Consider the following 288,358-nt stretch of genomic DNA (forward strand, 5'->3'; position numbering starts at 1 on the left):
TCTATCGTTTTAACACCAACCACAAGGTCACTTTCGTCATCGTGCCAGTGATTATCACAAGCTTGATCAGGATAATTTATTTTATTACGACGTTTCCATCGTTTTGGTCTCAAGCCGCCATCACATTCTTCGCTCTTGCATGCTTTTGGTGCTTCAGCACAGTACTCAATCATGTCAGCCTTAGATGTGTCAGCACAGTCTTCGTTCATGCCAGCTTCTGATGTGTCACCACAGTTTTCAATCATGTCAGCATCACAAACTTGATCAGGATAATTATTTTATTAAGTCGTTTCCATCGTTTTGGTCTCAGACCGCCATCACAGTCTTCGATCTTGCCTGCTTTAGGTGCTTCAGTACAGTACTCAATCATGTCAGCCTCATATGTGTCACCACAATCTTCAATCATGCCAGCTTCAGATGCTTCATCAAAGTCTTCGACCTTGTAAGCTTCAGGTGGTTCTCCATCTTTCACATTTTCATGGAGACGACTAGATATTGGAGTAAATATCTTTTCATTTCTAATGTGGTTACAACTTCCTTCGTTTGTTTTAAATTTTAAATTATTATCTTGATCTAGATCAGTAATTTTAGCATTAGCTTTTTCGCCTTCGTTCCTCTTCCGCGATGTTGTAGCCCAGTCTTCGTTATCTTTATTCATCTTAATTTTACAGGTCTTGCAATGTCTATCCAAGTAATATCTTCTACCAAAGGATTTCTGACACTGACTGCAATGAAATGGTTTTTGACAAGGACCCAAATTACAGTCGCTTCTCTCATGTCGTTTAGCATTCTTTCTCAAGGTAAACACCTTGCTACAGTATCTACAGTGATGACGTTTTGATACAGCATCATATCCCGAATCAGGATTCATATTAGTTACTGAGACTAATGCCAGATGCAAACTAAGAGTTTTAAATTAGATATATTACTTAAATAGAATTTTTTAATTATTTCATCAGCGAGAATTAATTTATCTCATTCAAAGGTACTTGTTGCAAGTAGTTCTGCTTTTCAACATCAGATGTCGCCACATGTTACTTGCAGGTAAATAATATTTAGTTCTTTTATGCGGGATGCGGGATGCTCACTAACGATCGCAAAAGAAGGATGGCTTCGCTAGACTCCAAGGAGAAGGAAGTTCGTCCTTCCTGTTGTGCTTCTTAGATTTCTAAGGGATTATTATTATTTGACTTAGTAATGATATATTTTTTTAATTTCCACCTGATAAAAATATTACAAGTGTTGATTAAGTAGCAGAAATTCACTAATTACATGTAACCTTGAATAAAATGACATGCCTCATTAAGTTAAGATCAATTTCTCATCTGTAACCAGAAGCACTCGGAGAAAACCATCAAAATATTGTCAAGAATAATTACCGCATCTGACAAAGGTTACAACAAATATTTCACATGACGACCTAACCTAACCGAACCCTGTCATAGATTCACGAAACATCGTTAGTGCAAACTGCAATACAATAAACAAATATATTGCTAACATTACATATTTACGACACCGCGGCGTCGGTCAATGCACCACAATTACAATTATTAAAGCATTTAACTCGCAAAATTGTATATAACTCCTTTTTCATAGAGTGTGCCAAGCACCGACCACTCGTGAAAATTTAAAGTTTACCCATAAATTGGTAATACTGGGCAAAGGCAACACAGCCAATCAAAACGACTGAGCGACATTATGAAACAAAATGATTCCTACACGTAAGTAATGATAATCAAAACAAAATTTCCAAAGGCAATCCGAAAACCAATTTAGAAAAAACCTAATCCAATGTTAATCAATCACATACCCCCTTCGTGCTGCCCACACACGTCGGAGAAGACGTACTACCTGCTACCCTATTATTTACATGTTACCTCTTTCAAACCTGAAATAAGAAGAACGTCAAACAGTCGTTTCAACTACCAGGGAGACCAAACGCTCGAGCGCATGCGCAGAGAGAAGACTGGAGTAGGGGAAAAGGAGGGGAGGCAGCACAGACCACCAGGGAGGGGACAATAAGGAGAGGAGGAAGGAGGGAAGATTCTTGTTTGTCGATGACGTCACTCAAATGTCTTCTTGCTGCCGGCACAACCACCCACCCTTAAAACCCTGACTAGGGTTTGACACCCTAAAATCCTGCCTTTTGATGCTTCACCACTCCTAGCCACATAGTTATACACTCAGCTCTCCCAAGTCTAAGTCCTCGTCCATTGAAGATTAAGCGTAGCATGCTCATGAAGAGAAGAATTGAGCAGACGAAGTCCAGAAGAATAGAGAAGAGGTTGCTTCGCCACAGACAGAAACAAAGTAGGATGCTGAGTTCAGGAACATGCTCCTAGAGCAGGCAGACCCCCGATGTACTTCAGGAGATGAGCACCACAGCAAGCAGGGTTTAATCGTATCCGTCTTCCAGAGCGTCCTCCGGTCTAGACGAGGGTGGTGTCGGCAGCAAGGGAATCCAAAATCCTCTTCTTCGATGATGCTGCATCCATTGTGGTTCCATGTAACAACCAAACTTCTTACAGCACGGCGATCCATATCAAGAATGGGAATCAGGTTATAGGCATTGGAAACAACGGGAAACCACTGGGAGTAGCGAATGCTTACCGATCATCCAAAAAAAAAAAACTAAATTGCATCTCTACAAGATTATGACCATTAACAACCTTTCTCACGTAGCCAGTTAAAACTAAACCATGACACTGACAGAAATACACAACTATCATGACTACATATGTGACAAGCATACACAATATCATTACCCGTGAGAATTGATAAAGAGAAAGTAGCCCTTTCCCACATAATAAATGCAATAATTTAGATACATAGAATCATAGTAACAAATTACTTAACAAATGTTTTTATCTGACTAGTGTGAGCTTTTCTAAACACCTTGTTATCTCTGTTTATAAGCAACACAGTATTTTTACCTAAAAACTTCTTTATAACAAAAGGCCCAACAAAACGAGGTATCAGCTTACTGCTGACCTTAGCCGCAGCATCAGGCAACACATAATTCCTGCAACAAACCACGTCTCCTGGGTGAAAACTGTGCTGTTCATGTGAAGCATCGTAACGCTTTGCTACAGTGGCTTGAGCCCGTTTTAAATTAGAAACCACAGTTTCAAAAAGCTCTTCGCGGGAAGCATCATCTAGCAGGAGTGAAGGAGAAGGGATGCCCCACTCATTGAGCAGAGGATGTGCAAGATGCCTACCAAGGAAGGGCAGGGAAGGAGGGAACCCTGTTGACCCATGCTCAGCAGCATTGAAACCCAGATAAATCAAGTCCAGATCCTCATCCCAAAGGGCGTGGTCCTTATTATAAAAATTGTTAGACAAGACTTAAGGTTACGATTAAATCGTTCTACCATGTTACCCTTGGGAAAATATGGAGTACTGAAAATTGGTCGAATTGCCCATTCGAAACACATATTCTTATATGACACTGACTGAAAACACTTGGCATTATCTGAAGTCAGAAAACACGGAGCCCCAAAGAGCTTCCAAACCTGTGATGTCAAAACTTTTACCACCGTAGAGGCTTTCAAATTTCTCATAGGAAGTAAAAACACAAATTTTGAAAAAATATCCAATAAAATTAAAATGCACTCATTACCCTTTTCAGACCTCACTAGAGGACCGAACACATCAAAGTGCGCAGTATGCCAAGGAGCTTCAGGCAAACTAGCAACGTGCAAGCCCAAGTTAACTTGACAAGGAGGCTTACAAAGCTGACAATCTGAACATTTCTGCACATAATTCTTAACAACCTCAATTAGAGATGGCCATGCAAAATGTAAAGCAATCTTCTTCAATGTTTTTGCCCTCCCCAAATGTCCTCCAAACACCGAAGAATGGAAATACTTCAACACAACTGATCGTAACGATAAGGGAACTAGCACCTTTTTTGCTCGTCCTGTCTTCCCCGTATAACAGATTAGCCCATTATGCATACAATAAGGAATAGTATCACCATTAGCAATTTTTTGGGACAATTCTACACAAAAGGGGTCCTGCGCTTGAGCCTCTTTTAAGTTGACGAAAGTTTCCGGAATAACCCGCAAGGCCGACACCTCCGCTACCTTGACATCATTGGTAGAGTCAACCTGGTAATCTTCTGGCTGAAACATGCGCGAAAGTGCATCTGCGACCACATTATCAGCTCCACGAATATGATGGATTTTGTACCGAAAACGAGAGAGACGCAACACCCATCTTCCAATTCTGCCCAATTGATCAGGGTGGTTCAAGAGCCATGTCAGAGCCTGGTTGTCAGAATATAAATCAAATTCAGAACAATCCAAATAGGTTTGAAACTTCTCCATACCATAAATGCATGCAAGACCTTCCTTTTCATAAGCACTAAGCTTGCGCTCAGAAACTGTGAGCGCCCGACTGGCATACGCAATGGGCCTTAACCTACCCTCTTCCATTTGTCCCAAAACCGCTCCCAGAGCCAAGGAAGACGCATCCACTTGCAAAGCAAAACGCTTAGAAAAGTCAGGCAATATGAGAACTGGAGGAGAGGCAAGCTTATTCTTGGGAATTTTAAACGCCGATTCTTGATCTTCACCCCACTCAAATTTTTGACCTTTTCGCTTCAGAAGATTCAAAGGAGCCGCATGAACAGAAAAATCTTTAACAAAACGGGCATAGTAACCCAAAACACCAAGGAATCGCTGTACACCCTTCACATTCTTTGGACGCGGAAAATTAAGTATAGGAGCAACCTTATCAGGATCCATAAACAGTTCTCCAGAAGAAATCAAATAACCCAAAACTTTAACAAGTCTTTTACCCAGGGTAATCTTATTCGGGTTGACTGTAAGACCCGCCAACCGAAGTCTGTCAAAAACCTGTCGAACATGATCCATGTGCTCTTCCCAAGAATTACTATATATAATAATGTCATCTATATAGTTGAACACAAACTGAAATTTGATGTCACCCAATATATGTTCCAGCACTCTAGATAATGCCTGTGACCCAAATGAGGAACCCATAGGTACCCTATTATACTCAAAATGACCCCATGGGGTGGAAAAGGCCACATATTTCCTACAATCAGGATGTATTAGCACCTGATGGAAACTAGAGTTCAGGTCCACAATAGTGAAATACTTGGCACAACCCAGATGCTGCAATGCACTCTTAACCGTCGGCATGGGAAATGGGTCAAATACTATGAGGTCATTAACCTGCTTAAAGGAATGAACTAGCCTGAATTCACCTGGTTCTTTCTTGGCAATCAAAAAAGTCGGGGTACAATATTCAGATACCGAAGGTGATATGACACCTGCCTTTAGCAATTTATCAATGAGAGTTCGCATAATCTGCATTTTAGGAGGAGATAAGCGGTATGGACACTCTCTAACCGGCAAGTCTTCCTTGACACGAAAACGATAGGGAAACACATCACATCTTCCCAATTTCTTTGTGACAACATCAGAATATTCCTCCAATATACTACTCAACTGTTTAATCTGCTCCTCTCCTTCCTTCACAACCACTTCCATCACAGAACAACTGCCCTCATTAGCCCAAGGAATCTCAACATCCGATGCAAAAGCAAAACGCAAGCACCGCTTGCCTGCATCTACAACACACTGAGCATGCCCTAAAAAGTCCAAGCCTATAATAATGTCTGCAGTGATCTGCGGAATTATCCAGAAAAGAAAGCTCCAGGAAAAACAACCAATTTTAAAATGTAATCGTACACAGGACCTAGAAGACACCATTTCTCCATTAGCTACACAAGCTCGCAACTGCTGGTCTTCTGAACACACCCTGTATAAATGAGGATATTCCCTCAACAAACTTTCAAAAAATTTAGCACTAACCACGCAATGCGTGGCCTCTGTATCTACAAGTGCCAAAACCTGTTTACCATATAAAATTATTGGGACTTGACACGCTCGAGGCGAATTACCTTTTATTCTTTGAACCCCACTCACACACCTCACGTGAGCGGAGCGGCCTCGTTTCCCGGACATTTCTCCCTAACATGACCTGGTTGTTTGCAACGAAAACACAGTCGTTCAGAATAAGCAATCTGTGGACTAGTGCAACGCGAGGACGCATGTCCATACTGACAGCAATTAGCACATCTAACATTCACAGCACCAGACAGAGTCGCACCAAATGCCTCCACCTTCGGCGAATTACTATTCGTAACGTGTTGCTTGGAGCGACCACCCACAACTGCCCTACTAGAAAGCTGGAAGCCTTGTCCAGAACATTGGCTACGAGTCTCACTAACAGAAAATTTCCTAGCATATTCCTTCGTAGCCAGCAGTCTGTTCTCAACTTCACTAGCCAGAGCCCTCAACTGCGCAAAGGAGCATGGCACAGATTCAAAACTACAGTGCTGCAGGGTAAGAGGAGATAGATTTCCCACAATAATCTCTAATAGAGTTGCCTCGGGAAGACCTGTGCACAACACGTTCGAAAAGTCTATAACTAAATTGACAAAATGTATCATCGGCTCATTCGGTTCCTGAAAACGATAAACTAGATCAGCCTTGCACTTTTCTCTCACCCGCGGAGGACAAGCATAGTCCAACACGGACTTCGCAAAGTCATCAAATTTACCGTGCACCCTAATGACATCACACAATAACTGTAGAAAATGATCAGCACACTTCGTAAGAAGTGAGTGGACAAAATCTGATTCACCCACTAACATGAGCTCACACAATTTTCTAGCAGCAATCAGAAAATCCAAGACCGCACGAGGATGCCCAGATGACAACATTGGCAACCCCTGCAGGGATTTTAGAAATAACTTTTGACTGAAGGAAGGAGGAATGCTTGGACTCACAGATGTTGCTTCCTGCGAAGGCGGTGCGGACAGTTACGCGCGGAGAAACTGAACTGCCTTTCGCCTTAGATCTTGCATCGTCTCACGCTCCTCGCTAGCCACGCCCACGTCAGATAGAAAGGCCAGCAACTCAACCTTGCTGACAGTGTAGACCCAAGAAACGGACATGGTCACTGTTGGCTCGTGTTCACATAAAACAAAGACAAACAAAGAATTAGACACACAAGCCAGCAGAGTTGCGCAGAATTTGTACCAACCTCGGGGAATAGTACAAGTAGTTATCAATTAATTTAAATAAAACAGCAATAGAACATTAAATAAGCAAGATGCCTAATGATGGACATGTGAACTCTTACCAAAATAATACGTTCGAAGGGATTTACACATGTTCGTTCAACAAATTTATTCGTTCAAAACAAGTAACATGCAACTAAGGAAATGACAGCGAAAATAAAGAGTGAGTACAGTACCAATAGCAATGACACATCTTGAAATCGTGCAGATGCAATATACTGAACAATTCATGCGATACAATAACGTTTCCTGCATATCATGATCAAACAAAGATTAACAGCACTAAATAAGACTCGTGATTAAATTAGCAATAGCAATGAATAACCTTTAAAATCATGCAGATGCAAAATACTGAACAATTCAGGCATTACACTAATTTTTCCTGCATGTCATGATCAAACAAAGTTTAACAGCACTACATAAGATTCGTGATTACGTACAGTAACAATAGCAATGATTAACCTTTAAAATCATGCAGATGCAAAATACTGAACAATTCATGCAATACAATAATTCGCTAGATTCATGCAAGAGCGATATCAAGAGCAATTAATACACTGGTCAAAATTTATATCGAAAGAGAGAAGCCTGATACAATTACCGCATCTGACAAAGGTTACAACAAATATTTCACATGACGACCTAACCTAACCGAACCCTGTCATAGATTCACGAAACATCGTTAGTGCAAACTGCAATACAATAAACAAATATATTGCTAACATTACATATTTACGACACCGCGGCGTCGGTCAATGCACCACAATTACAATTATTAAAGCATTTAACTCGCAAAGTTGTATATAACTCCTTTTTCATAGAGTGTGCCAAGCACCGACCACTCGTGAACATTTAAAGTTAACCCATAAAATTGGCAATACTGGGCAAAGGCAACACAGCCAATCAAAACGACTGAGCGACATTATGAAACAAAATGATTCCTACACGTAAGTAATGATAATCAAAACAAAATTTCCAAAGGCAATCCGAAAACCAATTTAGAAAAAACCTAATCCAAAGTTAATCAATCACATACCCCCTTCGTGCTGCCCACACACGTCGGAGAAGACGTACTACCTGCTACCCTATTATTTACATGTTACCTCTTTCAAACCTGAAATAAGAAGAACGTCAAACAGTCGTTGCAACTACCAGGGAGACCAAACGCTCGAGCGCATGCGCAGAGAGAAGACTGGAGTAGGGGAAAAGGAGGGGAGGCAGCACAGACCACCAGGGAGGGGACAATAAGAAGGAGAGGAGGAAGGAGGGAAGATTCTTGTTTGTCGATGACGTCACTCAAATGTCTTCTTGCTGCCGGCACAAATGTCCACATCTGACAACAGGTTAACGACACGGTAGAGCTAAAGGCCAGGGCTCTCCCAGTAGTGTCTTCCTATGACGATAGCACAGGTTAAGAGATGAATACTCACATAATAGCACTTGTCCGCACAATCTTGCAGTTTCACCACTCCAGTGCCGAACTCCATCCACTTGGCACCAAGGTCAGCTGCCTAATGCCTCGCCGCTACTCCTCTGCTCCCTCCACAGTGCAGCAGCCGATGGTGCACGAATCTTCCCGAAGCCTACCTCAGGCAGTGCACTCTCTCTATAAAATACTACAGTGCTTAACAATACAAATACATGTGGCGATGCTCCATGGAGATCTCAAATGTCAGGAGGGCAATGGCATCTAATGTCAAAATCTTAAACAAACCCTGAAAATGTAAAGATCGAAAAAGGGGGAGAAATATTCTTATTAGACATTTTAAAAACAAGATATCATGCCTCGCAAAAACGTAAATGATGTCCGTTTCCATCACAACGATACTTTAAAATGGCGAATAGCATATAGGAAATGAAAGAGGTTATAAAAGTTAAATAAACATTTTTTAGAACAAAAATCAACTTTAACAGTGTGGAATATTTGAAAACATTTTTGATATTATCTGTCTAAATATTATATTTTATGGAAAAAAATTGGAAGCCATTTTCCATCCAGTACTTACTACCCCTCCAATTCTATTGTTAAATATATTGGAGACAAATATTCGACAGTGTATAAGCACCTTTACATTGGTTGTTTTAATTGCGAAAAAATTAGCGCTAGTATCTGTGTCAAACACATGGGGTAAAAATTAGTTATTTATAGAATACGAATAATAATATATTTTAATTTTTAGTAATTATAATTAGGTATTATAAAAATGTTAATTATTAATTTAATATTTATTTATCAACTTGACGACACCGTCGGCGCTCTCTCTGCTCGCACAGGCCATTTTGCCATCTCGCTGCCTCACAGGCGAATGCGCTGCCAAAAGAGCCCCGCAAGTGGGTGTAGTGCAGTATGGTGCAGCGTCGCGAACTCGTGCTGCCACCGGAGTATCGATTGTTGTCAGCGTAACAGTCGACAGGGGCACAACTTTACATACTCGCTAATTATTAAGTTCATGCAATCAGAACATATTAAAAAAATGTATTTATCACGTGATTATGTTCTCATCAATAAAAAAAAATATTGGGTTAGCGCGACCATGCCCACAGCATGGTCTAACGTATTCTCTTTGCACACGGCACGCTGCGCGGGAATTCGACTCTGAGACTGAGTGGCACGTCGCGAGTCTCGAAGCCAAGCTTCCATTCCGAGTTGACGTCACGCAGTGGATGGGCGGTGGGCTAAGCGCCGAACAAAGAAGTCTCACGCCAGGTATTTCAGAGATTTTTGAAAATAAAATAGGTAGCCTAGAATTCTTTAGTGTATTCTGCACATTTATATAATAATGTTGAACGTAAAGAATTGGCCATTGCTCTACTTGGGTTCAATAAAATGAACTGGCCACGCTCGTGTGACGCATGTATTACTGGACGAGCAGCTCCAGGGTCAGACGTGTTACGTGTCGCTGCTAAGTAGATGGCGACTTGTCACGGGCAAGTCGCCATCTACTGACGGCGTCGCTACTTTTAAGCAACCCACGACACGCCTGGCGGAGAGTGCGATGTGACAATTTCGCTCGCGGCTAGCCCCAGGGCCGGCGTGTCCATATAGGCGAACTAGGCAACTGCCTAGGGCGCCAAGTAGCTGGGGGCGGCGCAGCACGACACATAACAGCTGATATAATATGTTTAACGATTATTGAAACTAGATGACTAGACAGTTTGGAATGTTTATATTGATATAAGTAATTATTTAAAGTCAACGGTGACCTGTTTATGATTTGTAATAAGTAAAAAAGAAAAAAACACAAGCCTGCTTACATTTGATTGTTGACAAAATATTAGGCTTACGTGATGTATTTTGAGGCAAGGACCATATTTTATGGGGTGTCAGGCTGGGTTGGGGGGGGGGGGGTCATAAGGTTTTTCGCCTAGGGTGCCAATTTACCTTGCACCGGCCCTGGCTAGCCCCCGCACACCAGTTTACGTTTCACCAATGACACTGACATTAGAGAACGCATACTGCATAAGCAACAACCCACGCTCTATGTGTTGTGTTATTCAAGTGTTTCGTGCATCCACATGGTGTGCTACTATGGACGTAAACATCAGGCATTTAGGGTTTTGTTAATTCGTGCAACATATAAATGACTACGCTAGACCTCAAAGTTTCCCATTCAAGGCAGCGCACGGTAGGTGCCAGCACCACATCAGGCCATAAGGTCCTAAAATTCTTGGTCACATCATTAGTTCGCCTCTATTACAGCCCCATACAGTTTCAAGCTACGGCCATGTCTCTACCACGTCATAGATAGCATGTGTACAGTGAAAATATGCCAATAACACCATGGAAGAGAATGACAGGATGACAAATTAAATATTTAGAACAGCTACTTTTATATCATAAGTATTGAGAATATCGCCACAGGAGGTGTGTTTCTTATAATCTACTAATATATAGCCTTAATTGTTTTGGATTGTATTGAAGAGTATTTATTTCATGTTTTTTGTTTGGGGCCTTTCCATGCGAAAGTGAGCCTTACCATGAAAATTTCAAAAATATTTGTATGCCTTCTTAGACTTGTTTTCAATGAAAATAATAATTAAATTGTATGAATATGACAAACTACAGTTTATTTAATATAATTGGCAATAATTATTGTGTTACAAAGTTTACATATGTATTGGCATGAAAAGGTAGTAAATATAACTTGTTTTGTTGGCAGGATTTACTATCCATCCATGTTGTTTTGCCCTTTTCTACAGGCATCAGTGTTGCCAGGTTGAGGGATAAATCCCTCAGAGTAGGGATTTTTTGCATTGAAAGGGATGGAGGGATTTTAAGCCGACCAGGTCATAAATGTAGGGATTTTCGTAGAGGTGAATGTCGTCTTCTTTTCTTGTTTGCGCTTCAGACACCTTTTAATGAGAATATTCAGTCTTTCGATATATTCTCTATGGTTTCAGACATTAAAACAAAAAAGAGAAATAAATTATTTGCATCCACAGTGGCATCCCTTGTTCGTGTCAAGTTAGGCATGTTGATATCGGAAAAATTATCGATATATATTATATCGATATTTTTAGTAATATCGAAGTAAAATTTGATATATCGCAAACATATATCGATATTTCGATATATCGAGTATTTCATAAATAATTTAATATTTATTTTTAAGCTTACAAACGCAAAAAGAAATTAGATGACATAGATTTATTGCATTTTGCTGTATAAGGTTGAAGAATATAACTTTGTATACATTTTTGAATGTAATAGTGATGGAAATCTTTTGTTTTGTGCAATCACAGACATATAGTGAAAAAATAGTTTCTAATTGTTTCACAGATGTGATGATAATACTACAAGACGAAAGTATCAATATCTTTAAACTAACCAAAATAAATTCAATCTCGTATTAGAGATAAAAAAATTAACAAACCCAATATTTTTTGGTACAAATTATCGATAGAAAAGTGGATTTAGATGGAATGTTGAAATTAAAAATTTATTCATATGAAAATCAGTTAATCGAGAATTTTTGTGTGTCTAAATTTTTGACGTGACGTCTAATACATCGATGAACGCCGGCTGCACGAACGAAAAAGTGTCCCATTACGCACATTGTCCCGTTTCGCTGTGTCCCATTATGCTTATTTTATATTGCTCTTTTCTAACCTGAACCTCCTAGCATTGCGACCGAGTCCGTGGCGTAATTCTGTTTTCATGCATTACAATGTAACATTTTCATTGCTCTTTGCTAACCCGTTCCTCCTAGCATTGCTGCAGAGTCTGTGGTGCAAATATATTATTTTTGACTGCATCTTGGTGTTGAGTAAGCCATTTTCCTTCACATCATCCTTGAAACACTCCCGTTCGTTTCCTACTTTTCCTATCATCGTCCTATCCTTAACAGAATAACACAGATTAGAAGAAGTTAAATAGCAAACATGTATAAAAGTTATAGTTAAAATAATCTGTTCATTAAAGTAATAAACTGACGACAGTCGTCGTACCCACCCAGATACAGAGGCCGTACCTGTCCACCGACGTGGGCCTGAGGGAGTTTTGTCCCCCCAGTGCACCATCTGTGATGTGCTACGGTCAGGGACGCACCCGCGTGCGCCCTAGCATGCCAGTGGGCTTCTTTTTGTGTTATAAATAATTTTGTTTTTATGTATTTTTAAACGGTCACGAGCCTCGACAATTGTGTATTTTTTGTAATCGTAACTAATTAATTCATGTGTAAATTCGCTTTTTGATTAATGTCTCGCTAAGTTGCGTACATAATTATGTGATTTTCTCAAGTGTTTCGCCGTGCTAGTAATGTTATCGCAGCCTGGCGCGTCGCGGGCTGGGCCTTTCCCACGCCGGCCAATTTCCCCTCCCCTCCTCCGCGGCCCGTGGGCCTCGGTCCGCTGGCGGGCGGGGAAGGGCAGTGGTGTTCTGGGCGCGATCGAGAGCAGACGTGCACGCCGCTCCGCGCTGCTCGTGAGGCGCGTCTTCTCAGCTCGTGGTCCGACGACAGTGTAACATCACGGGTTGTCGCTGCAGCCGAGCTGCATCCGTTGTATCGCTCACCATATTGAGTTTTACGAGTTTTCCGGGACGTCACCAGACGACCGTCATAGGCCGCGTACGCGCAGTTACGGACTGCCGAACCTCGCAGTCAGTACGAGACTTTTACGTGACGGACCGCGCACGCGTTGCGCATCATTACGGAGCAACCTTAATTGGGGCCATTGTTACGGGAGAAACTTCCCAGTTTATGTCGGGACGTGTTAACGGACAAGACTTTCTTCCGGGAGTCCGAGTCGTAGCGGGGAGGGCGCTCGTTCCGCGACGGGTCTGCCAGGCTGCGGCAGGCTCTCTAAGCGACAATAAAAGGGGCTCGTGGAACAGTCAACACCGAGTCATCCTTGGAACCGCCTACCATTCTTCCTCCTCACCTAAAATTCCCTCCAGGTCCCGTATTTCCCGGTCCCGGCCACGTTGGCCTGGACCCACACCTCACTGCACGGGCAAGACAGGGCAATTACGCAAACGGGGAATCAGGGACCTAAAGCCGAGGGACGTCAAAACATATTTGAATTAATGAGTGCAAATAAAAATAAATTTATCAATTAAATTTTAGATTTCATTTCACTCCTTCTTTGTACCCCTACAAAATAGTGATAATTCAATAAAAATGATTCAATTTTATTCATAAAAGTATGTAATCATTTCATCAATGTTATGTTATGATATTGTCACGTTAAAATATCGCCCATAAACCGACTTTACAGACAACCAATTTTTTTTTTGTTTTGGCATCATTACTTTTCTTGTGCAGTTGAACGAATGTGTGCTGGTGCTTATTTTTTAAATGTGTTGCTAGGTTTGTTGTGTTTCCACTCGTTTTGTTGGTTTTCCCACCCAAATTACATGATACACTTTTAGAGTCTATCTTCTTGAAAAACTTCCAAATGGTAGATGCAGTTAACGACATTTTATTGGCTGTATTCATTATTTATGAAAATATCGAATAGAAATATCGCTGAAAAATATTGATATTTATATATATCTTTGATAAAATATCTACGATTTTTTTAATATATCGTATTAAAAATATCGGTATTTCGATATATCGATATTTTTCCAACATCCCTATGTCAAGTTAGCCATGCAAAACGAAAACATGAAGTAAGTAACTGAAAAAATGCTGGAGTTGTTCAACGAAAACATGTACAAGAAAGATCACAAGGAATCTGAAATTGCTGGACTCTTGGCTGCTGAAGACGAAGAAGATGAAACTGTTATCAAATGTCAAAGTCTTTAGGACAAAAAAATGTGATACATTTAAGGTAGAATTGAATAGAAAATTTTGTGTGTGGACTAGGTGTAGCCTACTTCATTAAAAACAATTTTTACATATTATTAATACCATATTGTATTATTATTATTACTTGTCCTATAACAAAAAGAAAAAAAAAATGTAGGGGTATTTTAAGGCTTGGAGGGATTTTCTAAGTAGTCTGCAGGGATTTTTGCATTGGGAAACCTGGCAACACTGACAAGCATTTAAAAATGATCTAGAGTTTTGGCTTTTATATGCAGCAACAATATCCAGTACAAGGTAATCCAATTTCATTTTATAAGTATTTGTATTATTATGTGTGTCAGTGTCACACCCGTAACATAAAACAAACAAATTTTTAGTCACAGATCAAAGTAAATAAAAAATTGTTAAATATCCATTCTAAAATTAAGGTTAAGTATTGTCAAATCAAGTCTTTCAAGTTGGTGTACTAGAAAGTTATGTAATTTTAAATTTACCAATGGCCAAAAATTTGTCACACCTGTAACAGTTATTGCATAGCCTGCCCTAGAGTCAATATAGGGTGTCATAACCTTACAAAATTATGTTGATGTGATTTGATAGCACTCATTACATAATTAGTTTACATATATAACAAGGAAATAAGAAAATCGCATTAAATATTAATTTTTTAAATGCACATTTATACAAACATGTACATAATTTTTCTAATACAGAGGAAAGGAAGTAATGTTAAATATTTTCATGAATTATCACACACAATGATCAGAATATTATAATGCTAATACAGGGGTGCCCACAAGGGGGGGTAACAATGCAGACTGCATCATTAAAATTTCAGGGTAGGGGGGGGGGGTTGTTAAAAGACGAGAAAAATGTATATATTATTTACATAATTATAGCTTCTAATGTGAAAATACGTTTCTGGTGCTTTGATAATTGAAAGGGATCTTGTAAATCAAATTGACAACCCCGCACTTTCCTCAACAAAAGCAGTTTGGCATCTGTCGGTTCAGGATGGAAATATTACCTGATATGACCAAAATTATTATTAGAAAATCAGTTTTAATTAATGCAAAATGTGATAAAATATAATACTAAAAAAGTATAATATTATAAAATAATTGAGTAAATCATTGAGAAAATGGCATAAAAAATTCTGGGGGGGGGGGGGGGGGGGGCACCTCTGGCTAATAATATGTTTGCAGGTTTGATATTTTAAAATAATCCTATGTATTAAATTCAGAGATGAAATCACAATTGTCTTACCCGTACATAGATGCATTGTTATTGTAAATGTTTTGTTTGCATCAGAACTATGATTTTCCCAATGTTATCCAACATATGTAAATGATGTGAATTAATTAAAACTCTGGAGATCTAGCCGTTAATAAAATTAGTTAATATACTGTTTATAGAATTTAGCATATATGATGTGAGTAGGCCTACCAAATATTGAGAGGACATTGAAATGGAATACATTTTTTTTCAGATAACATGGAACAAATCAAAAGTGCAACGAGGGTTCGCACGTGGAGACAGAAACTACGAGAAGATCCAGAAAAATTACATGCACGTTTGTTAAGAGTAAAAGGAAGTTAAAATTGAAAAGACTCAAAGATGCAGAAAGGCAACGAAGGTGTAGACAAACGAGAAAAGAGAAACAAAAACATGATGATAGTGCAAGAAAGTACAGATGATGGAGTTAAATGTGCAGAAGGCAGAATTTCAACACCTGTAAACACAGAAAATTTGAAACCGGGAACATATGTTTTAGTGCAGTTTTCAACACAGGGGAAAAACATTCCTATTAATCATCAGTATGTGGGTATCTGTCAAATTAATGTTGATGAACAAAGTGAGGTAAAAGTAATTTTTTTTTAAAGAAATGTGCTGGGGAAAACACTTTCAGAATGAATGAAGAAGACACCTCATATGTGTCTGTGCAGCAAATTATAGGCATTCTTCCAGATCCTTGCTTAAAAGCAGTGGGGAACAGAATTTTTTACATTTTCCCACCAGCAACGACCATTAGTGTGCAAGCATAGTTTATATATATCTGTCAAAAATGTATGTGAAATGTGTGTTTGTACCTATATGTTTATCCTACACAAATGATAGGCTAACTCATAATATTAGAAAGTTTAATGCTTGCAGTGTCATTTAGAATGTAGAATTGCCAGAGCAGATGTTTATAAATATGTATTTTATACTTAAAATTGTAAAAAATTAATGTCTTCATTATGAAGAAAATCACCAGTTGTTAAACTCAGATACATACATGACTATCTTATTAAATTAAAGCATAGTTGCCCTGTATATTTTTACAATAAAGATATGTATTTTTGTGAATTTTTTGTGGACTATGTCACACCCGTAACAAACAGCGTCACACCTGTAACTAAGTTAGAAAATTTGTTTTTCAGTAACTGTGCTTCCTACCATTATATTTTTTGGCTCTCTGTAAAGGATTTCAAGTAAAGTACTTGCAATCAGAATTGTTTTTTGTTTACCTGGCACTAGTTCACAGAGATTTTATAGACAATTGCTTGCCACGTATAACATGTCCGAAATTTGTCACACCCGTAACGCTTATTGACTGCACTATAACAGCATAACCAAAAGAAATATTTTAATTTTGTTAATGGAACAAAATAGAAGAGTTTTGGAAGAACTATATCCTTGCATTTTAAAAAAAAAGGTACATTAAATTTTGTAAATAAAACTAATATAAAGTTCTTAGATAATCATGCAAATGTCACACCCGTGCATATGGAAATGCCCTTTGTAAAACAATCTGATAACATTTTAATCATATGCTATTCAGAGGACGGGAGTTGCAAGGGTGTTACTTACCCCAGTGATGATATTAATTAATTAATATTTTTTGATCATATGATTGATGATATTTGATCATTTGAATGATTTTAGAATGTGATCTGATGTGATTTTATCTTTTGTTTGTCATTTTTCCCACAAGAATGCATTAACAATCAGTTTTCCATGGGTGCAGTAGCGGGTAAATGTCCGAATTCACTGGAGAGTGAGTCAGACTGAAATAGAGAGTTTTGAGCAAGAGAGTACACCCTTGAATTTGTATATATAGCTTACATAAACTAAGGATCGAACTCGCCCACCATGCCAATTTAATTTTTTTTGTATACATACTTATAAATATTGAACTATTTTCTAGATGCAGCTATAGACATTAAGTTGTATGTTTTGCCAAGCCATGGAAACACAGGAAATCTCAACTTCCATTGATTGAATATGTTGCATTTATACATATTATTATTATATTTTATTTATTTTATATATCCCATTTCTGGGGTATGCTACAAGTCAAACATTTACACTTCACTTAAAATATATATTACTTTTTTTTCAAATGGTAGTAAAAAACTGTGCAGAGTATGGATTTTTTTTTGGCAACACAGTTTGTAACAAAACTTTAAGTGAAAAATCTCTAAGAATTAACCTAAAACAGAAATAACAATAATTGGCAATGACCCAAAAATTGCGGGGTTAAAAGAGCCTAAATATTTTAATCCAGGAGGGTTAGGAGGGTTAAATCTTGGTAAATCACAGGGACCTACTGCAGGGGAGAATATTCCACGGTCTGGGGATTAAACAAGTGTTCTACTTCCCTTGCGCCTGCGACGAATGCCTGTGTACTACGAATTAAACTGTCTTTAAAGACCAGCGTGTTGTAAAAAATTGACTTTATGATAACTTTTTACAGCAAATATCTTAAAGATCCTCAATAGGTGAAATGAATAGTTGAAAAATAGATGAAAAATTCTAACTCGTCCCTCAGCTGTCTAGGCCACCAGGGTTTTTTTTTTAAGGGAACTGAGAGCTGGCCTTACCTCTTTCAGACATCCAAGCATTTGAGGGGAAGTCGTGGAGGAAACGTGGGGTGGGGGAACAAGGGGAGTGATGCATGCGGACAAGAGAGAGAGAGATTGCCATGGCCATTCGGCCAGCCAATGCGACAGATTTCTTATTGTTGCGTTGTGCAATGCTGATGTATGCATTTGTGTGTGCGTGTGTGTTGATACATGCAAGCATGTACATATACTTATATATTCTCATGCACAGATACACACACAACCACGTGATTGCAGCAATTACATTTTTGCAAATTCATATTCATAGAAGTTTTAAATTATTAAGGAGGATAATACTTACAAACAATAAAATCATAGATCTTAAAACTCAAAGAGAATTTACCAGCATGTAAATTCTTGATACATAAAATGTTGGTTCCCCTGGTTATTAAGTGGGGAGGAAAATGGATCAGATATCTGTGTGTGGCATTTGTTCATAAAATTGAACATTATTTTTAGCTACTTGCTAAAGCTTTTTTTTTTAATGTAGGCCTAGCTAACTTCGACTTAACCTAATAAATACTAGCTGATATGCCCATGCTTTGTTACAGCAGTCTACAGGCAGAAAACACTCACACTGCTCATCATTACACATGCCCCCTTGGCGAGCATGCCACTGCCCTGCCTTAAACGAATATAAAAGAAAATTAATATAATTTTTATAAACAACTTATTAAAAAAAATCATTAGAACTAAGATGAATGAGAATTAAAGCAAAGGTGTCATCTTTTTTAAGGGCCTTCAAATTTAAATTTATTTTTATTTGATGGCAAAAATAATAATTACAGAAATAATGGATTAAGATCCGAGAGAGGATGTCAACAATTCAGTAGCCTTGAAGATCATTGGGAAAGCATAATAAAAAATCGCTATAATAATTATTTTAAAGAGAACTAAGATAAATTAAAAAAAAAAAAATTTCTCGCGTTCAAATGTGCATTGTATAACATGGGCAGCGGAGGTGCACCCTTCCCTTGCCGTGAACCGCACTTGATGCTGGGCTGCCCATGTCAGGGAGGGGGGGCATACCCTCCATGACCGCCGTATGCCTCCACTCTCCTTGAGTTTGCTGCAATGCTAGATGATCTGTAGTGTTTGTTTTGTTCAGTGTTTTTAATAAATCATTTTCAAAGTAATTTGCTATTATGTGCAAAGACAATTAATCCCTAGTTTTGTGTGTTTTACTACAAAACAATTATTTTTTCAGTTTTATTTACTATTTCATGTGTAAGAAATGGACCTAGTTATCCCCAACTCTTGGAAAAATCATTTTAATGCATATTTTTAATATAAAAATAAGTTAACACAACAGTTAACAAAAACAAGAAGTCAGATGCAAATATTACACCATAGATAATACTTTATATTAGACAGTAGCGTAGCCAGGATTTGTGTATGGGGAGGGGGGTTAAGAAGCATGGTCCCCCCCCCCCTCCTTATTAAAGTGGGGGGTCCGGGGGTCCTACCCCAGAAAAATTTGGATTTTAAGGTGTAAAATAGTGCTATTTGAGCAGTTTTCGGTACTTAACTTTAAATATTGTATTGGTAAAAATATTATTAATTTTTTAATAAAAAAATTGTTTGAGTGATGAAGTAAGAAATTAATTAAAGATATTTTAATCAATCCAAGTGCCTTGTCCACGTCCACTCAAAATCATAAATCATGCTCGAAGCTCGACAAACCAAAAAAAAAAAGGAATAAAAATGGTTGGGTTTCGGCAGAACTGGCCTATTCCTGGAAACAATTTGCTTTAGCTTGAAGAATTACCCAGTCACCACCTGCTTATAACCGCGCTGGTTAAATACAGTAGGTGTAAGATATTTGAAAACTTGAGACCAGTCACGGCGTCACAACCTTATAGCTTCTGCTCGCGACAGGGGTAGGAGATGGGAAGGTTAATCGGTAGGGCTCGCTTACTCTTCCCCTCCAGTGCAGTGGCCGGTGATAGCAGTAAGACACCCAGGCTTTTAGCTAACATGCTTTCAGATAAGAAAAAAAAAGGGGGGGGGGGGAGGGGGGGGGGTTAGAACCCCTAAAACCCCCCCTCAGCTACGCCCCTGATTATAGAAAATAGAAGTGTGGGTTTTATGCTTGTTTCACAATAAACATAGGTAACAATAGAAATACATCTATACAAATCCTAACTTTTGGCCACACTGTCTATATGTAGGCTATGTATTATGGGAAGACTTCATTTCACAGATGAGAGAGCCACACCCGAGGTTCCCCGAAGTTCATGCTCACTTTTATTTTCCCGTACCACAACAGGTGTATTTTGGGATGTAGCTTACTCATACGTCATATGCCGTTCTATCTCATTGTATAAACCAGTGTGGCATTAAATATTGCGGTCAATTAGGATAGGTTAGCTACATTATAAATAATTAAAAATATTGTGGATGGTTGGTTATATTAGGTAAGTATATCTACATTAAAAATACTGTAAAATCATTTTATGGTTGCTTAGCAAATAACTTTTTAATATGTATGTAGTTATCCAGCGCTAGGAAACCGTTTACATGATTTCACAGTATCTTTAATGTAGCTATCCTAACCTAATCAACCGTCCACAATGTTTTAAAGTATTTATAATGTAGCTAACCTAACCTAATTGACCATTAGTTATCACGAGTTGTCCAAAATAAACATTCACGGACACACGGCAAACAAAAAATATGGCGGCGTACAAATAAATACCATTGCCTTGTTTATGGTCTTTCCTTTTATCAACACTGCCATATTTATTTACAATGAACAAAAAAAAAACCCCGAAGATGCACAATCGGGTGTTTGGCTCTCTTGTCTGTGAAAAGAAGGCTTCCCATGTATTAATGCATGTGTGTTTTTGTTTATGCATTGTGTGATATTTGTTTAGTGTTAATGAGTGAAGATGAAGACATTTGGAATGAATTGTATAATGCAACAGTGTGCCTTTTGTTACCTCGCTATAACAAAGTTTATTCTGATGCTCTGCCATTCTTTTTTATCGTCATCACACTAAAATTGTTTATGCCTATCACTTGTGATATGGAAACTGTACATGTGCAAAATAATTTTAAATGTAAGTTATACTTTTTGTGTCAATATGACGAAACTTTACACTTGCTTAGTCAATACTGCCGTTCACGTGTTTCAGAAACTTTGAACTCACAGTGCAGCCTTGAACCAACTATCATTACAAGCAAACAATTATTGTAGTCTTTATCTTATTATTTTATGTTAAGTCAAACTAACTTTTTTCAAACAATATGTTTACTTCCAGTTATAAATAGTGTTAATTTTAAATGCAGTAATATTCTTCTGAGCGAATCTCAGTCATCCATATATTATAATTATTAATTAATGAAGAAAACATATTTGCCATTAAATGTTTAAGATTTAATGACAAAAGGCTTGCTCTAGCAACTTTTTAAGTTATACAATCATTTTATAGACTGGTTATATTTAAAGAATTTCGCTGAAATACTATGTTATGTGCTTTAGTTGGATCTCTCTCCTATCAAGCTTCAGTAGAATTGAGATAAACAGTGCAGAGAAATAGTCATGTGGCCTTGTTTCTAGTTACTGCCAATAGAGCCAGTAAATAAGGAAACAATAAAAAGTAAAAAAAAAAATTACTCCGCAGTAAATTCTGGTATATGCTCTACCTATCAAGGAGATCTAGTAGAAGCAGTGCTAGTTAAATGTTTTGAAGATAGATGGTTGAAAATTAAAACATCATTAATTACATAAAATAATGTAAAATTGCTAGTTGCAACAACAAAAAATAAAGAAAAATTAGTACAGTAAACATACAACATATGGCAGTGGTTTTATTTAAAATATTGTATTTACATTACCAAAAAACAAGAGAACAGGACATTAAAATACTGTAAAGAGTTGCATAATCAACATTTGCATCAGAAAACAAAAATTTACATTTATGTTTGCATAATTTTTTAAAATTAATTATAAATAGAGAAATAATTACAGAATAACAAAATAATTAAATGACTTATTGTTAAAAAAAAGAAATATTGGCTACTATGAACATTTTTTCCCCTCCAAAGTAGCATTTGCGTCACCATAATTGTAACATTTAAATGAATGTAAAATAGAAACATGTTTTTTTTATTACATTAATGAAAATGTTTGTTAATGAAATTGTATTTAATAAAATAATGAGTCAGTTTGTATAAAGCATTACTAAAACAGCTCACCATTGCATTTTTTGTTGATTATAAAATTATATAATTTTAAAAAAAGTTTAATGTCTCTATTTGATTTAGTTTTTAGCTATCACATAGTTATCTATGTTTTTGTATATGTAAAAAAAGTTTCTTCAGGCTAACACTAATATATATATAAAAAAAGGTTTCTTCAGGCTAACACTAATAAAGGCTGAGAAATTATGGACATTGTCATTACTAACACCATTATTTAAAAGGTTATAGATGAAACAAAAGTTTGCATATTGTTGTGTATTTAATATTTATCAAATCATTCATTGCTCTCAACCTTCTGTGGTACCTGCTTTGGTTATCTCTTGACCACAATTGTGGTGTTACTGAGTAGACTTCAAACATGAGAAAATATTTTAGCAAAACTAAGGAAATGTAAATTTGTGGACCAATGATGGCATGCAACTGTTACATATGTTAATCTCCCTTGTGGGCAAAAGTTAATCTCTGCTGAAACATGCCCTTAAATGAACAGTGGTTTGAATAAAATTCTATTACTAGTTTTTATGTAGTTCATCACATTGTGATAATGTTTTTGATGTTTAACACTTAGTATTTTCAAGCTCAAAATTATCTACTTCTTTTAGAATTATATCAATTGGAATCAGGAGGTGGGGAAATTACACTATTTTCAAACAGTAATGAAGTATAAACTATAATTAAAATAAGTTTTTCTCTTTTCATTTTTTTAAACGTTAGATAAGAAACCTTCCAATGAAGTGTATATTTTATAATTCAAAAAGGTTGTTATTTTTAAGGTGAAAGTTTTAATAACAGAAAGAAAATGTTTGTACTCTCTCCATTTCTTTACTTACTTTCACGTATGATTAAATGTTTGTCTTCAACACCATAAATATATTTGAATTATTGTTTTTATATTTATTTACCTTTAAAGAAACACCACTGTAATTAGTTTTATGTAAAAAAAAAACATTTGCACAACATGGTGACACCAAACTACTTGGGAAATCTCCACAATGTTTAACACAAAAAAATGAGAATTCAATATAAATACCTTGAAACTACAAAGTTGAAAGCCATATCAATAAAATATGGTGTTTGGTATTTGTTCTCATGATAACTGTATAATTACAAAGGAAGCACTTTTTTTAGCCCATATATTCAAAGTGAGCCGCCCAGTCTTGTAAGCACCAGTTCTTAAAAAGTGAAAGTCTATTCTATTATCATTGCCACATATGATGTAACAAACTATCCCACCAGCTCACATTACTGTAGTAATGCAATGTTCAATTACTTCTTTAAAAATAATTTTAGCTAAATGTCATAATTTTATTTTTTTAATAATTTTATTACGAAATCATTTAAATTTTCATACCTATATAATAGATTTTTTTGTAAATCATTATAGTCAGAAAATGTGATTTATTTTTTCTATACAGTACTACATATGAACTGGTATTATGCAGCAGAAATTGCATGAAAATTATCTTTACAACTTATGCACAACCATAACTATCTTACACAAAATGTTTTATATTTTTTACCTGCTTCATTATGAAATGACTAATTTGTATAAACTAGTATTTATTTTAAAGTGTTCTTTAAAAAAATTATGTGATGTTAATAAAAGTTATGGATGAGACACTTAAAAAAATTAATAAATCTAACTTAACTACTTTATGACAGTACAAATAAATATAAATATGTTTTAACTATATAATATGTAAATCACAGAAGAAAAAAAAATTGTTTGCAGTTTTTAATAGATACATTTTGACAAATTAAAAAGAGTTTTATGAATCTCGTTATAAATTTTTTGGGTGAATATTTTCACATTTCTTAGCTCATTTTATTGTGAAAACTGCTACAAATAACATCCAGTTTTTACACTTTCCATCTGAACCCAGAAGACAAACAAAACACTGAATAACACTTGAACAAACAGGAACTCGTTACACATTTACTGCAATGAAAACAGTCGATGGATAATGTATTACATGTTAATAATTTCAGTATTTTTTACAGTAACTTTTTTTTGCTGATATGAATTAGTCTTTTACTTCAATTTAAAATGTACAGTAAATTTTTTATGCAAAATGTACACACAGTTAAATATTAAATTTCACATTTTTTTACACCCATCCTTTAAACCTTCATTTAGAATCGAGCAGAACGGACATATTTTTTTTTACTATATATGAAAACAGCATTACAGTAGTACAGACATACGTAATTGTGCTAACATATGTCATTGCATGTACACATCAACACAACCTCTTTCATTTGTACACAATTTGTAATAAAGACAGTTTTATGAGTATCATTTTGTCACAACTACAAAATATCCACTTTGTTATGTAGGCAGACACATATGTCATCTTCACTTGGCACACGTCACATTTAAAAAAAAAAGTATTTGAAAGTAGTGATCAGGTTGCATGAAATGCATTAAAATGTACATGTAAAAACTGCACACTGGGTATATTCAAGTGGCTGGCATAAGTACATTATGTACATCACTTTTTTCCAAAATGCAGACCAAAATGTCAGTTTCTCTTTCCTTGTAGCCAATTATCTTGGATGAAGGACTGCAACAAGAACACAATGATAGTTAAAATTTAGTACATATTTGTAACACGAGCAAAGATAAACCTTAAAAAAAAATCTAAATATATTGTGGCCTTAGTTTTTTGTAAGAATTGTCAAAAAACCTTAACATTTTTATATTTACAATATACCTGCTATACACATTATTTGAAAGTTCACTGTAGGTTTTTAAAAATAAACTTTCTTGATTCCAAAATTATTTTTGTTTGCCATAAAATATTTTAAAACTCATACTAAATTAATTTCTTCTATTATAATTTGCTGAGCCAACGAAAGCAAAGCTTTGTAAATTGAATTAAATAGCATTCCAGCGTGTGTTAAAAATGATCAACAGCACATTAAATCTATGGTGGCTAAGACAAAAAGCAATAATACACAAAAATCATATTTTGTAAACTGAGACTAATTAAAAAAATCCAAATTACAATTAAATTTCTTTAGTGATTCAGTTTTATAAAAAAAGGGGGGTTGTCTGTAAACTCTGTTTACGGAAGATAATTTTAAGTGATAACGTCATAAGAAAAAATTGATGAAAAATTGCATACTTTTTAATTTTCAAATATTATTTACAGTTTTTGCAAATTTAATTTAAATAATTTTTTAAAATATAATCACGAACAATTCGTTAAAAAGCCCACCTTAACCTGTTTAATATCATAAAAAGATTTTCTCGCACTGTGGTTGGCCGGTTCTTGTACGCTCGGCTCAGGCGGAACGTGTCAATTTTTTGTGCGTGCAGCTGGCGTTCATCGATTAAAAGACATTATCACGTAAAAAAAATCAAGAAAAAGCCAGTGCCACATAAAAATGTTACTGTACTTTCATGGGGACCAACCAAAAATGTTACTATACTTCAATGGGGACCAGACAAAAATGTTACTTTACTTCCAGGGGGACTGGACAAATATGTTACTATACTTCTATGGTGACCAGACAGAAATGTTACTATACTTCCATGGGAACCGGACAAAAATATTGCTTTACTTCCATGGGAACCGGACAAAAATTTTATTTTTTTCCATAATAATATAATGGTGACAATATACTTGAAGGTTAGTTTTAATCAAAGAATTATTCAGACACGTAAATTTAGGCAAAGGCTCAATCTACCAGAAGCCACAAAATGTTTACGGATTCAATACTATGCATTATAATGCTTTTGATGGCATAATTTTTTTTTTTGTGGTATGAGAGGCAGTTTGTTTCTATTGGTAACCATGACAGTAGCCAGGGAAGCCAGGGTGGCTCTTACTACTCACCCTTGTACGATCCGGGCATGCTAGCTGATGACTTCCCCTGACTGAGGTGTATGTCACATTTGTTTTAGTCTGAACACTTTCACTATTTATTTTAGTTTATTTTTGCAGGACCACTGTGATTGACTGGTCAGATCACCCGCCTTCAAGATCATCTAAGGGGCCCGGGGGAAATAATTTTGTTGAGCCCCATTCCTATTTAATGTACAAATTTTCAAACCCAAAATTTAAAAAAAATGTAGACTGTAAACCTTACTGTGGCCATAACTGTAAATGTGATCTGTGTGTATCGCATTGCATGTAAAGTTTCCTATCAGTTCTATTAACAACGATGTTGTAGTTTTAGTCCGTCAGGGTAACCACAGATGTTTAAAAATATCTTTAATCCCAGCCGGCTCCCTGGTGCCCATGACTGCCCTGCTCACCTCCCAAAATAGTGATCTGGGTTTGATGGTTACAGATTTGTTACAACTGGGAAACATGGAAGATGTTGCAGGAATCTGTGTGTTTTCTCAGGGTACTCTCGTTTCCCCCCCCAATCAATTCCATCAATGCTCCATTAGCATCTCATCATCTTTCATTATGTTTAATGAGCTCAGTGTCTACCCGATGTTAAGCTCAATTAATTTAATTTTACTTACTGTGTCTAATTATAATAATTAAAGTCTGACAGACATACAATCAGTAAGGTTTGTAGCTCTGTACGAAAAGAATTTGCACACAAAGTCTTGAGGTGCGAGATTACTTATGATCATAAATGATGGAAAAATTTTGGTTTTGTGTAAATCAGTAATAATTTCATGTAACAGGTTATGATGTCTGTGGCAAATATTTATCAATTTTAAGTGGAAAGGTACCCAATGGGCTGAAACTATATGGCTTGATCCTGTAGTACATGATGCTTGCTGTTTTAATTCAGTACATCAAAAGATCCTGATGGCCTTGATTTTGTTGGTTTGATCCTGTGGTACATAATTCTTGCTGTTTTAATTCAATATGTCAGATGATACTGTACATAAAAAAATATATATTTTCATATAATAATGAATTATGATCGTAAGTCGAATAAAACTTTTGTTTTTTCAACCTACAATCATAATTCTTTCTTATTTCACAAATTATTTTATGTGTAGCATCTTCCAATGTACTGAACTCAAACAGTTGCAAGTTAAACATATCTAATCTAATCTAATCTAAAACAGCAAGCATCATGTACCACAAGATCGTCAATATGATCATGCCATCAGGATCTTTCAACATACTGAATTAAAATAGTAAGCATCATGTACCACATGATCATGCCATCAGGATCAAGCCTTCAGTATCCGGGGATAAATTTGGATACATGAAACACCAGCCATATCAAACACAGAATGTACTATGGCTGTAATCAAAGAATTCCCTGGAAATACTGCAAAATTCAACATGTCAGCTATTTCAGCGCACAGCATGTATTCCTCACAGAAAATGAACGACATTTTAACAATTCAATTCAAATTTTTGGCTCCCATTAGACTTGTTAGTTACAATATAACTCAAAATAGTATGTATGTACTTTAAATGCATTGTAACAAAACAAAATTTCGTAATACAATTTCTTATTCTAATAAAATAAACATAAAATATAAAAATTAAAAATTTTTACAATTGCAATGCAGTCGTTATTTAAACAAATTTCATTATTACAACACCAGCTACATTAACTAAATTTCTCCAAAAAAGATTTAAAAAAAACCACACGGTAAACATAAACAATGTCAGCAATTGTGTGAATACATAGGTATTGTAATGTAAACTATTATTTTTTCACAAACCATTAGGAATTAATAAACATCCCTTTCAGGGTCAATTCAGGAACGTCTCTAGTATCTAGAAAACATATATTCCTATTTAGGGGTGAAAGATGCAAAGGATCTGTGAAGAATGCTAAGGGGGAAGGGGGTGTGGAGAAAGTGAGTGAAAAGGGAGGACTTCTTGCCACTGGGTGAATGCCCAATTGTAGGCTTAATAGTGAATTCAATTCAAACAATGAATGGCAGTGGCAGCGTAAAAGCACGGGTATTGTTATGTAAGATATAAAATTTTCGCAAACTAGTATTAATTATGAAACCATCCCTTTGTAGTAAATTTAGGAACAAGTGTAGTGTGTGAAAACCATGTTTTCCGATTGTTTTCTTTCTTTTCTAAAAAGCTGTGACGTCCTATAATTAACCTATAAAACTACAAAATTACCCAAACTAACTCATGCTAAGAAAAACATGCAATGCAAATGCACTTGTATTTTAGTTTATAAACAGAACATAACCTTTCTTTTTTTGAACTCGTATTTTTAGCTTGTTTTCATTTGTTTGTTAACCACTTAGTTGCTTGTTGAAACATGAATTCATTAATGGAGGCTGGAAAATTTAATTATTTAATACGTAATTGTATAAAAAAATGAAATATTATGTGCAACATTACGAGACTTTGTACATGTTTACAATTCAAGCTGTTCTTGAATTGTAATTCCAATACCATTTTATTGTGTGCAGCGGCGAAAATTCATGGTACCAAACATTTATACGAAAATGCATTTCATGTGGTCGTGTTGCATTGGAAACCAGTAAAAGTAATTTACGTTATGAGAAGTCCTATGTTATTTAGTTTTTTTATTCAATTTTAAAACTTAATTTAAAAATGTCTTCGTCACGATATTCCGAACATTTCTTTGCAGTTCAGGCAGTTGGTTTATTCTGTTGTTTGTAGTGGTAGCCATGCTGTAAATAAAGAAAGTTTTTGTTCTTATCTAACTTAACCGTGCTTGTGATAAATTTATTTACGATGTATTAAATTCAAGAATGTTATTAAAACATTGGATGTTAAGTTTGATATATACGGCTGGCAGCACACGTAGCTAAGAAATGAAGTTCAAAGTATGTGGTAGTACGAAAACTGAAAAGGGTACTGGTGAATTTTTAGGTTATGACAGACAATTTCATTTTTCAATAATATTGGGTGAAAATTAACAAGTGTATCATGAATTGTCAGAAACGCCAATTCAACTGAATATCGGCAAAACGTGCTTCTGCCGATTCATATCGGCACAGCTCTAGGGCTTATGTATAACATCATTCAATAAAAATGATAAAATAACCATGCATAATATTAATATAGGGCATTCATAAAAGCAAATGGGGTGCCACCTTTTGATATATATTTTTTTAAGTAAACAACTTTATTCAAGCAAAACATATACAACACAAAAAAATGTGTGCTTGGAGTCCACACACGAGCGAAGTAAAACTTCTTGCATATTAGGTATATACAGATAGAGGTAAATTATTAGTATCTTTTGAACAAAAGATAATTGAGAATATTAAGGATACGGGTATGATATCAAATAATAATAAAACATGGTTGCTACAGAAATATAATCTTAGAATTCCCTGACTTTTCCCTGTTTTCCAGAAATTTAAGAGAAAAATTCCCTGACTTTCTTATGAAGTACATACCATAAATATTAACGTGCATATGATTAAATGTAATATAAAAATTTAAACATGAGGCAAAATAAGGTTTTTTTGTGTTATTTTGATGGCAGAATTGCGAATGTGATTTTTTTTTCCTTCAACATGGCTGGTGAGAGCTCTTCGGCCCATATTGCTGAGTTGAATACTTTTGTAGCACAAAGTGCAGTACATACGCAGAATTTATGTTTATAGCGGAGGGTTTGACATGCTGAAACTGTGACTCCTTGAGCCAATTCTCCTTAAAAGTAGTTTTATTCGACATCTCTAAGCTAAAAAAGAAGTAGGTACATATTAATATTTTCAGGTTAGGTTAAAAAATTATTGTTTATGAATTCTTAAAAAATTATTACTACACAAAACAAAAACTATTACAAATTCACACCTAGCAATATAACGGGCCTACTTAGAGAATTACAATAGCAGCATTACAACATGCAATACTCTTACATTCTTACAATGTTAACTAACGATCCTGGGGAAAAACATGTTCAGTTATGCATATTTTTTTATACACAGTGTAAGTGTCACGCAACAGAACTCACGGATTATAACGGATGAAAAAAAAAAGTAAGTAAAAAAATTGTTAGAAAAAATGCAAAAACAAACGGCACACAAAATCCACGTGTTTTTGTATCAGCTTGGTAGTTTTCAAAATGAGAATTGGTATTGCTTCTTTATCAAAATGCACTTTATTTTCTTATGATCGCATCAAAAACTAACTTCACCTGAAACAACGCCTTTAAATTCACGTAATAAGCTTTGTACTCATCTTATTCCACGTGAACATAGCCTTCAAAAGATAAACGACACCATGCCCGTTCTGTAGTTCACTGCATTAGAGACGGGCAAATGGTTCACGAACCGCTCAATTGAACCAGTTCGCCTCGAGGAATGCTCGGGAACTGGTTCTTGAAAAAAGAACCGCGGTTCACTAGCTCAGTCGAACGATGTACACGTACGATCCATGGTACGATCTCTACAAGGAGAGATGGTTTGTTCTTTGTTTCTTCCCTTCCTCACAAGCTGCCCGATTCCATGCGTCGTGCAATTCACATAGCTCTCGGTTCTTCTCGCGTTCTCGGCTCTTTCTCTGTTCTCTCCGCTCTTCGGTTATTTTCCGCACTTTAGAGTGGGAGAGGGGAGAACCAATCCCCACTCCAAACAACTCACCACCCCTTCCCGGCCAAGTGAACGGTCTCGTCTCTTCTTCCCCTCCCTTCTTTCACCGATCACGGCTCTTCTTCCTCTTCCTTCTTTCTCAGTGCACGTGACTCATACATAATTGTGACTAAAAGCCTCCGTCCCTTCCCCCACTCCTTCAACACGTCGCTCTTTTTTAATGAACAAGGTTCTCATCCCCTGTTTAGTTTGCCCTTGCGAGTCTTTTTTATATGTGCTCGTGGCAACAATTAACAACTGAAATCCTGACTTCGACAGTTGATGTATGCTCTGAGTAGAATTTTCTCAATTATTAAATTATATATACCTATATTTTTACTTCGTTTACTGATGTGGGAGCAAGAAATTTATTTATACAGAGTTTGCACTTGGTAGGTTTACAACAAGGTAAGTTTTTCAAAGTAAATTAATTTTGATTTTTCTATAAAAAATGTTAAACCAATTCTAACAATTAAGGTACAGAGTGTATATTATTCTCTTAAAATGTCAAAAAAATGCTGTATTTTTGGAAGATAACATTCAACAAAATTATTGATCTTCGAGATAAGTAGTATTTCAATTTACTCAGACAATAACTTGTTCACTATTATTATTAAAATGTATTAAATTATAATTATTTCCAATACAGCGCAACACTTATTTATATTAAACTTAAAAAATTAGTAATAATTTTAAATATTTCTTTGTGTTTTATAACATTGTTTTTTAATTGTGATAAACTGCACAACTTAAAGTATTAATGGATATTTTATTTTTATGGTTTTAGGCTAATATGTCAAAATAAAAAGCTTTTTATTACTTGTTTTATCCAGTTTTAATAAAAGCATTTATTTGTTTATAAGTAGATTACTGAACAAATCTCCTCACTTTATTTCAATTACACGTGCATCAAAAAATTTTAACTAACAATAAATTGATATATTTTTATGTGAGCTGCTCGGCTCTTACGGAATTATCGGCTCTCGTGGTTCAAATCTCTCGGTTCTTTCTTTACTCGTCCACTCACCTCCACAAAGGACCTGCCCGGCTCTCGTGCTCGTGGTTTTCAAAGCTATCGGTTCCTTCTTATCACGGTTCTTTCTCTTTAGTTTCACATGGCATTGCTCGTCGCTGCCATTCGTGCTGACCTCTTGCGGATACATTTTCAACTAATAGTGACAATAACTGCTCTAGTACCCACGAGAGGCCTCTAAATTGGATTTTTCTACATACAATTTATAATTCTCACATCATGAGCAAATATGCATTCAATTTTATTTTCATTTTACGATTAAAAATACTTAGTAAATATATATTGAGTTACTAGTACATCTTTATTATTACTACTTCGTACTTATATACTTTTTATTATTGGGCTTAATCAACAGATATGTTTAATTGCAGTTCAATAATGGCAATATTTTTAATTGGTTATCTATGCAATTAAATTTTTTCTTCTATAAAAATTAAGTTAATAGTACAAATACATCGTAATTGCGATAAGTACGCAGTTAATTCAAATTCTAGTAAAAAAAAATTAAATGAACCGAAGAACCATATCAACGAACCGATTCACTTCGAAGAACGAACCGGTTCTGAACCGCTCATTAAAGTGAACCGTTCTGCCCATCACTACACTGCATGGAACGAAACAAAACACAAAGTCTCAAGGGCAAATTAAAAAGGATCAAAACACGAACAAATGAAGGCCGGGTTCGCTAGTGAACAAACGAGTGCATGGATTGGCCAGAAGTTATGGTAGGTGGTTGTAACAGCCTATTGCAACGGACAATCGTAGACCAAGTAAAAAAAAAAAAAACGTTGCAGTTGCCGTGTGCCTTAAGCAGCAGCCTTTTAGCGGAGTCGTTCGGTAGCAGTACGAGTGCATCAAAACAAAGCTTTGTTTGAATTATAAGTAACTTTAAAATTTCCAGAATTCGTAGAATTTTCCCTGAAATTTCCCGGAATTCCCTGACCATTTTAATTTCCCTGACATTTCCCGGTTTTCCCGGTTTTCTAGTCCTGTAGCAACCATGTAAAAATACGTAACGCTGTTAAACAATATTGATTTACACAAGTAATTAAATTATTAATACATACGTGAAAGAACAATATTTTCTTATGAATATTGCCCATGGCTCTGTGCACAACAATAAGCTCAACCCCTGTTGTGTTGCCCTCTGCCCAAATACTCCCTTCAGTCGGGGTGACGTCAGGAACAGGCGGGTCCCTACTGCCGCGTACAGCCTATGCTTACATCATTGTATGGTTGAACCTGAGCCACACGCCACTACGTGGAGCCCACTCAAGGCTGCTCCAGCAATCACCGACCATGCCCATGGCCCCGGAGTGGGGATAGCTCGACGTGTCACTCCCAAGAAACAATTGCGCATATGCAAGAGTGCGAAGGCACAAATGCTCTAATGCGGGAATGGGCAAGTGCACAAGTGTACGAGTGCACAAGATGGCAAGAGTGCAAGTGTGCATAAAAATGTGTGCAAATGTGTGTGCAAGTGTGTGCAAAAATTTGTGCCATTAGTCTTTCCTGCCGGTTCCTCCACAATGTACCCAGCTATTCCCCTCCTCTCCCAGTTGCCCCACCACATATCTAGCAATTTCCCCTCATGCAATAGGAATTTTCGTAATGCTCGAAAATTGTAGCCTTCTTCAGCAAAGAAGTTTCACAAAAAAAAATCATGTGCGAATCTTGCTTCCGATGTTTTAAAGCTTTGCCACAAACGTGATGCTTCACATCAGTTGCAATGTTGCAAAGTTTTGCATCACAACTGAAGCTTCAAATAAATAATAGCAACTTTCGTGGTGAAGTCAAATTGAATATTAAAGGAGCCTATTAGCCATGCAGCATGCCGGTGACAGTGCCAAGAAGAGGGAAGCAACTTACCCGCGGCAGGGCTACCGGCTTGTTAGTGGGGTTGAGGTTATGTTAGCGACTACTTCCTGCCAGCGGCACTGGTGGCCTGGTAGTTGGTCTGGTCGGGATACTCCTCGTACTCCTCCTCGCCCTCGTCGTAGTCGCCCTCCACCGAGGGCTCGGGGGTCGCAGGGAGGTATTGGGAGGGAGTTGTCATTGTGGTCAGGGCAGGGGTGTACTCCTGGCCAGCAGGGAACACAGGTCAGCTGCCAAGCACTACTGATCCACTGCTTCCAAACAATTAAGGGAATGTTACACTATACACAAACATTATACATACCAATAATTAGAGACAAATTTTGTGGTTTAATTTTTAGCCTGATTTCGCTTTTATAATGGAAGATCATGTTTTCATTGTCATTTTGCTGTGCAATATAAAACGTATGTATAGCGAAATTAATTACTTCCTAATGTGGTTTTCACAAAACCAGTGTCTTTTGAACAAGCTGCAACTTTAAAATAAAGTTTTGGGAGTGTGAAAGTCTGCAAAATTCCTCAGAAAAATATCAAGCATTTGTGTATTTTAAGTTCATATTGTAATATGTATTATGATAAAATAGGTACTAGTTCATGGAACATAGTTTATTTTCATAATCCACTCTGTAATTTTTGTTACAAAATACTTACTAAATCAAATGGCAAGCATTAATTTATATTTATATATTAAATAATAAAATTTGGTAAAATAAGTACTTCTTTAATCTATGATTTATTGCATGACTTAAAATTATATTAATTTAATTGTGTATTTACTATAATTTCAGTGTTTATCACACTTCACCATAAAAGCTTGTCCTTACCGATAACCATGTCACAAAAACAATTACAAAATCTAAAATATAACATTATTTTTAGCTTTTCATTGCATCCCAGCCACCAGCATGTTTAATTTTTTTCTTCTTATAGCGTCAAGTTAATTCTAAAAATATGGTGAGCTGATTCAGATTTCAATTTGCATATTAGAAATGCAATGCTTGAATTTTAATTTAATCATTTTCTATATTCTTTATTTCATTAATTCTTAACAAACATTTGTGATTTATTGTTAACAAACATATAAACATATCTTGACTTATTAACATGCTTTTATTAGCTTCACTCAACTATGTAATCAAATCATGTAAGTCGATTTTAACCTTCTAATTGTCGTACCAATTTGAAACTTTGCTAGTATATGTAATCCTGATGACAATACAATAATTTCATGACTTTAACCTAGGGGGGAGGAGCATAGGGGCAAAAAACCACTACTTTCGTGCTATGGGCAATAACCATGCTTTTTGTATATCCATGAGTCCGGGCATGGTGGGAAATTTGCCCAAATCAACTGCCCTCAAGGGGGGAGGATCAAAACCACAAAATTTTCACAAAATTTCAAAAATTGATTTTTTTTTCTGTTTGGAGAATTTCTGAGCCATTCGAAGTCCTCAACGATCCCCCCCTTCCTCCTCAGGGGATAGGTCATTTGTCCTAATTTTTTTGAAGTTGGGACAATTAAAGTACGTTAATTTTGACATACTTCCGAGCTCTTTGGGCACCTTGGACCTCCTTGGGGGTGGGGGTCCATTGCCCCCCAATTTTCTGGACTTTGAAAATTAATTTTTTTAGTGCCTTTCAAGGAATTTGTAAAAAAATTGATTCAATATAAACTAAAAAGTAAAAGAAAATTATATTTTAAAAAACTAAAAAAACATGGTTTAATTGCTGTATGAACTAAAGAGTAAAAATTTAATTTTTAGATTTAAGTAGTTTCTTCAACACAACAGAATTAACTACACTTTGTATAACAAAGTTTTTTAACATGTGTAAAATAAGTAACAAATAATAATAATAAAAACAATAAATTATGAAATGGCTTTCTTTTCAGGGGGATTCTTAATGTTGTCTAGTACTAGAGTATGAAATTAACTAAACTAACTTTGTACTTGGTACCCATTAGAAGAAAAACAATCAGCAATATGGATTACTTCATAATTGCAAACATTAATTAAGTCTTGTTACACAAAATAAGTTGTTGATTCTTGCATAAGCTATGAGGTTGAGAGGTTGAGTGATACAGTACTAGTGCATTAGCAGGTTTTAAATAAGCATACAGCATCCTGAAAGTAAGACAACAATAAAGTATGCAACAGTGGATTTGATACCAAAAGTTTACATAGGTGAAGCATACAATTTCTACTTTTGGCACATTGCAGGGAAATACACAATGAGAAAAAAAAGTTATAAATAGATTCCTTAAAATAATATAATGTACTGTTTGTTATTGCCAGTTTGAAACTCCGATTGAAGTTCATTTTACGCTCTCTGGACATTTAAACTCTTGAGTATATTAAATCATATTGTAACTATTACTAGCATTGTTTATGAACTTAACTTAATTGGTTCAGGTATGACTGAATGCTTGGTCATGATGCAAACTGGAAATCTGAGTACAATTCAAGTTTATAGTATTTGAGGTCATTTTATTTTTTGACCTCTAAGTAATCACTATTGTGAAAAGTTTATAATCCTGAATTCTATGGTTTGACACATTTCTGTAATTTGCCACCAATGGAGCTGCTCACAAAATGATTTTTCCAGGTAGATAACGATGCTAATAACAGTTCAGTTTTGAACTTCGTCAATAGATGGGTTTAAACACATCATTTGGGGCGTCCGTCACGTCTAATATTTTTGTTTGTTTGTCTCGTATATGTTCCTATACCATTTATCCGATTGCAATGAAAGTTTGGTGAGTTGTTAATGTGCATACCCACGAAGGTTTCTGAGTTAGTACAACTATTAGGTTGTGCACAAATCATTTCAACAAATGTGTGTATCATATAGTTTAGAGCAGTTTGTGTATTTTTGGTGTATGAGTACACACACATTACAGAATTGAAATGAATTAAATAGAAACAGCGATAATTCACAGAATTAAATTGTCTAAAATACAAACAGTGACATTTCAATTTGTGTGTGATATAAACAATAGTGTTTTATTTTATAATGTATAGCAGCAGTTTGTTTTCATTGTATGAGTACGCACGCATGACACAATTGAATTGAATTAAATATAAAAGAGAGAAAGAGATATATAGAATGAGATAGAGGAAGATACAGCATGGTATAGAGAATGAAATGGAGTTAGATAAAGAGATATGTAGATATATAGAGCTATATAGAGGAGAGAGATAGAGACAGTATATGTATATATATATGTAGAGATAGAGTGATAACTAGAGATGGAGATATATATTATATATAGATATAGAAAGATATTAAGTGATATTTATGTATATTTAGAGAAATTGAGAGATGCTTTGTACATGTGTACGTACTTCAAAAAATTACAAAACAAAATTGAATAAGGCATTGCAATTCATGTTGAGCATTAGCTAGATAATGGAATCTTACCAATATCAGTAATCTTTCATTTTTCCATTTTTTTCTATAATGCTTTATAGAGTCTATATTACATACAGACCATTTTTAGATGTATAGAGGTAAATAAATATACACTGGCAGAACATCTGCCGGGTTCTGCCAGTGAGAAATTATTTGGCACACTTCACATTCAAATTAAGAAGACAATTACTGTCTACATCTGATTTCAAAAAAAGTCCCCTTCATCCTATGTTTAGCCTAGGTACTGGAGGTATTAGTAATTTTAAATCATAAAAAATTAATATTTCTTAAATATAAAAAAAATATGAATAATTTTGCAGAAAAATCTGCCCAGTAAATACATTAAGCCTCGTTAATGTCTCATTTTTTCAATAAATATTTTTTTTGAATTGAGTCCCACATGGTGAAGGCCTATTTAATCTAAAAAATTAATCAAATAATAATTTCTAATCAATTATCAAATCATTCTTGCATAGCTAATGTCAAATTATTCATGAATATATATATATATATATATATATATATATATATATATATATATATATATATATATATATACACACACACATATATATATACATATATACATATATATATAATTTTATTTAGTATTTGCAGACCCCTACATGTGAATGCAGCTGATGCACTCAGTGTTGCATTTACCTTTGGTGGTCTCCAGCCGCAGCCAGGTAGCGGCAGGCCGTCTGGTCCCAGCGGGCAGGGGGCGTCCAGCCCCGGGACCCCCTGGTCTCCTTTGTCACCCTTGTCGCCCTTCCTGCCGCGCTTGCCTATCGGCCCCTGGCAACACAACGCACATATAATGCATCACTGTATCAAATTGAAGTTTGTGTGGGACACTCAGACATACCAAAGACAGGATGCATGCTGGATTCAAATATAGTTGACTCTTGATTAACTGGTTAATGTGAATCGCAGCAACCTCGGATAAGAAAAATATTTGATAACACGTACATTATCAGAAAATCGTCATGGTTTTCAGTTGGCCCAGTGGTGATGTTTTCCCAACTTTTCTTTTTTTTTACGTCACTCCATGATTTGCCAAACAGTATCTTTGAAGTTAATTTTCCTTAGGCTTTCGACATCTAGGCCTTCATGCAAATGATTCAATAGTCTTTAATTTGTAATGGTGCTTAAGGTCAGCTTTGATATTACAGAACCTCAGGTAATTGAAGCTCAATTAATAGAGACTCTACTCTACTGTTTACTAACTTTTCAACGCTATTTCTGAAGTAACCAACTCAAGAAAAATAAGCAAATGTCTGCAGTTTCCTGATTCATTCTATAACAAAATCATTGGTTTGTTATGCAAGCCCCTTTCAAAATGCAATTTTAACCATGCATTTTCTTAAGATGGCAAAGAAGTGTTTTTAGAACCATGGTCTTTAGGACTGTTTAATACAGATAGCTAAAACTCATTCCATAGTTAATACTTTGAAGTTAAAGTAAACTTACTGCATCTCCTTTTGCACCTTTCTCACCTTTAGGACCCTGAAAAAATAACCCAAACATAATTTATTATATTATATTCATAATTTAAATAAAATAAATATTTTTAAACATATAACAAAAAACTACTTGGGTTATAATTGTTATTTTTTTGTTTAAGAAATCAATCTTTAAATTTATTATAGCTTTCTTAAAATGGTGTTTAGTTTACTATTAAAGAAGTATTTCTCAGCCAAACCACCTGTTTCCAGCAATTGGCTTCATCTGTAACCTAACTGATGAATTAATTTTAAATTTTATAACTTACAGTACAGATTTTAAAAAAATTAATAAACCCTTTAGCTACAATTATTTTCTGTACTGATGTGAGTAAAATAATAATATGTCCAAATGCACACAAAGCGAAATTGTAAATTTTAATGAAATATAATATGCAAAAAGAACTAATCCACAACATGCAGGGGCAACTTTAAAGTTAACATGCATATTAGTAAGAGAAGCTTTATGGCCTAACTGCATGAAAACAGCAAAGGCGTGAAGGATTGTAGGACAGACAGAGTGAAATTGGTACATAGTAATAAAAGAGTAGTAGTATATAAGCTGGGGTACCTCTGCACCAGGAATGCCATCTGTTCCCTAAAATAACCAGAAAAATTACAATTAATGACATTATGTACATATTAAACAAAATTTAACATACTTCCAACCATTACCACATTTTAATGTACACTATGAATCAACCATAGTTAGCATTTAGCAAGACCTTTAGTTTTCATTGGTGAAATTATTGTAAAGAAAAAAAAGTAATTTATAAATAGCTTTATTAATTAATCCTTTGCATTACACTTTCTGTTTACAAAAAGAACCATAGCTTTAATTTTAGTTCTCAGTAACGTTTTTCAAATTGGAACACCATTGTTTATGGCAATAAACTTTAAAAGCTAAAATCACTTTCATAATTTTATTATTTGCACCTATTAATGTGGTTTACCAAACCTTATAAATATTTTCCACCTTAATAAAATGAACACAAATTATATTTAATTAAATAAAGGATGATATAAATTCCTATTACATATACTGAGGGTTTGTAGAGAGGCCCGAGTAAAAAAGATTAACAAAGGAACCAATGTCTGGAAACATTCCATTTCCTCTCTAGAAGCCAAACACCACCATGCATAGACCTGTACCACATCTGCTGTGTCAAAGACCAGAGTGTAGTACGTACAATGTTTTTTTCAGTAATTCTGTGTCCACTTCCAAGAACGGCTCAACTTGGCGACTCCCCACTTCAGTACAAACATTGTACCAGCATACCATGTTCCAGTTTACTTGCTCACAACACCTGGTGGTCGAACATTTGCTGCGGCACTATTATCCCAGCAAGCTGATCCTCTTAGGACCCCATCGGATCTCATAAACCAGACTGTTCATGTGGCACCACAGAGAATAATCCAGCTGTGTCAAATATGGTGAGCTTGCAGGCTAATCAGTTGGAACACCATAGGTGTGCCCAGACATTTCCATTAGGGCGGGCCCTGCTAAATTTTTAAATCAGAAGCTGAATTTAGAATGTTAAATAGCCTAAATACATTCACTCATTGACTTGTTGATATTTTTGTGCAGTATGAACGAGATATGTTTACTAGTTAATATTTATATCCGTATAGTTTTAACAATCTTGAAAATATGTTTTTTTTTTTCCATAGACAACGTTTAAAGTGTACTTACACATTTTTCCCCCTCGAATTTCCAATAGCTTGGTCCAGATCTACCTTGAAATGAACTTCTTTTTAGTGAATGCAAACACAGAAATTCAGACAACAGAACTTTAACAAACCTCTTAAAATATATTTTTTTTTGCTTGGCCATTTTAAGGGACCTCATGTTTTAAATAAACTAAGGCTTCTGTATTTCCAGAATGATAAAATGTTTAAAAATATTGTTAATTAGCATGCTGCAACACTGAAACACAGTTTGAATGTCACAGTGCCAGGAATTTACAGAATATTAACGAACGCATTAGAGAAAATTCCGATCTGGCCCCCCCTGTAGGCACGCCTATGTGGAACACCACTGCAGATCCACATCACCCTAATCACCCAAGTGCAAAATAAGGTATTGCGCCATCGTCTTGAAATCACATGACATGCCCGATGCCCAATGGCACATCTCCAGAAACCCTCCGACACATTGATGACATATCATTCCTAAAAAACCATGGGGGAGTGCAGAATGCCAGTTTTTTCTTCCCCACACGTGACTGTTGCGAAAATTGTACGCAACTTCCGTGGTGATTTGGCTCTATCCGTAAAGAGAGTACAGTAAGTTCTCGATTAGCAGGCAGGTAATGTTCCTGGAAATTGTTCGTTAAGCAAAACATCCGTTAATTAAATCACGTTCACCCATAAGGAACAATGTTGATGTACCGAGTTTTGTTCCTAGAGAGTCCAAAAATGCATAACACTCATTGTAAAAACTTTATAGCCAACTCGTGACATGCCTGGCAGTGCAGCTGGATGTCGCGTTGCAGCACAGCCACAAAAAATCTAAACCTTGAGAGTTTGGACAGGATAAAGCAAGTGTGAAGGTTGTTAAACAGATTAGTCCGGTGACCTTGTCAAGACCTAGGGTGAGAGAAACAAGAGCACAAGGAAAGACTGATTTACACACAGTGCTGTGGCCGAGTCGTAACTTCACCAACCATGATCTCATATTGATTTCTATTCACAATGGACAGTGTTTCATAGGTAGTCTGGCAAATACACTCTTAATTATCCACCAGTTGTACGGCCGTGAAACTAGAAGTATTGTCTGAAATTATCCAGCGGTCACGCTACAGTGACAGCTGCAGCACTGCTTGCGGCGGCACGGACACGCACTGGAAGTGTAAACAAAACCCTTCAAATTCCTAGAAGAATATTTTCAATCTCGTCAGTGGATTCACGGACTGACCACGACACTCTCATGACACTGGTGTGTGGAGAGGTGGGCACAAACTGGGCATCAACGCACACACGGCATGGATCATTTTAATGAGATATTTAAGGTAGAGCGCACACTGCGTTCGGGGCATCAAATTTTTTTGGAAGGATGTCCCTGTCCTCTGTGTTGTTGAGTCATCCACATCGGCGAACCATACAGGTTGCTTGCTTTCTCGCTGATTCCAGTCGGCATTGCTGACATTCAATACGTACAATGTGGAGAAGTGTGCGTAGTCTCATTTAATAGACTATAGGGAATTCTTACATCCGATTCATGTGATTCCTGTCGTGCATGCATTGCCGACCAGTAGTGCCTACCTTAAATCAGCCTGAAGTGAGAGAGCATTCGGGCAAGTGGCTGATTCTCTTCAAATGCCTTTTGATGGAGGGGGGCGGTTAGATAACGGAGGGGGGAAAACTCACAGCGAACCTTTCCTCTTCCCGTAACTAGAGGCCAATTTATTATGTTCTTTTTTCATCCAAATTGCTACGCAAAATCAAACCTGTACAAAATAAGATTTCACTGACCGCAATGAACTATGTCAGAAGGAATTAATCTGTATTTATTTTGCGTGAACACACCACAAATGCCCAGTACCTGTACAATGAAGGATAATGGCTGGCTACAATACTGTTTGGAATAGAACGGCATGTGTGTCACAATCCGGCAAGTTGGTGAACAATCTGCACAGATTCCCTTGTCATAATGGGATGCATGAGCTGGTGGAAAGGGTGAGTTGGCTGTCATTTTTTTTGCCACCCACATCGTGAATATAAGCTTCACGTCTTACCTTCCCTTTTATTAAAGGCACGAGAGAAAAGATACACTGATTCTCTTTTAAAGCAGTTGTGAAATCCTTAAATAACCGTTATACATGCCTGCAAGAATTATTCAGTGTGTACATAATGCAGCCTTGGATATGAGTGTATATACATCTATTCAAGAAGTACCAACCCTGCCCGTTCATAAGTTGCAACATGGAAATGTCAACAGTTGCAGAAATTATGTACAGAACCTGAGTTGTGACAGATAATCTGCTGGACTCATAGTATCGACGTTCTGAGGATAATAAGGGTGAAGCGGCTGCTCATGAAGCACACACCAGACAGTATTTTAATCCACGAGGGCACGTGTGATCATTCTGGATTCGTTGAAGCATCCTCTTCAATTGTGTAGAGTGCGAAATCTTTGAGAAGACCAAGGGTGAAATGCTGCCTTGATGCACTACAGTCTTCTCTGCTGGTGGCTAATGTATCCGTTTACAGGAGCCACCAATAAACAATGGCAGAGATGGCAAGCTTATGTGCAGCTCTTCCATTACACTTAACTTCGCTGTACCATGGCATATTGTCATACTCATCAAACACATAATCCACCACCAGCAAGTTGCTGTCATGAGACTGACAACTTTATGCAAGTGGTGATGGTGTGCAGGATGGGTTGAGGATGTTACATGAGGTGATCATCATCGAATGATGCAACACATGTATGACATGTCCATATGTCGATGGTGTTTGGCTTATAGCTGGGAAACAGTATGTTTTCAGACATACAGTAGACATGCATTACTGTAAAAATAATAAAACCATAATCTTATCAAAATTTTATAGCTGCCTACGTTATTAATCAACTTAGTATTTATTTTACACACCCGAAAAATCTAAATGTGCAAGTAGTTGGATTGGTGCCAAATAACAGAATCTTTTGAACTAAAGAATGCTGTATTAAAGAGTGCTAATCATACTAGTGTTGTATGGACTTATTTTTTTCTAAATGGGTGGTTTTATTTTTAATCCCCAAATGTTTTGAAAAAGAATTGCGTAGAAAAATGTAAGCATTAACTGTGAAATATGAAACAATGTTACCATAAAAACACGAGTTTTATACTCTATTTTTAGAGATAATTTTCAGGAGTTACTGCAAAAGAGCAAAATATCTACCAGACAGGGCACATCTCTCAGGCAATCTTCTGTTTGAAGGACCTGAAATATATTGCATTCACAAAACCTGCTGCCAGACATTCAGAACCCACACTAAACATTTGCATCACTCCTGAGGTACCGTCAGTTGGGGTAACATTGGCCCTTTGAGGGTAACTTTGGCCCAAGACAAAAAACATGTTAAACCATGTTACAACTCTTCAAAATATTTATTAGATGTGATAATACATATGTTACCAATGTGTAAAAAGTTTTTTTTTTTTTATACCTGTTGGAAAAATATTTTTTGCTGTGGATAGACACATCCGGAAAGTTGTTTGATAGGCTGGTGGATTGTAAGAAAGAGCTAATGCAATTTAAATAGTAAATGATAATCTAGTCTGAGTACAAACATTTCACGTACACCAATTCCATGAAATCAGGGACTGTTCAAGTGAACCATGAGACCATGCAAGCACCCACACAAGCTAATCTGTTGGTCAGATGTCTAATATACTTGTACCATCCTTGTGAATGCATATCACATGAATTTCCACATGCAAAATTTTTTTTTTGAAGTAAAACTACTAATATTTAATATACTGTAGCGGTTTGAACTGCGCGCGCCACATCAGCCTCCGGCACTCCGCTCCCCTCCTCCTTCTCCCTCCTTTCCCCCCCTCCTAGTGGTTGTTCTATGTCTACTCGTTCACCCCCCCCCCCCCCCCTTGATTGGCGCATGCGCGCGCTGCGGCGCGATCTTATAACCATGTCAGGAGCTTCTTTCTTGCTTCTGGTTTTAGTCAGGCTCGGTTGTCAACAGTAGCTGATCTGTTGTAATCTACTAGCATGTAGTCCGTTAGGTTCAGTTTGAACTAAGTGGGTGTGCGACCTCAGGGGAAAAATGTAAGTTGGTTTGAGTTGTGTGTGAGGCGGTGGCCCTTACCTTAATGTAGAGTCATTTATTCTTGAATTGGTTTGTCTAAATTCCTTTTCGGCCGCCACCTTGAAAATTGTTTAGTTTGGATTAATGCATTAACGTAACTTCACTGTCAACTTGGTTTTTATTGGTAACTGTCTCCCCCTGAGACGTTGTCGCACGTATTTGATTATTTCTTATTAATGTAAATTATTTCTGTAATTGTAACTGCCCTTTGCAGTAGTTTTGTAAAACGTAAATAATGTAACGTCTTTCTTCAATTGCAACTGCACTTTGCAGTAGTTTTGTAAAACGTAAATAATGTAACGTCTTTCTTTAATTGTAACTGCACTTCGCAGTAGTTTTGTAAAACGTAAATAATGTAACTTCTTTCTTTAATTGATTAATTGTAACTGCACCTTGCAGTAGTTTGTAAAATTCAAATGTCTGAATTTAACTGCATACTTGGCACTGCTTTTGCTTCGCGTCAACTGCGCGTTGTATGATGGGATCGCTTACGGTGTAGCCGGCTTACCTTCGAAGCTTGTTGTTAACAGCCCGTTTTGTCTAAAATCATTGTTTTTGATTTTTGTATTTAGCCTTGCCTAAATTGTATTCACTTAACCTCATCAGTAACCTAATGTTATGATTTGATGTTTGAATAAAATGTCTGTGTACTTGATACCATTTACCTTGCATACCTAATCTGCTCCATTCACGTAAACCCCAGTCCATGCCAGGTTCTGGCCTCCCATCCCAATGCTCCTAAGCTAGATAGGCTTTACAATACATTAAGTTATAATATTGAAGGTTGCCTTGTATTTGACATGTAACCTATTTGATGTATTTCCATCTTTTATTTTAGTCCATGATTAATTTATGAAAACATGCTGCTTACTTAACTTTAAAGGGTTCCAAACTTTTTAATTATTAAAGCGTAGATTATGATTTATTTTTGTAAGAAAATGTGTTACTGGCCCACCACTAATGAAAACGTTACAAACACAAGTATGTGCACCACGCCACAGGAAAGGATGGAGTGACTATTAGCAAGGACTACGGTGGTGTTAGCAGCGCAGCTTGGCGGTAGGTCACTAGGAAACCAGTGTGTGGTTTGTGATTGCAGACTACGTACAGGCAGTCCCGGGTCTCCTCTCTCGCCCTTGCTGCCCGGCTCGCCCTGGGCTCCCTGCAAAACACAACGTCACACGGATGAGGTACGCTGTGCATCGTTCATGCTGCTGGTTCATTTAGATTGTTCATTCAGTTGAATCGGTTGCTACAGTTACGTTGATGGTAAATAATTTAAACTATCAGTAAGATATGATGCACTGGTACCATTACAATCATGTGACCTACAATAAATTGATGTTACATCATTTATACGTTGGCCAAAGAACGAGAGATGAAACACTATTTTGAGCTTTAAGTTTGTTGTTAATAATGCAATGGTAATTTCGGAAGTATTGAACGTGCTTACATAAAAAATAAATTTACTTAAAACAATATTTAATAATTTCAATATCTTGGCACTTCTTTAAATGGAAACTTAAAATGAAATATTAATGTGGATTATTAAGTATGTCTGGAGGTACTAAATACTGAATGTTGTTTAGTACAGTGTAAACTCAAAGTAGTAATATTCATTTTATAATTATTTAATAATTGTTTTATTTATTTATATTATACATTGTGTGTACTTGGAAAGTGATTGTGGATATAATATACTTTTATTGTCTAGATGAATCATTTCGAGAATTTTTTTTAAAATAGCCATGTTTTGGTTTTTCCTGAAATATTAACACTTTAAACGCTAAACAATCGGTGATCTGTTCATGCTGAAATATCATTCAAAACAATACCTACATCAAACTATCATGTTACTTTTACTTACATATTTTGTCTCTTGTAACAGAACTGAATAAACATACAAATAGCCATAACATAAATATGGAAGACAGAGTATTTTCTGAGTTATTATATGCACATTTTTTGGTTATTGTCTGGAAAGTTTGACTTTTGTAATGTTGCAGCATGCATTTATTGTTTTATATTAATAACTAGTAAGAGAAATTACCCATCTTTGATGTTTTTGTTTTGCTTGGCAACACAAAAATATAAGAAGCTGTATGCAACGTACCTTCATTCCGTCAAGACCAGGAGGACCCTAAAGAAAAGAACAAAAGAGAAACAAAAATAACAAAAGAAAAATTACGATAACAATAAAATACAGTGGGATAAACAGTGTCAATGCAACCAGGCACAGTGTTTACAATACATGTTAGTTTATGGTGGCATATGAAATAAAACAAATGACTGGGTTTAACATTACACATGGTGGTGGCAGCATAACACAAACAAAGCATGTAACAAGCTGAAACAATATGGTTACATCTATCTTCGTCTTGCAAACAGTCGTGCAAATACCTTTTGTCGACCCGCCAGTACAACATTCAGTATGTTTAATTACTTTCACCTACTGTTACCCACAAGTAGGTTTAGATATATAATTTTATTTAATGTCACCAACTTACCAGCAAGTTCCATCTACAAGTTATTCAGGTGTATTAATATTTTATTCAAGATTTAACAAAAATTATAACTGAATTGAAATGAAAAAATTACAAATTTGAACTGAATGTCTCTTATTGCAGTTTAAGTTAATTTGAATAATATAAATTCTAATATAGATTATTTAATTTAATAACTGTGAAATGATGGGTGGATAACCTGTAAACACTGAAAATAAATTTTGCTATAAGTTTTATTATTTATGTAATGTTAAACAATGTTATCCAATCACATCACCACATATGGTTGTTGCTGCAGGCCTGGGTCTTGTGGAGTTCATTGTACTCGGCTACTAACCCCTAGGGTTGTGGCTTAGAGTTCCGTCTTTAGCCTGGGTGTATTTAGAAATAATAGTTAGATTGTAAGATTGCTGAACATAGCAGTGTTACCTGCATGTGTTGCTATGAATTATTTTTATTTACGTTCACACTACAATCTTTATTCTTTACTGTTTTGTCATATAGAGACATGTATATACACATCCTACCCCTTAAGCGTCCAGCCAAAACATGGATATTCACTAAGAAAATAAGTCTGCAGGTTCTTGTTTAGTTGGGTGTAAAAACTTTATCTTGTGTATTGAATCACACTATAATGAGAAAGAAATTTGGAGGAACAAACAAGAACGGTTTTAAGTTCAGTCACTTTTTTTCCAAAAACATATTCTGTAACACATCAGGTAGTCTGTAGGGTATTTACTTTGTTCTTTAATGCTTCCGTAACCCGATGTGGAGGCTGATTAAAATCTTAAAGTGAGTAAAAAATTGAATGTAATAGCTGTCACCAGTAGACACAGCAGGCATTAACAATGCAATAGCCATTGCTATGGAGATGAAGAATGCAAAAACAATGCAATAGTATTGAAAAATAGGGAAATTTTGATCTTTAATGCCCACGCAACTCTCCTTGGGAGCTGATTTTCATAAAATCCTTAACAGATGTCTGCATAGCAAAATGAATATACATGCCAAATTTCAAGTCTGCAGGTCATATAGCAAAATGTAATGGCTTCACGGCTATTGCTTGGTGTACATAGAGAAATGACTCTCACAGTTTGTACATCTGTTACTCTGTATGTCTATGACTAATATATACATATAAATATATTCACATACACAAACTTTTATCCTCTATTTTACACCCTTAGGGGATAAATTTTCAAAAATCCTACCACAGTGCTCACCTACGTTGTATAAGGAACTCCTTTGCAAAATCTCATGCTTCTAGACCCAGCAGTTTAGGCTGTGCAGTGTCTGTCAGTCAGTGTCAAGAAAGAATTTTACAAAGTAGAAGATATATAGTTAATGAAATGTCTGTGTAAAAGATAATTTAGTGTACATGTATTAATAAATATAAAGAAGTACCAGTAAAATTATTTCAACTGAACGTAAAGTCAAAAGAAATTTTAAAAAAACTTAACTAAACACATAATTTTACATTTAATTAGGTATCCTAAATTTTTTTCAAAATTAATATGAAATTATTAACTTCTAAAGATTTATGAAATATGGTAAAGTTCAAAACAAGTTTTTTGTATCAGAAATAAACTGATACCAAAAATAACTTTAAAATGTCTGAAACAATGTTTACTCTACTTACTGTGGTGTGGATGTGAATGATTATAAAACATCAAAAATTAGTCCTGCAGTGTGTGCATATTACATTTAAAAGAAGACAATAACAATACTTCAAGAAAAATTTGAAACCCATGTATCACATTTTAAATTACTGTTCTATAAAATTTATTACATTTAGCATCTAAAAAATGTTATTTGTTTCATTACTCTTATTCAGTTAACTTGTCATGCACCTTCTTTTGTTACTTTTGAAAACACTCTTAACAAATCAACAAAAAGAAAATACGCACCACAAGCAATGCCCAGCACCACACATAACAATCAGCTCAAAAAGCACAAGAACAGTTAGCAACTGAAGGCATTGCCCACATCCACCAAAGCCATACTAAGTAGTCAGGATTACGGTCTCACACTCCATTCGTTATGAATCTGTAGATTCATACTTTACTATGCGTGAAATGCTCTCGTAACTTCTAGCATCTGCTGTTAAGATTTTGTAGTAAATTTTCAGCAAAGACTACCTGTGACAGTACATTCTCCAATAACTTTCGTTACGCATGATTATTTCAGCATTATTCTGCCGTTTCCAGAAAACTGCCAATCAGTAGTATAGTATTGTAAATAAAATTCTGGTGAAGGTAATATAAGGCTGTTCAATATAACTTTCAAGGGAAGTTGTAAAATAGCAAGATACACCAAATTTTTGATATGATTTGAAGATAATACCCAGCAGCATATAATGTATGTGTATATATATATCTGTGTTTGTGTGCATGCATATGTGCATTTGCGTGTATCCATGGTTCGTACTATCTTGTGAAATCAAAAATTAAGGAGTCTTTAATGACCCCTTAACCACTATCAAGAGGTGGAAAACCATTTGTATTATCACAAAACATTTGCTTTGTAAGTTCAAAGTAAGACTTATAATATGAGATGCTAATTATGAAAAAAACAAATTAAAATTTTTTTTACATCTAAAATCTAATCATGTGACCTGAAATTCACAAATTGTGTGTTGTTTGCTACCAAGTAGGAAACAACAGAACATTAAAATACCTGCCCACTATCAGTCTATTAAGGAGTTTTTACGAATTATTGGTGAAATTTAAGTACCTTTAAGGGGCCCCTATTCAATTAAAGACAAATTAAGGACTTTTTAGGATATTAAGGAGGTACATAAACCTCGATATCCAACCAAAAGCTTTCTCTATGATCAAAATTTTGAATTTATAAATTCCATTGTAAATGTGGGAACTGGTAAATTCATAATAAATTCTCAGTAGTGTTGGGTGATTCCAACTTAGCCAACTTACAAAAATTTCATTGGAATCGAAGGATTCAAAATCCAAAGGTTTTAGAAAGGTACCCAGTTGTTTCTTCCTCCAGATCAAAACCTTGAAATTGCAAATATCCAGTTATTTTAGTTAAAAATTTTTGTTAGATGTATCAGAGTTTAGTGACTTATCAGAATGGGATTTTTGGAGAATAATTGATCATGATGTTGGACCTATTAGTTAAGAGTTTTATTTATACATTATTTGTGTTCAGTTAAATATGAATCTAACAAATTAATTGGATTTTCAATTATCATAGTTTCTAATTTAATCCATTGGAGTGTTCTTTTATTGGATGAAAACTTTTTAGTTATTGCATGTTATAAAAATAAAATGTGAAGGTTAGCTTTAATTGCAGAAATTTTTTGGAATGACACGTGTCACTTTTACATTATTTACGGTACTACAATTTCATTAAAACTAAATTCCATTATTTCATGCATTAGTGTTATAGCAAGGTGCTACTATATTTTAAATTAAATCACCTAATACATGTTTGTTAAGTGTGTAAATATACAGTAAAAATTTATCATGATTTAAATTGTTGTGTTAGTTGTATACCAAATAAATTACAATGATTGTAGTGTTATTAACCAACAGAAACAGTACTGATACCCACAAGTTAATTTATTTTGTGGTTCTCAGGTAACTGAAGTTATAACTGTCTTATCTTTATAAGCTGTCTATATTAAATGAATGAACATCATAATTTATAAAGTAACAAACAGGTTTTTGTATTCAAGTACTATATAGATTAAGAGGAATTTTATAAGGAAGTATTGTCTTAATTAATATGGAACCTGAAGAAATGTGAATTGATTTGAAACTGGAATTAGATTGGACAAAATTTAGGAACCATCCCAGTACTAAAAGTAATGGAATAAATGTTGATTGATTCAACTACGTATAGTCGAATATTGTTGTTGAGACTATTGTAACAAAACTATAACACAGGCCAACAATAGTTTTGTTTCTGGGGTATTTGGAACTGATTTCATATGAATTTGGTGCCCTGAATTCAAATATGGCATTAGTTTTTGCCTAGGAGGTCAAATTTATTAGATATAACATTTTAGTGAAATGTACTTTAACGTTATTTTAGGTTAAATCCATGAATAAAATCTAAAAATTAATAATGAAATTCTTATTATTAAATTACACAAATATTATTATATATACAAAGATAGTACTAAGTCATTAATGGAACCAACTAGTCACTCAACACTTGGGAAGCTTCTTTTTTGTTAACTTCTTGAATACATCTTGGAACAGTCCCTTTTTAAACTCCAGCAATAATCTGCCATCATGTGCTTATGATAGCGGTCCTCCATAATTTTAATATCTTGATGAAATCTTTCACCTTACTCCTCACTGCTGTCTCCTAAATTTTTAGGAATACGGTCCAGGTGGCTGTGTAAATAGTGCACCTTAATATTCATGTTGCATCCAAGGGATTTGAAAATTTTAAGCATATAGTTTACCTGTACAACATGGTTTTCTGCTTTTCGTTGGCCCAGAAAATTTCCGACAACTGCAACAAATAAAGTCCAGGATTTTCACTCGGCCTCATTCATGGAATTTATGAAGGCTTGGTCCTTAATGAATTTTCTTATTTCGGGGCCATTAAATATTCCTGCTTTAATTTTTTCCTTACTGAAGTTTGGCATTTGTTCCCCTATAAATGCAAAGCATGATCCGTCCTTATCAAGAGCCTTTACAAACTGCTTCATAAGGCCCAGCTTGATATGCAGTGGAGGAAAGATGATTTTCTATCATTCAACTAAGGGTTCATTAATAGTGTTTTTTTCTCTAACAAACATGTCTTCTCTCTTCGGCCACTCTTGTCTAATACAGTGGCGTGTTTTGTCTCTGCTATTCCAGAGCACAAGAAACAAGGATATTTGGTGTGGCCACTTTGCTGTCTGAGGAGAAAGTTTACCATTTTTAAGTACATGCAAATCACCCATTGATGTTCACAATACCTTATCTTCTCCAAGACCAAAGCTATGGTGCTATATGATTCTTTCATTGTCGTTGAGTGAGCAATTGGCAATGAACCATATTTGTTCCCATTGTGTAAAAGAACACATTTCAAGATTAGCTTATCTCAAAAAGTAGAGCTGATATAAAAAAAAAATAATTTCATATTTAGATTCAGTGCCCCAAATATAGCAAAAATCAGTTCCAAAATCCTTAGCACCAAAAGAAAATAACTTTTTTCTTGTTTGCCTGTGTGATTTAAAAAAAAAAAAATCATTGAAATTAAATTTAATTTTCAGATATTTTTAGGGTTGTTGTCTGTATCACCGTATCATTGTTACGTTAATTTAGTCTTGAAGAATGACTTAATATGAATCTGCATGTTTCAGAAACTAATTCAACAAAAATTATTTGCCTTATCTTATGCATTTCTTTTTAGTACTCTTCTCTTTGTTTATTAATAACGACCTTTCACTTAAGTGTCAGTTTGCCTGGCATGGAATTGCACTACAATGTGTGTTGGAATATGTTTTTTAAGAGGAAACCACAAAATGTATTCTCAGTTTTTTTTTTGCATAAAGTTTCAGACTAGGTTGGATTATGCTTATGGAAAACAAGGTATTTTAAAGCACTGAAGTTCAGAAGGGGGGGGGGGGGGGGGGGGGAGAAACACAGTTGCTATCTTAAAACATTCCAAATAAACACCTACAGAACTACTCAAGTGAAGCCTGCTAAATCTTTTTCCCAATTGGCAGATTGTAGGATAACTGCTATAAAACACCTAATTGTTTTAGAACACTACACACATACTACTTCATGCCTTCTCACTGTCCTGCATGTAGGTGCAAAGTAGTATTTGATGTGAGTGCTTCTGTCTGAATAATCATAATAATAATAATAATAATAATAATAATAATAATAATAATAATAATAATAATAATATAAATCTTTGGTAAATTTAGTCTTTAATGTTTTAAATATTTTCCAGGAACTAAGATGAAATTTTTTTTTTTCAAGTTTGTGGTGCTTCCATAATGTGAAGTAATTATTGTGTGCTGGAGTGTGTTAAATTGAAATTAATTCTTCAAAGCAGCTGATTAAAATTTGTTTTGTTCTTGTATCAATTCTCAGCTTTATAATTCTCAAGGGCTGTAGTATCTATGGCAAAAACATATGCATTTGAAATAATTTCTAACATACCTACTAATATTTGTGCAATATTAAAGTTATTTTAATGTACTTATTTCTTAAATTGCATTCACATGCCATGCATTATCTGCCCATGATGCTTCTAGAGCATTTATCGTGCAATTTTTATAGCATGGCACAGAAACATTTCATATCAAAACCAAGCATTGTAAATTAATCAAGTCACAGGCATCCTTATTGATTATAGCTTAATATTTTACATACATAGTGCTGAACCATCAGTGTCAATTGAAATCATAATTTAAAAAATAAAATTTTTGAACACAAATGCTATCTACATCTTCATTAACATAATGAATGGAGTAGATGAAACCTAGGAAATTTCTTTTTCCTTTACCAAATATGTAAATAATCCTGTAAAGCATGTGTTATGAGGTAGGGTGAGATAGGAAAGGTTGAGCACAACAGAGAAAGCATATTTTGTAAATGCCCACATGCACACAAAATTTTATTTTCCAAGCAAATATCAGTTCCATACACCATTTAACAATACAAATTACCGACACATTGTAAATTGAGGAAGAAGAGTGATCCTTGTCAATCATGTTAATATCCTTTCCTTGCACAATTCTCAAGGAAATGAAAAAAACAGGTCCAAAAAGAGTCATCCACTGATGAAACTTTATACTGGCAACAAATGTAGGTACTAATATTTTACTTGTCCATGCAAAGGAAAATATGTGCTTATATACCATATAACAGTGAGTCCATACATGCTGCACCATTGTCAGTATGTGTATCTGTGTAAAACTAAACAGTAGTCACACTACACAATTGAGTAATTCTCAGTGAATAACAATAGTACTATAACTTATACAGTTTTACGTATGTTGACTTACTAAATTTTTAGTAACAAATCAAAGTAGAAATTTATCATATTTACAGTAATTATTACATAAATAAGTATTTCCAAGTATGTTTGTTTCCTTCCAGTTAATATTATACAATTTTAACCATCATTTTAATATATGTCTTGGTAATTAATACTTAGTATGTTTCAGTGAAATTAGTACCATCTAAGTTAATATTACTTTACGTGGAACATTAGTTTGATTACAATATGTATTTTGAATATCAATCTATTTAATAGAGTAGGCCTAATCATTAAGCAAAAAAAAAGACTTAAAATAGTGTTTCAATGATTTATATCTTTGTATTCACAAATCAGGTAGTTTTATTTTACAGTACAATCCCATTTTATAAAAAAAAAACTAAATTTTGTGAATATTTTGCCAGTAGGTACAGAAATGTTGTGTAGCCTTCAGACTTGAATTACTTGTAAAATCAGCTTTAAAGAGAGAAAAAAAAAAAATCTTTTCACTTTGATTTCTTTAGGGTTGCTGTAAATGGCAAAATGTTTTTATATATGGACAATCCAAAAATTTATTAAAATTAAATTTAAACCAAATTTTAAATAAGTTCTTTGAATCTTCTGTTGAATGGGTTTTTGTCTGGTTTTCCACATAGGTTTTATGTTAGTGGACACAATACAATACATTTGTTAACATATGGTATGCTCATATTGGTTATTTTTTTTCCCCTAGATATTTCCTAAAGTTTTTCAAAACCAGCCATCTTTTACACTGTTATGAAAATGTGTTCATGTTTTCAATTTTTTATAATAGTGTGTGTGTTAATATATGTGTAGGTATACATATATATGAAGCTTTATTTTGGCCAGATCACGCTACGCAAGTTACCTGTTAAAATAAATTTTTAGTGTATTGAAACAACTTTTCAAGCACACATGAATGTTATAGTGATCAGAATTATACTAATTAATTATTACATAAATAAGTATTTTTATTTCCTATACTCGATTATCCGTGACCTGATTAACTGGGCAGCGGTTAACCGGGTTTTAAATTAAAAATTAAACATATGTTTTTGGGGGGGGGGGGGGGGGGGAACCAAGCCCACGAAGTGTAATTCATTAGGGAAGGGACAAGAAAGGAGCAAAACTGCATATAAAAAGTAGAAAGGAACGGACAAAGAAACGGGCTAGAACTGCCTGCGAGAAGAAATACTAAAATACTAGTCTGGGTTAAGCTGGATTACAAGTAGGGAACAACTGCCCTTCCTTCCTTCCTTCGTGAACTTGGCACACTCGCACTTTAGAACCTTCGTTAAATTGCACATACCTATCCATATCAAATTGTAAATATAATTTATATTTTTAATTGAAACTGTGTCTTTTAGGTCATTACAAATAATTTCATTCATACATATTTTAAAAAATTAACAATTAGTGTCAGTAATACTTTTACATTTGTTTTGTATCAATTACTTACGAAATTTTGCTGTATTGTGTAACCTAAATACATTTGAATTTGATTATCCATAATTTTTGCTTATCTTTACTGACCTTTCCCCCCATTACCCTGGTTAATCAAGGTTCTACTGTACTTACTTCCTAGGCCAGGTTGCCCGGCCTGATGGAGGACTGAGGTAGTAGAGAACTGTGATGGTGGCAAATTACATGTATTAAAACACTACATGGTATTAGTTGTTTCGACCCACTGTTGTGATAATGGCTTTAACAAAACACAATGTTAGCGAATTACTATTTGGGTGCAGATCACTTTACTATACGGTTAAAGGCGTAGTGATAAATGGTGAAGGTGCTGTGCAGGGTGCAATGGCAAATGCAGCACAGTTTCAAATAGTGCCAACAGAAAAGTTAGATTTTCACACACCATCCGAGTGGAAAGTGGATATGTCAATTTGAAAGGTTCCGCACCGCTTCGGATGTACAAGGAAAATCAGAAGCAGCACAAGTCTTCATGTTGTTTAATGCATGGGACCTGAGGCGGATGACATGCTAGAATTGTTTGCTTTGAAAGATGAGCAAACAAAAAAGTACGCAACTGTAAAAGGTAGATTTGACTCCTTCTCTTTTGTCAATTAAAAAACAAAAAAACCTTACTTATGAACAGGCAAGTTTTTTGAATGCAGAAACCAAGAAGGGGAAGGTGCTGATACATTCATTAATGCAGTCTTTAAGCTAGCAGAGATGTGTGAACTGCAAAACCTGAGAGAGGAACTTGTCATGACTGTATTAGTTATTTGAGTTGTGGATGACAGATTATCAGAGGCACTACAGTTTGATAGTGCATTGACAGCTTAGCAGGTAGTTAAGAAACTCCGACAAGCTGAAAAAAAAATGTTACAACAACAAGAAGCAGCGTGACAATCATTGGAGATTTCCATTGATGCTGTTTGAAACAGTAAAACAAATTTTATCTGCAACCATGAGACAAGATTACAGACTGCAATTCATGAAAACAGTGTAGGCCTCATCAACAGTCAGCACCAGTAAGCAGTGGGGGTGCACAAAATGCATAATAACACCATCTCATCAGTGGTTTTGGTGCCCAGCAGATAAGTTTTAAGGGCCGGGAGTGTAATAAAAAAGGTAATTATGAACCATATTGTACGACCAAAGAACAAGAATTGGGCATAAATGATGATGAGCTATGTGAATATTATATGGTTTAGTTAGTGCTTTGGAAGTTTGTCGAGTCATGGTTTGTGCAATTGTTTGTTGGCAAAGTGGTGATTAAGTTTAAAGTCGATACACAAGCTGATGTTACAGTTATTGGGAAAGGTTTAAGCGAGCACTTAGGAATAGAACTGGAAAAACACATAAATAGTTTGAGCACAAGAAATGGAGTAATTAAAGTAGATGGGGTGGAAAAAATAATCCTGGCATTCAATGAAAAACAGTGGACAAGAAATATATGTGGTCAAAGGTCCGAAAATTCCACTTTTCCGAAGATCAGCTCTCCGTGCTCTTAACATCATCACTATTAAGAACAACAGAGCACTTGTAGAAGTGACAGAACAAGGGGTGAGTTCAGTTTTTAATAGATTCCCACAGATATTTACAGGATTAGGAAAGCTTAGAAAAGAATGTGTGATAAGTTAAGAGGAGAGTCATAAGCCCTATGCAATTGCTGCACCAAGACGAGTTGTCTTACTCCTGAGAGAAAATGTTTGGAAGGACCCAAGTAAAATGGTTGATAAACTGGTAATAACACACATTGAGAAACCTACAGAATGGTGTGCACCAATGGTAGCGGTGCCAAAAACAGATGGCTCCGTAAGAATTTGTGTTGACTGTTCCAACTTGAATAGGTTTGTACGTAGATAGGCTTCAGCTTTTTGCTGTCGATTAATCGTTGTCACAGTTAGATAAGTCCATGCACTCTTAGCTGATTACTTTAAAATTGACCTTAGAAAAATTTAGTTAGATGTTTTGATTTTCTGTTTTAGATAAACTATACTATAATCATCAAAATAGTTGATTTTAATTTTAAAACTTTTTTGAAGGTTAAACAGCAGGATTGATTCCTTGGTAGAATATACTGTCAGAAAACAAGAAAAACAGGAATCAATGTTATTAAATGGAATATGTCACGCAGGGCATTAGTAAACATTTATTCAAACATGAACTAAGCATATGTGGAACAGAAACAATCTTTTAAGGTTGCTTCTGAGAAAGCGTCCTTTATTTTAGTTTTTGTGGTTTTTTTCCTCCAAAATGGATAACCTTGCAAATTTATATCATCAATAGAGGCACTGGAAAATCGTAAAAACGATATAGGTGCGAATAAAAGCAATAAAATGGTTTATCGACGAATAAACGCTACAATCCCGTTTTTAGAAGTATTATAATTTCAAGTAATATTAAAATTTCCAGTAAATTTTAGGTTTACCTAATATTTTTAAATAAACCATTTCTTATTATAAACGGCCTAACATCATACAATAAAGAACATTCTTTATTTTATGCATCTTCTTACCGTGTTTGAAGATTACCTAATAAAAGATGACGATGGCGAGCCATGTAAACAATCAACACGATCTATGAATCTTGTAAATAACACGAAACACAATTTAAATACGCATAGGCTCGCGCGGAAACTTGGTTAACGGCAAACGTAACATACGACCCAAACTAATTTAACGGTTAAAGAGAGACATTTACTTACGTGCGTGAATATTTTCATGGGAAAGAAAGTGAAAACATTGAAGCGGCCATGTTTGCAAACGTGTGCGTGCATGCGTGATATTAACACAAACAATCAAATTATTTACTGTTAAATGACAACTAAAATATAAAAATGAATTAATTTAAGTTTACAACACACGCAGCTTATATTTGGCAAATACAAAAAAAATTACGAAAATCTACTTCAGTCAAATTCGTTAGCACTTTAACGGGAAAAAAAGATGGCAGCAATGTAGCTCTATGCTTTTGTCGCTGATTTGTTGAACTTACCTAGTGTTTTCCTAATTTCCTAACCCGAAAAACAAACGGTAAATTGTGAAACTAAAATATTGCGGTGCTATTCACAATAAAATTAAGGTTATTAAAGTCGGTTTTCTGTATCCCGTTCGCGTGCAATGCAGTTAGAACTATAAAAAAAATTTTTTTTTTTACTATTATGGGACGGACAAAATCTGTTACCGTGCATTCACATGCATTCACAATACAAATCGCACCATTTCTGTGTTAGTGACACTAACATACTTATGTGCAAAGCTTGCAACATCCGCATAAACTGGGAGAAGAATTAAAATTAATGCTATATAAATGCTATATGGCAAAATATAAATGCTACGAACAGCCATTATAAACGCTATTTTCCAGTGCCTCTAATCATCAATAAATCCTGAATCTTCTGATGAAACAAATGCAAAAATATTACTGATGAAATAATAACCTGGTAAAATTTTGTTACTGGTACTTAATCACAAATTTAAGTTCACATTTGATTTTAGGTCTATAGGTCATACATACATCATCACCAAACTTTCAATTTCTATGTTTGTCTGAATCAGTTCATTCTAGATTTGAAAAATATATAGAGTTGCAGTTGTGCAAGTGTATTGGGCATTCAGCTTATTTGAACACATTTGAAACAAGACTTCAAAAGAAAATTCATTAGTTTTGTTAGCAGCAAGCTAGGAATGTAGTTTCCTGTCATGACTTTTTATTATAAGTGTAATGTGTGATGTTATGGTCACTGATATCCTTTGTTGTACTTTGATTCCTACCAATTAAAATAAGAACTTGTTTGATAATGATGTTTTATATGTTTAAGTATATCATTTTCATTATCAGTGTATGGACATGAGTCATCATGCTCAAGCCGGTGTCAGTTTCCTACTATTGACGAAAGCTAGGGCTGGGCGATGAATCGAAAATCACGGTTTTGATTCGATTCCATAAATAATTGAAATCGTATCTTTCGTTTAAATTAAGATTCGAAAAATTCGAATTTTGGCTAGGTCATTTGCATGGTGACAATTTCCCAACATTCAGTTTATTTTGCACATAAAGGGTGGAATATAACTATGTATGTACGTAAAACCTCAACGAATATTCCATTTAGCGACGTTCTTCCTATGTACTACGAACTTCGGTACTGCCAAACAATCATGATACATAATGCAATTTTTACCTCTCATCCTGTAAATAACAACACTCATTTTGTTCAAAATAGGAAAAATTCTCTTTACTACAAACGGCCGACATACACATTAATTATGCAATTGGAAAGTCCTCGAACCAATCGTAAAATACGTTTTCATTTCTGGGATGTGATTATAACCTCGATCACCGAAAGCAGTAAATAAATAAGCTCGTAAGTACATTAGCTTCATAGATACTATACCGACATGCATGCAACACTTCCCACAAAATGGCTTCCGAATTGAGTGCCTGCAACTTAAGCGTTAATGGTGGCAGACTTTAGTACCGTGGCTTGGACATAAAAAACGTCCAACATCAAAGCTGTGCCTTAAACAGTAGTCGTTGCATTGTATCTGTGATAACCACTTATTTTTTTGTTTCGGGGATCCGGTATTGTGTATTTTGTTTATGTATTTTAAGGAAGTAAGTTTGATAGCTACATATGTGGTAATTGTGTTCTTTGTCTTTACATATATTCCTCAACTGCAGTATCACGCATATCGACGGCGACATTAATGGAAAATGCAAGTGTGATAGTTGTGTAGCAATGAGAAATGACCCATTATGTTTTTTTCTTTTAGCACGTACAATACCGTGTTGAGTTTCTAACGTGAAAACAATCGTTGTTTTGATTGCAGAAATGAGTGAAAACGTGAAAGGTGTATTTAAACCTTAAAGTGCAGTTTGGAAATTTTACGAAAAAGTGTCCGGAACTCATTCAAAGTGCAAAACATGCGGCAACAAACTTAAACAAGTTCACTGGAGCACAACCAGCATGGCGAAACATCTCGCAAAACACACAGACGGATATTCAGAATTTTTAAAATTGCAATCTCAAATGAAATCTGTGGTACCTCCATCTGCATCTGTAGCCAAACATAAAATTGTCCAGCAGACATTGCAAACTGCATTTTCTAGGCAAGAAAAATATGCTAATGATCCAATGATCCATGTTTGCCTACATTGTTATTAACTTTTTTACACTTTTGTACCTTATGCATTTGTTATAGAATTAAGGAATCGAATCAAAATTGAAATTTCAATTTTTTTACAGTAATTTGAATCGGAATTGAATCGAAATGAAATCTGTGGAATCGCCCAGCCCTATCGAAAGCATTAATTTGAAAGAAGAATTTAAAATAACGATAAAATTTAAATACAAACTAACTGTAATGCAGTTATGTCTGTGTCCTGAGATGAAGCTATTTATTTAACAATCATACCCCTAAGAGCCCAACCCAGATGAATAATCATGACTTTTCTTGCATGTTGAATTACTAAGTAATTACTCATAATTTAATGTTCTCACCTTTATTTTTTAAGGAGATATGCTATTCAGATTTTTTAACATAAAAAATTAACAGGAATCTCTGAAGCATGCATATCCCTACATTTACTAGAAATGTTTGATGAAAGTAGCACTCAGGCTAGGATAAATGATGCATAACTAATTCAAGCAAAAGATTCAAAAAGTGCTTAATAGGGAGTGTACTGTATTTTTGCAGTACCTGCAATTCATAGTTCACAACTTAATATTTAAAAGAAAAATTAAAAGGCACTTATAGACAACAGTGTAAATTTTGCTTCAATAAATTATGAACCAAGCATTTCAGTGATTTTTAACACTGAAAGATATTTTTAAAAAACTTTACAATGAAAAATGAACAGCTGAATGTATTTCTAGAAAAAAGTAAATATTTCATACATTTTGTGACTCAGAACTATTAATTAATTAATTAATTAATTTATTTATTTAGCATTGGAATGTTATAGGTTTGTTCAAATGAGGTAGCCATTTCATGCTTATGTGCAATTATACTTAAGGGCTGACTAACAACTTCAGCATTGTGAAATTTTCTTCGTAAAGTAATTTTAAATAAAATTTACTGTTAAAATTTTTACAAAGTGGTTAAAATAGTTGTACATGTTCCAGTGTTCATACACAATAGTTAACAGTTACACATTAATGCACATTTGACTTCACAATTCAATTTATGTAAGATAATTATTTTGGCACGTCCTAAGTCACAGATTTAATCAAGATTTGTCAAGTTTATACATAAACACAGTATGGGTGAAAGTAAGATGCCATGTCACTATGTAGGCCAACATATTTATGATAGTTTATTAAGTTGTGTATTTTTCTTTATCTTCCGAACTTTCCAGTTTATAACGTACTTTGTACTGCATGTTTTTTTTCCGTAACTTATATTCACTTTTGTCAATGTTAGTACATTTTTATGGTATTTCTCAACATTTATTTCACTTTGTAATGTTCATACCATTCTTGCAAGCATGTTCACGATATCTTACCAGAAGCTGAGCAGTATGAATCATATTTGTAAACAAACCAGCACGTGGCACAGACATGTTTAAATAGATAATACATTCACTTCTTTTATAATTCCTAATATGTACATGTTCAGAAAAATTCAAAATCCATCCTGACACCTGACACACATTCACTAATTGGTAACGTTTCAAATTAAACATTAAATGACAAAAATTGGACGTAACATGTTTTAAAACGTGAACCACAGAAGAAAAGCATTTTATCGAACACGTACCATTTTCGCAACCGAGGTACGTAATTCCTGTTAATTCCATTACACATAAAAAAATAAGTACCATACCTTTGGCATTATTACCTGTTGACTTCATCATTGGCGCTCAAAGTTATAAATAATGTAATTATTATTAGCTAAGTGACATATATATGTATATATTATTTTAATACACAATTTTCTTCACATATAAAACAGTACTAAAATAAATAAATAAGTTTAGATTGTAATTGTAGGAGGAAGGCTGAAATAGATGCAAGTAATCACTTTAGAAGTACAGTGTTAGTGACGAAGCCAACAAATATTAATGCGAGAATGTTAAGTGGTGAGGTTAGTGGCGCTTGAAGCCGCCAGCGTCTTGGCTCAGCGTTAGTCGGCAGGGGGCGCGGCTAGGTTAGTGGTGGCGGCGCCGGCGCTACAGGTGTGCTGGCCTTACCATGACGCCAGGCTTCCCCACCTCGCCCGGTCGTCCCGGCTCCCCTCGCAGCCCCATTGGTCCCTGCACCGGGCAAAACACACACACTGGGTGTCGGTCGTTCAAAGAAAAGTGAGCCAAGCCGCAAAATACGATAATGAACCTTGGCATCAATTATTTTTGCAGCCGTTTAACCATCTTAACTGCATTCACATGTGTTTTCAATATCATTGACGATGCAGAAAAAAAGGCTTCTATAACCTCTCTTAAGAAGTTTATAGTCAAGAAGTTCTGCACCTGGTGTAAAATAAAATGAGTAATTTTATGCTGTTAAAAAGATTTCCTGGTTCATAAACATGAAGTCTATTTTATTGTAATAAAAACTGTTTAACCCTAAAAAAAAAACCAGGACAGATGCTAGGAAATCCAGCAACGCTGAAAATAAGAAGAGTCAGGAGAAGTTTTAAACTTGGAAATTAATTATTTTATATAAACTCTTTATCTCAGTGTGGTAAAAACATTTTTATTTTAAGGCCTGTTGTAATATGTACCGATGTTATTATGACATAATAATTATTCGTTTAAACAGGCACCTACATATATGCTTTGCTCTTATGGCGACTAAAATGGGAAGGGGGGGGGGGGGGAAGGAGGGGAGTAGTCATGACGTCTTTAGCGGGAGTTTGAAATATGCTACTTTATGTGGTATGTTATACAATGAATTTATATAATAATAAAAAATTTGCAGTAATGTCAGCTTTCAGTTTTGTGTAGTTTCTTTTATTGTGATAAAAAATTACTAAATTATTTTGTTAAAAGCGAATCACCAACTCCAAGCTGTGTGTGTGCAATACCCACTTACATACATAACCAACCACAAGAATTCAGTGTGTAATTAGTATGTGCTTGATGTCAGTTCATTAGTGTGTTAAAATGTCTGGTTAGACAAGATGGTTATCTAGATCCCAATGTCTGGCATGACTTGTATTATTTAAAAACATCAAATCGGTATCCAATTGAGTATAAGCACTTTATGAAATTGAATGTGTAGTCACCTAAAACCAATCTTTCTATAACTGTGCAGTATAAAATCCTACACATTTGTCAATGTGCAGATAACTTCAGGTATATGATTTGTGTTGGATCAATTTTGATTCTGGAATTGGTCAATTCTATTGGATTCATAAAAAATGGTTTGAAATTAGAAGCATCATCTCTTTTTAATAGGGGTATTGAAGGTGATTAACGTTTGCCATATTAATCAGGATTTTTGAGGTTTGCATAAATTAATCAGGGTATTTTAACAATTCCGCAGGTATTTTTTTTCCCCCCATTTTAAAAGGTGTTTTTGACTAATCAAGGTTTTTATCAGTTAATCAGGATTTTGTTCTATTAATAAGGAATCTATCAAATTTATTAAAATGATTTTAATTTATCTTCTTTATCATAGTGATCTATTTTTATAAGCTGTTTATTATTATTGTTTGAAATTTATATTAATAAATATTGTAATTTTTATTACATTAATTTCTAAAATAATATATTGGTTTTTTATTTGAGTGAATAAATATATAATAGTTTGACCCTGCTAGAATTAAACCTGGAATCAGAATCAGAATACTGAAGGAATCAAAACAGGGCTCTATTTGAAAAATATATTGCTAAGTACAATCATAAACTGTAGCGTATGTCTTTTTGTCCATCAACACTGAAAGATAAGGTACTTTGATTTTTAAAGATAATTTTAGAACATATCATTTAATGAAAATGTAAACTTACAGGCAAACCCATGGGTCCTGGATCACCTTTTACACCTTTTTCACCCTGAAAATAAGAAATATTTGTATATAATTCTCTTAATATATGATGTAGTTTTCAAGATTTTAGGATTTAGAGAGCTTTTAATATTATGTATATTACAAATATATATTAATAGTTTTCATTCTAGAAATAACTTAAGCAATGTGTTTCAGTCTTACCAATTGGAGGAACATCTGCTGTGATGACTCCAAGAACAGAGAGGCTAGACCAAGCTAAGGTGGATCTAAGAAGAAGCTGCAGACCTATCTAGCATTGATGTTAGTTCTAATGATTAAGGTCAGTAATAGTCAACTATAAGGCTTTCATTTTATTCTGAACCAAAGAAGGTTGGGTGAACACTGATGTTTCATTTTGTTACAAACACATTGGCTATGTACTCGCACATTAAATAATTACACATTTTTAAAATAGACAAAAAAACTGCAAGCTAGGGTGACTTTTGGATCTTTCCTTGATCAAGGCCTGATCTTACGTTTTTCAACTAACATCTAAGGAACTTCCAGCATTTTAAAAATAATTATTTGTAGAGAAGAACTCATATAAATAAAGCTATAAAGCTTTCATATATCTAGTGCATATAATACTTAATTTTTTTTTCTAAATTCTAAATAAAAATTAATAAAATAAAATTTTCCCCTAAATTCCTTATTTGTTTTTAATTCAAAGCAGTTTACAAAACAGTTTTAAGTTTTTTTTTTTCAGAAGTTTCATATTAAATTACTATCAAAAGAAAATTTCTAAAAATGATTGGTTCATTTTCTATAACTTAAATAGTCTATACAGTAATTACGTTTTGAATTTGAAGGAAAAAAGTGTCTGTTAAATATATAATTTTTAAAGCTCATACCCTTAATAATTAGTATTCATAAGTAATCATTATAGGGATTTCAAATTAATACTTTGATTTATTTATAGTGTCATTTATTGAAAGTATTCAAGGTGAATATTTAAGAATCCTCCTTCACTTGCATTTGTATTTAAGGTAGTGATCCATGTGTCATTTAGATTAATTACCAACCTAAATGGATTAATAGCACCCCAATCAGTCGAGACTGCATACTATTCTCCGTTCACTCTTACCTGAGTTTTGGAATAAACAAAGCCTCTTGTAAACAAACATTCTCATTGGCTGCCGGCCGCCGCGCACATTATTCATGCGCAAGAAATAGTCCCTTGGTTACGTACCATTTGTAAGTATTTTTACACTGCCTTTTTTTATAACAATAGTTATAGCGTTTCACCATTAATTTCCAATACAGTTTAATGTGTCAGCAAGTATTTACTTACTATTATGTTAGCAGACGCCGTGTGTACGGTGGCATAGACAAAGGTACCGTACAGTGTACAGTTGATGCCCGGCGCAACAGTTGCATTTCGGATATATATATATATATACTATATACACACATATATATACACATATATACACATATATATACACATATATACACATATATACACATATATACACATATATACACACACACACATTTTAATGTATCTTATAGTTCCATGAAAACAAATTGACATCACTTTATCTAACAAAAAATTATAAAGCCAGGGTGTCTACAAAACCAGCTCTACAAAATTCCCTGACTTTTCCCTGTTTTCCAGATCAAAATTTGTGATTTTCCCTGACCTTTCTTGTAAATTGTAAGATTATTTTTTTTAATTTTGTTTCCCTACTTTGGTGTGGGAGAGTGTGTGTGAGTCAGATTGCATAATAGTATCTATACGGAAATAAAAAACCTTATATATTTAACTGAACAGACCTTTGGTGCATTGTAACATGTTTGCAAATAATGAAAAACTTAAACTAAAGGCAAAGTAAACAATAGTGTACTTACCATGCAATACAAATGTTTTAACTTTCAAAATAAGTTTAAGTATTTCAAGCAATAAAATATTATGCATATAGATAAACAATACCATTTAAATGTAATCCCAACATCTGAACTAATCCACACACAAACATATGACCACACTGAAATAACACAGCACTACGCAGAAAAATTACTGATTCCTTAGTGTGTCTATTTCAGCTTCCAAACGACTTGCTTCCTTTGCAGCATCTTCCAGCAATTTTTTTTTTTTTTTCCTCCAAGTCTTTCACAGCAATATCAGCATACCTTTTTTGCCACCTTTCTTTTTCCTTGGAACAAGCATCAATGGACTCTTTAGCTTTCACTTCTGTATACTTCGCTCGAGAATTTCTGGCCGCATGAATAAGAGATTTGGTGATAGGGACATCTCTCACTTCACCATAGGTTAGGACAGCATCATAGACGATACGCCGTGCAATCAATGATGTCTCCTTCTGATTCGTCATTAAACACTCAGCATTTACAGATAAACCCCGTTCAACGTTCGAGTTTCCATGTGACAGAATCATGATCATCTTCATTACTCTTAGAACTGATGGATTACTACCCTTCTCTTGAAAAATGCTATTCCACAATGAATCCAATCGCACTGTACTTCTTGTGTACTTCTTAAGAGATACTGTTACAGAAGGAAGAGAATACACGCGCTGAAATTCTGTAAGAACATTGTCAGTGGTTGAACCAGAAAGCCAACGATTTTCAGTCAGAATGTCAAGCAAAGAATTCATTCGCCATGCTAGAGGTTTGGGATCAGCTGCGACAGAAGGATCAAAGCTCTTGACAGTGGATAAGCTAAAGAACTACGTTCCAACAACTTTGACACCATTTTCGCTAATGCATTGCAACAATCACGACGGAACTCCATAATCTGAAGGTCTTTAGTGCAACACGACATGCAAACCCTATATCAATTATTTCAAATGATGTTAGATTCTTAGTATCTTTTACATCTATAGATTTAGGACTACTTGCTGTTTTGTGCAAAAAAAGGGCCAAAGGTAGATCTGATTGGAATTCAGTGAGAAAAGATTCAACATGATTGGCCAGGGTTATGAAGAATGCAAGCTTTGCTTCTAGTAGGGGATCTTTAATAGCAGCAGAAAGAGTTTTGAAACTATCAATTTTTGGAGGGTAATAACATCCGCACACACGAATCCGGCCGGCAACCATTACCAAAACATAACAAAAAACTGCCTCTGGCACAGAACAAAAAGAACACATTAGCACACCCTACCGGAAAGTACGGTACTACGCAACTAATTTTGTTAAACATCCTAGAAAAACCGCAACAGAAAATACTGATGCGCAAGCAAGCAGTAATTGTAAATTTTAGTAAAATAATTATTAATTGCCTTGAGAATTTCCCTGACTTTTATGAGGCTAGGTTAAAATTCCCTGACATTTCCCTGACTTTTCCAGAAAAAAAATATTCCCTGACATTTCCCTGTTTTCCAGATTTGTCGACACCCTGAAAGCACATTAAACATTACAAATATCTACAAAACAACATTCACCCATGAAATTAGGGCTGTGCGAATGTGACTTTTTCAATGTGAATCAAATAATTGCATATATTTGTGAATAGCGAATAATTTGCGAATATTTTCTAATTAAGTTCTAAGTATAAATCTGAATAATTACAGTCAAAATTTTGCATATTATAAATTGTTGTTTAAAAGAGTAATGTTCTTTAGCTTTATATACATTTTTATTACTCAAGTAACATGTAAAATTTTATGGCTCTTCTAATGGTTTAGTAATAAAACACAATCAGTGATATAGAAATGTCTTCATCAAAAGCCAAGCCTACACCTTGCCATCAACATTACGTAAATTGCAGTGCAAAAAGACCAATTCCTTTACATGTTCTGGATCCAGGCATTGCCTCTTGGAAGTGACAATGTTACCAGAAGCAGAAAAACAACGTTCTGAACTTCACTTCTTCTGATAATTAAAAACTGCAAAAAAAGTTTATGAAAGTAAACAGATCTTCGATGTATCAGTTTTATTTTACGCAATAAATAGTCAAGCGATTACCAATTGATATATTGAAGAGTTGTTTATTACAACTGCTCGTAAGCATGGTCAATATTCCGTTCTCAGAGTCTTTTGGAATCAAACGTGTCAAGGCAAAATAATTTTTAATGAATTTTGTTTATCGTGTGTTTTTAATTTTATCTAATTATTTACATAACATTTTCGGTAGTTTAAAAAGCGATTGCGCTTGAGCAATTCTAGCAACACAATTCTCTGGCCAAGGGCCGCTCTGCTGGCCATAACAACAAACGGATTTGTTTTCTTTCTTGCTGTAGCCATGATGGCAGCTGTGTTTACTTTTCTATAGTTAAAAAAAATTCTCTAGATTTGTATTAGTAAAATTAATAGAATGGTGACCAAAAGTATGTGTGCATTAGTTTTTAAAGGTTATTATTGAAAGCTGATGCGCAGGCAATATTTTAAATTGTTTTACACTTTCATATGGCACATGGCTCGCCCAAAAATTGGGCTAAGGACAACTTGATATAATAAATTAATTATGCTACACATCACGTAAAGTTTGCAGTAAAATTGTAAGCATTTATGATAATTTTCACGCTACATTGGCTTTAACTGTTCTCAGTATGCCCATTTACCTATCCTAAAATTTGATGTAAGTATAGGTCCGCTTACAGTTTTTTTTCTTCCATTAAGTTTCTCGGGAAAATGATTTCTCGAGGTTCGACATATTATTGTATCACACGTTTTGTCAAACAAAAGTAATATTTTAATACAATCGAAAACTTTTGAATATTTGAAATTTTCAAATACCTAATTTGGTTTTGAATGTGAATCGAATCAAATATTTGATTTGCACGAATATTTGCAATTTTGAGTATTTGCACACCACTAGGAATTTACGAAAAATACAAAAACTTCCACTTCTGCAATGCAAGTGCAAGTAGCAGTTGGAAAAAAAATCTGCATTATGTCTTTGCACTTCATTTTAATCCGAGGAGTATACATAAATGATTTTTTTGTTGTATTAAATTTTGCAGGTAAAGGAAACTGACTCACAGACTCAACTTTGTTGATGAATGGACTACATTTATTTCTCCACCAATGCAGTAACATCAGCTATCATTCTGATAATACCGACTACCACAGATGAGTAGTCCAAAGCAGTGCCCTGTGCAAGGCTAGAAGAATCACTGAAAATACTGTAAGTATGGTGGTTGTGTAACCTCAGTGAAATCAGTTTTTGGCATGCCATTTAATTTTTGTGTTCTCTAAAACATGTAAGTTTTTTGTACCCGGCAGATAACTTGGCGTCTGAGCTCCCTAGTCCTGTCTTGGGTAAAGGGGAGGGCGAAGAGAAAGCGATACCCTATTGTCAAGGTCAGCGGCCAGGTTTGTACTAGCAGAACAGAAAACATTCGGTGTGTGACTTCCTACACTACGTAAGTCTGTATCCATGCCCGTGGGGGCCCCAGGGCGGTAAGGCCTTTTGGCTAAGAGCGCTGGGTTACCATTGAACCAAAAGTGAGAAATCCTATGAATTGTACTTGTACTACATAAGTGTAACATTGTGTAAATTGCAGTGGTTGTGCTCGAATATTTGTACTCATCTGTCAGGAAAAGTAACAAACTATTATCTAAACCTGCAACGTTTTACTTTGTCCCATTAAATATACTTACGGTGTCTGCTAATTATTATGCTAACCAAAATTAATTGAAATGTTGTTAACTCAGTAACTAGCGAAAACCAGACACGATTTATTTTGGAAAACTAGGTCACTTAGTATGTAAAATAAATTAAAAACTATGCTTCTCAATTCATTGTGTTCTCAAAGTTATTTTAAAAGTCTCACAATAAAAAGCAAACGACCAAAACATTACGCAGTTGTAGCTCTCCGCGCGAAAGCTATCTCAATGTTGATGACGCAGGAGCCAGGCTAGCCCTTATCTATCTCCGGTTTCCGTACCTAAAACGTGCCATTTAGCGCTGGATTTACATTTAACTAAACATATAGCTTGTTATGTTATATTTTCTGCTTTAACTTCATGTCAGTCATTTAGGAAACACCTGACTACCAACGTTAATGGCATTTAAAAAATGCTTGTGTATGTGCGGCATTAATATTTTAATGCACCTTTAATCGATTATTTATTATAAATGTAAATACAATTTGCATTGTACTTCCACTTTAGAATGCATATTATAACCTTCAAAACCTCATATATATATATGTATATTATATGATTTGTTTAATGTAAGTGTGAAGTTATCTTTCCATGATAATTGATTGTATTAGGTGATGAAAAACAAAATTAAGTTAAAATTAATTACTATTATTACTATTCTATTGTCAGCATTCATAGTGTACAAACAATGCAGAACATATAACTTACAATGTTAAACTTTCCATTTAAGCCACTTTTGCGCTTTTTTGGAGTAATAGCAACTTATACCATAGAATAAACGGTTTTTATTATTCCCCGCTCTCCACTATGTATCACTTTACCGTGCCTCTGCGAGCTGCCACCTTCGCCTTCCATTTTCAGGTATACACTGAAGGGCGATGTTTTCCTAACAGCCACTACATGGCTCTCGGCTACGTGTCGCCTGCTTACCCCCTCTTCTTTCTCCGGTCCCACTGTTCCTGCTCCCCCGCGCAGAGAGATGCCAAGATAACTGCCGAGCACAGTAATAATAGTGAACAATAAACTTTACCTCAACCTCGTGTATTTGAAGACTTATTTTTCAGCAAACACTAGCACCTGTGTGGTTGACAAGGACTACATTATTTATCTCTACATAAGCTATCGATGAAATTCTCCGGGAATGTTTGATTAGCCCTTCAGGGCTTCAGGAACATTTTTGACTAAAAATAAATAAATTGTTTACATCCTAAACATGTAAATTATTAAAAATACTTTTTTTATTTTAAGTAAAAACAATTTTACAGGTTGAATATTTCTTTTAAACGCAAATTTCTGTGTTTTTGCTGCTATATATTATCTTATTCCTAATGCTTAAGATCTATATTTAAATTTGAGGCAATATTTTTTTAAGAATCAAAATCAATATTTGGATTTAAGAAAATGTGGAATCAACTCATAACACAATAAACGACAATAACATTTTGCCAAGACTTTTTTCGGCATTCTTTAAAGGCACCACTTCTGTTACACCAACCTTATAAGTACAGCCCCTTCACGCTTATCTTAACACTTTCGGGATCAACCCAAAACTAGGAATGAAAAAAACCACGTTCATGCTCTGGCTTGTATAAAGACAATTAAGGTTGACAGAATATCAATAAGAGTACACTCAAATTAATTTCTGGAATAAAGATATGTGTTGCAAATTAATGGCTTCTTAAACTGGTTTATTTTTATTGTATAAATTAGTATACAATTTAGCTTGACAGCAACCTTTATGTTTTTCAAAAAATTTATCAATTTTTCCCTGCTCAGTGCAAGTAAAGAGTTCACAAACCTCATGACAATACTACTGAGGGAAAGTCATTAAGTCACAAATTGATACAATTTATCTTGTAGTAGTAGCACGTACTTTCCAAGAATGTTATTAGAAGTCAGCATCATCAGCTTTGTGCTAGTATTCATTTCATTTTGACTAGGAAGTGTTCGCACGCAAAAGACATTCAATTTCAAAATTGCGATGGTGCTCGATGATATACAACAGAAACCAGCAGTCAGGGGTGAAAATTTGTAGGATTTGTAAGGGGAGTCCACGTAATTATATTTATTATTCTCATTTAACAGTTAAAATTTTGCAAGCGCAAGAAAGCCCCCCAATTGAGAGGCTTTTAAATTTCAGGGGGGGGGGGGCAGTCACCCCAGGGAATTACCCCTCCTTCCCAACATCATGTTCTAATGTGGCTGAGAGAACAACCTAAATAGTTTCATGACTGATAAAATTGTGGGATGGGTGCCTAAATATTGGTGGAGATAATGGTGAGAGATAAAAATAGTTTTGGAATGATCATCACTGCACATTATTTTTCTGTTATCTTTGTGACTTACTTAATGACTTTCCTTTATATTTGGGCGCGTAGAGGAAGAACCCAAACTTAGATCTTAAGCAGGGCTCCTGAAAGAGTTCGTTTAAGCATGAACTTATTCTAGTAAAGTACACAGCCGCTGTTTATCCTCGACTAAAAACAGTGACCTGTCAATGCAAGAAGAATCAGTGCATATCTTACGGGTTCTCCTTTTGTACCATCCATACCCCGGTCGCCTTTGATCCCAGGGGGTCCTTGGAGACCAGGCGTGCCGGCAGGACCCGGCTGGCCCGGAGGACCTACTATCTGAAAGTTTTTAACAGCCATACACTATCTGTGGTTTGTCGGTGATACCACACACACTAACCTACATGGATTTTTTTTTACTACTTCTTGGTTTCGATGAGGCTATATCTGTACCATTAATAGTTTGTCTGACATTTTAGCAAGATTTCTTGCAGCCATCTTCAAGGACACTTCAAGATAACTGCAAAAAGATGCTGAAATGTCCAGCAAACTATCAATTATAGAGATGTGGCCTCAATCTAAATGAATCTAAATTAAAAAAATTATTCAGAATAAAACATTGATAATACAAAGTTGTTGCATGAAACAAAAAAAAATTAAGATGAAATAATTAGGTCACAAAAATGAGTGGGTCCTGTCAACGTTTTGGGTTTACTTTGATGCATAAATAGTCTGCCTGTCTGAATGACTTGTTCACCATTGCAAACACAAGCACTTAAAATATAATTTTTTTTCCGTATGGATATTACCATTGGTGGATGGATTGATGGATGCATGGATGGATGGATGGATAGGATGGGAGGGAGGATGGGAGAGAAGTGGCAGAGAGGGAAAATGGGAGAGAGGGAGGAGTATGGTGGGGGGAGACGGTTGAGAAGGAGGAAAGTAGAGATGGAGGGAGGAAGGTAGGTAGAAAGGTGGGAGGGAGTGAGGGAGTGAGGTAGCATGGGAGGAAGGTAGGATGGGTGAGAGGAAGGAGGAAAGAATTGTGGGGGAGAGAGGTTGGTAGGTTGGGAGACACGGTTGGTAGTGTGGGAGGAAGGGATGTAGGTAGGGTGGGAGGAGGGGTGGTAGGGAGGTATGTAGGTTGGGATGGGGGAGGTAGGGATGGAGGGATGGAGGGATGGAGGTAGGTAGGGAGATAAGTAGGGTGGGAGGGAGGATGGGAGTTAGGGTGAGAGGAAACCAGAGGGTAGGCAGGTGGGAGGGGATGGGAGGAAGCCAGACAGTAGGAGAGAGGGAAGAGGGTTAAAAGTGAGATAGGGTAGCAGGGAGGCAGGTGGGAGGGTGATATATTGTTTGGGGGGAGGTAGGTAGGGAGGGGGGAGTTAGATAGGTATGAGGGGAGGGAGGGAAGGAGGGTTGAAATTGAATAGGAAATTAGGAGGGAGGTATATAGTTAGGGTGATAGTGTGGTAGGGTGGTAGATAGGGTGGGAGGTGTGGAGGTAGGGTAGGAGGGATGTAGGGTAGGAGGGAGGGGGGTTGGTAGGGTGGGAGGTAAAGGGTAGAAAGGGAATAAATAGGATGGGATGAAGGGGGTGGGTAGGTCAGTTGTAGGTATACACAATTCCTTCCTACCTCCCACCTTACCTACTCCCCCTATCCTTATCTACCACCCTAACTGCTTCCCATCCTTCCTACCTCCCACCCTTCCATCTTACCTACCTACCTCTCTCCCACACATGTCCCCTACATCCCTCCCATCCTCATCCTCTCTCTCTCTCCCAATGAGGATGGGATGTATGTAGGGAGGCAGGGTGGGTGAGAAGATGTACAGTGTGAGAATGGTAGGTAGGGTGAGAGGGAGGTAGGGTAAGAGGGAGGTGAGGATATAGACATGTAGGGATGATGGTAGATTGGGATGGGGAAGGTAGGGAGTGATGTAGGTAGGGTGGAAGGGTGGTAAGTAGGTAGGATGTTGGGTGGGAGGAAGGTAGGTAAGGTGGGTGGGAGGTTTATAGGGAGGAAGGTATGTGGGGTAGTAGGTAGGTGTGTGTGTGTGTGTGTGTGTGTGTGTGTGTGTATATATGCCTGCCTATCTCCCTCCCTCCTAGCCTACCTTCCCACCCTAACTACCTCCCACACAATTTACCTTCCATCCAACACCTTGCCTACCTCCCATCCCAACCTACATCCCATAGGTAGGATGGGCTGTTAAGGAGGGATGAGGTAAGGTATGATCACCCTCCCAACCTTTCTCATTCCCTTTACCTCCCTCACTAACTCACATCCTACCTTTATATCTCACTCCATTTACCTATCAACACCCTTCCTACCCTACCCCACCATACCTACCTCTCACCCTACGTACATCCTCCCTACATACCTTCCACATTACCTAACTCCCCCAATCCTTACCTACCTCCCAACCTTCCGATCTCCCACCATCCCTACCTTCCACCCTTCCTTAATCAAACCCTACCTTTTTCCCACCCTAACCACCTCCCACACAATTTACCTTCTACCTACCTCCCATCCCAACCCATAAGTAGAATGGGAAGTAGGAAGCTAGAGTTGGAGGGAGGAAGGGATGTAGTATGGTGGGAGGGAGTGGGGTAGCATGGAAGGGAGGTAGAAGGGAGGTAGGTAGGGTGGTAGGTATATACCGTACCAACCTCCCTACCAACCTACATGTCTACATTCCTACCTTCCTCTTATTCTACATACTCTCTCTTACCCTACCTATCTTCCTCCCACCCTATCTACTTTTCTTACTACCACACTCCCTACCTACCTCCCTCCCATCCTATCAGCATTCCTCACTACCACCCTCACACCCTACCTCCCACCATCCCTCCCTAGTTCACACCCTACTGCCCTCCCACCAAACCTAACATCCACCCAAGTTCCCTCCCACCCCTTAAACCTCTCCCAACCTACATCTTTACCATCCTAACTCCCATCTGCCCACACTATCTACATCCCTCCAACCCTGCATTCATTCCTCCCTCCCATTTGATCTCAATTCCTACCACCCTACCTACATCCCTCCCACACTACCTACCATTTACCTACCTCCCCCAACCCAACCTACCTCCCCAATCCCAACATACCTCCCTCCTAATCTACCTTCCCACCCTAACTAACTCACGCACAATTTACCTTTCACCCCACACCTTACCTACCTCCCATCTCTACCTACATCCAATATGTACGATGGGAAGTTGTTAGGTAGGTAAGGTGGTAGGGCGGTTAATAACATGAGATTCAGATTGGTAGGAAGGGAGGGAGGGAGGTTGGTTGGTAGGGTGGGATAGATTTAGGTAGGATGGGAAGGAGGGAGGTAGGGTGGGATGGGTGGAAAGGTTATAAAGGGGATAGGTAAGTTGGTAGGTATGCCTAATTCCTTCCCTAACTACTTCTCACCCTACCTACCTACAAACATATTAACTACCCCCCATGGAAACTACCTCCCACCCTACAATCCTCATTACCACCCCAACTTTCTACATACCTCTTCCTTCCATCCACATCACCTATCTCCCATCCACCCTACCTATTTACCTCCCAACCTACCTACCTCCCACCTTACTTATTTTCCATATGTAGGGTAAAAAAAGAGGGATGTAGGGAGTGTGTTTCTGGAGGTGGGACATAAGTAGGGTGGGAGCTAGGTAGTGTGGGAGCTAGATAGGGCAGGAGGGTGGTAGGAAGTGTGAGAGAAGTGTGTTCAAGAAGAGAGTTGCATAAAGTCCACATTATTTTAGAACTTTGTAATATAATTTCCACATTTTTAATTGATTGTTAATAAATTAAATATTTTAATAATAATAAAAAATCAGACAAAAAGTACAAAATAATCTAAGTCACTACACACAATTTTTACATACTATTGCTTTTTTTTTTTAAAAAAAAATATCTTTCTTAAATAAATTAATAAATATCCATTGTTACCCGTAAAAACTCCTACTTATCCATACTAAAAAAAAAGTTCAAACAACATAAACTGCTTAAATTATTCATTTGATATATAATGTAAAAACACAAATATACATAATTTTTTTCCAAAATGGACTTACGAATTCGCCGCCACTTCCTTCAAATGTCCCATCACCCTAGAACAGAAAACATAAGTGTTTATAATTAATCAAGAAATTTTTGGTCTACAGCAGTCATTAAAAACTATTGATATTCTGGAAAATTAACTAACTTTGTTTAATTTAATCTCAGTGTACATATATTTTAAATGCAATAATGTATTTTGCTGATATTTATGTGTGAGATGTTTCTGAACTTGTTTATATTTATCAAACAAAAAATCTCCAGCATACCTTAGTTTATAAAATAATAATAAGTCTGTATAATTGAATCTGCCTCTTATTAAAAATAAAGTGTTAATTTTGTGAACACAATATCACTGTTATATAGCAGAAAAAATTAAAAAATTAAATTATTAAATGTGTTGTTTGTTTAATACATACCAAGAAGGCTCTTGAACAGCTTACACTTCATGTAAAAACAAGTAACTATTGGTATTATATTACATGCAGAAATTTTGCACACTTTGAAGCATTTTACAGCAGGCTTATCACATCTAATATATCAAGGAGAATTAAAAATAACAGAGTTATGATCATAATACCAAACCAGGTTCCACATTTATTATTAACCTATTACTAGAGACCGGAAAAATTCGCGGATTCATTTTGCGATAGGCTAGAGTCCAAACTAGTTCAACTTCTTGCTGCTTCAGTGATTGGACCACAGATTACCTTAATGACTCTAAGCCAATGAAAAATCCTCACCAAAAGAAACAGCGAATCACAAGCATTCCATTTGACAGGTGTCACGGATTAGTAGCCAATTCAGCAGGTATAATCTGCACAAATACATAGAGGATCGTGGAGTCTATCCTAGAGGTCATTGAACCCGCGAATTTTTCCAGTCCCTACCTATTACTATGTTAAAAATGTTCTTGAAGACAGAAAAAGTACTTGTTGAATAATGAGGTGGTAGGTACAGAATGATAAGTTAATTGTAGTGATGGACCAACTGCCTAGTCAAAAACATTGAGAGAGGAAAATTTTTTTTTTTTAATTATTCTGATATTCTCTCATAAAAACAATGGACTTGTTTAGATAAACAACGTGTGAAATTCTAAGAGTTTCTTAGGCACGAATATCAAATATTTAGACTTTTTAGGAATATATTTAGGTAGTTGCCAGTTTGTAATAATAAAGGTTTGGTTTCAAATTCAAACTTAAAATTTGTAAATTATGTTTCTAAGATCTAGCTAACATCTTACTATTTAAAAATAATCAGCTATAAAAAACATGCACATTTAGCATTATTTTGCAAATAATATGTTATAATAAGCAAAAATTTATCATTACCTGACGTCGTCTAAGTTTTTTGTATTTCTGATGACCAAAGCATGTGCCGGAAAAGAAAAAAATAAAGTCATTTTAGAGCATGCATTCTTAAATATCTACTAATTTCAAGAGCACATATTTTTCTCTGCAAGAAACACCATGTGTGTTACAAACAAGGATAATTGTTATGGTGATTTTTTGATTATTTTAAATAACATAATGATGATTTAGAATTCAAAATAATTTTAATGCACATGATATTTACTTACACAGAAAAAAATGCCAAAACAACAATTGAAAAAAAATTATATTGCCTTAATTTAATTTTAAGACCTCAAGGTTAGCTTAGTGGTATGCACTACTTGCATCTCACTCAGGAGGTCTAGTTGAATGCCAAGCCTCTTAGCACTGGTAAATTTTGTGGTGGATTTTCTCACTTGGGTAGTATGATGCAATTTACTACCATGGTAAGTATTTTCTTGGGGTTTTCTTGGTTTCCTGTACCCCTTTCATCCTGTCACTTCTTCATTAACAACTCATCTCCTTTCAGTCATTATTTAGGTGGTCAGTCCACTGAATAGGACACTTTCGTCCACTTCAGCCCCATCTTTTATGCTGACCCTACTTCAGGTGAAAACGTGTGGGTGGATTTTCATTTTACAAGAAACAGTGTCTCTAACATTAGAGCTTAAATGTGTTACAAATTTTCATACCTTATTTGTTATTTTGAACCCTTTTAAGAAGTTGTGCTGTTTAATGAGTTAGAATAATTTTGTACCTTGGCAATAAATTACCTATAATTAAACATTTTTGAGAATTATACTTAGCTAGTAAGTGTAAGTTTGTTAGCTATTTCTGAAACTTCTTAAGAAGGTTTCACTGTATACAAAACAGACATCACACAAGTTGTCCAATAATTGACATATACTGTCAATGCCACATGACTCAACAGAAAAATCTAAGTTAAAAACCCCTAGTTGATTCTGTACCAATTTTATTAGTTCATTGCAAATAAAAAAAGAGCACAAAATATTTATTTATACTTTATTTATATTTTATTTATACTTGCACTTGCTGCTAAACTTGTTTAATTCAGAAATACAATTTAAACTTAAATTTATTAGTTTTTACAAATTTTGCCCCACATTCTGCAATCGACCGTAGCAAAAGTTGTACTTGTTCACATCAGAATGACCTATTGTGAATATTTGTGACTTTTATTGCGAGAGGCAGCTGAAAGCAGTTGAATCATGGCACTGATTTAAAACTGTGGGGAAGGCTAAATACCAGAGTTCAAAGAGCAAGTCACTCTATTTCTTGAGTACTCTTAAAAATCGACAATCTTAAACAGGGTTCAAACATGCACACATGGAACAGTATGCAATATTTTTTCCAGCATTCTTCATCTTGGCACATCCTTTAATCCGGCACTGATTGAGCTGCTTGTATTTCGATTTTCTCGGGTGAATTCGGGCATTCACTAACTGCCAGGTCATGTACTGCATTGCCTGCATTTTTAGTTCACTCAAGTTTGTAGTAATTATCGATTTTCAGTAGTTTGTAATTTCACTTACCACAGAGTAGCTTGTATCAACTAGTTTTAAATATCATTGAACACTATAGTAATTTTTGTCTGGTATTCTGGTTAAATATAAACTGACATTCCATAAGCCCACAAAATCGCTAATCCACCATGGCCGTGATAACTTGTAAAACAGTGTGTTAAACCAACTGTATTATTTAATAAGTTGCTCACAACTAGCAGTATGCGTCGCGGCCAAATCTGATGGAGGCCAAGGTAGGCCTGTTAGTTAAGGCCCGATATGACCCGTACTCAAGCCCACTGCATAATACAGGCTTTACTATGGGAGACAGTCAGTGCAGGTTATGTTTTCAAACATGTATATGGGCAGTAATAATTATTTATCACTATATACTCTTTAAATTGTTACCACTTTCAACAGCACACTACCTAGTAGGCCTATGATTATTATATTCACCCATAGATGTAGGTCTACTTTCAAGTATTTTTATATTTGGTTTCACCACCAAAACATGCTTGTTAGTAAATAAATACAACATGTGTTACAATACTTCCTACAGATCATTAACGGTCAACATCCTGATATTCATTCCCTATCATCACCTGATCACACTGTTTCTATTTTTTCCCCTTCAAATCAAAAACATAATAGTTAAGTATTTTGTTTTAAGATTATTTTGGAGCCCTGAGGTCTTTAACCAAAATGTTTAAAACTGTCCATGTTCCCCATAATGTGACATTGATGTATATGTATATGCCAATTACTTTGAACCTGTACAAAAACAACAATCTTAATGTACACACTTAATTTTGACGTGTGTGATTCTCCACTTTGAAGAGACAGCTTTAAATGTTATAATAATATTATAAATACTGTAAATTTAAATAGCTGCTGGAGTAGGCTAAATGATCTTTAAAAATTGCCAAATGGTTTCATAAATATATTTATAAATAAATTTTATATTTAATATTTTCGTAATATTCATCAGAATAATTCATAATTTTGTCTATGTCAACATTTATTATGTGATGGCGAAGATCCACTTTTCTTTTCAATTCTGTGCCCAGGTAAAACAATTTTTCCTTAAAAAATTATTTTATTCTTTTTAATTTTTTTATGCCCACTACATGGAATACCCAGATATTTAAATTTGAATATGTGACCCAAAGATGGTTGACATGTTACGCCAAAGTACTAATTACTTAACTCTATTCATTTATTCTGTGCAAATGCCAAAAGTAATCATATTACTGCAGCATGGTGAGACTAAGGTATGACATCACATAAATTGGCCGGAAAACTTGAGTAAGTGGCAAATTCATAGTTTACCATATGATTGTATTAGTGGCGTAGCATCATATTTTGAAATGAGTTTGCTTATCGTGCCAGTTCATAAACTATTACAATGGTTCTTCAGTAATCACCTTACAAACTATGTATTTTTTGGCACACATTATTCCTGTTCTTATTGTTTACACAACTTTTACTTTTCTCGTGATTTACATTGTTGGGACTTTCAGTGCTACGAAAGATGTTTTGCAAGTTTATTAATTCATAAGATTGTTATTTTGCTGTTGCTGATAAATACCATAGCTTACAACAATCTCATTTATTAAGTAATTGACAGTAGAGTTTTATGCAAAAAAAATTGAGTTTTATTTCTGGTGTACAGATGTCATTGTTATGTAATTCATTATTCAGTTTCAATTAGGGATGGGACGATTCCAAAATTTTCGATTCCGATACCCGATTATCGATTCCTTAAAAAATCCTTCGATTCTCGATACTCGATACTCACCTAGTTAACTTAATATTAAATAATTCAAATTCTATTTGCAACATTTTTTTTTTTCAGCTTTCAATACATATATGATGTAGCATACATCATAAATTCATATTTATCAAATTTGAGTACACAACTAAGTTATTAATATTAACTCATATAAATGTTTACATCATTAGAAGTTAATGGCTCATGTCAAAGGGGTCGAACTAATCTAAAATTTGTTTTGTAATACGGAATAAACTATAAAAAAATTTTTTAAGCTTTCCTTGAGCAGTATAAATTATTTTCGTTCATAAAACTTGCCTAACTTAGAGAAGGGTACAAATTTACTAAAAAAATTGTGAAATGAAACAGTAACAAAATTAAGCAACAACTAGAGAACTAGCAAATGAAAGTGTTGTACTTGATTGTGGTATTTCGGGGTTAAGTTACATTTAAGAAACACAAATTCATTCGTTGTTATTTCGGCATTGTGGTAATTATCGTCTATAAAAGACTGACCAACTAATCATCATCGTCACACCATTCGAAAATGAATGTTTGTTTACATTTTTCCGCTTTTTGGCACAATTTAAAATGCTTGTGCTGCCCCGTACGGCTGGATGACGAAGTAGAATGGTTCGCCCGATAATCTGCTTGATACTATAACGCTGTTCCAACTATATGCCAGCGCCCCCGGCTGACGTGGTATGGCCACTCACGTAAGGCTGTTCTAAACACCGTTCGCCCAATCATCTGCTTGCTTATGTATTTATCCGATGTCGCTGTTCCAAGCTGACGTCAGTGCCCCGAGCGGTGTGCGTGGACTTTAAAACTTCGCCTGTTTGTCTTATCTATCCAAACATTATGCCGGAAAGGAAAATAAACGCCGTAGTTTTGCGTATTTTTACAGTATATTTTTGGGTTTAACATTATAACGTGAGCGTGTGTAGGCTTTTGTTTGCTTTAGTGCATTTATGATTAATGTTCAGTGGCGGCCATGTTGCGGTGTTTGTTTACCAGAACAAGTCTTTTACTCAGTATTTAAATTTCCCGTAAAAACATTGCGATTTCGCGTTTTAATACTAAATTTCGTGGAAAAACGCTGTGTTGTGGCGATTTCGCGTAAAAACTGTATTTTACGGTGATTTCGCGTTTATCGTCGTTTAATCGCAATCGCGAAAAGAACAGGCCCCCCCCTTCTATACGCAGTGATAATTTTTTTATAAATAATTTTTGTACTTTGACTTGTGTATAACATCGACCCAAGTTTTAGATATTGTTTATTTGGGGAAATATGACTTTTATATATGCGTCATAACCCCACTCAGAGTCGTTAAATAATTGTATCACAGATTTGCAATGTTGTGAAATGATTTTTTTGTATATTGTATAATTTTGTATAACGTATTTTGTATAACGTATAATGCGGGAATCGACTTTTATCATCGATTCTCGATTATCGATTTTTTAAATAGAATCGGTAGGTATCGATGAAATTGGGAATCGGTTTTCCCATCCCTGGTTTCAATAAACTTCCTCTCTTGGTGCAGAGTTACAGTTTAAGTCGTGTAAAATAGTCAACTCGGAATTTCGCGATTTGTAATTTGGTGTGTTTCAGTTCGGATACAAGTAAGCGTTCATTTTATTAACTCTTTACACACTATTCTGTTATTAAATGAAGTTCCTGCATCTCATGAACTAAAATATTAACAAACATTACAATATAACATGTAAAAAAAAGCAGGGACAGCCAGGCAGTAACTGGCAGTAAGTGAATGCCATCCCAAAATAACTGGTTGACTAACGTGCTCTGTGAAGAGTTAAGTAGGGGTGTGCGAAGCTTTGAGTATTCGAAGTCGAATCGAAGATATTTTTTTCCTTCGACTTTGGCTTCGACAAAAATAAACTTCGAGTAGAAAAGTCAAAGATTTTTGCCAGAAACGTTCAGCCCACTATTTGGATCTATATATACTGCCAAAATATATTAGCGGCGGGTAATTTCCCGTTTATGTATACAGCAAATTCTCTCTAGTACGTCCCTCTTGTTAACATACAATCCAGTATAACGTATAAAGCCGCCGGTCCCTTGAAACGCCATGCAAATTAATAAGCATAATAAATATATAATGTACGTTTTTCAAAGCCCTGAACGGTAATTTCTCATTAAAACATATCGTTTTGCCGATATTAATACACAAAATATTAATCATTTTCTCATTTCATTCACAATTCTATAGCTTTGTTTAACGGCAGGTCTTGTGGAAATTGTTTACAAACGTTTTCTTTATTTCACTGAGTAAAATGGCAGTTGCAGTGCTGGTAACCGTGCGGATAGATATTTCAATCGTATAAAAAAATGTCAGTTTTTTGTGTGATTGGTGTAGCAACATAACATTTATGCGGAATAATCAAGAGTTATAAATAAAAAAACGCTTAACTTTTTCAATTAAGAAAAAAAGATTCTATTATAATATTTATCCTACAAAATGTGTATTATCGCGTTTGAATTTGTAGCAATGGATATTGGCCGATGGCGGCCATATCTGGTTAAGTACATAAAACGTGGATTATACGATGGCCAACGACTACTAATGCGTTTTTTTTCCGTTTGTTTTCTGTTACGATTACCTAACCTATAATTTGTTTGTAAACATCATTTCAGATTGACATCTTTCGCAATCGTACACAAAATACACAACAACGTATACAACATTTATTTAACAGATCTAGTGGCACACAGTTTCCGAAGCTAGTGAACATTTTGTGACGTTTCGTGAAGCTTGTTTAATGGCGACGTGACGATATGGATAACCTGTTCATATTTTTATATTTAGTGTATTACGGCAGTACCCAAAAAGTGTGGGTATCAGCATTGCAAAAAAACTAGAGATTCTTACAGCTGTTGACATATGCAAGAAAAAGTGTTATGTTGCAAAACACTTTAATATTGCACCTACAACTCTGTCCACAATAATAAAAGACAGAGCAAAAATTGAAGAAAATGCTGCAAAACTGCAACAGAAGAGGAAAAGATATAGCAAATGTATCAATAGTGATCTTGACAAAAAATCTTTATGATTGGATTGTGCAAGCACGCTCTAATAACATACCCATCTCGGGCACAGCACTGCAAGAAAAAGCACGAATGGAGGCACTAAGGCTTGGAATTGACAATTTTCAAGCCTCAAATGGCTGGTTCACACGCTTCAAAGCCAGGTGGAATTTCACTTTACTAATAAAAACCAGATGAATGTTTTTTACAAATTTCAAATAAATGAAAAGTACTTATTTTTCCTGTGGATTAAGACATTTAACAGTACTTATGTAGTATACATACATTTTTTGAAGATGTTTGGTACAATGGAATTTTCTTTAGTCTATATAATCATGATGAAACATATGTAAAAAATTTTTTATATTAAAAATTATGTTATTTCAAATCCTTCGACTTCGATTTTCCTTCGACATTCCTTCGCACAATATAAGCTTCGCTTCGACTTCACTTCGCATTTAAAGAGACCTTCGCACATGCCAAGAGTTAAGGTTTCTTTCCCAGCAGCCATTTAAAATAATTTGTATTTAGGACCTGTCATGCAATATTTCAGTGTTTCTTTGACTATTCATTTTCTGTAATGAGTAAATACACAATAATAATAATATAATACGATTTCATTGTTTCCAATTATACAGTAAAACCTCTATTAACCTAAATACTTTTAATTTGAATAGCGTTTAACCAAAACTACCAAATTTGAAAAGAAAAAAGAGACACAGAAAACTATTGTAATGAATTTGTTGTCTGTCTGGTCAATGCCCTTTCTGAGAAAGTGAATTTGTAAGGGTTTACTATGTTACATTTTTTATATTTTCTGGCTGCCTTGTGGTTCATAGAACGTTTGGATTTTAGCTAAGTACAGTACTAAACTTTTAAGGTGAAAAATTAGGACTTTTTAAAAATATTTTTAGGTTAATGAAACGATGGTGTGACATTGCTGCCCAAAGGTCTCAGAATGATGTCAGAATCAACTTACTTCTATTTTCCTAACTTTCAAAAAATCGGGGGCAAATGACTACCTCTGAAGGGAATGGGGGAGGTTAAGGTCCCCGGGCACATTTTACACCACGCCCCAGCCTCTTGGATCGAAACGCTTCAAATTGAAAGAGAATCTATTTTTTAAATTTCCATATTTTAGTGGTTGACCTCTGTTTGGGGGGAGGGGGGAGGAGATTGACCCCCGGGCAAATTTCCCACCATGCCCTGGCCTTATAGCTTGGAAGTAGTTATTTTTTGCCCCACTGACCCTCTCTCTTCAGGTCATAGTCATGAAATTATTGTATTGTCATCCAGATTACATATACTTGCAACGTATTTCAAATCAATATGACAGTTCAAAGTAGGTTAAAATCGACTTACAAGATTTGATAACATAATTAGTGAAGCTAATAAAAGAATGTTAAAAACAAAGAAAGGTAGACAAGTTTTTTTAAAGTAAAACAAATTGCACTACTGTGTTTAAATGTAATTAAAAATAGGTTGTATGCACATGTACTATTTTCTATACTATATTGCATGGTTTGTTAATAAATATTAGTAAAACTGCCTAGATTTATTCGACATATCTTTAAAAAATATATTTTATTATCATCAAAATTTTCGGTAATCTGAAACCACCTCCATAATTTAGGTTAAGAAAGGTTCTAATGTATGCATTAAATTCAATGTTAATTAGACTGTTTCAATGTTCATACACAATACTTATAATCCAAAACAAATGAAAAAGATCTCAATTTTCAATATGCTTATTTTACACAAAAATATAGTCTCTGATTTTGAGACAGGTTGAATCAACATTGTGATCACTTGTAGCTCCTAACTTGCTATGATTTCTTTTATTTGAACCTCAATAGAAAAAAAATCTGTTCTAATCACCAAAAACTGAAAAACAGCTACAATTTGACTAAATTGTGCTGTTTTAAGAAACATTATCATTATAATTAAAAAAATAGCTACAAGGTACTTACCGATTCACCTTTCTCTCCTTTCTCACCTTTCTGGCCTGGATACCCCTAAAATAAACATACAGCAAATGTGATAACCATGGTGACTAAATACTATCAACTGAGACAATGATAATTTCCCTTCAAATTTATAATACTTAATTTTTTTTTATGTTAGCATCATTACAGAAATACAGAAGCATGTATTAACTGAAGTCATTTTAAATTGACAAATGTGAAACAACAGTAAGTTAAAGTTTTACACCACACAATTACGCACCTAAAGGCTAAATAATACAGGCTTACCAGAACTATTTTAACTGCTCTAAGATACAAACTTAATGGACATAAATTACTACGTCCTACAAGTCATTTTAAGGCTGGGATTTAGCCTTCACTCCCTTGCCTTATCACATGAAAAATAAAAAACTTTGAGTGTAGTTAGAATGTTTTCTTCTTTGCAGAATTGAATTTAAATTTTATTGTATTATTCAATTATAATGTAAATTATTCTAATTAAGTTTGTACTAAAATGTATCCTAAATAAATTGGAAAAAAATAATAATTTTACTTTAAGCTTGCATCTCTTATTAGTTATTATTAGCTCATTGTTATATTCCTGATGTTCAAACACACAATTACTTGAATATTTATTTTTATTACAAATAGTTCTGCCACAAATATCTTTATTACAAATTATTTTAGTGTAAAAGTGCATGATATCATGGTCTAAATGGCATTATTTTGGTGAAATTAATATTAAGAATCATCCTAGTGTAATATTTGTTGAAAAAAATACTAACTTTAGGAATAAAACATATTTTTTAACAATAAAACCATACTAAAACTGGTCCCTACTTATTAGCGATCATGACCACCTAGAGCAGCATGGAGGCAAAGGAATGAATAGACTTTTTTTTCCCACAAGTAGAAATGCCTCGACCTGGCAGGAGTCAAACCAAGGGACTTCAACCCTGTACCCTAGAGTGTGGACCCCACAACCAAACGTCACGGTACGGTTTGAACACTGCAATGCAGGAAACTTGGGGTCACTAATAATATTCATTACTGTGCAGGGCTACACGATCCCGCAAGAGAGGGTGTGTCGAGGCAGGGATGGTATTGAGGTGGCCGGGTCATGCAAGCTGTACTCACAGGCGGGCCCGGCAGTCCAGGTGGTCCCATGAGGCCCGGGGGCCCGATGTCGCCATATTCACCTTTCTCGCCTTTAGGCCCGGCTTGACCCTGGAAGGCAACATGATTACATTTGAGTCTCAGCTTTGTTCTGCTTCAAATAATAGGCTTTAATAAAAAATTACCTTCAATAACATATAAAACAAAAATTACCTTAATGAGAAACATATGGACACAGTTTTGCAATGAGGAACCAACCGTCATTCCTCAAATTTGAGATATTGATAATAAAAATACATTGAAAATATAATTACAACATGCCTAAAAAAAAAAAAAAACTCCACGGTGTTGATACTCAAATATGTGTTACTAAATGGCAAACATTTTATAGTGATCTGAAAATATGTAATTTAAAATGTGAGAAATCCTTTAAAATGAAGTACACTGAAGTAACGAGGTTACACTGTACTTATCACATACATTTAAAATGAATAAATATGGAAAATAATGATGCCAAATTATGCAGCTGTTGTATAATTGTGAAATGTATTTCCTAAGTCTTTGTAAAAATGACTGTATAACAAGAAAAAAAGTTTTTTTTAGTTGGTTTCAATACTTTCAATTCTGTTTTACTGGATCCATATAAAGAATAATGAGTTATTGCATACATGCAACACAAAGGGCGCGGTTACACGGGACCCTGAACTACTTCAGGTGAACATGTTTAAGTAAACAAGTTTACAAATGCGAAAGTGTACGGTTACACGGTAGTTGCTGAAAAGTATGTTCAGCTCTAAAACCGATTGTCTACTGTCAACGAATGACTGTGTTGTTGATTTCTCTATTTATATCCAGAAAACGAGGGATTTTTTTACTTGTATACAGTATACTATATATACAGTATTATCAGCAGAAATGGAATGTGTTTTCATATCGCTCAATATTTTTTTACAAATCGGGAATTCAAACAACAAGCACAGTAAAATTTTTTAAACTTATTTTTTATTATTTTTGAGCGAGAGTACCTATCTCAGTTTTAAGAGAATTAAGGTCAGGATCAATTTAAAATATATATATATATATATATATATATATATATATATATATATATATATATATAATTGACTGTTGATTTTTTTTTTGCTGCATTCGGTAAAATATTACTCGAACTTGTGCCAGGAATACTTACCATCTTGAATTTCTGCAAATGACTGTTTTTATTCTAAACAGCCAATCAGAGGCTAATGTAGAAGATATGTCGATCTGAACTGCTTTGCCAACCTGTTTAAGTTAAATGGGAAATGGCCTCGAACGAAACATGTTCAGACTGTGTGTAACCGCACTCAACAGCTGAACATGTTCACCTGAAGTTGTTCAGACTCCTGTGTAACCGCGCCCAAAGAGGCATGATTATAAATAGGTTGATGTACTTTGCTAATATAAATATACAAATTTTCAAATTTATGGGAAAGCTTAGAACATCAAATATTACATAGTGTATGTGGTTTATGAGCTGTAATATCCAAGATTAAACTGCCACCAATACACAAATGCAGATTGTGCAAAAATAACGCCAAAATATGGCAATTCACACAACAATGGAGTTCAACCAAGGGTAACCGCAGGCCATAACAATCACAACTAATCTAAAATCATTTGTGATAAATGAGGTTCCTGATACTTAACAGAGTTGAAATGCACACATAAGTAATGTCTGTTTATAACTTCTACTTCAAGTAACCACCTTTAAACAGCAGCGGCTCTAGATTTTGTATCGAGAGGGGCCCTATCAAGAGGCCTGGGTGTTATGCCAAACACCCCCTAAGAAAAGGGGGTCTTTCCACAAAAACTTTGAAAAATAATTTTCTAAGCCAACCTGGAACTTAAATTTTGATGAAGGTTTTGTTAATTTACCTTAAGGAATTTTGACATTTGAGATTATGTTTTGTAAAAATAAATTTCATGTTTTATCAGCGGCGTGAATCTGTAGGATTCGCAAGGCGGACCTACGAGAGTTTGGGGCATGGGTTTTAAACAATACAAGTCATCTCTGGATATGGTTCTAATGTTGTAAATTGCCCATATTTTGGCTAAATGCATGCAATAAATAGAAAACTTAAAAATATACACAAAGTTTTCCATAAAACATAGTTTTGCGTTAAAGTTTATCAATCCCTTTTCACAGTCACGATTTTGCAAGCTTAAGTGGACCCCCTCAGTGAGAGGCTGCCATATTCTGAGGGGGGGGGGGGTGCTTCTGAGGAGGGGGGGGGGGGGTGCCCCCGGGATATAAGCACATGTGTTATATAATGAAAAAGGGTCTACAATTTAATGACAAACAGTTTACTTAATACATGCGACTGTAATAAAAATAAAAGGGCTGGCACGGGGCCCTGATAGTTTTTTACAGCATAAAGAGGGACCAAGTGGATTCAAAGCATTGATTTTACTCTTGTGTGATTGAGTATATTTTACCAGCTGCTTTTATCAATGTTGGTACATTCTGAAACATATATTTGTTTTATTTTTACTGTTTTGAGCAAATCTGTCTCAGACATTCGTAATAAAAATTATTTTATTCTTATAATGCAGTATGTATAAGGGTTTTTCACTATTTTGGAAAAATTAATACTATGAAACATTTTATTGTTGTAAGTGAACAGACTGCATGAAAATAAAACCAATAACACCTTACTCCCCTTTTTAAAAAACAAAATAGATCTAAAAAAAACTATAAAATCTTGTCTGTAGCCACGACCTATTAAAATAAAACAGCCCACCATTTCCCTGCAATGGTTTGAAAAAAAAAAACATGTAAAACTGAAATGAGAACAGATTGATAGAGATTGGAATCTTGGTTGTCCTGAATGCTAGTCCGTTTTACCGTTGTAAACAGGAGTATGTGCAGAATTTCCTTCTTCTTCTTCTTTTTTTTTTTTTGGGGGGGGGGGGGTAGTGGTTTGGGGGGGAGGGGGGGATAGAAACTCTCTGTCTGCTGTTTGCTTTCGAATTAATTCCTTCCTTTTGTTGGTGCTGCATGTTTCTACACTATTCTAAATGTAGTAATGTAGTATTCTCCTGACTTACTTAAGCAAGGAAGAGAACACTTGTCACAGACTCACCGGCAAACCAGGAGGTCCTTGGGGTCCTGCGGCTCCGTTCAAGCCGTCCTCGCCGGGCGGCCCCCTCGGACCCGGGTCGCCTTTCCCTCCTACAACCGCAACGCAGACACCGTCACCCGAGCACAGTGCGCCAACCTCGGTGGCGTCACAGTTGTCACAGTTGTCACAGGCACATGCCAAGTTTTTAACTTATCAATTCATAACTTGCAGTCATGTAAAACCTGCACTAACTAAGTCCGTGTGAACACTATTTTCTTGACGTGAAGCAAATATCAAATTGAATGTTTAAAATAGTCAAATAGAATTGTGAATATTGTTCTCAGCGAAGCTGTATTATAATTATTTTATAAAATACATAACTGAATAAAAAATAAGGATTATATGACATTTGCAATGTTTGAACTGATTAAGTGATTAACTAAGAAGTACGCCACACAGCCCTGCCTGCCAGCCTGTAATGTCCTCTTTGTTCCTGGCGGGTGGAAGTGCTAAGTAACAACAGTCTCGCCTCGTTTGCTTTCCTGTGGTTCCTACAAGTCCATTATCTTTCTTCAAGTTTATGAAAATATCTTTCAGAAAAGTGGTATTTTCCATAACCAAACACAAACAATTACAATCTCAGTGTACTGTAGTTATTTCATCATACTGTTATGGATTTTAAGCAAAAACCCATTAAAAGATCAATTATCATTGAATCATTTGCCAGTAAAACAACATGTTACAAATTAGACCTGCAACACATACAAGTTAATTCAATCACTGGAGTCAATTTTCAACTTAAAATATAAACATTAATTGCTTTCAAAAAAAATTAAAATAAAAACCTTTTCATCTGTTTTACTTACTTTAATGAGTAAATTTACTCTAAGCTTTTATGAGAGCTTCATCTATTTATGAACATCATGAATTAATATAAATGTCCTGCGCAGGTTTGTCTTACAAATATTATGAAACAGTTATTAAAAGTACATATTCATTTAAGAAATCCAAATTCTTTCTTTTAATGATTATTAAGAAGAAAAGCAATTTAAATGTTTCATGTTATCACATCATGTTATACATTTTAAACTATATACATACCTGTATATAAAAATTCTGCTTTCATAGAAACTAAAATTACACCTTTATACATAATGTTATGGTGTTATTTGCCCTTTTTTTTTTGCATATTTCTTTAGCTATTCAGCATCTCCAAACACTAAAAAAATCAGTGCACGTGAATGCTTATTATCTACCGCATTTATAAACTTACCGACTTATGTTTTCAGTTTTGTTTACGTCACGTGTGAGCAGCACGTCTGCTCCGTTACTCAATCAAAAAGGATGGAAGTGAATCACAGTGTTCTAGCAACATCTATCTACCTGTCGACAGTCACAGTGATAAAATGTGGTACGGTACCTGAAATTCCTAGTTCTCCCTTCTCGCCCTTTTCTCCTTTAGGTCCCGAGTCGCCTGGCTCACCTTTGGGGCCCGGCAGCCCCGGTAAGCCTCTGTCTACAGCTTCGCCCGACACGCCTTTACGGCCCTACGACCCACATCAGAAACATGGTTAGCCTTGGAGATGCTCCAGTACATGAAACCACTCACTTCCCTCCCCGTTTCGATTAGTTATTATTTTTCAGAGTGACTAAGTTTTATTTCACATTATAAATGAGGTTATATCAAAGTTTATAACATGATACTCGATAGCTACAAGGATTCATGAGAAATACATAAAGCATAAAATAAAACTTGCATTGCATAAATATTACAGCTAAGCGTTGGAAATTTTCTCCAAAAAAAAAATATAAATGACTGCATTTAAAAGAAAATTAAAGCGTACTTACATGGTGTCTACGGTTGAGTGGATGTGCCACAAACCAGATGCGAAGCCAGGTTGATGGGTTAGTGAACTAAAATTCTAGCAACTACATACAATACTTGTTAGTTAATACTGTGTAGGGAAACATGTGGTATTAGTTGAAGCATCACACAATATAAACAAAATAAGCTAAGAAATTCAGAGGGGAAAAAAAAAAAAACAAAGCATTACCCTGCACATAGCTAAATATCTGTACAAGCTAAGGAAGGGTGCATTGGAAGAACCGTCAGTAGCATAACAAAACATATTAGAAAGTGTTCAAGAACAGATTAACCAAATGCCAAACAGCAGTGAGCTCACATTATTTCATTATGCCACTGACATTAACTAAATTAGAAAACACAACAATAAAATAATACAAAATAAAAATAATACTAAACAAAGTAATTCATTGCACATTTGTTAGGTACTGCCACCACCATTATTCTACAAAAACAATTGTGTAAAGTAAAAAAAATATCCATTGCCATTAAAAAAAAATTTTACTTATGAAATTGTTTAACTTCTAAAACAATGTGTCTGGTTGTAAAACATGACAAAAAACAACTAACACAATCCACAATTATAGCAAAAATCATAAAATACCCAGACATTAAACACAAGAACACACTTGGTGCTTAGGTACCCCAACTGTGGTATAGCAGAAAGAAAAGGAAATCAGAAAAATTAAATTTCCAAAAATAATTCATGCTGCTGGGAGAATTCATGCAGCTGCATAGCATAGAAAGCAAGAAAATTGGAAGAAGTAGATAAGTAAGTGTTACACATGCAGTCCTTGGAAGTGGGTTTATTGATGTGTTTCAAGCAGCAGTCATGTGCAAAAAAGTAGGCACAGGCTGAAGGTGATATATCGTGGCTTTGTAATTACTGTATATGTATTTTATAAGCAAAAATAAAACATTTCCATGCTGATATAAGTACTCATTACATTTTGTTAAAGAGTATTTGGTGTCATAAATAAACATTATAGCAATTCAAATCATAAAAAAACTTACATCCTTCCCTATGGTTTGAGTAGCCATATGCAAGTGCTTAGACCTCAATGGAAAACTGCTTTTAACGTTTATAAACACCATTAAAACCGGCCTACTTTCTGCGCACTTATACTGTTTACATTCATGCGGAGGGGAAAATACTGATAGCTGTAAGTCATCCCTTTCACAGATATGACAAGGTATAGAACAAATTATATATTTTAAATAGGTTAATGTTCTTGTAGCATTCTTTTATACACACACCAAGAAATGTTCCATGTGGACACTATTATGCAGATAGAAACCTTGTCTTGTCTGTGCTAATTATTTTGGCCAAGTAAACTTGTTAAGTAGTGTTCTTTTCCTTACCCTCTTCCCCCGTTTGCCCCTTGCCCCCTTCTCTCCGGGCATGCCTGGGGGGCCAGTGGGCCCCAAATCACCTTTCTCACCGCGTGGGCCCTCGGGTCCTTCACAACAACACAGCCTCGCGTTAGTTGCCCCTACGTCCAGGCCTACTCCCCAAACTCACTCAAAACAACTCTACCTCCACATTCCTCAGCAACAGCCGTCATGCGCTACTATCACAACTTGTTCAACTCTGTGCCAGTTCAATTTGGTCTTAAAAATATTACTAGCTAATTTGTGGCTGCTAGAACAGCAATTCACTTCCATATCTTTTCATATCCACATTTGATTGTTGAATTTAAAGTGAACTTAGATTTAAATGAAAATGTATACAGTTTTTTTTTTTTCATTTTTTCCCTTTCTTTTTCTCCAGCCATCTGATGATCCAAACCTACTTATAAACATTACTATGATAGCTGCATCAATACATTACAAATAATTCCGTCCTTTAATCATACATTCTTGCCCCAGACCTATTAAGTAAAGAACTATTTTGAAAGCTTATTAGAAAACTGAAATAAAATAATAAAAAATAAATTAATTTTGTAAACTCAAACCAAAATAACTCAAAAACATGCTGTTTTGACCTTCCAAATTGAGGAATAGCTTTACGTTTGTGCATACTGAATTATTTTGTGCACCACACGTATCTGACAAGGATGTTATTAATTTTTCACGTTGCAGTAATGGATTTGTGGTTCTCTGTTCTTTTTTCTCCCCAGTAGACGTCTTTTGTGAGCCAGTTTCACATGTTCCACAACCCAGTTGAGACCGCTCTCTGGTTACAGTAGCATTAACCAAACATGTCCCTGCGCTCGTGCAATGGCAGGTAGGTAAAACAATAACATGGTTGTACTCACCGGGAAGGCCCGGAGGTCCAGGTGGACCCTCGATGATTCCTGTGGGGAACTGGTCTCCGTTCAGCGTCGTCGTCAACCCGCGTTCGCCCTTGTCGCCCTTATCTCCCTGCGCAACACCAGCCGCCCTTTGCAATAGTCGGCACCACACTTCTAGCATCAACCACACCACGTCTGTCGACCGCATCCGTCTCTCCAGCGGGGCAGAATTGTAAGTAATTTCACCTATCACTAGGAATGAGAAAAATTTGCGTACTCATTTCAATACAAGCAACATTTGTACCTGCAGCTTCCATTGGTGCACAATTCATGCAGAGACCTCAGTGCCAATAGCACTTGTGCCATTGAAGAAGTGCAGAATCACGAGATGACATTAGCCCGAGTCTATGGAGTACATCATGCAGGTCAATTTTTTTTTACATTCCCTACCTATCACTAATATTCTAAGTTTTAAACACTATGTTCTGCTTCTCAAACTATTGTGATAACTATGTTCCAGTGCTTTGAATTTCACACCTGACACACATACAAAGAATCATTAAAAAAAAATGTGTTTTGAGAGTAAGCCTTGTCTGCATTATTTATGCAAGGCAAAGTTCTGACTGACTCACCAATGCATTGCACAAAATGCTTGATGTAAAAAACAAAAAATTTTCCAACATGCAATTCATTTTGAGACAAATGTTAAAAACCTTTAATATTGCTTGCTTAGTACTGATGAGAGTCCAAATGTATTGTCTGATATTCTTCTATACTAGATAAAGGTTACTGTCAAGTATTATGCTCAAGTAGGAAAAATCAGGATCGTTATCTGCTTTTATAAAACACAGAGGCAACAGAAGATTTTATGGTTAAGGGAATACAATTATATTGTTTGATGAATAGGGGGAGGGGCAGAGGAAACTGTCTCTCTGCTTCCTTCCAACCGTGGCTCAGTGAAGTGTGATAGTTCAGTACATACTTATTTATCTTTGGTTCATGCTTAGCTATTTTTTTAATTTATCTCGCTTAAGCCACAGAAAGGCAACTTCCTCTGTGTGTTTTTAAGAGGCTCGAGGAAGAAATTCTATATTATAATGTAATATTTTTAATGTAGTCTTAAAGTACGGATAAACTTATAAGTATTTTAAGTCTATGCCATCAAATGGTAATATTTTGGTGGTTGTGATAGTGTGAAATCTGCAGATGACCAACCAGCTTGAGGTTACAATTCACAATGCTAGAGTATTTTGCATGATAAATTAAATTGTATTTAATATTTAATAAAAACAACTCTCCTTTGTTCCTACTTTCCACCACTAGTAAAAATAAACATGCAATTTAAAATGTTTTTAGTTTTTTTTCCCCATGCCCCCTTTCCAAACACATTTATCATCGAGTACACATTCATGGTTTGGACCTCTTAAAAATTGGGCATCTTCCTGTAGTGAAGCTTCAATTATGTTGTGTGCAGTATAAGATATAGCTAACAATGTTTGATCATTTGCTTTACTCAACATTTCAAGTGTGATATCAATTTTTCATGCACAGAAAACTCTTAAATTTGAAACACAACTACAAAAATGCTGTATAATTTTCATTACATTGATGCAAACTTTAAACAGGGCCATCGAGGTGGTGTGAGGGGGGGGGGGGGGGGGGGGGGGTTCAAAATCCTTGAGACCAGGTCGAGTTTCAAGACTTTTTTATGCTTGAGTGTACCCCCTGACAAGGCAACAGTTACAAGTCTATTGTTAATAGAATTAATTGGAAACCTTACAAGGTATATGATGTGTGGATCACATTTACATTTATGGCCGGTAACGTTTAAGTATTTAGAATTTTGAAAATTTGTACTTTAAGTAATCACGAGGGGGGGGGGGGGGGATAAAATTATGTGCCCCCGGACCTTTAGTTTCTCTCGACAGCCCTGAGTATAAATACACTTTAAAGTTTTTTGTTTCAAAGCTATATTATATAATTTAAATATGTTTATACTATGTAAAACTCCAAGAGTTAAAATCCAGGAAAATGCTTCAAGTAGCACCAGACTGAAATAATAAAATCTTGAAATAATTGTTAACACAGTTAAAACATGACACTTGACATCTAAAATCATTTAACCTCACTCATGCTGACATCTTGAGAACCTGTAGAGGAACAAAAAAAAAACCACACTTAGAATCTGCCATAACACCAACAAGCAATTATGACTGTTAATTAAATGCATACATAATTATTCTCTAATGACTAATAAACAACAGATTTTTAAAAGTATGTTAGTATGTGACCCAGTTAAAACTACAGAAGTGATATCTGCTGAGTGCTAAAACAGAAACTAAGAAGAATTGTTAAACACATATAAAACTACTGAAAACCAGACATTTACTATTCAAGAACTGACTTAAATAGATCGAAAGTATTTAAGTTAAATGCTACAATCAATTCTAAATTTTTTGCAAGGTTATATTCACAAAAAAAAAAATTTCAAAATTTTTTTATACAAATCTAAAGGATGGTCTGCAGTGTCATTATTACTCATTATAATTGCATCAACAATTTTGCTGATTTTATAATAATTTTTATAATTTAAAAAGTGAATGGAGTGAAATAACACATTCGTTCACTTAATTTGGTAATTGATCACTTCCTATCTTACGATTTTTGACATGTACCATCATAGCTCTCGGTATATGGTATTTGGTGGAAGTAATTTCGTGAATAGAATGGAAATGTTTAACCAGTGCTGCCATCTGTGGAAGATGGAGTGAACCAAAGTTCATAAAGCCAAAGGGAAACTAAATAGTATTAACTGTTTAATTAATTTGAACTAAATGGGCAGTATTTTTTCAAGTATTTTTCACTTTTATCAGACCAGTTTCATTATACACTAAAATTTCTGTCTGCAAATTGAATGATTCGATAGTCAACGTGGCTGCTTCGGAAGTGAATGCTAGCGATGGGTGTGGAAACTATGTGTGATTCATTACCAGAAATTTATTTGAAATAACAATTTGCATATATATTTATCACGCTCTGAATTATTTTAAAGAATTCTACATAAAAATTAATGTCTAGGTTTCATATTATAAGTGTATTTGGAACATGAGAACACACAAATTTGCTCTTACCAAGTTACCAAGGTCACACATCTCTGGCAAGTACTGACTCACTCACATTTTTTAATATTAAATTATTGTGACCCTAGACTTCAAAAAGTGTTTCTTAAAGTAAAAAATTAACGTTGAATGGTGTTGCATGAAAATTCTTAATATGACAGCTGTTATTATTATGGGCTGGGAACAATGCTGAACCGACTCTGGGCTTGTAAACAGAATGATGAAGGAAGGTTTTTTTTTACAAACTATAACTGGTCAAATCTAGCCCATGTTACTCAAGCCTTTTTGTACACGGCCTCCAAGAAACATACAACATAAGTTTTTTTTGCAGCTAGTTTTGCTTTGACACTTTCAATGGGTTACTCATCCTAAGGAATCAAGGAATCAGTATCAGGTAGTATCTGCAAACTAGTTGATTATCATTTTACTCATCACGTTCACGTGTCATCCCATCAAATAAAATATTTCCTAAACAGATAATTAAATTTTTACACAGAAAACTTGTAAACATAACTTTTACATAATGAGCACTTTGTAACCAGGTTTAAAATTTATGGGACCAAACTGTAAAAAACATTTGCATGGAAATCAACTTGTGAAAGGAATAAAAATTGTTGCACAAAATGTAAGTTCTGTAAGAAGAGGTGCTGCAATACATTCATTTACTTTTCATTAAAAATATCATGGCAGTATTATTTTACTTCTTGAATAGTAAACATTCATTGCATCACATCACAGATATGCTCACAAAGCTTCTTTTTTTTTTTTTTACTACACAGTATTCAAATTGTTTTTCAAATTCAAGTAAATTTATATTAACCTGTATGAAAGAAAAAAAACAGAAAATTAATCTATTTTTATTATTTTGGCAACTTTCTAAAACAGCGATGACCAACTTTACTCTTTTCCAGGGCGAGGTATAATTTTTTAATCAATATTAAATTTATAAGAATTAATTTTACTCTTGTGTTATTCTATAAAAATGGACAATAAATACAATATGTAGTATGACGATGAAAAAAAAAATTCTTTCAAAAATGGTTATTTAAAAAAACCAAAGATAAAGCTTTAAAACTAAGAAGTGCCAAAAATAATGTGTGGATTACGGTTTATAACTGTGTCTGCCGACAACTTATTCTGAATATGCAAACAAAGTTGGCTAGTACATGATAATAGGACATGTTAATATTTCTTCGTTAAGATTAAAAGATACTTTAGGTGGGCCGTATGAAACAGTGTCGTGGGCCAGATGTGGCCCGCGGGCCGCCAGTTGGTCATCACTAGTCTAAAGTAATACCAAAACAGTTCAACAGCTTAGCACATCAACTTTGTATCTACCACTTAGGCCTGTGCGAAGCTTCGAATAAGCAAATCCAATTAAAGCTCTTTTTATATTTAATTTGACTTGCCAGGAAATTTTCTATTCATTTGAAACTGCAAATGTGGGTCAAAGCTTCGCAGCTGATATGAAGCTTAGCATTTGTTGCGAAACTTTAAAACATTGGATGCCTAAGAATCTTTGCTTCTCAGTTACAAGGTGCTGAATTTTTTTTTTTTTTTAATTTTGAACTGAGTGTTTAATTTTACAAGTGCAGATGATAATAAATAAAGTAACAAGTTGTTAAGATTGGTATGATCAGCCACATAAATATGAGGAAAACGATTTACGTTTAAGATTTTTACATTTTCCATCAATTTTCACAATTTTGACACTTGACATTTAAATCCCTTCACAGAACACAATTGTTACGTTTCTAAACATTCAATAAATAGTAACACCGATTTTGGATACATGTCACATGGTAAGTCATAGATTTGTAACACAGCAAGGAAATTTCAAAAAGCAATTAGGTATTTGGACATCAATTTATTTCTTTTAGAATGCTAATGTGTAGTCAGCATAACTATGTGCTATGCGTTACATGAAATTGTTTTATTTGGTATACCTTTATATTTAAGTATTTATTTTAATAATTGAGTAGCTTTTTCTTTATTACAGGTGTTTATATGAAATTTAAACAGATTTTATGATTTTTTTTAGTACATCACATGACATCTGCAAATGCATTTAAGTATTGTTATTTTTGAAATAAGCTGAATATTTTTAATCACTTTTTTATGGTATAAAAACAATTATTTATTGTGTGTTTGTGTTTTGCATGAATAGTGTGGGTTACTTAAAAAAAATAAAAAGGTATTACTCAGACCTGCTTTTATGAATGTACAAAATTAATTTTATGTGTAGTTATTTCTATTGAATGCTGGTAAACATAGGGCCCAATTAGTTTTCTAATCTTTACAAACGTTAAAACATTTTTTTTTTTACTTCATTCTAGTATTTTATAAAAAAATAAGTGTAATATAGTTTTGCTGAGAAAAATATTCGTTACTGGATTTGACTTCGAGAGTATTTTAAAAATTAAGTTTGATATTCGCTTTGATTGAAAAAAAACTGGTATTCGCACAGACCTACTATCATTCTTGATTCTTAGTAAATATATTTGAACTGAAAAAAAATCTTTCTGGCTGCAGAACGCAGAAGCCCAAGAGGTTGCTAGCTGAAGCTGTGATGCGGCAGGTACTCAAGAACCACGACAGTAAGACAAGAGGAGAGACGACACCCAAACACCCAGTGCCGCAGGCTGAGAAAGTGTTTTCGTTGCACTTACGGGCGGGCCCCGCATCCCGAAGTCACCCGGGAACCCCCGACTGCCATTCCTGCCAGGGATACCCTGGCACCAAACACCACACACACAAGTGAAAAACAAAAACCTATGCTGCCAACAGTGAAACACTAGCTGTCATTGCACGCTGCTGCTTAGCTAAAATGTGTTTAAAAAAAATAAAAGTACATCAAGACCTTCACATACTCAAATTTAAATTTACTCTCTGCATTATTTTGATAAGGTTGTAAAAAAAATTCTATTCCATAAATTGAATTTCTAATACATCATATAACAACTAAGGTAAAGCATATTTCCGAAAAATACGAATGAAATTTAATTAGTCATGGCCCACTTTAACTCCAGATGATCATTCAGAAATAAATATGAAATAGTACATCAATTTACTCAAGTGAATCTAAATAGCAATATTTAAATGATTGCTTTACCATATAGTGGTTCCTACTGCTCCCTTTACATACCACATCAACATTTGACATTACGTAAAACTGAGTGACGTAGTGACGTAGTACCATGGGCGTAGATCCCGGGACGGAGGCGCAACCCCCCCACCCCCCCTTCTCATAATTAAGGGAGCCCCTCACTGAGGGGGCCCGATCGCTCTCAAAATACGTGAAACAGGGTTGGTAAATGTAAATGTCAAAACTATGTTTTATGAAATACTTTCTGTATATTTTAAAGTTTTCTGCTTATTGTATTAATATAGACTAAAGTACGGGTAGTACAGTAGAACCCTGTTATAATGTTCCTGCATATAATGTTTTCCTGCTTATAATGTTATATTTTTAAAGTCCCAATATTTCCCCCATAAAGACAATGTATTTATTTCCTGCATATAATGTTCATAAATAGTGTAATTTCCTGCTTATAATGTTTTCTTTCTAACATTCAATAAATGGGGGGGAAAATGTTTTAAAACCAAATTATTCCAACACTTACGATAAAAAGTTTCCTTTATGTATGTTTATGTTTACAATCACTGCCATACAATACATGAAGTTTGTTAAAATACAATTTTATGCAATATTCTGAAGGTACACAATGTTTATAGTTACGTGTCAGTTGGCACCCTTAGTCAACTCTTCTCTTCCTTGCCATTCCAGTGGGTATTCAGATGCACGTACATAGTCCTACAATATTTAAGTTGCCAACCATTGAGAGAGGGCATAACTAAAAGTGTTTTCTATTGCTTACAAATAATTTTATTTTCATTCATACATAGGAATCCCAAAATTAAACATTTTCAGGTGGCGAAGGAGTATACGTTCTTACTCTTAATGTTGTCATCATGAATCGTGAGACAATTTTACAAAAAAAAAGTGGCAGTGTATCTTTTAAGACAAACAAAATTTAACCAGGGAACAAGACGAAGTTGAAAAATTGTTGGCTTGTTTCAGAAAATTTATGTTTCAAGTATACTATCTTTGGTTTTAACATTAAAGTTGTTTATATAGCTTGGTGAGTCCATTGGTACAAAGCTCTTACATTGTTAAGTGCGAAATTGAGATTTCCTGCTTATAACGTTTTCCTGCTTATAATGTTTTTTTCTTGTGCTTCCTTGAAAAAAATTATAACAGGGTTCTACTGTATACAACATACTTACAAGCATCCAGAGATGACTTGTGTCAATTAAAACCCACGCGCCCCTGCTTAATACAGTGTTTTTTTTATAGCAAAAGTATAACTTTGTACATTATGGTGTTGAATAACAGTAAATTGTTATATTCTTGTCATATTATAAATCCATTTTAAATAGCTTGATAAACTGTACAGCAAGCAAGCCAGCTAGTGTTTCACTTGTGACAACTGGGGAAAAAAACCATCAGTAGCAAGCAGAAGTATCTCACTGGTAGTCCAGGCTGTCCAGGTAGACCTGGAAATCCAGGTGGTCCCATGTAGCCGTATTCACCCCTTACACCCTGTAAATTGTGAAACATTTGCAACAATCACAATGCTGGACATAAGAACTAATGTGTAACTAGATCAGTCGTAGAGTTCTTTAACAGCATATATCTCATTTCACGAATACTAAATCTTAAAGGCCAGAAATATTATCATCAGTATTATATCAAATTCTGGCTTATGGGCCATATTAGTTTTCATATTACAAGCTACCATTCCAACAGGCAGTAAGATATGTTGTGTCACATTTAGCAATTATTAATAAATTATTGTAAAATAATCATAAGTAATAATAATATATTAACATTTTAAATACTTTGAAATCATGGATTTCTTCAAGTAGCAGGTACCATAGCCTAAGGAATCCTAAAACCATTAAGCTTGTTCCCTAGATAATAAGCATAATGTGAATTCCTACAACAGCTGAGTTTTCTTTTCTTTAAGTATAAACATTTTTTTCACTCTTGTGAGGAGCGATGTTATCAGAAACTCTGTCTTCCGGTGCAGCAAGTCTTAACACTTTTATTTTATTTAGACACAGAGGTATCCAATAGTACAACTAATTGGGAACATACAGGAACACGCCAGTGTCTCCGACTCACCTTCGGTCCTTGCAGTCCCGGGGTGCCGGGAGGAGCCACGGGCCCTGCGGGGCCCTGAGGCCCTATAGTCCCCGGCGGGCCAGGCTCTCCCGGGATGCCCTGCCTGCCGTCGTGGCCCGGCAGGCCCTCCGGACCCTGAGGCCCAGGCGGTCCCGGGGGCCCGGGTTCGCCCGGCTCGCCCTACCAAAGTCACCAAGTTACACCACACAAACAAACTGGACACGTTTTGGATATGCATTATCTTTCCCCTTCTGAAATGCGGCGTACGTGCGTGTATATATGTATATATATAATATATATGATATATATATGATATATATGATATATATAAATATATATTATATATATGATATATATTATATATTATATATCTTATATATATTTTAAATATATTTTATATATATTATATATTATATATGATATATATATGATATATATGATATATATAAATATATATTATATATATGATATATATTATATATTATATATCTTATATATATTTTAAATATATTTTATATATATTATATATATATATTATATAATATATATTATATAATATATTATATTATGTTATATATAATATATATATTATGTGTTATATATATATTATATATAATATATATGTATTACTCTAGTAGGTATTCCCATTGCAAGAACAGTTCAAAGAAAAAAATATGTATATCTAAACTTTCTGAAAAAAAATTCAAAATCACTGCAAATAATTTGGAAAACAAAATGAGCACAAATAAAAACATATACTAGTGAAATCAGCATATATTTATCTTGGCTGTGAACATTATATTAAATTTTCTCGAACACAATATTGAATGTTACTTGTAAGATAAACTGAATTGAGCATTGCAGTTTACTAAATTTTAATTTGTAATGGAAGTGCTATGAAACTCTGTTCACATAGAGTCTTGATGGCATTGGATCCTCTCTTACTAACTGGGTTTCCTGCAGATGTAATCATTAGCTACATAAAAACAAAACTATCACTCAAGAAAGTGTTTAGGCCCATTTTGAAAACAGAAATGTAATTAATATCGGATGTGAGTAATCCTGCATCATTTAAGTTTCTACTGACTAGATGCAATATTCTATGTGTGTCTTATCTAAAGAAAGTCATTAGTTTCATCTTTACATAACTATCACATCCTATATTCACTGTTAACATGTCTTTGTCTACTAATATCCTTCCTACCCTCAACTTTCCTCTACATGCATTGAAATGTCCAACTAACATTTTAAATCTTTCAGTCAAGTAATGCAAATACATTATACATTTAAACCAGAAAGTGACTCTGGAAAGAAGCAATGTTCACTTGAATTGGTTATTGAATTAAAACACTTAAAACAAGCTATCACTATAATAATTGATGGTTTTAATTAGTATTAATTTGATTAGAATTTGAAAAGCAAAATAAGTAGTTACTAAAGTGTTTATTAGAACTTATAAAACAAGCTGTTTCTAATGTTTCAGATAAAAAAGAAGGTTCATCATGACTTGTCATGATGAAAGTTCAAGGAATCAACTCAAGTTTTCACAGTTATAGATTGCTATGGGTTATTAACATAAGGATAATCATGGCTACATAACTGAAAAATTGTAGTACATACAGAAAATTCAACTTTTGCATAAATACTTACTGCGCTTAGAGTTTTTTGGACCATTCCATCTCATGAACTATAAAAATCTCTAATCTAATCTCTAATCTCTAGCAATCAGAAAGAATGGCCCTAAGGAAGATAATTTCCAAAAATCTCATAAAAATTATAGGAAAACGGGAAAAAATATTTATCTGCAAAGCACTTAATAAAAGTTATTTTGAAGTAATTTTTGATGTTGTTTCCAAAACTTAACATGTTATTAAATACCGGTACTTGGTTTCTAAGTGAGGTATACTTACAATGTTACAGATAAAAATGCACAACTTTCAAGCATGTTCTAAATAAAAAAACACTGACATCTAAAAAACCACCACTTCTTTAAAAAAAACAACATAGACACGCAGGCAGACATACAGGTAAAACATACTTTCTTCCACAGAAAAATAATAAATATAAAATCTAACGGCATGCAATGCAGGCATTCGTGGAGTCTTATTAGTGCAGAAATTGTTATAGAACGTGTTTTTTAAATGCATACACTCATTTTATAACAACTGGCACTGGGCTGTAATCATCTCCACACACTTACGGATCCTCTACTGAGCACATATTTGAATATGAGCTCTGCTGCTATTCAATTTTTCCCAGTGATGGTGAGCAGAAAGAGTGAGTGTGACGTGAAGCAGTTAGTGAGGAGAGCGAGTGGTGAAAGAAGAGTTGAAAAGAAATACATTGACTTGCACAAAACTGATGCGTGTCTGTGAGGTAACGTCTTGCAAAGGACTTACTTTGAGCATAATGATCTGGTGGGCCGAAATGTTATGGCCTGCCTCCTGAAGACCCTAGAAATTATCAACTCTGCATCAGTCACACTCAAGTCCCCAAAATGGTGAATTTCATTAGGTTAAGTACATTTTCTGCACCACTCCTAGCACAACAGCACATAATTAGCATGCCTAAAAACCAAAAATAACAATAAATTTTTTTTGAGATCCACAAAAATTCAAAATTAAATGAACATTTAAACTAACATACACATGTAACAAATCATGCACAGAACTACAGTCCAAACATACCTTATTTTAATTGAAAATACTGATCTTGCATAAAATACTATGTTATTGTACAACAAAAAAATTCAACTAAAATGTTTCTAAGCATAAGAACATAAAATATTCCTTTAAAAAAAACCAATAGTAGTTGTGATGAAGTCTTAAGATCATCCTAATTGTTCTTATGTATCAAAGAACCCACAAGTGTTTCAATTAGTTAAAACTTGAAGTAGGATTAAAATGAAGTGCATGTTTCAATTAATACGAAATAACAATAAACACACTTATTAACTGGCTATCACGAAGGTTTATTGCACAACTAAATTTTGATTGGTAATGCCAGCATGGCTATCCTTTAGTCCCACATACAAAAATTCTGATAAGTGCAATGTTCCTCAGTGTTTGTTGCCAATAAGTGTATTAGTTTTGCATGTGAATCCAGCTACTATAACACATACAATATTTTTTTACCAAACTCGTTTTAAATATTTCAAAATCACAGTTCACCTCACTGTTATTGAAAGATACGTCTTTTAGGTCGGTTATGACAACTAAATCAAGCAAGATTATAAGAACCACGGTTTGAATAGAGTAAGTGTGTTCTGGAGTAAACTCAGACTGGAATCAACAGGGATTAGTTGGATCTGAGTTTATGATCCACTGTGATCTGAACCCAGATTGCCTTGTAGGTATTTTTAGAGTAAAAAATTGGGACCTACTATGTGTTATACAAATTCAGTAAGCCAGAGCACGTAACAATACTTGCAACTGAATACGATGTGCAGCTTACTGTACAATATAACTTGCACGAGAAAATACTTCACATTGCCTTCTAAACAGTTTAAAAAATATTAATAGCCATGATTAGGAAGTAGAAATTATTTATTATCATCCAGGTTAAATAATTCTAGATATGCCAATGCTGTTATTACTTCTACAATATACACATTTAAATGCAAGTTTTCTGTCAATGTTTCTTACACTGAATCAAACTGAAATGTAAGGAAATATTATCACTGAAAACTATTGTTTTGGTTTCTTTCGTTGTGCGGTCACTACTAATTGATTCATATAGAGGGAAAAAAAAGCCTTAAATTTTTAATCACTGATCGAGTTGGACTAAATTAATAATTGTGTAATTACATTGTATGTAACATCATTTTAAAAAGTTTATAAATTTTTATTATGCACAACATAAAAAACCCAATTGTTTTAATTTCTAAGCATGCTAAATTAATTGGGTTAAAGAGAAAAAAATACATAGGTTGGATTAAAAGAGGATAAATTGATGAGAATTTATAACCAGTGTATTATTTTTCCAAACCAGTGAATATATTATCTATGCCTAATCTCTAAATCATTTTCTAAAACTTAGCTTATGGGGTCGCTTAAACGTCTTATGTGGCAAAAAAAAAAAGCTATTTCACTGTCGGAAGAGCTATAAAAAAAAAGGACTTGTAATAACATTTATATGTAACAAACAAAACTTAAATTTATTTTAGACCAATGTAATATAAACTTTACTGTATTTTAGCTGAGTCGTTAAAAATCTGGGATCACATTGATTAGAGTGGTCAAATAACTTAGCTCTCACCTCAGTAATTGAAGCGTGATTTTCGGCAGGGTCAAACTCAGAGGGAAGAATGCTCTTGTATATTTTGTTTTTAATCTTACCAAGAGTTGAAGTAAGGACTTCAATATTACTTTAAGTTTATTATTTGGTATATTTTTTTACAATAATTATTAAGTTACTATTTAATATTTTTTGTTAAATTGTGTATGCTAACAAAAATAAAATTGAGGATTTTACTTAATCTTTAATGGTTTTATACAATATATTTCAATATATTTTTTTTAAATATTTTTTTTTTTACTTTTATGAATTTTTAAAATAAAACAATTAAATGAATTGCACATGTTTCCTGAAATAACAATCAAGATGGTCAAAGTATTAATTTTAATTGCATGTGCGATTTGGTTCTATAAAATTTTTACAAGAGCTAAAATACCATTTTATGGATGCATACTTATAAACTTTAAATGTCACTTGTTAATCAAATATTTGTTTAATTAGAATTAGAATATGTTAGTGGTTCTAGTCCACCTCCACAAATTATTTTAATTTGTGTAGAAATTTTGAAAAACTTCACATGAGGCCTAATTCTAGTGATAGAAGTAACCAGTACCTACCAAAAAAAAAATTCTGCCTGCAATAAATATGGACTCTGACCGGCGAAACTAGCATCCTCTGGTTCACGATTAGTGAACTATAGGACACAATTGTAATGGGATTCGAAGATGTCTGAGATGACAACCAAATCCATAGGTAGCCAAATATGTTCGATTAAATCGAGTGGCGGACATGCCCGAACATGTGCGAAGGCTCACAAAAGGCAAGCCAACAAACCACAAATCTATAGACCATTAGAAATTCATTGTGCCGAAACCTAAATTTTTACTCTACGTGTATTTATACACAATGACTTGCAATTTATTGTTTTACTAGTAGTTATGATCAATCTGTGTACCTGGTTTGGAAAAATTGTAATTTAAAGGCTGCTACTGTGCTACAAACAAAAAATAAATAAATAAACATGTTAGCTATAGAGTGTGGGAGAAAAAATATCCAGGCATAAGAGAAATGGTTACGACTACTTGTGTTAGATGCACAAACACCAATCAAAGTGAATCCACAGCCAAGGAAAACTACAACTGTTTGACCTTGGGCTCACCTTGACAGCCACTATCTCAGCGTAACCTAACGTACCACCCCTAAGGGTAGTAACTGAGCGCTTTAATCCCTGTAAACAAAGGGAGCTGGTCAGCAGGCACTTGTGCATTGTGTTAGTGAGTGTTACAGTCACAACATTCAGTACGGCATTAATTTGCATGGTGCAGAAGCTCAAAAATAGTAGGTTGCACATACGCATATTTGGAGAAGATAAACACATCAGGAAAAAAATAACCAGGAATTTACCTAAACTAGTAGCCTAATGTATATATTTATGAGTGAATGAATAACAAACTTCTAACTATATCCAGGTAATAAAATACAATATAAAAATCTCTTCTTAGGAAAATAATTTGAGTTATTTTAACATAACATTCACTGTGTGCTTGCACATAACCTAAACAATCATACAAAGAGTATTTTAAAAGATTGACTTACATGCCATAACTACTCTCTGATTTTCAAATACATAACTTTGCTATTTGGGAACCGATAACTCATATTCTAGGCTTCAAATCATAAATTAGTTATCATGAATTTGTCGGTGGTGTAATGTCACAGTACTGTCACAAGCAGCTGGTTATTTACAAATATTATTGGTTAAGTTTTGGTTCAACACAAAACAAAAAAAATTTACAGGAGTGAGTCTCTCTCTGGTGTAGTGGCTAGGATGTACAGTTTGTATGGCAGTATAAGTTTCTAACACAAAATATGCTGTTTCACACATAATGCAACACACTGAATGCAACCAACAGGGTCATCTGTTGATTGTATATGTGATAATGCAGAAGGGAACATCATCTGATTAAAAAAAAATGTCGTACATCACGCCTTTCTAGTTCACATAATTTCTACTTGCACAGATTAATATTACAGTCAGGCCAGTCACACATTATAACAACAGCACAATCCATCAGTATGTAATCATTTTATTTATCATTAACTTAATTATTTATTAAACTGTTTGATTATTTATAATTTTTATGAGGAACCTTGCAAAACACAAAGACATAATTATTTTCAAAGATTAGCCCTACTACAAAAGATGTGATATGCATAGAATTAATTTCATTATGCTGCCAGTTTATAATCTATCAAATTTGTTTTCTACTGCTCATTACTTGTCAAAAATTATGATCTTTTTTAAGCTTGAATTTCAATAAAATAAACTGAGTTTATGTTTTTTTAGGGTTTTATTCACTATGTAAAGCTATTTAAATACATGAATGTATCACTAAAAATTAAAAAAAAAAAGTACATTTTGTAAAATGATGAGGCCAATATATAGTGTGAATGGAATGTTAACACTTATGTGTGTAAAAAAAAAGGAAAATTAACAAGAAAATGGAGTCATATTAATTATTTTCTTTATTAAATTGGATACTATGTTTGGAAGAATACAAATGAGTTACACTCCTAATAAAAAAACTATTTGTTCTTAAAATGAATTACAAAACCACAAAAAAGTCTTATAATTGAGCACAGTTACAATTTATCACTACTATTTGCATTCTTGCAAATGTTATGAAAATGGGCAGGTGTAAATCAGTTTCAAAATAAATATAATTTATTTCTCCCTTAAAATGAGGTGTTCCAGTTTAATTTTCAGCTGACTATATTATAAAGGACTGCCAACTTAGGTTAGTTCTATCCTGGAGTCTTCCCTGCATTCACAGCCACATAGTGCAGCTGCGTGCCACTGAGTGGAGAGAGGCTGTTGCAGTTTAAACTATGCAGATCACACCAATGTTGAACAACTATATTCAGTAGTGATATAATATTGACTTGAAACATCTTTAAATCAGACTGAAACACACGGATACCAGGACAGAAATTATAACCATAAAAAAATCTATATCATCTTGACTTTATAATTTCTTAACTGTGGTGTCATTTCGTGGCATGTCACTTCACTAATTTGACCATTAAGTTGCATCGCGGGCAAATGGGGGAGAGGGAGGGAGGAGATATAGGGGTAACCAATCAAAACTGGTGTTCTCTTTCCTTTCCGTTAAGTGTAACTCACGGCCTAGAGGAGGCAGCACAGTGATTCAGGTGTTGATGTATAGAATTTGCTGAGAGTGATACTTTGGACAGCTTTTCTTCGAAAAGTTTAAAGTAAGTGTATAAAATGCTTAATAATGATCAGGCAGTGCAACAGCCAGCTGAAAATATAGTTTACATGTATGGTTGGAAAGAGGTGGGTGCTGGTCACAAACGTGTACCCCAATGTTTGGTGCCGAGTGAGCGAGATGGTTTCAGGAATTGTTAGGAAGTTAAGGAGCCTGCTGGTGAACAATAGCACAAGCACCTCTACCACCCCTGTACTCGATCCAGTGGCCACAGCGAGTGAAGGCAACACCAATACATCTGTAAAAGATGTAGGCAAGCCACCATTGACTGCTGTATATTTGTTATGTCAAAATAAAAATTAATTACCAAGAGTGTCTGTCTTACGTTTAAAATAAAATTAAGTATGCAATAACTGTCTTTAATTATTTTCAATACTTTGAAAGTGACATTGCTGTGGTTGTTTCACGTTCCAATGGCTGTGCATACAGATACAGCCCCAATTTCATGGTGTTTTAGATATAAAATAATTTTGTTCCAAGATTATGCTACACATTAGTCTAACATGAGGGAGGTTATTTGTAATGATTCAATGTGTATACATCTATCCTCAATGAGTCTATCCTTGTACACATATGCACGTATGAGTTGAATGCTTCATCTTTTATCTTTAATGCAAATGACAAATAGGTTGGCTGATTTTAATGAAACTGTCAGTAGTGTCATTGTCAACAAAAATGAAAGGAATGTTTAAATGTAATAATTATATTGGCATGAGTTTGTATGATACTTTAATGTTAATATATTTATTTATGATGTATTCAAGTTTCCCTAGTTACTTTTTCCATTTCAAAATTGTTCAGTAATAACTTATCTTTATTTTTTTTTTTTAATGGTAATGCTTGCCTCCGAGTTGATATTTGGCAGATACGAGACTGGTGTGTGTTGGAACCAGCTATGTCACAAGAGAGACATGACACCTACAGCCATGACACAACTACTGAAGTGAAATAACTACATTGTGAATTTTGTGTTCTTTACTTAAATAATTCTTTTTGTAAGCACAGGATCTCATAAATACTTTTATTATTTTCTGAAGCAATTAAAGTGGATTATAAACTTTTAAATTTGGTAATGGTTTGAAAATGGTATAATGTCACAAAAAATAGATCTAAGGCTGCAAATAAAATAGTATTTATAATAAACATATGGCTAGTTTTTGACCTGACGTCTAATAAATCAATGAACGCAGGCTGCACGCACGAAAAAGTGTCCCACTACGGAGATCCCACTATGGATGTGTCCTGTTTGCTCATTGTACGCATGCGTGGCACCTCTCTTCATGCTCATTGTACGCATGCGTGGCATCTCTCTTCCACTCGATTGGAAAAACCATCGATTTGACTTTTCAATCATATTTTCGTCGTTTGGATTATTAATATTATGTAATTTAACGATCGTCCACTGATTTTCAGCACAATCGGTACGGTTATTTAAAAGTAATGTTGAATATTCAAATACGTTTTGAACCAACAATGGTGTTTTACAGTTACACATAATAATTTAAATTACACCCGGGATCTTTTGCACAATGTTTTAAAAAATATTGTAACACATTATAAATAAGTTTGGTTTATTTGGGATGCGTATTTGTTATAAAATCGTGTTATAAAAACGAAATAATATATTTCCCCTACCGTGAACAAAATTTTTATATATTATATAACATCTGAAACTATTACTTTTCAAGTACGGCCTTGTGGCTGTGTGGTCAGGATAGCTAACTTACCATCCAAAGGTTGTCGGTTCGAATCGAGGCAGCAGCAAGATTTTTTTTTTGTAATTGTAAAAATTAATACGGCGCACACAACATTTCAAAAGTAATCAGTTTATTTTAATCAATGAATGCAAATTAAAGTAAATTTATTAATTAAATTGTAAATTTCATTTCACTCCTTTGTATCAATACAAAATAGTGATAATTCAATAAAAATGATTCAATTTTATTCATAAAAGTATGAAGAGGTAGAATTTATCATACAAAAGATAGAAAAATTAAAAAAAAATTTCTTCCTAAAAGAATATAATATTTTTAATGCCTAACTGGTTTGGTTGCAAAAACCTATTAAGGCTCAGTCTCAGGCCGAATATGATATTTCCTTTTCTTCTGGATCAATCATTTCATCAATGTTTTGTTATGATGTTGTCATGTTAAAACTATCGTCCGTAAACCGACTTTACAGACAACCAATATTTTTTTTATCTTTGTATTATGATTACAAACCAATGGATTAATGTTGCAAGGATAATTAATTGCATTGCAAATATTTAAAATATTAAACATGTTTTTAGCTTATAAAAGAAAGTATTGTTTTGGAATTTATGCACAGATGCAAGTATAGAATGAGATCATAAAAATATTTACCTTCTAAAATATTATTCATACTATTTTTCATAAAGTTAACATGTTCTAATTCATGCAAATTTTTAACGAAATGAATGCCTCCCAGTTATGGCAGAATCATTTATGACAGTCAACATTTCTCGTAAGATTAAATAAAACTGTAAAAAATAATTTACAACAGAATAATATATCCTTATCAGATAAACTTAAAATAAAATTAAATAAAATGCAATTATTTTGAAGAATTAAGTTTGAAAATGTACAGGCTGTTTCAAAATGTGTGGTACGTTTCAAAATGTATGGTACATACCGTAGGAGGTGATAGAGCACAAGTCAAGCACAAATCACCACTCAGTAATAAATGCTCTGTACTCAACCAGTGAAGAGTTAGGGAGTTGTATGTGCTGTGTTATGAAATGATCAGAAATTAGACAGAAAGAGACAGAATTACAGGAAACCGGCAAATTTAGGAAAATGTTTTATTTAAAAACTTCCAGTTACACAGCATCACATCTGCTGAAAATTGTGGCTGCCAATAGTGACACAGGCTTCACACCGTCGAAGCAGTGAACACAGCACACTGGCACAAACACCAGGCACGTCTTCATCTGAGTCGACGGGACTTACGCTGCGTACAAGACTCTCCGGATGACTCCCCAGAGAAAAAGTACACACACACAATGGATCTCTGGTGAGTGTGCTGGAAAACTCCCTCTAGTGTTTCATCGGTAGAGTTCTAAGCATATGGTGGCTCTAGTATAGAACCAACCCAAAACATATAATTTTCTACCAAAAAGCCTGCTAAAAAATTGTTCACTCAAAAATTTAATTAACTAAATATTTTATATATACTATAGGAACAAGATTATATGGTAAATTGAGATAAAACCTAAATAACACCAAAGCATCGCATAACACTGAAATGCAAGTGAATGCACCATACAGCACCAAAATGTAAGTTATATAATTGAATTAAGTAGCATTTAACAAAACTTATTTCATATAAAAGAAATCTTTTAATTTTTGAAATTCAAGGAATGTTATTTGCAGACAAAAAATTGTACCGAAATGCATGGATCAAAAAAAAATTATTAGTTTTACTGTGCATTTTATTCAATCACTTAAACAAGAAATGCTCACAAAATTATTTAAATGCAGTGAATATATATATGCTTTAGACCAAATTATTTTATAATAAAAATGCAGAGCATATAAATTTTACCATTATTTTTGTGGAGTAAGCATTACAAAACTGCTTTTCATAAAAAATATAAACGATAACACAGAAATCCTGCTTTAAAAACAAAATTGGACTAAAAATAAAATCATAACATATTGTCTCTACACATAAGTAATTCCAAGCAAAAGAAAATTAGTCCCAGATGCCGAGTGGTTATTCATGTACAGCCATTTCATTCTTTAAAATTGTTTAATGTTAGTCTTAGCTCTGAGTAATATGTATAATACAACTTGTACCATACAGCTGCATAATGTGCGAGTGTCATTACCTTGACCGCAGAGAAAACATCGAACCCAGGACTGCCCAGTTCACCTTTCTGACCCTTGTCACCAGCCCTGCCCTGCAACAAAATGCCACATTATACCGTGGAAGAAAATCAGAAAATTTAAAAATTCTAGTAATGACATTTATTACAAACTCCCTAATAAGTAACAACTATTCATTGATTTTAGCAGTATTTTTTTCCCCCAATAATTATTAATAACAGTAAGCTGTGTTTATGTCAAAAATTAATACATTAAAAAAATACTCACGGGTTCTCCTTTCGGGCCATCCAGACCAATGGGACCCTAAAAAAAACACAATTATTTCAGCAATAAAAAAAATGTTACAGAATACCAAAAAAAACCTTGTAGTAAAAACCACATTTTAAGATATTTGATCCAGCAAGTATCAACAGTTTCAAACCCAAGCAAAATTATACAGTAACACTTAAATAGTTACTGGATATGAAAACCTAAAAATAGTTTTGTTCTGCTTTGAAATATAATTAGTAGCAATTAATACATAAAAATAATATAAATTGTTGGTTAATAATGTTAATATGTAATTCAGTGAGTAACTACTAAAACACATGCATGTTTAAAGTATATTACTCTTAAAGAAAATAATTGTAATGCATATTTGATAACATTCATATTATTAGGTATTTGTAAGATGTAAAAACGTATGAGAAAAACCAATAACATAAAAAGCAATGCACTTAAAAAAATACAAAAATAAATGTACCCAGCTTCCAAATATTAGGGTTAGCTTATCAGCCATACTACTTAAATAGTTCAAGCTATTAATGAGTGACTAAGGTACCACAGCCAAGTTAGTTACAGTACTAACACCACGTAAAATTGAATTAGTTCACCCCTACTTCGAAAGCAAATTCTACCACCACTAGATCGACCATAATCAACTACTTAAAGTATTAATAAGAATTTTAGAGTATCATTAAATTAAAAAATTCAAGCATAAGAAGCATAAATGTACACTTTGATAAGCAATACGGTCATAAGTGACATTATGTAAACAGAAAAAAAGCTACTCTATGTTTTTTTATATTTTTGTGTAAATTTTGGCTAAACTTTGTTGATATGTAAACATCTTAGCTCTCGGTATATGGCATTTGGTAGGAGTAATTTAGTGAAAATGGAATGGAAGTCGATGAACAGAAATGTGACAAAGATGGCAGATCCACATGTAGAAACATAAACCCATATATAGTCACTTTCATAAACACTGCAGGGTGCCCCATTATTTTTTTTTATATTATCATTTTGTAATTTTAATTTTCTTTTTATTTATACACAGTATTAAGTACAGAACAGCTTCAAAGGGGCAGGCAGCTGGAAAACCACCAAACTGGTTATGAGCGGTTCTGGTTTAATATATTGAATAAGCCATATATGTGTCACATATATTGGTGTGCCAAAGGAGACTTTATGATAGTGAAACTACCCTGGAATATATTTAGTAAGATAAAACAGTCTTAGTAATAAGTATTCTCCAATTTTAAAATACCTATGAAAATTGGCATTACAATGATTATAATGCATATGCTCCTTCTATATACCCAATTAGCTTGATAGTACAGTGATAAAGCACATGCTTGGTAATCTCAAGGGATGTGGTTTAGAATCTTGTCACTGGGAATTTTTTAATATTTTTTTAATAATATTATATGATTAATGTTACATCAGCTCAATAAGGTTAAAGTTTGTTTGTAGGAAGTATTTAGACTGATTTCAGTCATTTAAGCATAAAACAAATATATAAACACGCAGGCTTCTTAGTGTTTCAAAACCAGGTTAATATTAAAGTAAAGCCATAGAAGTATAACTGCTAACGTGTGCGGAAACTTTATAGTATTAACTGTTAAGTAAATTTTAGCAAGAATGCCATAACTGGTATTGGAAAATTACCATTTCACTCATCCCTAGCTGCTATCTATGTTTAATGGTGGTAAGCAACGTTTACGATTCAAGCAAGGAATTCTAGCGGTGGGAGCAGAAAGTATGTGTGTGATTCCCATTCATAAAGTTTGGTATTTGAAAAGAGAATATTTTTCTATCAGTTTATTTTTGAAGGAATTCTACGTTAAATTTGTGTCCAAGTTTCGTATTATAGGTTTATTTGCAACATGAAAACGTGATATTGCTCATTATTTCAGAGGTAAGATGTTCACACATCACTGGTGAGTAATGAATGACTTGCTCACATTTTTTGTTTCTTTTGAGATTACATTACATCATAGTGTAATTTTTGTAGTTTTATTCTTGTTTGAGGCTGACTTAAAAAAAAAACTAATTCTTAGAAAAGATATTTTAAAACTTATGCAAGGCTAAAGACAAATAAGTGTTAAAATATTTTTTTCTCATATACATAAAAGTCAGTGTCAATCATGAAAAAGGTTCTTTTCAACAAAATAGATCTTAGAAATAATAATTTTTCCCCACGTGTTATTTCATTTTGTATATGAGCAGCTTTAGTTTTTTTTTTTGTAGCCATACTCCAACAGCATACAGATGAAAAGTTACAGCAGATGTACAGCTTCCCAGAAGGATCCCCTTTGCCTGAAGACTGCAACAGCGAAAGCATTACTGCACAGAGTTGTCAGCCCAGGTCGGCACGAAGCAAAACAGTACAATATCTCTTGTCACCACGTGCATCTAGAGAAAGAAATAACCACTTATTTAATGTTCTTTTACAGTACAGTGACAGGAAAAAAAAAATGTGTAGGTGCCATTTCTGGATGGTGTGGGAGGATCAAGCTCATGCACTGGAAACAGACTGTTCGCAAAATGGAACATAACAAAACCTGGCAAAAGAGACTACTTACAGATGTCCTCATAACTACCTCTACGATCCTCCATTCGTACGTTCAATCTGCACCTGGGCAACAATCAACTCTTAGGCCCCCGCCTACCCGGACACACATACAGTGTGCATACATAGCTTCAGAAGAAACCATGAGATTTAAAAACTGTTCAAGATGTCAGAGTGGTGTCCATTTTCAACAAAAATCATCTAAGAATCCACTGAGGGCAGATGAGTATTTCTGTTTCCTGTATTTCGTTTTAACTGTATTATTAGGAGTGTGATAAGTACTAAAATGTGTTTTTTAGTAATAATTTTCAGCTATAAAACACCTGCTAATGATTCTTGAAATCATTCAAAGGACTTGCATTACACCTTTATCTTTGCGTCTCCGCGTTTACTACATCGTAATATGGAAGCCGTGTTCAGCGATTGGTAACGAGAAAAATAAATCTACCAACTTTATTTGTGACTTTTTTTTATCTATGCAAGGCAATTTTCATGGTAAAAATTCTAACCTTAAAAAGTAAAATTCTATGGAACTGAAATGGTTTTTGGTGCAAAGCAAAATTCTTCAAGTGTTTATGTATGTGCAATTGTAGTAACTTGGGATTACAATTTACAACCTAAACACCAGTCTTTGTTTAGCCATGTCACACAAGCCTCCATGCCGGAACTGTCTGTCCGGACGTGCGTTGCCAACCTGGCAGTGCACAATATACCACACTCCTCTCCTACCCATAGTAGCGAACAACAAACAACAAGGACACACGGACAAAGAGTACTACTAGAAATGTATGTTCACACACATCACAGGTTCATCATTTTTTTGGGGACCCTGTTCCTTTTGGGGTATCGTTGACTACTGGCATAACCACTCACGAATACACTGTCTTCCCCTTGCACAAACCCCTTAAACCCGTTTTCCGAATCACTACACCTACTCCTTTCTTCATCTTGGACACTGCCAGCTGCACTTTCCATCACGTTTTCCTGTGGCTCCTTTTCTGTCAGTGCTGCCCTGCCACCTATAGGCTCCGCAGTTGAGGACGTTTGGTGGCAGGGTGGCAGCTGTGCTTCTCTACCACTGACCCGCATGTTGTTGCTGCTGACTGTGTTTGCCTCCATCTGCGACAACGGCGGAAGGGGGCGCAGCTGATCTAGGTGGCGGCGATGGGTGACTCCGCTGGCCCCTTGCACACTGTACATGAGTGGACCCAACTTGCCAACGACCACCCCCTTCTCCCAACTCTGTTTCCCACGTGCATAAACAGTAAATCCAACACTGTCATTCACCTCAAAAGCTCTGTTCCTGAGGGTGGAACGTGAGACCACCGAACCCATTTGGCGAGTTGCAACAGTGTTAGCTACAGACGGGGCTAGCAACGACAAACGGTTACGAACAACCCTACCGAACATTAAACTGCTAGGTGACTCCCCCGTGACTGTATGGGGGGTTATTCTGTTGTGGCCGTCAGGGCCACATTTAACCTTGTAATTTAATTTTGCTTTATTGAGGTTACTGGCTTTTTGTTTTATATAGTTTTATTTTACGTATTTTTACGTTTTCATTTTTTATTTGATGTTATTTCATCTCTTTAAATAATGGTTGTGACTGTTAATATTTTATTTTAAGCTAAACGCTTTATTTTGTAACTATGGATTGGTAGTTACGTGATATTGATTGTGTTTCGCATGAGTTCCACTTGGTGCGCTCCCGGCGGTTTGGCGATGACGTCACCGACGCGGCCGGCCGGGAGTGGGAGGTATCAGCTGGAAGCGAGGTCTATTGGCGGGACTAATGTGGAGAACGCAGCATGTGACGGCGTGGGCTGAAGAGCCGGGCGTCAGCGGGCGGCTATGGGCAGGGTCAGCATGGAGACACCACGCAGGGCGACAGGGCAAGGGATTGCCCGGTGATGGACACTTTGAACAAGGTAAAAAGAGGCGGCCGCATTGAATTTTTCCTTCGTGGTGATAAACTAACTGTTGCGAAGATCGTAATTTGAACTTTTCTAGTTTGGACGGAACTTTTGCACCCTTTTTCTGAGAAGAGGCCCTTATTTTTAATGTCACACATTGGTGACGTGATGACGTGTTTTTGTTAACGGTCGCCCGTTTGCCCGTTTTGTGGGACGCCAAAGTTTGTTTTTAAAATAATTCGGTGTTTTGGAAAATTGTAGCGACATTTTGAGACATTGGCATAAGTAGCATATTTTCAATTGGACTTTACTAATTCTAATGATTTTTTGCAGTATTATAGAGTATATGCGAGAGAGTTTTGCCGCACGCACGGACTGATATTATGTCGGCGAGGCATTAGACTCTCTAGTTTATTGAGGAAGGTCAGCGAGCCGGCGGACGTCTAGAATGTTAACATAATGGCAAGCTTGTAGTGACAAATTATTTCAAGGAAGAGAACAATTAATAAGAGCTGAGAAATACGTTTAATTCATGTTTTGTATTAGAACATTTTATGTAGAATTTTATATAGAATTTTATATAGATTTATATATTCTTTTTTTATAATTGGTATTAAGGTAGGCCATCTTGCATTAACCTTTTTTTGTGGCCACACCTCACAACCTTCACTGTGATCATTTAATTATTAGGATGGCCGTGGTTAATATTTTTATATATATATATATATATATATATATATATATATATATATATATATATATATATATATATATATATATATATATGTTGACATCGTTATTTATATTTTTATAATATTTAATCTGTAATGATTATTTTGAGAATGGGTTAAGAGACTGCCATTATTATCGCCTGTTTTGTAACCAAACGTGTATTGTTATATATAATAAATGCTAATTTTTGAAAATTATCTTTTTTTAATAGTAATTGCCCAAAGTCTTGCCTTTATTTGGAATTATGTTTGCTCTGCTTTGTCTGCTTTAAAGTTTTTGGCCTGACCCCTGGGCATTGGTATGGGGAATTTTTTATTGTGTTGCCTTTCATACCTTTTCATAATTTTTGGAATTTCCCTTCACGCCAAGAGTGAGTCGGGGACGCAACCCCTCTTCCAAGTTAGCAGGAAGAAGGGTTACACTGTAGCTCAACAAGAAGCGGGGTAAGGCTGTGTTGAGCGGAACATTAGAGTGAACCAATGTCTTGAGTTTGTTTTTAAAGGTTCTGACCATGTTTTCCGCCAGACCGTTTGAGGAAGGGTGATACGGAGGTGAAAACGTGTGCCTTATGGCATTGTGTTTACAAAAACGACTGAACTCTTCCGATGAGAACTGGACACCATTATCTGAAACTAGCTGTTCTGGCAACCCGTATACAGCGAACCACCAACGCAACTGTGTTATGACTGCATCCGACGTAATACTGGGAAGCACACTGATTTCTGGCCATTTTGAATGGCTATCCACAAGAACTAGGAAATGCTTTCCCATGAATGAACCGGCGATATCCACATGAATTCTTTGCCAAGGTCGGTCGGGCCACGCCCACGGCAGCAGGATTGACTTGTCTGGCAAGGACTTGTTCTGGAAACATGGGGTACAAGAAGAAACTACCCTCTCCAAATCCTTGTCTATCCGATGCCACCATACATACGAACGTGCCAAGGCTTTCATTTTGCATATGCCAAAGTGGCTGGTGTGCAACTCCTGCAACACTCGACCCTGCAAGACTTGGGGAATGACAACCCGGTGCCTCCACAAAACGCAGCCCGCTTCTAGTGCAAGTTTGTTTCTTTTGTCATAGAACGGTTTGAGCGTGTCGGACAGTTGCGTGGCCCAACCATCTCTAAGGCACCTAATGACTTTACCTAACACTCCATCCCTTTCAGATTCTCACCTGATTTCCTGAGGCGTCACTGGCAAAAACTCTGACACTCCAACATCCAAATATGAAAATTGGGTTGAAGAAGGCTCAACATTTGGAAGTGGCAACCTAGAAAGGCCATCAGCATTCGAATTGGCGTTACCTTTGGCATACTGAACTGTGTAGTCGAAACCCTGAAGAAGCACTGCCGAACGCTGCAGCCTATTGGCAGCGAGCTGCGGAATACTACAATGGCTACCTAGAATGTGTGTTAATGGTTGATGATCGGTAATCAGGGTAAAGCTTCGGCCATACAAGTACTGGAAGAACTTTTTAACTCCAAATATAATTGCTAAGGCTTCTCTATCTAGCTGAGAATACCCTCTCTCTGCAGACGACAAGGTTCGAGAAGCAAATGCAACTGGCTTCTCTTCTCCGCTGGGTAGGATGTGGCTTAGGACTGCTCCCACACCATATGGGGACGCATCGCATGCCAAACGAACTGGCAAATCCGGGTTGTAGTGTATGACAACATGTGAGGAGACAATCAGCTGTTTTAAATCTTTGAAGGCAGAATCACAGCTTTGTGCCCAAACCCACTTTTTAACCCTTTTTCAAAAGCTCATGTAAAGGTGCCAAAACCGTGGCTAGGTTAGGCAGAAAACGGGCATAGTAATTAACCAGACCTAGCCACGCCCTCAACTGGCTGACACTACAAGGTGGCGGCGCATCCACTACCGCTTTGACTTTTTCATCACTCGTATGCAACCCCTCCTTATCTACCCTATGCCCCAGAAAAGAGACTGATGAACAAAAAAATGCACATTTTGTTCTATTTACCTTGAAACCAGAGTCCTGCAGACGTTGTAACAGTCCATGAAGATTTTGCCAGTGAATTTCCTTGGTAGCGCCTGTTACCAAAATATCATCTTGAAAACACACAACACGTTCTAACCCCTGTAGGACTTGCTCCATTGTGCGTTGAAAAATAGCAGGGCAAGACACTATTCCAAAAGGGAGTCTGCTAAACCGAAACAATCCCCTATGCGTGTTGATAGTGCACAGCTCCTGCGACTTCTCATCGACTTGCAACTGCTGGAATGCCTGGGAAAGATCAATTTGAGAAAACTCTACCCCCCCTTGCAGCTTGGAAAACAACTCATCAACTCGTGGTAAAGGATAATGTTCCACAATGAGGGTTGACTGTGATCTTAAAATCAGCACAAATACGGACCGTACCATCACGTTTTGCAACCGGAACGATTGGGGTGGCCCACTCACTAAATGACACCGGATGAAGTACACCTAACCCCAGAAGCCTGTCTAGCTCTTTATCAACCTTGCTCTTAAGCGCAAAAGCCAGGGGCCTAGCAGGTAAAAAGACTGGTGCTGTCCCTTCACGTACATGCAATGACACCTTACTTCCAATGAACGTACCCAAACCGTCATCGAACAAAGTAGGGTACTGTTTGGTAATGACACTCAGCACTGACCTGTCCTCATCTGAAGTGGCCCTGATATGGTCGAGACTCGGTTTTGGCAGCTCTAAAGCATCGTACCAATCCCTGCCAAGAAGTGGAGGGCCTCCATTTGGAACTACAAACAAATCTAGCTCCTTGGGCTTGCTCGACTTCACTTGCACCAGTACCTTAATTGTCCCGCACAGGTGTATTACACCGTTCGTGTAAGAATTGAGACTAACCCGTGTCGGAGACAAGGGGTATTTTGAAAACTGCATCCTATACAGCCTTTCTGAAATAGCGGATATAGACGCGCCACTGTCGATTTCCATATCCAGCACCACGTCCCCCACCGACACCTCCATAACCCAAGGTCGTGACCTGGCTGCCAACCCACACAACTGGAACACAGACGCAAAATCCTCGTCCAACGTGTGTACACTTTGGCGATCAGGGTCTTCACGCACAACATAATTATGACGGGTCTGATCCTTCGTATCAGTCGACCTGAAGTTCGGGCACATTCGTTTAAGATATCCTAAACGTTTACAATTATTACACTTGTACTTACGGAACTTGCAGTCACGCACATAATGATTAACATTTCCACAGCACAAACACCCGTGCCCGCCCTGGTTTTTGACGCCATCTTCCCGCGAACGTGTTTTCACCACGTGTACATTTACTGGTCCCTCGGCCTGTCCAACCGAACCGTGTGAAATTTCTACTTTCGGCATATTTACATGAAGGGCTGCATTTCCCATGGCCGCTTCATGCTGAACTGCTATGCCTACTGCCTTTTCAAAGGTGAGGTCATCGGTTTCCAGGTAAAGCCGCTGGGTAATGTTTCTGTCCCTTAGCCCTACCACAAACTGGTCACGCAAAGCGGCGTCTAAGAAGGTACCAAAATTCCAAGAGCGCGTTGATTTCCGTAAATTCACCACAAAATCTGAAACTGTTTCCTGTTCTTGTTGGACACACTTGTGGAAGTTGTGACGCTCGGCAATCACAGACGGCCGTGGAGAAAAATGGCTCGTCAACAAAGTGACAAGCTCGCTGTAGGTGCGCTCCGATGGCTTCTTAGGCTCACACAGATTGCGTAGCACTTCATACGTTTGTTTCCCTACAGACGAAATAAGGATTGCACGTCGTTTAACTTGATCCTCTGGCTTGTCTCCCACGCCGTTTGCGATGAAAAGCTGTTCCAGCCTTTCAACATACGAGTCCCACGTGCCCTCGCCGGGCGTAAAACTTTCAACTTTAAACCCCGACATTCTTTCTGAACATTACACGAGCTGTAATGCACGCAAAGAAACCAATCCCATCCTCGTCGCCACTGTAGTAACTTGGGATTACAATTTACAACCTAAACACCAGTCTTTGTTTAGCCATGTCACACAAGCCTCCATGCCGGAACTGTCTGTTCGAACGTGCGTTGCCAACCTGGCAGCGCACAATATACCACAGCAATCTAAACCAATCCTGAGGTCTGGATTGTAACAACATTAGTAGAGTCGGAAGTGCTCTGCGTGGCCCGGGATTAGTCAGTAGCATTCAGCATACTAGGTAGTAGTCTCAAGAAAATTTAGTTTTGGCCTCTGTTTGTTGAAAAATTTATCCCTGTGTTCCTGCTACACAATATTTCCAGCCAAACATCATCTTGCAGATGTATTTGCTATACAACTGTGTTCAGAGATCACGGAAGATACCGCCTGATGATCTGGCAGTTTCAGTAATTTGGCACCTGCAAAGTCCCGAACGTGGCAGATTATCAGAAGTCTGCTGTACTTATTTAACTTAGTTACATTAGACAATGTCGGGCAGTTTGTTTTTTCCTCATGGTGGCCCTAACTTCTCATCCAGGTTGTGGCAATGATGGGAATACAGCTTTCAAGTATTTATTTTTTAAACAAATTATTTCCATGTGATCCGACACACGAATGTATGCACTTAACAATCCGACTCAATGAATTCAGTTTATTTTCAGTTTGAAACACACAAAGGTATGCTCTAATTCTTACACTCCCCTAAAATTTTAGCTGCCCAGTAATAAAAAAAACAATGTTCCTTTTTACTTTCCTTCCAACAACCCTTAGACACGTAAACACGACATTTGTTTTCTTCCATGTAGTCATTTCTAATTATTTTATTCAGTGTCATATTATTGTTAAAACCAAAGGTTTTTTTGCACGTACGTACAGAAATAAACACACGCAGAAATGCAAAACAACCCACTTACAGATAGAAATCTAGGAATGCAGGACTTTTGTATATCATATACCTTCTGTATGATAATAACTAATAAGGAAAGAGTGGGTTTTTCCCCGTCAATCTGTTGCATCGTCCCCTTGAACACAAAGAGTGAAACCTACACCCTTCCACAAAAAAAATTTAACAAGAAACAGCTTTCATTGATCATGAACATCAAAATATATTTCATATAGGTACTTTCAACTGGAATGAACTTGAACGCCTTTGATTCTTCAGTGGGTATATGAAAGTAAATAAACAGAGTAATGAGAATTGGAATGTTTTAACCTTCTGAAAGATTAACATTTTTTTGTATGTGCATAATGTTCAATGATGCTTAAAAGAATTTATCCAGCATTAAAGGCAATGAAAGAAGCCTGCTTTTCGAAGATATGAATAATACACTTAAAGCTAATTTTGTTACATATACAGAAATCATTATACATAATAGTAGAAGAAAATATTAATGCAAGAAAGTGTGAAATTAGAAATGATTACAGTGTCCAACATTTGATTATACAGGAAAAAGAGATACACAAGTGATATGAATTAAGAGCAAAGATGGTCAATTTTCAAAACTGGAACATAATAAAAGAAACCAGTGTGAATAACAGTTCTAAGTCATTGTTAAGAAGAAAACTATATTTGCAGCACTTAACAATAAGACAAGCATAGTTTGCTATTACCACAAACACACAATTGGCAAAGGACGACAGTACAGCACAGTAAATCCCCAAAAGTTAGTTGTCGGAAACAAGATAGTACAGTTATGTAAAAAAAAAAAAAGCTCATAAAAAAACAAAACCAACCGGAAAGCCCGGATACCCACGAGCGCCTGGCGTCCCCTGCAACAGAAGAATTAATTTACACTCACCACAATAAAACTACTTCGAGCTGCAAATGCAATTAGTTGTTTTAAGAAAACCGCGTGTAATATACATCTACAAAGCTTGCACAAGCCTCGTGTGTTTCCTTGCAATCATGCAGTTTCAATGAATGTACATTTTAATTAGCGTTAATGTTAATCACATGAACATGCATGTACGAAGTATGTATGTTTTAAGTGTAATGTGGCTACTGAAATTTAAGAGTTATGAATTTAACGTAATCCTTGTTAACTAAAAATATTTGTGTTTGTATGTTTTAGTATGAAGTATGTATGTATGTATGTATGTATGTATGTTTTAAGTGTAATGTGGCTATTGAAATTTTTGGTTATGAATTTAACGTAATACTTGTTAACTGAAAATATTTGTAGTTTATTATAGTTATCAGGAAATCCTTGGTATATAAAATAAACTCTTAGAAATTAATATTTGCTATGCCACATTGTGGTATGTTACTTGTGTTTTCGTAACTTTTCTGTTCCAGTGTCTACGCTGCAGGAATTTATAAAATATGAAAATAATGAGTGTTCAATGAGCACGAGCCCAATATAAACTATCCCAAATAGCTATCGAGTTATGGATCTGAGATAAGAAATGCATCTGTAGTGTGCTGTCAATACTGTATTGCAACAGAGAAAAGAACGAATCCACAACTCAGATGTCTCTATTAAATCTGCCTATTATACTCAAAACTAAAAACTCGTCCAATTAGAATACTTCTACATCGCTACAGCGCAAGGTCACAAGGCATACTGAGCATGTTAGTACAGAAAAACTCAATAAACAAGTGTTAGCATGGAACTCTACAATGCTTTGTACGATCTCCTTACCATTACACCCCTGTCACCCTTCTCACCTTTCTGGGCCTGGAACGAAACAGCAGGATAACAGCTTTGTGTCAGAGGATGAACAGATACACTTTGAACATAACAATACAAACACATTTCACCTTATGTTTTTATCTTGAGAATTTAATGACGAAGATGATGTTTTACATTTATATAAATTCAAGTGGACATTAAGCAATGGAAAATGTGTATTTGAATCCATATAACACCAATTTTGTGTCAATTTTTGACACTTTTTTTTTTAATTAATAGAAACTATCATAATTTCAAAAACTGGTATTACGTATCACTGTAGCATACACAATGATAGCGCAAACACTACTCACAGGATAAATTAAAATATTGTTCAATGGAAGAATTCTACGAAGTGTTCACAAATGCCTAAATTGCTTGGTTATCAAAAAAATGGACTTGATATACAAAAACTACCACTAAATATATAAAGGTATTGATTACGATAATGGTGATTACGATAATGGTAACTACGATAGTGCCCAGCCTAGAATTCATTATACCCTTACTTTCTTCAATGGTCCTTAAATGTACTTAAATTATATTACCTACCTAACCTTTCCAGTAAAGGGGAAAATGGTGGCCAAGTTGTTAATGTAATTTAAATTAAAGAAAGCTCGTTTTGAAATAGGGGTAAATGCATAAGTGTAACCTTTAAATAAAAGCAGAATCCTTCAGGAACATTGGGTTGTTAAACAAGTTTAATGCAATTAGAAAGGCAATTGTGGAAAATAAACAGTTGTGTGGAGTCAAAAATAACCTTAGTGAACAATTACCCAATTTTGTGACACTCAACACAACTGACAGTTTCTACCGCCTATCAATTGCAAAAACCATTATAACTTTTTATGTATTTTGTCTTAAGAAAGTTTGCAACCCAGTGCGGTAAAATTGTGCATAATTTTTTTTTTGTTACAAAGGAGTGTGAGCCCTGCAGGAGGTCTGAACTATGCCGTGGATTTAATTATGGATGTGCCAACTCTCCCCATTACAAATTTTCAACTTTACATAAGTATTTATTTTTGTTACATCTTAGTATTAATAGTAGAAAATAATCACATAATCTGATACAGTTGCATTTTTAAGCATGTGTGTGTAGGAACCAGTAACAATATGTTCTGTACATAATACCAAATTAACATACTTTAAAATATGTAGTGTTATGTGAGCCTATACTCTAGGTGAGTATTTATTAAATTATAAATTGAACAAAAATTTTATTTTTTGAGATTGGTAGCTACCATTTTGGGATCTATAGAACATTCTGACGTACTAGTTTTTGTATGGTATATTCTTATCCATGGTTAATGGTTTCAGTGATACATTACTAGAATGTTGTGTGGTTTTACATTGGCAGTGCACACCATCACTCCTTTGCATACAATTATGAATTATCTAATGTTTAGCACGTAAAAAAAAAACACCAACTAAAGCCTAGGACTCAGAAGTAAACTAAATTACAAAGAAAATATTTTAAGTACAGTCCACTTTTAAATTAAGCAGTTTAAACGATTCACGCACATACAAGGGATTTATTAAATCTTCTTATAATTTTTTTACAGTAAAGCAGTCCTGGCCTATGTTAGATGAAAATTGTTACAAGAACATGTTTATTCTTTATTTTTCCAATTTCCTAGTCACTAGAATCCTAAGAACGGGCTTCTGACCTAGTTAACTGAATTAAGTTAATTTAACATTTGGCTTTCAGCCACCCCCTCCCCTTAATCAACACTCAATCCTGTATTGATCTATGTACCTAAGTAGCTATATGTTCTATTTCACAAAAGGTTTGTTACACAAAAATTTTGGTGAAATAGAATGGGATAAATATTTACCTCTTCCTCTCTTTGAAAACATGTCAGTCAAGGTATTCATTGCACTATGCGACATTTAAAAATTATTGGAACAATGTTTCGAGACTGTAAGGTAATTTTAGGAGTATTTTTTATGCTGATGTCAAATATATATCACGTAAGGTTTTAATACAATTCAATTTTGGGTTTTTTTAAGGGGCAGTAAGACAACCCTGGCCTGAACAAGCATTTTTGGGTGCTAAATTGTGCATAACTACTTTAATACTTTGTTTATAATGACGATTGTGGCACATGATTTAGATAATAATAAAAATAAATTATTGAAACTGAAACCATTAAAAAATGTTATGTTGCAAGAGAGAAAATTGCTGAAAACTTAAAATTAAGTTGGTTTTCACACAGGGCCGGTGCAAGGTAAATTGGCGCCCTAGGCGAAAAACCTTAAAGCCCCCCTCCCCCCATCACCAAGCCGAACACCCCAAAAAAAAATTTCCTTGCCTCAAAATACATCACGTAAACCTAAGATTTTGTGAACAATCAAATGTAAGCAGGCTTGTGTGGTTTTTTTTTTTTTTAATTATTACAAATCATAAAAATAATTACTTATATCAATATAATCATTCCAAGTGTTACAAAATTTCATTTTCATCTAGTTTCAGTAATTGTTAAACATAATATATCAGCTGTTATGTGTCGTGCTGCGCTGCCCCCAGCTAATTGGTGCCCTAGGCGGTTGCCTAGTTTTCCTATATGGACGCGCCGGCCCTGTTTTCACAACAATATTCTCTAGTGAAAAGTAATATTTTTGAATGGTTTCACTTTTAATAATTCATTTACATTATTATCTAAATTATGTGCTGCAATCTTAATTATAAACAAAGTATTAAAGAAGTTTATGCGCTATTTTAATTTAGCATCCCAAAATGCTTTTTCAGACCAGGGGTAAACAAAACCCCTTAAGTATCTATATGACATTTTTGGACAGTGAACAATTTATTTGAGTTTAATTTAAGTCTTGTATTTTATATCCCACTATGAAATTGCAATACACTTGCATTACAGTGGACAATAGTATAATATATTATACTCACACTTAAAAATTCTATGACTGTTACGAAAACACAACTGTAACTGAAAATTTAATTCATCATCTTTGCTGATTTCACTTCAAGATCAGTCTAATGTGGATTTAAATTTCTCTATCTTGATTGTCTTCCTTCAGCAGTGCCATCTCTTTTAAGCATGAAGCAGTAGTCCACCATCATCTTTACATGCCACCTTCCTTGGTATCTCTTTTCCATGTCCTATTTGTCCTGATGAAAACATACTCCTTGTTCTTCACTGACATCGCCAAGATTCGTCGGGAAAAAAATCAATATGTGAATGTAAGAAGTAAAGTTTCACACTCATGTTACATCCTAATTTCATGAAATCCTCCAACAATTCTTTTATACTCTGTAGATTTTTTGTTACCAAAACGTTAGCCACACCATCTTTAAAAAAAATAACACGCCTTTTATTCTACAGGATTCATTTTATTTTCAAACATACTGTCTTTCATTAACTTTCTGATCTGCTGTCCCATAAAGACCCCTTCTTTCAGTTTCGCATAAGATATTTTTGGAAATTTTGTTACCAAATACTGTAAGCAGTCACCTTCTTTTGGAAGTACTTTATTGAACTGCTTCATTAATCCAAGTTTAATGTGAAGAGGAGGTAATAGTACCTTGCTTTGTTGAACAAGTGGTACATTTATTATGTTCTGTGAACCAGGTTGTAGAGTTTTTCTTTTGGGCCAGTCTGTCTACTTTCAGTGTTTGTCTTTGGCTTTGCTGTCCCATTCACAAATAAAACACGGCAATTTTGTGTAATTGGAGGGATAGCATAACAACTTTTAAATGACCGCAAATTTTCCAAGAATGTTTTTCATACTTCACACATTTTAGCAAAACTTTGTGATTTTTATATGTTTCTTTGAGATGCACTGAATGTGCAACGGGTAATGAACCAACGGAATTTCCATTACCTATGTGAAATTACACCTTTGAGACTACTTTTGAATGAGTTTATAAATAACCTCCACTCACTTGGATTGTAAGTGAAGTTAAAGAATTACAATAAACCCTCAATACAACAACAATAAACCAGATAGTTTTCTTCTTTAAAGAATTTTATTAATTCCTTCTTTCGAGTCCTATGCCAAAAGGACGAAACTGCAGGTAGTCAGAGATTTTTTTGCTTTCAATCTTGATCCAAGCAATTGAGCATCATCCTTTGTCAGATAGAAGTCACTGTTAAATCGTTAAATTCAATTTGAGTGAATAATTTTGGCGCAGAATTTTCTTCAGACTTGTAATTAACTTATTAGCATTATCATTCATTTTCTGAACTGCTCTCCTGTAGCAAATTTTCGAGAACGGGAGGTGGAACCAGTGACGTAGCTAAGGTGACTGGCGCCACTGGCCAGAATTGAAAATGGCGCCCCCTCTTGGATTAAAGGGGGGGGGGGGGGGGTTCAGTAACGCGAAACCGTCGCGGCGGCGCCCCCTCCTGCTCCGGCGCCCCTGGCGGGGGCCATCCCTGCCACCCGCTTGCTACGCCACTGGGTGGAACTGGGATAGGAGATTCACAATTTATAACTGGTCGTATGGCCGAAGGAATGTTCGGATATTGTATGTCCTTAGTTTTTGCGTTATGACCTGGAACATTAACCATACAGAAATAACAGTCGTTAGAATGATTTTGTGGCGCCCTCCAAACCATTGGAATTGCAAAGGGCATTGATTTTATTGCACCATTTTTCCACAGTCTGTCCCTCGACACATGTCCAACATACCTTGTGCGGTGCCCAGTTTTTTGTCTTGATCACCAAGCTTTATGCCGAAGTAAGCATAATAGACATTTCTCACAAAACTACTGATGTATTGTGTTTGCTTAGCAGTTACATAACTACCACAAATATAAAAGTACACGTTTGGGTTATTTAAACACTTAGGGGAACTCATTTCTCAAATATAACCTCACACTACAGCATATAAACAACAAATTACTGTTTCCCTTCTAAAGCCAGGTGGGCGTAACTAGTGTTGCCAACTATTCATTCTTACCAAAATATACTATCTCCTTTGCAATGAAAAGTTCCTTTGTAAAATTTACGTTTAATAAATAAAGAGTTTCTTCAATTTGCAAAAAAAAAAAAAAAAAAAAAAAAAACCCTGTACGTGATAGGAAAAAGGATTACATATTATCTGGGATCAGCGCAAAAAAATATACTTTAGGAACACCTAAGATCAGAGAATCATAGAAAATCATGTCGCACACTGTTATTTTATGACTGTTTAACTGCAATTTGCTTAGATGTAGCATTTTACTAGGATGAGAACAAAAAATAATACTTTGTTTGGCAAGTAAATGAGCTTAGAGCCAAACTCCTAATATTTGGAAGCAAGCCTGCACATGGCTTACGGCTCTTGTAGTGCAATAACACATAGAAACAAAACCACTAAAAATAAAAATTAAATACTAAATAATTGTTCCAAATGCAGAAGTTTAGAAAAAAATAAAAATACCGGAAACCCATTCTTCCCAGGCGGGCCGATGGGACCCTGAAAGAAAACAGAAAAGAAAACAAACTCAGTGCCAACAAAAGAAAACACATACTACACAATTTAGCTAGTGAATGACTATTTGTAATAACTACAGCAATTGCAAAGTGTAAACTACTACACGATTGTTGTCTTTTGGAAATACAGTTTGCTTGATTCACGTAACTCACATACTCAAATGTGCACATTCCAGAAAGAAAGAAATAAAAGTGCAAAAACAACACAATTCACCTAAACTACTTTATGTACTTTTCTTCACCTTGAAGCATTAAAATGTTTACCATCATATGTGTTGATTACACAGTATCCACAAAAGAGTTTCTTACAGTTTGCTGCTGTCCTTTGCTTCAAGTCACCAATTTTGCGACTAGCTACCTACTTGCTAGACCTAGGACTGCATTGATATGTCGGTCATGAATATTTTAGAGATAAAAGAACACAGAAACAAAACTACAAATACATAGTGCTAGTAAAAGTCACAAAAATATATACATATTGGTGTACTCTCAGTTTACTTTCAAGCATGTTAAAAACAATTCTTTCTCTTTATAGTGAGAAAAAATGGCTCTGCCATGAGTAACTACAAGATGTCACAATTCTATAATACAAAAAGGAGCTTTACAATAAAAATAAATTTACTATAGTAGTGCCATATTATTCATACTAAAAAAAAAAATATTTAGGGCAAATCTGCAAAGGAAAAATCTCAAACTACATCTATTCTATGAGCATATAGGTTGAAATTTTCTGGACTATAGAGTTTCCAATATTTTGTATAATTAATTATTTTCAAGCACAAAGTTATAATCTTACAAGTGGTAAACAGGTAATGCTACAAAAGGGAATACATGTTATGTGAAGACTTTTAAATCAAACAATACAAAACCTATCAGCCAACCTGGTTCGTGATACATTGGAACACATACAGTTTATAACTATGGTTAGTTTGTAAACTTATTCACTATACCATTTTTTTTTTAGCAATAGGATCACACACAATTATAAATATAAATTCTAACTATTTTTATTTGTTAGGTATGGCAAAAAAAAAAAGAGAGAAGTACAACCAGCCATGTGAAACTAGAAAATTGTTCCAAATGATCTTTGCAGCACTTCTTTTCACTAATAACATTATAGTACAATTCTGCATTGAAGTTGGATGTTCTGTGACAGCAAATATAGGAGCAAACGACTCATGTTGGGCCATCACCACAATGCCTTGCCTTTTCATGTCATCAGAAGCAAACAAGAGAATCAAGTTGGCTGACACTTTTTACCCACCAATATGAGTGCACATGCTGTTTGAAATAACAGCAGTGAAAGAGGACCAGGCATGAACACCAGCATGCAAACATGACAGAGCTAACAGATGAAAATAAAAATTGTTCTGGTAAGTATATATTAATTGAACTAATCAAATATTTTACATGTATTTGAAGTGAAAAATATGCAGACATAATATGTGTATAAAGGGCAAAGATTTTATATTTATCGCACGTGACGCATTGCACGGTGAAAGTAAATTATGCTTTTAAAACAAATTATTAAGAATGTTTAAAATTTTATGTGAAAAACAATGTTTATGAAAAGAGATTTTTTTTTTTAAATTTTACAGTTTAAAGTTGCAGGGTTGGTGATTACTTGGGACGTGTGAATTTTATGTTGTTTCATTGACTACCGTCGTTTTCTTGCATTTTTGCGTGTTGCGCTCTTGCGTTTTTTTGCAAAGTTTATAAAATCAGCCTTCATGTGTAAACAATTGATATATCAGGAAACACCGCATAACCAGGTTTATAAACTATGTAAGAAATGCAAGAACACAGAAAGGCAAGATGCGAAAAGTTTTTAACAGCGAGGTTTTCAAATATTCATTTATAAACTATGCAAGATGCAAAAATGCAACACAAGTATTGAACGATTTTCAAATTCTTGGCTTGCGTTTGCACCGTCCATATTATGAATTAAATGTACGTTCTTTGAATGTGAAGAATGTGCATAGAAGACCACAATATTTTTTATTATATAAATTACATCGTGTTTTCAGTAGCTAGCCTTAGGCACTGTGAAATAAAATATATTAAATTAAAATTAATTGGTAGTTTCATGTGTTTTAATGATAAACGTGATAGTGAAAAGAAGCCCGGGGTTTATAGAGCCAGTCTGGAGGATAAACACGTCCTGCTGGTTACTCGTGGCCACAGGGTCCGTGCCAGAGACATGCGTGACACCCCGGCTTGTTCACTCACCACCACTCCCGGCTCGCCGGCATCCCCTTTCTTGCCCCTCTTCCCCCTCTTTCCGGGCGGTCCCGGAGGCCCTGGAACAACATTACAAATCCATTGTTACGTCACAATTTTTGTATCGTCCAAGAGCTATTGATGTACTAAAAATTCAAACAGCAAGCAGTACCACAGGATCAATGTACACAGGATCATGCCATCAGGATCAAGAAATGAACTTGGATATGTGATACAGAACTTCCACCAAAATACATAGATATGTGAAGAGCATAAACACTATGAAAAGCAGAGTAGCGAAGTAATGGATTTAACATGTTGTAGTCGTCAAAACACAGACACTGTTCTGATTGTTAGTCAAATTATCTTGCCGTTAACATCAACTGCGGACAACATGTATTTTTGTGCTGTTTTCTTAGGCTGCTTTTAATGTATGGTTCATGTCATGCCATCAATTATAAAACATAAACGGGCGCATCGCAGAAGATGCACACAACTGCGAAATTTATTTGTACACAATTAAATTCTTATACATCAATTTTTGCTAATGAAATTTCGAGATTTATCCGATATATACCTATTGGTAGTGTAATTAAATAAATAATTTAACCATCTTGCAGTTATTCCATGTCAGCTGGCCAGCAGCCTGTAAACACATGACCAACATGTAATAAAGGTCATGTAAAACTGTTAGTGTACAATTTTAACCCCGAAACAAAGTTTGGTATTTTTGTTGTGTAAACATCTTAGCTATCGGTATATGGAATTTAGTGGTAAGTTAATGAAAATATAACGGAAGTCAATCAACGGAAATGTGACACAAATATGGCAGACCCACATGTAGAAACATAAACCCGTATATACTCAATTTCGTTAACATTTGGGTACATACCAAACGTATTGGTGTGCAAATGAAACTTTATGATAGTGGAACTACCCTGGAATATATTTGGTAAACTAAAATAATCATAGTAAAAAGTAATCTAATGTTTTAAAATACCTAAGAAAAAAAACATGGTTTTACAATAATTACAATACATATTCTCCTTGTATAATTATCAACAGGCTCGGTAGCACAGCGGCAGAGCGTGCACTTGTTAACCTCAATGGATGTGATCAAATTCTCGTCAAAGAAATATTTTTTATTTCTTTTAATAACATTATAATATCAAAGAACTATATAATAAAATTTATTAATCAACTCAATAATGTGAAGGTTTGTTTGTAGTAATTATTTACAGACTCACTTCAGTCATTTACGCAAAAACAAATATATAAAAATATACTTAGTGTTATAATATGGGTTTTAAAAGGTTTCAGATTAATATTTTAGTAATTACATAGAAGTAAAACTTCTAACGTGTGCGGAAACTTAAAGTATTAACTGTTTAGTGCATTTTAAATCGATGAACAGTATTCTAATAAAATTCCTTGTTGAAATCAGACTCAAATATGGGGTTTAAAATTTTTTCAAGTCTTTTTCGTTTTTATCGTAGCCATTTGTAATATTTTAAAATTTCAGTTTGCTTCGTGCTGCCATCTGCAGGTGATGGTGGAGGCATGTTTATGATTCAGGCAGCGAATTCTACCGGCGGGCCCAGAAAATAAGTTTACGATATGCTTCTAGACATTTTGGGATGTACTTGAAAAGCGAATATTTTATTGATCAGTATATTTAGCACGCTTGTCATTGTTAAAAATATTTTTTTCATTAAATTAGGTGTCCAAGTTTCATATTATAAGTTTATTTTAACATGTACAACATGAGGACACATGAATATGCTCATTACCGAGGGTAGATGTTTACTAATCACTGGCGAGTACTGAAAGACTAGATTAATTTTTTTTATTTACATTGATGGCTATCCAATTTTTGCAGATAGTAGCCATGATTTATTTTAACATGAAGAATATAAATTCACGACAATTTCTTGTCAGCATGTGGTAGATGAAAAAATCTTAACAGTGGCCAAATCTCGCCAAATTGCCGTCCTAGTATGCTAGTAGTATAGGATAGCCGGTCCTGAAACAGGCGCCAGGCGCTGGATTGTGATTGTCGGTCCGCCATCTTGGATTTGTGACGTCACGACGGCGAAAATTCCTCAAAATTCCTCAAAAATGCCTCAAAATGACTCAAAATTTCCCGTTTTAAGAAAACATTTCCCGTTTTCGAGGGAAAAATTCCCGTTTCGAGGGAAAATTTCCCGTTTTATTCCTTAAAAATCCCAGCGGCTAGAAATGTCCTGATAGAGGCTTAAGCATCCTTAACTCAAGCCTCAGTTAAGCCTCTATCAGGATGTGACCTTGACCTTTAACCTTGACCCCGACAGCCATCTTGGATCCACCATCTTAAATGACATCATTTCGTTTTCTCGAACATTCCGTCATTGTGTTATCGGCCATTTTGAATTATGACGTCACCGTTGCAATTTCCGTTACGGCCGCCATTTTTAAATTTATTATCCGATTTTAATGAAAAAAATTTAAAAATTATAAAAAAAATTAAATAATAAAATTTTTAATAAAATATTTAAAAAACAAACATTTACAACACGGAGCTCGGAGTCCTCGGTTCAAACCCGACGAGTGCAATAAATAAAAATGGCGACCGATCCTTCCCCCGCGGTGGCTGCAGGCATACTGACTCCCTCCAATTTTTTTTTCAAAGCATATATATATCGTCAGGTATTATGACGTCATGTCCGCCATCTTGTCCTCGTCTGCTGGAAGCCATCATCAGTGTATCGTCGGCGAGAGTGCGCTGACGCCATGTTAGTTTAATTCTTATCCGCTAGAGTGCAGTAATCATTTATTATTGCTGTGACACCCGACATATTGTCATTTGACCGCCATATTGAAAATCCATAATTATTTAGCTAGAAATTCGGGAAAAATTCCAAAATTCATTAAATAAATTTGTTATCTATATACTGATCGATTAGGTCGACTAAGGTCCTTGGTACGATCTAGGACGATGCAAAAAAAATTAAATATAACATCAATTTAACATAATAGTAACAGGTTCGAGGAATTAAACACCACAAGTTCTTTTACAAACATAATATTTATTACATAATTTCTATTCTACTACAGGATCATTTGCGAAAGCCAGCAATCTTATAATCATTTAGTTCCGCAGCGGTGTGAAATGACTAATTCTTAGTTCCAATCGGTTTATACTAGACAGAGTCCAGCCAGAACCTTTACAGACATAGTCCACCTCTTCTTGACAGAGTTTCTGGATACCGTTTTTAACAGTTTGCTTCACATCGTTAGAACTGTAAATTACTGCAGCCGATGTCTTGAATGCACACTTCTTCACTTTGTCATCGAACGGATATGGCTTTCCATATATACAGTCCAACCACAAGTTATATTTCAAAGGTCCGTTTGTTGCTACGTCATCAGTAAGCTGATTGATTATGTACTCTCTGATATCATCAAGAAAATATCAAATGTCTTTCGACTCACCTAACGTATTTAAATAATAGTAGTCCTTCAATGTTCCACGAAATGCAGACTGCGCCAAGTAGAAGTCATTATCGTTCACTTGTAATGCGCCGAACACAGTCTTAGGTTTATTTTCCTGTTCAGACGTCATACCAATCGGTTGCTGCACATCGGTTTTCTTGCTTGTACGCTCACGAGCCTTCAACCTAAACCGAGGAGTCGAAATTTCTGCAGGTAGTTCAGCAGTAGGCACACGGACTTCACCTTTACAGTTTTTCGCATGTCGTCGCAAATTATCAATTCGAGTAAACCATTCATGACACTCATCACATCGAAACTTCATGCGAGATGGATTCTTCGTGCATTTGCTCCGCTCATGTCTTCGTGCATCATGAGCAAATGCGAACGACGTATCACAGTAGCTGCAAGGATACCGTGGTAATGAAGACGAACCTTTCAGACCCGATCCAGATACTGACGTTGCCGCAGTTGCACCATTTCCAGGCATTCTCTTATGAACATCAATGCATCGTTGTTGCGCCGAAACCTTTACTTTCTGCCGCACAGCAGGACCTTTGCATGCCTTCATGTGCGTTTTCATATTATCTTTTCTGGCAAACTGCTTATGACATTTCTCACAAACAAACATTTAACGATATAGGTTCTTGGCACATTCGCTCCTCTCGTGCTGCCGAGCATTGCTGTTGTTTGAGAAAATCTTGTCGCAGTAACAGCACCGATGTTCGTTAGTTGTTGTCGATTCGGCATCCATTGAAGTCTCCATTGAGGTCGTATCATCGATCGTCGTGGTTTCCTGCACATCCAGCTCAGTAGTCATTAAGCTATCTTCTGCTGGCGGTACCACGTCTGTTGAAGTCTCCTCCAGTGTTGACATCGACGTTGCCAACGGGATCTGCTCCACCATCGTCGACGCTGGCGTCATGGTTCCCGTAGACGATGGTACAACGTCCATCGAGTTCAGCGTTAAAGTCGGTAAAGATGCCATCGAGTTCTCAAGAACAGGTAATTACGCGACTTATGCACCAGATGAAATAATCTAGGTGATCCTTACACCGTCGACGACAGTAACAAACTAAGCATCCTGTTGTCTAGAGCTCGCTTATATATACATGCACCGTATGGAACAATACGCTAGTCAAATCAAGAACCATTTACAATAATACTAGAGTCAAAACAACATTAAAAATAGAAGGACCATCAACGAAAAGGCAGCACATTTTGGAAGCACCAACAACGAAAAGGCAGCACCGTCATCGTAAAGGCACGGACCGCAAGACCGGGTCATGTCAATATCAGACATATAGACCATGAACTCAGGGGGGCGCGTCGTTTAGCCTAAAATCGTTTTGCCTAATCGTGTTTCCCCACCTTCGTTTTGCCTAAAATTTGGTTTGCCTAAAGTCATTTTGCCTAAAGTCATTTTGCCTAAAGTCATTTTGCCTATAGTCGTTTTGCCTAAAGTCGTTTTGCCTAAAGTCATTTTGCCTAAAGTTAGTTTGCCTAAAGTCGTATTGCCTAAAACCATTTTGCCTAAAATCGTTTTGCCTAAAGTCGGTTTGCCTAAAAGTCATTTTGCCTAAAGTCATTTTGCCTAAAATCGTTGTGCCTAAAGTCGTTTTGCCTAAAATTATAATCTCATGCTTAAGTTCCCCTACAGTCGTTTTGCCTAAAATCGTACTGCCTAAAATTCGTTTTGCCCTAAAGTCGTTTTGCCTAATGTCATTTCGCCTAAAGTTGTTTTGCCTAAAGTTTCAGCACTTCGCTTTCTTTAACAGACAGTTAACTTGCCGAGCAGTCGTTTTGCCTAAAATCGTTTTGCCTAAAGTCATTTTGCCTAAAAGTATTTTAGTATATTCTTGCTCCATATAGTGTGTGTAAATACATTCCAGCCACTTGTAACTCTATTTGTGGATTCTGGAACTACTACCGAAACATTGTGAGAGGTTTGACATTCTGCCACAAGAGTGGAGGGTGTTCAGTATCGCCTGCATCTTTCAAGGAGGAAGGGTAGTTCGTTTTCGAGACAACAGATAGTGTGTCGCTCATCAAGTATCGCCTGCATCTTTCAAGGAAGATGGGTAGTTCGTTTCCGAGACAAATAGATTGTGTGTCGCTCACCATTACTATATATCGTCTTTTAAGGTTGCTTCCTTATTAAATATTTGAGCGCAGTTGTCCCATTTACGCCATGCATTCAATGCTACGGAACGCATCACGCCTATACTAATTACTCGCAAACAAGATCTGTAACAGTGGGGTATTATTACGCGATAAAAGACAAATGATAAATCTACTAATTTCATGTTGTACATTTTGACTGCGAATCAAGTAAACTGCGTAACCAGGCTCTGAATATGCGCTTTTTCGCCATTTTCACAAAAAAATTGTCTATGTAAATATATTATACGGAAAATGTAAAACAACACAATTTTCACTTTTCGTGGAATAAAATCGTATTGCCAAAACATTTTTTTACGGGGACTTACGAATACCTACGCTTAACTAGGGAAGGCCCTTACGTATAAAGTATTACTGTTTTTGAAGGAATATTATACACTCCTGCGCTATTATTTATAACTTAGGATAGATACTACGACAGTTTAAATATACTAAAACTGTTAATATTTTTGGAGTCCTAGAAGTATATTTCGTGGTTTAATGTTTCCAGAGCAAAAATTTAAATTGAATTTCCTGTATGACTTATTTATATATCATTTCTATAGCTGAGTAATATGAAATAAATACTTTGAAATCAAAGGAAAGAAAGCGATAGGGTAAGTGAACGAAACGGAAACTTGTTAAATAAAACATGTTCGGCAACTTAACATATCATGGAATTATTATTATTATTATTTTTATTCCACAAGGAGTTGTCTGTGGTAATGTTGTTGCCTTTGTATCGCTGTGACGACTTTACGTTGAACTTCCCCTTCTCAAGATACTGCAAGCCTATTACATTTTGTTTTAGTAATTTTAATGAACATAATCTGAAGACGAGTTTATAAATAACACAAACGTATACAATAAAGTTTACTTCTACTATGTATGTTTGCTATAATCAATAAATTTGTATTGCGTTAGCAACTTGACTTCACCTAAGCCACTGAAAAAACCTGATAGCCTATATGTTTAAGAAACGGAATAGCCCTTATTAGCCTACTTTACTCTAAGAAAAGTAGTATAAACTAATATATCGTCTTTAGTCACGCCGGATATCTGTATGTATATTTATATTAAAAATATTTGTAAAATTATGATAATCGCCAGAAAATACGCCTACTTTTAACCAAATGCTATGCAGATAAAAAACGGGGCGCTATGTTTTTTTACGTTAGGAAAGTGAGTGAAACCACCGCTACTAGCACTACCTCTTGAATGCTGGATGCAATATAATTCGAAATAAACTTTGTTATAGCACTTTAGAAATTTTTAATCGCGTTTTTCAGGTACTTTTGATAATTTTAGTACACATTTTCTGAATTCAACTCTCGACTTTTCAATGTAAACGAATACGGCGAAACCCCTAACTTCATCCACATCCCGCTGGGATCGCTGGTCAAAGTAGTTTCCGCTACTCTTGCCGAATTTCCGGTATTGCTCTGTATTGTATTTGGTTTACCTCATTGAAACGTATGATTTTATGATATGTAGTTTTTCATGATTTATGACGTAATTTCACATGATTTTTTATTTTTATTTTAGTCGGAAATTTTTTTACGTCTGTAATTTGTTTACTCTATGCGATTTAAGTATGCCTGGGTTCCAGGTACTAAGCAATTTAAAGTAACGATGATGTTGTACTTTAACAAAAATTTTTTATTAAATAATTTATTCCATGCAATCCCTGTTTTCACACCTTTACAATGATAGCGTAGTACGCCACTTTGGTTGTAATATGGAGCGAAATAAGTAGGCCGCGTAGCGCGACGCCTGAAGCATTTTATTGTGAAATTTAAGTCATTTGAGTACCTACTAGGAATGCGTATCGTCCCAGAACAGTTTTGAGAGATGTGAAGCTACATTGTGTAGTAAAATAAAGTAGTTTTGAAATGGTAATCTATAAATTTATATTAAGAGAATAGATGTGGTTAACCACTTTTAATTATTGTAGTTAGCTTTGCTTAAGCCAGCCTGCCTAAAGAGAATCTACGGTCATTTTTTTAAAGAGAATTTAAATTCGGTTTATATCATATTCATAATTGAGATTATTTTCCAATTAATGAGAGGTTGTATTTGTTTTGCTATGATATTGACTATCCTACCAAGTCACAAAAGCTCTGATAGTGATGAGAAGAATTAATTGCTTTAACCTAGCCCCAGAACAATGTTATAGTCGACTTTATTTTGATTTAAATACCTGATATGTGTATATTACTTCTATAATTACGTCACAGAGATTTTTAATTCGGTTAATTGCTATAATACCTGTAAACCTGTGCTATTCGTTTTCTCTCCGATTTATTAAAAAAAAACATTGTAATAAATTAATTGCCATTATATTTCATTTATTATTACTGTAAATCGGAGATTTGGTCTTTTCCCTTTAGTATAGCCGTGCGAAGACGGGTCGGTCAGCTAGTAATATAAAGTTGGAGGTGTTTCGAGTACTATGGCACTGGTTCCCATTTTAAGAAGTCAATGTGTTTATTGAGTAGGTAAAACTAAACGAAAGACAAAAATTTTACCGTATGTTATTAAAAGTACATATATAGTTATATAAATATGATAAACAACCACTGAACTTCTTTCAACAGAGCCATACGCCAGCGACCGTATGTTACTGCGACGCCATTCAGATTTCACTATAAATTCATTTTGAACTTTTGAGGCTAAGTTACAATGGAAACTACGTGGTTTTAGTTTTTTTAATCTTCGACACATTTGTGACTCTGAGTTCTAATATATTTACTTATATTGTATAAAACACTACATATTATAACTTGGACAGTGAAAAAATATGTTGTGATTATTATTTTCCTGTTTATATACTATCGCTGTTACATCTCTTTACATTTTGGTTTTATTTAGCAAAAAATATATTAGAACTCCGAGTCACAAAAGTGTCAAACAAGTTATGGTATTTTCAATCCATCACCTCTTATAAGGACCTCGCCAAAATACATAACATTATCTTCTTACTATACTATATGGACCTTTGAAAAATGCGGAACTGTCATATAGGGGATGCACACTTTTAGATATTACCGAGCACCTATTTTTAATTCTGCATGGCAACGCTTAAAATTAACATTAAATTACGAAGCTATTATTCTTAAGTTATTTACAGGTAGACTTACCAAATCCTTAGGTACTTCATGTTGCACATATGTATTTCCACAAAGCACCCTTCTTACAAAAATTGAAGACACTAATATTAACGTAAGAATATTGTTTTGTTATTTTCAATATTATCTCCAACATGTCCAAAGTAATACCATCACCGTTGTCCGCATCACTATTTTATTACATGCTCTACTTAGTTTAAATACTAACAAGTGAAATGTTTAATATAAGGTTTGTTATTTTGAAAATAAAAGTGTCTTTCTTAAATCAAAACGTAAATGTCGAATACCATATAACTAATTGCATGCCTGATTTGACGCGAATCGATTACGTAATGTTAAAAACTAGAAACCTACCCCAGTTTCACACGGGTAGCAGATCACATATGCCTACATAAACGGACGTTACGATCCTGATGCGGAAAGGAATATGCATGCCAAATTTCAATTCAATCGGACGTATAGTTTTAGAGATATCGTGATGAGTCAGTGGTATTTCGCTTATATTTATAGATTATGGCATAGTCTTAATTTTTGAGACGAATAATGATTACAAAACAAGATGAAAATAATGCATTTGTGTCACATTAAAGGTGGTTTAACGTAGATAAATAAACGAAACATTATAGTTGGCAGAAAAGTTTAATATAATTGCCTCATATTCTGAAAACTTATAGTGTTGTATTTTTTTGAATTACTTGACTACCAAATTTGTCACAAGTGGGCTGTGGAGTTCACATGTTATGAAGTAAAAGTTTTATATTTTTGGTTTCAGTATCTTAGAAGCTAGTGAATTAATAAATTTACGTAAATAACAATTTCGTTCTAGCACAGTGGACTGGTTGTTAAAATGTGTCAAACATTTAATGAGATTTGATATTAGCTACATCATTTAAAATAGTTCAATTTTGAAAAAAAATAGAGTGCATTATCTTCTTGTTTCTCATAAAGTTATCCCTTCTGTATTATATTTATTTGAAAACTAAATTTGCTGCGAGTATCGCGTATAGCTCCCAAGAAATTAAGTAGGTTAAAATTTGTGTAATGGTTCCTGCGATATTATATATGCAGCAACCAAAACGCTGAATAAACAAATATGTATTACTGAAAATGTTTCTAATAACCATATTTTGGAGCCAAACACTTAGTTTGGACAGGTATCCGGATTTTTCCCATTGGACAACACAAGTTAGTCATTCTAAATAGCTACCTATCCGGATTTCAGTAATGGGGCAACTAACGCCTTTAAAAATTCTGAACTATGCCTAACCGGAATAAGTTCCCTATACGGATATTTACATCAGTACAATAAAATGCAGACGCCAGGAAAGGACAGCTATCCGATTTGTAAAGTTCACTAATTTAGAGTTTCATGACTCGGTGCCAAATTAAAATAGCCAAGTAGGACACTTATCTGGATGTTAACTTACACGCCACAGTTTTAAAGAAATTATTCGCTTTGCTCACATATTGTATTAAGTGTATTTGCAGATTGTGCCATGTATAAAAAAAAGGCGAAGTTTTGGTTAACCGTAAGCGGTAGATTACTAATCCCCTCGGTTTTATTAAAGTTGGTTTATAACGCCCCCGAAGTTTTCGTGTTTTGCATTTCCTCGTTCCATGATGCATCCGGAAACTTTGAGTTATATCTTCCAATGTCGACGTTACTAGCAATAAACTTGTGCTTAAATTCCATTTTCAAGATTTTTTAAAATATATTTGGCTTTTACGTGGGCTAATAGTTGTGAATTTTATGTTTACCTACTTTTTAAAAATGAATCGTCACCTGAAGTTCGTCCTTGTGGTTTGTCCTAGTGGTTCGTGTTTTAAAAACAAAATATATTTATTTAAACAGACTCGTGGTTTTTAGAATGACTCGATGTCACAGTGCGGGTTAATGTATCTGGGTACCGTAAAGACCCTGCTACAATTGACTTGTCCAATGCCATGTCCGTTGGACACAACTCACCTATTGGTCCTCGAAGCCCTGTGGCGTCATATTTCTTGTCCCTTCGTCCCTTGTCCCTTCGTGATCAAGCAGTTGGCGAACTTTTATAATTTTGTCCCTTATTGAGTTTTCCCATGCAAGAAAAATACGTTTGAAAACATGTTAAAATTGTAAACAAACATAAATTATTTAAAATTAAAAAAAAACGTAAAATGTCTACAGAGGATCACAAACCGCGCGGGAAAAATAGTAGTATACAAACAATAAAAACAAAGTGAATTTTGTGAATTGACTATTATGTACCGAAATTGGAAATAGGTCACGTAATTACTCTGCCATTGAAATGTCAGTTTACCGAGCTACCTTTCAAACAGAATAAGCTTGGCAATATTCACATCATCAATATTTTTAAATTGATTTTGTGGCCTCTAAAAAATCTACTAGTATTATAATTTTTTTTAAGGGATTTGTGGTCTCCAACTTTTGCAAATGGCCACAACACATCAGACAAATGAAGAAGGAAATATTAAAATGTCGCTCAAAACTACTGCACTCTTGTGTTGGTATTTGAAATGTTTACAATTTGACAACTCGGGACATAACTTTTGTGGCAACCTTTTTTCGTGAGAGGATGATACAAAGAGAACAAGACACATGGCAATTGTAGCAGGGCCTTATTAAAAATAAGCGAAAATTCCAATACTGCATTTATCTGACTGAAATTTAAGAGCAGCGGCTATTTTCCGCGATATTATTTTGGTTTTATTATTATTGGTTATTATTTTGGACCATTTGCACAAAATTAATTTCTTCCGTTTAATTTTTTTGGATTCAAGGGTTCAAGTTGTTTCCGTTGTCTCATTAGAATAATGCCCCCTCTACACTTAGCCCGAACGTTCGCAAACGTTCGCGAACGTTCGCGAGCGCCAAGTGTGGAGGGCTGGTTGGCATGTGAAGGCTTGTGTTCGTGTTAGTTCGTGGGCGCTCGCCTCGGTGAAGTTTTTTTTTTTAACAAGTCAAAGGAAGTTGGGCCAACGTCCGTAATGTGTGTATCTACACTTGGCCTGCAAGCAGTAACCCAAGAACATTCATCGAAGTTATCTTGGTGTTTATATTTTCTTGGTAAACAAAACAGAGTAAACTATAGCTGCCTGCAGTGTACCATAACTACATCAATACTCTTTATAGCAGACACTTTCAGTTCGTTTGTGACTGATTCATCTAGTTCGCTTCGGAATTGGGAATCGCGTTTGCAGGCCAAGTGTGGATTCATGGTTAATTGGCATCTGAAAAAATTCGTCTTTGTTCGCATTCGTGTTGGAATTCGAGTTAGCCTGCCAAGTGTAGAGGTAGCATAACATATGCCCGTGTACTTGTGCCCCCTCCTTTTTTTCCCACCGCTTTTTCGACACTCCTTTTAGGCCAGCGGCTGTCCTAAGCGCCTGGGTAGATAAAAAAATCTAGAAAATCATAAAAAGTGTAAATAAATTAAATGAGCTTAAATCTAGCACCAAATTTTGTTCTTGATAACGTATGTGGAATTTTACTCGTCTGCCTCCACTATAACCACAGTTGCTCTTCAGCAATCTCAGTTACCAAGACCTGTAATCCCATTTACTACCTTGTCCATTCCTCTCTGTACTATGGTGATGACATTCATGCTATTCACTTTAGCAATATATAGACATGGAAAATTTGTGCCAGTTAAGTAATGGGTAGAGACTGGAAAATTTAGCAAGTTCAGTTACACGTCGGCTACACTTTACCTTACTATGTTAAATGAATGCTCTGCAAGTTTTAAGCTGTTGTTGCTCAACTGCATTTACGTTTTTACATAATCACTCAAAATGTGATTTTATCTAATTGTCTGTTGCGGTATTTGGCATTTATTAATATATCTACACAGCGTGCGAAAGAACTGAGATACGCCACTACATTTGCAAACTAAACATGATTGTACATGCGTTGAGAGTATAGATTGCCCTAAAACTAATATATGATATTTCGCGTACCTATTTATAGGCTGTTATTATTAGTTAATTTCTCATATTCACAGAAATAAGCTATATAGCTGGCCTCAGGTATATCAATTGTAAAATATGTAATATACATTCAATATACAAGTAATTTTAATCATTGGTAGTATTTTATATAAGGCAAAATAGAACCATGAAGAATCCTATCGTTTAATGAACTTATAAAACATGTATTTTTCAATGCGTATTCAGCCTTCCAGATTTTAACGAATAAGTTTCTAGTAGGCTACGTACGAATAGAAAATAACGTAATTTCCAACTAGGCATCTATAATTATGAATATAAAAATTTACCAAAAAACAAAACACATACCATAGAAAATCCAGTGTATAATAATTATCATTTAAAACATTATTATTTTCAGAATACGTATTTCTAAGCACTATAGTAAAATTAAATTAACAAAGGCTGTTATTTTTCGCGAAAAAATACATTTCTTATTCATGATTGATAGAATTACAATTTTGACCGTGTGAAAAGTCTGAAAGCGAATCACGAAAGTTCGGTGCAAAAGTTACCGATTTCTGATTGGGCCAGAGAAAAAATTAAATTTTCGTGAGCGATAGCAACCATTAGCTAGAAAGACACTGCTGGTATGTGCGTATAGAATTGAAATATACAGTAAGCTCAAACTGTTTCAGAAAATAATCACGGGATACATAAATAAGTAGACTATACACCACAAACATACTATACACCTTAACACACATATAATTCACTTAATCAGTCTCGTAACATATTTAAATTATGGCATGCAGTATGATCGTAGTAACAAGCCTATTTTGTTTCATTTCTCATTATATTTATTAATCCTAACAGAATAAATGTAATTAGTAAAACTATCAGCTTTTAGATTGTAAGATACTTCGGGGTTATTTTACATTACGATAAATCCCATGTGGTATCGCAAAGTAAAATAATGAGGCCAGCCGGCCTGCTATATATACTTATATATATATACAGTGTTGTTAAGTAACGAATTACAAGTAATCGGATTACTTGAAACGATTACTTTTCAAGTAATTTATACTTGTAACGAATTACATTTAAAAAATGTAATTCGTACTTGTAATCGGAATACATAACATTAATTGTAATCGATATATTAAGGTAATTGATACTTTATATTTACTTGCCGTTACTTTTATTCTCGGAACGTATAATGAATACATAAGAACAAGAAGATGTTACACTTTTGTATTAGTAAAGTTTATAATTTTACTCTTGTAGTGCTACGATCTTATGCACAACATCTATCATCAAAAATGAAGAGCCATAATGACTTGCAGTTCGGAAATCTTCGGAAATTCTTGCAGGGAACCGAAACTACGTAAGTTGTAGGCTTCCCGTCTCAACATTAACCTATCCTAAAATCTGCATTTTAAAAATTTAACACATCGCTGCCGTCAAGTGCTCCCGTTGAGCGTCTTTTTAGTGTTGGTAAAGATGTTTTTTGCCATCAAGAGAGGGAATCTATCTGATCGAGACTTTAAAATGCAATTGTTTTGTAAGGTCAATTCCACTACTTGTATGAAGTCTTTTAATGTTATTCAAGCAAGTTTGTCCTCAAATATTATTCATTTAATTTAAGATAATAAATTTAATAATTACATGAAATAATTTTTTTAACAAAACTAATATGTATGTATGTTTATTAATGTAACAAAGTGTAAAAAATTGAATCGTAGGTCAGTTTTAAAATTTTAGCGGAAAGTAATTGTAATTGTAATTTTACTGATTATTTCTATGTAAAGTAATTTTTACTTGTAATTAGTTACATTATCACCACAGTAATTGTAATTGAGCCCAATTACTTTTTCTGAGTACTTTTAACAACACTGTATATATACTTATATATATATACACTTTTTTATTCTTCAAGTGCAAAATTTATTTAACTAAGTTAGGAAAACACATTATCCACAAATTTCTTGCCGTTCGGGTTTATAACAGTGATATTTTCTAAAACAAGAACAATGTAGTCCGCGGTTTCAGTGCCTGTATACAGCTGTTCACATTAACGTTTTAGTGCAAGAAGTACTCAATTATGAAAATTAATGAATTTATGTTTATAATAGGGTTTTAAATTAACTTCCGTTAATTTCTACTCACTTAAGTAATTCATGTCCAGGGAAACTTTATACTATACAATTTTATTATTAATAAAAATGGTGTTTGTTTGTTTATAATGTCGTGCTATTTTGTACGATGCTGTCTGCAATTTCCATGGATTGCCGAATCTCTTTTGCGATAACAGTTTTTACTAGCACATTCTATTAAATAAATATGCATCATGTGCTACAGCAAAATCATGGATATATATGAAAATTAAAATAAAATGTATACCTTCAAACAAAGCTCACATGTCTTAAAATAAAATTAGTTCTGTGAATCTAATATATTAAACTGAACTAGTATTATAAACAATTATTACTTATAAACATTATAATATAATCAATTTACATTTTACGTATATTCACAAAATTGCTTTTCTTTGAACTTATACGCAGCCTTGTGACCCGAAATTAAACCAGCATACTCATTGTTTTAAATGTGACTTGTAGCACCACCTGTTTTGGTTAAACTGAACTAAATGATTCTTTACTTGTGCTAAACATGTTGTTACGAGATATACTACTAGTCACGCCATCTATGCGCCAAATGTGAACGAAGTATTATTCTGAATATTTTAGAGATTACATTTATGTATCCAAATGTCGTTTTGCCTAAAGTCGTTTTGCCTAAAGTCGTTTTGCCTAAACTCGCAGAGCACCACTCCACATTCTCAGGCAGTGATAAAACCTTACAGTCATTTTGCCTAAATTCGTTCTGCCTAAAGTCGTTTTGCCTAAAATTTTAGGCATCTGTTTAGCTTGCCTACAGTCATTTTGCCTAAAGTCATTTCGCCTAAAAGTCGTTTTGCCTAAAGTCGTTTTGCCTAAAGTCGTTGTGCCTAAAGTCGTTTTGCCTAAAATTATAATCACCTGCTTAAGTTCCCTTAAAGTCGTTTTGCCTAAAATCGTAATGCCTAAAATTCGTTTTGCCTAAAGTCATTTTGCCTAAAGTCATTTGGCCTAAAGTAAGTTTGCCTAAAGTCGTTTTTCCTAAAGTCGTTTTGCCTAAAAGTCATTTTGCCTAAAGTCATTACGCCTAAAGTCGTTTGGCCTAAAGTCATTTTGCCTAAAGAACATTTTAGGCTAAATGACTTTAGGCAAAACGACGTGTACTCGAACTCAGTACACACAGGAAAAAGGAATGTACACGCAGGAAAACGGAACGTACACGCTGGAAAACGGAATATACACACAGGAAAACGGAATTTACACTCAGGAAAACGGAACGTACACGCAGGAAAAACAGAATGTACGCGCAGGAAAACTGAAGGTACACGCAGTAAAACGGAACGTACATGCAGGAAAAACGGAACGTACATGCAGGAAAAACGGAACGTACATGCAGGAAAAACGGAACGTACACGCAGGAAAAACGGAACGTACACGCAGGAAAACGGAAGGTACACGCAGTAAAACGGAAGGTACACGCAGTAAAACGGAATATACACGCAGGAAAAACGGAAGGTACCCGCAGGAAAACGGAACGTACACGCAGGAAAACGGAAGGTACACGCAGGAAAACGGAACGTACACGCAGTAAAACGGAACGTACACGCAGGAAAAACGGAAGGTACACGCAGGAAAACGGAACGTACACGCAGGAAAACGGAATGTACACGCAGGAAAACGGAATGTACACGCAGGAAAACGGAATTTACACGCAGGAAAACGGAACGTACACGCAGGAAAAACGGAACGTACACGCAGGAAAACGGAAGGTACACGCAGGAAAACGGAAGGTACACGCAGTAAAACGGAATGTACACGCAGGAAAAACGGAAGGTACACACAGGAAAACGGAACGTACACGCAGGAAAACGGAAGGTACACGCAGGAAAACGGAACGTACACGCAGGAAAAACGGAAGGTACACGCAGGAAAACGGAACGTACACGCAGGAAAACGGAATTTACACGCAGGAAAACGGAATGTACACGCAGGAAAACGGAATTTACACACAGTAAAACGGAACGTACACGCAGGAAAAACGGATCGTACACGCAGGAAAAACGGAACGTACACGCAGGAAAACGGAAGGTACACGCAGGAAAACGGAACGTACACGCAGGAAAACGGAACGTACACGCAGGAAAACGGAACGTACACGCAGGAAAACGGAACGTACACGCAGGAAAACGGAATTTACACACAGGAAAACAGAAAGTACACGCAGGAAAACGGAACGTACACGCAGGAAAACGGAACGTACACGCAGGAAAAACGGAACGTACACACAGGAAACGGAACGTACATGCAGGAAACGGAACGTACACACAGGCTCCAATATTCATTGGTTTCAATATTCATTGGCTCCATCAGTCATTGTCACCAACAGTCTTTTGGTTCCAAAAGTCTTTTGGCTCTAAATATATTTGGCTAGAATTCTTCGAGTCTAAGAGACTATGAGGCCACATGGCTACGAGTCTAAAATGATCTAGATATTTTACGAGTTATACACGGCTTGCGAGGCTAGAGCTACGAAGCTTCTAGTTCACAAGTTTACGTGACTGCAAGGAAACAGAACTACTAGTCTACAAGAGTACTTGACTACGAAGCTACTCGTCTACAAGGCTCCAATTGCAGCATCTGTCTTCGTCAGAATTTTCTCTCTTGCTCCAACTGCACCGCCACCATTATGTTATAAGATTACATGGATACTTGCTTACGTAGCTTCAAGTCTACGAGACTCCATTACATCATGTCTACGCGACTACGAGCCATGAGGTTACGAGACTACGTGACTACGAATCTTCAAGTTGACGAGACTGCGAGGCTACAGATCTACGAAGCCTCTAGAAAACGAGTTTACGTGTCTGCATGGATACAGGAATACAAGTCTGCATGAGTTCTTGACTACGAAGCTACTCGTCTACAAGGCTACAATTACTACATTTGTCTTCGACGGAATTTTCTCTTTTACTACATCTGCTCCATCACCATTATGTTATAAGATTACAAGGCTACTTGCTTACGAAGCTTCAAGTCTACGAGGCTCCAATGCATCATGACTACGAGACTACGTGCCATGAGGTTACGAGACTATGCGATTGCAAGTCTTCAAGGTTACGTGATCCTGAGGCTATAGGACTACCAAGCTTCCAGAACGTATGGTTACGAGACTGCATGACTAATTGGCGGCGCGGCTACGAAACTTCATGTCTCTAACTGACTACAATAGCACTATTCAGTGGTGAGAGTTAATTTATCTCATGCAAAGGTACTTGCTGCAAGTAGTTCCGCTTTTCAACATCAGATGACGTCACGTGTTGCTTGCAGGTAAATAATATTTATTTCTTATATGCGGGATGCTCACTATCGATCGCATAAGAAGGACGGCTTCGTTAGTCTCCAAGGAGAAGGAAGTTCGTCCTTCCTGCTAGTGCTTCTCAGATTTCTCACGGTCCACCATCTTGGATTGCGACGTTACGGCGACCATCTTTGATGGGTGTGACCTTGACCTTTGACCGAAACCGCAGGAATGTTCGCAAGCACACGGAGAAAACCATCACAATATTGATAAGAATAATCAGAAGCACACGGAGAAAAACGACACATGTTTTCTTTGATATCAAAAAATTACAGGAAAAAAGTTTAAAAATAATAATAAATTAATAAAAAATTTAAAAAAATTAAAAAATACATAAACTGATTCTGCTAGCTTGTAAACTTAGCATTGTTGAGCAAAGATAGAGTTTTAGTACAAGCCAGAATTTTATGTATTTTTTAATTTTTTTTAATTTTTTATTAATTTATTTTTATTTTTAAATTTTTTTTCCTGTAATTTTATGATATCAAAGAATTACATGTGTCGTTTTTCTCCGTGTGCTTCTGATTATTCTTATCAATATTGTGATGGTTTTCTCCGTGTGCTTGCGAACATTCCTGCGGTTTCGGTCAAAGGTCAAGGTCACACCCATCAAAGATGGTCGCCGTAACGTCGCAATCCAAGATGGTGGACCGTGAGAAATCTGAGAAGCACTAGCAGGAAGGACGAACTTCCTTCTCCTTGGAGACTAACGAAGCCGTCCTTCTTGAGCGATCGATAGTGAGCATCCCGCATATAAGAAATAAATATTATTTACCTGCAAGCAACACGTGACGTCATCTGATGTTGAAAAGCGGAACTACTTGCAGCAAGTACCTTTGCATGAGATAAATTAACTCTCACCACTGAATAGTGCTATTGTAGTCAGTTAGAGACATGAAGTTTCGTAGCCGCGCCGCCAATTAGTCATGCAGTCTCGTAACCATACGTTCTGGAAGCTTGGTAGTCCTATAGCCTCAGGATCACGTAACCTTGAAGACTTGCAATCGCATAGTCTCGTAATCTCATGGCACGTAGTCTCGTAGTCATGATGCATTGGAGCCTCGTAGACTTGAAGCTTCGTAAGCAAGTAGCCTTGTAATCTTATAACATAATGGTGATGGAGCAGATGTAGTAAAAGAGAAAATTCCGTCGAAGACAAATGTAGTAATTGTAGCCTTGTAGACGAGTAGCTTCGTAGTCAAGAACTCATGCAGACTTGTATTCCTGTATACATGCAGACACGTAAACTCGTTTTCTAGAGGCTTCGTAAATCTGTAACCTCGCAGTCTCGTCAACTTGAAGAATCGTAGTCACGTAGTCTCGTAACCTCATGGCTCGTAGTCGCGTAGACATGATGTAATGGAGTCTCGTAGACTTGAAGCTACGTAAGCAAGTATCCATGTAATCTTATAACATAATGGTGGCGGTGCAGTTGGAGCAAGAGAGAAAATTCTGACGAAGACAGATGCTGCAATTGGAGCCTTGTAGACGAGTAGCTTCGTAGTCAAGTACTCATGTAGACTAGTAGTTCTGTATCCTTGCAGTCACGTAAACAAGTGAACTAGAAGCTTCGTAGCTCTAGCCTCGCAAGCCGTGTATAACTCGTAAAATATCTAGATCATTTTAGACTCGTAGCCATGTGGCCTCATAGTCTCTTAGACTCGAAGAATTCTAGCCAAATATATTTAGAGCCAAAAGACTTTTGGAACCAAAAGACTGTTGGTGACAATGACTGATGGAGCCAATGAATATTGAAACCAATGAATATTGGAGCCTGTGTGTACGTTCCGTTTCCTGCGTGTACGTTCCGTTTCCTGTGTGTACGTTCCGTTTTTCCTGCGTGTACGTTCAGTTTTCCTGCGTGTACGTTCCGTTTTCCTGCGTGTACTTTCTGTTTTCCTGTGTGTAAATTCCGTTTTCCTGCGTGTACGTTCCGTTTTCCTGCGTGTACGATCTGTTTTCCTGCGTGTACGTTCCGTTTTCCTGCGTGTACATTCCGTTTTCCTGCGTGTACGTTCCGTTTTCCTGCGTGTACGTTCCGTTTTCCTGCGTGTACCTTCCGTTATCCTGCGTGTACGTTCCGTTTTTCCTGCGTGTACGATCCGTTTTTCCTGCGTGTACGTTCCGTTTTCCTGCGTGTACGTTCCGTTTTCCTGCGTGTACTTTCTGTTTTCCTGTGTGTAAATTCCGTTTTCCTGCGTGTACGTTCCGTTTTCCTGCGTGTACGATCTGTTTTCATGCGTGTACGTTCCGTTTTCCTGCGTGTACATTCCGTTTTCCTGCGTGTACGTTCCGTTTTCCTGCGTGTACGTTCTGTTTTCCTGCGTGTACCTTCCGTTATCCTGCGTGTACGTTCCGTTTTTCCTGCGTGTACGATCCGTTTTTCCTGCGTGTACGTTCCGTTTTCCTGTGTGTAAATTCCGTTTTCCTGCGTGTACGTTCCGTTTTCCTGCGTGTACCTTCCGTTTTCCTGCGTGTACGTTCCGTTTTTCCTGCGTGTACGTTCAGTTTTTCCTGCGTGTATGTTCCGTTTTCCTACGTGTAAATTCCGTTTTCCTGCGTGTACATTCCGTTTTCCTGCGTGCAAATTCCGTTTTCCTGCGTGTACGTTCCGTTTTCCTGCGTGTACCTTCCGTTTTTCCTGCGTGTACGTTCCGTTTTTCCTGCGTGTACGTTCCGTTTTCCTGCGTGTACCTTCCGTTTTCCTGCGAGTACGTTCCGTTTTACTGCGTGTACCTTCCGTTTTTCCTGCGTGTACGTTCCGTTTTACTGCGTGTACCTTCCGTTTTACTGCGTGTACCTTCCGTTTTCCTGCGTGTACGTTCCGTTTTTCTTGCGTGTACGTTCCGTTTTTCCTGCATGTACGTTCCGTTTTTCCTGCATGTACGTTCCGTTTTTCCTGCATGTACGTTCCGTTTTACTGCGTGTACCTTCCGTTTACCTGCGCGTACATTCCGTTTTTCCTGCGTGTACGTTCCGTTTTCCTGAGTGTAAATTCCGTTTTCCTGTGTGTATATTCCGTTTTCCAGCGTGTACGTTCCGTTTTCCTGCGTGTACATTCCTTTTTCCTGTGTGTACTGAGTTCATGGTCTATATGTCTGATATTGACATGACCCGGTCTTGCGGTCCGTGCCTTTACGATGACGGTGCTGCCTTTTCGTTGTTGGTGCTTCCAAAATGTGCTGCCTTTTCGTTGATGGTCCTTCTATTTTTAATGTTGTTTTGACTCTAGTATTATTGTAAATGGTTCTTGATTTGACTAGCGTATTGTTCCATACGGTGCATGTATATATAAGCGAGCTCTAGACAACAGGATGCTTAGTTTGTTACTGTCGTCGACGGTGTAAGGATCACCTAGATTATTTCATCTGGTGCATAAGTCGCGTAATTACCTGTTCTTGAGAACTCGATGGCATCTTTACCGACTTTAACGCCGAACTCGATCGACGTTGTACCATCGTCTACGGGAGCCATGACGCCAGCGTCGACGATGGTGGAGCAGATCCCGTTGGCAACGTCGATGTCAACACTGGAGGAGACTTCAACAGACGTGGTACCGCCAGCAGAAGATAGCTTAATGACTACTGAGCTGGATGTGCAGGAAACCACGACGATCGATGATACGACCTCAATGGAGACTTCAATGGATGCCGAATCGACAACAACTAACGAACATCGGTGCTGTTACTGCGACAAGATTTTCTCAAACAACAGCAATGCTCGGCGGCACGAGACGAGCGAATGTGCCAAGAACCTATATCGTAAAATGTTTGTTTGTGAGAAATGTCATAAGCAGTTTGCCAGAAAAGATAATATGAAAACGCACATGAAGGCATGCAAAGGTCCTGCTGTGCGGCAGAAAGTAAAGGTTTCGGCGCAACAACGATGCATTGATGTTCATAAGAGAATGCCTGGAAATGGTGCAACTGCGGCAACGTCAGTATCTGGATCGGGTCTGAAAGGTTCGTCTTCATTACCACGGTATCCTTGCAGCTACTGTGATACGTCGTTCGCATTTGCTCATGATGCACGAAGACATGAGCGGAGCAAATGCACGAAGAATCCATCTCGCATGAAGTTTCGATGTGATGAGTGTCATGAATGGTTTACTCGAATTGATAATTTGCGACGACATGCGAAAAACTGTAAAGGTGAAGTCCGTGTGCCTACTGCTGAACTACCTGCAGAAATTTCGACTCCTCGGTTTAGGTTGAAGGCTCGTGAGCGTACAAGCAAGAAAACCGATGTGCAGCAACCGATTGGTATGACGTCTGAACAGGAAAATAAACCTAAGACTGTGTTCGGCGCATTACAAGTGAACGATAATGGCTTCTACTTGGCGCAGTCTGCATTTCGTGGAACATTGAAGGACTACTATTATTTAAATACGTTAGGTGAGTCGAAAGACATTTGTAATTTTCTTGATGATATCAGAGAGTACATAATCAATCAGCTTACTGATGACGTAGCAACAAACGGACCTTTGAAATATAACTTGTGGTTGGACTGTATATATGGAAAGCTATATCCGTTCGATGACAAAGTGAAGAAGTGTGCATTCAAGACATCGGCTGCAGTAATTTACAGTTCTAACGATGTGAAGCAAACTGTTAAAAACGGTATCCAGAAACTCTGTCAAGAAGAGGTGGACTATGTCTGTAAAGGTTCTGGCTGGACTCTGTCTAGTATAAACCGATTGGAGCTAAGAATTAGTCATTTCACACCGCTGCGGAACTAAATGATTATAAGATTGCTGGCTTTCGCAAATGATCCTGTAGTAGAATAGAAATTATGTAATAAATATTATGTTTGTAAAAGAACTTGTGGTGTTTAATTCCTCAAACCTGTTACTATTATGTTAAATTGATGTTATATTTAATTTTTTTTGCATCGTCCTAGATCGTACCAAGGACCTTAGTCGACCTAATCGATCAGTATATAGATTACAAATTTATTTAATGAATTTTGGAATTTTTCCCGAATTTCTAGCTAAATAATTATGGATTTTCAAGATGGCGGTCAAATGACAATATGTCGGGTGTCACAGCAATAATAAATGATTACTGCACTCTAGCGGATAAGAACTAAACTAACATGGCGTCAGCGCACTCTCGCCGACGATACACTGATGATGGCTTCCAGCAGACGAGGACAAGATGGCGGACATGACGTCATAATACCTGACGATATATATGCTTTGAAAAAAAAAGTGGAGGGAGTCAGTATGCCTGCAGTCACCGCGGGGGAAGGATCGGTCGCCATTTTTATTTATTGCACTCGTCGGGTTTGAACCGAGGACTCCGAGCTCTGTGTTGTAAATGTTTGTTTTTTAAATATTTTATTAAAAATTTTATTATTTAATTTTTTTTATAATTTTTAAATTTTTTTCATTAAAATCGGTTAATAAATTTAAAGATGGCGGCCGTAACGGAAATTGCAACGGTGACGTCATAATTCAAAATGGCCGATAACACAATGACGGAATGTTCGAGAAAACGAAATGACGTCATCCAAGATGGTGGATCCAAGATGGCTGTCGGGGTCAAGGTCAAAGGTCAAGGTCACATCCTGATAGAGGCTTAACTGAGGCTTGAGTTAAGGATGCTTAAGCCTCTATCAGGACATTTCTAGCCGCTGGGATTTTTAAGGAATAAAACGGGAAATTTTCCCTCGAAACGGGAATTTTTCCCTCGAAAACGGGAAATGTTTTCTTAAAACGGGAAATTTTGAGTCATTTTGAGGCATTTTTGAGGAATTTTTGCCGTCGTGACGTCACAAACCAAGATGGCGGACCGACAATCACAATCCAGCGCCTGGCGCCTGTTTCAGGACCGGCTATCCTATACTACTTATGCTCTATCTTGCTTTTTGGCCACAGACATGCAGAGTGAGTCATAAGTTTCCATACAAATGGTGTAAGCGATTAAGGTTTTATGTTATTTGTAAAAATGGTACCACTCCCAGCAAACAAAACAAAAATGTAAATCCATTCTTCCTTTGTAAGTGGCATTTCTTTTCAGTCGGTCTCTTCCTGAGAAAATACGTAATGTGAGCAAGTCTTTCAGTATTCGCCAGTGATGTGTAAACATTTAAACTCAGTAACAAGGAAATTCATGTGTTCTCATGTTTCAAATAAACTTATAATATAAAAATCTGACAACAAGATTTAACGTATATTTCTTTAAAAATTTTGGCGACAACAAAAGCGTTTCATCGCTAACTCTGGCGGGAGCTTAGTGTGAAAGCCTTTTTAAGAACGTTTTCCCGTTCAATATCCGCAACGTCGCGCTTGTGAACAATAAGCAGGCTTTTCGCCGATATTGTATACTGATCGGTTCTCGCAAGTGTGTTTCCTTTTTCGCAGAATTTTTGTCAAAATTTAATAGATAAATCTTCCAATGCTTATTCGGGTAAAATGTTTGTATTGACAGATTATTTGCTTCGTCCTCCTCGTCGTACGTGGCCCAGTGAACAGCGGTGCTTGTCTGTTCCAGAAGGTTCTCCCCGTGCGCAGCGCATGCTCGGAGTGCGCTGTGTCGCTACGTCGCTCCGGGCATTGCGTGTGACTCGTGTCCTGAGTTGCGATTTTCTTTCCTAACCTAACTAAAACTAAGTGTATTTTGGAGGGGTCCGGGTTAGGGAGGGACCTAGGTGCGTCTCAGGCCGAAGCCTATACGCCTAGTCATGCTGGGATTAGCCATGCAGGAAGAGGGTCGCATGCATCATGTGCTAGGAGGGGATTGGCCAGCCACGGCAGCGATTGGCGCCATGACTAACTCCCCTCACTCTTAACTCTAGACTATAACTAGAGATAGGTTGGGCCCAGGTGAAACCTGCATAGACACAGGGAAAACCCTGGGCACATTCATGCGGGATGCAAATTGGCATGCATTACGTGTAGGAATTTACAGGAGACAGAGGATGGTCTGGATGAAGTGTTGGACAGATCAGTGGTTATACTGCGCGGTCAATATGCTGACTCGTGTCCTGATTTGCATTGCATCCGTGGTGCGCCGTGGCCCGATTCCGTGGCCCGAACACTTCCGAAGTTGTCCGAAGTTCGCCGCTCGCTCGTGCAACTTCGGTGGCAGCTACAATTAAAACTGGTAATGAGTTCGCTTCGAGCCTTGGCCGAGGACGGACGCATCAAGCGGAGCTGCGAGATTCCAGGAACAGCCTGTTTACTCGCGTACAGGCCAGGTGGTATTCCCAGGTTTTCTAGGAAGTGTAAGCGTGCAAAACAACCCGGGTTGTAGCTAACCCTACAGCCTAGCCACAACCCGGCTTAATACCGGGTGCGTGGTCAGTGGGTGTTAGTGCGTTGTAGGGTGTAACTAGCGACATGACGGAGCAGTTAAGTGACGAGCAGGTGATGCAGGTGTGCATCGATGTGCCCTTGCCGAGCGACGACGAAACCGAAATGTCTAGCGACGACGGTTTCACTACAGTCGTCTCAAAAAAACAGAAAACGGGAGGAAAGAACGAAAGACTGCGCCCCCCACTGACGAACCCCGCGATCGCCAGGCAGCAGGCCGAGCGACTTCGCAAGCAGCCCGTCAGAAGGGCAAACAACTCGGCCAGTCAAACGGCCGCCAACACGTCCGCAGGTTCGAGCCCTGCCCCGCCAAACCCTGCCCCTCAGGCAAAGAAAATGCAGGTGAAACCCCTGTATGTATTCGTGGATTCTGGCCACAGCTACCCGGCCATTAAAACAGTGCTGGATGCAGCACTGCAGGAGCGCTGGTCGTGCGTCAGTCGCGGCCATGACCAGCTCATGATTCACACTGCCACCGTGGAGGAGTACCACAGGGCAGTGAGTGCACTGGAGCAGGCCGGAGTGCAACACTCTGTGCTGCTGCAACGGGACGAGATCCCGAACAAGTTTGTGTTTTGTCGAGTGCATAGCAGCACCGACAAACAATTCATTCAGGCTGAGTTCGCCGCAATGGGGCTTCCAGTGCAGAACTTCTGGTTTCTGTACAACAGGCAGACAAGGCAACCTATAAATAAGTTAGTTGTAGAGCTCCCGAAGGCCGTAAATCCAGAAAGGATTTACGACCTGAAGTCATTCGGAGGCCTCAGCATTCGTGTTGAGGACTATCGACACCCCAAAGGCCCCCTCCAATGTGGCAACTGTCAGAGGTTTGGCCACCCCGCAAAAGGCTGCAGAGCCTCCCCTGTGTGCCGATGGTGCAGCCAAGGGCACAAAACCGAGGTTTGCCCCCAGGGAGGTGACAAGACGAAGGCAAAGTGCGCGCGATGTGAAGGCCCGCATTGCGCCAATTACAGAGGCTGCATGGCCTACAAGAGGGAGAACTGGCGTCACCTCCCGCAACAGGAGCGGAAAGACAGAGAGCTGCAGTCCAAACGCGCAGTGCGTGAAAACGAGCGAGCAGCTGCCGCAGCTCAAGTCCGCCCGCCCCCACAACAAGCCGGCCCCTCAGGCTACTGCCCCCAGCCCCCAAGGCAGCCGTGGCGAGCCCCGAGCTACCCCGCCCCCCCGCAATGGCAGAGCCCTAATCAATATTCATTGCTGAGCGATAGGCATGAACTGGAGTATCCTGTCTTGGCAAACCCACCCAGGCCTAGAGGCCAGCCCCTGCCCCAGAGGCCCCCGAAGAAACACCATTCGGGGCACAAAAACGGTAAAGGCCGGGCGCAAGGTCAGGTGACGGATCAGCCAGGTACTAAGGCGCCACCCAACTCCACCCCTCCCCCCAGTGATTCCAAGAAAGTCGCGCAACAACAAGCCAGCCCGTTGCAGATAGACTCACCAACAGAATTGCCAACTGCTTCACCGCAGTTAAAACCCTTGGAGAATCCAGCGATGGGCGCGAGTGACTTTCTGAAGCTCGTGGGCCAATCGGATGCCATTGCACAGAACCCTAACCTGGCACACGTCCTGGAACCAATGTGCATTTTAATGGCTATTTGGTGTAATCCGTCCAAGTCAATAGAGGACAAAATAAAAGCCACCACGGGCTTCGTGACAGCATTAGCGGCCAGCTTTAATGCCGCACACCCTTAATTTAGGTTCTGCCATTAATACTACCCCCGTAGACAGTAGATTAAGTACCATCCTTTACTGGAATGCACGAGGATATAGAAATAAAATAATAGAATTTACCGATCATTTAATTAAACATAATATTAGAATCGCGGCGATAAACGAAACACACTTAATTCCAACAGATCGTCTAAATATCTTAAATTACACTATTTATAGGCGCGACCGCGATACCAGAAGTGGAGGGGTTGCCCTACTAATCCACAGAAGTATACAACATAGTGAATTTCATTTACCTGAATTTAATAAATTAGAAGCTGTTGCAATTACTTTTAAAGTCAATAAACAACAAATAGTGCTTATTTCGATGTATGCACCACCGGGGAGGTCACTAACTGAAAACGAGCTGGACATATTATATGGCTCAGCTCCCACATTTCTAGCAGTCGGCGATATTAATGCCAAGCATAAAGACTGGAACTGTCGGAGCAATACAGCCAATGGCCTACTGCTGCAAAGACACGAGTCTAACAAAAATTATCAAGTACATGCTCCCTCAGAGCCCACTCATGATAGCGGAGTACTAAGGCACAACCCCGATATTTTAGATATTGCATTAAATAAGAGAGTTCAAACGGGATTCGAACTCATAGTTTTTCACGAAATGTCGTCTGATCACTTTCCAGTACATCTACTATTCGATGACGTGGACACTGACATCAGTCCTCCGAGAAAAATTAAAGACTACAAGAAAGCTGACTGGAGAGGCTTTCAGACGTATTTAGTCGATAATTTGCCTGCAGCCGATGCTGCCAACTTCGAAACGAAAGATAACATCGAATCAGCAGTCACTGAACTTACAGTTAAAATTCAAACTGCAATTAACTCGTGCATCCCAGAAAAGGTGGTTAGATTTAAGCAGGATGTACTGCCGGTGTATATTAGGGATTTAATTTCTCAGAAAAATAGATTAAGGCGCGAATAAACTCGACGTAGGCAGCGCGACATTAAAGCGAGAATTAATGAATTACAGAAAATAATTTCCGATGAAATAACTCTATGGAGGAGCAGCCAATGGGAGACGAAAGTCTCTCAGCTACAGGTGCAAGATGGTAGCACCTGGAGTATGACAAAGCGATTCCTTCATAAGATAGATAAAATAGCTCCACTACAAACTCGCACTGGGTTCGCTTTTACACCGACAGACAATGCACAAGCCTTCGCGAATACCCTTGAATTAGCCTTTCAACCTAATATCGAACCCTGTGACCCGCAATTTAATGCCGGAATATACAGAGAACTTACAATTAAACTTAATCAGCCTTTAACTTCAAAACCTTACTTAACTCAATCTCAGGAAGTTAAACAGGCTATCAGGCGTATGAAACCACGTAAGGCACCGGGAAACGATGGCATTCAGGCAGTAGTCCTTAAGAAACTGCCCGACAAAATTTTGGAATACCTAGCTCAATTAATAAATGGAATACTTAAACTACAGTATTTTCCATTGCAGTGGAAAGAAGCGAATGTGATAGTTTTTCATAAATCCGGAAAAGATAAGACACTGCCCCAAAATTATAGGCCCATTAGTCTGCTGAGTACATTGTCAAAAGTAGCCGAATGCATAATTCTGCAGCGACTAAATGCTCACATTAAAGAAAATAACGTACTGCCGGACGAACAATTTGGTTTTCGCAGCGCGCATTCAACAACGCATCAACTGGTCCGTTTGACAGAACAAATAATAACTGCGTTCAATCAGAATAGCTATAATCTCGCAGCGTTTTTGGACATAGAAAAAGCCTTTGATAGAGTACTTCATGAAGGCTTAATTTATAAATTATATAAAACTGGCTTCCCCGATTGTTATATTAAATTACTGGCCTCGTATTTAGAAAATCGATCGTTTAGAGTCACGACAGAAGGAGCACAGTCCGATTTAAAAATAATTAAAGCAGGAGTCCCACAAGGCAGCATTTTGGGGCCGGTTTTATTCAATATTTATATCCATGATATGCCTAAGCCCGCACACCGATCAGTTCAGTTTGGCTGCTACGCGGACGATACGGTATTGTTTAGCAGATCTAGTATTCTAGAACTCGCAGCAGACAGATTGCAAACCGCATTAAATTCAATAGAACAGTGGTGCACAAAATGGCGAATTAAGGTAAACCCTACTAAATCAGAAGCTATAGTTTTTACGCGTAAACATCTCCCGCCACTCGAAGATAGACCACGACTAACACTTTTCAGTGAGCAAATTCCTCACAAAAATGTTGTTAAATATTTAGGCGTGCACATGGATAGGAAACTACTATGGCGCGATCACATAGAGGCGAAAAGAAAAACAGCTTTCACTAGGCTCATGGCCCTCTACCCCGTCATGAGCAGACGTTTAGGTAGCTCTGTTAAAAACGGAATAATAATTTATAACGCACTAATAAAACCAATAATCACGTATGCAGCGCCGGTGTGGGCAACAGCAGCGGAATCTCACTTAATCAAGCTACAGAGAATTCAGAATAAGAGTATTCGTATTGCGACAGATGCGCCTGTGTATTGCCCCGTAAGGGCTATGCACAGAGAGCTCAAACTCGAACTTTTAAAACATTATTATTTCCGAACTGCGCAGAAATTCTATGATAAATGTGCCATAAGCAGAAACCCATATATTTCATCACTGGGCGAACAAGATCCAGAGTTGCATGGAAAATATAAAATGCCAAATTCAATCTTGGCTCACAGACCGCCGTAGTGTGCTGTGGCTGGCTGAGCGATCGGCCAATCAGTCTCCCGCGAGTTGAAACTTAAATTATAGACATTAATGAATAATTAGCTAATTCAAAATGGTCCGAAGCACGCAGGTGTAGGTTTGTCTCCCGGGAGTTCCACTGCCTGTTGTGTTAGGGCTGACTCCCTATGTCCGATGGGCATGGCCCGCCTGGCAGGCTTCACCTCCAGTGCCGGTTGTGTTTCTGAAAGACATGGGATTTTGAATTACAAGCTTGCAACAAATGCCAGAATGCGAATAGGTCTTGACTTAATTCACCTGTAACTTTATACACCGACAGTTCCTCTATATTTAACTAGTAGTATAATAGTAGATATTAGAGATTTGTAAATTAGTAATAAGACCTAGATACTAAGTAATAGCCATCAAAACTATATATTTCTAAAATAATAATAAAAAATCTAAAAATAAAAATAAAAAAAAATTAAAAAAAATATATTTTTAGTTCTTATTTTAGTTTTATTTAAACACTGCACGTCCATCCCTGAGTTGGGTGTTTGCATATTTTGTAACGAAATGCCTAGTTTGTAAGTCATTTATCTTTTTTCTGTTTTAGTTTCTTAGTTTTTTAGGTGCTGACTGGCGGCGGAGTGAGTGGTCAGTGCAACCACTCACCACCAGGGGCGCTTGCGTCCCTGGTCACTAAATCCAGTTCTGGACAACAAGAAAGGCGGACCACGAGTCCAAGTGCCCAACCCCCGCATGGTAGACTCTTTTCTACTTGTCCAACACTTCATCCAGACCATCCTCTATCTCCTGTAAATTCCTACACGTAATGCATGCCAATTTGCATCCCGCATGAATGTGCCCAGGGTTTTCCCTGTGTCTATGCAGGTTTTACCTGGGCCCAACCTATCTCTAGTTATAGTCTAGATTTAAGAGTGAGGGGAGTTAGTCATGGCGCCAATCGCTGCCATGGCTGGCCAATCCCCTCCTAGCACATGATGCATGCGACCCTCTCCTTGCATGGCTAATCCCAGCATGACTAGGCGTATAGGCTTCGGCCTGAGACGCACCTAGGTCCCTCCCTAACCCGGACCCCTCCAAAATACACTTAGTTTTAGTTAGGTTAGAAAAAAAAACTGGTAATCCTAACCAACTATTTAAATTATTTTATTGTACTTTTAGTACCTATATCTAATTGAACCTAACCAACAATTCACTCATACAGAGTATTTTAAATGTAGCTAACCTAACGAACCATTTTCATTTCATAACACGTTTTTAACATTTACACCTAACCTAAAAACTCGTTAAAATTGGAATTTTGTTTCTTCAGAAAAGTGGCTTTCCTTATAAATTACCAAAGAATTATAACCAGCCATTATAAAACTTCTAACCAAATACCTACCGCCAATGTGTTATTTAAAATTAAAATCATCGACGTGTTGATTTTAGGTAGACAGAGACAAAAAAAGATGAGAAAAAAACCATGAATGAACGAGCCTCGGAAAGACTGGCGTGAATGTTAGGTTTCCCGTAGTGACGGTCCCCTGGACTGAACTTGAGAACTGGCCTCTCTCCTCCAACCTTGAAGACGTGAGACGCCGAGGCCGTCGAGAGACGCAATGAGGCGATTTGTATGAGCCGGAGGCCCGAGTCAATTTGGGTGCGTGATGAGGGCGTGAATTACAATATTCCTCCCACCTCGCGTCCAGACACCCCCCCCCCCCCCCCCTTCCGCTCCGAGAGTTCCTGCTGTGGGGAGATGGACAGGGACGGATCTAGGCTTCACTTCACCCGGGGCAGAAATTGTGATTGGCACACCCCCCACACCCACCATCCCCAATCCCCTTCCCAAAAAAATAAAAAAATAAACGTACCAGGCATAAATATTTTTTTTTGCATACGTATACTTTATATGTAAAATTTTAAGTTAAATTTGATTAAACCCCATGTAGCCTACTGACCAGTGTTTATTTCACGGCTTCTACCCAAGAATGTGACGCGAACTCACTACAAATTAAAGTAATAAAGATCACATTTAAATACACGATTTTTGATAATGAGTGCAATCAAAATACTAGTAGCAATGTTATGTAACAAGCCGAGTCTGGCGCTACGTATTTCTTAAGGGACTATTTGATGGCTTGTTGCTGTTGGCTTGCTAATTGTAAAGATTCGGCCTTTTTTTCGGCCGTGTCCGCCGCTCGTTGACTATGATCAGAACATGAAGTTAGTCATTTTAGATGACTCCACATCCGCCATCTTGGAATCCACTATTTTTTAAAAATCTGTAATTATTAAGTTAGAAATTTGGAAAAATACCAAAATTTCGGAACTTTTTCGGAATATTTAGCTTAAAAAAAAAATACTGATTTTCAACATGGCGGCTCAATTTCAAAATTGTGGCTATTGCGACACTTGAACGTGTCTGGTAATATTTCACTCTAGCGGGTAAAACGTAAACTAATATGACGGCAACACACTCTGGCAGACGTATTACATGGCATTAGCGCTCCTGGAATGGATTACTGAAAACAAGATTGCAGCCAAGATAGCATCGGGCTTACTGGAGGCTGGCAGACTAGAAACCTAAGCTGCGTTTAGGATTTGACACCATATTTTATTGAATAATTTTTTTTTTATAAATTACAAATTTTGTTTCGAGCAAGAATCGAACTAAAAACCGAATTAAATTTAAAAAATCAATTTTTTAAGTGAATTTTTTGATGAATTTTGGAATATTTCCGTATTACTTACTTAATTACAGATTTTCAAAAATAGCTGGACCATAAAGCAGTTATAATGGTTACTACTCTTTATAACACATGCGCCCTTTTTTAAACTAAACCTATTTCGGCCTACATGCCCAATTACCTTTTATTCGTATTTTAAAAACAAAGGCAACGCACAGGATTCCTGATAATAGTGATCGGAACAATTTTAACAATGTTCGAACGAATATTTTCATTTCTAATACTTCTGTGAGATGCGGTAATTTCCATGAACACAAATATTGCTGACAAGCGCAGATAAAACTACTGGTAGTAGGCTTAACTATGTTTTCAGTTCGAACAATATAAGAGGTCATTAACTCTCGGTCGTTGTTATTCAGTCTGGCCAATCTGCATTCAGCCACCAGATAAATTAATTTGTTCAACTTGTAAGTTATACAAGGCCTACCAAAATTTAAAGGAGACGAACTCGTCCGAAGGAGAACGAAGCTGAAAACACGAGGTCGCCACTCACAAGCGAAGAGCGCTGCCATCGAAAGTTGTCCGAGGTTGTAGCACACCGCGGCGCTCCGCATGCCACGCACGCGCCATAATCGCCGCAGTCCCCCTTTCCGAAACCCTTTTCCACCCTCGGGAGATAATCACAGGGTTGTGTAACTTCATTAACCATGCATTTTGATGTCGCCTCCGCCTCCTACCCTCCTGCTCGGGGCGATGTTAAGGGTGGGTAGGCGCAGCCCTGCCGAAGGAATTCGTTGCTTGGAATATTATTGCTTAGGCTTGCAGCACCCCATCAGGAGAGGCTTTACGGCAGAATGCCCCTCCCGGGCGCTGGAGGGTTGAAAACGCTGGTGCAGCAATTGAGTAATAAACTCTTTATGTAAATTTGAAATTTTGAGAGCTGGGAGAGTACTGAGCGGGAGGGGAAAAACTATGAAAATGGGGTAGGGAGAGAAAAGTGATGAATTTCGAGAGGTTTTGGAGCTGCAACCTTTTGTTCTTCGCAAGCAAATTTTCGAGAAGGTTATTACGAGACACCAAGGTAGTAGGAGAGTTCGTAGATGTTAATTAATGGATGTTGCACATCGTCAGGAGTTATGCCTGAAAGGGTGGAATGGCCTTTTCTCCAGCGAATTAACTTCATTCAGAGTGTTTTGTAAGAGTTTTACGGTGTTACAAGCGATAAATATCAAGAATTAACTGTCAAATTAGGGTTAATAATAAATGTCCCGAGAAAGTACAGAGGTGACGGAAAAATGGAGACTGTTTTCGAACATCTGCTTAAAAAACCCTTCAACCTAAAATATCCTTGAAAAAATTGTCATTTTTTGGCCCTCTGAATACCTACAGAAACCCCCTTGAAATCTTTCTTCGAAGGACAAATCCTTACATGACTCCTTTTGGCCTGTCAAAGACTTACGGCGCTCCCTTTTTTAGAAAGTTGACGATAATCAATAGTTTAACGAACTGAGGTCCATGTTTATTCTGGGCATAAATAATATGAACGGATCGATTTGTAACACGTAGAAATTAAAATTTGCTTAGAAACAGATAGCGAGGAACCTGTAAATACAAATAAATGACCACCGAAAATGTATTTTTTTATACACCAGGATGTGTTAGTGTCGTAAGGATTTAGATATCCTTTCACAAATAGTTTTCCACTAAATAGAAAATCTTTGGTTGAGGCTGCATCGGTAAAGAAAAATGCTGGAGTCTCTTTACATAGCAAGCAGCAAGCATGCCTCGTATTGATTTTCTACGTCCCTGAAATTGAAGGTCTTATACTGTGTGGATGCGCTGTCAATTGTTATAAACGAATTCTATTGCTATGCGAGGGAAACGATAAAGGTACTTAACAAAAGTTTTAACTTCCGTGTGGTAAGAAATGACAGTAGCTCAACCTGCACGCAATATAAACCAATCCTAAAAGATGTCCTAAATATAGACGCGTATTGAGTGGCAAATTGTCACAGTTTTTCTTACACAGATTCTTTCATTACTGGTTACAACTGGCGAGAGGTAGTTTTCCCGCACTTTACTGGGCCAAGGATAATAATGCCTCTAGGTCGACAGCTATTATATAAATAACTTGACGCGAAACATTTTCGCTAAGTGTGTTTAAAACTGTTCATGAAGTCAATGACTTGACATTAATTTGAACCCAGGACTCATTGCGCAGAAGCCTGGCAGCCCAACATATGACGCCATGGACAGAAAGAAGTTCTACGAACTAAACAAGTAGGCCTACAGCCATCTCATCGGCTGTCCATTTTGCGTGTCTTTGACGGGCACGGAAATTCTTCCCAAGGATGAGCTGCAGAGGTTCTTCGAGAAAAAACGTAATCGCATACTTCAGACGTACTCATTTACTTCTGTAGCTAATATACATAAATTTCAGTAGATTACCATAGAGACCTAAAACAACTTGCGTAGTTATCTGAAAACAGAATAAACTCCACACACTTGTACACGGATAAGTATAGGTGTCTATTGTTCATTGGCTGCTGCGAAATTTCACCTTACAAACAGGACTTTAAATTATTGAGTTCGTAATGTAGCAAGTACAGGTAGGTCTATTTCTTGACATTCCCCTAAGGACAATAAACTAATACCAACATTACAAAATCCCAATTACTCAATCACATTTCATTGGCTCCTGCAACATTTCACCTTACAAACCGGTATCTATAGATAAAGCCACGATTATTTCGTGGATTCATTGGGTAGGTCAAGTTTATATGAAGATCATATATATATATATATACAAACATACACACACTTCAAGTTGGTGATTGAACTACAGTGCCCTTGAAGACCCAGGTCAGTTAAAAACAACGAGAAGAGGTGGTTATCCAAGAAGTCAAAAGATGTGACCTAGTTATCGACCAATGATAAGTCTAAAAATGCTTTGTTTTTGAGTGTGTGTGTGTGTGTGTATGTATATGTGTGTGAGTCTATCCTGAATTGAAATAAACATGCTAAACTGTCGTGGCTCTTAACTATAAAGTGTCTAGGCCATGTACATGGTTGCACTTAGTTCTAGGTCGTCCTTATCTTTCGAGGTCGGTAAGGGTGCCGGGAGTGTTTTGACCCCGCAAGTCATGCTGGCCAGGACTAAGGGCATGTCGACCTTGCGGACAAGAGAAGGCGGGAAGCGCAATCCGTGCTGGCCGAGCGTCTCCCCGGCCCGCATTCCTCTGGGAGTTTTCAATCAGCGGGCCGCGACGCCTACGGGCCTCGACTTCTGCGAAGGGTGACGTGAGGGCCGGGGAAAGGGGGGGAAGAAATTCAATTTGGAGGAACGAGCGCTCATTAGCGGTTCGTCGCGTGTGTCTGGGACAAAGTGCTCGGCCACGTCTATCTCCCCCCCCCCCCCCCCCCTTTTTCTCTCCGTTCCGGAGAGATCACGTCTCGGAAGAACACAGCCGTGGAACACCGAGGCATCCAGAAGCTTAAACGAATGACGGTTGGGAAATCAACGTTTCACCGATTTTTTTCTCTAACCTAACTAACTGTATCTGTAAGAGGGGTCCGGGTTAGGGAGGGACCTAGATGCGTCTCAGGCCGAAGCTTATACGCCTAGTCATGCTGGGGTTAGCCATGCAGTGAGAGGGTCTCATCCATCGTGTGCTTTGTTTGGGGATTGGCCAGCCATGGCAGCGATTAGAGCCATTGATAACTGCCTATCTCAAATCTACATTAAAACTATGTTAATCTGGGCCAAATGAAAACCAGCATAGGCACAGGGAAAACCCTGGGCACAGTCATGCAGGGTGCAAAATGTTGTGCATTTAGCAAGCAGGATAATTCTGTTTTTTTTTTTATTTTTTTTATTTTTTTAAGGCACTTGGACCGAGGTCCTCTTTCATATTTTATCCTCAACTGAATTTTTGCAGCCACAGGCGCTAGCGCTACATGACATCTACCCCCTCCCTCCTTTCCCGGCAATCCCCGAACACATATGAAGTTCGCCGCTTGCTCGTACAACCTCACGGTCGGATTAAAAGAAACACCTTGTTGTAAGATGTCGTACCTTTTAACGATTGAGGGATATATTAAACGTCGCTAATCCAACCTTACTAATCTTTCGTTTTGGTTACGGAAACCTATACGATAGAAAACCTAACTTTCTCATGGAAAAAAGGAAAGAAAAATAAAGGGGGACGGACGTAAATAAACAAAGAATTTTTGCAAACATTGTGCAAACAATGTTATTTTAGTAATATATTTAACCTTTCACCTTTAGAAAAGCAAAAAAAGAATCGTAGGTCACGAACGCAGAACTAGGTTTCCAGTTGCGACTTCTTTGATGTAGACGTACTCGGTCGCCTGTACTGGCTGAGTTGGGCGGGCGACAAGCGGCCTTGTGCCTGTTTGGTCACTCGCTCCCCGGCTATGGCCCCCGACACCTGGCCGGTTCGCCCCCTCCTGGGCCGGCGATTGGCGGGTTGTGTCCAGCCACACAGCTGTGGCGTCATTTCGGCGGCGTGCGCGGCTGGAGCTCGAAGTCTGCGACTTGGGGCCTTCGAGAGAAACCAAAGGTCCGGGGAAAATAATTTTTTCGGGCTCTTTCCATGTTATTATTAATGTAAACTTTTCAAAAACCCCACGTTACAAAAAATATCTAGAGATTGTAAATGTTACAGTGGCCATAACTGTAAACATAGTCTGTGCGTTGTAAGGTTTCATATGCATTCCATTAATGACGGACTTGATTTTTATTCTATCAGGGTGAACCCAAGGATTGAAAAAAAAACTCTGAAACTCAACGCCCCCCCTTCCCAACCCGCTCGACGGCTTTATGCCCTTGGGGAAGAAGGAGGGAGGTTAAATGACCCACGCAAGGGAGTTCACGATTTCGACGGCTATTTTATGGGCATTCATTTACTGCGATCGGATTTCGAAACTATAGATGTGTGGTAAAACACTGCTGCGTTGTCTGTGTTAAGTGGTTAGTCGAGTTTCTCTCAGGCACACGAATCACAAGCCATCCACCGCGGAAGCAATGCGCGTCTCTGAATGGCCTGGCCAAATAAGGCAAGTATTTACTTGCAGATAGGCGCCAATTACAAGGAAAGAACTGCTGGCGCAAAACATACGGTACTTGCTTGCGGTCTAATAAGCGTTGAATATTTTCGCATGCCCGTAGATATTTATTTTTAATACGACGTGAAGAGGAAATTTCATGCCCAGGCAAGAAGAGTTATAAAATGTTCCAATATTTGTAAGTGATTCAAATAAACTCTCAACGCCTGTGTATTTAGATTGGAAATATGGTCTTGTGGATCAACAAAACCAAGGGGAGAAAAGGCGCTGAGTGAAACTTTTATTTCCTTTCGATAACTTCAAACATATTTTTTAATTAAAAATTGTTATTAATGGTATGGATTTAACTATTTACTAAAAAAAAAAATTATTTTTGACAACGAACATTCTTTGGCATTGTTTCTCTTAATAGCTGCAAAATGAATCGTTTTTTCTCAATCTCTAATAAGTTTTGCGATGATTGTTATTTAAATCAAAGTAATTGACTCACAATCACAAAGAAAACGTTTGTAATGTAACAAGCTTCCACCCTCTTAAATTCTAGCTTAAGTAAAATAACCATCATAAAACATTCAATAATAGTATAATTATATTTTTTTATCAGTTTATCAGAGGGTTGGCATGTTGTTAGGCTATACCATGCTACAGTAAGTTTTTCTGAAAATAAGATAATTCTTCCCTTATTTTCACAGGATTACTGGGGTAAATGATATATAATGGAATACGTATTGTGTGTGTGCGTTAAGGCCCGTCTACAATTACAATGTCCTAAACTGTGTCCGAAGGACACTCGTCGCTGATTGGTCCACGTGACCCTTTGACGTAATGCGTCAAGTGGGCGAAGGTCCGAACCTACCTGGTCCGAAGACATTCGTCAATTTGAACTTTTTGTCCCAACCTGTGTGCTTCGGACACAGAAAAAGAACAGAACACTCACGATATTTGAATTTCCGGTTCCCGTTTGAAAACGTGGTGTTTGTTTTTGTTATTGAAGGAAATGGAAGGTGTTGTAAGTCACTTATAACTTACATAACATTCATAAGTTCAATCTCAAACTACAAAGCATCAAAACATTTGGTTTGGCACATTTACTGCGCTCTGGTGACAAATTTAGAAATCAATACATTCGGACATCGGACATCGCAATTGTGGACAGGGCAGTTTTCGGTGAGACAATGTGACGTCACTCACATTCGGATAAGGACACGGACCACGCACAGGTTCGGACTATTGTAGACGGGCTCTTTGCGTCGTTTAGATATTGAGTAAGAAAAGATTTGTCTTCTTTACATGATGGAAGGTCTGCGTGCAGTGTGCATGGATTTATTTATAAGATATCCTTACTAATATTATAAATGCGAAAGTAACTCTGTCTGTCTGTCTGTCTGTCCGTTTGTCTGTTTGTTTGTTACCTTTTCCCGGCTGAACGGCTGAACGGATCGTAATGAAATTTGGCAAGGAGATAGATTATATCCTGGGGATGGACATAGGCTATATATTGTCTAAAAAAAAAAATTTAAACGGGTTAAAAAAATATATCTTAATTTTATGTAATGTGTGTCATAGATATACAAACTGTTAGTGTCATTCCTCTATGTCTGCCGAGCAATAGCTTTCAAGCCATTACATTACCACAGAATAAACAATTGTTTATTCTGTGACGTTACGTTTTGCTATTGTAAGGAACTAAGTAGAGAGTAAGAAAAAAATAAAGATATTGACAGTTTGTAGTGTCGCCATATTTGTTTCAATTTTCAAAACCGTTTTTGTATATTACAATTTAAATTTTAGAAAAAAATCATATTTCATAGACACATAAATAGTGAGTGTGTGTCATTTCTCTATGTCCACGACGTCTCGCCGCGTCAATTTTCTCCTTGGGGCGAACCCGTCCGCTTCATTAAATAAACAGCTTTTATCGTTGAATGATTTCATGATTTATTTCATGAAAATCTGCTCTCATAAAAAAGTTAGTTTTATAGACATTCAATAGGTCTCTCTCTCGCTCTCTCTCTCTCTCTCTCTCTCTGAAGATCAATCTATGAATCGTTACAAATTTATTTCCTTTATTTTTTTAGTTTGATTTGATACAATATGATTTCACTAAAAATCAATTTCTACCCTTTCCTATTTCCATTTCTACATTACGAAGTTTCACTTCTTCCACGCGGAGGGACTTCGCGCAATATTTTTGCATGCAATTAAAAACTATTTTTTAATGATGCCAAAGAAGTATAACTTCTCATGCGCGTACCTAAGTACACGTACCCATTTTTTTTATTTATTTTTTTCTATATATATTATTTCTCCCTACCTAGGGCACACATAATTCTTTTAAATTTCACGTGTATGTTTTCAATGTCATTCGCGTTGTACATTTTTTTTTGTCAAATTGGTCATTATTTATACTTTGTTTCATTTTGGAAACATACGTATTTTAGGTATTATGACAAATAAAAAAAATTAGTTTCACTAACATTCTTAGGTTTTTATTGTGTGGATAGTTTCAAGTTTAATATTATGTAGGTACCCTACATAAATTCTTAAACTTATAAATTTCTTCCAAATTTATTCATAGGTTGGTTGGGCCTACTAATATTTTCTATTTGTCAATATTGTTATTTTTTTTACAGTACCTACTTATTTGCAAGGAGTTTGGTTTAGTATTTATAATTTATCTGCTGAGCGTCAAGAGTCTTAGAGCTGCTGAGACCGAAGACCAGAAATATTTATCAATTATGTAATATATTGTTGAAAAAATTTGAATTTTACTATTTCAGGAAAGTTTTTTTTTTTATTAATTAGTATAGTTACGTGTAATTGCCATCTTCCTTTATTTCTTATTAAACATTATGGTTGGTTGATTGTGAGATAATTTTATTTATGTATGTTTTAATTTCATTTAATTTCTTATATATTTTCTTACCTACCTACTTCTATTAAATTTCAGGCGGATGTTAACATTGTCATTCCAGTTGTATAATTTTTTTGTCAAATTAGTTGTTATTTATACTTTTTGTTTCATTTTGGACTATGTGTTTTTATTTTTACTTAATTCAAAGATTTGTGGTGTGTATAGGGAGTGATATCTCTATTAATTTATATACTCCTTTGGATTAGCGGAATATTGCCACCACAGTTTTACATATAAACAAATCCTACAAATGTTTTAAACATTATGACAAATAAAAAATAGTTTCACAAACATCCTTAGTTTTTTTTTTTTGGTGTGTATAGTTTGAAGTTTAATATTATGTATGTACGTAAATTCTTAAACATACAGTTATTTATTAATTTATTTAGATAATTATTCATAGGTAGGTAATAAGCTTTCTATTTGTCAATATTGTTATTATGGTAGATAGGAGTACAGTAAATGCCTACATTCTTATATTACTTTATATCTCTTTCGATTTGGAGTGTTTCCGAGCCATTCGGGGTCCTCAACATCACTCCCCCCCCCCCCCCCAGGTGGTTAAAGCCCCAAAATTTCAAAAGTTTAAAAATATTTTAAAATCTATTTCGATTTTAAGTGTTTTCGAGCCATTCAGGGTCCTCGAACCCCCCGCCCTCCTCTGGGAACAAAGCTCCAAAATTTCGACAATTTCAGGAACTTCAAATATCTATTCTTTCGAGATGGAGTGTTCCAAACCATTCGAGGTCCTGAACATCCAACCCCCCCCCCCCCCCTTCCTCAAAAGTGAAAGCCCCAAAATTTCGAAATATAAGAATATATATAATTGGATGTTGGCATGTATGACGTCGATAAACTCTCACACCGTTTGACCGATCGCCATGAAAGTTGGCACATCGAAGTGTTTTTATCATGGAGAAGGTTTTTATGCTAACCATTTGTTTTGTAACTCACCGCTAGATGGCGCTGTAGCGCATCAACTTCTAAACCTTTCAACCGATTGCCATGGGTAAACAGATAACCATAGGTCACAGATACACAAACAGTAATTATGTGTCATTTCTTAATGTCCACCACACTGGACATATCGCTATCCATTTTGCTGTAACTCGCGGACAATATATCACCCGGTGTTCAGCCCGGGCAAAGCCGGGTACTGCAGCTAGTTAATAATAAATATAACGTACTTCATGGAGATTCTGGTTTTGAATAGGTATCTGTACATCTACATATATACCTCTATAACTAGGAAATAAATTCTTTTCTCTCTGAAATTCTAGCTATTTTGCTGTGTGTGTGAATGTATGTATGTATATATATATACACACACATACATATGTATAACGCACAAAGAGTCTTAAAAGTTGAATTAGTTGTTTACGATCTTAAAAATGTGCATTTACAATATGGTAAGGGTTCTCATAAATTTTGTCAGGCATAAACGTTTTCAATTCCAATTCGTTAACAGCAGGAAATAATATTTTCAAAACATCAACAAAAGTGCAAAACTGCAAAATTAATATTCCTGTAATTAAACATATGTATGTGCATTGTTTCTCATTACCTAGTGTTAAATTACGTATTTCACGTTTTTTTTTTTTTTTAATATTTCTTCACGAAAATCTGAAATAAGAAAGAAACAAAACATGGTGGGTGATATCGAGTTCTATCTTAGCTTATGGTTCGGTCCCGCACGCCTGGTTAGTGATTTCATTTTATTGTCACTGCTATTATTTAAGTGTTATTTGTGAAATATTTAAGCGCCATTTCCCTTTCATTTGTTGTTCTGTCACTAATATGTTCAACATATATTTACGTAGTGTAATATCAAGGCTGTAAAAGGTCGCGTTAGTGTTAATAATTAAGAAAACCTGCGCGAATTTTCACAACCGTTATATTACATTAGTGATTATCTGTTGAAAACACTGGTGACAGAACAACAAGATTATTTTAGAACGAGAAATTTTATAATATGAATGACGAAAGTATGAAAAAAATTAATCAACATGGCTTGTGAGACAGACTTAATGCTGGATGGAAATAAAAAAAAATGTTCCGCTGAATTTTTGAGTTTACGTTTGAAGATCTTTGGGACTTTTTGAATTATTTTTCCGGTGCTTTTTCCTCGGCCGTTTCTTCGATCGGCTTTCCATTCAAGTGCTCCGGGGACTACAGGCCGCAGACGTTTCACGTTTAATATTATTGGGACGAAATAAAAAACGGAAGAAGCTTACCACTTCTCTGTCTTCCGCCATCTTCCCCCTGCTTGCGCGCGCCACATAAAAATATCACTCGTGTTGTACGGGGAAGCTGCGAAATAAAACATGAAACACCGCGTTCTTTTAAAAAATATATTTTTTTTTTCACCTTGGGAAGACTGGATTTCGATATTTGCTTACTTAAATTCCATACAAGCTGTTTAATTTTTCATATCATATGATATTTTTAATACGATATAATTTTACCACTAACATTGAAACAGTTTAAATCGTCCCCGGTATAAATTTTCTCCTTCACTTTAATTTTAGAAAACTAAATAAAGCTGATATTTGTAATTTTTGTTAAAGTGGCATGTTATTTACTGGCAATGGCCAAAATTAACAAGGTTATAAGTCTACAATCAAAACGAGGGTGAAGTGAAGCCAGATTTTAGTCGAAATGTGGGAGGTTTCGTGTTCAAATCTCCATGCAAAGTGTTTCTCCTTACTTCGAAGTTAGGTTAAAATTGATAAAAAAAAATACACTCGTTACAGCATTCAGACAAGGAAGAAAAGCCAAAGAACACTATCTCAAGTAAAAAAAAATAGCAAAAACACTCTAGGCTGTCATACAGTTAATGGTTAGTAAGTGTTAAGTAAATAAATAGTGAATTAATAGGCAGGAACTTCAAAATTTCATATTTACTGTTACTTAGTAAATCACATGTAGGCCTACTTTAAATAATATTGTATTTTATTCGACTGATTAAAATCTATGTTTCCTTAACTATAGTGCGTAGTATTGTGACGATGCCGTTAAAATTAACGTAATTATCTGTTAAATCTCACGAATGCAAGGAATTTTTTAATATCATGAAGCAAGATAGATTTAATAAAATTTAATAACGGAGAAAATATAATGGGCAGCAAATGTGCATTTCTTCTCCCAAACAAAATTCTACAGCAAAGTAAAAGTGTCTGGTTTGATTGACCATCCATTTTACAATAATTTTAAGTTAATTAAATATATTTTACTAACAAAGCCAATTTGGAATAGCTTAAAGCAAAAAGTCATTTTCTTTTTCATTCAATCAACATTCGTGAAATATACGAGCAATTAGAAAACGTCTAAAACCTTTAAGTAAAAATTATATGTATGGAAGTTTACTGTTAATTGTGTTTTTTTATACCGGAGGAAAAATCGATTTTATTCTCGAATACCTAGAATCCAATTACAGCTTGAATGTTTCGCACACAAACTACGTTCGTTACACCGAACAAGGTTGTCGCTTAGCTTTCGGGCGCGTTCCGAAACCCTAAGCACACCCCAACGTCCCTTTACCGGTCCTCGGGTGTAAGTTAACTTTTCTACAGAATAATTGGTTCCTTTGAGTGGAGGGATGTAATTAACGCCATTAATATCCTCCATCTCCACTATCTCCTTACCGCTGTTTTTAGCTGTGATCGTAAAATTCCATGCCCGAGGGAGAGGGTTAGGCTGGCTTTCCCCCTTCCCCTACCCTCGTTTTCGTTAATCCGGGGCTTAATCAACGTCGTCCAAAAGATAAGCTGCGCAAAAGGACGCGGCTACAAACGAATCCACAGCCGAGTGCAATAGGTGCGAACCAAACAGTTTACAACATCTTCTTTCCTTTTCTAATTTAATGAGGAGACAGTGAAATTTTTTTTCTCCCTTTCTCTCTTGCTACATATACTCGCCTACTCCCTCCCTCCATTACCAGATCCAACATTATTGCTTTTTATCCTAGTAAACTGGTAACGCCACGAGCTTAGAATCTAAGTCCAACATGTAACAGGGTGGCCTATATTGAGGTTCATACAGTTAAAACAAATGGCGGGCGTTTGTTACTTGGACCAAGCAACTTTCTGTGCTCTTACATGTTTGTATACAAATATGTATATATAAGTAAAGGTTACATTTAATATTATGTTCATATAGTTATTTCATGCAAGGGTAGTTTATTTGAAATATTAGTGTTGGGATGCCGTGATAGATTTGTTTTCTTTTTTTGAAGTTATAAGAATATTTATTCTTTTTGATTTACAAGGCCAATATTATATATATATATATAACTAAAACTAGTTTTAATTATTTTCATAGCTTATTTGTTTATATTATATATTTGTTTATATATGTTTAAAATATGTATTTAACTCGGTCACACCTCCAAATTTGTTTTTGAGGCCCTTTCTTTGTGTGTGTGTGAGTTGATGGTGGTTTTTGGGTCTAGGGACCATGAAACGAAACACTATATAAAATTATTCTGGAAGTCGCGCAGTGGTAACAACTACAATATATAGGTAGTCATTCTTCTAAATCCACCTAAAAGAGGAGGCGACGTAGAATGGGTCAACAGAAGAGCTGAAGTGATAACAATTAATCTTCCCAGTTAAAACAAAACTACCTCGGAATAAATTTTTCATGGAAATTTCATCTCACAGGCAAAACACAGCCAGAGAAGTTTCGTAAAGTTTTCCGTCATTTCCCGCTTTTTCCTTTGTAGTGCCGACATAATTTTTTCCGCGGTACATTTCTTGTCGTTCTGCTTTCACTTCCCCAAGACTTAATTTATTAATTTTCCCGTGCCTTTCATCTTAACTACGAAATTTGTTTGCATTATCTCATCAAAAGGAAGGTTAATAAGAAAACCATATCTTGTTTCATTTTATTTAATAAACTTGAATTTGAATGATGTTAAGACATTTATTTTGAATATTAATCTGGCTTGCCTGGATAAATTCCTGCTTATTTGCTACACCCTAACAGTATATTTTAAGAATAGTTTATTTTCTCGTCAACTCAGGCTTTTATTTATACTGGAAAACAATGATGAATGACTAACTTGACACCGATAAAATGCCAATATGGCTGGATATTTGCCATTTGATAAACATTAAATATCTTAGAGTTATCAAATGTTTACGTTCAACAGTTTTTTCTACGATGACCTAACTTATTTATATTTACGTAAAACAGACATTCGAAAATTTGAGCGTTTATTAACGAAAGTATTGAATTCTGAGAGGTAACAGAATGTTGTAGCATGAGCACTTCAAAATTTCTTAAATTTTACTTAAAGCGGACATTTTTATACCCCCTACTCCTTTTCAATATTTTTCCCTTCCCGGAAAATCATTCCTTACAAATAAACTGATAGTCACATTATATATATAAAAAAAAACAGATTTAACTGACACAATAAAGTCTGAGAAGTCACTGAGATTTTATTATAATAGCAATGCTAAGTTAGCTCTGCGTTAGCGAATTATTAGTTACATTTTGTTTTGTAAAATGTTTTATTGTTTAGCTAAGTATATTATTGTATGGATATAAATAAAAATACATATTTAACTCTTTACAAACGTCATTCATTTAAATACTTAAAGAATAAAACAATAGATCAAAATATAATTTTTTTATGTTAACGCCAAAGTTTTTTAATATAACCATTTAGACTACAACTGGGTGAGGCTTAAATGAACATTTTCTACGGACCAGCTTATGATCTACTTTAAGTATACTTTGACCACAAACGTCCTTTAATCAAAAAGATGTAAAAGTTAAAATTCTTGGGAGAAAAGTAGGAAAAGTACCTAACATTGGAACATTTTCATGTATTTGCACAAATGCGAATTACTAAAAATATGTAAAAGTTTATAAGTGGTGACATTTGTAAAATATAAAAATTAAATTTTAAAAAGGCTAAAAAAATTTGCAATACTCCCAATTAAATTTCCAGTTCAGCTTATCTTAACTTTTAAGAACGATTATAGCCAAAATGAAAGATTTTTGATAAATTCTATAGTTTACAAATTATTTCACCAACAAAGTTTCTAAAAGCTCTAAACAAAATAAAATCCAGCAACGACATTAAACTAGTGTCACGCACTTTAAAATAACTAAAGGTAGAGTGCAGACCAAATAAATTGAGTTTAGCCTGGATCAGCTATGATCAAGAATGGAAAAAAATTAACTCTGTCAAATCTCACATATTCGCAATTTGGAACACATCCAATATTATTTCGCACGTGCACGGAAATTTGCTGTAGATACCGTGTAATCATTGGAGCACAATAATTATGAAGTTTGAGCTTTGAAAATTAAAAACGCTGGAATAATATTTCTGATGTGTAAACATCTTAGCTCACGGTATACTGCATTTGGTATGAGTAATTTCGTGAAAATGTAACGGAAGTCGATGAACGTAAATGTGACACAAAGATGGCGGACCCACGTGTAGTAACATAAACCTGTATATAGTCACTTTCGTAAACATTATGGGACATACCAAACATATTAGTGTGCCAAATGAAACTTTATGGTAGTGAAACTACCCTGGAATATATTTGGTAAAATATTAGGAAAATTAGGACAACTAGAAGATCTGATGTAACGACCCAAATGACCTGTAGCCACGCGAGTAAGGCAAAACTGTCAACTGTTGGAATAAAATGTGTTACAGTTGCGCTGTGAATCTCATTCTGACATAGTTTATGTTATGTATAAGAAAATAAACTACGATCAAAAAGTGAAGGGACAAATTTTTTTCTTAACATGTTGCCAACCTAACCGGAGAGTGAACACGTTCTTCCATTACCAGTTTACGGGCTGTGATTTTTTTTTTTTAACTGTTGGTAAACACGAAAGGATTGTAAATGCTGCTCTGCGTCTCCTCCGGGAACACAACAAGGAACTACGTGCTTCCTCGCATTTAGGTGAAACATTCCGCTTTTATATCCAATGCAAACTCGTGGATAACGTCCACGAGTTAAAAAAAAAAGTTTTTTTGTTTGTTTGTTTATTCCGCCGTGGAGACAATCTGCAAGTATACATTGTGGAAAAAAAAAAAAACTTTGAAAGCAACGAATCAGCGTCTATTCAAACAGTGATGAGGAATTTGCGGCATGCACGAGGGACAAAGGGAAGTATTGGAATTTCGTGACACATGAAATACAATAAAAAAAAAATTATTAAAAAATGGTTGTTTGAAAAACTGTTTGAAAAAATGTAATTTGTAACAAAATCTAAAATTTGCGTACAAATTTGTGGTGGCGTGAGCGACAGTGTTGCTGAGAAACGTATGCCAAATCTAGCCTTCCTGTCGCAAAAATATAGCCTTTAAACTCTGTAACGCTGTTGAAACATTCGCCATACAAAATATTTTTTTTATAGTTTTGCATAAGTTTGTTTTATCACAAACAAAATAGTTTTATTTACAATTTATTTTTCTGTGTGTGAAGCAGAACGAGAGCTATCAGAGCAAACTTGTGGTATAATGACGGCAGATTGAGTTAATTAAATTTTCACCCCTCAGTATAGCTGCAGCGTCAAGAAGCAAGAGAAGACATGCGACCGGAGTCGTCATGAAATTTTTAATCTGGAGCGCCTCGAGCCTAACATGGGAAAACGAATGCTTTGTCATGTCACACGCGTAGCAGTTAGGGGAGAAAGAGTGACAAAAAGGACCGGGGGTAGGGGTGGGGGTAGAGGTTTGGAAGAAAAGGAAGGCAATTAGCCGTTCTTAATTGGATTTTACTTATGAAAAGTTAACATAGCGACGAGTGAATTTTTTTCTTGCCCCCCTCTCCTCTTTCCCCTCCGACGAGGGTCAACGGATTTTTTTTCGAGAGATTTGGCGTCGCGGCGGGTTTTTTACGACCAGGAGCTGCTTCGACGGCGAAACAGGGGCGGGTGCTGGAGAATTGAAAATAAAAAATACATACAAACAGCGACGACACGCAACCAATTTCACAAGTTAACAAGTCGAGGTGGGTATAGTATAGTTATCACGCGCTCGCTACAGACACTGTAAACATATATACATTTTTTTTTATAAATGGAACAGAAATATTCATGGAAATAAAAGATACTTGTAAATTTGTACATTCACATCAAAACAAACTGTATTACTACAAAACAGTGTTAGCAGTAATATAATGCTGAGTTCGCATTCTTACGCGGGCATTTATGCTTGTGTTGTCGCAGTACCTCCAATAGTTGAAGTTGTTTGTAATCCGTTCCCTGAACAGCTTTCAGTATTAACTGCTTACATTAATAAGTATAATAAAACAAAATAAAGCCCAATTATTACATTTTCAATAATTTTTTTTTTGTTTAAAAAAATATGCTTGAATGAAACATCAATTAAAGTATAAAATTGCGCACCAATTTTCGTAAGAAATACTCGGTATTATATCGAGAAAAAAAACCATATTTTGTATATGCAAAAAAAAAAAAAACCTTAGGCGTGTGTTGTACAAAGTTACAACTTCTTTCTTGTAATATTGGCAACTGGTTTTCAAAGAAATCTTTTGTAACAGTACAGAATTATTTTTTTTTTCTGTGTACCTCAATGCTCTCCTAAAGTTCGTACTCCGACAGAACAAAGTCTCTCTTGACCCACATTTGATCGACATCTAGCTCGCTGTTTGGTGGAATAAAACCCTTGGAACCGTTAAAGATTCGCTCCAGTTACAAACAACTTCCCAGCGACTCACAAGCAAATTAACACGAACACGTGTCGCGAACACATTTCACGACGAGGAGGGTAGTTTCGTGCATGTTTCATGTCCTGGACTTATTCACGGGAACCCTTGGGCTTACGTTTAACTACACACAGAAGAACATATTCTGTACGCTTACAAAACATTCCTATAGAAACCAGTTGGCAAGAAATAGTTTTTAAAAGTATAAGAAAAATATTAATTCTTATACAGCACAATATTATGGTTATTTTTGCACGTATGAAATACGTTTTGCGAGATAATTTTGAGTATTGCTGACAAAAATTGATGCACTTTTTTAACCATGGGAAAAATAATCGAATAATTAATAATTGGATTTTATTTCGTTTTATTGTGCTTATTAATAAGCGCAGTTAAAACTGGAAAGCTATTCACGGGACGGTTTACAAAAACTAACTGTTGGAGGTTCTGGGACAACCCCAAAAATAAATTCCCGGGTAAGAATTGGAACCCAGTATTACTGCGAAGACTATTTCGTAGTGATACAGTTGTTTTCATGTAAATGTACAAATATCTATACATTTACACGAATATTTCTATTCCATTTACAAAAAAAAATCCCTTTTCGGCACAGCGTACATGTGTAGTTAGATTTCGAAGTACCCATTTCTTCTCGCAATATTTTGTAAACTTCTGTAAACTCCTGGAACATTTTAAGAACTTAATGTAGCCTACATAACATCCTATATTTTCGCCAATATTTTAAAAAAGATCGATTTAACGTTTTCTCATATTCTATAATATTCTAAAATATTTTGAATGTTTTAACTTAATATATCCAGCATTGAATGTCTAAAGGAAATTCATACTATGTTTACTAATGTAGTTATGCAACTATTTTTGGTCTTAAAACGCAATTTTTCATCCCTTGCACTAAAAAGTGATAGTATTTTTTCTGGACAAAAGTATGAGGTAACAATAAGATGGTTATTAACAAATACCTTTTCTTTTCAACCCCTGTTTTTAATGTAATAGTTCGTTTCATCAAAAAAGCTGAGATGTTTTACAATAAATCATAATAGATTTGATAGTTTAAAAAAAGTAATGAAATTTTGTCTTTCTACCCTTGTTATTTCCACTATCGCGTCTGCTGCTTCCGCATAGCACGCAAACATAACAAATGACAGCAAATGAAATTGAATTTCACGGTTACGAAATATTAATTTAATTTTTTTTTTAAAAATTGACCTTCGAGATTACAACACGATCAGGATTTACTTGTATAGTTAAAATAAACTACAAGGTAATCATATAAAACTAAATATTCTTGTACCCGAAACAGCTTGTAACGTTTTTAGAACATAAACAAACATGGCTACCACCGCAGTCGAATACTCTGCTTCTATTGGTCGTGCGGAGTCTTGCAGACGGAAGAGCTCAGCGACGAGCTAATCCGCGCGGTCGCGTATCCGCATGCGTCAATGCCATTGTAGGAACTCTGTTCCGTGAGATCCGTCTCCGCTCCCGTGTGACCGCAGAACAATTATAATTAATTTTTTTATAATAGTTTATTTGCAATGTTAAGGATTATTTTTTTAAAAGTAGAATTAATTTTTTACCTTTTGTATCAGGGTATATTTAATTCATTTATTTATTTTTCTCGAATTGAATTGATCTAATACATTGTGTTATTTAAAGTTATAAATTTATTTATTATTATTTATTAGTTGCGAAATGCTATTCGTAATTTAATACATCTAGTTTTCTTATAATTGAATTCAATGAGTGTTTTTTTTATTTTATATAATTATTTTATTTTTTGTTAATTTCTTTAAGGTAGGAATAAGGGGGATTAGCTCCTTATTTATTTTATAAATGTTATTTTATTATATGCTAGTGCTCGGCGCTGTCTTGCCTCTGGCCCAGCGCGGACAGCAACGAGGCCAGGCGGGCGGCGTCTGGGACGCGCTGGAGATGGTTGACTGTGGTCCAGGCAGCTAGGGGATGAAGCATGACGGCTGAAAGGGAGGGGGGTAAAGGGCGCGCTGATTTATCGGTGGCAGCAGGCGTCCCTTCCCCCAGGCCCGTAAAGCCGCGTGGATTAAGGGGAGGAGGCCCCGCCCTCCCGACTGTTGGCAGCTGTTTAGGACCGCGCCCGTCTCGTACCAGCGACACCGGAAGCAACGCCCCCATCGAGGATTGAAGACATCGACCTGACTCCAGGAAAAGGTGGATCCAAGGGGAGTACATCTTCAGCGCGGAAAATGGAAGGAAAAAAAAATAGTTTATGGACACGAGCCTACCTGGGCACACACACTATACTTGCATTACACCCTTATCTTAATTCCCTACCACATGATGTTTTGGTTACCGCTCAAATCCCACAGCTGTCCTATGCTCGACGAGAAGACCGCGTCCCAGTTCACAGCCTTGCGCTTAGAGGCGACACCGCGCTGGAATCACCAGCGAACGTCGCACTTGTCATCCCGCCTCACCAACACAGAACACCCTTTGTCTAGGCGGGGGCCCTAAACTTAAGGAGTCACGAGTGTTTCTGTTTTATTTTTCCACATTAGCCTTATTTCTTAGGACAAAGATTAAAATGCAAACATTTTAAATTGCGTTGTAATAAACTCGCAGGTGTCTCTATATGCCCTGAAGGACAAAAAAAATTAGATAATAACAATATTAATATAATTCAATCACACGCAATCCGGAAAGAAAGAAACTGACACAGAGCGAAAGACGACTTTTCACTTACAAGTGCCTTACGCCAGAAAATACCAGGAATTTTCCAGAACTTCAGCAATTCCGCAACCGCCTCCAGCTGTGGAGTGATACACTTAGAGATTCCACTCTGGTTATAAACTGGTTAGCAAAACAAGCCGTAGCTGTGTAAAGCCTCACGCTAAAATGTTGTTAATAGCTCGAAGGGAACACGCTAGAAAGAATCGTAAGTATTATTAAGCAACATGATAAAGACAAAACAGTCATAAATAACCATCATGATATCCATCATAACCACAAATGTTTCGCTATCCGGAAAGAACAGGGAAGAAACGGGTCATTCTCATTTTGACTTCAATTAAGAGTTCAGATACACGATAACATGCACATACCCACTCGTTATCACTTCTTACTTCCATGCATCCAGCCCCATAAGCCGTGACCTCATTAAAGTGATTAATTCCGACAAGTGATTGGAAGAAATCCGTCTGTTTTGCACCACCATCCCCTCAATTTAACCCCCTTCCCACTGTTTTTTCCTGCAATTAAATTATTCTCAAGAATACAGAGAAAAGGCGATATGATAAGCCATCTCTCTCTCCTTACGATGGCGTCCTGCCAGCAGATGCAAGATCATATGGCGAACAGCGATAAAACTGAAACAACTTCGAACATAACTCGAACACAAAACAAAACAACTAATGCAACGAAATTCACCTGAATTACCTGTTTCTGTCTATTAAAATGTGAAATTAAATTTTTGACCATTTAACTAAGACTTCTATTTGCAAAATTTAAACGCTGTTTACTATGTATACATTTAATTTTTTTAAATCTTATAACCTATGAATTTTCCCCCTGACTATACTGAAAAAGTAAAGAAAGTTCAAAAATGTATTAGTATTTGATGAATGCAGCAATTTTATTTACTATACATACGTAAGCGATATATAAAATAAATTTAAAATAAAAACTATTAAAGCTATATACATACATACATACATATATATATATATATATATATATATATATATATATATATATATATGTTGTGAGGAAGGACCCGTTCACGAAGTTCTCCGATGCGTTTGAGTTTTGCAGCTGCGTCTAGGATTGCGACATTTCTTTTCCTATTTTTGAAAGGGCGTGGGGGTGGAGGGTTATTGACAAATAAGGGAGGGTTATTATTCTGTGGTTGCGAGTCCTCACCTCATCAAGTTCATGTGGCGAGAGTCGCGAAGTTATGGGATCCGGGGGAGAGAAAGCTACTCAAATTTCATAAGCAACCACGTCGGTAAACTTTTCGAGACCCGCTTTAATCTTGGACTTGAAACTTTGTTTTTTATTCATATCGTTTGGTGAACAGCGAGGAGGTCATTAGATACGGTAGCACGCGAACACATACACTAGGGATGTTCGGCAAGAAATCGGTCCTTGCCCATAGAAAAAAAAAAAAACCATCATACACAGAATAATTTTTTTTTTCCGTACCTTTACAAAATATTCTTTTAGAAACCATTTGCCAAGAAATAGTTTGTAATACTTCAACAAACTTATTATAACTTTGTACGGCACATGGCTATATTTATTTTTGCATGTATAGAATACATTGTTTCTCGAGATAATACTTAGTATTTTTTTACGAAACTTAGCGCGTAATTTTATTTTTTAATTTGAATTTTCATTCGAGCATACTTTTTTAAACAATGGAAAAGATAATCGAAATTTCAACAATTTGACTTCATTTTGTTTAATTATGCGTATTTATGTGCGCAGTTAGTAGTGGAAATCTGTTCAGGAAACGGTTTACAAATAACTTGAACTGCACTGTTAAAAATTTTACCTTCAATTAACGAAGAACTCAGGTTAAAAAATATTCCGGGATCTTCGTAAACTTACTGCTATCTTCGTAAATATACGGACACTGATTTCACTTACTTTGGACAAGAATCCAAAAGAATATTCTTGGTATATAAACAAATAATTAAGAAACTGTATAACTCTATAGTAAAAACACTCTTTTTTTACACATACAACTCGGAACACGAAATATGGTGTAGTTTCTACGAAGATTAAGTAATTTTAAATTACGAAGAAATCTTCGTTTATTTGAGTTAATTTTTTCGTTGAAAAGTCTGTAAATTTGCTGTAATTTCTAACAGTATGGTACTGGGACAGCACAAAGCATAAATGCCCAGGTAAGAATACAAATCCAGTATTACTGTGAACACTATTTGATAGTGATACAGTTGTTTTCATGTAAATGTACAAATGTCTGTAATTTTAAATGAATATTTATGTTACGTTTACAAAAAACAAAATTATAATGCAACATTTTCCTGCGATGATATCACTAAACAACGAAGAGCTCAAGTCAGGCTGGCGGGGACTCGTACGCTTATCCTCTGGAATGTACGACCATTGTCTTGCCACTGTGCCACCTGGCTCTGTATGTGTTGACCGTACCCCATTTAGCCTTCTGGCGTGATATCTAAAAAAATGATGGCGAACCATCGTAAGCTTCCGATAAAGGTTTGAAACGCATGAGGTTGTATAAGGCTGGAATTTACTTAAAACGTATGTTACTGAATACAGAAAAAACAGATTTGTAATTATGGGGGTTTTACCGTCGCATTACGAAGTCGATGAATAGTTAAGTTTACGTGTGAGGGGCTATTAGGTTGAATAATCGCATAGAGCGACCATCAATTTTACTGTTAACTGGCTCCATAGTAATGAATTTTACCTCAGAAAATAATCATTCACTTATTAAAAAAAAATTGAAAGTGACATGATTAAAACTTTTTTTTTAAATTGCCCGGCACAGAGCTAGACGCGATTATATTCAGGATAAAGGTAACAAATGTTTATCATTTCCGTGACATTTTTTAACTCGAAAATTGTGATCAAACAAATAAATAGTGATTAATATACATGATTAACCCTGAAATAATCTGAAAATGTAATAATTCCATAACTTATTAGAATATTTAAGAATAAAAATTCCCATTATAAAAAGTTAAATTTTCTTAACAAGCCCAGTTGTTACCAGGAGAAAAATATATATATATATATAAAATTTTACAAGGGAGAGAATATTTGCTTGGACAAAAAAAAAAAATATTGGGGCCTTAGCCAAGGTAATTTCAAACCATTGTGTAAGTTTTTTGACCGGAAGATAGAAAAGATTGGGGTAAGAAGTTCGGGAGTTTGTTTATGCAATTTTTGACGTGTTAATTATTACACTCAAATTTAAAAAAAAAAAAAAAAAACCTTACCTATCTGTATAGTACAGCATTTTTTATTGCTTGAATAAAGATTGAAGTTAATTACTCGGTGATGTGTTGATGACATCTATTATGAATAATACTCACTACATGGTGACAATTTTACGATTTTCCTTCAACATATTAAACACTTACGTTGAGGCCGGGCCCCATCAGAGTCCCAAATCCCACTGCAAGCATCAACTCTTGTTACCTTCCACAAGGTAAACACTTGCCCAGTTGGGGCCTAACCTGCATATTCAATTTTAAAAAAAGGGATAAAAGTTGTCAGTTTATTCATACCCGCTAACATGAAAGGTAAGCTTCTTCATGTCCTTAAATGTTTGTGTGTAGAATCTTAAATTAACGTCTCGTGACCACACACGGTCTCAACGTCTCTGCGCAAAGTTCCTTGCACGCACGCGGCACGCAAACAGCTGCGTTGCTGGAGTTAGCTTCGATCAGAACACTGGCATGGACGGGGCGAGGGAAAAGTACCATAATGGAAAACTACCATAATGGCAGTTTTCCCCTTGGCCTTTTCGAAACAGGGGGGAAAAGTACCATATTGGAAAACTACCATAAGTTAAAAGGACGAGGGGGAAAACTGCCATATTTTCGTATACACTCCATGGAATGAGTACCACGGCTTTGCTCTCAGAGTAGTGTATAGAATACGTCGTTAGGTAGCGCTGGCAACACCAGCAGTTTATTTGGTTCACTTAAAAGGCTACAGATAGCACTTCTGGCGGCGAGTTTAAGGAAACCGACGTGTAAAATAAATATGGTAGTTTTCCATTATGGCATTTCCCCCCCCCCCCCTGTTCCGCGGAGGCCGAGGGGAATTCTGCCATTATGTTAGTTTTCCATCATGGCATTTTTCCCCCCTGTTCCGCGGAGGCCATGTGGAATTCTGCCATTATGGTAGTTTTCCATTATGGCATTTTCCCCCCCTGTTCCGCGGAGGCCGAGGGGAATTCTGCCATTATGGTAGTTTTCCATCATGGCATATTTCCCCCCTGTTCCGCGGAGGCCATGGGGAATTCTTCCATTATGGTAGTTTTCCATCATGGCATATTTCCCCCCTGTTCCGCGGAGGCCATGGGGAATTCTGCCATTATGGTAGTTTTCCATTATGGCATTTTTCCCCTTGCTTCAAAGGTGGCCAGGGGGAAAACTGCCATTATGGTAGTTTTCCATTATGGCATTTTCCCCCTTGCATTGAAGGGTGCCAGGGGGAATACTGCCATTATGGTAGTTTTCCATTATGGTACTTTTCCCCTGCTCCCGTGGATGGCAAGGCGAAAACTACCATAAGGGAAAAGTACCATAAATGAAAACTAAAAAATTTGTTATTAACTACAGTAATCATCTGTTAATTCAATATATATAATTTTTAATACATTTATATGTACAATTCTATACATAATTATTTATAATTATGTATATTTAAAATTATATAGTCAAATTTCTAATTTTCTAGCTAACTCGATTTTTTATTATAGTAAAACCAGAAAAATTATTTTATTTGGAAGTGTTTAGTGTGAAATTTATAAAGCAAGCTAAATGCTTAAACCAGAAGTCTACCTATGTAATTGGATTCCATTTTTTTTTCCTTTTTTAATCTAAGTGTTGGTAATTAATTATAATAAAATTAAACATATCGCTGTTGGCAATCAAAGTTTCGTTGTTAATGGGCTTACAACCCACCAAATTGTAACTATAACCACAGGTAGGCTGGCTTTTAAGGGAAAATATTTGTAGGCAGAGTAAGATATAAAATTTAAGATTTTTATAGAAATGTTTCTGAGGGGAAGTGTGGTCGCACACGGAAATTTTTTTTTCTCACAAATATTGGGTCAAAATCATTTTTTTACGTCTTTCCGTGGACAGTTATTATTATGTTATTTTACGTGTTCTTAGGTTAAAATTGCTATGTATGAAAGTTAACCCATTCACTAACACTGCTTATAATGGTCTTAATATGTGTTTAATAATGTAGCTACTCTATAATTATGCATATTATGTGGCCGTTTTTATTTATCTAACTAATAAGGTTAATATTTATTAAAAAATAAACAATAAAATAATTTATTTCTGTAAAAATATTTAAAATAGATAAGAAACTATAGATGTAAGACAATTCGGGGGAATGGTGAATGACCCTTCTCCTTTCGACTAAACCCTACATTTACTGTGTGTGCACTTATTAATAATAACTGCCTTAATATTTTAGTGCTCATCATTCATATGGCGAGGTTCATGATTTCTGTACGAGCCCCCGGAATGACTAAAATATAGAGCACAGAGTCGGTACCAAATAGTTTGGGACCCACTATCATTATGTCTTAAAAATCGGCGCACAATGGTGTGGCGTAAAAGTTTATCTTTACTTTCGCTTCCGAAAACCATGGGAAGGTTAAAATTCAAGAGAATAGTTTACGTTAATATTGCCCATTATCTTTCGGTAGGCTTTAAAAATTAATCTCAATACTTTAATAAAATTGTAATGCTACCGACTTGGTTTCACTTTTCTGGTAAATGCAACGAATTTTAAATGGAGATGTCATGACACAAAGTTGAAGCACAATTTTGACTATACAATTCGGCCTTTTGTGTTTTCAGTGATAAGTATTGGAAGTAATGTATTTCTGAGCACTAAAAGTATTATTTTTGTTAGTACTTATCAAATAAAATAAAAAATACCTATTGCAATACTTTTATTATACTCCAATTTCCAAAATAATCCAGTTTATTTACCTCTCGAATAAATATGGTTGTAAATGTTTTTATAAATTTTTGTTACGAATTGCAACCTCAAACTAAACGAGGTATGGATGAAATGTTACTTTATATCGTTCTCAGACACTGCAACGAATGTCTGTCTTTCAGCTAGTGTTTTTGTGGTTAGTATAACCTGGCTAGTACCCGTGGCTGCTAGGATACCGTGCCTACAAGCCTTTAATTTGTGGATAGTTACATGTTTCTTCAGGTGTTTGGCTTGTAAATATTGTGTGTAATTTAGTGTATAGTGTTTGGAAACATTTGAATTTTGAAATTCCCACGCTGCTTGCTAGCAGCGCCAAGTTTTTCAAGTTGGCTGCCTGCCAAGGTGGGTAGCCCTGCAGCTTCCGGCAACGAAGCAACAGTTGTTGTTGAACCATCATAGCGGTAAGTTGTGCTATCGTGCACACTTGCTGCCAATCGAATTGTTCGCGAGTGAATCGTTATTAATTGTTTCGTTTTATATGGATTTTACAGTCTCTTACGTCTCTAGACAAAACATTTGGTCCTCCGGGCCGGATCGTTCCGGTTTTTTCTGGTGTTTGAAACGTGATTCGTGTGCACGTGGTAAACAATCACACTTAGTTAATGTTATTTCGTGCGTTATCTTTCGTTATTTAGAGTATTTTCATGGTCAATATCTCTTCGGCAACGTGTTTTAGAAGAAATTCGCAGAGATTTAGCGATCTAACAAGCTGTTATATTTTCTTTCTTTTCGTGGAATATATTTCGTGTTGGGGTTATGTTGCATTATTTATCGGCATCTGCTCATGTTTTTCGTTGCGTTAGGTGTTTTTGCTGGATATAAATTTTGATTTGCTGTGTCTAACCTTGGTTATATTGGTCTTCGTTGTGTTTATTTCTTTGTTGTGCCTTTTTAGTTATTTCGTCCTTTGCTTCTGTGTGTGACCATGGCAGATATAGGCTCGGCACTCGTGCGTATCCGACTAGCAAAGGCTCGGCTCAAACTTGCTGTCGACCTGTCTCAAAGCATTGTTGACGATGTTTCTAAGCAAGGATTGTTTCGGGCCACAGTTTGTGATCTACCCCAAGTCCGTGATAAGTTCGAGGCGGATTTTGTGGTTCTTGGGGCAACACAAAATTCTGACATCGATCTCTCAGAACTGACGGCACGTATGGACGATTTCGAAGAGAAATATTTTGAAGTCATGGCGACGGTAAGTGCCCTGGAGGGGTGTTCGATGGAGAACTCAACATCGTCAAGGCCCAAGGTGAGCAATTATAGGGTGGCTTTACCAAAAATTACGCTTCCATGTTTTGAGGGTAGCATTAAAAATTGGCCTAACTTCTCCAACCTATTTTGCACTCTCGTTGCTAACAATAGTGACCATTCATCTGTTGAGAAACTGGCTTATCTGAAGACTGCTCTCAGTGGTGAACCCCTCAGCATGATTCAGGCCTTGCCCATGTCTGAAGTAAACTTTGATGTGGCTTGGAAACTACTTGTTGGTAGGTACGAGAACAAGAGGCTATTTGTGTCGGTTCTTTTGGAGGCTTTACTTCAAGCACCCTCTGCATCAGCTGACTCTCCCAAGGCATTGCGCCAACTGTTGAACACTGTTACAGAGAATGTGTCTGCACTTAAGGCCTTGTCTGTCCCCGTAGACCAGTGGGATCTGATGCTGCTGCCCATTCTATGCAAACGGTTGGATACTGCCTTACAAACACAATGGGAAATGACATTAACAAACGAGTTTCCCACTCTTAGTAGTTTCACTTCGTTTCTTGAAAAACATTGTCGTGCTCATGAGGCTGTGATAGCTTCCCGTTCTAGGAGTTCAGGAAATCAGGTTCCCAAACAGACGGCTCAAGGGTACCAAAACAGCTGGAGGCAGTCTCGAGGTCAGTCTGTACACACATTAGTAAGTTCTCCACAGTCACAAAGTTGTCTCTTGTGTAGTGACATTCATGTGGTTAGGTCATGCCCTATCTTCTCGCAGGGTAGCCCAAGGAACGATATGCAATAGGAAAGGAGCATAAGTTGTGTCTGAATTATCTTTCCCCATCACATCGATCAAATTGGTGTCCATCTAAGTCATCATGTCATCATTGTAAGGCACGTCACCATTCCATGCTGCATTTTGGGGGTCAGCGATCAGATGAAAACTCCATCCCATCCAACTCAGACAAGGAACCACAATCATCTGACTCTAATCCTGCCACTGTTGCAGTAACTGCTGCTAAACCTACCTCAACAACAACAATATTGTTGTCAACTGCTCAAGTACAGATTTTTTATCGTTCTGGTGTGCCTTGTGTTGTAAGTGCTTTGCTAGACACTGCCAGTCAAGCCAGCTTTATCACCGAACAGTGCATAAAAAAGCTCCGGCTGGTTCGCAGACAGGCCCATCTTCCGATACATGGTTTGTCCAGTACACCTGTGAATGTGGCTAAATCCTCCACATCAGTTGTCATCTCCCCAGTGGGCAATCCAGATAATCAGTTTGCTCTGGATGTATTTGTGTTACCACACATTACCAATAACTTGCCGAGTGCCAAACTTTCATCGGATGTGCGTCGATCAGTGGCTCATCTGAAGCTTGCTGATCCTTCTTTCGACACCCCTAAACCTGCTGACCTGCTTATTGGTGCTGACCTATTTCCTCTTCTCGTAACTGGAGGCAAGATTGAAGGGTATCCAGTGGCTCTCGACTCTGTTTTGGGATGGATTCTCATGGGAAAGGTGGACACCAAACTTCCACCATCCTGCCTGGAATCGCATTGTCACATTGTTTACTTCTTACCCTCCATTAGATGATGTACGAAAGTTCTGGGAAATTGAAGAATTCCCACATGTAGAACACAAGTCTCCTGAGGATGTTTGTTGCGAAACCATGTTTGCCGAAACTCATGTCCGAAATGAAGAAGGCCGATATAGTGTGTCCCTGCCATTTCGCCACTCGAGACCTGAGTTGGGCACCTCTAGACCTCAAGCTATAAATAGGTTGATGCACCTAGAAAGATGCTTGAAAGGTGACTCAAAGCTCAAACTGATGTACTCAGAGTTCATGAAAGACTATCTTGTCAAGGGTCACATGGAGAAAGTTCCAGATGATCAGATTAATGGGACTCCAGCATATATCCCCCACCATTGTGTCGTGAAGCCGGAAAGCTCAACCACAAAGCTGCGGGTAGTGTTTGATGGGTCTGCTAAGAGCTCATCCAGTGTCTCATTGAATGACACACTGCTAACCGGGCCCAAGCTGCAAAGCGACATTTTTGACCTACTGTTGAACTTTCGGCTACATCCCTTTGTGTTCATGGCAGATGTTAAACAAATGTACTGTCAAATATATGTTCTGCCCCAGCACCAGGACTACCAATGCATTGTTTGGCGCTTCTGTGATTCGGAACCTGTGCAGGATTTTAGATTGAAGACGGTGACATATGGCGTCTCCTCAGCTACGTTCTTGGCCCTTCGAACTCTTCAACAACTGGCGGTCAATGAGAAAGACCACTTTCCAGCTGCCTCAAGAGTTTTGCAATTCGATGTGTATGTCGATGATGTGGTTACCGGTTCTCACTCTCTTGAATCTGCTCTGGCCATCCAAAAGGACCTTCTAGCTCTTCTTGCCAAAGGGGGCTTCAAGTTGAGGAAGTTCATGAGAAACCATTCAGCGCTCATAGACTGGCTTCTGCCTGAAGATGTTGATATGCCCCAATCATTTGATCTGGATCCTGAGAGTCAAGTTGTGGTCAAGGTCTTAGGACTTCAATGGAACCCAGTCTCGGACACCTTCTCCTATGTAATCCGAGGCCACTGAGTCTTGTTACGAAGAGGAGCATCCTTGCCAACGTAGCCAGAATATTTGATCCTCTAGGATGGCTTACTCCACTGTTAATGTTTGCAAAGCATCTATTGCAGCTGTTGTGGGTGCGGTCCATTGACTGGGATGATCACTTCCCCCCTGATCTTGTTTCTCAGTGGGATCATTTTAGCCAGGAGCTCCCTCGTTTGTCCTCCATTGCTGTCGCTCGGTTCATTAAGGGTCCAGAAAGCTCTACCTATCAACTTCATGGTTTCTGCGATAGTTCTGAGATTGGTTACGCGGCCGTGGTGTACCTGCGCATAGTATGCCCGGATGATCGAACCATCATTCGTCTGCTGATAAGTAAATCTAAGGTTGCACCAGTCAAAAGCCAAACCTTACCTCGTCTGGAGCTTTGTGGAGCACTACTGTTGGCTCGTGTGCTCAACCATGTGATTGAGACTTATCAAGAAGTATTGCCTGTATCTTCCATCACAGCCTGGACAGGCTCACAAGTGGTTTTAGCATGGATTAACTCATCTCCTCATCAGTTGAAGACTTTTGTAGCTAACCGGATAAGCGAACTCCAAGAGCTTACCCGTCCCAGTTGGTAGAAACACGTACCGTCTGAGTTCAATCCTGCGGACTGTGCCTCTGTGGCTCTAAAGCTAGTGGCATGACCAAAAACTGCTATGGTTTACCTGATAGGGTTGCTGTCATAACTTAGAAACACACAACTTAGAAACACATAACTTAGAAACACACAAGATAGAATTTTCTAAGTTATGCCAGTTCTAAGTTGCGACTTTCTAAGTTATGATGTTTCTAAGTTGTGTGGTTATACGTGGCGTGTTTCTTAGTTATGTGTTTCTAAGTTATGATAGTTCTAACTTAGGACAGTTCTAAGTTACGTGGATTTTTTCGAGGTTCCTAAATTATGGCTGTTCTAAGTTGTGTGTTTCTAAGTTATGTGTGGTTCCCTACCTGAAGCATGCAAGATTGAAGACAGTGATGCAGTCTTGAGACCGAAACGTCAGAATCAGTACGATAAAAGAAATCATTCTGATCCAGCTTACGAAGATCGATAGGATGATGGTGACTTTGAGACTGATGTTGAAACTAAGATTGCGGAGCTCTTAAAACTATGTCTAATAATCAAATGAGGAAGTTGACAGCAGTCGAAGAGATTGATTATACATCATGAGGAGATCCTAACATATTGGTCGACCGATTGAGACTGTTATTGCCTAAAGTTAGTGAAGGAAACTACTTGAACATCAACGAAGTAGCTACTATACTCAAAGAACTAAGAAATGCAGGCTACATATTATAATGTTGTTTTAGCGGCTTCTGTACTTATAACTTTGAAAAAATAAAAAAATAAAACATTTCTGCTTTAAAAAATGTTACTTTTTGTAACAAAAATTTATGGAAAACATTTACAACCACATTTATTCAGTGAATAAACTGGATTATTTTGGAAATTGGAGTATAATGAAAGTATTGCAATAGGTATTTTTTATTTTATTTAATATGTACTAACAAAAATAATAATTTTAGTGCTCAGAAATACATTACTTCCAACACTTATCACTGAAAAACAAAAGGCCGAATTCTATAGTCAAAATTGTGCTTCAACTTTGTGTCATGACATCTCCATTTAAAATTCGTTGCATTTACCACAAAAGTGAAACCAAGTCGGTAGCATTACAATTTTATTAAAGTATTGAGATTAATTTTTAAAGCCTACCGAAAGATAATGGGCAATATTAACGTAAACTATTCTCTTGAATTTTAACCTTCCCATGGTTTTCGGAAGTGAAACTAAAGATAAACTTTTACGCCACACCATTGTGCGCCGATTTTTAAGACATAATGATAGTGGGTTCCAAACTATTTGGTACCGACTCTGTGCTCTATATTTTAGTCATGCCGGGGGCTCGTACATAAATCATGAACCTCGCCATATGAATGACGAGCACTAAAATATCAAGGCAGTTTTTATTAATAAGTGCACATACAGGAAATGTAGGGTTTAGTCGAAGGGAGAAGGGTCATTCACCATACCCCAGAATTGTCTTACATCTATAGTTTCCTATCTATTTTAAATATTTTAACAGAAATAAATTATTTTATTGTTTATTATTTAATAAATATTAACCTTATTAATTAGATAAATAAAAACAGCTACATAATATGCATAATTATAGAGTAGCTACTTTTTTAAACACATATTAAGACAATTATAAGCCGTGTTAGAGAAAGGTTTAACTTTCATACATGGCAATTTTAACCTAAAACACGTAAACAAACATAATAATAACTGTCCACGGATGGACGTAAAAAAATGGTTTTGACCCAATATTTGTGAAAAATAAATTTCCGTGTGCGACCACACTTCCCCTCAGAAACATTTCTATAAAAATCTTAAATTTTATATCTTACTCTGCCTGCAAATATTTTCTCTTAAAAGCCAGCCTACCTACGGTTATAGTTACAATTGGTGGGTTGTAAGCCCAGTTTACTACGAAACTTTGACTGCCAACAGCGATATTTTTAATTTTATTATAATTAAATACCAACACTTAGATTTAAAAAAAGGAAAAAAAATGGAACCCAATTACATAGGTAGACTTCTGGTTTAAGCATTTAGCTTGCTTTATAAATTTCACACTAAACACTTATACTAATAAAATAATATTTCTGGTTTTACTATAATAAAAAATCGAGTTAGCTAGAGAATTAGAAATTTGACTATATAATTTTAAATATACATAATTATAAATAATTATGTACAGAATTGTACATATAACTGTATTAAAATTATATATATTGTATTAACAGATGATTACTGTAGTTAATAAGAATTTTTTTAGTTTTCATTAATGGTACTTTTCCCTTATGGTAGTTTTCCCCTTGCCATCCACGGGAGCAGGGGAAAAGTACCATAATGGAAAACTACCATAATGAAAGTATTCCCCCTGGCACCCTTCGATGCAAGGGGAAAAATGCCATAATGGAAAACTACCATAATGGCGGAATTCCCCCTGGCCACTTTTGAAGTAAGGGGAAAAATGCCATAATGGAAAACTACCATAATGGCAGAATTCCCCATGGCCTCCGCGGAACAGGGGGGGAAAATGCCATAATGGAAAACTACCATATTTATTTTACACGTCGGTTTCCTTAAACTCGCCGCCAGAAGTGCTATCTGTAGCCTTTTAAGTGAACCAAATAAACTGCTGGTGTTGCCAGCGCTACCTAACGACGTATTCTATACACTACTCTGAGAGCAAAGCCGTGGTACTCATTCCATGGAGTGTATACGAAAATATGGCAGTTTTCCCCCTCGTCCTTTTAACTTATGGTAGTTTTCCAATATGGTACTTTTCCCCCCTGTTTCGAAAAGGCCAAGGGGAAAACTGCCATTATGGTAGTTTTCCATTATGGTACTTTTCCGCGCCTCCGCGTGGACGAGGGCGAGATAATGCTTGCTGTGGTTGGAGCCCGAGCGGCCAGCAAGCCACGGGGAGAGCAGCAGCGTCCAGAAACCAGACCAGCGAGAGAGCAATGCCCCTTGCGAACAGCGTCGACACCACAGCTCGGCAATACAATCAAGACAATACCGACACACAAACTAACGCCCTTAATTTGGTTTTTACTATCTCTGGGTATAAGTACACTGTTAAAAAAATATCTTAAATTCTCGGAGAACGCAGGTTGCAAATCATCCAAGGATAATTTACGGACACCGAGCTCACTAACTTTTAAAGTAAACCCACCATAATAAAGTTCGTACATCTATAATACGTTCGAAATTGGTCAGGTCAACAGTAAAAACACTTAATTCTTCCACCTGTGTTTACCTTGTTCACAACTAAACAAACAACTAGGAATCCGGAATACAGTTTATTTTCCACGAAGATCCAGTCACCCGGAATTACGATGACCTCATCGTTTATTCGAGGTAAATTATTCATTGTAAAGTACGTAAATCTACTGTAATTTCTAACAGTGTATGCGTATGTAGTAATTACAACTAACTGCCATGAATATTTCAGTTCGAATACGGTGTAAATTGGCTGTTTTTTTTATACAATCAATTTCAGATTAGTACTTCATAAAACTCCGACGTAATTTCATATTAATATTAGACGTTTTTTTGAAATCCCCCCCCCCCCCTTTTTCCACAAAACTCTGTCTATGAATAATTGTCGAATGGGGGGAGGCACGTCAGGTCGTACGTGGCATGCCCGCCTTAATTGACGCGGGGCAAACCGGTCAGGAAAATGAATGGAGGGAACGAGAGCGTCGAATGGGGAGGCCACTTAAAGACGTTTTAATGGTCCAGGTCGGCAGGCCGCGGTGTAAGTCCTGGCTCAGACTTTAAGAGCAGATCGCCTCGCACCGCAGCCCCTTCCCCCACTAATTTCACGCGTGTTTTATATTTCCCAGGCGTATAGGTACTACGCTGGGAAAGGGTGGGGGGGGGGGGGGGAGGGTTAGGTGAAGGAAGAGGGAAGGGAGTGGGGGGCGGACGTCACGTCCCAGACGTTATTAACGCCAGAGCCGAACCCCAGGGCGGTCCATAAAATAAAAATACACGCGAGTCCCTAATGCGTTTCTACACACAAACTACCGCCGGCCTCAAGTAATGAGGTAAATTTAAGTCGCATGTAATATCTTGTAATGTAGCGTTAATGACAGTCAGTCCGGTCGTAAGAAAGCCGGGAGTTCAATGCTTAGCTTACGGGACGGAAATAAAGAAAAATAAGTTTGATTTGGGGGGGGGGGGGGGGGAAATCAGAAGCACGGTGCGATAAACACGTTTCTTCTTGAAGCATCTGCTGTCCAACAAATATTCAAGACGACTGAAACTCGTTTGATTCTATTTCGCATCCGTTTACGTAGTATGGTGAGGATTTTCTTGGATTCAATTAGGAACATAAAAATTCATACGTTCTTGTTAAATAATAAAGCTTCGCTATTTTGCTTCTTTACGCATCGCATGCCTAGGCCAACAATGTTTGCAAACAAACAAATAAATTCAACGTATCCGTAGAATATAGCGGCTGTATATAGGCATAAAGATAAAGTTTTAAACATAAATCAAAGCTGGTTCAAACCCTAAAATAACTTTTTACTATTATATATATGGGATATTTAATGTCTCATATTCGCGAAACGTCTCACTTCTATCACTGAATAAAGCGATGCCCATGTTAAGATTATTTTCCATGGATTTTTACAATGAAGTTCCTTAAGTATCAAAAATTAGCATAAACAGAATTGTTTTTTTTTAGTCTACATATACAAAACATGCTACAATATAATGAGCTTCATCGATACACTGAAATATACATTTACAAGAAAATAATACGTATATAAATTTTAAAAATAAAGTTTTCAAAATATTTTACATTTAGTTTGTAAGATTAAAACACACACACAAACACACACACACACATATATACTTTTTAATATACACAAATATGTTATAAATTTTAGCAATATGGATAGTTAAATTTATATATAATATAATAAATTAAATAATAATGCTGAATCAGTTCAATACGGTTAAGTTTTGTTTGTAGGAAGTATTTACCGACTTATTTCAGTCGTTATTAACAAATCATGTATAGAAACATATATATGGTTTTATGAGATGTGTTTTAAAATGTGTCAGGTTAATATTTTAGTAATGAAATAGAAGTTTTACTTCTAACGTGTCCGGAAACTTTACAGCATTGACTTTTTAATGAATTTTAACAAGATGGGCAGTTTTCAAATTTAATTCCTTGTCGAAAATTAGGTCCAAAGATGGGGTTTTATCGGAGCCACTAGGGGTAGTAAATGGAAGTAAGCTTTGTTTCACATAAAAAATATAGTTTTTCTGAAGCTAATCCAGTGGTAATTAAGGTATTGGATATGAATAATGGTTATACAAAAAATCAGTTTTTTTTTACCCAATAGTCTATCGTTTCAGTTGAAAAGACTATAGTACCCAATCAAAGTAGCATTTTCAATGACGATAATTACACTGTCAGACCTGCCAACATTGAAATTAAAAAAAATCATGAGGTCCTCGATAAAAATTATCAGGCCCATAAATACAAGTTAGAAATAAAATACAACAAATGAGAATCTTTAAATTTAAGTGACATACCTGTACATATGTTACATGGTCTCTGCTTCAAAATTTATTTCAACAAATTATGGGTTGAAGATTTAATTTAGTTGAACATAATTTAGCGCTGTCGTGTAGTGATCATGCAGGGCCGCAACTAAAGATATGTAAAATAACATTCTGCTCGTGTAACACTATTATCACTGTTCACAGCAAAATTAATTTTTTTTGGAAGCAATACACTTCACGTGTTAGTTGTGTTTTTTTGTAGCGACATGTTTCACAATGTCTCCTCTTCCACTATGCGAGATAGAAAAATCAGCACGGCACATGCTACAAAACGCAAAATTGCTTCCTTTACGTGACTCGAGTATTGATGGAAACTCATTACTGTAAGCTTTCGTAAAACTTGTTTTGTAACTTTTACAAACAAAATCTTGGGGCCCCAAAAAATCGTGAGGAGAAACTATTTTGGCGTGAGGGCGTGAGATGAACCTTAAAATCGTGAGCCTCACATCAAAATCGTGAGAGTTGGCAGGTCTGCACTGTTATTTTTTGGTAAATATAATGTAAAATTACAGATATCTGTAAATTTGTTCATTTACATAAAACAATCGCATTACTAAAAATTAGTGTTTGTGGCAATGCTGGGTTCGTATTCTTACATTTATCACACTCGGCATTAATTTAAAGGATTATAGTTTAAATTTCATGACCGAGTTTCGTATTATAAATGTATGTATTTGCTACATGGGAACAGGGGCTTAGGAAACGGGTGGGACAGGGGGGACGTGTTCCCCTGAACTTTTTGGGTGGAGGGGACTGTCCCCCCCCCCCAACTTTCTAGACCGTGATATTTTTATTTTATAATATTATTCTGCCAAACTTTATTTGTAATTTCTTCACTCATCAAATTTTATCTTAAAGAAACAATAATAATTTTAACATCAATAACTGCTTAAAAAGCGCTATTTTGCACTTTTAAAATCAAAATTTTCCGGTGGAGGACCCCCGGACACCCCGTCTTAGTAAGAGGGTAATGGGTTTACATGACATCAAAATCATTATTTGTCCCCCCCCCCCCTCCCTCAATTTCATGAACACAGCTACGCCAATGCATGAGAACACACGAGTTTGCTGTAACCGATGCCATATGTTTACATATCTCTGGCGAGTACTGAAAGACTCGCGCACATTTTTATTTATTTATTTATTTTTTAAACAGACTTGTGACCAATTAATCCTCACGCAAAGACTGCCACATTGTTAATGATTTATTAGGCTCCTGACAACGGCTATTGCATTGTTGATGCATCGTCCTATTTCAAATATCAATCAAGTCATACAGTAATCATCTCTGCCATCATATTAACATAGTATTATTTAAATAAATACGAATTTAAAGACACTTTAAAAACTGTTTAATGCAAGATGACGTTTGTGTTTTATATTTCTTCCCGTTATTCATAGTTCAAACTTTTTTTTTTGGTATCATAAGTTAACTTTCAAAATTCGAGTCAGTTTTTTCTTTTTAATTCGAGGCACGGCAGTGGTGACCCACGAGAAGAGGCGCATTCAATGAGCAATGCAACAGTTTTCTGCCTGTAGACTGAACAGGTGCATCAGCTAGTAGAAAATAAAATAAAATTAAAAAGAGAATATTAATTAATTTCAGTATGAAATAATTTTTTTCCAACAATTTTCAGATGTGAATTAAAAAAACTATAGTACTAAAGTACCTGCTAAATTATTAAGCCCACTTTTTTTTTTCACAAAGCAAACTGCATTATAGTTTCATACTCATGAAGTCGTAAAAAAACTTATTTTAAGTAATTAAAAAAATTGAAAGATAAATTCCGATGGTAAAAACCTTGCGTTAATGCATTGCTTGAGATGGGTGAAAGGTTTGAGACTCGCGGTGGTCCTGGGATCTGGACCCGCGCTGCACGAAGCAGAGAGAGAGCGGCGGTCCGGGGCTAATGAGCCGGCAGAGAGACGCGCCATACTTCACCGCGGCGTGCTGTGGCGTGGAGGGAGACCTGGGGCCTGGCAGGCAGGAACAAGCGCCCTGATGACGCGGCGCCGCGCGTGGGAAACACTGGCGCCCGCTGCCGCCGCTCGCAGGCCCAACTGGAGCACGGCATTATACACCCACCCTGGTGTCACTTTACACATTACTTACACGTGTTCATGTAGGCTACTTATTATTGTCTTGCATTCAAGCAAAAAAATATTATCAAAAAGAGTGTAAAAGGGCAATAGCTATGATTTTTTTTTGTAAATACGTCATTGATGTTGGTGTATTTTTTACTCCGTGATACATAAATTCACATACCGTCACAACTGACAGTTAACTACATCGTTGTGTAAATTTACATTAAAAATGGACCAGTTAATTCGTATCAATTACAACTTATAACTGTTAATGCAATGTGTGCATGGGAAAAATATTTTTTTTTCCTTTTATTATCTTTAATTGTTTAAGTTAACATTTCTGACAACATGAGAGACCTGGAGGAATATCGAACACACGACCATTAATTACATTGATAGTCTGCAGTCTCAAACACTTGACCACCGTGCACACTAATTAATACATCAGTATTGTGTATGCCTTATTTTTTAACCTTGTCCAAATTGAAAAAGGAGGTTTGTCAGTATAAATTGCAAAAATACAATGACGCATGTGTGTACCTAAAGTAATTTTTACTGAAAATAGCAGGGCACTTTTAAAGTTAACACTTGATGTATGTGTATGCGCCATGTTAAAATGACAGATATCACCCTTTAACAATAGCAATGACGAGAAAATAATAATAAAAATAAACAAAGCGTGAGAGCTGGCCTCAAGTGCGAGAGAAGATAACTAAGCTTGGCGCGTGGCTCGGGCCAGCAGGGCAGAGCCGCGCGGACGGCCGCCTTGGGGGCGGTGTCCCGGGCAGGGGGGGGGGGGAGAGGTCCCCTCGCGCGCCGGGCCTGACGTGGGTCGAGCGCAGCCACCTCCCGGAGACACTGGCGATTAGCAACGCCATTCGCGAGGCAGCTCCGTCGCGACGGCTGGTTCGACCGTGGAGGAGAGTCTTTCACCACTCGCCAGAGAGGCGAAACAGCTGACCTCGGTTAACGAGCGAATTCATTTGGTTCTCATGTTGCGAATACACTTATAATTTGAAACCCGGACGTGCAATTTATCGTAGAATTCTTTAAAATAATGTCGAACGTGACACACACACACACACACACACCTACACACACATATACACACACACAAATTTTGTTTTCAACTACATTTTCTTGACGTGAATCACACGTAGTTTCCGTACCCGCCGCTAGAATTCGTTTCCGCAGCAGCTAAGTCGACTATTGAATATTTTGATTAGCAGAGCGAAATACGGCTCCGATAAAAGTGAAAAAAAGACTTGAAAAAATACTAAGCCCCCGTTTTGTCCCTGATTTTCAACAAGAAATTTTATTAATATACTGCCCATTTTTAAAAAAAAATCATTAAACAGTTAATACTACAAAGTTACCCTTTGGTTCCCGCCATCCACCAAAGAGGACAGTACCTTTGTTACATATTTCCGTTCCATGCGACTTCCGTTCCATTCACGAAATTACTCCTACCACATGCCGTATACCGAGAGCTAAGATGTTAACAAATTAAAAAAAAAAATACTGTTTCGTTACATAGGCAACTGACCAGCTTATTGGGTAACAACAAGCTCAAATCCCAATATGAAACATCGCCAGATCAGAATGAGAGAACTGCGAGTGTTTTGCTGGTACCTGGATGAACTCCACACACTTGAACACAATAAAGTCACTGTCTGTTGTCTATTGGCAGTTGCCACGTTCTACCTTGCGGTACGATTGCCAGTGTTTGGATTATTACAACCTGGAAGCTGACTGACAAGTCACTACTTGTTTGAACTTGAACCTATCTCAACGGATCAGGCTATCGGACTTATTACTTCAAATATATGTAGCGCCAGCAGTTGCTGCTATAAAAATTAATTCACAGTATTTTTGATCACACCTTGTACACCATTTACAGCTTGTTTGGATGAATTAAGATAACACGGTAAAGTTAGTACGTCCATTTCCCAACGAAACGAATCCAGTGATATGAAAGATTCCAGCTCGGCTGAGAATAACTTCCGTGGTTGCAATCTGGATCACGAATGAATGTATGTGGCTTCTTCAGTGTGCATTCATCCAAAATCCATCATATTAGGAAAGAGGGAAAACATGCGAAAAATCCGTTCAGAATGCCTTCAGGAGTGAAACATCAACAAGTCACATATTATAAAAAAAAGGTGTGCGTACTTATGTACGCTTATTAGAAGTCACACTTCTTTTTAATTTAAGACACTGAACTATTTAGAAATCTACTGAAAAAAATTAATTAAATACCAGTATTCAATATTAAGATAAACATGTTTTTAAAATTAATAAAGAAAAAATTTAATTATACGCTAATAATGCTGAATGTTTATTCTAATTTATTAGTTTTAATTATTTATTAAATAATAATGCAACAATGTACTATTTATAATGAAAATAAATTATACATACTGGAACATAACTTTACTTATATAAATACACTTTAAAATATACATAAAAATTTTATAAACACAATTTATATCGCTAATATTCACAATAAATAAATGTTTATAGTTATATGGGCCAGTAGAAGATTTCAATCAATAAATTTCAGAACGTGATTCACACGTAGTTCCACACCCGTTGCTAGAATTCGCTACCGGAGCAACTAAATCGACTATACAATCATTCGATTTGCAGAGCGAACGGTTAAATCATATAATGAAACGTCTCCACAAAACCAAAAAGACTTGAACAATTACTAAACCCCGCTTGGACCTGATTTTTAACTGCCCACCTTGTTAAAATTTATAAAAACGTTAATCCTATATAGTTTCCTCACACGTTATGAGACTAGAAAATATTTATTTTAAAGGATAGTTGTGCTATTATAAATTTTTCTTTTTATTTCCTATGTGAATTCATGGAAATTCGTTTCCTAACAAACGTAATTAATTTAATATCACTTTAAATAAAAGTAGAGGATATAGAGCTATAGACCTACCTATTATGAAATAATCATGTAATGGACCTATCTATGTATTTAAGAGTATTGTAGCAATACGATAAACAAATAAAATCTTAAAGCACAATTTGCATGATCCAGCAATCTAAATTTAAAAAAAAGTAGGAAATTTTTCTCTATCTAGTTTTTAAACACATTCCTTCAGCTTATCAACCTTTCACTATACCCACTGTGCTACGAACCATGACGGAAGATTGATAAAGAGAATATGTTTTATTATAATTGTTGTAATACCAATATCATTAGGTTTTTCAAACTTGAAATTACTCTTTATTATAACTATTTTAGTTGACCAAATATAGGTATTCCAGTGTAGTTTCGCTATCATAAAGCTTCATTTGGCAAAAAAAAAAGTTTTTTATGTCCGCTAATATATACGAAAGTTATGGGTTTATGTTCATACACGTGGGTTCGCCATCTTACTGTTAAAATTTCGTTGCATGGTGCGCGCGCGCATCGTAAAAAATCACTCTCATCATTTTTCCATAACGCACCTAAAGAAGTGTAGCTGCAATAAAAAAAATCAATTGATCCTCGGAAATATTCATAATATTAGTGAGAAAGCATTTCTAAAGCCAGTCAATGAAAGTAAGTGTATGACCCCCCCCCCCTCTTCCCTCATTTTTATACAATCCATCTGTCCAACCCCATCTCACTCAAGATAATCTATCTCTGTTCCATCGCACTCGTCGATAAGGCGTTAGATATAGCTAATCAAGAGATGTCTGATCACTAGAGACATGAAAATTCGCGGTTCGGTGATAGGCTAGAATTCAAACACATATATCTCTTAGGTAATTTTGCTATTGGCTTACTGTTCATCTGGACGAATCTCAACCAGTTATAAACTCTCAACCAAAGAAGGATCGAATCACAGACAAACCATCTGAGACGACTTACAAGTCGGCAGCCAATGAACTTGCGTTATTTGCCCGAGTTTACAGGGGTATGTGCAGTCTATCCTGAAGGCCATCGAAACGCGAATTTTGCAGGTCTCTACGATCACTCAATCCACGCTGGTTTTTGGTACCAGTATGAACTCCACGCCCTTGTACACTAACAGTGCGGTGTCTATTGTCCACTGGCTGCTGGAACTTTTTACCTTCCGGCCGGGTTGCATACAATTGGGTCATTTAAATTATGTAATGTTGTTGATAGCGACCGGAAAAATACGCGGATTCATTTCGCGATGGGCTTACATTCACATATTTATATATTTAAGCTGCTTTCACTATTGGCCCACTATTATTAATCGGGAAGACTCTGGGCAATGAAAAAAAAGGATTATAGAATTACAGGCAAACCAGCTGAGACGACTTACAAGTCAGTAGCCAATGAACTGTTGATATTTGGCCCGAAAATACACAGAACTGTGTAGTCTATCCTGAAGGTAATGGAAGCCGTGAATTTTAGCAGTTCCAAGTTATTGGTTTCTTGTCCTTCAGGGCGTTTCAAAACTACCCGTGTTCCAATGCGAATTCAGTTTAAGTGTATAATGCTATGCATTCTAGCCTCTTTCCAAATAATAATTTGAATTTTGCAGGTCTTTACTTATTATGTTGGTTGTTATAATTACCTAGAAACATATTTTCTTTTTTTTACAGCTGGATGAAGTTTTAAAAATAGCATAGCCTATATAATTCATTTTTTAATATATTGTTAATCTTAAATTAAACAAAAATAAACATAGTGGGCGAGACTTATCATTAAGTACGGTCCACAGAAGGTCAGTATCACTGATGCGAAACATTTGCACGGAGTTTCGTCCCAGAAAGCCACATATTTGTGTACTTCTCAACTATACATTTATCAGTGCATGCGCTGACGGAAAATCACTCCGTCACGAATCTGCGTCACTCTGCTTCCCGGAGAGCATAATCACGTGCTCAATACAATTTACACTTTTATAGTTACCTCTCGCTCGGACTGTCCAGCGAGAACAGACATTACACTAAACTGTGAGTAGGCGGTGATTCGCGTGCGCTTGTACGCATGGAGTTACGTACTCTGAATATTCAGTCTAGTGAAAATGTAAATCCTACTAATATTATAGATGCTAAAGTGTGTGTGTGTGTGTTTGTTACCTTTCAGCTCCTTAACAGATGAAAATATTTTCATGAAATTTGTCATATAGTTACTTTAGGTCCCGGAACAGGACATAGGGTACTTTGTACTTTTCATCTCGGAAAAATGTATATTTCCTGTGGTATAGTAACAAAATATAACTCTGCAATTGCTAAACGTTTTTTTTTTCCGGTGGGAATGTTTATTTTGAGCAGTATAGGATAGTATGTCCGGGGACTGGGTTCTGGGTGTGGATTGTGATTATCGGTCCGCCATCTTGGATTTGTGACGTCACGGCGGCAAAAATTCCTCAAAATTCCTCAAAAATGACTCAAAATGACTCAAAAATTCCCGTTTTAAAAAAAATTCCCGTTTTCGAGGGAAAATTTCCCGTTTCGAGGGAAAATTTCCCGTTTCAGTCCTTAAAAATACCAGCAGCTAGAAATGTCCATATGTAGGCTTAAGCATCCATGTCTACAGCCTCAGACAAGCCTCTGACGTCATCATGGATTATGAAGTCACCGCTGCAATTTCCGTTACGCCCGCCATCTTTAAATTTATTATCCGATTTTAATGAAATAATTTTAAAATTTATAAAAAAAAATCAATTAATAAAATTTTAATAAAAAAAATTTATATATACATTAACGACACGGAGCTCGGAGTCCTCGGTTCGAACATGTTAATGCTTCGCTGATGTCTCATGGCATATTATTTGACTGAGTAATGGTTGTTTATTTCTTTAATTCCACCTGGTAAAATTATTGCAAGTGTCAATTTATTAGCAGAAATTCACTAATTAAATGTAACTCTGAATAAAATGACATGGCTCATTAAGTAAATATCCTTCATGCAGAGATCGATTTCTCACAAATAATCAGCAGCACTCGGAGAAAATCATTAGATGTCTAGCCGGGAATAACCATAAGCACTTGGAGAAAACCATCAAATTATTAACAAGAATAATCGGGAGCACACGGAGAAAACCATACACATATTGAAAAGAATATTCATGAGCAAACATAATAACAAGAATAATCGGGAGCATACGGAGTAAAACCACCACACGTTTTCTTTGATATCATAAAATTACAGGGGGAAAAAAATTTAATAAATAACAAATAAATAATAAAAAATTTTAAATGTAAAAAATACAAAAATACATAAAATTCTGGCTTGTACTAGAACTCTAACTTTGCTCAACAATGAGAAGTTCACAAGCTAGCAGAATCTGAACTGCTGAACTACCTGCCGACATTTAGACTCCTCGCCTTAGATTGGTGACTCGTGAGCGTACAAGCAAAAAAACAGACGTGCAGAAACCGATTGCTATGACGTCTGAACATGAAAATAAACCTAAGACTGTGTTCGGTGCATTACAAGTAAACGATAATGGCTTCTACTTGGCGCAGTCTGCATTTCGTGGAACGTTGAAAGACTACTATTATCTAAATACGTTCGGTGAGTCGAAGGACATTTGTACTTTTCTTGATGATATCAGACAGGACATAATCAATCAGCTTACTGATGACGTAGCAACAACGGTCCATTAAAATATAACTTGTGGTTGGACTGTCTATATGGAAAGCCATATCCGTTAGATGACAAAGTGAAGAAGTGTGCATTCAAGACATCGGCTGCAGTAATTTACAGTTCTGACGATGTGAAGCAAACTGTTAAAAACGGTATCCAGAAACTCTGTCAAGAAGAGGAGAACTATGTCAGTAAAGGTTCTGGTTGGACTCTGTCTAGTATAAACCGATTGGAGCTAAGAATTAGTCATTTCACACCGATGCAGAACTAAATGATTGATTATAAATTTGATAGCTTTCGTAAGTGATCCTGTAGTAGAATAGAAATTATGTAATAAATATTATGTTTGTAAAAGAACTTGCAGTGTTTAATTCCTCGAACCTGTTACTATTATGTTAAATTGATGCTATATTTAATTTTTTTTGCACCATCCTAGATCGTACCAAGGACCTTAGTCGATCTAATTAATCAGTATATTGATTGGAAATTTATTTAATGATTTCTGAACTTTTTCCCGAATCTCTAGCAATATAATTACGAATTTTCCAAGATGGTGGTGTTTATGGCTTATAGGATGATGGTAGTAGAGGTTTTAAAGTCTCTTTAAGAATGTTGAACATGGTTTATTGAAATTATTATTATTTTTTACATAAAATTAAACATTATTGCATCTATCGGGTATCGAACCAAGGACTGAAACTGATCGAATCAATCTGTAAAATGATGAGTGATTTATGTAATGAATTTTGGAATTTTTCCCGAATTCCTAGCTAAATAATTACACGATTCCAAGATGGCGGCCAAATGACAAGATGGCGGGTGTCACAGCAATAATAAATGATTACTGCACTCTAGCGGGTGAGAATTCAACTAACATGGCGTCAGCGCACTCTAGCAGACGATACAATGATGATGGCTTCCAGCAGACGAAGACAAGATGGCGGACATGACATCATACTAGTTGACCTTGTTATTGGTGGTAGGTTAGTCTGTAGGTGACTTCCGTGGAGGAAGGATCGGTCGCCATTTTTATTTTTTTGGACCTCACCGGGTTCGAACCGAGGACTTCGAGCTCCGTGTCGTTAATGTATGTTTTTTTTAAATTTTTTTATTAAAATTTTATTAATTGAATTTTTTTATAAATTTTAAAATTTTTTTCATTAAAATCGGATAATAAATTTAAAGATGGCGGGCGTAACGGAAATTGCAACGGTGACGTCATAATCCATGATGACGTCAGAGGCTTGTCTGAGGCTGTAGACATGGATGCTTAAGCCTACATATGGACATTTCTAGCTGCTGGTATTTTTAAGGACTAAAACGGGAAATTTTCCCTCGAAACGGGAATTTTTCCCTAGAAAACGGGAATTTTTGAGTCATTTTGAGTCATTTTTGAGGAATTTTGAGGAATTTTTGCCGCCGTGACGTCACAAATCCAAGATGGCGGACCGACAATCACAATCCACACCCAGAACCCAGTCCCCGGACATACTATCCTATACTACTTTTTTTCCATATAGACATCCGCTAAGAACTTATTTTATGATACTCCCATGGGGGGTTACGGGAGCATTAAAGATAATGATTCCACTTTTTTAACAATAAGTTCTACATATATGAAACACATGCTTTCTTTTTCTCAATGGCAATAGCTATTGTATTATTGATGTCATGCATCTCCTGACAAAGGCCATTGCATTGCTAATGCTTTTCTCACTTTCGTGAATTAACATAATGATAGATAAAATATCCAATAAAAAATGTTGAGTAAAACGTTTGGAGAAGTAGCTGATAACACATCAAATTAAACTCTTGCCTACAAAAATACGATAGACGGGTAAATATTAAAGTATAATTTAGGAGCGTCTTTAGCTCTGGGTAAAACCCGGGCAACGCTGGGTAATTCAGATAGAATGATTGTAATTTTTTTAATGTTGTTTCAGTGCTGAGACTGAAACCGTTCTGTAGTTAGTTTATAGAGACCTTCAAAGATCGCATTATTTTTCCGGTACCAGGATGAATTCCGAACACTTGTACACAATCAAGTCGTCTATTGTCCAATGGATTCTGCCACAGTTTTTACCTTACGTCCGGATTGCGTGTGATTAGGTCATTTGAATTTTACAATTTCGGTTTTGGGATATTGTCTAACGGGGCATGTCAGAACTACCTGTGGCATATATTCCAGCCTCTCTCTAAAACATGACGCGAATTTCGAGATCCATATTAGTTCAACATCAAGTGCAAAATACGTGATCTATGAGGTGAAGAGTTTTGCCGAATATCGGGGTTAAAATCTGAAGAGACCCCCATCCCATCACCGCAGCAAGAAGTGGCCGGAATAAAGGAAGAACGAAGGAAGGAAGCAAGGAAGGAAGAAAGGTAGGAATAAAGACAAGAAGAAAGGAAGGAAGGTAGCGTACGGACTATAATTCATGCAGTCACATCTCGAGAGGCTCCGCAGCGCGGAAGCGATAATATGCGCGGAATTTCCTCGAGGGTGAATCGCATAATGCACGAGAGGATATATAGTCGCAGCGGGCCCTCTGGGGGACCGGGGGGACGGGGGGAATCTCCAATAAGGTCGCGACCAGGGCACGTGAAGAATTCAATAACAAGAGGTCCGTCGGCCCTCCGCCCTTGCCCTCGGCAATCAACGTGATGGATATCGCGGTCCGCCCGGGGAGGAAGCGTGGGCGCTGGTAATGTTGGTATTAGAAAGACCGCGGAGAGGTTTCCAGACGGCTGGGAAAGGAGGGTGAGGGGGTTTAGGGTGACCCTAATCAGACCTGACAGCGCCCCTGGTGGGAGACGGAGGAGTCAATAATCAAGAGTAAAGCCAAGAGACCAGCCTCACTCCCCTCGCCACCCAACCCTCATGCTTCAACAAACACAAGCCTTTTCTCATATAGGGTTCCCTGGCGGGCGGGACCCCCGGAGAACCCGAAGAAGGGAAGACCTTTACGCGCGGGCAGGGGTTGGGGAGGAAGGCGGGAGGATGTTTTATTATTCATCGGCCCCGTCGTGTGGGCGGCGTTTCAGAGTGGACGTCGCGCGTCAGACCCACCGCCTCCTGAACACCTGACATCCCCTCCCCTCCCCTCCCGCCCCTCCAGAAGAGAAGCGGCCATCGCGGATCTGGTCCCGATGGTTCCGGGCGGTCCAATTACCGCGCGGTGTGATCCGAATGTAACCGACGTTTCGAGCTCCCAGGAGGGACTCAGTTCTCCCCGCGCGACCTCGGACAGGGGGCGCCACGACGGTGCCTACACCGCGTGTCCCTCTGGACAGTTATCTCAAGAGAGTGTCCGTGCGCACCCTTCTACCACGCACAAAAACGGTTTCTACGCCATAAAAAAATATTCCTTTGAAAGCCAATTGCCAAGAAATAGTTTGAAATACTGCAAGAAAGATGCTGTTAGCTATTTTTTGTATATATGAAATAAGTTTTTCGATGTAAAACAGAATTATTCGTACGAAAATCGGCGCATTACTTTATATTATAATTGATATTTCATTCAAGCATTTTGAAAACATGAAAAAGATAATCGAATATTAAAAAAATTACTTTAGTTTGTTGTATAATGTGTGCAATATTTTTACATACCTTGTTTAATACTCGGTCTGGGAAATTTCTTGATGGCCGTGCGGTTAAATAATATTTCTGTTCCATTACAAAAAAATATATTATAGTGCACTCTTGTTCTGTCGTCCGTGTTTCTAAACATATTCACGTGGTTGTCGGGGTTCTAAATAAAACACCATTGTATTCTTTGCAAATGAAAGTTGGAAAACAAGTAGCAATGATACGACTTCTGAGAACTGTGAATTTGGAGAAATATTTTACATATGCAGCACACAGACTATCCCTAGGTAAGGATTGTTTTAGCCTAAGAGAAAGCTGCAAAAATGAATTAGTTGTTGTATTGACGCCAAACGAAAATATATATTTGATATTAGAGCAATGACTATATATGTTTATAAATCAAAAGACCAATTTAATAAAGTTAAGTGGCTGACCACAGTGGCGTCCTTGATTGGAATACCATTCAACATAAACAGCGGAAAGTAACTTATTTTGATCCCGGATGAGAAATTAATGAGTATTGAGGCTTAAATTGAGATTTTAGGCTTAGTTGTGTTTGTTTGTCTTTTATCAGTGTTCTAAAGCGAAGGCATTAAAATCAATTAAATTAAAATTAATGAAAAGCAATGACATATTGGAACTTTACTATTTGATCTTTACTCTACCAAAATGTGTCATGACCACATAACTGTTAACCCATATAACATAAACAAATTTGTAACAGTATTAGGCCATAACTATATTATCATCAAAGTGCAAACTTTGTTACGAAAATGATTGATTTTTCGACATATAATGAAAATAAAAATATATTCATCCAAATCCACCGACGTGCCAGAGCAGAGTGGCGCATAAACGAGATTATTTACCCTTTTTATGCACAAAATCAGCTGCATGATAATTGAGCATTATTTGTTTTTATATTCTAAGAAAAGAATATTTATAAAAAACGGTGGCTTTTATATGCAATTATTCTAGTATCGCAACTGATGTTTAAAGAGAGCGGAAAAATACCTGCCGAAAATGAACACCCAGAGAAGGTCTTAAGTTACTCATAATTGAACCCACTACCTCCTGACTCAGACGTTGAAATGGAGCAGCACAGCTTACCTCACTGTGAACACCTAGAAGACGTACTTCCACGTGAAGATCAGTCAAAACCATGATCAAGGTCAGAAGCTCAGCAAAACTATCATACCGTATGAGTACATGCTGTACATTAATATAGCATCGTGAGATCTGTTATAAAAAAAACAAAATAATAATAATAATGAAAGTGCAAACTCGCTACTACAACGTATAAGTATGAACTGGAATAATTCGTGGTTTCGATGATATTCAGGATAGACTACATATTTATCTGTATTTTCTGTCAAATCCCGCCAGTTCATTGGCTGCTGACTTGTGAGTCGTCTCAGCTGGTTTGCCTGTAATCGGATACTCCTTTAGTTGACGGTTTATCATTGGCCCAGAACAGTAGCCAATAGCTAAATCAGCTTAAAGTTATGAATGTTTGAATTTTAGGCTATCCCGAAATAAATCTTCGTATTTTTTCCGGCGTCAACTCATACTTTTCTTGGAAGGTCGATAGCAGGCGTTTTTCCCGGGCATGGCGTAATGCCTACCTGCCAGGCGTTACATATTTTTATATTATTAAAAATTCGACCTCGTTGAGGCATAGGTACATAGTTCACAATCTAGTTGAACACCTAACGTTGACAATACTAGGCTCCAAGCTTTCAGGGTTAAAGCATTTTGAGGAAGGTCTACAATAGTTGTTTACCAATACTATGTCTAAAGAAAAATACCTTAAGCATGAGAAAACATTTTTCTCAAGATGCTCAACATTTGATTTTATTCAATTTGCCCCATGTGGTCTAACGAATATATACAAACGTAATTCGTATAATACTTATATATGTTTTCCTCATTTGTAACTACAGTTTGTGTGTGTGTGTGTGTGTGTGTGTGTGTATATATATATATATATACACACAGACACACACACACTTGCAAGGAAGGGAGGGAGTCCTCTCCGGGAAATTTTAAAGAACTAGCCTTAAATTGTTAGTTTTTTAAAGTTTTTTAAGACTATTTTCACTATTTAACATTATTATGTAAAAGTTCCAATAAATTGTTTTATTTTTCTGCGCTAAATAAGGCAAGAAAGTAGCGTGCTTGTAAAATTATATTTTACAATTGTTTGTAAATTAGTGATATTTTAACTTCAAAATGGGATGGCTTAATACTTAGTTGGACAATTCTGGGGTGCACCTGCCACCCCTTGCCACCCCTGAATTATGCCTACACCAGTAATCATTCTTTTTCAGTCTCATAAAAATCTATTAATGTGTGGCCTCAACAAAAAAAATCCAATTTTCAATAATCAAAGATAATAAAAAATTATTACAAAAAAATTCTTTAATGCAAGATGGTCGTCTTCCGGTGTATATGTCTCCCCCTTAAAACAACTAGACCTAAATTCATAACAAAAACATTTACGGAAATCTACTCCCTGACACGAACAATCTCATAACATGAGGTTTAACCTTGGTGGTTTCGTCGTGTCCCGTTATAACATAGCTATCAATAGCCTAAAATACAGCTAACGACTGGTGCGGTAAAAAGGCACTGAGCTATATAAACTATTAAGTCTTGGCAAAGTAATTTAAAAACGACTGCACGGATCTCAAAACATTTAAGTTTGTTGCTACAATTGTTAACACGAGATTCTCACAGTTTTTAACAGCTTTCCCCGCACGGAAAGAATAATTTGCACAGGTTATTAATATAGAAAATATGGACAATTACTGTTTATTTATTTGCACATTAATGGTGAAGTTGTATTAAACTTCCCCTAAACTACATTTTTAGTTTCACTTTCAGGAGTAGGCACAAACAATTATATGGGAATTACAAAATAGAAAACATGCTACGTATACTGACCATATCTACGTACTCTCAAGTGGACAGAATTTAAATTGTTTTAAAAACAAAAAAATCCTTAATTACTCAAGTTATTGATATAACCTACTTTCAAATCATTCTTCAATTGATTTTTTTTTAGTTATTACAAGTGATTTATTTATTAATTGAAAATCAAACTTCACTTTACTCAAACTTTACAGCCAAAATATAACTCATGTTAGTTTCTTGTATGTTATGGTAAATAATTATCATTACATCTTTACAACTGTTGAGATAAATTAATCCTGAAGTTCTGAAGTTACTGTACACAATTTGTTTTGAATTTCATGTCAATAGCATGAACACTGCTTTAGTTAAATCATTTCAAATAGACAGGACAAAAATGTTTTTAAAGTTACGTTTGGTTCAGGTTTCTAATTTATTAACGCGACAAATAATTTGAAATGTAATAATTCGAATACCACGGACAGATACTTCGATTTTAAATCTGTTTTGATGTATTGATTTTCAAACCAATTATTTTGCCTCTGTGCGCTGATTAAGTCCCTGTCTTTACGACGTAAGTTCATAAGAGGTCGGTTACGTAGGTATTTAGGTTGACTGTTCGCTTCCGCCGTGATACGAATAATAAAGTTCTTTAATCAAGGACAGGCTGCCTCGCATCCACCCCAAGAAGAACCAACGAAATCCAAGTTGGGAGCGTAAACTAGCCACCGCTTCTACGTAATTTAATCTCGTGCAGGGTTAGGAATTTGCTGTGGAGAGGAGAGGAGGGGAGGTGGGGACTATAAACGACGCCGCTTGCAAGGTTTGTGATGCGAAAAGGGGGTGAAACTTAACTCAAACTCTGTTAACCTAATTAAAACCGTGGCCTCCATGGAACCTATTACAGCTGGTATTCTGATCACCAACCCGACAGACTATCATCAGTTACGCTTGCACGTAATAACACGTAAATCTTAACGCTAAAATCGGCCCGCTCCTAATTCACGTCAGTCAAAGTTTCTTTCGTGATGGCGTAGGCGCCTAAATATTTCAATTGAGAACATTTCTTTACGTTATGTTCATAGTGAATCCCGAAACAAAAATATTTGGTCATAAGCCTTTACCATTGAAGTGTAGAGAATGTATTTCCAGAATCGATTCACCATCATAAAGTTTCATTTGGCACACCAATACGCTTGGTAAGTACCCGATGATCACAAAAATGACTATATACGAGTTAATGGTACCAGACGCAGGTACACCATCTGGACGAAATCAACGAAAAAGTGAGCTCTGCGCATGCGTGAAATCTGAGCAACAGATAGGCAACGATTAGGACACAAAAATCCGTTCCCTAAAAATAAGGGACTGGCCGCGTCCTATCGTGCACTAGGAATACGGTTAGCGTACAGGTGTAGCATATTCAAAACCTGAACTCTTATTTTTGTGTCTTGGAACACTGGCCCTAATCCTTGACCTGGGTTAACCCAGAAGGGATATTTAGTCTTGAATCGCATCAGACCTCGAATCAAATGTAAGCAAACTAAAGTTAAATGGTGATGAATGAAAAATAAGTTCATCTTTTGGATTTTAAAAAAATTATTATTTTTTTTAACTTGCTTAGCTATAAGTTTCATGCGAATACACCAAGATAGTTTTTCGTTTTATAATTGTCTGTTTTATCCTAATGCTTCAAATAAATTTTCATATTTAGGTTTTGAGAAATTTGATCTTTTTTTAAAAACGAGATTTGCTGCGCTACGATGGAAGTTAAAAATATGGCAATTGTTTCGTATGACGTATCCAAGTTTATCCCTTTATCCTGTTGGCTTAATCCAGTATAATTTATCGCTTGCTGTTTTAATTGTACTTCGAAGGGTCATGGACATGACAAAAATATCACAGTAGAAACAAATTATATCAAGTTCTTGTGGTATTTTATTTTTGTATTCAACTTACGATCATGATTCATTGTTACATCACAAACGTTTGTTATGTCCAGGATATTTCGATGCACTAAACTAAAAAAAGGAAGTATCATGTATCACATAATCAATATATGCATGATATTTATAATTGGGCGTTCTGCTGCGTCCATCTTTTTTCTCACTCTGACGTCATAGCTGTGTCGAACGTGATTGTCGCACTGTTGTGATTCCAGCACAACCAAATCGACTCTGAACGGTCCGGTTACAAATCAACTGTTTCAAAAAAACATCGTTGTTGCTTTTCCCACGCCTATCACTCGGCCCCAACGCTCTTTGAGCACCACAACAGTCAACATATTTTGAATGAGTATGCCACTTAGAAGATAAAGAGACGCGGTGGTAGAGTGGTTATAACACTCGCCTCCCATCGAGGCGACCGGGATTCGATTTCCATCGGGGTCGAACCCGGATTATCGCAATTTCGAAACGTGGCGGACGTCCTCGTGGCCTGTGGGTCTCTCCCCCCCCCCTCCCCCCCAAAATCATTCCATTCCGTCCACTCCTGCCAATCTTCCCACGCAGGTCTGTCCACGGTCTAGGACAGCCGGCTCCCACGAGTGTCAGCCCCATTCCATCCATGCGGACCCTGCCTCAGGCGGGGAAACTACATGTCGATGTTCATTTTCATACCACCTGCCCCTTCCACGCATACCTCCCTAGCTCCTCACCCCCGCCCCGCACTGAACACGTCGCAGGCGGTATCTCCCGCCGGCGCGGACACCCGGGCTTCCGCCGGAGATTGGCTCTGCGGACCGCGCGTCCGTCGTCCCGGGTGCGGGGAGGAGGGGGTAAAAGGGGTGGGGGAATGGAATTACGGGCGGGCGATCGAGGGGAAGATTGTTTGAGGGTGGAGAAGGAGGGGAGGGGGGTCCGCCAGGATGTAGCTGTTAGGAGCCGGTGCCCCTGCTGTTATTGCAGGGATTACGTGACCTCTCGCGCCAGCCCTCGTCCCCCCCCCCCTCCACACCGCCACACACACCACGGCCTTTTCCAACTCACCCCCCTCCGGCAACACGCCCGCTCTTCGGGAGCGACCGAAATAACAGCGCTGTCCTGATAAGGAGGGTTCGCAGGGCGCGGGAGATAACAAGCCCGGAAAGCCGGAGCGGCGAGCTTCAACATAACCCGGAACAAGCGCCGACATCGGGAGTCCTCGAGCTTTAGCCCGAGTTTAAAGCATGACAACGCGTCTGACCGGGTGCCGTAACACGTAACAACTGCTGCGTGTTCAGAACTGCTAATGGGTTAGGGACACGTGCATATCGTGCTGTTTTTAAGAGAGAATACTTACAAACAAAGTTCTTAACAATAGTTAAAACATTTCAACACCAACATCAATTGGGGGAAAATAAAATATTTCAGTGTTAACAGGCTATTGAAACAATCAAGTAATTTATTTAATTATGACATATAATAGTTATCCAAATAAAAAAAAAAAAAAAACCCTTCATCATCTGGTTCAGCAATGTAATATTTTAACAGCATTTTGATACATCACCAGAGGTTGTCATACATACCTTATGAGTCAAAAATAACATATTGAATTCTACCGATACGAAGTTATTTATCAAATGCCAATCCGTGTAAAATTACATTCTTTACTCCATGTTTACCACATGAAATATACATGTTTACTTAACCATCGTTTTATTTATTTTACCTCTTTAAACTCTGTTCAAATAAAATTTATCCCACTAAAAAAAAAAAAAAAACACTTCAGAGACTAAATCCGAACAATCTCAAAGGACTCTCGATTTCGTAACCACCAATACATGTCATCTAGTATTTTATCCGAACCTACTAAGTTTGTGAACTATGAGTTCTGATTGTATTATATGTAAATTTAATACGCCCCGAAGGACATCTAGATTACAAAATTCAAATGACCCAATCACAAGCAATCCGGCGGGAAGGTAAAACAAGGCAGCAGCCAGTGGAACAGACACCGGACTGTTTGTGTACAGGGTGTGGAGTCCATACTGGTGCCAGGAAATACCAGAAGTTCGCACGTGTCTTGTCATGAGAGACGTGGATACATACCACACATATTTGAGAGAGATAAAATTGAATACTATAGGGTGCTTTCATAATTATCTGATTAAAAATCTTCAATTATTTTATGGTAACTTTTATACATACGCCTACACACATTCCTGTTTGGGTGACACTGGGGTAATATGAATCGCCAAAGGAAGGTCGTTGGTTCGACTCAAGCTCACTTTATTTTGAAGTTTTTTTTTAAATATTCTATTCATATTACGCAAATGTCAACCTGTGCGGCAACCAGCAATGGCGTCCTGTAATAATCCTACACAGTTGGCTGCGGCTAAAATAACTTGTATCACAATTCTGTACACTGAGTTATAACACAAAGTATGAACTTCCTCACAAAGACTGGCTTTATAATGTGCTTTTTCATTATTATCTTGATCTGCCCCAGCCCGGCAAGTCAAAAGTAATAAATATTTTCAGTGGTTAGGTACAAGCCCGCTGCCAGACGCAAGAAAAAACTTCGATGTTAAATTTACGATGATATTGACAACGCATTCTTGGGTATTCGTCCAACTAGTGTATGAAAATAAAATCTCTATGGTACAAAAATTTGCAACTCAATTAAAATGTCTTAGTTCTTGAAAACACAAAGCTTAGCTTAGTGGACTCTGGGTCTGAACCTACATAAATCGGAAAACCTACATTTCACTGATTCCCTAACAATCCGAATTAGGTTTACTGCTCGTTCAACTTCACAGAAGGAATTTTTTTTTATGCAACATATACAGTTGAACGATTTTTTAAGTTTTAAGTGTCGCTGACTTTACCACCCTTTGAATTTACTTACAATTACATAAAATGGGAAAACCAACCCTTATAAACCCCCCACCCCAAATAAAAACAATATTTTATAATAATTTTATTTAAATAACAGACTTAACCGAACCAACTCTACCATTTACATTTACAAAAGCAAAAATAATATAAAAATGTAAATATTTACGAACGCGGATTTTTTTGGCGTCCTGTGCGGGCTCAGTGAATAGCAGGTTTCCCACTCACGTAGTTTGATAACGGGGTGCGGGACTACGTGAAACTCGGCCAAATCAGGAAGGAGTTTTTTCACCTCTACGTCGGCTGCCGTTCAATAATTGCAAACCTAGCCTCGGTAAAGAGAGCCGCGAATTCAGCTTTCAGCAAAACTCGCAAAATCTCATCACTATTCGCCAAACCTTTTGCCTCGGCTCACGGACAAGACATTTTTCACCTTTTCTCCGCACTGGACGGCGAAAGGAACCATTTTCGAAACCCTTCAACTTGATTCACGTCCTAGACCGTCGGGAAGGAGGGGGGGGGGGGGGGGGGTTGGCAGCGCGCCACCGGATCACAACAAAAGGCGCGGGACTGGGAAAGACGGCGCGCGGAGGAGTTCCGTGTTATTACGCACGAGCGATCGAAATAAAAGGAAAGGAGCTCTCGAGATGTGTGTCATTATGTGGGGCAAGAAAACAGTTGAAGGTCCGCTGCCGAGAAGGAAAGGCGGGGCCGGACGACTTGGGTGGCGGAGGCCTCGGGGACGCTCGGGGTGCTCCAGAGGCGCCGCCCATGCAGGCAGTCGCAGTGCTGCCACCTTGACGCGACCATGAAGCGAGGCCGGGTGCTGTCGACCAGAACACTTAATAGACTCTCCTGCGCCATCGCACAGAATAAACAATCTCGATGAGGTGGATATTTTGACATAGGCGTGTACAAGTCTTTCGTACTGCTATCTCATTGGTAGAGACCTGGGAATTTCGTGTGTTTTTTTTTTTCGAAGAGAAGCTGGAATGAGTACCATTGTACACTTGGACTGCGTTCTCATTGGACCACGGGTAGTTTCGACACGCCCCGAAGAACCAGAAACCAATGACAACAGCAATTTCCCAATCTCATCCAATCCGGCCAGAAGGTAAAATGTGGCTGCAGACTTATTTGCGTGGGAGTGTGAGGAGTTCATCCTGGGATCGAAAAATTAAGCAAAATTTGCAAGTCTACTCATTAGCCATTCCACGCCGTGACTGGCTCTGCATCTGTCGTCTGTAGAGTTGAAAAATTATCCCCCTTCCCCTTCCCAACCCACCAATCATGGCAGACTGTGTTCCGCCATTTTACTCGCAAGTTCGGGGATCCTTTGGTGAGCGTCTTTACTTTTACAGTTGCCAAGACAGAGTTTGTGGTACTACAAGAAAGATATAGTAACTTTGTACAACACATGGCTATGGTTATGTTTGCATATATGAAATACGTTTTTTTGAGACGATGCCGAATATTTCTTACGAAAATTGGGGAATAATTTTATATTTTATTTGATGTTTCATTCATGCATATTTTTCTTAAACCGTGGAAAATAATATCGAATATTCAATTACTCTACATTATTTTATTTTGTGCTTATTAATGTGCGCAGTTAATACTGGAAAGCTATTCAAGGAACGGTTTACAAGTAACTTTAACTATTGGAGGTACTGTGACAAAACAAAGCATACATGCCCGGGTAAGAATCCGAACCCAGTATTACTGCGAACACTATTTTGTAATGATATGGTTCTTTTATTCCCACACTCTGGTTAATACGTCCGGAGTAATTGAAGTAATAGCCTCTTCAGTTCTGTGTTTCAACTCTTACAAATCATTAGGTAGCGGCGGAACGTAGACAAGATCTTTTATAAAGCCCCAAAGGAAAAAAAATCGCATGGCGTTACGTCAGGTGAACGTGGAGGCCAGCGAAAAGGAGCTCTGTCGTCTCGACCATTCCGACCAATCCAACGGTCAGGGACTTCGACGTTGAACCATTCTCGTACAAAGATATTCCGATAGGGAATGCCCGTTGAACTGAAATTACAGATTCACTCTCAGCAAACTGCAGAACACAAAACGCTTTACGCTCAGGAGTCACCATTTTGGGTAGGTGGCGTTTCATGCGAGAAAACAACAAAGCAGTACTAGAACATGCGCTGATCTGAAACTGTTTGATTTACACTTTAATCGTGACCTTGAACCAACACTCTACAACGCTTACAGTTTATACTATTAATTTTTATAACTGGGAAATTCTTTTATGGACATCCTGTACTACATGGACACCACGTGATGCCGCTGATGACCCGTGCCATGTTTTCGAGACACTCAAAACATTGATTGAAGTTCAGTGCCTACATTGTGGAAACACGATCAAATGACAGTATTTTATGGCAGGTACTGTGCTTAATGACGAAAATACCAACTCTCACTCATTAACCATCATCAGGCGTGGTCAACGGATGGTGAGTTGAAAAAAAAATCTTCAACTACGTCACAGCATGTCATCTCCTGAGAGTTCCTAAGCACACGACCTGCCGAGGTCTTTGGTCTGTGAATGAGCAGCAGTGTTTGTTTACATCGTGTGCAATATAATGAGGGGCAATAATTCAATTAATTGCTTTATATAAGCAAAATAACGGCCACTAATTTCTCAAAAACTTCAAAAACAATTGCCAATATTATTGCGAAACAAGTCATACTCCAACAACAATTAACATAAATTATTGTCCACATTAACAATAACTTGTTGAATACCTGTGAAAATTCAATTTTAAAAAAGCTAAATTAATATTTTTACACTTCTTCTACACTCAATTAAACACAAAACGAATCCTACAAAACTCAATAATATAATAAAGGGGTGAGGATACATGGGGAACCCCCTTTCCTCAAATCCTAAAAATTCTATCATTCCCACCAACAAAAGAAAATAATTTGAAAGCAACCCGCGGGTTGTAAGTGGTTCTATACCCCTCCCCCAATGAAATATGCATGTTTTATTGCCCCTAGTAAGCCTATCAAAAAACTACCTATTAAAGTCACAATTATTTCTCGCTATCACTTTACTACCGGATAGAATTAACTTGCCTCTATACATAATCAAGCTTTTTTAGAGTGATCATCGGCTAATATCAATGTCACATTCTTTGGTAGGTTACAGGTCATTGTGTTACCTCTTCTTGTTGTTTATAACTGGCTCAGGGTCGTCAAAAGCGTTTCATGAGTAAGGATTGGAATAATTCGTGGGTTCAATGGCCTCTAAGATGGACTCACTATTCTAGGTAATCGGGCAAATAACGCCTGCTCATTGGCTACTGACTCGTGACACCTGTTTAACTGGGGTGCTTTTGATTCGACACTTGTTTTGTTGTTTTTGTTTATTGGCTCACGGTCTTTCAGATAAGCTGTGGCGCGATCTCTGAAGCAGCAAGAAGGTAAACGTATCTGTCGCTAAATGAAAACGCGAATTCTTCCTGTCTCTAGTCATGAGTAGTGTAGAAAAATAATCATCGTGAAACATATGCACGTATCATTCTGCCACTGTTCTTCTGTGAGAAGTAATTGTAAAAAACTGCATGTGGTTGTCAGTGTTGATAAATAACCATGTTGTGATGTTTTGCAAGTGACAGTTGGGAAACAGTCCGAATGAGAAAGTTACGTGACACAGACGCAGACGGTACGAACGTGTCTCGACTCCCTCGGCTGCTACAGTCTGGGGGCCAACCATCAAGTCGGAAATGCGGTGGCGCATTCCGGGAACTGCCAGTGTTCGAATGACAGTCTTATTGCTCGTTATAGCGGTGTAATGAAGGGGCGAGGCAGTCATTAGTTTGCCGAGCTTTGCAATTACTAAGGTACAGTTTTTTTTTACGGCGCACAGGTGGGCACAGTGGCCTCAACCGACGAGTCTTCCTGGACCATGAGGGTGGCTGGAAACCATTTGGGTGCTGATGGTGTTATACCGGGGGCTGGAGTCCAGTCCAAAACACTCGCCTCAGCGGTCACTCACCCCCTTTTTCCCCTCTAGTAGGCTTTAGAATCGAGGATCACCCCGGGAAGTACGTTTGTACAACTGAACAAAATAGTCCTACACCTGAAGCTGCTCTGATCTTGTAAGTGCATTTTTTTCTGCAACTATGTGTTCCCCTCCCTTTATAACGAAGTCTTACTTATACCTACTGCTGTAATTCTACTTAACCCCTAAGCGCTTACGTTAAGTAAATATCATTCGAAAAACTTAAGGAGTAGGTATTTTTACAGAGATTAAATCGACTTAGCCTAGTTCGCAAAGTTGAATCTGTAAAGTTTCTGTATATAAATATTTTATGAAAGTAATGATTTTCATTTAGTTATAAGGAAAATAATCTCTGTTTTTGAAATAAAACCCCTTCAAATATTTGATTCAAACAGATTTACTCTAAACTGCATTAAATAAATGATATGTTTGTCTAAGTGCCTAATTGTTTAATTGTGTTTATGCTTTGCCTTTCAAAATAACTTAGTGTATACAGACTTAATTATGGCATAACTATCTTACCAACTGAAATGAATACAATAAGTATTAATACAAATACCGGCATCCAACAAAATATTTTGCCAAAGTTACTATCAATTTGCTTGATTTAGGTGGCAAAACATTTTCTTTTCTTTGCGTGATTAATAAAAAAAACACACACAAAAACAACGATTTTACATCCGTGCGTAATTCATCACTCCAATTAAAACAGCACAAACGCAGAAAAGCCCCGCACAATTCAGAAACACACGAATTCAAACTAGCATTATGGACAAGAGTTAGTATATGACGGAAACCGGATATTTTTACGTCCTTTTTATAAATTTTTTTTTTAATCCTTAAAGGTGAAGTCTCCTAAATGATTTTGCTTCTATAATCACCTCATTATATAGAAAAAAAATAAAACTTGCTATTTTTACTTGTTTATAAAAGGTTTTATCGAATAAACAAGTGTTTATTAAACAGTTTTTAGAAACTTAAAGACCAATTTAAATTTCAACCTTGGCGTCAACTAAGAACATGAAATTTGCTTTTCCTAAAATCCCGATTAAACTCAGGTTTCTATTATTTAACCAAGACCAAATTTTTATTGATTTATTACTGATATAGTAAAAACAAAGAGTTTTACGAAGACAAAGGCTACATACAAAAGGTTTATTCAATACTGTAACCACATGATTTCATGCTCTCTGTTCAGAGTTGATTAAAAATTGGAATTAAAGGTACTAAAAGCATGAAATTATATTTTATAAACAATTTATTTTGGTTATATTATCAATTTATTTTAAATATTGAGAAAATTAAAAGAAATGCTGAAGAAATTTTTTTAGCATGAAAGTTCTCATTACTTTTCACTAAACAACAGTCAAGTGTGTGTAGTTTAGCTCACGGGTGATTCTATTTACACGATATAAGAACTTTTTTTTTTCAAGTCGTTTGTCGAACCCACGTGGTCGCAATGTGACTAAGGGACTTAGTTTTCCTCTGCCTGTTGGTGTGGCTTCTTTCATCCCCGCACTGAATGTGATGGCGACTGCCAGAGAACAGCCACCTTCAGTTCTACAGCCATTCGACGCCCCGCTGCTCTGAATGGCGATGTGTACCGTTGGCATTGTCGCGAGACTCGTGAGGCCATGGTTAACGAGGGGGGGGGGGGGATGGAGAAGGAGCGCTGTTCGTTAATTCTCGCCAGCGCTTTCAAGAATGCTCCCCGTCAGAGCGCTGCGCCTCGCGACGCGAGCTTCTCGCAGCGGCCGCAGCGCAGCGCTGGCTGCTCTCTCCAGCTCAGAGCCCGGCTCTTGTGAAGCGAGCGCTGTCTTAGGCTAAGAGTTAAGAAGTTGGGAGTGGCTTCTGCATTCCTTACCGCGTTAACGATTCAAGTCACAAGGGAGCGTCAATTTATCATCCGAATAGATTAAAAAAAAAAAACCTTGAATGTTTGTCATCTTAGCTTACTGTATAAGACATTTGGTGGAATTAATTTCGTGAATGCGCCGGAAACGAATAACAGAAAGTAGTAAGTAACGGTGCTGCTATCTATGGCAGATGGCGCGAACCAAAATCCAAACAGGCAAAGGAAAATGTTATGGTATTAACTTTTTGATGAATTTTATCAAAATGGGCAGTATTTTAATCAAATTCCTGGTCGAAAATGAGGTTCAAAACTAGGAGTGGTATTTTTTCAAAGCTTTTTCGCGTTTATCGGAGCCGTTAAATAGTAGTTTTAATTTCCGTCTGCTAATCGAATGGTTCTCTAGTCGACCTAGCCACTTTTACGATTCCGGCAGCGAATTCTAACGGCTGGTGAGGAAAGAACGTGATTCGCGACCAGTAATGTAGTTGAAAACACATTTTGTGTGTATTTATCACGCTCGCCATTATTTTGAAGAAGTCTACGTTAAATTTGGTGTTAGACACCCCGAGTTTTGTGTTATAAATGTATTTGCAACATGAGAACATATGAATTTGCACGTTATATTTTACACATCACTAACGAGTAGTAAAATACTAGCTCACGTGTTTTTTTTTATTATAATGAATTTAACGCTAATTTCTTGCTGATATTAAAGATCTTTGTTTAACAATATTCACTTCATAATGACATTTGTACGATTCTTCCAAGCGAATTCCTTCTAGCTACTAAACAATCTTTTAGCATCAGCTTTCATACAGCTACGGTTTGTTTGCCAACTAACAGAAACAGAACTTTTACTATCAATAAAGTGAGATTTAGTAATGATAAATAATAATATTATTATTTTATTCACAAAAAGAAACATTAACCACAACGACATAGAACGATGAATAAAACATGCTCAGGAAATAATCCGAACCCAGTATAACTGTTAACACTATTTTGTAGTTATACAGTTGTTTTCAGGTAATTGTACAAATTTACAAATATCTGTAATTTTACATGATTTTTTTATGTTCCATTTACTAGAAACATTTACAGTGTATGCTGTGAATGCTTAGCGGAATAATATGTCACCAGCTAACATACATTTCACAATAAATTTTAACGCAGAAAATGTCCAGTTAAAAAAGTTATAGACGTTAACTTTTATTAATTCGTCGTGCGTGCTAGGGCAAATTAACGAGTTATTTATACATTTCTAAAGTTTTGCTGCGTTTCATTTAAATAATAAATAATAGTTCTTTCCCTAGTTTAGAAGGGCAGGAACTGTCGCAAAAAAAGAAGTTGTGTTTATCTGAGCCCCGATAGACTCGTAAACAACAACGGCGCACCCAGTGCGAACAACGGGCGCCCAAACTTTTCTGGTGCCACTTATCCCCGCGCGACGATACTCGGCCGACAGCGTTCCGAAACTTCGCTATCAACAATGGCGACGGGAGAGCGATCTCTCGTCGTCTTTCCCTCGCGATTATTCCAGGCACGCAGACGTCTGCCAGCGGGAGAAGGGAAAGAAAACAAGTCGGGGGTGGAAGACGGCCTCGGAGAGTTTTTGTAGAGGAGGGGGGGTCGGGGTGGAAGAACAACACAAAAGACGGTAAACTCGTAAAATTTTAACATTCCAGGTTTTCTTCCGACTTCCTTTAACTTTTCCACGAGCGGGCGTGTTTCGCTTCTACTCCTCCCCCCCCCCCCCCCAACCGGCTTCAACCCTAGCCATAGCCATTCTCTCTTATTATCTTATTCCTCTCTTCCTCGTTTACTTTCCCAGTCGCGCCCTCCCCGCAACTTCCTCTGGCACGCCACTGGCGGCAAACAGGCCGCACTGCAGGCGTAAGGGAAGGGGGGAAAGTATCATTATTCTCTCCCTGCGGCAGACTCCTGCACAGTTTTCACGGCGAGAGAGAACTTCCGGATTTTATCACGTCCTGGGCGTCGAACACCTAACTCCATCCCCCCCCCCCCCCCCCCATCGGCCAACTCGGCCGACACCATCGGCCAACCCAAGCCAAAAATAGAGCCAGACCCCAAGAGAGATGGTTTAAGCCGGGTTTAGAAACTACGCAAGACGAAAATTGTTCAGAAATCACTTTTTATAGTACCGATTTGTAAATTACGCATGGCCCAATATCGCAAGCGCAAAGCAAGTACTGTTCAACTTCCAACTTTCTCGCGTTTTGGCTTGCGTTTTCGATAGTCATATTTGAAGAGAATAGTTCCGAAAAATTTTTAATTCGCAAATATTAAGTGCATACATTGTTTTTTTTAATTATAAACTTACAAAATGTTTACACTATAAATCAAATTATTGACACTTTCATTTTCGTGATAAATATGAACGATTCATTGAAGCTCGGCGTAAAAATACGGTTTCTACTGTTTCAAATTTTAAAGTTATATGGTTGATGACGTCTTCTTGTAACTTTAAGCGTTCAAAGAAAAGAAAAAATTGTTTGTTATACTATAAGTAAGATAAGAGAAAAAAGATTGAAAATAGTTTGTAATGCTACAAGAAATATATTGTACCTAACTATTACAACACATGATTTAGGTAATTTTTGCATATTCGAATTACATTTTTTTATAGATAATACTGAATATTTCCTATGAAAATTGACGCACAATTTAACTTTTTAATTAAGCTTTCATTCAAGTGTATATATATATTTATTTATATCACGGAAAAGATAATCGAATATTCAATAAAATGACTTTATTTTATTTTATAATGCGTATTTATCTGTTCAGTTCATACGGGAAAACTATTCAGGGAAATGTTTATAAATACGCAACTTTAACTGTTGTTGCTACTGGGGTACATAAATGCCCGGGTTAATAGTGCGAACACTATTGTGTAGTGGTACAGTTGCTCTCGCGTAACTGAAAAAATAACAAATATCTGTGATTTTACTTGAATATCTCTGTTCCATTTACAAAAAATAAATAAATAAAATTAAAGCGTTGATTGCGTGTTGGTCAGTTGTGTCGTTGCGTTCCTTGCGTAGGTTACGAACCCAGCTTCAGCTCCCCGCAGAAGCCGCCCGTGTGCTGCGGTTCCCTAGGGCGCTCAGGCCTACGCCGACGTATCGCGGAGTTCCCTGTTCTCTGGGGTCGGAGGTCGGACTGAGTTATTGCTGCGCCGGTTCTGGCTTGGCAACGGAAAACGTGTTTTCTTTCATTCAAAACTATGGCGACGCCGCAAGCAAACAAATAATACATCACAAACTGAAACTGGAAGATGTTACCGCAAACTACGTGTTACTTTTTAACGTTTTCAACAAACGAAAAATAAAAGTGTTATTAACTCTGCAGTGACAACGTTAGTTCGCAATCAGTTTCGAACTTTGCTTCACTAAATATCCCTTAAACCAATGTCATGTTACTTCAATCAGAGGTGCAAAACCAAACAAAAAAAAGTAACACACACAATATAGTTTACGCAGCAAATGTAGTTTAGTGTTGGAATGATTGGCTTGTTTTCAAAAAATTTCAATATTAAAAATTAACTATTACAGTGTTTATTTATTTTTTTAGCTGAAATATCAGTAATGAAAATGCCCTTTGACGCACTACGTTTTGGTATTCTGTTTGTATGTAGCCATAATTATTTATAAAGATATTCTACGCTATATGTTCGTAACTAAATAGTTCTTAAAATACTGAATAAGAATTTATGTTGGCAAGAAATGGGTTAAAATCAACAATTCCGGATTACAGGTCTCCCTAAAATAGTTTTTCTAGCCTGAGCACAAGTATTGAGTTTATCAAAAAATTCAAGAGCTACACCAACTAACTGGTGCAATTTTACGTAGTTCTGGTGATTCCAAATTTTTTAATTAGTCAAGGTATTAAATCCAATGACTTTGGACATGCTCTAAATAATTAATTTTCATAGAATGTCTCTTTGTTTCTAATGACTTTACAACAGACGTAGAACTCGTGTGATGACAACGAAACACGTACAAGAAATAAATAAAGATTTAGTAAAATCAGAAAGCTCAAACAACAACAAAATTGTCTACACAAATAAAAAAAAATCTATGTACAAGAAACAATGAGAAAATTAAAACTAAATTGAAAAATTATAGCAAGGACTAGATTAGAATGTTTATTTACACTAAATAATAAACTTTTAAAACTTCTGAAAATCAGTGCAATTGAACTGTTAAAATGTTTATTTTGAATCTGTATGAAGAAATTTTAACATTTTTTCATATAAGCTCGACTGATTTTCATTATTTTCACAGTTTAATATTTAAAGTGTAGTTAACTCAAAAACAATGGCCTTCTTGAGTCACTTGGTCACAAGCAGAGTATGTCTTATTTTTACTGTAGTTGTCTGCACACTGCACATGCGTATGCCCTCGGTTTAACCTGCAATATAAAATTTTTATGTCTATCAACAAAAATGCATTTCGCCTTTTGCAAGACTCTCTACGGAAGCCATCGTAGAAAAAAAAATAATTTTCTTTTTCCTCCGTTGAATCTTGGAAAATAATAATCGAGTGTACGATCGCTCGTAGTTAGCAGACGCGTATTATGTCTTCTGAATAAAGAAGAGAACAATGACGTGTGAATCAGCTTTTTGTCTTTTTTGTATTTTCTATTTCCACTGCGAAAATCCGTGAAGAGATCTGACTGGCGTACTTTTAGCTGCCGATATTTCGACGGAGGAATATTCGTGTTACTTGCCTTTAAAAACCATGCATTGTTTACAGCCCATGTGTTCAAATTTTTTACTAGTTAATAAACCTTTCTGTTACCATTTCATATGTGAGTAAATTGTTATACAATATGTTTGAGGTTAGTATATAAACATATATATTTATTTAAATATGTTCAATTAATTCGAGGCATTTTGGGGTGCATGGAAGGGTGAGATATCAGATCACACGTCCCTTACCAAGGCCGACTGGAAATCGATTCAAACAAAAAGAAAAAAATGTTAGCCAGAGAGGTAAACGTGGCAGACGTTGTTGTAAGCCGAAAGAGTTCCCGTGTATTTCGCCTATGGACCATCATGAGCTCATCTCAACAAACCTTCGCCGCCTCTAACGACCGTGACCTCCCTCCCTCCTCCGGACGCCATTCTTGCCCCACAGGACTCGATTAAGGCCCGCCCACCCTTTGAGCGCGGGTCTGGCCTGGCCGACAAAGAGCTGCGGGCTGCATGCCGCCCCTTACACCATCTCTGCCGGCCTTCATTACGAGGAAATGGCGTGGCCGCCGGGTAGGGGAGGGGTTGGTCCAACCCTCCTCAACCCCTCTCCCCCTCCTCTATTGCCCCACACATACACATACACACACACACCGCCCCGCACACACATGCATATTCAATTTCTTACTTGCGTCAAGTTTGAACGAGCACGTGACGCCGGACTCGGGCAGCGTTTGTTTGTTTGTTTGTTTGTTTGTTTGTCTGCTTGATTTTATGTTCAAAGTCAACTGCCCAAAAGCAGCCGCCTTGACTCATAAATCGCCCTGCTTCTGTAATTTTTTGTCTATGATTTAAGTTCATTCTATTATATAACTATGATATTTGTATGAGTTTTAGAAACGCAATACATGGTCTTTAAATTGTTTTAAAAACATTTACACTCAATTTGTATTACAGCACCAGTATGAAACCAGAGTCTGAAATCAGGTTGTATGCAGTTTTTAATTAAGCCTCTGCCAGAAAACTCTTTAAGTTCTACTACATTAATACATCAATAAACATTTATTTTTCTAATTATGGACGTTATCCTAAAACTTAAAGAGTTTTACTGCAAAGACCATACTCAAACGGTTAATTCCAACCTGTTTCCCATATAGTTACATATGCATATTAGTTTATGATAAGGTTAAAATATAAATTGACATTTAAAGTTCTTCAAATTATCAGATTAGCAATTACTGAATTGATAAAACCATTTATGAAAAATTAATACTTCTCATATTGTGACATAAATGTAAAATGTAAGCAAAAATACAAAATTAGTATTGTAACTTTATAATTACGGTAACTACCCCCTTATAAAACGATCCGCTAGATGACACATACCAATCCATAATTGATTCTATATACGTAGCAGCCAGTCATTTAGGTGATGTATGTGAAACCTACAACCTCCACTTACGTAATTTTCAGATTTAAAAGTGTCCGTTAGTGCAAGCAATCTACTGTGTACTCACTGCGTGTACGGACCAAGGATATTGGGAAACACGGGTGAAAATCTGCAGGATTCCCAGGCAATTAAAAATTTTCGCCTTCAATTGACGAAGAACACTGTTTAAAAATTATCCAAGGATCTTCGTAAATTTTTGGCTATCTTCGTAAAGTTACGGACACTGAGTTCAGTTACTTTGAACTTGTATCCAAAAAAAAAAATATTCTTGGTATAATAACAAACATTCCAAAAACTTGTTAAGAACATTTGTCTTTTGTCCACGTGTGTGTTTATATTTGTTTATAACGTAACATAATACTCGCAAATCTAAATTTTTGAAATTAAAAAAATTTCTTGAGGTAGATTCTTCGTCAAAAGTCCGTGAATTTACTTTAATTTCTAACAGATATGGTTGAGATTTGAACCCAGGTTGTTTGTAATGCATGTTCAATGTCTGACCCATGTAACACCAAATTGTATAGGTATATAGCCCAATGTAAACCGGTATTATCGCACTACGAGGTAATTTAACAAAATCGTAAAGAAAAAAACTTTCATCTTTATAAAAAGTTAGTAGGCTAAGATATTTTTTCCCAATTTTTTGTATGGGAATTATATTTTGTTTGGAAAAATATTTTTTCAACAATATTTAAAATCAATATTAGAAGGAAATCCAAACTACAATTTCTTGTTTGAAATGCTAGCACGTTCCCATTAAGCTACAATCAGACGATCAGAGTAAATAGTGCAGACGCGTAATATTTTTAAGAAACACTATTTCCTTTATTTTCACGATTCTTGTTTTCTTGATTTCCGCACATGGTTAACTAATTCGTTTTCAGAAATCACAAACGTAAAACTTTATACCGTTTTGTCGTCATCTTCTGTAATTTTACCACCATTTTATCTAGTATTTATTATTTTAATAATCTGCTATCGGTGTATGACTGAGCACCGAATAGCCTAGATAATATGAAGTCGAATAGCAAATATGTCTAAGGTTTCATTTTTGCGACACTTGGAACTGTTGCTGCTAACATGCCCTGAATTTAGTTACTCAAATCCAATTTTATTTTTTTAAAGACATTTTCACTAAAAACGAGAAATATTCAGCTGAATCACAGTTATGCTGGACAACAGAGTGGGTGTACCCTACCAACAGTATGTAAATAGCTGTAAGCAAACGACAGGGGTATTCTGGAGGGCACAAAACAGCAGTACCTGTAGCTGGAATTAGCATAATTAGTACCTGCGGACCCCGACCGCATCACAGGCGGGCACGTTCGTTTACCTTTCGTCTCATTAATGCCCTCCACTCCAAACAATCAAGTCATTTCGTCTCGTGTAATTAGAGTCGCCACGCTCGTAAAACACAAACACGGTGACAGCGTAATTTACGACGTTTTGTGCGCGGCGAAGGCTGTGAGCGTGGGCGACGCGATGTAAGTGCGCCCTGGCGGTCAGATACTGATCTCGTCTTGTTTTTTATTTTTAAAAAGGTAAAGAATGGAGTCCGGCCTCACCCTGAGGAGCAGAACGTAATAGAGTTCTCGGTATATTCCAAACATCCGGTCTGAGTGGCGCGATATACGGAAAGTACCGCAGATTGATACGTGTAAATAGTTGCGCAGAGAAACAGCTGTAATGAAACAACACTACAAATAGAAACAAAACGCCATCCTGGATGAAATCAACAAAAAAAATGAGCACTGCACATGTACGGAATTTGAGGAATCAGATCGGCTACGGATAGGTCACAGAAATCCGTTCCCTAAAAATACGGGATTGGCCGTGTCCTGTCGTGTACTAGGAACAAGGTATGGGTATATTTGAAGCTTGTTCAACACTTTACCTAACTTTTATTTTTGTGCTTAAGTGCGTCTCAGACCGAAGCCTATACGCCTTATCATGCGGGGTTTCAACCACGCAGGAAGGATAGCATTAATCGTGTTGTTTTTTTTTTTTTCGGTGATTGGCCAGCCATGGCAGCGATTGATGCCATGACTAACTCGCAAGCGAATACAGACAGGATCTTGTTACCGCGAAGGGAGTGTACCGAGAGAGGGTCCCGCGACTGTACCGTTGGCAGCCATCGCAGGCAGAAGGGAGCGGGTTACCCCTCCCGGTAACCCTGAACAGTGATTAGCGGCCTTAATTGTGTAACGAATAATAGATGGGTCGCGGTCGCTATCGGCAGGCGGGATCGGCGGCGGCAAAGTCAGAGGGCGGGGCGCCCTTGACCCTGGGCCGCGTGAAGGAGGGGGGGAGGGCAAGAGAGGCCATAGACCCGCGCCGACTGGAGGCGCGAGCCTGCCGAGGTTTTAGATCCATTTCGCGGTTTCACTCGTTGGCGAAGTAGACTTGAAGCACTTACACATCTGCTTCACGTTGATGATTCGACTGCAGTGCGCTTGGCACGTCCTTAACGACTCTGAACCAGTTGTAAGCTACGAGGTGAAGAGGTTACCCCGTCAAAAGACGTAACATTGTTATCGTCGAATGATATATACATCTTACTGGGCGAGTTTACCAGCTAACATTGGGCGAGTAAACTCATGTGCGCGTCGATTAAAAGGGACGAGTAAAACTCGCTTACTTGCTCACAATAAGATTTTTTTGCAGGAAGAATGCTTTTATTTTCTAGTTTTGAATCACGTTGTTTTACAAGTTTTAAATGTATTTCTTTACTTGAAATGTACTGAAGCAATAACACTGTCCGTCACGTTCCCCCACCGAGAATCGAAGCCGAACTGCCTTGGCCGGAGGCGAGTGATCTGAAAACAACACAATCGTTATTTTCTCGGGGAAAAGAAAGAAACTTGGTGGGGAGGGGGGGAAGGGGGGTTTGCTCGCCACTCTGCAGCACTCGTGAGTACAAACTTTAATAGTTTTCAATGGCTACGGTTTTAATTTTATCTAGTATATGAATAAGAGCATTTATACATCTGTAACTCTGATGAAGTGTACGAAAGCTATCCATCAATGGGTTTTAAAATGCTGGGTAACCATAATCTCTGATGACGATCCAAATTTTTGTGTGAACTAAATGTGTTCTTTGATCTCTTTACTGACTGTAGCATCTTTATACTAACTACAGATTAAAAAAAGGTAAGAACCATTTGAAAATATTTTCTGCGCATTTTCTTCTAAAATTCTTATGACCCTAGGAACTAAACAATAACAGCTGTGGAAGGGGCACTATAAGCTATTTAAAAACAGAAATTGTTATGTGAAACATTCCGGAACCCATTAAAATAAATTAGGTTCCCAGAAGTTATGGCCAGAATTGTAAGTTGTAAACACGCACAATAAGCTGGTAGGTAAATATAATACGCGTTTTTATGTTTATTACAATGTTAGACCACATGATTTTAACCATCTAGATGGATCTACTATCTTTAACTAGGAAAAGAACACTCATATTTACTAGGTGTAAATGGAACAAATACGAGAACGTGTTATGAAAAATATAAAACCCAAACAAATGAAAGTATAAAAAAGTATTTTTTAGATAAATTATATCCAAAAATTATATGCACCATCAGTTTAGATTATAAGGACCCAGGAAAGTGTGTCACAACTAGGAATATTTAATACGCATTTATATATTATCATACAAATAAATCAAGTTTCGCAAGATTTATACAATATGGTTGCCAATGGGCGGGGGTTGTTAAAAAAAAAAATAGCCGTCACTTTCACAAAGATTTGATATGAATACATAAGCACCTTTTCCGTGGGCTTCCACTTCGTGTTTGCTCGTACCTATCGGGTTCACCTCAAAACAAGAGCGTCAACAAATACCGCTGGCTTAGCTGATATCCGAGTTCTCGTCTCTTGACAGTTAAAAAAAAAAAAGATAGAGTCGTTACAGTCGGAAATTAATGTCAAGAGCCCCCCTGTTGCCCGTGGAGGGGCTATGAGATGTGGAGGACTGGAGGGGTAGAGGGTGGAGCGGTAAGAGGAAAGGGGTTAATGCCGGCACTCAACGGAGTGACAGACCGGCTGTTAAAGTCCATCCCCCGCTGGGAAAAGACAGTGAATGGCGCCCATGCTGGCCCTCGTAAACGTGGTGGGGATGAGGAGTCGGTGGACGTCACTCTTCCTTCCTTTTTTCCATCTCCTTGGCGTATGACCTGCTCCACTTAACACAACGTGTTTTCTCCGAGGTGTTGCAACACTGAAGAGGACTTTGAAGCTTTGTTAACTTCATTGCACCTAGGACCGCTTTCACGCGGCACGAAGGACTAGTTTATTGGAATACATGTTTTAACTCAGCAACTGGTTAGATTATTTATTAATGAACATGTTTCTATCGGGTTAGTTTCTATTCATACTTAAAATTTTTAGGGAGTACTTCAGAAACACGTATCTTCCACGCTTGCTTGCGATTGCTGGTTTAAGGTCAGAAAATTATAGTTAAAAAAGTGGTTTAAAAAATGGCTCAACGCGAGTCGTTTGGAAGTATAAAGAAAAAACAAATAAAATTCAAGAAATAAGTTTTTTTGTGTAAAAGTATGACCACGCAAAATAATTCTGTTGCATGATAGCTTGAACGCATACTATGAACCACCGAAACATAAATATTGTGATAGATTTGAGCTCTAAAAATTCAATTCCCGCGTAACTTTACAATCCTTTTTTTTAATCGAGTCAAAATATGTTTTCAAACATGGCTACCTAAAAACACTCACTTAAAAATTTTTACGAGCCCCATCCAACCAAGGCTCTAACACATTAAATATGAAACTTTAAAAGATTATAAATCAATAAAAATGTGTTAAAACAGCTGCATAGAGATTCATAATTGAGCATTTTTCACACTTTTCTAGTTAAATTCCACTTATTCGTAATAGTTTTGACACTTTCACATTTAGAGTGTATTTTAGGGTATTTAGCTTATTTTCTGACCAGGGGTAGGTCCGTGGTGAGCCTGGAGTGACTCGTCCAAGGTGACTCTAAATAACACCACTGTTGTTTTCCCCTTCTCTTAGAGTAAAGGGGGATCGTATGGAAATATGTTTGTGACAAATGTTTTGGTACTACTGAAAGAAATATTAGAAAATTATCATTACTGTAAAATTATACAATTTATTGTGATTTTTTTTTAAGTTCATTTCAACCTCTTGGGGAAAAGGGGGGGGGGGGGAGGAGGAGATGTATAATTACACCCAATAAGAAATCTTGTGCAAAATGCATAAGAAAAGATTTTTTACCACTTTCGAAAAATTCGGAGGCTTCAACCTCTTCACCGGGAGAAAGGGGAAGGAGCTGTGGAGTCGAAATGCCTCGGGAGTACCTACGTCAAAATTAAAGTACATGGATTTATTCGTATTCCAAAACGTTGGGGGCTAAGACCTCCCCCCCCCCCCCCCAAGTTTCTGTCAAGTTCTCAAATGCCTTGGGCTCAGGGGATGGGGTGGTTCGGCGGTTTCCAAATGCTCAGGAGTACGTCGAAATGAACCTGCAAAGATCTTTTCGTGCTCCCTGAAAATCAAGGGCTTTGATCATTCCGCTACCCGGAGGGGTCTGATATTACTCCTAAGTCTTGGGCTTACGCTATAAACAATGTACATGAGATATATAGTCCGTGAGCCTTTAATGTCCCCAATCGTCGAAAAATTACTTTAAGTACCTACTTGTTTTCGACATCAAAAACATACCCCTTCTGCTAACCTATCTCCTACGGTGAAGAGGAAGGGAGGTGGAAATACGGAAGATCGAGTGAGTAAGGATGGTAGAAGTGTTGAAACTTAGCCTTAACATCGGTTCAGATATTTTGTTTGGACAGCCTCTGATGTTTAAATTTCCCGTTCTTGATTAATTAAATAAACAGGACGGACGAGTCAAAAATTCCACCACGTGAAGAACGGTGTTATAGAAGCTCTAAGCTTCACTATCCCAGTGGAGACTAATAAGATCATTAACTCACTGTATGAAAAATATCCAGTATTTTGTACACGCACGGTCTATAAATTACTCAATATTACGTCTTATTTCACATCTAAGAAGTCGGTACTCACAGGAGAAACCCATAAACGTTGTGCAGAGTACAATAATGATTTATTTTCCTTTTCATTTACAAGATATTATAATTTTCTGCAGGCATATGATTTATTTTATGTCACTTTGCACTTCGTAGAAAATGAGGGAAATTAAATTAACTAGTAACAAGTTCGTAAATATTACCTTATTTTTAGCAGGCATACTAAATAACCATGTTTACATCGTACGTTATAACGCCGCTAAGAGTGACAACAGCTTTTCTTACTAGTTATACTAAACCAATACTTTCAATTATTTTGAACAACATTGTGGAACGTTATTTAAGACTAATAATATATTTATACTAGATAATGCCCGGCATGCGTTGCAATGCCTCAATCAATTTTTTTTGTAATTTTTTAAACGTATACTAAGCATCTCTCTTTATCTCTCTAATTCTCTATCTCTCTATGTATATCTCTATAACTCTCTCTATCTTTCTATTTATATCTTTATCTCTCTATATATCTTTCTAGCGGACCCGACAGACATTGTCCTGCCCAAATGTACTTTTTGTGAGATATGGATATGGCGGTAAGAATTTCTACGCTGGACATTTTGTATCTTCTCATTATACATACCCCTCCTCTTGGGCACGCCACTGCCGTTACCAAAAACCTTTCCCATGGTTACGCAGAAGGCAACAACAATGCAAAAGCCCGTTGCCATGGAGGCTAATTATCAACAATGCTTAGTTTTTTTGCTTTTAAAGCGTGTATTTTTAGTTTTTCTTAACTCAGAATCGAGATAAAATATCCAATTGTGAATCTAAACCATCCTCGAATCCCCGTGAACTCACACACAAAATTTCATCAAAATCGCGTACAAACAGACAGAAAAAGTACTGTTTTATTATAGTAAGATAGATAGATTATTCTTACATGTTCGCACCCATGCAGTATATGAAATATCAGCATGCATAGCCCCACACCTATAACTATACGTATCTGCTGCCCACGACTTTTTCCGCATGGAATTTTGTATTATCTTGCACCATTTAGAAATTTAAACATTATAACATAACAGTTGATACAGTTGTGGTAGTTTTCTTATGTTCACAAATGATAATTTTTCTCACCTCTATTTCAGTCTTTGTAATAAAAATATGTTACTACCTAAATTTTGAGTAAATATGTTTCTACTTTCAAATGTAATGACGGGAAGACACTTCATAAAATGTCTTTGTAAACCACATTTACTGTTTTTTCCGTCTCGAGCTAGAATGTAAAGATTGTCTGCATTACTGACCCGCGAGCAAGCTACATACATTTCAGAGAGAGAGAGAGAGTGAGAGAAAGACACCTATTGAATGTCTATCTAACCAATTTTTTTATGAGAGCATATTTTCATTAAATAAATCATGAAAATCATTCAACGATAATATCTGTTTATTTAATTAAGCGGACGGGTTCGCTCCAAGGAGAAAATTGACGCGGTGAGACCTCGTGGACATAGAGAAATGACACACACTTACTATTTGTGTGGCTATGAAACATGATTTTTTTCTGCAATTTAAATTGTAATATACAAAAAGGGTATTGAAAATTGAAACAAATATGGCGACGCTATAAACTGTCAGGATCTTTATTTTTTTCTTACTCTCTACTTAGTTCCTTACAATAGCAAAACTTAATGGCTTCTAATAATGCGTTGCAATTTTTTTTTTTTTAGTTTTTCTTAACTCAGAATCGAGATAAAATATCCAATTGTGAATCTAAACCATCCTCGAATCCCCGTGAACTCACACACAAAATTTCATCAAAATCGGTCCAGCCGTCTAGGAGGAGTTCAGTGACATACACACGCACACAAGAAATATATATATAAAGATATCAGAGCTAACATCATACTTACCTGTCCTTTTTACAGAGCTAAACGGACGCCTAGTCTAGGTTTCAACTAATTAGTAACAGTAATTAAAGATTTATCACGTTATAAGTAGGGAAACAGTGTTTGCGGTGAAATAATTTTTTATTTATATTTCTTTTTCAAGAAATCAAAGTTTAAAGGAAAACGAAAAATTAAATTTTCTTTACTCAATAGAAACGCGCATTTAATCTTTGTGAAAATAATTACTAGTTCTGATGAATATAATCTTTACATTTGAAGTTTAACATTGGTTCAAATTTATTTTTATCAACGCAAAGAAATTATAGAACATTGATGTCAGTTTCATCTCCAATGAACTACGGATATTTCGTGAAAGACGAGATAAATTAATTTTTAAATTACTATATATTCCTCAAAACGCTTTCCTAAATATTTTCTCATACATCCAAGTTCTATAAATTAGGTATTCGAATGTTATCCAATTCCATTCTTTGTCAAGTATATAAAGCCTATTACTAAATTCCGCACATAAAGCCTGCCCTACGTCTCCTGCTGACTACATTTTCTCCAACTGGCTGCAGCTGTGTTCTCCTTCGCGGAATTGAATATTTTAAATAATTATTTTATTCGATTGTTAGAAGACGCTACAAATTCGTACCAGAAAATCGTTTCCGCCCCTACAGCATTCTTCCCGAGTTCCGGTCGTGATTAACATTTTAAGATTCTATTTCAAGCAATTTGCCGAAGGGCGTCGAGCGCTGGGAGGAGGCGGCTATTTCCGAGATCGTTATCGAGCTCATTTCACCGGAGCTGCAATTCGAATCTTGTTGTTTGCCGCCAAATGATGTTGGAGGGGCGTGGCGCACGAGAGAAGAGAAATTCCGCATCCTCCGTCTGTTAAGAGCCAGCCTCGTTACTCATACATGCCTGTTATTCTCCATTGTGTGGGAGGGGGAGGGGGGGGAGGTTTTATGATCGTTCTCTCCGTGGGCGGAAAATATAAACCGACACGGAAAAAAATATTTTAAAAGTGAATTATCTCCAAAAATACAGCAGTTTTCTTTACATGTTCACTGATTATCTATAGAAAACAAGCAGACACAGAATACAAAATTGGCGCAGCCATGCATAATTTAAGAATTTGAACCAAATTATCAGTGGCCATATTTTAACCTGACTCAGACGTCAGAACTTTGAACTACGCAGTGGTAAACAACATGTGTGTAAATCCAAAGGTAAATGGTGTTGGGGGGGGGGGGGGGGGGAGGAGCAAGATTTGGCATAATGGTGCTCAATGCACGAGTGAACGTCATAATAGCTCATTGCCACGGCATTTAGACATGTGGAGATGGATACTGAACCAACTACAGTCAAGGCGGTTTCAGAAGACGATGTATGTCGAACGAGTCGCCTCTTGATGTCATTTCACAAGACGCGTGAGACAGAGTTAGGCACATTGTCAAAATGTTACAGCTTTATTCATTTACGAATTTAACTTGGTACAAATTATAACTTCAAGTACAACAAGATTTATATATGCAGTTGCGTATAAACTTTGTAATATCTTGTAAAGAAGCTTCAAATTTAAATTATTTCGGAGCACAGAACATGTTTAATTAACACCAAACTAGTTGAAATAAAGCTGCGTTAGAAATTACATTGATTAAAAAAAATGGGTGCGTGTACTTAGGTACGCGCGTGAGAAGTTATACTTCTTTGGCATCATTAAAAAACAGTTTTTAATTGCATGCAAATAATTCTCCATTGTAGCGTTTTTCTCCATGGTAGCGTTAAATGTTTAACGCAACCTTGTAGGAAGTCGCATTAGAAGTATAACTTCAATAATATAGTATAGTTAATTTACGAAAGTCTTTTTTTCTCCGATCCATACAGTTATAGTTAGTGCCTAAATTGTTTTAAACGGCTAGCTGCAGCAGGGATTAAATTAATCGCGGTGTTTTAATAGCGTTTCCTGGCGCGTGCCATAAACAAAGTAACCAATAATTAAATAAATTACAATTTTAGGAGCCCATAAACTCATTGCTGTTATCATAACATGCGGTGTGCAACAACATTCAACAAGCGATCAGCGCTTGTAAATATTTTCATGCCAATGGCTAGAGACTGCTATGCTTCTAAGTATTTATTTACCATCCCTCATCTAAATCGCAATAGAGTTTTAGTATCCGCACCTCAGTCAGAAGTAAATTTTTTTTTTCAAACTATCTCGCGAGGGCAAAATTTTTTTTTAAACTGGTTGTTGGTTCCGTGGTATCGTGAAGAATCTTGCGTGAATCTAAGGCAACGCTGTGTAGTTTACTCTGTACTTTGCGCTTTAAAGTAAGTGTTATCTCTGCGGACATTACGTTTCAGACGCGGCTTCGCGGCGAGGCGAAACGTTCAGCACGAGGGTCGTCGTAACCAACCCCGCGCGGTCGCTATCTGCTAACAGCTATCTCCAGCGGCGCGGCAGTTTCCCCACACGGAGAAATAAACAAATGAGAAACTTACGGAAAAGGTAAAGAGAACCTCACATAAGGGACGAGCATGAGTGACTAAGGAGGGAGAGGAAGGTATCAAAGCGCGGAGAGAGAGAGAGAGCGAGAGAGAAAGAGAGAGAGAGAAGTGAATTCACTAGCCGCGGGTAACACCGCCAAAGAATTCAATTTGCGAGAGGTTTGTTCGCGTTTTACGTCCGCGTACCTTGTCGGCACGTCCTCCTCCCCCCACACCTCTCTTTGCTCAACATCGGGATGCCTGAGGGCACCCAGCAAGTGTGTGTGTGGGGGGAGGGGGTTTGCCTTTGCCAGGAGACCGCCGCGACGCTTCCACAGGGGGCGTAACGAGCCGGCTTCCCTCACCCACCCCCCACATCCTTCTAACTTCCTCCACGTTCGTGTCGCGATTCCCTCCTCTCCCCGCAAACGTAAACTCCGACGTACCCCCGGCCACAACCCCCTACCGTCGGGAAAACACAATTTTAACCCGCGCCCTTCCTGGTTTTAAACGCAACGAAACAGCCCTCAACCCACCCCCCCCCCCCCCCCCCTTTTCCAAGCACTCTCTTCAGAACTTACCTCCACTTCCCAGGACCACCCCTTGAGCGATCTCACCCCACCCCCGGCCCACTTTCACGGCCCAGGATACGTGTGTGTTTCCCTCGCTGCGAACCTCATCGCTCGCTCGTGATCAGGCGGTAGTCACCTCACTCTCCATATCCCCCTCCCTCCTCCACCATCCCTCCCTCGAGCGTGTATATACACACACACACAAGTCGAGAGAGAAACTGTCACACGTCCAAATAACTTTCACGTGACTCAACATCTGTGTTCGACAAACAATCCTGTATATATATATATATATATATATATATATATATATATATATATATACATACATACATACACATGCATATATGCATATATAGCGTTATTCACACGTATGATTTCCGTGTTTTCAAGGCTTGGTCTCTACACACACACACACACACACACACACACACACCAAATCAGAGAGAGAGACAGAGAGAGTTGGTTTATTTAATTTTCCAGTCCGTACTTTTATTTGAGGTTTTTTTCCCTGTCATTTTAATCTGGATAGTCATACAGAGTGAGTCTGAATTCAACCGAAAACCTTCGGCTGCAGATTCATCACGAAAAAATTATTTTAAAACATCCATACAACATCCTATATTTATCCCGAAGGCCGGTTGGTATACGTCTTTGAAGTCGGGGCTGAACAACATTTTTATTGCAAATAATACAAAAAAGTATTTAAGATGGAACACTAAGCGCCTGTATTATTTTTAATTGAACGACCGCGAATTTTGTCGCTGTAGCAGAATAATTTCATTGAAATGATTAGGGCTAGTAACATATCACCAAAATATGTGAAAAATGATGGTATTGCTCCCAATTATTTCGATGAAATTATTTTTCTACAGAGACGAAATTTTCGGTGGTGGCAGAACTTCATTCAATCAAACATAATTCAGACGTTCTATCTTAAATACGTTTCTTTCTTTAAATTAAAAATCTTTTCAGCCAAAACTTCATAAGTCATAAAGAATTTTCAACCATTTTGGGCGTGATAAAGCTACAGCAGAAGTTCGACTGTCGAATTCAGACTCTACCTATACTTACAATATTTTATGTTTTGTCTGAAATATTTTTTAACATAAATTTACCTAATTCTTTATAATAGCTGTGATAAAGCCCTGAGACCGAAACGATTAAAACGACAGTAAATTATTGGTAGGCACAGCGACGACGTATTTATTTCGTCGGACAGGGAACTTGTATAGAGTCGTTTATCGTAGAGTGAATGATTAATCAAATTCAAGATAGGTAATGCGAAACAATTTAAAATTTATTCTAAGCTTTAGTTATTCTTATCACTGACAGAGCATCGAACCAAGGACGGGAATCAATCCAGTATATCATTATTGTAATGAGTATTTTTTGATTATTTTTGGAATTTTTTCCCCGAATTTCTAGGTAAATTATAACGAATTTCCTAGATGGCAGCCAATGTATCATCATCGGCTTACTGGAGGACGGCAGACGAGGAACCTAAACTTTTCTAGGATTTTTCCTTATATTTTTTTGAATAAATATTTTATACCTAAAATTACCTTTTTTTTAGATCTAGCAAGGATAGAACCAATCAATTAATTGCTGTTTTTTTGACGTGACAACGTCTAATAAATCGATTAACGCCGGCTGCACGCACGGAAAAGTGTCCCATAACGCACATTGCCCCGTTACGCTCATTGTACGCTTGCGCCGCATCTATCTCTCTTCCACTCGATTGGAACAACCATCGATTTGACTTTTTCGAGGCACATTAAACTTCAAACACTCCCATTCGTTTCCTACTTTTCCTATCATCGTCTTATCCTTAACAGAATAACACAGATTGGAAAAAGTAAAATAGCAAACATGTACAAAAGTTATAGTTAAAATAATCTCTTCGTTAAAGCAATAAACATATTTGAATTAATGAGTGCAAATAAAAATAAATTTATCAATTAAATTGTAGATTTCATTTCACTCCATCTTTGTATCCATACAAAATAGTGATAATTCAATAAAAATGATTCAATTTTATTCATAAAAGTATGCAATCGTTTCATCATTGTTTTGTTATGACGTTGTCACGTTAAACTATCGTCCGTAAACCGACTTTACAGACAACCAATTTTTTTTAACTTTTCTTATACCTATCCATATATCATAAAAGAAAAAAAATGTAGAACTAATTTTTCAAAACAAATTGGCCCGTGGGGGGATCGAACCCACGACCTTCGCGTTATTAGCACGACGCTCTAACCAACTGAGCTAACGGGCCGGTTAAAATGTATTTGCTTACATTATCTAACTCTATGTAAAACAATATAGTTATAATCGTACTTTGTATTGTAATACAATATATTTACAATCCTACATTGTATTAAGAATTTACACAAGGTTCGTATTAAGTAGAGTGCGCTCGCTGCTTTACGCTTGCTTAATATTTGTTATTTGTTAATACCGTGATATGTTTTCGGCCAATCAAAAGTTCTGAAAGTTCTACTCCGGCTGGCATTACAGTAATTCGTTACGTCCGTTCGTCATCGGTGCATCACACACCGTTGCATTTTTTTTATTAATAAATTACATGTTTACTCTCGCCGGGAATCGAACTGAGGACTGAGATGGATTCTATAACTAAACATTTGAAGCAAGCAAATGTTTTACTATATATTTTTGGGATTTTTTTTCGTAATTTTTTTTTTCAAAAATTAAAGAATTTCAAGTTTACGGTCAAGGTCCAGGTCATGATCTCGGCAGCTTGGGGCGGTTTGTTTTTAGGAGTCTAAAACCGTTTTTGAGAATTTTGGTTTTTATTAAAGGCAAATCTATTTTGAAGCATTTCTGATATTTTTTTTTTTAATTTTTGAGGAATAAAATGGGAACTATTTCCTTCAAAAAGGAAATTTCACCCTCAAAATAGGGAAATTTTAAGGAATTTTGAATCATTTTTGAGTTTTTTGAGGATTTTGACAAAAAGGCAGTCGCTGTGACGCCACAATCCAAGATGGTGGACATCGGCTCCACCTAAACACCCATAACCCAGGCGCCGGAACGGCCTACATATACTGCTCTAATTACACGTTTTAAGTTTGATATTTTAAACGAAATTTGTCTGAGAAACAAAAGTAATTAATAATGCACAGTAACTCGAAAATATGTTCAAATGAAAATTTAAGAGTTTATTAAGATCATTTATACGTGCTTAGCGTACATAATCATCAAATTGGTAAAACCTCTTTAAATATTTAAGCCCTAAAGGTTAGTTGGCAGCATTCAAGTAGCAAAAAAAAAAAAAAAAAAAAAAAAAAAAAAAAAAAAAAAAAAAAAACATAACGGACGTGTGAATCGGCTCATTGAGGGTCCAGCTCTATTCATTATATTATAAAGACTTAAGTATTGTGAATCGCAGACGAGAGGAATTCCGTCATCTCCGAAATACATTTATAACGGTTTCCTTTTAGAGGCGCGCTCTCGTCACGACTTCCTTACGTCAGCGAACTTTCATGCCGGCCGTCTTCAGAATGTTACACACGTCCCACCCCCAGCGACCAACCCCCGCCCCCCTCCCCTTGACTGATTGATTTTCCCCGTGTCCTCCCCCCCCCCACAACCGCTCCTACCGCGAGTGAGTGGGAGGGGCAGCGCCCTGGCGGCAACCTTCAAAAGACTTCTAAAAGCACCGAGAACATAATCGGATCGACGATCTTCTTTCCCCCCCCCCCCCCACTCCCTTGCTTCACGGGCGTCGCTTTCAGGGTACCCGCGGGACGCCCTCGCAGTCAAGAGCAGTCGTTCACGCGCCACGTTTCGGAACACGAGTAGGTTGTGGTCCTGGGTTCGCATCCTGGTCGGTCATACATCCTAATGTACGTGTTTCGTGAGCCATACCCGATCAGCACAGACCAGTGGAATTCGTTTTATTATTTAGAGAGCGGTTGTACCGCACATTATTATAACCTGGGACTGAGTTCTCATTTAAATACACCTTATTTTTTTTGTAAAAGGTAAATAAATATTCATGTAATAAAATTACATTTACATGAAAACAATTGTATCACTACGAAATATTGTTCGCAGTTAATACTAGGTTCGGATTCTTACCCGGGCATTTTGCTTTGTGTTGTCTCAGTACCTCCAGTAGTTGGAGTTATTTGTAAACCGTTCACTGAATAGCTTTCCATTATTAACTGCTCACATTAATAAGCACAATAAAACCTAATAAGTCAAATTATTAGCTATTCTAATATCTTTTTATGGATTAAAAAATTTTGCTTGACTGAAACATCAATTAAAATAAAAAACTATGCGCCAATTTTATATTATTATCTCGAAAAACGTATCTCGTAAAACGTATCTCGTTCATGCAAAAATAACCATATTTATGTGATGTACAAAGTTACAATATATTTCTTGTAGTATTAAAAACTATTTCTTGGGGACTGGTTTTCTAAAGAATCTTGTGTATAAGTAAAGAAAATAATTTTCTGTGCAGGCAGGTTTGAAACGCCCCCAAGGGATGAGAAAAAAATTTAAACATTACAAACATTCACACGTAATCTGGCCGTTAGGTGTAATGTATCAGCAGCCAGTGTACAAGAGTGTGGAGTTCATTCTGGTCCGGAAAATGACGCAAATTTTGCAGGTCGCAAAAAAAAAATTAGCTTCATTTAACAAATTCTTAAAAATATTATATTTATAGGTCTTAGTAATGTTAATTCTGGAAGTCTTAAAAACTGAATTATATTAAAACCAAACGACACACTTGAATGCATTTCGAGGGACTAAAGCCGAGAATCCTTTCCACGGAAGTTGACGCTTCAGCCAACTGAGTCGCGGTTGGCGTATGGCAGATACGCTGTGGGTATCCATTGAGTGTGCCTATTAGGTTGGTAAACAGTTTGCAATAAGACTGTGTTGGCAGCCTAGCTGGACGCACGGGGACCAAATGCGTAGGGTGGCTCTTCTAAGGGCGACACTGACTCATCCATCACGCGTCTCTTCACCTCTAAGCCAAATACACTGAATTGCGATGAAGTATTTAAGGCCTGGACTAAACACACCATGTTGTAATTTTTTTCTTCATTTTCCCGTCATGGCTTATGTTTGAGTGTTATCTCTGAAATTTAACATCTTCCTTCCATTTTTTGTCTTGTTACTAATATTTTTAACAGGAATTCACGAAGTGCAATAAAATGAGAATAAAAAGCCGCACAGACGAAATATTAAAAATTAAAAAAGAAATATATTGACATGAGTTTTTACATCCATTATATTAAACTTAACGAATATTTCTTGAAAATAAAATAGTGAGAGGACAACAAATACAATAGATGCATAATGTCATATTTCAGTAATAGTCCTTCAAAAATTGTAATCAAGATGAACTGAAAAAACAACAACGACGAAAATGAATCTATTTGGAGTGGTGACTAATTTAACTGCGGGATAATTAAGATGTTGGTTGCCTATTCCCGTCTGTACCTCTTTCAGTTGGTCTATTGCCTACCACATCTTTCAGTCATAAAAGCGTTCATAAGAACACCCGTTTTAGTTTATTCAACTGGGCGAGATAAAACACAAAAAAGAACGAAACGAAAAACACAAACTTTCATATATGTAGACCTGGTTGAACATAATTCGTGACTTTAGAGATCAACCGCGTTTCGAATAATACATCAGTTATACCGAAGCTCTGCGAAGCGTTTTGGATGCCTCTGAAGAACTAATGTTGTTTTCGACGAGTTATATAACGTTTCTCAGATAATGCCTCCTCTTCTCTGTGCGGTCTTCCAGCTCGGGTGCAGAGAGGTAGCGCCGCAGTGGGAACACAAGGACCCACATTTCAGAGGCGCCGGGCTTGAAGGCCGGTAGAGCCATCCTGACTGAGGTTTTCTTTGGATCCCCGACGTCGCTTAAGGAAATTCTAGAATTTTTTTCTTACCATAGGCCATGGCTGAATCCTTCCCCAACTTCTTGGACTGTTGTTTCGTTATCGATTGCAGTTTACAATGGCCACAGCCGCGTGGGTTTATTTCACTCCAGGCTAAACTCAACTTGCATGTAAACAAACAAACCATTTATTTTCATGTGTACAATCTTAGCTCTCGGTATATGGCGGTTGGTAGGAGTGATTTCGTGCATGAAACGGAAGTCGCAAGGAACGGACTGAACTTACGGTGCTGCCATCTGTGGTGGATGGCGCGGAGCAAAGTTCACAAAGCCAAAGGAAAATCCTGAAACTGTTTAATGAATTTTAACAAAATGGGCAGTATTTTAATCAAATACATTGTCGAAAACCAGGCCCAAAGCCGGGATTTTGTACATTTTTCGAGACATTTTCGCTTTTATCTGAGTCGTTTCATTATGTAGTATAAAAATTTCGGTATGATAAAAGTCTACGTAGCTGTGGTGAGTGCGGGAACTACTAAGTTTTGTTAACTTTTGTTGGGAAAATTACAGTATATTTTAAATTTGTATACTGTTATTTTCTCAAAATTAAATTACGTTATTCGCCTTCCACAACCGGCGCAGACTATGCGCCTGCCAGAAGAGTAACGTGGAGCTGCATAACATCCGGGCGTTCTCGACCAGAAGCCGAGTCTCGTGTCTGTTTAGTGCCCGCCGCGGAGGTTTATTACACAGTTTAAAAGAAATTTACGGCGCATCTTGGGAAATATGTAGGAATAAAAATTCAATTGACTCAAAATTATATGGTTAATAAACATTTTGGAAGTGAAATAACGGTCAATGATATATTATTAAGTGTTTAGAAAATACAAATTATGGTCTTTCAAGAAAAAAAATTATAGTTCTCCCAGCCATTTTAAGAGTATAAATATACGTTACTAGACGCTTCTGCAAGTTGTTAACCAATGGATATGTCATCTTACAAGATTAATGAAACAACTTTTACCTATTCTTAACTTATATTTTAGCCCAAAATAACTAGAGGAATAGCGTTTATGAAATCTTAAATACATGATTTCTTTTAATATGTGTTTATCTTAACTTGTACTATGATGCATGCAAAATCGGTTTACGCAATTCAATTAAACATCTGTTAACTAAGTATTTTTTATTAAATTTTAAATACGGCATGCTAATTTCACTGGTATGTGTTGAATATGAACGCATTCCACAAGATCGGAAATGTTCAGATAATAACATCCCCTTTGTCAATCAATATTTTGGACTAACAATAATTTGTTATTTTATATAGAGTGGAAACAATTACAATTACTCCAAAGTTAACCAATAATATTAGTTTTATAGCACAGTTAATTCTCCTCAAATCGTTAAAAAAATAAATCAAACTTTGTTTAAGACGTGTTCAATTTTTACAATCCATAATTGTATATTACCTAGGTAACTACAGAATAATTAATCATGTTTTATTAAATAGAAGTGTTTGGACATGATCTCATGTCTAAAACAAAGACTACATTTTACGGCTTCGTCTCAACATATTAGGAGTTTATTGTTTTGGAAAATTTCAGTTTTTAGTTATTAACTTCCACATTATGTACATATTATAATAGGAATGATATGTTTCTATTTCATTTAATCTTTTAATATACCTTATAATTAGGCCTATAATAAATGACATGATCTGTTAACTGTCCATATATACAGTTACCTCTATTTAGTCATAACTAATATTTAATTAGTTTAACCTCTAGGTCAGAATTTATGCAAGTAAAACAAATTTTTATGTTTTTTTTTCTAATATTTATATCTAAAAAAATAATTTTATTAGGGTTTTCATGTGTATACTTGTCATTTGTCCATTGTGTTTGTCCTCATTTTTGTGTTTTGTATTGTCTACATATGTATGTTTTTGTTGTCTGTTTTCTTTTTTTGTCGTGCACACCTAAAAGGTCTCTCGACTGTTGGTATGCATGATACTACAAATTGGAGATAAATAAATAAATATTTTGAAAATAAGGCTACATAGCTTCAGATGCATACGTGGAAGTCCATGAAATGAGCTACAAAAATATTTGCGTGATCACTGGTAAGAATAATTATCGTGGCTTTTGGATGAAGGTTATGACCGTGCCTGACGTTTCAGTATGCCTTGTTGCAGCCATCTTCAAGGGTGCAATTTTTAATCGCACACCTACAGCATCAAATTGGAAGAATTAAAAACACAAATTTAGTTGATATAAATTTTATACAAACAGGCCAATGCTGGGGAGGAGGGTGAAATGTCAAGGACGATGTTACAGAGGCTAAAATAATGCTCAGAAAGTTCTTGAAAAATCAGTTACATTAAATTTCGCTAGACTGTGTCTTGTGTTATATAATAAATATGTTAACGATTATACCTAATGTAAAATGTATCCCGTAAGATTGGAGTAACGACGATGAAATAACCACTCACTGAACCATTCAATAAATCCTTCGAGCTCAAGTGTTAAAAATGAAGCATGGCCTAGGATAGAGAGCTTACGAAATTGTCATTACTAAACACGAGCTGTTCGAATTTGTTAGAACAAATCTTCAAGATACCAAATTTCTATACAGTATAACGTGAATGACATAAACGGTTATAAATAAACTATTAAAGTTTTCATCAATTTTATTTGTTAAAACATGAAAAATTCCGTAATTCTTATAAAAGTTTGATAGCAATGATGGTCTATTTTTCTTTTTACAAAATACTGGAATTCAGAGCACAAATTAGCTTGGCTGACTTTCTAAATGTGGTTGGTATGCCAGGTTTATAAACTATGCAAAACATGCAAAGATGCAACGACAACACGTAATCAAGGCAAGAAACTCACGATCTTTTGTAATTCACGAAAGTTGCAAGATTAACCAACTCTACGAATCAAAATCGTGAAACAACCGAAAAATAATTACTTCTCCGGGCTTTTTAATAATGCAAGACATCACGTAACATGACCAACTTGCAATAAAATAATTTTAAAAAATAATTTATGAGTACGCAAACACAACAGAACAATTAAGCATTAATTTAGTTGTGTGTTTTGATGAACGATTGCACCTATGCGTGGGATACGGACGAGCGTGTTGCACGTCTTGCGTGTGTTGCGTGTGTTGCGTGGTTCATAAGCCCGGCCTCACAGGCTGAACACGCGCGGAACTGGAGGTCTCCGGCCGCAAGCGAGACCCGCAGCCCGCTCCGCCCGGCGCGCGAGCGGGGAGTGTGATGAGTCATTCCGGGGCACAATGCGAGGGCCGCGAAGGAATTAAGCCCTCACGTTTCTTGCGGCGCGAGGCTGCTTGGGTGCGGAAAGTGCTTGTAACGCTACGTGATTGGTTACAAACAGTGCTACTCCTTGGGACGAACCTCTGAGGCAAATGTGCTGCTCTGGCCTCCAGCAATACATTTCAGGTATACGAAAAATAAAATAACGGTTATCTTTCCAGGCGCAAAAGCAACTCGAGAGTTACAGCATATATATATATATATATAAAATTCTCGTGTCACAGTGTTAGTTACCATACACGGCTTGACCGATTTTCGTGAATTTTTGTATGCATGTTCAGTAGGTCTGAGAATCGGCTACTATCTATTTTTCATACCCCTAAGTGATGAGAGTTGTCCACCCCTAACATTATTTTTTTATTTTTTGGACAAATTTTTTTTTATAATGTGGCATTATAAAATACATACAACCCTAAATTTTCACCCTTCTATCACCAACCCCTAATTTTTAATAGAATTTTATATTTTTCAACCCCGGTCGATAGCTGATCAATTAACACTTGATCAACCTTCCCCGCCTACAGAGAGCTCATTATCTAGATTAAAACATAAACCACATATTAATATGAAATTCCATCCCTAAGGGAGTGAAAAAGTGATAATTTCATTTTATAACAGAAAAAATCCTAGGTCATAGACATACAAATAATGAGTGAGTGTCATTTCTTTATGTCTGCCACACGATCATACACATAGTAAGGTCTGGAAAATTCATATTTTTCTCCTTGGTGAGACCAGCCCGCTTAGTGGAGCTCGCAGCGGCTAGCAAAATAAAGGCGCTCATAACAGTTTTCTTCTTAACTTCGTTAATAGATAGAGTTAGTTGCCTTGAATTTTAAACGCACCATCGTTTGATGCGTTTGTCATGTCTTTAATTTTCGTTTGTTTGTGCCGTATGCGTTCCTATATACCATTCATCCGATTGCGATGAAATTTTGGTGAGTTGTTATGCGCATGCCCGTGAAGGTTTCTGAGATGGTATAACTATTTTGCAATAGTTGGAGTACAAATCGTTTCAAAATATTTTGTTTATTTCATATTATATAGCGGCACTTCGTCTGTTTTTGTTGTATAAGTGCGCACGCATGACACAATTTATTTAAATATAAAAGAGAGACAGAGATAGAGTGATACATATAGAGTGAGATAGAGAGCGACAGAGAGATATGTTGAGATAGAGCGAGGTATAGAGAATGAATTGGGTTAGATAAAGAGATATACAGATGTATAGAGCTTTATAGAGATAGAGATAGTGGGAGTTATATATGTATATATGTAGATACAAAGAGATAAATAGAGATAGAGAGATACATAGATATATATAGATGTAGATAGAGATAAATATATATTTAGAGAGATGGATAGATGATTTGTATATGCGTAACTACTTCAAACATATTACAAAACAATACTGAATGAGGCATTGCAATGCATGCCGAGCATTAGCTAGATAATGGAATATTTTCAATAGTAATCTCTTATTTTTAAGCTTTTTTCTAAAGTGCTTTATAGAGTCTAGACTACATACAGACCACCAATTTTTATATGTATACAGGTAAATAACTATACACTGGCAGAACAACGTCTGTTGGGATCTGAAAGTGATATAAATTATTTTGCACACTTGACATTCTAATTAAGTAGACAATTACTAACTACGTCTGATTTCGAAAAAGGTCCCCTTCACCCTGTGTTCAGCCCGGGCAACGCCGGGTACTGCAGCTAGTGTGTATATATATATATATATATATATATATATATATATATAAGTACAGTTTACAGGATACCTTTCCTTTACAGAATAGCCTTCACGAGAGAAACTGGCTAAATACAATAATGACTTGTTTTACTTGCATAAGTATAAAATTGAAAAATATATTATATTTTGGGTTTCAAAAGTGATAGTTTTATTTCATGAAATCTGATTGTTAACTAAGGCTGAGTTCTTGTACGTAGTTCGCCAATAACTGTGGAACAACTGAACAAAAATTAAGTCGAAATAAAAGTTCGATAAGTATTTCTCTAGAACAACAATGTAAATGAAAGCTAGTTTAACCATGTAATGTGATTATAGTTTTATATATTTTTCGTAATACTTATAAGATAGACAATTATTACGATTGATAATGTTAAATGAAAGAGGGTGTGAAGTAGGGTACGCATATTTGTTTAAAACCAGCCCTAGGCCGAACTATATGCGGGTGTATAAATAACTTAATTAATTAATCTAAGAGAGTCGTTTAAAGACTAAAAACAATTAATCGCTCTTGAAAACTAATGTGTACCAACGTTGGTACTAGCTAACTGAAACCGATACAGGTGGTGCATTTGGGAGGATCTGAATTCGTAAACTTATCTGCGGTCATCGTGATCTCTGCTTCTTTCAATATCGCGCAAATCGCCGTATAAAATGGCTGGATCCTTTCAATATATCGTCCTAGGTGAAGAGATTAGTTAGTTCAATTTCAACATCCCTTATCACTCACTTTCATTAGCTCCGAGTCAGCCTCCATGTGATACGGAGCCCAATATAATCTTGGAGGACCTGCCGACTTAAAATTCTGTGCAAGAACGTCTGGCATTTATGCATAGAAAATAATTTTCTGTACACTAAAAAAAGATATCATGGAAACCAATTGCCAAGAAATAGTTTGCAATACTAAAAGAAAAATATAGTGTTTTAGTAAATCACATGGCTATGGTTATTTTTGCACACAATTTTTTTTTATGAAAGTGACTGTGATTAAGGCAACCACCCCTCTTCCTTTTTACCTGTACGTTGGCCAGAGCTTCAGAAAAAAATAATACGAGATTTGAAAACTGATCTAGATATCAAAGTGGTGTCTCTTTATGAAAATCATTTAACAATACGCTGAGGACGGATGAGTAGTTATGTTTTAGTAATTTGATTTTAAACTGTATTATATAAAAGAGTGAATGTGGTAAAATACGTGATATCAGGATAATTTTATTAATAAACCACATAGTACATCTTTTTGAAATTACTAGAAGGTATTGCATTACACTATTATCTTCATTTCTCTGCCAAATAATGTTATGGTTATTGCTTAAATTTCATAGTTGACCTATGGACGACGATAAAACTGCGCGCCAGTCAATATAGCCTTGCGTTTAGAGGCGATACCGCGCTAGAAGCACCAGCGAGCTTCGCGCTTACCATCCCGCCTCACTAACACAAATAAACCCCCGATTAGGAGGCTCCCTTAACGATGGAAATTCTAACTGATACTTATTAACCATCGTCAGGCGAGGTCAAGCACCTTTTCCGCAGCGTTTTGGGTGGAGTGATAAGGCGGTGACAGGTGGAAAGTGACCTCAACTATATCACTTCACGAGGCGGGATGAAAAGTGCGACGCTCGCTGGTGCTTCTAGCGGGGGTGCTCTCATAACTTAGAAACACACAAGATACAATTTTTTAAGATATTCCTGTTATAAGTTGCGTACTTCTAAGTTGTGTGTTTCTAAGTTATTTTTAAGATTTTTGCTTCTAAGTTATGATGTTTCTAAATTATGTGGTTCGGCGGTATGTGTTTCTAAGTTACGTGTTTCTATGTTATGATTTTCTAAATTATGACATTCCTACGTTATGTGGATTCTTTCGAGAGCCTTAATTTATGCATGTTCTAAGTTGTGTGTTTCTAAGTTATGTGTGGATACCCTTATAGCGCGGTATCGCCTCTAAGCGGAAGGCCCGAACTCGTCGTGCATCAGGGCAAAAATAAAATTTGAGCGGTAACCATAGCATTACATGGAGAAGAAATGAAGATAAAGGTGTAATACAAGGTCCTTGAGTTCCTTAAAGAAACTGTACCGGCGCGGCGTTTCAAGTCTAAAAGTTATTCTGAAAACAGTTTAAAAACTAAATACGAAAACAAAACTATCCATTCACCCTCGGCATATCCTTAATTGATTTTCGTAAACAGACCCCACTCGGACATCTTTAGTAGTTTTCAAATCTCATGGGTTCTTCTGAAGCTCTGCGCACCGTGTGTGTGCTCGGGTAGGCGAGGCTCTTAAATGTCACAAGCGTATCTATTCGTTTCGCGAAGAATATTTAACAACCTCGGCGCTGGAAATAGCTACATCGTGAAGCGACTCGTGCATCGCTCAATGCTGCAGCTATGAGAAATTCACGAGACAGACAAGAAGGGAATTGGAATGTACATATTTGATAGCATTAAGAAACGGTTCCAGTGGAAGATTTCTTTTTCTAGTCACGCCAGGAATAACTGCACGTCATTAACATCAAATACTTCACACAGGATTGCTTTCTATGTGCAGAAAAAAAACATCGTTTTCTTTCAACTGAAAACTCTTTTTAAAGATGGCAAATTTGTGTTATTGTATTTAATTTCGTATTTCAAGCTGTTTAACAGCCATATATTTTTTTTCTAGTTCTCTCTTCATCAACAAAAAGAAGAAGAAAATAAATTTACCACGTATACAAAACTGAATGAGATCCCAATTTTGTGGACTCACATTTTGTTTCGTTTTTAATACGTTTCACTAATGTATTGAAATTAAAAGCCAACACAGGCATATTTATGCACTTTTACATAGTAATAGATTTTTATTTACTTTATTAGCTTGTATATGACAAAACGTTTCAGGGTATGCCTACACATAATGTAATTATTTAATTTTTTTCTAACTATAAGCGTCTACCATTATAAAACCCTATTGATATAAATGTTTGGTTAACATATATAGATTCTACAAACCAGTTTTTGATTTCCGAAAGCCACGTTGTAAGGTAACGAACACCTAAGCATTGTATGCCATACACATTTATGGCATTTTTTTGGTTAAATAAACTGTAGTCTAATTTATAAATAATTTATTATCTTCGCAGTTTTATTAATAAACTTTTAGTAACCAAAATTAAATGTAATTAAATTTGTACAACTAAGAAAAGGGCAGTATTTTGTTATTATTATGCAACAAATGTGTAATACCTTGATTTTTTTTTTCAATTTTTATTTAATCCATTTTTATTTAAATTAATAACTTTTGTATTAATATTTTTTCCCACTTGTCCTTAGACTTAATTTAAATAAACACTTAGCTAAACCATTTATACTGTTATACTGTTCATCATAAACCTGCATCACTGACTTATAAGTATGTATTGTACTTCCTCTCTCCTAATGACTTAGACTCTGGTTAGAGTTCAGCTAAGTCGTTACACTTTTAATTTACGTATATAACCTCGGTGGTCGTAATTTAGGCACGCCTTTTTCCCACCACTAAGGCGATCCAGGACCAGATATGAAGCAGTGTTCTTTTTTTCGTGAGTGAAAGTGTCGATATTGGTTTATTCATTTGGGAGGGAGGGGGATTACTACTCTTCGCGTATCACTTTATCTGTATACACTAAATAATCTTTGGTTAGCTCCCTCTTAAATATTCCTCTATAACCTATCATTAGTAGCCTACTGCCTACATATTTTCACTCGAACTTCTGAATGGGTAGCGAAGGCGGTTCGTGTTAAAGTTCTGTGGCCCTTTCTGAATTAAATTATAATTACAGCAACAGTAATTATTAATTACAACTCAAGTTTATTTCGTGCCTATCTGACTTGCAGGACATAAATACAAAACGAACAACCTGTGGTGCTTGAAGTCACAAGCAGGGATAGCATGAAGGCACTCTCCATTTCGCCAGACATGACGGCCGTAATTTATACTTGCGCCAGTATTTATGTGGCAATAATAAATTATTACACGATAGCTTAGTTTTGGAAAAAAAGTCTTTCAAGAACTATTCTAACGAATGCCAGTGACATTGAGTAACTAATAACATATATTTCGAACATCATACATTATAAAATAAGACAGAGTCATCGACAGCCCCAAGCTTCAGGTCGACTAGAAAAGAAAAAAAAAATTCTAAGCTTTATCCTCATGTATACATACTTACATACATAATGCAATTAAAAAAAACTAAAATTAGTACAATAAGTTGCAATGTTCGTATTGTAAACCGACATACAGCTATACAAAAATGTACCCGAAAGTATCAGGAGTTAACCTGTGTATATAGTTACACAAAAAGCTACAAATACGAATCAGATATCAAATAAACCGCTTTACAACCAAAAGCCACGTAATTAGATGTTCAACTATATAGCGGTGACACATTTTGTAAAGCGACAAAACCTAAAGAAGTGCAAAGCCTTTATACTACACAGTAGGTCATAAGAAAACTTTTTATTTTCAATACTCGCAGGAAACTGCATTACTGGCCAAATTACTGATGTCATGATCAGTTGTGAACGAGAATACTAGTGTCAGCTCGTACATGAACGTATTTAGGATAAGCACGCCATACTAGTTGAATAGGTTATAGTACATAACTAAAAACTATATCTTGCGTATTTGTAAAAGAGAGAAAAGCTGAGAGTTTTCACCACCAATCCACCGCGGTAAAACATACGATATGTATATCGTATACGCGTAGTGTTATTTATTTTTATCTGTGTGTATATAAATGTATATATATATATATGTACAAAATAAATATTTATTATGATTCTGGTGGTTTTCACTCGGTTACTTACGGGTTTAGAACTGAAATGTACCGAAAATAGTAATATTTATTCTCTTACGCGCTGTACAGAGTCGAAGTAGTGTTTCTAGTTGGGTGATGGTGGAAGGGAGAAGGGACTGATAAAAAACGAGTGGAAAACTAACTGCGATACGAGGTCTGCACTCTACACCCTTCTCACAGCTCCCTCCATCCGACACGTCGTAAACATGACACCCCGCTGGGCGACACGAAATTCCAGGAAAAGCCTCCATCCTGTTGTTTTTTTTTTTTTTTCCCAAAACCGAACCACTCTTGCGCTCAACAGTACAGCTAGTGCCATCTATTGAGGACATAGGTAACTACGTGTGTTGTGTACTCGACAGAAACTCAGGATCTTAGCCTCGCCTGACTGGCCTTGACGGGTATCGCCCGAGAGGGTGGGTGTGGTTGCACGCGGCAGCGGGGGGACATGTGTTTAACCACGACCCCCGCTTGCGAAGCGCTGTCGCCCTCATTTCACCCGGCTCCTCGCTCCTCGCTCCTCGGGTGTATAAATACCACGTGACACACGAAAACCATTTTCTACCCTATCCCCTTTCCCTCCCTCAAATAACTTTCCCCTTCTCCACAACCACCCTCTCCCTCGACAAAGTTACGACCACGACAACGATTTTGTTGAAGCTTCACTGGGCCACTCAGCCACCAGTTTCCAGGAGAGAGACTGTTAGAATCTACGGAGGGACTGTTAGAATCAAACTTGAGTACACTGCAGTACACTGTCGAAAACATTTGCACGTTAAATTTTACGAAGACCATTTGTTTCATATTTTTCCAAAGATATTCCTAAATTTAACAGAAATATCTTCGTGAATTCACGAGCTTTCGGTGTATCACATTGAAGTGTTAACAAAACAATCGAAAGCTTGCAAAACGCAGTTCTTTATTCAATGTGTGTTTACCTTGTTTACAACGGAACACAGAACTCGGAACTCGGAAAAAAACCCACATAGTTTATACAATGATACAGTTATCTGGAGAAACGGAGAAATCTTCGTATTTTTTAATTGCACCTTCCGTTGAAAGGTCTGTTAATTCCCTGTAAGTTATAACAGTCTATACACACGTTCTTAAAATGATTCATGCAACGGGAAATTTTAATTTAATTTAATTTAATTTTTTGGACATACGCCATTAAAGTTTTGCACTATTGTTTATGAAAAAAATAACTCTCAAGAATACAAGATAAGATATGTTTTCCAGTGTTCGATATCAGTTTGTTTGTGCCTGATGATAGGGAACAGACGCCAGTTCCCGAAACGCCGCAACTTTTTTTCATAGGAAAATTACTGTGTTCGTGAGTGGTCTCGTGGTTGTGTTGTCCCTGATAACTGTTCAGGTTCATTGTAGAGTCCGTCTGTACGACACGGGCTGATTTAGGCTTGTTCTCTGTGGGTTATGTTTTCATTTTTATTTCTTATTTTGCATTATTGAGTTTCTTTCCATGACAGTGAAAAAAACAACTGCAATGGCGTATATCCAAAAAAAAACAATTTATACAGAACACGGCATGTACGCTAAAGGTGCTTTTAACCTGCCAACGAAAATTTTAATTTTTCACGTCTTCTGGAAAAGTCCCTTGGTGCGATATTTAAAATTTTCACATCTTCTGGAATATTTCCTTGGTTTGAGATTGTACATTTTCACGTCATCCAAAACAGTCCCTTGGTGCGATATTTTAATTTTTCGTGTCTCTTGGTGCGATATTTTACAGTTTCGAGTCTCCTGGAACAGTCCCTTGATGCGAGATTGCAAAAGGCGAATCAAATATATAATTGCTAATAGAAAATCTGCTAAACGAAAATTTTAATGCCGTTTAGTTTGTACTTGTCTATCACAATATACATTTGGTTCACTATTACACGTTTCACGGCAATTATTCCGTCTTTCACTTATAAGTTCGAAGATAGTAGGAAGTTTTTAAAATTTTTGGAATACCTTTTACTATACCTACACAAGTATTTATTTCCTAAATATTAATAACTTTGCAAAACAAACTTTAGGAGGTTACACAAATACTAATTTAAAAAAGGAAAATATATTGAATTTTTTTGAGAGAGGTCTAAGCACATTTAAGCAAATAAGGCAGGATTGTTATGATTTAATGTGATATTGTTTTGAAGAACGTTAAAATTAAATTTTTGTGTTTTTATTAGGTTATCTTACAACATAGGAATTCTTCGCAAAATCTTCCATCTGTAGTAAATATAGCATTCCAAAGAAAAAAGAAAAACTCTTCTATCTCCTTGCTAACGCAAAAGCACTTGACGAAAGTTAAATAGGCCTATTTTCAAAATTTTAAAGAATAATATAAAACTAGATTAAATTTGAAAATAAAATAGTATTGGTGAAGTAAGTTAGCAATTTTTTATTTCCTATAAAATGAATAGTCTACATGAAAGTTATTAAAGCGCAAAATTTACTTATCATGAAGTAAAAATTATATATACTTTGTATGTCCGATAGCGCATAATTTTTCATGATTAAACTTGAAACTACTCAAAACTACTCTTGTATTATCCCTATCAGAATTAAAATCTCCAAGCCATTACTCCTGCAAGTTTAACCCACATTTCTTATCTTCGAAGGAAAAGGATTTTATTAGAAAAATATCTGGTTTTTCAGTCCGTTAGGTAACGTTCATTTGAGTCGATAAAATAAATGTAGAACGCAAGAAGCCCGCTAAGATAAGCTGAGATCTTTATTCAAAAACTTTCATGTTTAATAACTTCTCTTATCTAACAGCTGGCTCGTTCAAGCCTCGGGCGTGTATTAGCAAAGATTTTTGGCCAATTGTATAGTAATTAAGAAACTCTCTCATTTAATTACATCTCAATGATTTTTTCCCTCGTCGATATCAAGATGAACTCAGCAAGTCTATCATGTGTTAGTAGTTGTGCTTTATCGGGATGTTATTTGTATGCAACTAAAGAATTCGTGCAGAATTAATTGTCAAAATACATAGTTACTTCACATTATTTCACTTGTATAGATGCGCAAGACAATTAAGGCTTACTTGCGATTTTCATCTCAGTATTAATGTTCACACTGCCTGCACTCAACGTTCCTTTCCTGAAAGTTTAAAGTACAAAATCCATTGTGTTAACCTTTCAGTGATATTTGGACGTTTTAGCGTTTTTTTTTTAATCTGCCACAAAATAAAGATATTTCCAGCCCTTTACTATTCGCGTCAGCCCATCACATTAGTTTTTTTCCTTCTATGTTTGTGTTTGTCTACATATATATATATAATTTGTTTAGTGCCAACCTGTTTGGATCATGTCCTTTGACTGGCACTTAAAATAAATAAACTATTGCTGGTACTTAAGCTATCAAGAAATTCAAAAATTAATATTTGAAGGTTTTTTATGATAAAATCTTTAAAATGAATTTTCGATGAAGATAGAAAATCGCTGTCACAAACCTTGTTTCAAGTTGCAAACTTATTTTACCGCACATGGACAGTGGAAGCACTCCAGAAGATTACGTTATCGTTTACCTGAAACAAAAGAAGAACGATTGTGTTAATGTTTCTGAATATGCAAGTTACAAAACAAGTGAAAATACCTTTGCAGAACAGAAAGGGAATATTATACATGCAATTAAAATTAAGACTACTACAGCCAGATAGGTCAGAACAGAGTTGCATAACCTTTCATTGTGGGTACAACCTCAATAAAGTTTTTATTTTGTTTCGAAGACCCCAAGCAACATAAATACAAAAGTTAAATGCATTTTTTTAAGAATACCAAATAGTGTTGGGTACATTTGACATGTAACAAATTTCAAATGCTACACGTAGTATAAAAAGTATATAAAGAGAACATGTATCGAAGCCTGAATTTTATGAAACAAATATATTTGTAATGTCTTTTTCAGAGTTCCATAACATACTGGATACTTACTGAACAAAAAATTTTTTTTAACTCCTATGTCAAAAACAGTTGAGTTAGGAAAGTCAGTTTTTATTAAAGCCACAATTTCCTGATATATTTATTTTTGTCGCACGTCCGACATAATATTATTCTACTTGTACGCTGCCAACCACAATTAAGACTTATATGTTTGAGGAAATTTTACTGGCAAAAATTTACCAGTTTGACGATCATGTGCGCCAAGCACTTATAAGTGATAAAACAGACTCAAAATAGTTATTTAAATATATTTACGAGTAACCATGCACTATTAATAACTTTTTTTGTCTCAGACATGTTTGTTTCAAAAATAAATCTTAAAACATGTTCATAAGCAAGTCAAAAACATAACACGGGAAGCAGCTCAGAAAAATAAACAAACTAAAACACCTTTTTAAAATACAGACAATGCATTTCAGACACCTTTGAGGTTATAATTCCATCAGTCCGTCCGTCCGTTGAAAGTTAAAGCTTGGCGAGTATTTTCGGGCCAACTGATTGGTTGTACGTCACGTGATGTACTGACGGACGGGTGACGGACGGATGAGACCAGCTAGATATGGTCGCTATCTCTCCCTCTGCAGACGAAGAAAGGGAGAAAGGACGTGGAACGATCACGAGGGGACGGGGGAGGGAGAGACGCTTTCTCCGGCCGGTGTTAAGACGCGGACGGACGCCGATAGATTTATGGGATCAGTCGGCGGCGCGCGTGCGGGCTCCGGGTTTCAGGAGCATTGACGCCCCCCGCCCCTCTTCCCCGCCGAAACCCCCGCGGGGAGAAACAAGGGGGATCCCTCCGACCCCCGCGGGGGTTTCCTGGAGGGAGAAGGGCCTTGCCACCAGGGTTGCCAGCTCCTCAGAAAATAAATACGTATCCATTTACCAGCGCACGTTTAAAGCACCAGAAAATAGCCAGATGATCGAAATTATCATAAATTGTTTTCAAGCAAACTAAGTGTAGAAAAAATATATATTTTTATATTATTTTTTTCTGCACTAAATAATTCTTTAAGCTGTACTGCTGCTAAACATGTCCTCAATCTAGATCGTAGGCTTGACTGATCGTAGTATTAAATACTTATTGACTTTTAGTTAAAAAAATAATAATCCGTGGAAATGATGGCGTGGTCTCAAGTGTAGTTAATACTTTGGCCACGAAAGCTTACGATCGACAACTAACACTCTGCTTGGGAAGATGACGGCTGCTGACACCAGAAAACTGGATAAAACTGAGCGACGATAATAAAAAAATCATTTCCACGGACATGGTCTTGACCCATTATTTAATATCAAGTGTACATTCTCAAGCCATATCTATCCACGTAATCGGAAAGTCTTGAGATGTATCCGAATACATAGGAATGCGTCCATAACCCACACATCCCTACATCCCTTAGCAAATGCAGCCACAAATTAAAGGACGCATTTCTAATTGCTGGATAGTATCCAAATACTTTTACTGCTAGCACCACCTGTTGACTGTTGGTGACTAATGTGCACGTGGCTATTTTGAGTCGTGATATCTACGAATAGGTATTCAGCAAAACGTAAATAAAATTAGACCCATTTACAAAATTTAATGTAGCGTAGATGTTATAAATATTAGCTACAAAATTAAAAATTCAGTTATGAATATTATAATATTAAAAAAAACTTATAATGCGCAATAAATATCTCTGTAAGTTTAAGGTTGCCTTTCGGAAATTTTTAATATCGTTTCTAATTGAGTTATCACTTATACTTATAACGTTCTAAAAATATTGTGCAAACAAATCTAAAGTAATATTATATACAAACAAAATAAAACACGATTCAGAAGCTAATGGATGAAGGGACGCATCAGTGGATGCGAGTGTCGCATCCATAGAAATTTCAATTTTATTGGACGCATTTAGGGTTGCTAATGCATCGCTTGTGAGGATCCGGAAGCAAAACAAAGATGGCCGCGTCCAATACGATGCACTTATAGTGGATTATTTAAATAAGGAATCCATTTGACTAGTATTTGGATGCAGCTTTGGTCTTTACTTGCATTGCGATTCTACATTCCTACATGTCAAAATACACTCGTTCCCATCAGTTTCGGAAACCACTGTAAATGCTCGCAGAAGCCGTAAGCAGAATTCTGATAACACATTTAGGCCGGTATCCCAAGACACAAAATTTATGTATTGAATATGCTACACTTGTAACCTAACCGCACTCCTAGTACACGATAGGAGACGGCCAGTCCCTTATTTTTAGGGAACGGATTTTGGTGTCCCATCCGGTGCCGATCTGTTGCCCAAATTCCGCGCATGCGCACAGCTCACTTATTCGTTGATTTCGTCCAGATGGCGGACCCGCGTCTCACGCTATTACATCGTATATATTCAATTTTGTGAATATCGGGGGACGTACCAAAGTAATGGTGTGCCAAATGAAACTTTATGGTATCGAAACTATCCTGAGATACATTTTTATACACTTTAAAGGTCAAAACAAGAAATAAAACGCAACTTAAAAGTTAGTTGAGAAAATTAGAAAGGCGTATCTATTTTTGTGTGACGGTGCTGCTAGTTCTAGTATTTTTTTTCCGTAAAAATTGTATCATTTGTTGCGAAACATCCGCTAGAATGCGTTGAAACCAGTTTCTAGCCTCACGCAAGGTACAGTTTATTAAAAAGATTCCCAATTTGTTTCCTTGCTGGGAATTCGGTTTGAACACGTACTGGAATACGGCCCGCGAGCCAGGTTACGGTTGTATCGTAACAAGGTAGTGCTTATTCGCTACTTTACCCGAACGTATTGCAATGAGAAAGATTGATTTAAAATAATTTTATGGACATACACAAATGCTGGTTCACACTTCATGTCATAGAACATTTTAAGAATGGACAATATAGATGAATAATTAGAGACCGGAAAAATTCGCGAATTCATTTCGCGATAGGCTAAAATACAAATAGTTATACCTCAGTGCTGCCTCTGCTATTGGCTCACAACTCACCTGGATGACTCTGGGCCAATGAGAAACTCCCAACCATAGCTTTATCGAATCACAGGCTGCTACGTCGTAACGTCTCAAAACACAACAGCCAATGAGTGGGTGACATTTGACCGAGTGTACGTATAACTATATGGAGTTCATCCTACAGGTCATTGAACCCGCGAATTTTTCCGGTCTCTATGAATAATAAACAAGCCAAAATAAGTTCATGTCAAAAGTTTAATGCACAAACAGCACAGTGCACAGAGCATATAAAAATATTAAGAACGGCTAAAAAATAAAAATAAAAAATGAATACGTAAACACATAGAAAACTACCCAAAATCAGAACTCATTTCTGTCGGGTGCTACATTTTTTTTTAAGAGCCCTTCAAAACCGATACACGCGTTTTGCCCTGTTCTATAGAACAATACTAAGTCATCGCCTTGACTTGCTCTACATGCTGTAAATAAATTTCGCTTGAAAAAAAAAAAAAACTTACTCTGGTGTAAATATCGCCAAATTGGCAACCCTGCGGCCGCCGCAGTCGATAAGTAACCTCGGCCGCCGAGCCGCCTGGCCTATATACCTGTTCCCCGGAACGAGCATTTGTAAAATACGTCGGGCAGGGCGGGACCAGTCAGAAGGGAAGGGCCGGCCTCTATCAATTACCGACCAGTCGTACAGACGTGCGCTGCGCGGGCAGGAAGAAGAATGAAGGGGATGGAAAAAATGAGAGAGAGGAGGCCGAAAAAATAAACTCAAGACCCTCCTCCGAACAGCTAAGAAGAAACAAATACATAAAATGGGCCCTTACCTAAACTGCGTGGTAACTACTCGCTACCCGATTCAGTAAACACAATTCGAACAAGCCGCCAGGAGTAGCGTTTACATGTTTAAACACTTTCTTAGATAATTATTATTAAATACGCACGAAATTACAACCGCGCTCTCCCATTAAAGAAATGTCAACAACAAAAAACACAACAAAGATGTTAAAAAATCTACATCAAAGTTTAATAAGGGACGGAATCAAGTTAGCATAATTATAGAGTATCCAAATATATTTTTTAACGGCAACGTCAAAATTAAACTGATTAATATTACATTGAGCATTAAATGGCTTCATAATAAAATCTACTAAAAACTATCAAAAAACTTAAAAAAAAACGAATAAATTACAAATTTGCATGCTTGCTAAAATGAAACAAATGATCACGTAAAATATTACATGTAAAGGCCACGAAAACGGCAATAACACTGACTTTCCTGCAAAATAAATTATACGTATAATAAAATACTTTGATAACAAAAAATACTTAAGTTCTTTTTATTAACGCCCAATCTTCTCAGTCCAATTTCAAAAAAATATTTCCATTTGGTACATGCATATTATAATTCATTAAAAAATTTATTGTTTCTCGCAGCAAGGGTAAAGTTCCAATGAAGAATTATTAAAAACGTATAGGTAAAGCCCTCTTTAAAAAATCTTCACAAACTTCGTGTCCTGGAGTGAAGTTTGCAGTTAAGAAATGAAATATATACGTCGAGTGCCGATATCTCCTTTTACAGTATAAAAATTGAAGTTATTATGTTCGTATAGACTGACGGTGTGTTAAATGGATTAAGCAAACTCCGGGAGCAGTAATTCTTCAGAGCGGGGGCATTAAAAAATGGGAGGCTGACGTCACTCACGTTGTGCCATCCAGGCACACGTGCACCTAAAGGCGAGCCCTCTGCACATCACCGAAAGCCGACCAAATCCTCACGTCGTCGATGTAGACTTTTCAGAACGGACTCGCCCCACACTTCCCAGTTTCGTTACACTCGAGAATTCACGCGACCGCGCCAGTCCAGTCCGCGGGCCCAAGACACTCCCCCTCCCCCCACCGAGCCACACAGCTGCCTCAGTACCCCACCTCTAGCGGCGACACTCGGCGGAACTACTAAGCTGCATAAGTATAACGTCTTTATAGCGAGTTCATTTCTTACCTTATTTTGAGTAGCCATAATATTAACATTTATATTTAAATAACGAATATTTAAAATCTAATAATATACCGTTACTAGTTACCAGCTCCCAACAGTTCACCAACTTAACAAAGTATAAATCTTGTGACTTACAATAAGGGTTGACAATTAATTAGCTTAAATTAAAATACTACAAAACTTATGTTTTAAAAATCATGTTAAAATTACGTTTAAATTAAAATAATGTTTTTTTTTCTTTCAAAGCCAGAAGTCATTAACGTCCAGTGCATACTGGTAATCGGGGGCACATCTGCAGACACCAAATAAACACATAATTTTATTTATCTTTTGTTCGCGTGAAATTTTTGAGAAGAAGAAAACACGCGAGTAATTTATACTGAAATTAACATTATCAGTTTTAGGTTTCATATGTGAGTTCCATTACGTAATGCAAGAATGGCGAACATTTATTGGTGAACGTGCATATTTTTATGGAAAAGAAATGTGGCTATGACGTGCCATCAAATAATCTTGATTTAGTGATAATAATAATAATGGATAAAAATTAAAACTAGATGCTAGAAACCTAAAAACTCTTTATGTGTTACTCAAAAATTGTACAGAGTAGTATGTAAATGAGCATACTAGATCAGGCTTCAGGCTGTGGTGCCGGTGCCGGTGTCCGCCATCTTGGATTTGTGACGTCACGGCGGCAAAAATTCCTCAAAAGTCCTCAAAAATGACTCAAAATGACTCAAAATTTCCCGTTTTAAGAAAAAAATTCCCGTTTTCGAGGGAAAAATTCCCGTTTCGAGGGAAAATTTCCCGTTTTATTCCTCAAAAATCCCAGCGGCTAGAAATGTCCTGATAGAGGCTTAAGCATCCTTAACTCAAGCCTCAGTTAAGCCTCTATCAGGATGTGACCTTGACCTTTGACCTTGACCCCGACGGCCATCTTGAATCCACCATCTTGGATGACGTCATTTCGTTTTCTCGAACATTCCGGCATTGTGTTATCCGCCATTTTGAATTATGACGTCATCGTTGCAATTTACGTTACGGCCACCATCTTTAAATTTATTATCCGATTTTAATGAAAAAAATTTTAAAATTATAAAAAATTAAATAATAAAATTTTTAATAAAATATTTAAAAAACAAACATTTACGACACGGAGTTCGGAGTCCTCGGTTCGAACCCGGTGAGGGCAAAAAAAATAAAAATGGTGACCGATCCTTCCCCTGTGGCGGGGAGTGCTGGCAGACTGACCCCCACCACTTATGTCAATGCACATATACCATCAGGTAGTATGACGTCATGTCCGCCATCTTGAAATTTGGACGCCATCTTGAAAATCTTTATTTATTATCCGATTTTAATGAAAAAAATTCCAAAATTCATCAAAAAATTAACGTATTTGAATTCTGTTTGATTATATCGATGTACGTCCTTGGTTCGATTCCCGACGAAAGTAAACAGTCGATCCATCCTCCATGAAAGCTACCTAGACTGATCTATCACCACCAATACCAAGGTATATATCGTCAACTGGTATGACATCATGTCCGCCATCTTGTCTTCATCCACTGGAGACCACCATCTTGTTTTCGTCTGCTAGAGTGTGCCGATATCATGTAGTATAATTATCTGGTCACCACACCTTTGACATTGACCTTGAACTTTGACCTTGACCTTGAAAATTGACCTTGACCTTCAACTTTGACCTAGACCTTGACCTTGAACTTTGACCTTGACCTTAAAATTTGACCTTGACCTTGAAATTTGACCTTCACCTTGAAATTTGACCTTGGCCTTGAACTTTGACCTTGACCTTGAAATTTGACCTTGACCTTGAAATTTGACCTTGACCTAGAAATTTGACCTTGACCTTGAAATTTGACTTTGAACTTGAAATTTTACTTTGTCCTTGAAATTTGACTTTGTCCTTGATGTCCATCACGGATCCGTCATTTTATGTTCAGTACATGCTACCAGGAGCGACCACCTGCTGGAGTACACCATCTTGTGCGTGTACTCGTATTACCATCATGCTAGTTTTATTCTAACATGCTACAGTGCAGTAATCATTTATTATTACTGAGGTACCCACCATCTTGAAATTTGACCGCCATCTTGAAATCATGTAATTATTTAGCTAGAAATGCGGGAAATATTCCAATAGTCTCCGAAAAAATCATTTATTAATTTACAAATCGAATCGATGGATCCCTGTCCACGGTTCGATTCTTGACCAGAGACAGTTGTAACTAATTATTAAATAAATGTTAGGTTCTGTTTTCCATTACCTTTCGCAGAGTTTATTAATCATTCACTCTACGAAAATCAACTCAAGTCAATATACCGGACCAACGAATTAAATCAGTACCGATTAGCCTATTATTAAAGTCTAATTTTTCAATAATCTGAATAACATAAAAGCCGTTCATGTACAAAGCCACACATTAAGATCAATTGCCTTCAGTCCATGAGACCGAGTCATGTCATTATCAGACGTATAGGCTAGTCATTTCAGGACCACATGACCTTCGTAATCCATCATGACATTTTTATACATTCTAAAGGACCAAGTAACCTTGTAAAATATTTTAGTAACACCAAGAGGTGATAAACTAGTAAATATTCAATCACTACATTTTGTACTACGCGCAATCAACAAAAAAGGAAGCACCGACAACGAAAAGACAGCACCACCAACGAAAAGACAGCTCATTTGGAAGCACCGACAACGAAAAGGCAGCACATTTGGAAGCACCGACAACGAAAAGGCAGCACATTTGGAAGCACCGACAACGTAAAGGCAGCACATTTGGAAGCACCGACAACGAAAAGGCAGCACATTTGGAAGCACCGACAACGTAAAGGCAGCACATTTGGAAGCACCGACAACGTAAAGGCAGCACATATGGAAGCACCGACAACGTAAAGGCAGCACATTTGGAAGCACCGACAACGAAAAGGCAGCACATTTGGAAGCACCGACAACGAAAAGGCAGTACATTTGGAAGCACCGACAACGAAAAGGCAGCACATTTGGAAGCACCGACAACGTAAAGGCAGCACATTTGGAAGCACCGACAACGAAAAGGCAGCACATTTGGAAGCACCGACAACGTAAAGGCAGCACATTTGGAAGCACCGACAACGTAAAGGCAGCACATATGGAAGCACCGACAACGTAAAGGCAGCACATTTGGAAGCACCGACAACGAAAAGGCAGCACATTTGGAAGCACCGACAACGAAAAGGCAGTACATTTGGAAGCACCGACAACGAAAAGGCAGCACATTTGGAAGCACCGACAACGTAAAGGCAGCACATTTGGAAGCACCGACAACGAAAAGGCAGCACATTTGGAAGCACCGACAACGAAAAGGCAGCATATTTGGAAGCACCGACAACGAAAAGGCAGCACATTTGGAAGCACCGACAACGAAAAGGCAGCACATTTGGAAGCACCGACAACGTAAAGGCAGCACATATGGAAGCACCGACAACGTAAAGGCAGCTCATATGGAAGCACCGACAACGTAAAGGCAGCACATTTGGAAGCACCGACAACGAAAAGGCAGCACATTTGGAAGCACCGACAACGTAAAGGCAGCACATATGGAAGCACCGACAACGAAAAGACAGCACATTTGGAAGCACCGACAACGAAAAGGCAGCACATTTGGAAGCACCGTCAACGTAAAGGCAACACATTTGGAAGCGCCGACAACGAAAAGGCAGCACATTTGGAAGCACCGACAACGAAAAGGCAGCACATTTGGAAGCACCGACAACGAAAAGGCAGCACATTTGGAAGCACCGCCAACGAAAAGGCAGCACAGTTTGTATGCATCATCGAATAAGGAAGCACATTTGGAAGCTCCATCAACTAAAAAAGGCAAAAAGGAAGCACAAGTTACGAGATCTAAGTCTTAGTAAGAAATCATAATACAAGAAATAAAAACATTACATTCTTATAATTTAAATTATTTATTTTATTGCTTTACATTATACAAATGCAAGTAAAACAAGTCATTATTGTATGTAGCCAGCATTCCTCAGTTCCTTGAGTATGAAGGATATTTCTTTGATGCACGAATAGTTTCCTGCACAAAGCGACCCATGTAGAAGTCTTAGCCGGTCAACCAATATGTTTGGATCTTTACATGATGTGTAATCATTCTCTTCTACCACCATCTTCCTTGCACCTTTATAATAAATATTATGATCTCTGGTGTCTTCCGTTTTACCACCAACCTCAGGGTAACTTTCATGTTTGAGACGGTGATCATCACAAGCTTGATCAGATTTATTTAATATATCACGTCGTTTCCATCGTTTCGGTCTCAGGACACCGCCACATTCTTCGATCTTGGCAGCTTTAGGTGCTTCATCATAGTCTATGTCTTTGTCAACAGCCTCAGAGTCACTGTAACAATCACCGTAGAAGGAATCGTCTTCACCCAATTTACCGTAATAATTCGATGTTGATGATGTTGAAGTGTCTTCATCGTCTTCATGCTTCCTTTTTAGGAGTCCATCATTTTTACAAAGTAGGAAAGATCTACTTGAATTCGGCTGGAATATATTCTCACTTTTCACGTTAAGGATTCTTCCATTGTCTTCATTCTTCCATAAATCATCAACCTTCTTCAATTTAAGTTCTTTGTCGAGATCAGAAGATCCAAGAAAATTATTGTTGTAATGCAGATCACTCTTCCTTAGGCTAGTAGATTCATCGTTGTCCTCTAGCTTGTACGCAGGCTTGGCGCTACAAGTTCTGCCATGTCTTTTTAGGCTCTCTCTCCGCGTAAACGACTTGCTACATCGAACACAACTTATCATATTGCGCAGTGGATTTTTAACACAGTCATTCTTCTCGTGTTGTCTTTTATTCTTTCTCAAGATAAACTCTTTACTGCAAAACTTACACCTATGTTCTTTCGATACACCGTCAGATCCCAAATCGGAATTCATATTAGTTACTGAGACTAATGCCAGGTACCAATTGAGTGTTTTAAATTAGATTCAATACTTAAATAGAAATTTTTTCATATTTCATCAGCGAGAATTAATATATCTCATGCAAAAGTACTTTAAGCATGTAGTTCTGCTTTTCAACAACAGATGTCGCCACATGTTGCTTGCAGGTAAATAATATTTAGTTCTTTTATGCGGGATGCGGGATGCTCACTAACGATCGCAAAAGAAGGATGGCTTCGCTAGACTCCAAGGAAAAGGAAGTTCGTCTTGCATGTTGGTGCTCCACAGATGTCTCATGGCGTAATATTAATTTGACTGATTAATGATATTTGTTAATTCCACCTGATAAAAATATTGCAAGTTTTGATTTAGTAGCAGAAATTATCGAATTAAATGTAACTCCAAATAAAATGACATGTCTCATTAGACCAAAAAAAATCCATGCAGAGAGCGGTTTCTCAGAATAGTCAGAAACACTTGAAGAAACCACAGGAATGATTGCAAGAACACGGGAAAAACCATCAAAATATTGTCAAGAATAATCAGGAGCACACTGAGAAAACCACCATAATATTAACAATTATAATCGGAAGAGCACGGAGAAAACCATCATAATATTGACCAGATTAATCGGAAGCACACAGAGAAAACCACCACATGTTTTCTTTGATATCATAAAATTACAAGAAAAAATATTTAAATATAAAAATAAATTAATAAATAAATAAAAAAAATGCATAAATTTCTGGCTTGTACAAGAACTCTATCTTTGCTCAACAATTATAAGTTTACAAGCTAGCAGAAACTGTTTATGCATTTTTTTTTATTTTTTTATTAATTTATTTTTATATTTAAATATTTTTTCTTGTAATTTTATGATATCAAAGAAAACATGTGGTGGTTTTCTCTGTGTGCTTCCGATTAATCTGGTCAATATTATGATGGTTTTCTCCGTGCTCTTCCGATTATAATTGTTAATATTATGGTGGTTTTCTCAGTGTGCTCCTGATTATTCTTGACAATATTTTGATGGTTTTTCCCGTGTTCTTGCAATCATTCCTGTGGTTTCTTCAAGTGTTTCTGACTATTCTGAGAAACCGCTCTCTGCATGGATTTTTTTTGGTCTAATGAGACATGTCATTTTATTTGGAGTTACATTTAATTCGATAATTTCTGCTACTAAATCAAAACTTGCAATATTTTTATCAGGTGGAATTAACAAATATCATTAATCAGTCAAATTAATATTACGCCATGAGACATCTGTGGAGCACCAACATGCAAGACGAACTTCCTTTTCCTTGGAGTCTAGCGAAGCCATCCTTCTTTTGCGATCGTTAGTGAGCATCCCGCATCCCGCATAAAAGAACTAAATATTATTTACCTGCAAGCAAAATGTGGCGACATCTGTTGTTGAAAAGCAGAACTACATGCTTAAAGTACTTTTGCATGAGATATATTAATTCTCGCTGATGAAATATGAAAAAATTTCTATTTAAGTATTGAATCTAATTTAAAACACTCAATTGGTATCTGGCATTAGTCTCAGTAACTAATATGAATTCCGATTTGGGATCTGACGGTGTATCGAAAGAACATATGTGTAAGTTTTGCAGTAAAGAGTTTATCTTGAGAAAGAATAAAAGACAACACGAGAAGAATGACTGTGTTAAAAATCCACTGCGCAATATGATAAGTTGTGTTCGATGTAGCAAGTCGTTTACGCGGAGAGAGAGCCTAAAAAGACATGGCAGAACTTGTAGCGCCAAGCCTGCGTACAAGCTAGAGGACAACGATGAATCTACTAGCCTAAGGAAGAGTGATCTGCATTACAACAATAATTTTCTTGGATCTTCTGATCTCGACAAAGAACTTAAATTGAAGAAGGTTGATGATTTATGGAAGAATGAAGACAATGGAAGAATCCTTAACGTGAAAAGTGAGAATATATTCCAGCCGAATTCAAGTAGATCTTTCCTACTTTGTAAAAATGATGGACTCCTAAAAAGGAAGCATGAAGACGATGAAGACACTTCAACATCATCAACATCGAATTATTACGGTAAATTGGGTGAAGACGATTCCTTCTACGGTGATTGTTACAGTGACTCTGAGGCTGTTGACAAAGACATAGACTATGATGAAGCACCTAAAGCTGCCAAGATCGAAGAATGTGGCGGTGTCCTGAGACCGAAACGATGGAAACGACGTGATATATTAAATAAATCTGATCAAGCTTGTGATGATCACCGTCTCAAACATGAAAGTTACCCTGAGGTTGGTGGTAAAACGGAAGACACCAGAGATCATAATATTTATTATAAAGGTGCAAGGAAGATGGTGGTAGAAGAGAATGATTACACATCATGTAAAGATCCAAACATATTGGTTGACCGGCTAAGACTTCTACATGGTTCGCTTTGTGCAGGAAACTATTCGTGCATCAACGAAATATCCTTCATACTCAAAGAACTGAGGAATGCTGGCTACATACAATAATGACTTGTTTTACTTGCATTTGTATAATGTAAAGCAATAAAATAAATAATTTAAATTATAAGAATGTAATGTTTTTATTTCTTGTATTATGATTTCTTACTAAGACTTAGATCTCGTAACTTGTGCTTCCTTTTTGCCTTTTTTAGTTGATGGAGCTTCCAAATGTGCTTCCTTATTCGATGATGCATACAAACTGTGCTGCCTTTTCGTTGGCGGTGCTTCCAAATGTGCTGCCTTTTCGTTGTCGGTGCTTCCAAATGTGCTGCCTTTTCGTTGTCGGCGCTTCCAAATGTGTTGCCTTTACATTGACGGTGCTTCCAAATGTGCTGCCTTTTCGTTGTCGGTGCTTCCAAATGTGCTGCCTTTTCGTTGTCGGTGCTTCCAAATATGTTGTCTTTACGTTGACGGTGCTTCCAAATGTGCTGCCTTTTCGTTGTCGGTGCTTCCAAATGTGCTGCTTTTTCGTTGTCGGTGCTTCCAAATGTGCTGCCTTTTCGTTGACGGTGCTTCCAAATGTGCTGTCTTTACGTTGTCGGTGCTTCCAAATGTGCTGCCTTTACGTTGTCGGTGCTTCCAAATGTGCTGCCTTTATGTTGTCGGTGCTTCCAAATGTGCTGCCTTTACGTTGTCGGTGCTTCCAAATGTGCTGCCTTTTCGTTGTCGGTGCTTCCAAATGTGCTGCCTTTTCGTTGTCGGTGCTTCCAAATGTGCTGCCTTTACGTTGTCGGTGCTTCCATATGTGCTGCCTTTACGTTGTCGGTGCTTCCATATGTGCTGCCTTTACGTTGTCGGTGCTTCCAAATGTGCTGCCTTTTCGTTGTCGGTGCTTCCAAATGTGCTGCCTTTTCGTTGTCGGTGCTTTCAAATATGCTGCCTTTTCGTTGTCGGTGCTTCCAAATGTGCTGCCTTTTCGTTGTCGGTGCTTCCAAATGTGCTGCCTTTACGTTGTCGGTGCTTCCAAATGTGCTGCCTTTTCGTTGTCGGTGCTTCCCAATGTGCTGCCTTTACGTTATCGGTGCTTCCATATGTGCTGCCTTTACGTTGTCGGTGCTTCCAAATGTGCTGCCTTTACGTTGTCGGTGCTTCCAAATGTGCTGCCTTTTCGTTGTCATTGCTTCCAAATGTGCTGCCTTTACGTTGTCGGTGCTTCCAAATGTGCTGCCTTTTCGTTGTCGGTGCTTCCAAATGTGCTGCCTTTTCGTTGTCGGTGCTTCCAAATGAGCTGTCTTTTCGTTGGTGGTGCTGTCTTTTCGTTGTCGGTGCTTCCTTTTTTGTTGATTGCGCGTAGTACAAAATGTAGTGATTGAATATTTTACTAGTTTATCACCTCTTGGTGTTACTAAAATATTTTACAAGGTTACTTGGTCCTTTAGAATGTATAAAAATGTCACGATGGATTACGAAGGTCATGTGGTCCTGAAATGACTAGCCTATACGTCTGATAATGACATGACTCGGTCTTATGGACAGAAGGCAATTGATCTATATGTGTGGCTTTGTACATGAACGGCTTTTATGTTATTCAGATTATTGAAAAATTAGACTTTCATAATAGGCTAATCGGCACTGATTTAATTCGTTGGTCCGGTATATTGACTTGAGTTGATTTTCGTAGAGTGAATGATTAATAAACTCTGCGAAAGGTAATGGAAAACAGAACCTAACATTTATTTAATAATTAGTTACAACTGTCTCTGGTCAAGAATCGAACCGTGGACAGGGATCCATCGATTCGATTTGTAAATTAATAAATGATTTTTTCGGAGACTATTGGAATTTTTCCCGCATTTCTAGCTAAATAATTACATGATTTCAAGATGGCGGTCAAATTTCAAGATGGTGGGTACCTCAGTAATAATAAATGATTACTGCACTGTAGCATGTTAGAATAAAACTAGCATGATGGTAATACGAGTACACGCACAAGATGGTGTACTCCAGCATGTGGTCGCTCCTGGTAGCATGTACTGAACATAAAATGACGGATCCGTGATGGACATCAAGGACAAAGTCAAATTTCAAGGACAAAGTAAAATTTCAAAGTCAAAGTCAAATTTCAAGGTCAAGGTCAAATTTCTAGGTCAAGGTCAAATTTCTAGGTCAAGGTCAAATTTCAAGGTCAAGGTCAAAGTTCAAGGTCAAGGTCAAAGTTCAAGGTCAAGGTCAAATTTCAAGGTCAAGGTCAAAGTTCAAGGTCAAATTTTAAGGTCAAGGTCAAAGTTCAAGATCAAGGTCAAATTTCAAGGTCAAGGTCAAATTTCAAGGTCAAGGTCAAAGTTCAAGGTCAAGGTCAAAGGTGTGGTGACCAGATAATTATACTACATGATATCGGCACACTCTAGCAGACGAAAACAAGATGGTGGTCTCCAGTGGATGAAGACAAGATGGCGGACATGATGTCATACCAGTTGACGATATATACCTTGGTATTGGTGGTGATAGATCAGTCTAGGTAGCTTTCATGGAGGAAGGATCGACTGTTTACTCTCGTCGGGAATCGAACCAAGGACGTACATCGATATAATCAAACAGAATTCAAATACGTTAATTTTTTGATGAATTTTGGAATTTTTTTCATTAAAATCGGATAATAAATAAAGATTTTCAAGATGGCGTCCAAATTTCAAGATGACGGACATGACGTCATACTACCTGATGGTATATTTGCATTGACATAAGTGGTGGGGGTCAGTCTGCCAGCACTCCCCGCCACAGGGGAAGGATCGGTCACCATTTTTATTTTTTTTGCCCTCACCGGGTTCGAACCGAGGACTCCGAACTCCGTGTCGTAAATGTTTGTTTTTTAAATATTTTATTAAAAATTTTATTATTTAATTTTTTATAATTTTAAAATTTTTTTTATTAACATCGGATAATAAATTTAAAGATGGTGGCCGTAACGTAAATTGCAACGATGACGTCATAATTCAAAATGGCGGATAACACAATGCCGGAATGTTCGAGAAAACGAAATGACGTCATCCAAGATGGTGGATTCAAGATGGCCGTCGGGGTCAAGGTCAAAGGTCAAGGTCACATCCTGATAGAGGCTTAACTGAGGCTTGAGTTAAGGATGCTTAAGCCTCTATCAGGACATTTCTAGCCGCTGGGATTTTTGAGGAATAAAACGGGAAATTTTCCCTCGAAACGGGAATTTTTCCCTCGAAAACGGGATTTTTTTTCTTAAAACGGGAAATTTTGAGTCTTTTGAGTCATTTTTGAAGACTTTTGAGGAATTTTTGCCGCCGTGACGTCACAAATCCAAGATGGCGGACACCGGCACCGGCACCACAGCCTGAAGCCTGATCTAGTATGCCCATTTACATACTACTGTACAGCAATCGAAATGTTTACTGTTATATGTATATTTAAATAAAAGAAAATGTTAGTTTGATTTATGCTGTTGCAAATTAGATGCTAAATATATTGTATTAGGCTCGTACTTTGTTACTTTTAGCGATTAAGTACATAGATTCTTTAATTGTTGGCGTGCCACTGGTTCGCCATCCGTGATGTAATGAATAATGTACGTCAGTTTAAAGCTTAAGAAAAATCTCTTTCCTAGAATCCACCCTGGTATTTGTGCAGAAAACTTAAAAACCCGGTGAAGACCTAAAATTAAAAAAAGAGCGAGATATTGTAAAGTAAAGATTCGCCATTTAATTGATGACGCTCTCTTCGTTTTCATGGCTACGGATTTTTTTTTTGCATTGTTGGTGCCTTCTCCGTATCCATGGCAACGACTTTTGCAACGACAGTGGCGCACCCACGAGTGTGTTCTGCCTGCAGACTGCCGTAGAGAAGTGCGGGTACTATTGCGAGTTAATTTGAAAGAACCCTGTTTCAGTACATTTTTTCTCTTGTGTGTAAGTCAACAAATGTCCATAATAATGTATTTTGATGAAATTACTTAGAATGTAAGATATTTGCAAACCCAGAAAAAATAAATAAAAAATTAACAAAAAAAGAAAGTCTTTAAATGCACGTGTTCTATATTATATACAGAAAAAAAAAATTGCTCAGATGTACCAAAAAAAACCAGCGAAGCGGGTTTTTCCTCAGCTAGTACGTCAAATGTTTTACGGTAAATTTCAATCATGATTAGGTTAACTAAGTAGGAAAAAAAGTATGGAACGCCTTTGCTCTTACCGTTATAAATCCTCGAAGAATTAAAAGTGACACCAGCGTTTAAAAAAGATAGTGATCTAATTAATTATTAGTAACGTACATTCCGAACGGGATAAACAGGCACTAGGAAGGAAGGAGAGAGTTTCTGCTGTTGACTAAACAGGTTTTTAAAAGGTTATGTCAACCATCAGATATGGTGCTTGTATATTCATGTTCAAAGTTAGTAGACTCAGTACCTTCCTACCCGTAAATTTACAACGATATCCGTTAATTTCTAAAGATCCTTGAGTAATTTACAAATATTAATCATACGTTCTTTGAACGATTATACCAATGTGGGAGGTAGATTAAAACAAGTTTTTTTGGTTGACATATGCCAATGTTGGTTTACAGTGTATGTCATGGAAAACCTCAAGAACGAACAGCAGTCTGTGTTCGTCTCTGCTGTCGTCGTGGTGCTGTACAGTTTATGTTTTCAGTATCATCTTTGGGTTCCTCTGTTCGTCGCTGTGTTCTCCAAGAGTGTTGCCTGTCTGTATTTGCTGTTCTTTTTGCAACCGTCTCGTCGTTATCAGTCCACTGTGTTCCTCTGCGCTGTGATATTTTTCTAATTCCTTTCACGGAGTTCTCTGTACTGTCTGTGCATTTGATTTATGACATCGGCTAATTTTAGCGAATTTCCCAAGTGTTTATGTAATCATATATTTTATTTGAGAACGTTATTAATGTTTATCACGACTTACAGTGTACATCAGCAATGGCGTACGTAAAAAAAAAACACATGAGCTAGTCTCTCAATATTCGTCAGAAATGTGTAACATCGAACCTCGGTAACGAGCAAATACGTGTGTTCACATGTTGCAAATAAACTTATGATGTGACACTCGGACACGAAATTTAACGTAGAATTCTTTAAAATAATGCCGAGCGTGATAAATACATATACGTAAATTGTGTATTAAACTAAATTTATGGACGCGAATTACGTGTAGTTTCCACACCCAACGCTAGAATTCACTTCCGGAGCAGCTTCTTCAACTATCGAATAATTCGATTTGCAGAGCGAAATTTTAAACTATTTAATAGAACGGCTCCGATAAAAGCGAAAAATTAAAAAAAAAAAACTTTTAAAAATACTAAAACCCGGCGTTGGACCTGATTTCCGACAAGGAGTTTTATTGAAATACTGACTATCTTGTTAAAATTAATTAAACTGTTAATACTATAAAGTTTCTCTTTGGCTTTAGGAATTTTGGTTCGAGCCATCCGCCACAAACGTGATTGTTACACATTTCCGTTCCATGCGACTTCCGTCTCATTCACGAAATTACTCTTACCAAATGCTACATGCCAAGGGCTAAGATATGCGTAAAAAAAACGTTTTAATTCGTTTACTTAGTGAATGTACCTATGGTGGAAATTGTTGACAGTGCACCCATTGTCACGTGCTTGATGTTTAAAGCATTTCGGAAGCTGGAGCAGGCGCGTCTGAGCCTGTCGGCCACTCGACGCCGCGATTTACGACCGCGCGCGTCCCCACGTGTTGCTGACCAGCCCCTTTGACGCCTGTAATTACTGGATCGCAGATAGCGTTCTTTGCTTTGTGCGTCGTCCGTCCAGTGAACCCCGGCCCCGCCACGAGGCGTCAGACTCCAGCCAACACGGAATCGAAGTCACTAATTAATTCGACCACAATCTTATTTAATCGCTGGTGTCGCACACAACTCCACGAGGATTTATTCACGCCAACGGCAACGGGGTTCGTTCACACCTTACATGAATCATGACTGAAAGTTACCGTTAAGTATTTGACATATCAGAAACAGAAAATAAATCACGAACTGTTATTGCATGGAAGAGAAGTTTTGAAATTATTAATTATACTGAATTTATTTCCATTTAAATATGCACGAAGAAAGAAAACAAGTGGGAAGAAAAATTTAATTTTATCATGTCCCATTTCAAGGATTATTAAAGAACAAAATCAAGTCAAAACTTTTAATAAAGTGTGTGTAATATTTAAAGAGTAATATACTGAAAGGAAAACCAGGCAGAGAAGATTAACACACTTAGGTTGAGAGTTTATCGAGGTGAACAGAGTGTCTGTAATTTAAAATTTGACATTTATCTTCAACAGCACCACGACGAATAATATTTATTTATGAGACCAATGCTCATAGCAAATCTTCACTCGCAGGGGGCCACTAAAAGGAATATGTTAGGGTAACTGGGCACAGAAAGCCACGTCACGACTCGGAACTCGGGTGAAACGAATCGGTACTCACGTGTTTCAGAGTCTACTATGAGCAGGTTGTACAGCCGACGGAAAAAACACGTTACTTGCAGTGGGGAAACAATGGATGAAACTCTCGAAGACAAGTGACATACATGTTAAAAATTTTAATCTTGAATAATTTACAAAGGACTTTAGTTGTAAATTAACCAGGGTTCTCCGTAGATGTACGGATAGGTTTGTAAATTCTCAGATATTTGAGTTTAATTACTTCTAAAATTACCTCACAAGAATGATATTACAGTATTAACAAAAACTTTAGTAAACTTGTTACGTCAATAGCAGCAACACTCTTTTTCCTTCCTCGTGCCTGTTTACCTTGTTTACAACGTAACATGTAAACAAGATTCGGTATACGGCTTAGTTTCTACAAACATCCAGTTATCTGTATTTGCAAATTTATAACCAGCAGTTGCACAGAGCAAGTATATAAGCAGTTGGAATGTGCATACAACTCACAGCAAAAATTGTTTGAGGTAGGCTATCTTTGTCTAATGCTAATATTAGGGTAGTCAAGGCACGGTTTTACTGTATTCAACAAATATGTAGAATTTTTTTAGCATTTGTATTCCTGTCAGTATGAAGCATATATTTTTTATGCGAAATGTATACATAACTTCAAGGGCTTAATAGCTTAATAATTCAGGAGGCATACACAAGAAAGTCCGATTATTTTTATTTGTTGTTCATCAAGGCTGCGCCAAAACTCAGCTTAACATTATCTGTTCAATGTGGAAACCTGTTTTTTTTTTTCTGAGCTGTATCTATGGAGTTATTGCTGACATTGTGTTCAAGTTAAGGTAAACGTTTTTGATAGATGCTTCAGTGAACCTGTATACTTTAACAGCTAAATGAATATTGATAAACTACGATCTAGTTTGGTATAACACGAATCAGCTCATAAGGTTAGATAACTGGATAAATAATACACAATATATTTCAAAGTATCATTTTCAAAAAAATAATTTTAATAATCCGAAATTAGCCAAAAATACAATTATCTTACATGGCGAGTTAAGTAAAATCTAGGAAGATTTCATAGTATATATTTCATGTAGGCTACTGGGCAGCGAATTAAATTTGTGTGTGTAGTCTGTATCATGTGACTTGTTTTAAATTGTAATGTTCTTAAACAACTTCGTTTGGGGTGTCAGTGTTCGAAAAAAAAAAAAAACACCATGAGATGCTTTGCAAGTGACGTTTGGGAAATGTGTACCACTGGAACAGTTTTTGGGAAGTTAAAGTACAGAAATGAGAAATTAAAGTAAATACGGACTTTTCAAAAAATAATTCACCTCAAATAAACGAAAATTTTAAATAACTGAATGTTCCTATCAAATAAGGAGAGAGTATTTCGACTTCATAACTCTGTTTTTTTAAGATAATTACTCTCGTAGAAGAAAAAAGAGTGTTTTTGCAGGAGTATTAACAAGTTTTTGAATGTTTTGCTAGTATACCAAGATTATTTTCGAGGATTCATGTTCAAAGTCATTTAATTCAGTACCCGTAAATTCACGAAGATCCCTGGACGATTTGTAACCAGCGTTCTTCGTAATTTTGAAGTGAAAATTTTCAACGGTGTAGGTGTATGGGATTAGGTGTGGCAACGAGCTGGTACTGTACAAGCCAGCGCCCGCAAGTGGGACAAGTATTCCAGTGCATCACGTAAGTTTTTCAATGCCATTAGCAAGATTACTTCCCAACGCACGCGAACATCTACACTCCGTCTCCCGTTTCATCTGCGGGCATGCATCCGACTGCGAGGCGGCTTAACGGAGCAGCCAGAGCAGCAGGTCGGCGGCGAGGGACTGCTGCGTCACTGCTTCTCTGCTGCCGCAGTCGGCGCCCCTGCGCAGCGGCGCAGCTGCTGAACTGCTCAGGCCGCGAACTTGCGGGAAGCCACCGCGGGGAAGTTCCTGCGCGTAGACGTCCCGGATTCACATCTCCACATCTCCACACTCCAGCAAGTTGCCTCCCTGGCAAGTTGGATTCTTGGAGAGACTGCATCGAATAAACCGGCGATTGCAAGGGGTTATTATCGATAAGAGATTTAATGTAAAAAAATGGTTGTCTGTAAAGTCGGTTTACGGACGATAGTTTAACGTGACAACGTCATAACAAAACATTGATGAAATGATTGCATACTTTTATGAATAAAATTGAATAATTTTTATTGAATTATCACTATTTTGTATGGATACAAAGAAGGAGTGAAATGAAATCTACAATTTAATTCATAAATTTACTTTTATTTGCACTCATTAATTCAAATATGTTTATTACTTTAACGAAGAGATTATTTTAACTATAACTTTTATACATGTTTGCTATTTTACTTCTTCCAATCTGTGTTATTCTGTTAAGGATAGGACGATGATAGGAAAAGTAGGAAACGAATGGGAGTGTTTCAATTTTAATGTGCCTCGAAAAAGTCAAATCGATGGTTGTTCCAATCGAGTGGAAGAGAGATAGATGCGGCGCAAGCGTACAATGGGCGTAACGGGACACAGCGTAACGGGACAATGTGCGTTACGGGACTCTTTATCGTTCGTGCAGCCGGCGTTCATCGATATATTAGACGTTGTCACGTCAAAAATTCCTAATTTTTTTTCAAACCCTGGATGATCACTGAATGCTCATTGCATAGGCGACAAGTCATACCACGTGCGAACAATATAAAATAAGTGAAATCAAAACTTAAAAAAAAGTATTAACACACGCGGTAGCTACTTTTTAATTACATCCCAATCACACTTTTATTTTGCTAAAATATACCACTACTGTTTTCCAAAACAAAACTTTATCTATTTTTAAAGCGTAAAAATTTTATAGCTCTCGGTATACGGCATTCGGTAGGAATAGTTTCGTGAATGGAATGGAAGTCTAATGAACGTAAATGTGTAGGCCTAACTAACCACGGTGCCGAAGACATCAAGATGGTGAACCACATGTAGCAACATAAATCCGTATATAGTCACTTTCGTGAACATTAGGAGACTTACCAAAAGGATTGGTCTGCCAAATAAAACTTTATGTTAGTGAAACTACCCTGGAATATTTTTGTTAAACTTATAATTGTCATAGGTACAAAAATTAATCACAACTTTTAAAACACGTAAGATAATTGGCTTTACAATGATTATAATACATATTCTCCTTGCAAGATCCCAATAGTCTCGGTAGCACAGAGGTAGAGTGCGCACTTATAAAGTTCAAGGACGAATTTTTGACGTGATTCAAATCTCGCCACGGCTATTATTATTTTCTTACTTTATTCTAAACATAATATAATATGTAAAAATAATGTTGTTAGCTCAATAAGGCTAAACTATGTGTGTAGGGAGTTATTTAAATACTTATTTCAGTTGTTTATGCAAAAGCAAATATACAAAGACATACTTAATGGTACAATATGTGTTTTAAAACGTTTCAGGTTAAGAAGTATAACATACTACGTGTGCGCAAATCTTTATAGCATTAACTTTTGAGTGAGTTTTTACCAGATTAGCAGTATTTTAATAAAATTCCTTGTATGAAATCATGTCCAAAGCCGGGGTATAAAATTTTTACAACTCTCTTTCGCTTTTATTGGACCTGTTTCTAATAGTTTAAAATATACAATTTTTTCGTGCTATTAACTGCGCGTGATAGTGACAAGCAACGTTTATGATTCAGACAGTGAATTATAGCGACGGGTGTAGAAATTTCGTGTTGATTCGTGTCGAGAGAAATAATGGTACTTGAAAAGCCAATATTTTATTTATCAGTATATTTATCACACTCGAATTTATTTATTTTAAGATTTCTACGTTAAATTTCATTTCCGAGTTTCAAATTAAAAGTTTATTTACAACATTAGAACACATGAATTTTACCGAGGTTAGATATTTACAAATCACTGGCGAGTACTGAAAGAATCACTCATGTTTCTATTTTAATTTTTTATTTTAATGAATTGTTTGCTGCACTTGAAGTTCACAAGATCAAACAAACGGTTCCACATCTACAAGAGCATCAAAATGAAAAAAAAAAAAAAATGTTCCGATACTTTCTAAAGAATGCAATTTTTTAACAATTATTATAGTTTAAAGTAAGGGCTAGAGGAGACGATTCTGCTTCAAAAGGCTAGAAATTTGAGTCAGTTTCTTTATGAATGTCGAACAGATCCACATAGTTGTTACCTCATTCTACACCCCCCCCCCCCCAAAAAAAAAAAAAAAAAAAAAAAACACACACACTTTACCAATGAGCACAAAAAAAAATTGACAGAGCGATAAGTAAAAGATATGTTCTATAAACTTATATTAATTTTAATGTCATATTAAACGGTATTTTTTCCTATTAACAACCGAATAGAACATTACATTTCTTAATAACAGCTCGCCTGTGACGGTGGTTGTGTTGGGATCAGGGCTCTTGCTAAGAGCGCAAAACACATCCAGCCGTATGTATGCGATGAACTCGATAATTCATCGTGAAATAAATAACAAGCACGCGAGCAGTGTCTCGTCACAGCGCATGCGCAGCTCGCCGGAGGGTCGCGCGCGGTTCCCCCCACCCCCCACCCCTCCGACAACCGCCGCGATAGCGCCGTCTGCCTCCCCGCGGGAGAATAATGGCCGAAAAGGTTTTGATGTATGGCGCGCATCTGCGTGGTATCCACGAGGAGGGAAGGGGGGGAGGTAGGGTGCTTATCCGGAATCAGAGCGAAGCAACAAGTCGTTCGACGAATAAAAAAGGGTTCCTTGACACTAAGCCGTGGCGCCAAGCGTGAGGTCGGCGACTAACCACAGAGGCAGACGTACAGCTCGTGGCTCGAAACCACTACAACACACGTTCCTTGCGAGGATTGAACACTAAAACAAGTTTACAATGCTTTCCTTAAAGTGATTTCCACACTC

General features: G+C 36.7%; 1 protein-coding gene, 1 long non-coding RNA gene and 1 other non-coding gene across 3 annotated transcripts; 1 reads left to right on the forward strand and 2 right to left on the reverse strand.

The window, feature by feature from the left end:
* Positions 1-14,406: 14,406 nt before the first annotated feature.
* LOC134543119 (uncharacterized) lies at positions 14,407-16,868 on the forward strand. The gene is made up of 2 exons (XR_010076890.1): positions 14,407-14,667; positions 15,863-16,868. It is a non-coding gene; the product is annotated as an uncharacterized LOC134543119 (long non-coding RNA).
* Positions 16,869-21,678: 4,810 nt separating this feature from the next.
* On the reverse strand, positions 21,679-170,936 carry LOC134542905 (collagen alpha chain CG42342-like). The gene is made up of 30 exons (XM_063387491.1): positions 170,780-170,936; positions 133,831-133,901; positions 131,549-131,584; positions 126,136-126,171; positions 125,228-125,263; positions 114,357-114,392; positions 114,092-114,163; positions 108,111-108,179; positions 105,115-105,168; positions 102,716-102,895; positions 102,059-102,130; positions 100,197-100,259; positions 94,433-94,538; positions 93,537-93,634; positions 91,731-91,857; positions 90,332-90,420; positions 87,231-87,320; positions 86,100-86,144; positions 77,787-77,813; positions 76,473-76,508; positions 72,626-72,730; positions 64,495-64,539; positions 62,737-62,799; positions 46,722-46,748; positions 45,717-45,770; positions 39,368-39,394; positions 38,765-38,800; positions 37,955-38,089; positions 33,875-34,085; positions 21,679-25,030 (listed from the first exon to the last, which is right to left on the reverse strand). Exons 1-29 carry the CDS (start codon positions 170,934-170,936, stop codon positions 33,924-33,926), a joined length of 2,154 nt encoding a protein of 717 aa, XP_063243561.1. The 3' UTR covers positions 21,679-25,030; positions 33,875-33,923.
* Positions 170,937-247,049: 76,113 nt separating this feature from the next.
* Trnai-aau (transfer RNA isoleucine (anticodon AAU)) lies at positions 247,050-247,123 on the reverse strand. The gene has a single exon. It is a non-coding gene; the product is annotated as a tRNA-Ile (tRNA).
* Positions 247,124-288,358: the final 41,235 nt, after the last annotated feature.

Source organism: Bacillus rossius (assembly GCF_032445375.1).
Source record: "Bacillus rossius redtenbacheri isolate Brsri chromosome 9 unlocalized genomic scaffold, Brsri_v3 Brsri_v3_scf9_2, whole genome shotgun sequence".
Lineage (NCBI taxonomy): Eukaryota > Metazoa > Arthropoda > Insecta > Phasmatodea > Bacillidae > Bacillus > Bacillus rossius.

Excerpts from the sequence above, each read along its gene's own strand:
- LOC134542905 (XM_063387491.1), bottom strand. The coding sequence starts at position 170,936 with ATGACGCCACAGCTGTGTGGCTGGACACAACCCGCCAATCGCCGGCCC. Across the intron at positions 90,421-91,730 it reads GGGAGAACTAGGAATTTCAG|GAGGGAAAGGCGACCCGGGT; the intron begins GTACCGTACCAC and ends TTGCGGTTGTAG. Across the intron at positions 87,321-90,331 it reads AAGGACCTCCTGGTTTGCCG|GGTCAAGCCGGGCCTAAAGG; the intron begins GTGAGTCTGTGA and ends GTTGCCTTCCAG.